Consider the following 253,736-nt stretch of genomic DNA (forward strand, 5'->3'; position numbering starts at 1 on the left):
TATTAGTTTAAATAGATAATATTAAGACCTCTAAATCTCCCAAACGTCAGTGAGTTGGCAAGATGCTGTTGAATAACTGTATTGTTTGTAGTTTAAACTCCATTCATATTCATCATTGAAATGGGTAGGCTATTATTCACTTCCATCATAATTCATCACTCATAGGAAGTAGTATTCAGGCTGTTACTGCTACTTTAGGCATACACGCTATGCAACTAAACATGGCATTGACCTGTTTTAAACAAGCATGTTCTAATCTAAAGCCTGAAATCTGAAATCCAAATAATATTGCTTTTTCGTTAATTTCATAAATAAATCACAATTCTGTCGCTCAGTAGCCAATTTCACCCTCGTAACCCAAAGTGATCCTACTGTATCAAACTAGGCTACCAACAATTTCGCGGTGATGTGAAACGGAAATGGTAACTTTACTCAACAGCTAAACCACGGCAAGTTCGAAAGGCATAAGGCAAAGATCGGAGTCCATCAGAAACATCCGACTATAAGTTACCTTTAACCAAGTTAAGCATACATTATTTGCCCTCTCCTCTGCCGCTAACGACCGCCTTCTTCTTTGCCATTGGACACCTCATGTTAGCAGAGGAGACAGATAAACTGAATGTATCGGAGTGGTTAACAATGCTGTCACCAGTCAGGAAGGCGTGACTGACCGTTGACTATCGGAGGCGATCGGATGGGCACAGGGAGGGACCGGGAGGGACCGAGACCGTCGGACGATCATCTGAAGGTGAAAGATCCTGCCTAGGGTCCCGCTGCCGCCTGATGTACCAGAGGCGAAAGTAGGCCAGTCACAAACCTGAAGAGGAAAAAGACACATGCGTTTGGTATTTCCTCCCTCTTTTATATCTTTACTTATTGTGGAGGGAAGACTGTGGGCTATATCATAATATAAAACGGTGACTGAGAACACGTATTTTATGTATTGCCAGTTATTTCATGTGTTAATTTGTAATAACATTTATAGTAATTGGGATTGAACTAAGTTTTTGCTGATTGTGGGAGTGAGTTAAGTCAGAAGGGAATTCCCTCTGTTATCACGGAAAAAAACGAGGAAGGCTGAAGGGAAAGATTAATAATGTAGGTTTATGTGTGGTCTAGAGTGGCTGGTCACTGTGTGAACAATGTTTCATCAATGTGTGCTACAGTGTAAATTCTTCAGTCATAGTAGTAGCCTTTTGTCAAATACTTGACAGGTTTGACAATGGAAATGGGTGTAGCAGAAATAATATCGACTACATTTAGTGTAAGCATGTCTGAACGTTAGTGTAAGCATGTCTGATTTGTTTGGATGACACATGCTATCTGATTATGAAAAACATTCTTTCACCATGCAGTTCAGGAAATGCAACTTTGATACCCGAATCATTTCTTTTGCTTTTATCTTACGATCAGAACAGGCAAGAGAGTCAGAGAAGAAAAAAGTTTTCACCCTAATGAAGGACGGTGTGATATGAATGAAAACAGCATTCCATTTCTAGTGTGGCTCTATGGGATTCAGCATATACATAAATCTTGAGGAGTGGCTGTTTTACCTGTTTCTCTCCCCTTCTTTCAGTGTTTACAGTAGAGAGAGACGGAATGTTTCAGACACAGTGCAGTAGAAGCTGTCAGCCAGGTCCATAGACATGCATTATCGTAAAATAATCTGCCAGGTTAACTGCAGATTTAAGGTTAACTAGCAGCCTACTGTTAATGGATCAGCCTGGGGGGACACTGCTGCGTCTGTCTGGTTTTGGTTTAAACTGGCCTCTAACTAGATATTTTTAACGGGTGTTTTCTGTTACTCTGGTTTATCCAGACTGACCTCCCCAGGCTCGTCCTGCGTTGGCAGGATTTTACCCAGGAACTGGGAGCAGCGGATAAGCCCTATGATTTATGAAGAGTTCCATCTCAGTTCAGCCTGGAGGGGAGTATGCTGTGGCATAGGTGATGGTCTGCAGGGCGTAGCTAATGCGGGGAAAGGTGGATATGCTACAAGGGGCCCTGGCGTGGCGGGGCCCATTGATTGTAATCACATCAATGTCATCTAAGTGAGGGGGCCCAGGCATATATCTTTTCAGGGGGCCCAGGATATATGGCGCTGGAAAGTCTAGTGACCTTAAACCTATTGCCAGAGGGGGGAGCTACAGGACACATATTCAATGAGGTACACTCGTTTTATTTTGTTATATTGATTTTCAACATATCAAAACCACTGACTACTGTCAGTAACTATTTTAACAAGACGTTGGCAACTGAAGAAAAAGGGAAGACGTGAAGGAAATTGTTTTTCAAAACAAATTTCCTCACCTCCTGTTTCACAACCCAGTTTCCAGAAATGTTGGGACGCTGTGTAAAAAGGAAATAAAAAAAGAATGCAAAGATGTGCAAATCATTTAGACTCTATATTCAATAGGAAATAGTACAAAGACATATCAAATGTTGAAACTGATTTTTTTATTATTGTTCCTTGAAAAATATATGTCCACTTTGAATTTGATGCCAGGAACATATTTCTAAAAAGCAGGGAGGACCAGAAAAGTTGTGTTATACAAAAAACCTGGTGGAATATCTCAAAACTAATTAAGGTAATTCGCAACAGGTCTGTAAAATCATTGGGTATAAAAAGAACATCCCAGAGAAGATGAGTCTTTCAGAAGTAAAGATGGGGAGGGGTTCACCACTCTGAAAGACTGTGCGGGCAAATAGTGCAACAATTAAGAATAATGTTTCTCAACATAAAATTGTACTCAGGCGGCACTACATTAAAAACAGACAACTTTTGTAGTGGAAATCACTGCAATGGGCTCAGGAACACTTTCAAAAAACGATTGTCTGTGAACACAGTGCGTCACTGCATCCACAAATGCAAGTTAAAACTCTACCATGCAAAGAAGAAACCAGATTTTTGGGAATCATGGATGCCGCATCCTCCAGGCTAAAAGGGAAAGGGACCATCTGGCTTGTTATCGGTGCACAGTTCAAAAGCCAGCATCCTTGATGGTATGGTGGGGCATTAGTGCACATGGCATGGGTGACTTGCACATTTGTGAAGGCACAATTAATGCTGAACAATATATGCAGGTTTTGGAGCAGCAATTGCTACCATCAGGGAAGGCCTTGCTTATTTCAGCAAGACAATGCCAAACCACAGCATGTCTCTGTAGTAAAAGAGTCCAGGTGCTAAACTAGCCTGCCTGCAGTCAAAACCTTTCACCCATTGTAAACATTTGGCACATTATGAAACTAAATATTAAACAAAGGAGACCCCGAACTGTTGAGTAGCTGAAATCCTATATCAAGCAAGAATGGGAAAACATTTCACTTTCAAAAATACAGCATTTGGTCTCCTCAGTTCCAAAACGCTTTCAAATTATTGTTAAAAGAACAGGTGATGCAACACAGTAATAAACATGCCCCTGTTCCGACATTTTAGAAATGTGGTGCTTTTTAGAAAAAAAAAAAATATCTGGTTCAACATTTGATGTGTTGTTTGTGTCCTATTTTCAATTAAATATAGGGATTAAATGATTTGCACATCATTGCAATCTGTTTCTACTTGCAATTTATGCAGCGTCCCAACTTGTTTTTTAACAGGATTGTAAAAAAGTGCACATGTAATTGAGGAGAGGGAGGAAGGAGAATACACATTTTTTTTTATTGTGGGAGCTCTGACCTCACCTCAGTGATGTTTTTCTAATTTGTGTAAAATCCTATCTACAATAGTCTCTGTATTGTGGAACATTGGGTCGTTTCGGTCATCCTTTCGTGTGTTCGCGTGCTAGACATGTTTTCCTTGAAGCGAAGTCTACTAACCGAAGTCTACGCCCTTGCATTAGTGATTTGTTAACTTTGATAGTGACGTGTTTCCTTCCTCTTGGTAAAACTTTTCCACATACATTGATCTTCATTGATTCAATGTAGAGGCTGTCCGGTTATGGAACGTCGTTTGGGTGTTTACGTTTTAAAATTACAACGTTATAAAAACCATTTGCGTCAAACAAAAGACAGATTATGAAGCTATCATGAAAACAATGACCAGAAACTACAGTCATTATTTATATAGACAAAATATAACGAACTAAACATGTTTGTAATGGATCAAGTGGATGTTTTAAAAAAGAAAAAACGCCACTTCAGATTCAAGTAGACCGGACGCAGCACCGAAGGAGGGAACGAGAACGTTCTTTCTCTGCTAAGAATACATTTGATTAGAGAATGCATAATGTACTAAAAGCTGAACTATGGCTATCAGCTGCGACAACAAAAACCAGCATGGACGTTTAACGCAGACAGATATTTTTGTATGAAATCGAAATGTCTTACTTTGCTTCACCAAAGCAAAGTTAGAATTTTTGTTGCTGATGGGTGACAATAAATGGTATACGTATTTGCTTATGGTGTGGGGGCAGATGTGTCATCTTGACGGCAGGATTTTTTATTTATTTGATCAGCGGAACAATTCTTTTTCTTAGAAGTGGGCTGTATGATATATAGAGGAAATGAATGCGCCTGTCCGTAAAAACACTCAATACTCAATCTTCCAGAATAACAATCAGGCTGTTTTATATAGCATGTATATCAAATACATACATTTTACCATAAGGTGTAAAAATCGGCAAATCAAATGTTAAGTGTGTAATTAGACTATATCTATCTTCTGACCGGAGATTTCTTTTTTACTATTATATTATGAATTTATTAGAGGGCTTATTTTGCTTCAGCAAATTACAATCTTAGACCATTACCTTTACTTAAAGGAGAGGTCATATTATAAATGGAATTCATGTTTTAGTTTTCTTTTAAAAGCCATAACAAACTTTATGTAACATAAGTATATTTAGACACTGCTAGCAAAAATGTAATACAATTTAAATGATGTGAGCATGTTTAATGGAAAATCTCCAAATCGCCTGAAATCTATTTGTTTTAGTCAGGGATGTAGATATGTTGCGGTGAGTGTCATGACAACCCAAAAGATTTTGTATGCTGACAGGTCAGTTTCACCTCCCTGGAAAAGAGTGAAAATCCCAGGATCCCTTAACCCTGATCCCCCTCAATATGCAATAAATACCTACACTCTTGGTTTTGGTGTTGCATAAAGGTGACTTGGCCACAAAGAAATAACAAGCCCCTATAGTTAGCAGAAGTATAGAATGGCTGTTTAAAGAAAACAGAACTGGGAATTACAGTTCCTCTTGGACTGCTTTTAGAGTGATGAACGTTTTAAAATCTAACTTATAAAAGTAAATCACTCATTCACTGAATATCTTTAATTGGTATTTTATTAACTAAGTTATCTGAAGTAATCATGTCTGACTCAAAGCACACCAGGCTTATGCACCCTGACCCTGACCTTCAGGGAGCCTGTTTTGCTTTTGAAATCTCACTGAGATATCATGTTATATCCTGGGTAGAACTGTTTGAACTGGAAGACCTCACAAAGTTAGCTTCAGCCAATGGCCAAACAGACAGAAAGAAAAAGAAAATAACTACACATATTTCTCACGGCCCCAGCCAAAATTAATTGCATTAAATGTCTTATAATAATTTTCTCTACAGCCCATTTTAAAATGTGTAAATTTTTTTGAAAACCTGCTTTAAAACTGCAACAAAAATTAACAGAGTTACAGTAGATTTCTCTCCAGCATCAAGGAGGCCACACTGTGTTCATAAGGTGTGTGGGGGTAGGGGCGATACATAAAGCCAATAGAGGTTGAATTAAACTGTAGGTTTTGGGGAAGGTTTATTTCTAATAGTGTTTCTCCCTTCTTTCAGTTGCCAGTGTCCTAAAGCAGTCCAGCAACAACAACTGTTCAACCATCCACCAGACCGTCATGGCAACTATCGACATGGACAGGATTGGGCGTCTGTTCATCAACCTCCAGCAGGTGAAGTCAGTTCCCCAGATGCTGACAGAGGCTGCCCCCTCCATGCCTGGAACACTAAGGGACACTGACGTCCCAGGGTTCTTCAGAGAGCTGCATATCCATGCCGGTTACCGACCTCTTCACCAGGGCTGGCGGTACCGTAGAATTATGCACAACCCATGATTCTCCTGCAACAAATCTAGTGTCATTTATCATAATATAGAGTTAAGCTAAAGTAACAGGGTCCTGTCTCCGTCAATACAGGTACTACTTCCTGTCGCTGTTCCAGCGTCACAACGAGACCATCAACGTGTGGTCCCACCTGCTGGGGTCTCTCCTGGTCCTGGTCAAGTTCCTCCAGCTGGCCGAGACGGTAGACTTTGTGCAAGACACCCACGCCTGGCCCCTCCTCATTCTCCTCCTGTCCTCCATGGTCTACACAGCCTGCAGCACCGTAGCACACCTTCTGGCCGCCAAGTCTGAGTTCCACCACTACTGCTTCTACTTCCTGGATTACATCGGCGTGGCCCAGTATCAGTACGGCAGTGCTGTGGCCCACTTCTACTACGCCGTGGAGCCGGACTACCACAGCTGGGTCTCCTCTGTCTTCATGCCCACCGCCACGCTTCTCTGTTGCCTGTCATGTCTGGGCTGCTGCTACGGGAAGTACTGGAACTACAGCCAGCGGGTCTGGGTCCGGAAGGTGGGTCAGGTAGTTCCCTCAGCTTTGGCCTATGCTTGGGACACCAGCCCGGTGTTCCACCGCCTCCTCCTCTGGTTCCTCTGGCCCACATTGCACAGCGAGGATGGTGACCCAGCTATATCCTTCCATGGGGGCCAAGTAGCCTTCTTCCTGTCAAGTGCGTTCTTCTTCACCATCCCGCTCCCAGAACGTCTGTTTCCAGGCCACTGTGACTTTCTGGGGCAGGGCCACCAGCTGTTCCATGTCTTGCTAGTGCTCTGTACCCTCTGTCAGATCCAGGCCTCTTACGTGGACTATCTTGGCCGACGGCCACTTTACACACAGCTACACGGAGAGGGAGGAGCAGCTGCCACAGTGTACCTGGTACAGTACGGGGCCACGGTGCTGACCTGTGTTTTCATAGCAGTCTTCATGGCGAAGAAGGTGAAGTGTTTGCTCGACTGCAGGGACAAGTGCAAATGAGCTGGGTAGAAGACTATGTTTTACAAACACTAAAGGTAAAATACAAGATGTTTAAATGTGACCTGTCCCCAAACACACAGCATTTTATATATAAACAAATAATATTGTATATCAGTCATAGTATTAGCCATTATTGACAGGGACCATAGACCAATTAGGGTGCCTTATTGAGTGCCTTGTTCAAGGGCAGATTGACAGATCACCAGTCAACCTTTTGTTTGTTGTCAACACCTCACTTCCTAGCGCACAAAACTGGTTTAAATGCATCAAGGTTTTTACCGACAAATCTTTACTCGGTTTAGCCCACTGGGTTGGTACCAAAGAGTGGCCTTGGTCAACTCAACACACACTGCCTTCCTTACCTGCTGAAGTTTATTTCTGACATGGCAATCTATTTTATAATTATCTTTCCCTACAGAACTGGTGCTATTGTCGATAAGGGAAAGTATTCCCGTAGAAGTGTAACGAACAATCTCATTGCTTCTGTTGCACTTTTAGATATTTCTATTTCCAAGAAACATTGTGATCTGAAAGTCCTTATCAGCACTTATTAAGTGAAGTTAATTGAGTCCTTCAGAGTTCATGATCTTAAATGAAAAGTTTACCAACAGTGTCCTTACTTTTAAAGTAATGTTGTGTTAAAAAGGGACGCTTGCTGTGTAGTGGGTGTGATTTTAAATGTATAACAATAATGTAAATTCTATTTTTAGAGGTTGAGCCTTCACATTTTAGCTGGTCAAGCTATCCATTTAGAAAATTGCCTTTTTCAACTATAACACAATATTAACTGCATATAATGTAGTTGCACTCGACCAGTTGTTGAGAAAGTATTAATGAATCTTTCATGTAAACAATGTCAGGTTAGACATGTACGTTGACAAATGGTATATGTTTTATAGTAAACACATTGTGGAAAGTCACCGTATTATGTCAACATGCTGGATTGTGCTTCTATTGTGCCTTTAGAGTGAGTTTTGTTTACCTTTTACCTAATGGGATATGAGGAAGCCTATTAATAGCCTGGTCCTAGATGTGTTTATGCTGTGAGCATATGAGTTGGCAAGACAGCACAAAATGATCTGTAAACAGGCCAGCCTATCACTGAATAAAGCCTCAAAGAGAATAGGAATGTTGATAACCAGTATAGTGTTTTCAGTATTTGTGATGGGAGGGGAACTGAAGCTAACACAATTCTTTCCATTGATGTATTTTTTTCCTTTGGCTGTACCAGTTGAGATTATTGTCTGGAATATATCTACTCATATTTGCGTTCAGGATAGCAAAGGTCCTAACCTTTAGCGTACCGAGTTTTGAAAGCAGCTACTGTTTCATACTGATAATTTTGAATGGACTTGGTCGTGTCAAATTATGTATGTGATGATCGTGATCATATGGTATGCATAGTTTATTGACTTAAGAGACAATGAGGTGAAATCAAGGTGAAGAAAACACCCTTTATACATTGCAGTACATACCAATCTCTATTGGCTCTCAGCCGCTGTAAACATTACGACAAGCAGTAACTCCAACAACAATATATTCCGTAAGAATCCCCCAAAATGCTTTGGGTTAAGAAATAGTGAAGAAATGGTAATTACACCGTTATGTTAAAGATGGGAGGCAGTCTTTCTGCCACCATGATGTATTCCCATCCATGCCTGACATCTGGGGGTCTTATCCTAAAAATGTAGAGCAAGATGGAATTGGGCCAAAATGTTATCTGCAATGAAACAACAGTTTTCTGTTGCAAAAAAAGTAGAATGCATTACAAACAGTGGAATACTTTTTTTTTTACCTTACCTTTTGCCAAAAAAATTTTAAATAGTGTTGTTTATAAGGAATGCATGGCAAATTGAGTAATTACACACACAAACACATATATTTCACCGAGTAGGCCTTTCCTTACAGAAACATTGATCCAATAGGATCTCACTAGCTTGTGCATTGCTCTGCCCGCCTCTTTCCCTGGTTCTGCCTACTCCTTGATTTATGCCTTACTAGCCTCCCTTTGGAAATAACAGCTTTGTTTATTTTTGTTTAGTTGAAATAGTTGATGTAATGGTGGCACTTCCACCACGTTACTTTCAAAGCTGGTCCCAGTCGCTGTTTGTTTGTATATTTCACACTGATTGAGGTACCGGGTACTTCCAAGTAATTCCTGTGCCAAGGCTGTATTGGCTTTTAGTAATTCATTTGGATCCCCATTTGTTTCTGACAAAGCATGTTATGTTATTGTTTTATTCATCATAACTGAGTATTATTATGACACATGTAACTTAACCCATTTTTAAATCTATCACATTTGTAAAACATCTGTCTTTCCTCCATCAATGAAAATGTAAGGAAGGTTGCTGTTATATTGCTACCACAGTACTGCTTAATTTGCATGTCTAACAAATTCAGCAGAGGGCAGAGCTGGTCAAATCAAAGCCCTTAGTTGAATTTGATTTGATTCTCAAACATGTGGATAGGTCGCATTGACATCTATACTCCATGTTCTAAGGCTAGTTGATGTTTTTCCTGTTTTATCACAACAATTAATAAAACATTTGAAGCTTCATTCTTTAGTAAATCTAGAATTTAATATGACTGATGTATCTGACACTTAACTGTCTACTGTTCTACAATGTATCAACAGCTTCCTTACCTACACTCCCCAAAACCTTTTTTTGCATTTTGTTACAATCTGGACTACAAATTGATTCAAATGGTTTTCATTCCTTTGATTAACACCACATGCACAACACTTTAAGCATGACAAATATTATTTTAATGTGGGAAAGTTAATCACATGTGGCTCCATTTGTTTTGTCATAACAAGTTTCCCATTCCTTGCAGAGTAAAAGCATCCCCATAACATGATGCTTCCCCCACTGTGCTTGACGGAGGGGATGATCTCATGGAGATGAGCTTAGTCAGCTTCGCACCACATAGTTTGTCTGTTAGCTCAGTATTGGGGGACAGCCTGACAGAATGTGATTGGATAATTCTGAACACAGCCACATCCCCAGTTATAAGAGGGTGTGCAGACTTATGCAACCAGGTTATTGTAAGGTTTTTATTTTTCATTTTTCCCCCTCAAAGATTTCAGTTTGTTTTTCAATTGAATTGTTCACATAATAGGTCACATTAAAAGGGGATACATTTCTGACATGATTTATCTTTGTCTCATACTTTTACATCACAAAAACATGGAATTTTAACAGGGGTGTGTAGACATTTTATATCCACTGTACTCCTATTGACTGATCTGGTGTACTCAATGTGTGGTTTGAGAAATGATGTCTTTTTAAAGCATTTCTAGCTTTTACTTTTGATGATTAAGTATATTTAATGCCAGATACTTTTATGTTTACTTAAATAGTATACTGGTTGAATGTAACTTTTGTCATTTTCCATTACAGTATTTTTATTTTCAATAAAGTATGACATTTGGGTACTCTTTCAACACTGCATTTGACCTTTTATTTTGTTCTTATAAAGACTGAAAGTTATCCACAGTGGGATATGCTGACAATCATCTCTGAACAAATTAGATTAAGTGAGCAAATAACACTATTGACACAATTGAAACAGGCATTTTAGGTTACGTATCTGTTCTGTCCACAATTAGATCTGTCTCCAAGCAGTTTCCCCTCTTTGGATTTTTTGACTTTGACATTGAGTTCACATATTTTCACTTAAAAGATCACAGGCATTTTCCTATTGTCCAACCCTGAAGCAACCTAAACTGATAAAAAATAGGGTCAAATTATGCTTACGGTCCAGGCTTGCCAGGACACAGTTGGGTCTAGTCTTGGCCCTCTTCCTGTTTAGTTTGTTGTATTTTGCCAGTACTATCAGCCAAGGCACCCAGCTCCTCTCTATCCTATGTAGGAAAAACCTGACTCAGCTGACAAAAGCTGGAACTAACCCTACTCTTGGACGCTGTCCACATTCCCCTTCTGCCTGGCACACAATAGAGAGGGACAGTCCCACTTCCCTCTGCTGCCTGGCAAATGATGAATGTCTACACCACCATGCCAAGTTAAAGTTTAATTAGCATGCTGTTCACAATTATTCCAGCTACACAGAGCGACTACAGAAGGTATGATTCAGATAACCAGACAAATGATTGCCCCCATTTCAGTCCCAATAGGGTTCGTGCATTTTCTATTATTGCGCCTGTGGTGCCTTGGAGACTGTTAATCAAAAGTTCATCACAACAACAAAAGTATTACTTAGTTTGGGTTTGTAACCTCTATAGTGTTCGAAGAATAACATAAGTGAATTTGGAGGATTAGGATTCGTAAATATACATTGGCTCAGATGAGCTGACTGTGGACCAACACAAGTGAAACCCATCGAATTAGAGAAACTAAAACTATGTGATTGATGTTTACAAATAGATCATAAAAAAGAAGGTGTGTTACCAGTCTGGAGAGTTAACCTTTAATGTTTATGTAATCCTAAGCAAAAAAAAAGGCAGACGTGTTAATTTTGTATTCTAGGCTGTTATTAGGCTCCACACCTGACAATATGCCAAATGGGCAAGCTAGTGTTATAGGCTAGACTACCATCATAAATAGCTTACTAGTAAATCAACTACATCTACAGGGTTGCACTGGCCCTTTAAACCAGGCAGCGAATAGCGGCTTTTCACTCGCGGGAGGGATAGGCGATTGTAGTAGACTACGGAAAAGATAGCTGTTTGCGGTGCAACTACACACAAAGGGATATCAAGAATCGTAACCATGGGCATCAAACTGTATTATACCACCGTTACTGCATCCAGAGAGGTGAGATCAAACGCAGATTAATTGTTAATTTATGTTCTTGCAGGTGCTTACATTTACAATATATACTTTTTGTGGAGCAGTCTCAAAAGACACACCCAACGCTCTGTCATCGACCCATCCCAAGATCTGATAAGCATACAATGCGATATTCTATGTTTCAGATCAAGATTTAAACGTTATACAATGACATTTTTAGCATTCAGTCCACTATGGTATTGCAAGAACTTTAAAGCATAAGGAGGTTTTTTTGTATATTAAGAAAACCATTCGGTGAACGCAAGCTTCCCTCGAAAATGGTAACGGAAGTCATATTGTAAGGTTTTTCTATTCTATTTATTTCCTGTTTCACTCTGTGTTGCGTGGTAGGCCCCATATCTAAGTAATCTAACGTACCTCTAGAATAATAATGCAAATAGCGTATTTTTGTATTGTTTACCTATAATGTAGATACCTGATATAATCGATGCTGGTCTAGACAAGTGCCTCCTACGATCGCAATGTATACCTGTCTGGTTGTCGTGAACTGTGTGTTCTTTGGGCGTTTTATAGCTAAGCAGAACTAAACAGCGGTTCACTTGCAAGTTACTTTAAAAAATGAATACCAATGTTGCAGCAAAGCATACTTTACAATAGATTTCATCCCCTCGCGCTTGAAACTGCCTGTATCAACGTAATCCAAATATCGCGGTGAAACATCTGGTGTCAATTACGAAAGCGTTTGTTTTTCGGTGAGCACATTGAACTGCATAATTAGAAATCCTATTGAATCCTCTGTGCTATCGCGGCGTATGATTATGGATATTTTTAAATCGAATACTTTTGGAAATGTATAGCCATATTATATGCTAGCCGTAACTCCTTTTCTAGAAAGCAGTGGGTTCCGTCACTTAGCCCTCTTGGACATTGGGCTTTCAGTACTGTATGTATGGCTGTGTGCCTTCCTGTTTGGCCTATTGAATGCCAGGCTGCAGTTGGTTTGTAACCTTAGGCGTGGTTACACATAAAATCCCCTCCCAACTTCCTCAACACTGCCTGTTAAAATAGCTGTACACAGTAAATCATCAACCACATGTCTGAACCTTATGTTTTTTTAAAGGGTATTGTACTACAAATAATGCTTGCATATTTTTCACATCGTTATATTAACTGAAACATAATCTCATTTCCTTCCACTTCTGCCCAAATTCACAGAACGGCTGTTGGAATACATCAAACTTGGCCATTATTAGACAATAAGAAGGTTGTGAGAGATTCATGCCGGGATGGGTTTGGGTTTAATCACTTGAAGTATACCAACCAGTCATCTCTCAGCACACTTTGCCTCACTTGTCTTGTGGAAGTAACTGGCTTGTTGCCCCTAGAGTCAGTATATGAGACAAGTGTTTTCATGATGAAAAGCAAGACCTACCGCTTTGGAACCGCACCTTGCAAATGTTATAATAATGTCAACCTAGAACGTATTGTCTTGATTTTATCTTGTTGTCCTTAACAGCACTATGCTGAATGCACAACCAGGCCGGTACAACACAACCGGGATCAGTTGAGCCCAGATAAATATCTGACCTTGACAGACCCTCCTCTTCCTCCAGGTGAAAGCTCAGCAGGCAGAGATGATGCGGGTCCTGGACAGTAAGAGCATCCAATATGAGTTAATTGACATCTCAGTGGGCGGGGAGGTCAGGGATGAGATGAGAAAAAAGGCAGGGAATCCCACAGCAGTTCCACCACAGATCTTCAACGAGGACCAGTACTGTGGGGTAAGGAAGGGAGAATAAGGACAACGTGAGGTCCGACAGTGCTGTTCGTTGTGTGTGTGTCTGACAGTGAGAATCGTGAGAGAATAGACAAGATGTGGGCAACACTTGGTGGTATAACCGTGCTATGAGCTCTTTATAATGCCTTCTACTCTGTGGTGTTTTCTTTCCAGAACTATGAGATGTTTTCCAATGCAGTGGAGGAGGACAAACTGGAACAGTTTCTGAAACTGGCGTGATGACTAATAGTCATGTGTCATCATCTCCTACCACACCCCCCAATGGGAGGCCCGTAGTCTACCCCTCTGCCCCGCTGGCGGTGCCCGCCTTCCTATGTCTCAATGCCATGATGAATGCCAAATACAACCAACCAACCAATTAAAAGACACACACACACACAGACACATCCCTTCCATTTCACTGGACTCTTACCTAACCACTGTTAATGTATGACGCTTTATATTCTCTCTTTCCCTCACCAATGTTCTCATTGTGGATCACCCTGGTTCGCGATGCTTGGGTTCAAAAGCTATTTAAAATGATTTCAAAGGGGCATGTGTTCTTAATTCATCTTTCCAGTTGCAAGTGAACCAATAGAAAAAAGGGCATAGCACTATTCTGAATAGTATTTGAATCCAGGCATCCTTGGTCCGTGTTCATGTCACTAATCAGTCTTAGTCTGGTCAGTAGGATCAATAAAGCTTCCTAATCTAGACGATGTAATTAGGTCAGGTAATCTGAGTTGTCACCACATGTGATCACTGCAGATTAAACTAATCCGGAGGCTAACACTTAACATGAATCTATCTATGTAATTGCTCTCAGACAAAGGAGAGAAATGGTGTGAAACAGCCCTTTTTCCCTATATTTGACAAAGCCCTTGTCAAAAGTGCTGGTTGATATGGGGAAAAGGGTGCCGTTTTGGACAGTCTCAGAAACAGACATAACAATGCTCGATTATCATCACTACAGTCTTAATCACTGTTATTTTTTTCCTTTTCCTGATCTTTTGACTCCCATGTTGTGGTTTACATCAAGAGACAAGTCTTTTTAAAATGTTCTTTGGCCCATTGTAGACTAACATGCATAGGATAATTTAGTATTGTTGGCTTCGATATTCACAGAAGGGAAACCATTGTGATTCGTGTATTTTGGTAGAGATAAGGTCATTGGATTCTACAGTCAAATGTAGTGATTTTGCAGGCAAATAGACCAAAAGGTCCATGCTTTAGAAGTCTGGTGTAGACTCTGACAGTGTAATATGATAAGAAGATACTTCATTCCATTGTGTTAAACTTTGTGCCAATGAATGTGTTTTACAGACGGATATAGTTACTTTTATTCTTTATAGTCTTAACTTTATTTTCTTAATTCATTCTGTTGTATTTTCTTAAAGACAACTTACATTTGCTTGGAATTACCCATTTGCAAGATGACGTCTATAAAACGTGCTGGTACTAAAGCAATAGCCCTGCATCCTTGCTGTAAGAGAGCTGTAGCTAAATCCCTTTCACTTTAAATGCCCAATGATTGTTTAGGACTAGCTTCATCTCTGTTCTATTTGTGATAAATGTCCATCTCAATCTACCTTGAAGATGCAGTATAGACAACTATGCACTGAAACTCTGCCTCATATTCCCACTATTGTAACGAATGCTTAGGGCCTGGGTGGTTAAATGAATTGTGTCATATTGATCAGACTCAATATCAGCCTTAGATACAGTAAATAACTCACCACAAGGGACGGTGGGCCTCACTTCGCTTTCTTTCAATTGGTTTCTCATCCATGGGATGTTTTGGAAAACGTATGTGCTGTTTCAAATACAGGGTGCTTATATTTGTCCTGTTCCACTTGTACACGTTTTTCATGTGTAGAGTATCTTTTCCCAGGGTGTCAACCAGGGAAAATATATTTAAAAAAAAAGATTGCTCCCTATGCTATATCTGTGCTTATAAAACGAATGGTTTGAATTCTGAATGCTGATTGGCTTCTAGTCATGTGTATGAGACCGTATACCAAAAGTATGACAAGACATCACTTTTTACTGCTCTAATTACATTGGTAGCTTGTTTATAAGCGCAGTAAGCCCCCTTGGGGGTTTGGGATATATTGCTAATATAACACAGCTACGCACTGTGTCCAGGCACTCTGCAATGCATCATGCTTTTAGCTGTGGTGTATTGGCCATATACCCCCTTGTGCCTTACTGCTTACATATGACCCCAAGTTATACATGTAAGATCCTTGATCTCTTAGATGAAGTCTGTCAGTACGATAATATATCTGGGTTTGTAGCTGTAGAACCTCTATATTTTGTAATGGCAGCCTTCACAGACAATGTTTGTGTACTCTTGTCATTTAATGGTGATGGATGTGTTCTTGGTTGGTTATTATTGGTGTAGCTATTCACTAATCAAAAATGTTTGACATTCCATGTTTCTCTCTTTGAGCTTCTGCTTTGCTTTTGGACCAACAACCCCTTTGGCCAAAATAAAGAAAAATTTAAAATCTAGGGAATAAGATGCTGTTGTCTTCCAAGAAGATTTTGCAAAAGTGATTTTTGGGTCAAATAAAATCAAATTATGTCTAATAGGACTATTGGTATTTTTACTCAGTTGCCAGTCTGATGTATCAAAATGCAGAAGTTAGCTAAACAGACACATACTGCTCTTTAGTGTTTATTCTGACATAAGCTTTTAACAACTGACTGTATTTATCTGTCTTCCTAAATGTCTGCATGCTATAGCTATCCACACATTTTTTATTAAAGGAATGGACAAAAAACAATTGCTGTTCAGACTTCACCAGCAAGCTTCCCTATTTGAAATGCGTGCCAGCAAATAACAACAACTTTGCTGTTAAATGTCCTTATAGGTGACGGTCTCCCTAACAGTTGTACCTTGTAATTAAACTTAGCCAGGTTTCCAATTCCACAGCAATTGTTCCTCCTCTGAAATTGAGTTGTTAGTGGGCAATGAGCTGGAAGAATATTTGGTCAATATGCCATATGTCACAAGTTTTGCATTAAAAGTATAAAGACAAGAACACAAAGATTTCTAGCCTAGCCACTGGATTCCAAACTTCATATAGGTTTTGCTCATTAACAAAAACATCTATAAATAAAATGATTTATGGCTAAGCAACAAAAAGACAAAACATATCTAAATTACCTGATATCAACCCAATAATATTTGATTTTACCTAAAGGTTATTTGGCCAAGAACATTTTTAAACAGAATAAGCTATCACATGGTTCTTATATTGTGAAATTCTTCTGTAATATTTCACACATTAATCTTTATCCAACTGATAGAACAGAGGGTAACCACTGAAGGTGCTCACATTAAAATTTTAAATATAATTGAAGAATGAGCCCAAGAAGAAGACTCTTCCGCTTTGTTCGGTGTTAACATTCCCCTATAGTAGTTTGATGAAGATGAACAAATGTTTTCATGTAAAATGGGAGGTTTACTTACAGAACTAAATCATGCCTGACAAAGCCCAATAATTATTCTTGCATATTGAAGTATTTAAATGCATACCTTTTAAATGCATACCTTTGTTTTTTGTTAACAATGTTATCACATGCTTTTAGTTTGTTTGAAATCTATTACATACCCATATCATAGTGTTAGGGATATCCAGTGTTTGTAAAAGTTCTCACATTTATGTGTAAGGTGTTAAGGCCTGACTACACTTTGGGGCATGAGAATACAAGCCGAGTCAAATAAGATTCAGATGTATTATGACCAGGTATTAATTATGGGAAAAAAATCTGTTTAGAAATAGTGTGATGGTGTTATTTCAAGCATATACAGCAAAATGGTTTCACTGTAGTGCTATTCTGTTTACATTTCCTGTTGGTATTTCCTCTGTTGGTTTAAGCTACATCGTATTTCCTTGTTATGCTGTTCAATGTTATCTGCAAATATGCAAAAGTTTCAGTGACCTTTAGTGCCAGATTTTCTTTTGAAAAAAAGGTCACTTCATAATGTTAAATCTTCCAAAATGGTGGTTGAAGAATAAAGTTACAAGTTATTTAAGTCCCTGAATTTGTATTTACTTTTCTTTCCCTGAAACTGTTGGGCCAGAGTATCTTCTTATTTGAATAAAATGTGTTTCAGCAAATGGCAGCAGCCAACCGATAACACATATAATGCCTCTTCTCACAATACAAATAATTATAATAAAATACCTTAATAAAATGATTGAGAAAGTAACGCTATTTATATCAACATTTAACTATAATTGTAACAAATAAATTACAACCACCACAATTAGATTTGATTCGTTAGCCAGTTAAAGCCAGCTAGAGTGCTCAGCTGAGGGGATTCTCCATATTACTTTGAGGACAGTGCTGAGGGTTGTTCGGAAAATGCATGTCACATGTAACATTGCATTGTTACTTTAAATAAAACTGCCTTGCAGTTAGCTGCATCCTTGCCAGACCAGAGTTAGCATCCTGCTTACGAATTAGCCTTTAGCTATTTGGATTTGTGGGGTTAGTATATGAATATGGTTTCCTTACTTCGTCACACAATAGCAAACTTTATAGTGCATTACTTTTGCAATGCCCTGCAAATATACTGTAGTGTATATAGGCTATATAATAGTAAAGGGAATCGTGAATATCGACATCACTGCAGTATATTTTTGGACCACAGGATCTTTATCTCCAGATAGACCAAGGTCTTCTATGAATCTATTAGAGTAGGACCAAAAATGTATCAAGGGCTTTGCATTAAGAGCAAATATGGAGAAAAATCAAAATACTTATTTTTTCTTAATGTTAGGATCCCATGTGAACATGCAATTGACCACATCCTGAGATTCTTGCTGGGCCATCCTCTGAGTCTTCAAGAACAGCTCCTACTCCTGGCCTCCCCCCACTCCCACACCTGGTTCTCCCACAGCCGCTCCTCAAAATGCTCCACATGCAGATGAGAGATAGCAATGAGCCACACCAGTGGGCATACCTCCATAACATAATCTAACAGTGGCCAACATTTGACCTAGGGGTCATTTGCATCTTTCAGAATGGAATTTAGATGGCCTTGGCCTACCCGTGGATTTCCTGCATCAGAGCCACCCTGAGGCCTTCCTCATCCTGAGGACCAAAGCAGTAAAAATCTAATAAATTATTAATTTAAAGCATTGTTAAAATACATTTCCAACTGTTATTCATGACAACATGTATTTCAAAATATCATTGCCTTTTTAATATTTTCCTGGCTATTTTCATTATAATATGGCCTTGTTATAATAACATGGCCATTTTTGTAATATCACTGCGTTTGAATAACTTTATGGCATTTTTCCTGATAACATGAGAACACATAAGATTGCACTAATCCTTCATGCCCCAAATCGTCTTTAAATGCCTGTGTACTAATACTGAAGAACGATCGATAAAATCACAACAAAACATTGCTTGAAACACACACTCTCTCACGTTGGTTTTACATTTAACATCAAGTGTTTCTGAAAAAAATAAATATTCGAAATGTTACAATGTCCACACAACACAAATGTAACAGCTTTGCAAATATAATTTTACCATTCAATGCAATACCGGGTAAAAATACATTTATTACGCTATTGCAGTTCAACCGTGAAAAACAGGTTGTGCAACTAAATATTTGGGTGATTGGAAGCCCAAACTACCAGTACTGGGCGTAGGAGGGCACTGATGCAAACACATTTCATAGTAGTTCTTTCATAGAAACTGATAGAGAAGAAGAGTTCATTCGAGGAAGCTGTGTAACGTCATTGTTGTCAGCGAGGAGAAGTGGACAGTCAGACGTTTCTGTCACAATATCTCACAAGGTAAATTCAATAATATGAGAATGCTTGGCACGGGTTGGTAAATAAATGCTGTTGTTTGTTTAGTTAACAAGCCGGGCGATTGTTGAACAACCGGGGTCAGTAAAGCTATGACTGTCAGTCACTCTAACGTTAGCTAGCAAGGCAGTCAGACATTCTGCAAACATTGATTTTGAACATTGAACATTGGGAACTGTAGAAGTTACAGTAATTGGAAATGTAACTATATTTATTGGAAATTTTTGAAATACAGTGTATTTTACACTAGGAATAGTGTTTTGTTGACATGTAAGCTAGCTAGCTGCTCTTGTTGTGAATGGATAACACGTCACACACACGCTGTTGTTGTACGATGTTGTCCCCAAAATTAAATCGGGTTTGGGGACTGTGGATTTGTCTCTGTCTGTACGTCACGCACTGTATCTTACACACCATCGCATCTGCATGATTTTGACAACGAAAATTCTGTGAATGATCAAACAGTGTCAGATGTCTAGCTATAGCTTTACGCAATGACGCTTCACAGTGTTTACGCCCCTTTAGAGAGTATTTGTGCAACATTTCTTTAAAAACGAACGCATTCAAATGGACAAATTGCCTTGTAAAATTATGTTCATTCTCTTGAATATCTTTCCTCTTTTCTCATTAACTGAGAATTGTTTGAAATGTCTGATACGACATGCTTTGGCGATATTGTTTTAAACCTACATCATACCACTTAATATACATATTTGAAAAACATATATTTGTGTGGATCATACTCTGACACTATAACAGCACCTATTTAAAGTCGAATGATCAGTTTCTCCCAGAGTGATGTAATTTGGCATGCATGCACAGAGATTTTGTCCAACCAGATAATATCTCAGATACAAGTGAAACGGTTTTCCCAGCTGCTTTCCATTGTTTATTTCGCAAAGCGCTGTGGCTATAAAAATAACGTCTCTTTGCAAGGCAATGATTGTCTGGACTTAAAGTAATGCCTGAATTGCTGAATTGGAGTTTGAAGTTTCACTATAAAATACTTTAGTGTCTCTACACCAACATGAGTAAGTTATACCATGACATGGAGCAATGGCCATTTAGTACGCATGTGAGAATTATTTGCATCAATACAAAAATATTAGTCATCCTAGCCTTTTCATTCTACATGAGCCATGAAACAGATATCTCAACAGGGCATTCCCCAGGCACATAGGCACTGATGGGCCACCTACTAGAGACAGGAACCATGAGCTTGTTTCCAACCATGAACTGCAGTTTTTAAATAATAAATGTGCCACTGTTGTCATATATTAGGGATAGTTTGCTGATCCTGTAGTGTGCCGTTTAGACCATAGACTGTATATATAATGGACGACGCCCTTTCGCTCTTTTCCATTGGTGAAAAATGAAGCCACCAGTGTCCTGATACGGCGCTGACATCTTGGACTTGCGTCTGCGCAGATAGCGATCTTGGGACCAGTTCTGCGCAGTAGTTATGCGCAGTAGCGAGAAGGAAGTAAAGCCGTAAAGCCGCGAAATCAACGGCCCCACCCCTGTGCCCCGCCCTCACTCTCCCTCGCAGAATGCGCATACCGTAATCAATCGCAAGTCCAAGTACAGTACAACCTTAGCTTGTTAAACCTAGACCATATGTTACATCATGTTTAACCTTAATTTAGAATAGGCCTAATACAAAAATAATTGGTAACTTCTAGCTAACGATCACCTGCTAGCTATTAACATGGCTATTAACGAGGCTTGTTGTCTTTTAGCTAACGTTAGCTAGCCCATTACATTTATTTACTAATTAAATAGCTTATAAATTTAACTTACCGAAAAAAATTCAAAGATCGATTGGAAATGCCAGATCGGTTAGCACAATGTACTGCAGAACAACCCATTATGTCCGTGTGAAATTATATCAATTATAGAAATTTAGAGATTAAATGTAAAGTTCCAATCTCCTCAGTCCTCCGAAGATTCAGTGGCTCCTCGGCTCAGATAGCTGTCAATCACAGCTGTGAATCACGACGTCACACCACCGTTTTTAGAGCATTAAATAACTAACTAAAAACAAACTTATTTTAAAAACAAACTCTTGAATTTACATTAGCGTGATACAAACTACAGTAAATGACAGAAACCAGCTTCGGAAAAAATATATTTGAAGGGTAATTTAATTGTTTAGTTGGTCTCGCGTCCCATTGAATAACATGGGGAGGGCGGGGTTTATGACCTATACTGGGACCACTCACCAGGGGGCGATTGAGACGTTTTGGCTTCACTTTTCAGGGCTTGTACAATCCCCACTGAATCTTTGCTGGTGCCACATTCAGTTGATTGGATATGGTTTTTTACAGTCTATGGTTTAGATAGGCACACACATGTCTACATGAAGTCTGCAACACAATACATATCAGACCAAAAACCAAGGAGCTCTCTGTAGACCTCCCAGATTCAATTGTGTCCATTGCATATATTTGGGGAAGGTTATAAAAACATTGTTTAAGCACTGAAAGTTCCCAAGTGCCCAATGGGCTTCATCATTTCTTTTGGGACCACCAAGACCATCCCTATAAAGCCTGCCATAGAGCCAAACTAAGTAACCGGACAAGAAGGGCCTTCAGGTCGATTGTTGCTTTTCATGTGCCTGGCAGGTTTCTATACAGTATATAAGGCTTTCAAAAATCCTCCCTTGTTGAATCTTTACTTGGAATTTAATAAGCCTACTTGATTTAGTTACAGAGGTTGCAGTGTGTATTGGTGAAGGGGTAGTCATTTACAAATGCATGTAAATCCCTATTCTTTCACACCATCAGTCCATGAAACCTCTTATTTTTTAAGCCACATTTGACAGAATTAGATAAGGCCTTAAAAGAGGATGGATACTTATGAGGGTGGATTAATCTAAGAAGTCCACCGGGTGAATACTTATTCAATCCACTTTACCGCTTTCCTTCATACTAGCCACTGATACTTAAAAATGGTATCCCGAAGTTTATTTGGCTCCAGGGAAGAAGATAAAGATCCTTACTGACAAAATCCTGAGGTATCCCTTTGAAATCACTCCAGTATGTTTCTCTCCCCCCCCCCCCCCCCCCTTGCAGAGCCCAAGGAAAGATGAGTGTTCCCGACTACATGCAGTGTGCTGAGGACCACCAGACGGTTTTGGTGGTGGTCCAGCCAGTGGGCATAGTCCCTGAGGACCAGTTCTTCAGGATATACAAACGCATCGCCTCCGTGGCCCAGGTGAGGACCCGTGATGTATGCTAGCTATTTGCTCATTTCAACACATCTGCACAGAAATGGTTGCAATTAAAGTTAATTTTCTGCACTTACACTTTCTGCTGTCATAAGCTATCTGGGGCCCCTGATATACAAATAATGGAGGTATGGGCCCCGGGGGACTGTGCCCTGCGTGCCTGTTGTTTCAAACATCCAAAATACCACAGCACTTGGAGCCGCATTTCAATGTTTTGATTAGCTATTACTATAAATGTATTTTGATAAAACCATCATAAAGAGAAACCGCAAGTGAATAATAATGAGTGAGTGTTTACAGAGGCTGCAAGAAAACATACAAACTTCTTACCATTAATGATAAAACAGGAGTTTAGCATCCATGATTTATTTTGCCTCTGTAACCTTCTCACGCAAATGTTCAGGATCTGTCCGGTATTTTCGATCATAATGGTATCATCCGCATCACATATTTACTAATCTAATGTTCAAGAGGAATTTGAAAAAGTAATTGTTCTTCACACTTTGACATATATAATCCCATTAAACATACACAATGAATACACTATACAAGGTTCATTTTGACTGTTTCCTAATTTCTTTTCAGCGCCCATCATTAGTGAGAAACCCTTCTATCACCCTCTTTAACATTGATATTACCTTTGAGTAATGGAGAGACCTGGGGATTCATATAATAGGGAATCATTCATACCCTTCAACTAACCCCAGACATTGTCTTATGCAATTCAAGATTTTGGGGACTGTGTTTTTGAGGGAGAGGGGGATATTTTTTTGGGGCCTTCTTAACTTATCTTTTCTGTTTTTGTTAGTTTTACCTTTAGTCATGTTTGTTCAATTTCACTTGTCAAAAGCGGCCATTTAATTTTTATTGTTAATTCAAAATATTGTATTGACAGAACTTTGTTAATAGGTGCCACATGAACGTTACAACCTGGATGCATTTAGAAATCTCTATTGATTTTGTAGTCCAGGACTAGGCGTAATGTGTGTCCAGAAAACTTTCCTTATGTGTCACGGAATGATAAAGGGAAAGCAAACCATTCAGTGATAACATTTGTCTTGGTAATAAACTACTTCACTTCACAAAAATGTACGTTTATGTGGACTGAGTAACTCTGGGCCAGCTTTGAGCAATAGGACACAGACTGCATCTAAGGAGACTCATGCCTTGTGTTGTCAATTGGTAGCGCTAATTTTGGATTCTAACTTCGAATTGTTTATTCGGCAATGTTCATTCGGTACTATTGGATGCTGATTGTGTGTTGTGTTGTCATTTCATAACAAAAGGTCTCAATCCGCGACTCCCAGCGGAACCTCTACATTCGTTACCGCCACCACTACCTCCCTGAGAACAACGACTGGGGAGACTTCCAGACACACCGCAAGGTTGGATTTGGTTTTACGCATTTGTTCCTTATCGTAATGTGACATTGGGTTTTAGAAAAAAAACATTAGTTTTCCTTTTGTCAAACCTCTTTTTCGGGACATCCTGCCATTTTATGTGTTCTACTTAGTTCAGTGCTGGCACACCTGATGATGAACGAATGAACAAACCCTAACTACTTGAATCAGATTGTGTACCATAATTCCTGTATATAACCCGCACCATGTATAAACCGCACCATCGATTTTATAGCTTTGTGTGTATACAAACCCCAGTATTCCCCGCACCTGTATATAAACCGCATTTCATTGGAGAATAGACCTTTCGCAAAACCCCTCCCCCAAAATGTCCCTTTCCAATCTTTCCTTAGCAGCTGGTCCCTGCTTGGAGAAGGTTCGTCAAGCTTTCGACGTTAAGGCTCAAAATGGTGAAACGGTGTGCCTTCGCTACGGCATGTGCTGCAAATCTTACAACCGGTACCTGAAAGGTTTAGACAGGGGAGTCATTTACAGTGACTTACATAATTATTCATTAGACAACAATATTATCTAACGATAGCTAGCTACCTCTAATATTATCTTTTTATGTCGGGTCACTCGTAGGCTTAACTTTAACAGGTGACTTTCTGCTGCAGTTGATAGGATAATGTTGACTGATAAGAGTTCAATAATAGCTATAGAAACATAACTTACCTGGCAGTTCAGGAGCGAGACTGGTCCACAAGGCTGTGCTGTTCGCATTTGAGTTAATCAGTTTCTTTGATTGAGATCTGTATGCCTGTTTCAGTTTTTGTGTCACCTTCCTTGTTTATCTGAATATTGTGAACATATCCTTCTTCAGCATATAGGAAACGCTTGATCGCACATTGCAATGCCTCGATCTGGAGGATGTCAAGGAGGTATTACTCCAAAAAGAATCACTTACACTAACCGATACTATGCTACTTTTCCCCTCCATGCTTGGCTGTTTACAGTAGTTGCTGCTTACAAAGAAGTGCAGCTTGACGAGTGTAGCAACAGTAAATGAGATAGGCGGGGCTTTTGCGAAAGGTCAATTATGACTCCTACGTACATTGTACATTAAAGTTAAACATCTATCATAGGGTGCTACCAAAATGAAGATGAAGAATGGTTTGAGTAGAACTGCTGTATAGGAAGGTTCTTTCAATCTGTTCCTGGATGGCAAAAATAGAGCGTTTATCATCCTCTTATTTTATTCTAATAGATTAATACCTGGGACATGCTCCCAGAAATGTCTCAGTTCTCCAGGACCAGAGGTGAAGAATCCTGCTGTATTTGTGTTTTCTGGTCTAGTGCATGACATTTCCCTTCTTGAATAATATCCATTTAGGTGGTGGGCCTCATCTGTGTGACAACCTGTGGTTCTGGAAAGGAGTGGCCCCAGACATCAGAACGTTTCCATGGCCAGAAGGAGGTGTTCGGAGCAACACTGTACGACTCCAGGCTCCTGGTGTTTGGGTTGCAGGGAGAGATTGCAGAGCAGCAACGGACGGATGTAGCGTTCTACCCGAGTTATGATGACTGCCCTGATGTGGAGAAGAAGGTGGAGGACTTTGTGGAGTCCATCTTCATCGTCCTGGAATCCAAAAGGCTGGATAGAGCCACGGACAAATCTGGCGATAAGATACCACTGCTCTGTGTTCCCTTTGAGAAGAAAGACTTTGTCGGGCTGGATACTGATAGCAGGTTGGTTTTTATTTTTTGCGTTCTGGCATCCACAGTTTACTGCTTACATAATATTTCAGATTTGCAACAAACTTTTGTTCGTTATTAAACACTTTCTATGAGCCTAAATTCTACTGCTGACTGTGGAAATGCCAACATGGTGGCATTTTGAAATCATCTCCAAAGACGGTTTTGTGCTGGCGTTTGAAAAGCAGAGTGCCCTAACATATATACAACTATGTCGTAACATATGTCTGAAAAGAGTATAAGTCTAACTTATTCATTTTACATGAGATAAAATGCCTGAATTGTATTTGACATCTGTAGCCTAATCAGAGGAGCATGTGTGTGCTTAATTTGAATTATATTGGGCGCACAAAGAATTGTAGGCATTTAATAAGTATTAATGCTATTAAAACTAGAATCCTTAATTTTTCCCATCATACTGATGCGTTTCATAAACTTTGCACAGAAAATGATATGGGTGCAAATGCATTTTAGATGGGTTGAGCCCTGTGGTTTTAACCTGGCTGTTTCATGGTTGTTACATGTTCATGTAAAGTCTGAACTCAGTGTTTCTCTGTAGTGTCCACTATCAGAATAACCTTCTTAGTACATTAATGTTGTTACAAGTAAAACCATGCCTGTTTATTTTCTTGTTCAAAAATCTTTTTTTTTGTTTGTTCTTTTTGGTTTATCTTGGTTACTTTATTTGTCTTTCTCCTTTTTTTTCCTTTCATACTGTCCTGTGAGTTTATTGTTGGGTGTGAAAAGGTGAGAGGCTGTAAGACACATCACTTTAGTTGAAGGGATAGGTGAAGATTTTTGTAATGAGGCCCTTTATCAACTTCCCCGCTAGATTCACTTGTGGATACCATTGCTATATCTTTGTCTGATATGAAGGAAGTTGGAGGCAGGTTTGCAAGAATAACTTGGCATAAAGTCTATGCTAGTGTGTGATATCTGTCCCTAATAACGTTCACTTGTTGCTCCCACAATAGCTAGCAGTTGTGCATATGCTGCATTATAACTTCAAATGGTATCCACACAATCTGCATTGAGAAGTAGATGTGGGCCTTATTGTTAAAATCACAAACTATCCTACTAACCCCATCCCAGTTCCATCAGCTTCAGCCCCGTTCCTTCATGAGACTCTGTCCTGGTCCTTCCCCTTACCTTAGTGCTCTAGTGCATGGGTTAAAACTTAGATCCAAACTCATTACTCCTCAACTTTGGATGAAATAAAATCATAGTAAATATGAAAGTAATGAAGGAGACGGTAGTTTGGACATGCTGAATATGTCCCACAATCTGTTACTTGGACTTGTGAAAGCTGGTTGACTTGAACATTGAAGCTGTTCTATCTATTTTGTTCCGTACTCATGAACGTTTGTCTTGCTAGTCTTTCAGGAACTTGATTGGGAATGGTTAAGTGTCACCTGACCCCAACTTGCCTACTCTTACTCTATTAAAGCATCACATATTCAATAACATAGATCTAATATCTTTTTATCTGTCTACAGATATTATTAATTGAGGCATGGTTCTTCTTTAGCTTACCTTACTATTGCTTTTTAATAACAAATTACTTTGAATATGCTGCTAAGCAGCCCGTAATACATAAAGCCGATTCTTTCATTTCACAAACTAGGCTAATAATTTCAGACATAAGCCCAAATCTTTATTCTAAAACGGAACAATTATATAATAAGAACCCCATTTAGTCTCGTCTATGTAACACAGTCAAAGGTGCTTTTGACACTTGACCTTCCAAGTATCTCTTGTTCCAGTAAAGAGTAATAGACACAGAGGTCTTGCACACGTCCCCTTTTCTTCGTCAGAACTATACACTGTGACTGTCTTCTTCAATCAATGTGTATTCTTTATGTGCAAGACTTCAGTCTCAGAGTCGTTGTGGTTCTTTTTTTACCCACCCCTCTTTCCTTTGCTTGTGCTGATCCACCTCACACACTGTAACTGATAAGGTTAATTCAATCACGTGTCATATCTGCTGGCGTCTGACCGGACCTTGGTAAGATAAGCCATTTTGGTCAAAGATATTTGTTTTGGAAACCATACGTTTGAAAGAGTTGGCGAGGCAGCGAAATATCATCTTTTTTCAAAAAGACACAACAAAAAAACTAATTGGATGAATGGGTACCTGCAGCACTGTTTGATGTTTTTCTCCCTCTTTCCGCACCTCCTTTAGGCACTATAAGAAGCGTTGCCAGGGCCGTATGAGGAAGCACGTGGGGGACCTGTGTTTGCAGGCGGGCATGTTACAGGATGCCCTCGTCCACTATCACATGGCTGTGGAGCTACTCCGCTCCGTCAACGACTTCCTGTGGCTTGGGGGTAAGACTGGGCTCCTCCTCTGCCTGCACGTCTCTCAAATCTCCCAAAGCAGGGCGTGGCAGAGTAGTCTAGTGGTCACGTGTGCTGGTAAACAGAAGGCTGCTTGTTCTCATCCACTGTCCCTAAATTGTTCCCAAGTTGTTGCTGCAAAAAATTGTTCCCAAGTTGTTTGGTAAAATAATCATTAAAAAGCAGGATTGCACTCAGATTCTTCTATTCAAGGTTTGCACCTCCTCACTTCATTGCTCCATGGTCACTAACGTTCTATTCATTAATTTCACGTCTTTGTGATCAGTGTTGCCAGATGGGTGGGTTTCCTGCACAGTTGTGCTATTTTTAATGACAGTTTGTGGTCACAAATTGGCTTGTGCAGGTTGATGTATGGATGGGGTTGTATAGAAAAAGTTGCGTAAGCGTGTTTTCTTTTTGTGCAGTTTGCCGGTGATTTTGCGGTTTACAGTCAATGAAATCTTGCAAACCTGTTCGTTTTTGGGCTTACAATGAACTGATAATTCTATTTAATGCTTCCTCAGTGGGAGCTGATGATGATTTGGTAGAACGTGGATTACTAAGGCTTGAAAACCTGATAGCATGTAATTTGTAGCTAAAGCTTTTATCACGATTTTGATGCAATCAGATTATTTTAGATGCTGTGTTAATAAGGTAGGAAATATTGAGATTTATATCTAACGTTAGCATCACTAGCTATTCTTGATGGAATTTGCTAGCTAAAGACAACATCTGTCATATAAGTTTATTTGAAATGATGATGATGATTGAAATGTTTTCGACTAAATATTAGCCTGATGATCATCAGTCCCAAAAGGAACATTGAAATCAATGTTGTGATGTAGCGTGCAGTCTATGAATAATAAAGCTGTTTCAAATAACCAGCTCCTCGCTACAACGTCCAAGGATATGATGCTACCACAAGGCAGCAGCGACCTCCTCCCAAGTCCAGTAGCTCTGCCAGAGGACGCTTGGCCACACTTGTCGTACGGAATGCACTTCAGTTGATGCCATTCTTAATGGCCTTCTTATTTACTGATATCCCTTGTGTCTTGGTTGTCCAGCTGCACTGGAGGGTTTGTGTTCGGCCTCTGTCATCTTCCACTACCCCGGGGGAACGGCGGGGAAGGCTGCCGGGCGTAATCCCAGCGCGGCCCAGGGCCAGGCAGCCGACGCAGGGAAGAGACACCGGCCAGGTAAGCAACACACCTCTCTCTCTCTCTATCCAAATCCCTGAATGGGACCCATATACTCAGGTTAGGAACCACCTGACCAGTAACCAAAAGCGTGCTAGGTTATATCCCTGAGCCTGCATGGTAAAAAATATATAGTTCTGTCCCTGATCAAGGTATTTAACTCCAATTGCGCCCTGGGTAGTTGCTGTTAATGAGAATGTGTTGTATGTCAATGTACCCGGTTAAACAAGGGTCAACTAAGAAGAAAAATATCTTCACAGGTTTGGACCATCATTTGGATTTGAACCAGTGCTGTAGCGTTTTTGTAATAAATATTAGCAATAATACATCTTCATGTACTTTCTGAAGGAGAAGATTTTATTACATAACATTTTGGAATATATTTTAGCCTATTCTGGGCTTTAAATGAACGGTTGTCAGCTTGTCCAGGATAATAATAAAAAGTGTCAGTGTCAGACAAATGTTTAGACTGGGCTTGTTGGAATTGTTAAGTGATATAAATCCCTATTTAGCACCAATTACAGAGATTGCTTTAGCTAAACAAATTCAGTTTCTAGCTCTGAGAGTAACATTTTTTGTGATTAGATCTGTGTTTGGTGTGTCTGTCTGGGATTTTACCAATTTGCATTCTTAAACATCAAATTCTGAGAGACTGACATGGTTAACGTAATCAGAACTGTAAAAAAACTGAAAAGGAACCAGGTAAGCCTAGTTCAACCAACCCGCAATTAAAAGTGATAAATGTTATTGCCCTCACTAGATTCAAACCCGGGTCTCCCATGTGAGTGGCAGTGTGTGTAACCACTACACCCCAGTGCTATATGTTTGCTGAGTTTTGGTTTAGGCTCTTAATATTAGATTATTTCTTCACGCATTAACATTATGCCAAGTTTGAATTTTTCGCTAGACACCATTAAGCATTGTGTTAAACTGACTAAAGATTCTTGTTAAGTTTAATTCCATCACAAATGGCATCTATGAAATGTATGGCTGTTGCCACTGGTTGTTTTAACAGCTTATTAGCCAGCATTCTACTTACTAGTATCTACTTACTACTTGGAATAATCATAAGTATTGAGCAGTTGCTAGCATGACTGAATATGAACTTTACCCTGCCAAAGCTATTTCATAGCACAAAAACCTTTTTCTTTCATTCATGAATGACATTGATGCAGTGACTATCAATATAGGTGATGATAACAGATTTTTTTGTGAAAAGACAAGAGAAGCATGGAAACCTTTGCTTTTTTACTGCCCAAGGGGTTTTGATCTAACCTTTATTAATCCCAGAAATAATGCACGGATACGTACTTCGAAAATCCACCAGAAATATTCTCAATATAAATTGTTTCATTTTTGGCTTTCTAGAACATAGCTACTGAAGGTTTTAGCCAGCTACGTTTTTGTCTGTCCTGACCCAAAAAGCATGCACGGGTGCGTACTTTAATAATGCACCAGAAATAGTCTCAATATAACCGTGAACAGTTTTATTTTAGGCTTACTATAACGCAGCTACCAACGATTGTAGCCAGCAAAGTTTTTATCTATCCGGAACAAATCCTACTGCATAATTTGCTTTGACTGTGACGAGATTCAAATGTGGGACCTATTGGTTGCATGTCCGCATTTGTAACCACTATGCTATTTAGCAAGAGTCAGTTGGTCGGGAAAGAGAAGTTAAATATATATATTAGCCCTACGCAGGAGAATCTTTCCTAAAGTTAGACTTAATCCTGTGTTTCTGACATTGTTTTGATTGTGAGCTTCATGGTATTTCAATCACAAAATGCCTAGTTATAAGGGAAAGATAGAATGTAATTTATTTCCAAAATGGTCAAAAGTGTTTACCTGGGTTCAATTTTATACAGATGGAGATATGTACTGCTCATTGTTGCAGACACTAAGTTGGTCAAAAATAGTTGAAAGAGTTTTGGACTCCTATTTTCTGCTATTGGAAAAATCTGAACCACTTGTCCCAAGTCCAAAGGACAAGTGACCAGAAAAGTTAATGTCAAACCCTGATGTGGTAGTAATGCAACCATAGGTTTGCTCAGCCTAGCTACTTCCATTGTTTTGTGCATTGGACAACTGTACCTGAGAAGGCCCTCATGACCTTACCTGTTGGTTTAGAAAAGTCATATCATTTCCCATCACCCGTATCTCTTGCCAACAATTTTAAGAAATATAACATTAACCCTGAAATAACCACGTTTTGCATGTACATACATATACTTACATTTGCGATTATGAAGTGACCTCAGTAACCAGTTATATTCGGATTGGAGTGTCACAAGGGACCGCCTGAAAAGAGGCTTGTTTGGGGACTAACATCGCTTTGAATAACTAACTGCATTCTGTGAACTGCATTCTTTCTTTCTTTCTGTTCGTCTGTCTGTCTCTCTCTCTCTTTCTCTGTGTGTGTGTCTGTCTGTCTGTGTGTGTCTGTCTGTCTGTGTCTGTCTGTCTGTGTGTGTGTGTCTGTCTGTCTGTGTGTGTGTGTCTGTCTGTCTGTGTGTGTCTGTCTCTGTCTGTCTGTTTCTGTATGTTTGTTTGTCTGTGTGTGTGTGTGTGTGTGTCTGTTTGTTACTGTAGGGGCACAGGAGGTACTCATAGATCCAGGTATGGTATTCCACTAATCGGCCGTCGCCTCATTGCTCTACTCATAGTGTTTGACTGATCTGGCTGTCTGTGTCGCTTAACATTTGTGGTTTGGTTTTATGCTTTTTCTAACTACTGTCACTAGCCTGGTGCCAGATCTATTAGTGCAATCAACTATGGCCAGACAACACATACAGATCTGTGACCAGGCTAACAACCTGTCGCATAATATATGATTCCCACATTTGATTGTTTTCACCACTTCTAAATCAAAACTGTTGTTTTTCCCACCTCTTCATGCAGATATTGTATTCCTTGCTATTCTTGTCTGCATTGGTTACTAGATGTGTTGGTTCAGTTGATTATGCTTGAATGCTAACCATTTATTTTTGTCTGTGAGTAGTTACCACTTAGAATCATAAGTGACATCTACTGTGTACATTATGTCCCACATAAAGGAAGAACCACAGAGAAATGACTGTCCCATCCAAATTACTCTGAGTAATTCAGACATCCACCAGAAGGTGGTAATGTTGTTAAGGAAATCACAGCACTCCATAAGCCTTATTTTATTCTCTAGGTGGAACTTCTAACTGTTCTGATATATATTTTGTTTCAGTTTGATATGTTGCAGAAATTAAAGCTTTTCTTTTTAGGTACTGGTGTGGTTTTTACTTAACCATTGAACCCAAGATGTGTGTCTGTGGTTCTGTTGAATATGTAACATGGTGTGCATTTTGTCTAACACTTCATCGTTAATAATAAATGTCTATAGCAATTAACAGACACTATGACATCGCTTAATCTTATATTTTTAAATAGATATGGGACGGTCCAAGGAGTCGAACCCAGTTTCCTAGAGCTGCAAACGATTAGATCTACCAACCATGCTAAGTAGGACTGTGTATCGGAGGATTTCATTCAAAGGAACTTACATTTTTAATATGTCAGTGTGATCCCGGAGTGTTCTTATGATTCCCATGTAATGCTGTGTCATTGCCACATCGCCACCATGCCGTTGCTACGGACCCAGCTAGCGCCGTTGCTAGGCGATGTGCTCTCACTACCACATTTTATATTCTAATCAGATGGCTCCATGAGATACTCCTCGCACACAATCGTTTTAGAAACATTTAAATTCAAACATTTCAAATTACCGAGCGTTGCATGATGAAAATCGCAGCTGCATCATATGATCCCCCCCCCCCATCAGATAACGGAATTTCTGTTCTGCGGGGAATTTCAGTGTACTGCTTGTGTTTGTTCATGCAAAGACAACAGTTACTAGACTGTTTATGCAACCGAATCGATGAACACTAACACCCATCCTTCCAAACACGTTTTTATGCTTTTTCTAAGTTAATTATATCTTAACATTGACCTTAAAATGAAGTTCACTAACGGATAGCTTGATGTGTGAAGTGTTTTGTGCATGTCAAAGTGTATGCCATGCATGTCGATTTTAAGCGCTGTCTTGATACAGTTTGGTAGTGCTTAAAATGCCTGTCAGCAATACAATTCCATGTGCATGCTCAGGTAGGCTATTCACACAGTTTGTCTGCTAGTCTTTCCATTGTCAATGTGGCCAAATGTAGGTCAAATTGTTTTTCTCTCTCTCCCTCCCCTATTTTTGTAAAAAAAAAAATCTCCCTTTCTATCCGCTCTTCATGTCCCCTCTTTTTCTCTTAGGTGCTCTAACAACCAATGGGATCAGTGCAGACACCAGCAGTGAGATTGGCCGGGCCAAGAACTGCCTGAGCCCTGAGGACATCATAGAGAAATACAAGGAGGCCATCTCTTACTATGGGAAGGTATGAGTGAATGGAGTAGTTCACAAATCTTTCAATCACTGACCTAATTTTTCCCTTGTAGTTTGTTGGAGGGGCTATGAACATTTTAATTGTTCTCCAATTTTCTCTATAATCAAACGAAACATAAAAACACTTTTATTGCCTACCAGCACATAAATACACAGACCACTAAAATAAGTCTGATTGTTCTCAGTGGTTCTCCCCCAAAAATACAGATTTTATGAGCACCAGATGAGTGCATTGAGAGAAAAATATAAAGACACTTTTATTAGGTCAATATGAAATCTAGTTTGTTTTCATGTACATGCTAGCCCCTTAAAACTAAAATAATTAAAATAATTTAATGAATAATTTAAATGAAAGAAAATACATTGTTCCTTCCAAACAAAATAAAAAATTCCTTGTACTAAAATAGTTCCTTGTATTAAAATTATATCCTAAGGGAAAACACCCTTGAAAAGGACTCACGTGAAACGTTTATGCTGACTTGAAATTAATTATAAACAAATCAAATGAATAAGCATGTAATCTTAATTTGATGTGCTTTTTGCTGGTATGTTTCCGACACCTAATAGTTATAAGAAATCAGGCTGTTATGGACACAAAGGGGAGTCTGACTCTGTAGAAACTACCTAAACAACTGTCTGCTGAGTGCGTCTAGCTTTATTTAGGTGCAAGGTTTCAAAGTAATAAAAAAGACAATAACAACCGCCTACAGACACTGCTGAGTAGGTATATATCATTTATGTGCAACCATTCTCCACTATCAAGTCTGTTGTTGTCACTATCCCCACCAAAGGACTGTGGTTGACTAGGTATCAGTGGGTGTCAGTTGTCCTATGGAGCAGACGGGCTTTATGTGATGCTAGCGCAGCTGATCACAGGCGAACGCATCTTCGAGTGCATTCAGAAGATCAAGCCCGCGTTGAGTCAGATTATCTATAACCCTGTCAATTGCAATTTAACACACAAAGTCAAAACATCGCTGCCATCAAGGCTATAGATAATGACACTGTTAATCAATCACTGATAACTATACCTAATGTATAATGCTGGTATACCTCAGTGTTGCTGAAAGAAGAGGCTAACATTTAATGTCTAGGGGTGTTACAGCTGGCCTCCTGAAGCTCTGTAGTGTTTTATCTTCTCTAGTGTAATTGGCTTCTTGCTCTGACCTCCCTTGGCCCTTTTACCTCTAACTGGTTCACTTGAAATTAAATTACATTGTAACACGACACGGCGGGCATTCCAATATTAATTGAATTTTAATAAGCAGACAATGGGGATGGATTGCTGTGTGCGTGTGTGCGCGTGTGTGCGTGCGAGATAGAGGGAAGCGTATGGATTTTGGGCAGCGCTATTTTACCTCAAGTATCAAGTGTCCATTTCCGTAGAACTACTCCTCTGGTAGAACTACTCCTCTGGTAGAACTACTCCTCTGGTAGAACTACTCCTCTGGTAGAACTACTCCTCTGGTAGAACTACCTCTCCGGTAGAACTGGGGCCTGTCATGGAAGGCCTATTTGGCACGACGTATCCATGATCGACCTCGCCACACAGACTTTAATCTGTAACCTCACGCTTCTGATGAAGGTGACCGTGGCTCAGGGAAAAAGAGATGGATGAAGGACTACATTAGTTCCAGTAATGACTGCGGCCGGGAGACGCCGGGCCTCGTTGGTTCCCCATTCTTCATTACACTGAACATTCATGGGCCTTGTCTGCCGTCCATTCACTCCCCCACCCCTCCGTCTTTCTCCCAGTATAAGAACGCAGGAGTGATAGAACTGGAGGCGTGTGTGAAGGCAGTCCGGGTTCTGGCCATTCAGAAGAGAGCCATGGAGGCCTCGGAGTTCCTCCAGAATGCTGTGTACATCAACCTGGGACAGGTAAGGACTCACCGACGTGTGAGAAAACAATGTTCTATTTGGAACCCGCAGGCATTCGCCTAGTCCAGTCCCATGCTTGGGAATCACTCCCTTTATTCTGTAAACAGAGCTTGGTCAGATCACGTCTTGGCCTCCCATGGAGAGCGATGTTGACCACCAGGTCTAATGGACGTTCTGGGGGTCCTGTACTTCAGCGCTGGTTAATGATGTGCTTCTGTGTCAGAGCAAGGCCTGTCTAGCCATGGTGCTGAGAGGCTTCTCTATTCAGGGCCACAGACTGTGCATGACTAGGGCCAGACCAGATGATTTGGTGGTCAGGCGAAATGCGCCCATCACAGAAGAGCCACTCTGGCCCCTAGTTATCGTCTAAAGATTAGATCCTAGGTAACTCCTGGGGCCTATTAACAGTGCATACATGTTTTTTTCAAAATTCAGCCGTTCAAGGAGATTATAGGATTTTAGGATTGCTTGCAACAAACCGTTAAAGCATTTTATTTATTTTTATTGATAAGTAATTTTTTTAATTGCCACCTTATTATGTGCTTGTGAACAGCAGCTACAACCCTGGTGGAAAATGCCTACGGGTCACGTTTAATAAAGCGCAATGTTAAACCATAGAGAGTGCTAAACACTGACAGGGCATTTTGCAACATTGATTGTCCTTATGAAGCATTTAAAAGTAAATGCTACTGCTTACGCTTCCATAGAGAAGACGTATTGTTGTTCCATATGTGTTTGTGTTCTTCCTGCCGGCTCTGATATTATAAAAGCTAGAATTTCACAGTTATATTGCACTGCAATGCTGCAGCCCTCCCATTCTACCTTATATCTTACATAGCTTACCAGTCTATTTACTTAGGAACATGCCTTTCTATCGACTGAGCGATTGATAACCGATAGCCTCATATTCATTTTTGCAGCAGGCATAAACCAGTCTTCTCAGTATGGGAGAGCAATTGGATGATTTAAGCTTATAGCATGGTAGAAAGCTTTCCAATACCCTCCCCCCTGTACTTGGAATTAGCACAAACATTTTTTTACAGTGGAATTGGAATTTGGGAACTGTCATCGTTTTAACCCTTTGTTTTCACCACAAATCCCAGAAGCGTACACCTGCTTTTTTGTACTCCTTTTACCTCCCTTTTCCTATTTATTCCCAATTTGGCCATATTTGGCCATTCCCAATTACTGACCTGTCTCATCTCGGCAACTACAATCTAATTAGAGTCAACACTCACGATGGCACATTCACTCACCTGACAACCTCACTTAGCATCGCAGGTGCCAGAGCTCTCGGAAGGGAGCTGCTAAAGCGCGGTGATCACAAAATCCATGCAGACCACGCCTCCCTGCTCTCAGCCGTGACCTGCCAGCACAGTTCACAGGTCACGGCTTCTCAACTTTAGTCCGTGGTGGTCAGCTTGGTGATGAGAGAGAGCCTCTTTGAGCCTATTTTGACTACAGAAATTGTGACAAAAAATATTGAAATAACATTTACATAATTTCCTACTTGTCAATTAAATCTCCTGTTGACTGCAAAGAGAAACACTTGCTTCGCCAGAGGTACACTATAAGGTGCAACACATGAGTGTACAGTGTTTTGGCCTGACCGCAGACTGGAAGGGGTATGAAATCACAGGCCATGTTGTTTGGTAACTAAAGTGGCAACAAGTCTCCTTCATGAAAATGAAAGTATTGTAGTGTAAAAATGCTCTTTGACTGCTTTACTACCTACTGTAGGAGGCCCAATTAATATATATATATATATACTTTTTTTTATTTTTTTAAACGGAAGTGCTTTTGTTTTATGTGGTTGTCTTAAATGTTTGGTCTGTTGCAATTTTTTTGGAAAGATTTGAAATTTCAATGTTACATATCTTTGAATAAAAGAAAAGATATTGTTAAAGTAAAATTGAGCTGGAAAGGTGGGAACTCTTTCTTTAAGCCGTACCCTTAACCCTAACTTCCCCTTTAATTTGCTCTGGATAAGAGCTTCTGCTAAATTACGAAAATGTCAAATGTAATCCCATTCGACAGGAACAATCCAGGTAGATCACTTTTGGAAAATCCTCCCCAGGGGATCTGCCTGCCAAAACACAGGAAAGCTCTACTGACATGTGCAAGGAGACTGCCAATGGAGTCCGCTGTGTTTAGGCAGACAGATAGTCAGACATTGTGCTCTGCTCTCTAGGAGTGTGTCTATCTGGAAGGGAAATCTCAATTGTGTCCCAGACCTTTGTGACACATTGTCACCTGTCCACCCCCTGAGCAGTGACAGTTCATTCTCATAACCTTTCCAAAGATTTGTTTTATACATCCAATATAACTTTACCAGAGATTTGTTTGAGGTGTGGGGATTTGACATTTTTTTTGGTCAAGGATTATTACTTGCATGCTGATCAGCTTTTTCAGTGGTCATGGTCATGATTTGAAACACGGTGTCTCTGTGTGATTTTAATTTTGATCAATCCGCTTAATGACCGACTGTTTGATCTCCCCTGTCCTCTGTTCCCTCAGCTGTCAGAGGAGGAGAAGATCCAGCGCTACAGCATCCTCTCTGAGCTCTACTACCTGATCGGTTTCCACCGCAAGTCGGCCTTCTTCAAGCGCGTGGCGGCCATGCAGTGTGTGGCCCCCACCATCCCAGAGCCCGGCTGGAGGGCCTGCTACAAGCTGCTGCTGGAGACCCTGCCCGGATACAGCCTCTCCTTGGACCCCAAAGACTTCAGCAAAGGTAGGAGACTCGTTAATTCGCCACGGCCGTGTGAATTCGCTAGTCGTTTGTTCTATTTATTGTTTAGTCTACCCTTTTGAATGAAACAGCGTTTTGTGTGTACTACTGCTAATCCCTTATGCCCATTTAAGGTATGGAAATCTTGATTTTCCACCCCTAACCGTGTGGATACATGCCCGCGCGCATGCTACCCTGTCTCAGTACAGAGAGAAAGAGGGACTGAACAGCCTTGCATTGGCCTGACCCGAGCGTTATTTCAAGGATCTTCAAGAGCGCTTCTCCAAGGTCATATGTATTCACAGCACAACTTTGCTCCAAGAGACACACACAATTGATGCGAGACCTGCCCTCACCCAGGCTTTTATAAACTGCCAGGCGACATACGCGCACTCAGGCTCTCTCAAGTTCCTCCGGATAAGCTGCTGTACAATGCATGGCACTCGACCCTCACCCCGCACAGCCCACTCCAGCGCCAAGGATCGGAGCGTAGAGTAAACTCTTTGATGACAGAGAAACTAAAGAGTGATCCTCCTTCAAAGGACTTACTTTAGAAGAGTTCTTTTTTTTATTTTTTGTCAAGGAGAGAGACGTTGTTGTTGACCTGACTTAACAAGGGGAATAGAGCATTCGACTGTGTAGTGAAATGATAGCTGGTGGAGCTGAGAAATGTGTTTGTTCCTCCGTACGTTCTTTTAGAATTCGGAAAAAGGCAGGGAGAAAACAATAGAATATAATGAAATGTCCTTGTAGATATTGTAAGGGTCTGGGCGACCTCTACTAAAGCCTGCACTGGCTCGATGTTCTCAGTCGCAAACAAGGCCAAAGGATGTTTTATAAAAAAAATTCACTGCCAGAACACTGTTCACTTTATTAGGAAGAAATTAGAGCGATAGAAAGAGTAAACCGAGCAAAGTTTTTCACACAGCAGGATATACAAGGCAATTAAGCCTAAACTAGCTGCCATTGGCAAACCTTTGCATGTGCATGGCTTCCAATGGAGGTTGCTAATTAGTTTAAAGAAGCTAACCTGGAATCGGAGATAGCATCAAAGACGCCTTCCAGGTGTCCAGTAGAAGGCTGGTTTTCATCATTTAGAAAATGCTATCTTATTAAAAAGGCTAGTTTTCGCTAACTGAAGTAGTCCAGCAATGTCCTGACTCTCGCTTCCCTTTGAAGCCATCTCTCATCGACTTAAACAGTTGAGTATATCTAGATGGCACACTTTTTTTTCTCTGGTCTAAATATATCAAATCCCAATGCCCCAGGGCTGTGAAGTTGACATTGCCATGTGTTGCGTGCCATTTTGGGACATGAAACGGCTCTCCTGACTTTCTGGGGTACATTTCCCATCTGGCCCTCACGTTGGTTGATGACCATGCCGTAGATGACCACGAAGCGACAAAGCAATTGGAGAACTTAAAGAAGAATTGGTTCGTTGGTATGTTTGTCGTGGTGGTTTATTTGTCCCTTTTATCAGTTCTCCATGCGGCATTAAGTTTCTGTTTTATGGGCTGGCATCTGAGAGCCCCGGCCAAGGGAGAGGTGTCAGGTGAGAGTTTATCCAACTGTAAGGAGGAGAGCTGGCCTTGGCCCCGGTGTAGGAGGCTAGTCAGAGAGGAGATCGGGCTCAATAGTGCTTTTCAAAAGGGCTTGTTGGCTGGCAGAGTGGTGGAGAAATGGAGGAGCAAATGGTTTTTTTAATTGGCTAGGGAACCCTTTCACTACTCTCCTCTATTACCAGGGTGAAAGTATTGTCTCTCTCTTTCTGTCACGCATTCCCACACACACACACACACACACACACACACACATTCTCACTTTCCTTCTCCCATGTGCTCTTTCAATCTCTTTTCTCTGTTGTCTCACTATGTTGGTCACTCTTTTTGTGAAGTATAATTCCCCTTTCTCTATTTGAAGGAAAAAGGGTTTCAGTGGGTACAAATGATCACAAAGGCCTTCAGCTGCAATGCTTCCAATGTCCGCTGCACCCTTCGTGTTTAAACGATGTTGGGAGGAGATAAAGGGTACGGTGCCTTTCGATGCTCGCAGTGTGTAACGGAGGTGTAAGTGCGGGTGCACCAAGAACCGTTGTCGTGGTGGTGTTAATTGGATTTCCAGACACCTTGAATAATGCTTCGGAAATACCACAGAAGAAGACATTGAGCTAGAGGGGGTTTTGCACACCTTTTAGCAATTAGGTATTGAATACAGAGATTGTGGGTAGCATGGCCTATTGATTCAGAAAGAGAGGGGGATGGTGAGAGCCATAGCGAAACAGAAAAAGAGAGAGATTGACAGCCAGAGTAAAAGCCTTTCCTCTCCAGATAAGCGGCGCAGCTTCATGTGATCACATGCAGACAGACAGGTGGATGTTGCTATATATAGACTGCTTAGTGGGCGTAGCGGCTTCATGTGATCACATGCAGACAGACAGGTGGATGTTGCTATATATAGACTGCTTAGTGGGCGTAGCGGCTTCATGTGATCACACGCAGACAGACAGGTGGATGTTGCTATATATAGACTGCTTAGTGGGCGTAGCGGCTTCATGTGATCACATGCAGACAGACAGGTGGATGTTGCTATATATAGACTGCTTAGTGGGCGTAGCGGCTTCACCGCATTGGCGGAGGTGGAAGAGGAGAAAATAGCGTAGCAAAGATTTGCATTATTAGTATTTTTTCAGATGACTGCGACAGGGTTATTTCTTTCTGAATAATAGGCCACAGAAGAGGTAACACTAATAATGGGCAAGCGTGTTGGTCTGGATGTCTGAGCTGCGCAGGCCCTGTGTGGTTTTAGGGAACAATACCTTTCTCTTCACCTCAGAGTGTTTTGGTTCTTGGCCTCCCTCCTTTCTCTCACACTCCTCTTCTGGACCGTGTCGGGTAACGCCGTGCCCCACTGGTGGCGCCCCCAGAGCATCACTGTCAACCTAGCAGACTATTAAGATGTCTTCTGGTGATGTGTCTTCCTACCTGCTGCAAACAAAGCGCAAATGATTTTGCCTGAGTTTCTGCCACAGTGCGTGGCTCCCTGTCTCACATGTTGTCCTGGGTGTGAGAATGCTCTGAGCATTGCTCCCTTTTTCTTGTCTTGTTGGTTGGAAATTCCAGATGCAATTTCTTGCTGTTGCGCCCCAAAGCACGGCATTTACCCCTCAAACCATCTCTATGGGTTTTTCCGGGCCAGTTAAATCAATGCAATTGCCTTCAAATGGGACACTAATAAATGGTTGCTGCTCTGTTCTCCCCTAGGTGCCCACCGCGGATGGGCGGCAGTGCAGATGCGTCTTCTCCATGAGCTGGTGTACGCGTCCCGACGTATGGGTAACCCCGGCCTGTCTGTACGACACCTCTCCTTCCTGCTCCAGACCATGCTGGACTTCCTCTCAGACCAAGGTCAGCCCACATAGGCAACAACACACACACCCACACACATACATACGTTAGCTCTCCAAAACGTTTGCTCAGAGAGCTACACAAACCCACCTTCTCCGGTTTCTTCTGGAGGGCTGTCTTTTCACAATATCAACTCGCGCATTTAGTCTCAATAGATTAGAGAAATACTGGATAGTAAGAAAGTGGAATAAAATTGCTACTTAAAATAAAGGCAAAAACAGGAAATGCCTGACTGGGATTAACTGATATAACCCTGTCAGTTTTGACAGTTGCTTTCATACTACTGATATTCTGAATTCATCCCTGAAGTCATCCCTGGCCACAGTCGTACATTCATCCCCTGGTTGAGCCTACATTGTGTCTCCAAGTGTAATGGTGTGTGAGGCTCAGCCAAGCCTGCCACCGCCATCGCCTGGTTCACACCGAGCTTTGACCTGAAATCCTCTGGACTCAGTAGATAGGTGTTCATCAGAGAGAGAGGGAGAGAGAGAGCGATGCCTCACTGACCTCACTATGGAGACCAGTATAATCCTCACCTAGAGAAGGGAAAGGAGGGAGCATGAAGTGTTCACCTTGGCCAGCAGTAACAGCAGCGGTGAAGGAGTGTCGACAGGCAGAGGGAGGGCACATTCCTGTTCACTAAGCATCCCCAGTTTGTAACCTTTCTGAAGTAACTGCCCACCGTGGGGGTGCTGTCTTTTTATTAAATGCAAGGCGAGATGTGACGACTGCTTTCCAGCCGTGATCCGCAACACCTCGACCTTGCACACGAATATTAGGATGTCAATACAGTGTGTGTTCTGCAGTCACTACCGAAGTCTGAAGTAACCACTACCGATAACAAAGGGTTCCTTCTTCCAACTCAATTTGCAGCAAGGCTGAGGCAATGCTTATAGGCACCCCACAGCAAATCACCAACTCTTACAGCATCTGCCCTTGATGGCCACATCATTCCACTCAGTCATCACCAATCTATGTATGTAAAATATTATTATTATTGTTATTTAAGGATACTACAGTAGCTGTAGTATAGAATTCTATAGAATACTACAGTTTCCAACAAAATGCTATAGAGTTCAATCGTTTTCTTTTACGCTGAAATCCTGTCAGCCAATTTTCATGTTAGTTTCCTAATGCCGCTCAATCAGAATGAGGCTCAGCGAAATTAATTACAAAAGTATATATTTTTTCTTCAAATAAACACACACAGTGATTTAGTTGACATAAAGTGATTAAAATAAATTGTAAAGACTGCATGGGGGCTTTAACAGCTTAAAACCTCCGGTTCTCACGGAGTTCCTGAATGGTTGATTTGGCTTTGATGCTCAGTGAAATTGTCCATGCACAAATCTCTCCTCTGAAATGTGGCTGCCCGCCCTCTCTCCTCACCCCGGCTCTCTCCTTCGCCTTTGCTCCCCCTTCTTCCTCTTTCTCACCCCCCCGCGAGTTTCCTCCTCTCCCTCTTTCTCCCACCACCTATTGCTGTCTGTCTGCAGTGTGGTGATGTCACCCACGGTGCAGGGCTATTCCAGGTCGTCTTCTCCCAGCATGCAGTTGTGGGGAGTGGCCCCTCGCTGGGTTTCTGGGGAAGTATTGTAGCACACAGTAGCACAGCTCATCATAGGGGAGCGGTGTGTGTCTCTCTCACCCCAGGATCAACAGCCTTTTCCTTTAAAGACAAATTCCTGACTGTGTTTCAGCCATGGAATGGATGGACGCCTGTTATTTGGCTGGGTCAAAAACTGACTGATGAGGATAGAAGAACATTCTATATTTAACCTATTATAAGTTTCATACGGCCAAACTACCACTGGTACAGGCTTTTCTTATGTATGTCACAATGCAGAGTGCTTGGAAACTGCTCTTTGCTCTAGTATAACAGCCTTACGCAATCAACCCTGTGGTGCCTTTTTGCCATTATAAACTGATTTCCAATGCGGAAAAAATAAAATAAAGGTACTTTATAGTCATACCTGTTGTGTACAGTCTCATACCCCTGAGCTATGGGCCAATCCACATTCAGTATTGGAATCACCTGGTTTACAATAATCAATACTGGCGCTGCCCCTGTGGTTTGGTGAAGATGGGGGCAGTTCTTAAATGTCCTCTGTAAGACCCGTGGTTCACAGCACAGTGTGTGAATGATGGTAAACACACAGTTCTAGTCCTAAAAGCCCCCCCCCCCCCCGCCCGATTTATCCTTTAATCACTGTGCTGTTGGTCATTAGTCCTCCTATTTAATGTCACAGAAGCAGCAGCTCCAGGGGAAAGGACATGCTGGGGCTTTGAATCCCCAGGCCGGGCCCATGAATCCCCAGGCCGAGCCCATTCAAAGGTCTGAGGTAGTAGTGCCTTTTCAAGTCCCCGTCGGTGACATTAAAAAACACAGCTCAAATGTTTTATTTAAGCTGGACTCTTTGTAGCTGCGGAGGGAGTGATGATAACTGCTTAATGTCTGGCTTAATGTCTCTGCCACTGCCTTGGGAGGGAGAGAGCAAGGGAGGAAGGGAGAGAAAAAGGGAGGCGGGTCAGAAGAAGGTGATCACACTAAGCTAATTAACGGTACCTCCATATTCCCCCGCCTTGCCGAGGGATGAGGTGGAGAGAGCAAGCGGCAGCCGCCCTCTTGCATCTTGTGACATCATGGGACTGCATGGGAGGGGGTGTCGGAGGGAAAGAGGGGTAGAATGGAAGGGAGTAATGGAGATTGAGTTAGTAGGAGAATGGTTTGATAAGGGTGTGGGGTTTGTTCAGACGTATTAGAGAAAGGAGTCTCTAATCAATATTTTACTAGTCGGCTGTGTTGTGGCTCGGAAACTAGGCTTCAGCCCAAAAGGTTGCAGGCTCTTATCTCTATTGAGTGGGAGAAGGGGTTGTAAAACCTTTCTTGCTTTTTATGAAATCTATTTTTAGCATGGTTTATAAAATGAGTATTATTGGCTGAAGCTTATTAGGGCAGAAATATCAAGTTGGAACTCTTTCTGGTTGACTGTTTATCCCTTCATGGCAGCAGAACTGGCCTAATAGCGCTTCATCCATTGGCTCTGTTCTGCTTGGTGACACATGAATCGTCATCCTATTTAATCGTATGAGGTGAACATTTTGTCAACGAATGTCTTCATATATTCCCAATATTCACACTAACAAGCCACAGTTTGGATATCTGTGAACATGATCTGGACAATAAGGTGTCCATATGTCCCAGAAACCTTAGAATCTCTCAGTATTCATTTGTACAAGTGTGTTTCTGCTCTTTCTTGCATAACCAGTGTAATTTGCACGTTCCTATCCCCCTGTGAAAGGGTGAGCGGTATGGCGCCTTAAACCCAGTCTGGTTTGGAGGCAATTTAATCTGCTTAAGAGTTTGAAATCTATCAGTAATACCTTTCCATTAAATGGTGTCACTGCAAAGTATTTTCAGTCAGTAATGTCTTAGAAATAACTTTTCTGGAATAGGTTTTGGCCCTAGGATCATTTTCTGTGATTAGTACTGTGAATCAAATTTGAAGACATTTATTTTTCTCTTCTCTTGTGGTATCAGCTGTTGTCACAACACTTATACAGATACCCAGCCTGGAAACACCAAAGAGCAAGCAAAGACAAGACATGATCCACAGTGGAAAGACTCCCTAGTCAGGTGGAAACCTAGGAAGAGACTTGGAGAGGGACGGATTCTGTGGGGTGGTCAGCCCTCTTCTTGCTGTGCTTGCTGAGATAAGAGTACATTCGCTTTTTGGACCAAATCAATATTTTTGCATGTTCAGACTACCTGTGGGTGAATAAATACAGGTAGGCCGAATCTATTGGCAAAACCCAGATCAGCTGCACAGCAAGGTGGGCAAAGCACATGGATGTCCAGGTGGGCTGTGACGGTGAGTTTGGACAGGGTTGGCTTGGAGTCGTCAGGCCAGGTACTCCTTACCGTGTGGCCCTAGGACTCAGGTCCTCCTAAAATACAACAGGATAATAGAGAATTTAGAGGGTTCATTCCTTAGATCAAAAAGAATGCTTCAGCATAGAATTCAGGCTGACCCTAGGAGAGGCTAGGACCTGGCGTAATAGCTAGGAGGCTTCACCACAGTAAATAACAGTGATTGACTTTACATGTGAGTTCCTGGGTGCTTTATTTTGAAGCAGAGCGCAACAATATACTGGGAACACTGTACATCTAATGGAGTGTCCCAGTCATTTTGACTCGCTACTGGTGTCTCTCCAGGACACCCCCCCCCCCCAAAGAAGGAAGCCACTCACTACATCTCAGACCACTGGAGACATGTTTCGCACATCTGTTTTCTAGCACAATTGTCTGCTTAACTGTGTAGAAGAATTGGATTTGTTTTGGTTTGTTTTGCTCATATACAGTAATGGCATTGCAGTAGATTTTTTGTTTTTGCTTGAAAACAACCCTGCACTGAAAATGAAAGAAATAGTAAATGTTAATGTTCAGAATTAATTTGAGCTTTCATTTTAGTTGGTGTTCTGTCAGCACTTTCCGTCACATCAACCACGGCAGGGCAATCCATCTTCAGTGACAGTTGGCTGAATCAGATGCTTTTTTATTGAGTTTTGCTATTGTCTGAAGGTATTTGAAGTCCAACTCTACTCTCCATATTTTCTCTTAGTCAGTTGAAAGTCCTCACAAAGGATGTTGAAACATTCACAAATCCCCAGGGGGCCTCTACAGTCCCACGCTGTAGGCTACAGATTTGTGCCCTGCAGGGAGATGAGAGTTTCTCTTCCAAATGAGCTGGGTCCCTGTGTATTGCGATATTGTGATGTCAGTGTCTTTTGGGATGTTTAAACTGTTGGGTTGGAAGTATGAAGGAGAAATGATGAGCCACCCTGGGATTGGTTTGAACTTTTTTCACTTGTTGATTCAATGTACTGTCAGCAAAACCTACATTTTAAGTGTTCCTAAAAAGATAAAAAACTTTGAGGTTTAATTAAAGTTCTGTGTTTTTGTGTGTGAAAAGACAAAAAGAAAACAATCTTTTATTGTTCCATCTCTGGAAAGTTGACTGATCTCTGTATTACTGAGCCCAGTAAATGCCAGGATGTATCGACTGTTCTCTCTACCTGGGCATTCATTACTCAGTTTGTCTAGTAAAGTGGAGGAGGCACCATTTAATTTATTTATAGGCCTGTCAGTTCTGCTTCTGGCCTCTGCCCAGTTTTGCGGTGATACTGTTAAGATGGAAAAATGTCTATTACACTGTAATTTGCATCTGTCTGACTGCATTAATGAATGTGTATTTTTTTGTGTGCGCTAAATAAAAGTCCAAAGTGTCCTATAACTTGTAGTTATTTATCTCATTCCCATACTGACCGACTAGTTGGTATGAAACATGTTTCATTTCTAGTTTTTGTGTAGTGACCTTCTGCTTTTGAAACTCTCAAAGTGGAAGTGAGTCAAGTACGTTTCCCACAGGAATTTAACTGGTTGAAAAGCAGCTGTATTTTGGGGTGTAAATGTTGTTGATAAAAAAAAATGTAGTTGAGGGAAAAGGCTGGAAAGGCCTGTGGTAGTCAAATAGAGCGGTTTTTTTTATTTTGTAGTCGGCTCTTCAGAGGTGGTGTTTACCTCACATCATCCCAAAATGAGAATCAATATGGTATTTCCCTTCAACTCTTCCTGTTTCTGTTGTGTGAGGACATTACTTGGGGTCCAGAAATTCAGTTGACAGATCACTATGCATATTTCGGAATTATTTTAAATTGTCCAAGGACAGAGAGGCTGGCCGAGAGAGAGAGAGTGACCGGTTGACTGACTGGCTGAGAGATGGATGGACAGGCTGGCTGACTGATGGACAGACAGGCTGGGAGGCTGATGGACGGACAGACAGACACTCTGACAGACGGTTAGGCAGACAGACAAACAGGCAGACAGGCTGGCAGAGAGACGGACAAACAGGCAGACATGCTGGCAGAGAGACGGACAAACAGAGAGACTGGCTGGCAGAGACAGACAAACAGGCCAATGGACAGGCTGGCAGAGAGACGGACAAACAGACAGACAGGCTGGCTCAGGTACACACATGAAAGGTAGTCTCCCAAGGCCGTAACTACAAATTGCCCCATGCTTCATATGAGGCCAGCAGGCAGGTAAACCGTGACCGCTGAGATGGAGATGCGCTGTCAGCAACAATCTTTAAAGCCATTCCTTTATACCCCCACCCTGTTTTATATGCTGCATGCACCATTTCATCTTTAGTTAAACCATTAGCACAAAGTCACTTCCAACCACTGCAAACACAACAGTAAATGTGACTCAGGTTCAAATGAACTGAGGACGTTGGTCGAGTTCCCCGGTCGGTTGCAGCGCTTCTGGATCGTTTCCTGTTAAAATTCCAGTGCACATCCCGATCTCTGAACGGATCACCTTTTACGCCCTGAAGAAGCTCCTCCTCCCTATTCAGCTGACTGGGACTAAGAAAACAAAAGCGGTATATTATATTTCATGATTAATAAGGGACCGTTGTACTATGAACTTAAGCTTGTGGCCTTAAAAATAAGCAGACCTTAGTGATTTGTTACTATTTTTACTATGACATTGAATACCATACCTTAATTGAAGAAAATGTATTTGACCTGCATTAAAACTTGATTTATGATATTTCACTCTATTTCCTACTCTCCATGGTTGAGGATGGCTGTTAGAGCCTATTGATCCTGGCATTGTTGTTGAAACAGACAGGCTGTTCTGATTTTCTGGCTGTGGCAAGCAGCTGTAGGAGAAATGGTTGTGATTTCCCGGGTGTTAAAACAATCACATTGAATGCTCAATTTGTGTTTATGTGAGAAAACATGCACCGAATAGTGTTACCATCTAAAGCTCAGAAATATTCCCAATGACTTAAAAATGAATAGAAAAATGTAGACTGTAGCTGGTGAATGAAAACAAGACGTCTCTAGTATGTTATCTAGGGGGAGATTGTTGTATTTCAATTTGTATATATTTTTCTTAGCATTTTTCTGAACTACTCGCACTTATGTCCAACACCAAACTCAGTAATTGTTGAAGCATTCATTCATGCAATTCACCAATATTCCACATGGGGGAGAACTTCCATGTGTAGCATTATTATGTAGTCAGCATTTCCATTTTTAACCCGTACTTTCTTAAGCTTTTAAAGCTATGGTAATATGCTTTGTAACAACAGGTTGATTGATACATTTTTATGCAAGGCAAAGCCATCTACATAAAGTAATAGCGCTTTAACTCTTGCTTTTCTCATGTTGATGTTCCGTTCCCTCACACTGGGGCTGTTCTTCGGCCGCTCTCCAATTTGTCAGATCAGATAAACTCCTCTCCAATCCCGTCCTCAGACTGCGCTGTCTGCCTGGGAAAATGTTTTGAGTCGGGGGTTTGTTCCTGCTTCAAAAAAACAATTCCTGGCCGAACACACTGGATGGCAGCGGCCTGTCACACCAACCCATGGTGCATGTTGCTTCGTGTCCGTGAGTGTCATGCCTGAGGTGAAACGGAGTAGTAGCTCCTCCCTAACCTACCCATCCACGAGTCCGACCGGAGTACTTACAAAGACGTGTTTGTACGCTGCTTGGCTGAGAGGGATGATGCGGCCCGACCGTAAACGTCTTTATTGATCCAGCTATAAAACTCGCACTGTTTTAACACCTGACGGGGTGGGGCGGGGGCATGAGGAGGAGGGGGGGGGGGCGGGCGGGGCGGGGCGGGTGGGGGCCATTACTTCTGTTATCATGTTCTGTTAAATTGGCAGGGTCATGCAATCTACCCCGGATCCCGAGTCTGAGCGTTAAACCTCTCCTTTGAGTGTTAGTTTATGAGGGTTCAGATTCAGTAAAGCCCTTCTCCTTGTAACTCCAAATGCTCAGTCCTGCTACACCTACATTGTGCTTTACATTTCTAACCTTGGTCTTTTGCCTCACCATCCACAGAGAAGAAGGAGGTCACCCAGAGTTTGGAGAACTACACATCTAAATGTCCGGGAGGAATGGAGGTCATCACCCTGCCCGATGGACTCAGACTGCATCCTGTTCCCTTCACCAAGCTGCCCATTGTCCGGTATGTACATGTCACTTTGTGTTTACAACAAATTAAACACATTGAAAACACAAATGAAACCAATTTTGTTGACTGTTGTGCTCTGATTGATCAATGAGCTAATCACATCAAACATCAAATTACTGCTACAGTTATGGGAGTTCTTTATGCAATAAGGCGAGGGGTTGTGGGAAAGTCATGGCTAAGGCCTGTTCTTAGGCACAATGCATTGCAGAGTGCCTGTATACTGCCTTTAGCTGTGGTGGGTTGGCGATATACAGCAACCCCCCAAGATCTATACTCAAACCGGATAGTTTGAATCTTGGAGGCTTATTGGCTGATAGGTAGAATTGGTTCATAAGTGCAATAAGGCATTTCAATGGCGTGACACATCTCTGTGATGCGTCATACCTAAGAATAGCTCTCAGCCGTGGTATATTGGCCATATTCCACGCCGCCCTCACGCCTTATTGCTTACATATACCACAACTTTCTGGCAATTCAGGATTCAACCCCCCATTTTTTCTATTATTTTTTGACTGAACATAAACTGAAGTCAAAATTCTGGAGATTTACCAAAATAAAATTGGTGGGAAGGGGGATAGGAACCTGCAGGAGTGATTCAGTGCCTTGATGTTGGTGTAGAAGCACAAGGTGTTGTCCAGAGTCACGCTGACAAGAGGAAACCATGGTGTTGTGAACTGCGGAATGCCCTGGAGGAAGATCAGCTCCATCATGTCAAGGTTGAGCTTTAGATGGTAGAGTCATGAAATCAGAATAAATTAGAGGTAGAAAAGAAGGTCATTTCGGTTACATTGGTATAGAATACATTTGCCATACTGTAGTGCGACCAAACCTAGCATGCCGTTATACCACTTATGAATACATCTTATTTAAGATGTATTTCAGTCATTGTAGAAAAAGAGGTTAAAGATTACATGGTCACTCAAAGCACTACTCCGAATGCAGCCAACTTCTCTTTCTATCGTGTGTGTGTGTGTGTGTGCGCGCGCTTGCGTGTTTATGTGCGAAACAGAAAGGTTGTTTCAGGTCACCATGGCTAAATCCATCTCACTCTCCCTCTCAGGACCTTTAATGGACAAAACTAACTGTTTTTCTTTCTATGGACCCGGAATGTAATTGAGCATCTGGTCAGCTATACATTACTTTAGTTTGGGGTTAAGTTGGAGCCAAAGCCTAGACCTGGGGAGCTTTTGTGCGTGCGTGTGTGCGTGCGTTTTAGGTCTAACTTTACTCATGAGGGCCGAACGTCCCCATGAGTATAGTAAAACCCAAAAAAAAGGGGTGTGTGTGTGTGTGTGTGTGAGGGAGGGAGGGAGATTGGCTTAGGTCACCATGGCTAAATCCATCGCAGTACCTTTAATGGATATGGCAGGTGAGATAAAACTAACTATATTTCTTTCTCTCTGCCCGTTCCATCGTACTCCCTCTCACCTTTTCTCTCCCTTTATCGCCCTTTCCCTCCATCCAATCCTCCCATCCAATCCTTCCCTCCCCCCACCCAATCCCTCCCTCCTCCCGTTTATCCTCCTGCAGATCAGTGAAGCTACTTGACCTGCCTGTCAGCCTGCGTCCCCACAAACAGAAAGGCCTTATGGAAAACAGCATGTCCACTAAGAGCCCCTTCATCTACTCTCCCATCATCATGCACAACAGAGGAGAGGAGCGCAACAAAAAGATAGGTGGGCAAAACACAAGTGCAAACACACACCTTCTGTTTATGTGGCGACTGAAACAATTTTTCCCCTTAAAACTACTATAACCAAAACCTAACTGCGACTCCAAAATCCTAACTTTAACCCTAAACCTGATAACTAACCCTTATCTCTAATCCTACTTCATTAACCCTAAACCTGATAACTAACCCTTATCTCTAATCCTACTTCATGAACCCTAAACCTGATAACTAACCCTTATCTCTAATCCTACTTCATTAACCCTAAACCTGATAACTAACCCTTATCTCTAATCCTACTTCATGAACCCTAAACCTGATAACTAACCCTTATCTCTAATCCTACTTCATTAACCCTAAACCTGTTAACTAATCCTTATCTCTAATCCTACTTCATTAACCCTAAACCTGTTAACTAATCCTTATCTCTAATCCTACTTCATTAACCCTAAACCTGTTAACTAATCATTTTCTCTAATCCTACTTCATTAACCCTAAACCTGATAACTAACCCTTATCTCTAATCCTACTTCATTAACCCTAAACCTGATAACTAACCCTTATCTCTAATCCTACTTCATTAACCCTAAACCTGATAACTAACCCTTATCTCTAATCCTACTTCATTAACCCTAAACCTGATAACTAACCCTTATCTCTAATCCTACTTCATTAACCCTAAACCTGATAACTAACCCTTATCTTATATCCTACTTCATGAACCCTAAACCTGATAACTAACCCTTATCTCTAATCCTACTTCATGAACCCTAAACCTGATAACTAACCCTTATCTCTAATCCTACTTCATTAACCCTAAACCTGATAACTAACCCTTATCTCTAATCCTACTTCATGAACCCTAAACCTGATAACTAACCCTTATCTCTAATCCTACTTCATGAACCCTAAACCTGATAACTAACCCTTATCTCTAATCCTACTTCATTAACCCTAAACCTGATAACTAACCCTTATCTCTAATCCTACTTCATTAACCCTAAACCTGATAACTAATCCTTTTCTCTAATCCTACTTCATTAACCCTAAACCTGTTAACTAATCCTTATCTCTAATCCTACTTCATTAACCCTAAACCTGTTAACTAATCCTTATCTCTAATCCTACTTCATTAACCCTAAACCTGTTAACTAATCCTTTTCTCTAATCCTACTTCTGTCCCTAATCCCAGTTGTACATTTAACGTGAATGCAACCCATTAATCTTATTTGAGTATGCTTGTGGACGCACACTATTTCTGCAGTTGCCTTGTCAAGTTAAACTGTTTTTAGGCCTAGTTTTCATTATAAATGACATCATTGAGATAAATAATCTTCCCTACATTCTTGACTAATTCCATAATTAAGCTAAGAACACCATGTACGACTCTCCTTGCCTTGCTTTCTCCATCTCTCCTGGTTTCTTTGTTCCTGAACATTCACTTGTTTCCAATTTTCTTAAATCTTAGAAAGTCCTCCAGGTCTGGCAGACATTTTCATGATTGTTTCAGATGGCTTTTCAGGATAAGTTCTGCTCTGGCTTCTCCTAGAATCCATGGAGTGTGAACTCCCTGCTACTGTGCCAAATCAGATCAGATGGACTAGACACAATGGCTGCTGTTAGTTTTATTAAATTTTTCAATATAACCGAAATCCATTCCTTCTTTCCCTTTGACCGCTTGTTCATCACGGTCTCCCTTTGAGTGTAGTGGTGTTCGGTCTGTTGTCATATGTGCCTTTGTCCGTCATTCTGAGGCCCCGTCTTTAGGCTCAATCACTTGCCAGTTCTTCCTTTTTCCATTCTGTACAACTTGCTCTTTTTTTTTGTGGTTATTTTGAACAGTCAGTCATTAGTGTCTGGGTTACAATGACACGACGCACAGGCTATGTGTATGTGAAACCTCTGAGACGGTGAGTTGTGGGGTAGCGCTGCCTCCGCCCACGCCTGATTTATCTGTGTAATATCTCTGCTTCCAGACTAACAAGATTGCCAGTCACGTCCTCACCAGAGAACAAACGAACAAACAAGTCAAGAGGGAGAATAACAACAAATTAATTTAAATATCTGTTTAATGGCTAAAGTGCTTTCAGTCTTATTCATAATTCATTGGTTTTATTTCATTCTGGCTTCCTGCCTACTTTTCTCCTGTCAGTCTGTCTTTCTGTCTATAACTCTGTGTGTGTGTGTGTTTTATTGTGCCCACTCACCTGTCAGACATCCCTTGTAAATGAGGAGTGTTATCTTAACCCCCTCCCCTCCCCCTTCTGATTTTGAATTAATATTCTTCTCTAAAACATTCCCAAACTGAAAGGGGAATTAGTCACTATGAATGAATGAATATTCTTCTCTAATAACATTCCCAACGTGAAAGGGGAATTAGTCACTATGAATGAATGAATATTCTTCTCTAATAACATTCCCAAAGTGAAAGGGGAATTAGTCACTATGAATGAATGAATATTCTTCTCTAATAACATTCCCAAACTGAAAGGGGAATTAGTCACTATGAATGAAGGAATATTCTTCTCTAAAACATTCCCAAACTGAAAGGGGAATTAGTCACTATGAATGAATGAATATACTTCTCTAATAACATTCCCAAAGTGAAAGGGGAATTAGTCACTATGAATGAATGAATATTCTTCTCTAATAACATTCCCAAAGTGAAAGGGGAATTAGTCACTATGAATTAATTAATATTCTTCTCTAATAACATTCCCAAAGTGAAAGGGGAATTAGTCACTATGAATTAATTAATATTCTTCTCTAATAACATTCCCAAACTGAAAGGGGAATTAGTCACTATGAATGAATGAATATTCTTCTCTAATAACATTCCCAACGTGAAAGGGGAATTAGTCACTATGAATGAATGAATATTCTTCTCTAATAACATTCCCAAAGTGAAAGGGGAATTAGTCACTATGAATGAATGAATATTCTTCTCTAATAACATTCCCAAAGTGAAAGGGGAATTAGTCACTATGAATTAATTAATATTCTTCTCTAATAACATTCCCAAAGTGAAAGGGGAATTAGTCACTATGAATTAATTAATATTCTTCTCTAATAACATTCCCAAAGTGAAAGGGGAATTAGTCACTATGAATGAATGAATATTCTTCTCTAATAACATTCCCAAACTGAAAGGGGAATTAGTCACTATGAATGAATGGATATTCTTCTCTAATAACATTCCCAAAGTGAAAGGGGAATTAGTCACTATGAATGAATGAATATTCTTCTCTAATAACATTCCCAAACTGAAAGGGGAATTAGTCACTATGAATGAATGAATATACTTCTCTAATAACATTCCCAAAGTGAAAGGGGAATTAGTCACTATGAATTAATTAATATTCTTCTCTAATAACATTCCCGAACTGAAAGGGGAATTAGTCACTATGAATGAATTAATATTCTTCTCTAATAACATCCCCGAACTGAAAGGGGAATTAGTCACTATGAGTCACTCCTCAAACCCTGAAGGGAGATCTGTGGGGGATGAGAAACCTCATCTTGGTTTCGTCCTGTCACTGGTACACCAGTTCCAGTGTTTTATGTGATATCAGACAGGTTACAATCAAATACGCTCAACTTTTGGCTGAATATTGGAGCAGCAATTTCATGAAAAGCCGTAGAAGTGTCGGTGCTGTGTTTTTTTTAAGAGTATTTGGTTGATTGGCTTCTGTAGGCGTTGCTTTAGGTTTAAGACAGGTTAGTCTGTAATCCTAAGGCTGTTGTCATACTTATAACATTCCCGAACTGTTCGGGAATGTTATACTTATTAAATGGAGACGGGTACGGGTAGCTCAACTACAGGTACAGTTGAGCTAGAAATTGAAGGATGGAGACTAAATATGATCCGTATTGCATTGTTGATACCTCTCTTTCTTACCTTGGAGCTACTAGCTGGCTCGGCTGATTGAGTTACCTGTGAACATTCCTCATGTGTGATCCTGGTTTTACTGTACATGTGGGGACCAGAATCCTCCACAAATGTAGGAAAACCTGCCAGTAAAGGCACAGCAAGGTGTCTTTCATGCACATTAAGGTTTCATTTCATGCTATTTCTGGTTTAGTTGTTAGGTTTAGGGTGACACTCACAAATGGGTTTAGTTTTAGGATTGGGTTTGGGTTTGGGTATTAGTGGTCAGGTTTAGCCATTAGTGGTTAGGATTAGGGCATGGGGCAAATAGGGAATCATTATTCTGGTCATTACAAGGATAGAATAATAAAGGGGTGTTTGGGTTGGGGGTTGGTCCTGGGCTTGGTAATCTCTCTTTCTATATATATATATATATATATATATATATATATATATATATATATATATATATATATATATATATATATATATATATATATTATAAGTATGTCACTACAACTTCTAATAAGGACACTGAACTGATCAATAACCAATCAATAAGTCCCTGCTCTCCTGCAGTTCCCTGCTATTTCTCCCCCTTATTGATAAAGTTTTGTTAGAATTAGTTGCTTTGTTGTTAAAAGATGCCAACGTTTGTTTTATGCTGTTAGATTTCCCACAGAATGTGTAATGCATTATAGCTTTCTACATTAGCAAAGATTGTAAGCTTCTTGTGCCTAAGCGGTTTCTTCAGCCTTGCTGTGATCATTCTCCCCGAACATAATGACGTTCTGCTATTAATCTCAAAGCCAGGAACCAAATCAGGTGGAGCCTGCAGACAGACATTAACATTTACGTTAAACAGTCTGTCAACAGAAACTGATCAGACTTGTTTCTGTCGCTACTGCCATATGCATGCAGCTTATGAGGGTACACCCCACCATTTTCAGAACCTTTCATCCAACATATTTGTACCTTTTTATTGATATGCAAAAGGGTAGGTTTGTGCCTAAATAGACAAACTTGAAATTGATACCCTTTTTATCATTTGATCACCAACAGTATCTAATTATGCTATAATTATAGAAGGGTCTGGTAATCATATTTCCGTTCATCTTTTTTATCCATTGCCAGTGTGTATACACTTTTGAGGACCCAGGTTCAATTACAAATAACATGAGAATATCACCTTAGTTTTCCTGTGTTTAACACACCTGTGGGATGAGGGATTTAAATTAATGTAATGATTTTTAAATAGTAACAAGCGGGCTGTTATGACCAAGATTTCACCTAATGTCTGTGAAAAACATTTGATCATATCTGTGCTCTTGTCCAAAGACTCCGCTGATAATTATTTGACATTGTGCCTATTTTTGTGTCATTTACTTTTATACTTAGCCTAAAACCTTCCAATTTCACCATACTGTGAATTATTTGGCAATTTTTTTCCTCACATTTCCCAGAAAGCCATTGCTTCAACAAAGCTGATGAATTTTGCTTAGTATGAAGGTTACATTAATGATGAAGCACTATATCCGCACACTACACTAATTCCTTGTGACTTTGAGGTCCTACTGCACAAAGCCCACTTCGATCACTAAGTTCCACAATGATAATGTTGTTAATTAATAATTCATTAATAAGCCAAAAGCTACGGCACCTATTAGCTAGCCAAAAGAAGTCGCCAGCAGCTGGCTAAAACTAATCTATACAATGACAAGGCTGTTAGATTAGACGTTAGTGGTTGGAGAGACGTACCCTGGAACAGGTCAGTTTAACTCTGGAATAGGTTATTAAGTATTGGAGAAAGTCATCACCAGCTAGCCAACTTATTTTTTCGTTCAACTAAGCCAACATTTCAGGGCTGTCACTATTCACTTATTTACTGATGCATTTCAATGTCATGACTGAAAGAAACACTAGTCTCAGGGAGCCATTTATTTTTTTCTTTTGGAAAATTCTGTAAATGTGAAAGTAGTAAAGTGTCTGCCAACTCATCTTAACTTTGGCTTTTATAGAAGTGATTATGTCCCTCTGTATCTAAGTGGTCTTGGTTCAATTCTCTAATTATATAGTATTTTTTCATGTTTAGCGCAGTCAATCCACCTAGGAACATCACATCGAGATGCAAGAGTGCATTCGCTATTTTCTTCCACATCATTTGATGAGCCCCCATTTCAAATTACATCACAGATTTCACACTTTATCATAACTCATGACAAAGTGTGATGAATGTGGTAACTTCGCTGCTTCCCTGAGCATGAAGGAATCGTTGTTGGGCCATTGAAAGCGATCCAGACCCGCTACATGGTCCCCTAACTTGGACACTATAAAAAAGCGTTAAAAAAACATGGACACAACTGACATCCAATTTGTATTTTTAATGCATCTTAGTTTAGTCTCTAAAACCAAGAATGCTATCAATGAAAGCTAGTGATGAAGATTATTTTGGAATGAGCTGCTTGGGGGCCTGGTGTCACCACCGGAATGCCCCGTTACCCTTGCCAACCGTACAGCAGGTCTTTAAAAGTTTACTGCTGCCACCTCCTCGCTTCTCCTTCTTTCTTGCTCTCCTTCATTTTGCTGATGGGAAATCAAAGTTATTAACGTGTGTTTGTGTGTGTGTGTGTTTGTGTGTGTGTGTTTGTGTCCTTTGTGCTGCAGAGGCCCATAGAATGTGTTTTCCGGCTATGCTATTCTTTTCATGCCATGTTCTATAAATCAGATTGATGCAGAGCTATAGAGCAGCGAATTTCTGTAACAGGGAGCATGTTTTGTAAATTATTGCTCTGCGACTGTTTTAGTCTGCCTGTAACTATTATGTTGATGCCTCTGAGATCTCATTCAGCACTACACACACAATAGATATGGGGGAAGATTTGGTTTGCACACACGCTGGCTTTGTATGCATATGAGAGCTTATGGAATGTTAGTAGGTAGATACAGTGAATATCAAAAGTCGGCATGTCCTTACTGAAAACTTTTCTTTATCAAATCAAACTTTATTTATATAGCGCATTCCTTAGAAAATGCATTTCAAGTTGCTTTACCAGGTAAAAGTCAGAATAAGAACGGTTAATAAATGCTTTGATAAAATATTTGAATTGCAGTAAAGATATAAATCAAATGAAATGAAAAAAATATGTAAGAGGTTAAAACAAAGGGGTTCACATAAAATGTATACTAAAACAAGTTGAAGAAAATCTTTTAGAAAGCCAGGCTAAAAAGGTATGTCTTTAGACCTTTTTTAAAAATGTCAATAGCATCTGCGTCCCTCAGATTATCAGGCAAGCTGTTCCAAAAACAGGTCCATAGTGGCTGAAAAAGGCTTCACCAGTAGTTTTGGTTCTGCCCCTTGGTACAACAAAAAGACCAGTACCAGATGATCTTAGGGACCAACCACACATGTCAGACAAATATTCAGGTACAAGGCCATGTAGTGCTTTAAAAACCTATTGGGCAATTTTGTCATCAATTAAAAAATTCACAGGCAGCGAATTTGGAGTCTTTAAGAAAGGTGTAATATATTATGTGTAGATTGAAATCAAGATGATTTAGCATTTTTTCATCTTTAATAATATGTTATAATATTGAAATTATTTAAGTGAAAATTAAGGGTTAAACATGTCAGACTCATCTCAGAAAAATTATAAATTGTAAGATGCCTTGGTTGCAAGTGTCCACATGTTTTATAATGGGGCTTGTAACTGTTCAGATTTAACCTATCACATTCCAATTAATTTACAAGGTGATTTGCTGTCATTCGAGATCAATTAAAATGATACTGATTCAAACACTTGGGTGTAAACAGGGAAGAGAACCTCCTTTCTAAACTGAGATCCTAGAAGTCATAGCCTACATGATGTACCAACTTAATAATTTTTTTTAACATTTAACACTTTTGATTTCGAGATGCATCCTTATCTAAAACCGTTTAGTTGTATTTACTTGATCAATGCAATAATGTTGGCTAAATTAGCACAGTTGCGAATTGTTATGCCAACTTTCTTAGCCTTTGAGGAATATTCTCTCCCATATCAAATATCTTTTCAGGCGCTGACTTTGAAGCTGAATCTCTTCATAACTGTGCTTTTGAGAATGTGGGACAATATCTCAGTGCTACTTGCTAACTAAAACAAACATCGAAAACCCATCAAGCTCTTCAACAATATGTAAATTGCCAAGAAACACAAATTGTCTCTTGCAGGGCTTCTTTCCAGAAGGCCTATATTGCGCATTCGGTGGCTGCCTATTGTTCACATCGATGCATTCAGTTAAGGGATTAGTCCAGGTATTGAATGTAGGCATTGTCCAACAATGACCTGGTGAAATAACTACTTGATGTTATTTGAAAGGTACACTGTAAAGGAGTTGCAGGCATGTCTGGTAGGGACTGGCCACCTGTGTATTATAACCATTGAGTATATTCTCCCCAAGTCTAAGCTGTGGAGTGCCGTTAGGGTGGCAAGACACCATTTCTCCCAAAATAACCCATCCAAGCTCATATTCATTTAGCATGACTACACATTCAACCTAGCAAAACCATGTGGGAGATGGGTCATGGTCTTATGAGACCCAAGTAGAACTTTTAGTTCTTTATTCTAGGAGATATGTTTGGCACAAAGCCAACCCTGCTCCTCTTCCTGTCAAGCATGGTGGCAGCAGCGTCATGCTTTAGTATACATGTTCTTCGGGTGCAGTAGGAAACCCGGGCTTTCACAACTTCAGACCTGTATGTTTTCTGGTTAGGTCTGAGTGATCTTTGCAGAGTTTTCAATATTAGTTTGAATTCAACTGGATTTTTGAGCAAAGCTCTCAGTTTAGTGGCAGAGAGACATTCTCCCACAGACAAGCAAAATAGGCTCCCTTATGTAACAGATTTTGGAGGACTGCCTAATAATAATTACAAATTCAGTAAAATAGTATTAATTTCATTCAAACATAAAGGCTAAAGGTGCTTCCCAAAGTAATAACTGTGGGTTGTGCACATTTATGGCAGACAGTTATTTTTAATTATCTGTTTGTTTTTCACTTCAATATTGTTGATTAAATAATCTTATTAAAGCTGAAGAAAGGTCTGACATTATTTCTCTATTTTCAACGAAGGTGTGTGGTGTTTTGATACCCACTGAAGATATTATTTAAATGTGTATTCTGATATTCACAAATCAGTGTGCTGTATGTATGCAGATGGGGGTGGTGGTGTTTTGAACCCATCAGAAGATATTATTTAATGATGTATTCTGATAGTCACAAATCAGTGTGGTATATGTATTCAGATGGGGGTGGTGGTGTTTTGAAACCTTCAGAAGATATTATTTAATGATTTATTCTGATAGTCCCAAATCAGTGTGGTATATGTATTCAGATGGGGGTGGTGGTGTTTTGAAACCTTCAGAAGATATTATTTAATGATTTATTCTGATAGTCCCAAATCAGTGTGGTATATGTATTCAGATGGGGGTGGTGGTGTTTTGAAACCTTCAGAAGATATTATTTAATGATGTATTCTGATAGTCCCAAATCAGTGTGGTGTATGTATGCAGATGAGGGTAGTTGTGCTAGTGATGTGGCTATTGGGTCTATCTGTGTTATCATGCTCGAAGATCAGGAACCCCCACGTTTGAGGTTTTCTCTACACGTCCGGCAGCCACAGTACTGTATGTTCTCCTTTATGTTGGATCCCAGATTGATTTGATTTATTTTCCTGTTTGTCCAACATGGTATGAAAGATCTTTGTAAAACAACCCCCAGTAATAGTATGGGATTTTTTTTAATTGTTCTGTAAATGTTATTGTTTGTACTCTTATTTTGAAGTATGTTCATTTTTTTTTTGTCAGTATTAGCCTAGCATTGCCAATTGGCCTGCTGTCTTGTTATTATTCATTTAGGAATTTTTGGTTAACAGAAGCCTTGGCAGAAAATACCAGATGTGGTTTGTGAAGAAATGGTTTTACTTCTGACGCCGTATCAAATGGCCCCTGGGCAGAGGGCCCAGAGGGATGAAGTGATACAGAGAAAGGACGAGATATCGAGAGAGACTGAGAAGGGAAGACAGAATTAAAAACAGAGTGAGTGTACCAACTGACTATTGGTACTTAGAACATTTAGGAAGCAGTTTGAAACTGTGTTCATTAGGTTGTGAGGTTATCTGAGGATGAGAGGATGTAAAGTCAAGGAGTAGCTGTGAGATGTGGGGAACTGAATGGGGTAATATACCATTCCTCCTGTCTCATTACATGTGCAATGAGCCTCACATATTATACGTTTCAACACTTTACTTTATGTTCATTCCTACTCTCCTTTTTTCTTCTTTAGGTGAACTCCCCTCAACCAGCTTTGCCAGAGCTTGTTCTTACAGAAGCATGCTAACTGATAATGTCTTGCAACAACTATTCCTCGTGAATGTAGTAGATGTGAATGTTCTCCGTGCGTAGTCCATGCGTAAGCACCCTTCAAAGAGTTTTTGAAAACCACAAATCTCTTCGATACGTAAAATATTTTCATCACTCATTTGATGAAAAAAGAAAATCCTACGTCACTACTTGAATCTGTTGCTGCATTCTGCTCTATTCATCTGCATTCTGCTCTATTCATCTACATTCTGCTCTATTCATCAAGCCCTATAAACCCCTGAAACAGATGGACCCTCTGGGGCCATGCCCCTCACATGAGGGCTGTGCGTTTGTCAAGGGGTGGCAGCCAAGCTGCGTTCAAGGCGAGCAGCTCAAATGCCCCATTTTGCTGCCCCGGGCTAGGTGGTTCTCCCTAGGAAGTTGGCCTGAATCTGATACTGGAGCGGGTGCGTTCAAATATGTCCGTGTCTTGAATTCTGGATGTGGTTTATTAAAGGACGTGTCATGTATGCACTTTACCTAACGTACGTTGGAAATAGCATTTTCAATAGCATGAAAGGAAAATAATTTCCTTTCATGCTAATTTTTTCTTGCCGTTCCTATTTACTAAATAGCCCTCAAGTTAAATTCTGAATTAAGCAGAAGCCTGGTGCAAAGTTGATATAATGAAACTTTTCATTATTTTAACCTGGGTAGGAAATATACTTTTTGGTTCACAAGCCACTGTGGCTGGTGGATGCCCATATTTTACCAGCCACTCATTATTTTACCAGACACATTTTGATCTCACAGCAAATGATAAATAAAAGAAAACAAACACATGCATGTGTTTCAAAATCTGAAGACATGTATTGAAAATCAAAGAACAAAAAACATTACAAACATTTTCTTTAAATACTATATACTCTGATCAAAACAATGAAGGGAACTCTTAAATCACACATATGGTCTCAATGAAGGAAATATATTAAATTGTGTAATTCGTTGAGAACAAAATGATGTAACAACAGTCAGTGGAAACCAAAATCACCAACTGATTGTGGGCTGGATTCAAACTCGAACCGAAAATCTAAGTAAACAGTTGAAAACACAGGCTGTTCCAACTCGCTTGAATTTCATCATGGCAACTTATAATGGGACACCATAGTGTGTATGGCCTCCATGTGCCTCCATAGTGTGTATGGCCTCCACAACGTCTCGACATGCTCCTGATCAGACGGTGGATGGTGTCCTGGGCGGATCTCCTCCCAGACCTGGATCAGGGCATAAGTGAGCTCCGGGACAGTCTGTGGCGCTACTTGGTGGCGTAGAATGCACTGATACATAGCGTCCCAGAGGTTCTCAATTGGATTCAGGTCTGGGGAACGTGAGGGCCAGTCAATGGCATCAATGCATTCGTCATCAAGGAACTGCCTACACACTCTGGCCACATGAGGCCAGGCATATTCTTGCACCAAGAGGAATTCAGGGCCCACTGCACCAGCGTAAGATCTGACGATGGGTCTGCTGTTTTTCCGATGAATGCTGACAGTGCGAACAGTACGTTTGCTCCTTTCATGCATTATACACTAGCCAATTTAGCACTTTTCCGGTGTTATCCTGTCGTTACTTTTGAGAAAATAAATGTTTCTTAATTTTTAATCGCAACAATATCGTAAAATCTCAACGTTATGCCGTTTATATTTGTGTTTCCCCCCCCCCCAAAAAATGTGGGTTGGATGTTTTTCCTATATCCCATTGCTGGGTAGTATTTTTGTTAATATGTGTTTTAGAATTTGAGCATCCAAGAAATGTTTGAGCAATTGGGTGTTGTGGGGTAAGACTTTTTGCCCAATGGGACTGACACAGTGAATCACAAAAATAATAGTGTAAATAATTCAAATGTTTTCTCTTTCTAGATACAATTTAATCAATCACCTTTTCACATTATAAACAATGTACTTCTCCTTCTCCCACAGGCTTTAAAGAAAATAATTGGCTAATATCGAGAACCCTTTCTGAAAAATGATTTGAGCCTGGTTAATCTTGTGGGCAGGACACTTCATAGTGTGTCTAGCATTTCTACAGAGCAGAACATCTCAGATCATCATATACAGGGCGATGAAACAAAACATGGATTTCATACATCAGAATCCTTCTCCAGGCATGCAGTTTTAATTTTTTTCCCCCCATTGCCCAGGCAAGCCAGATGCATTATTCAACACAGCATATTACTGAAGCTGATAGTCTTATGAGTCTGTGTGCATGCCCTGTGTTCAGTAGAGCCAGCTAAACATCTTCTATGCCTCCTGTGTTCTGTTCCATGGGCTCTATCTATCATGATTGACTTCAAAGCATATGGAAAAAAATTAACATCTCTTGTTATGGTACCAAAGACATAAAAAACAAAATTCTCCTCCAATACTACCCAAAACAGACCTTTTTTGTTTGTCCTGTCTTGGCCACAGTTGGTGAGACGGCACAAGCCGCGTTGTCAGCTGGCTACCGACACTCCCCCATGAACTGAATACTTACCGTCAGGTTGAGAAGTGTTAAAACTTCATGATATCTCTGTCTATAATAGGCAGCTGGTAGGTATGGAGAGAGGCCAGGGCGTGTCTCAGACAACACCCTATTCCCCTTCATCTGCACTGCATTTGGCATTCGGCTCAGATCAGGAGGAGGGCACTATGTGTGTCTTAGGAAAAGGATATCAGTTTGGATGCAGCCTAAGAGGCAAAGCCCAAATGAGATTGTTGCATCTCAGCTCTCCTCCTTCAGAAAAATCTTTCACATTTAATACGCTCTGTGAGGAGCGCACTTCAGAGACAGACCTGGGGTTCAGGGAGGCTCTTTTTGCATTTACATTATATAGATATCGGCTTCTTCGTTTGCTGGTTTGGACTGTAGTTTTAATTTCCCAAGGTGCATGGTAGGTTACTCTCCATAAATCCTCTCGATCCACCTGGTCATGCGTTCAGGGTTTGGCCTAAGAGAATTAAAATGTGATTTTGTGTGTGTGTGAGTGAGAAAGCAAGATATTGTGCACGCGCATGCTTGTCCCTGTGTGAACTGAGGTTCAGTCAGGGCCTCTGTTGAGATCATTTACTTTAGATTGGACAGTTGGACCCTGTTGAAGTGGTGATTGAGGAGCTATTTCCCACCTATTTCATTTTTGGTCTCCTTCCTAGAATCATTGTCGTATAATAGTCTCCTCCATGGCCAGATTACAATGTGGACCAAAGTTGGACCTCTGCGAACCCTGAAATGTTTTCTATTTCATTACATTTCCATGGTACCTTCTATCACAATGTACTGTCATAGTGTGCACCATAGGAGGTCATGATGATAACTGCTGAGAAAGTAAAAGGGTTCATAATGGATTTATTTTAATTAATTAAGGATTTGCATATCACATGCTTTTCTTAGTCATCAATCAGTGTTTACATAGTAAATGTAATCTGGTTGTGATCACAGTTCAACTGGTTGCCTCTTGTTCTGTCAACTGAACCCAGAAACCACCCGTTTACATCTTCCTCAGTCAGCGTGGCCTGGCAATACTTTACAGTAATTGGTTTTTAGTTGCCTCAAGTCACCTGTTATGCACAGGCTAATGGAGTATGTTCACAGAAAGGACATGTACATTTTGCAGAGAGCAAACAAATCTATATATAAAAAAAAAAAGAAAAAGAAACGTATGGCTTGTTTGATGTCCATTTTTGCTTGTTAAATGCTTTTCTGTCTGTGCTTACATTTATAGTGATATACATCCTGTTCAGACCTAATGCCGACATGAGGGTGTTCAGCGTGCTTTTTTTACCCATGGTGTTCACCTTATCAGACTGTTTGTGTTTTGTTTCCTTAGATTTTCAGTGGGTTCAGGGAGATGTGTGTGAGGTCCAGTTGATGGTCTATAACCCCATGCCCTTTGAACTGCGTGTGGAGAACATGGTAAGTAGATTGTGAACGTCCCTTCATCATTTGCACATTACAAGCCAAACCACTGTGATAATTACTAGTCATTACACTATGCATACTGAAACAATGTAGGAAGACCCAAACTGATGTGGGGCTATTACTTATGATGGTTTTCACCCAACATAGCCTGACAATGCCGGTGTACAGTCTAGAACTTCTCTATTAAGGTAACTGAGAGGAAAAACGAATTCTCTCCTCTCCATATTAGTCCACTCTTGAAAATCCCGTCACCGTCAGAAGCTGAGGCCAATTCAAGCGGCTGCTTAATTACCACCGCCATTTTAAGTTCTCACATTGCCACCGAGAAATCGTATTAAAACACCTTATTGGTGTTCCACCCTCACCCTCTATTGAAATCTTTCACTCTATTATTTTGTATTTTTCTCTCTTGGTTTCCTTCTCTGTCATGCACATACACCTAAGTCAGGAAATAATTGGACACTGACAAGTTTTGTTATTTTGTCTGTTTACCTAAATATATTCATGTTAAGTTACTTAATGAATGTGGGCATGAGGTGCAGTCTCTCAGCTTTAATTTAGGAAGTATTTAGGAAATACAGCTCTCTAGTATGTAGCCCCCTCTTTTTCAAGGGACCACAAGCAATGGGACATTTGACTCAAAAGCTCTTTCATGGACAGGTGTGGGCTATTCCTTCGTTATCTTTTTTCATCAATTAAGCAGGTTAAAGGTCTGGAGTTGATTCCAGGTGTGGCATTCACATTTGGAAGCTGTTGCTGTGAACCCACAACATATGGTCAAAGGAGCTCTCAATGCAAATGTAACAGGCCATCCTTATGCTGCAAAATAACAATCCTTCAGAGAGATAGCAGGAACATTTTGAGTTGCCAAATCAACAGTTTGGTGCAATCTGAGAAAAAGTATGCACTGGTGAGCTCTGCAACACAAAAAGGAAGACAACTGGTAAAGAAAAAAAAACTTCACAACATCCAGCCAAGTGAAGAACACTCTCCAGGAGGTAGGCATATCATTATCCAAGTCTACCATAAAGAGAAGACTTAATGAGAGCAAATACAGAGGGTTCACCACAAGGGGCAAACCATTCATAAGCCTCAAGAATAGAAAGGCTATATTAGACTATGCCAAAAAACATCTAAAAAAGCCAGCCCAATTTTGGAACGGAATTCTTTGGACAGATGAAACTAATATCAACCTGTACCAGAATGATGGGAAGAAAAAAGTATGGAGAAGGCTTGGAACAGCTCATAATCCGAAGCATACCACATCATCTGTAAAACACGGTGGAGGCAGTGTGATGGCATGGCCATGCATGGCTTCAAATGTAACTGGGTCACTAGTGTTTACTGATGATGGGACAGAAGACAGAAGCAGCTGGAGGAATTCTGAAGTGTATAAGGATATATTGTTTGCTCAGATTCAGCCAAATTCAGCGAAGGTGATTGGATGGTGCTTCACTTTACACATGACACAAAACATGCTGCAAAAGCAACCCTGGGTTTCTTTAATGTTAAGAAGTGGAATGTTCTGCAATGGCCAAGTCAATCACCTGATCTCAACCTGATCAAGCATGCATTTCACTTGCTGGAGACAAAACTTAAGGCAGAAAGATCCACGAACAAACAACTGAAGACAGTTGCAGTAAAGGCCTGTGAAAGCATCACAAAGAAGGAAACCCAGCATTTGGTGAGTTCCAGACTTCAAGCAGTCATTGCCTGCAAAGGATTCTCGACAAAGTATTAAAAATGTATGTTTTATGATTGTGTTAATTCGTCTAATTACTTTTGAGCCCGTGAAATAAGGGGACTGTGTATGAACATGGTTGCAATTCCTAAAAGTTTAATACTATATTTTTGTTCAACCCCTTCAATTAAAGCTGGAAGTCTGCACTTTAATTGCATCTCAGTTGTTTCATTTCAAATCCATTGTGGTTCCGTGTAGAGCCATGGTTATGAAAATTGTCAGCGTCCAAATATTTTCGGCCCTAACTCTAAGCTGTTCAGCGGAGGCCCATAAAAAGAGCTGTTACTTGAATGTGTATAGATCCATTGTAATGTATGCATAGAGTACCTTCAGAAAGTATTCACACCCCTTCAGTGGATAAGTGGCCCAGCCAAAGCCCTGACTTGAAACCCGTTAAACATCTGTGGGGAGACCTGCAGATCATAGTTCACTGACGGTCCCCATCCTGTCTGACAGAGCTTGGAAGAATGGGAGAAACCGCCCAAATCCAGGTGTGGGAAGCTAGTAGAGCCATACCCAAAAAGAGTCAATGCTGTGATTGTTGCCTAAAGCGCTTTTACAAAATACTGAATGAAGGGTCTGAATAAATCGTCTCAATAAAGGGTCTGAATAAAGAAATACTTGCAATTTTTTTTATATTTGAACAATCAACAATTTATAATTGTACATTTATAACACCACTAAATGTGGAGAAATTCAATGGGTCTGAATATTTTCCGAAGGCCCTGTAATTTCTATTTAGTTTTAGAATTTTTTGTGGCCTGTGGTGTTTTGTTTTAATACAGCATCTCTAGCGGGCCATATTCTGCCCACCCCTCATTTAGATGCAAAACAATAATTCGCTGAAACCCGTAATTGGACACTAGAGCTCAAATGGCCGTGGAAGGCTGTGGGTTTGCTGACTGTACACTGTAACAGAAAGGAGAAAACGGGTGGGTTTACTGTTCCAACAGCAACCACACGTGTTTTTGTTCATGCTTGTGTGTCTGTATTTTCTAAAATTAGATTTTTGACGTGACAGAATATTGCAAGGTCAAACTGATCATTAGCGATTCTCCCCTATGCTGTCAGGGGGGTGTCTGAAACGGTCACTTAGCCAGCGAAGAGACACACATCGTAAGCCACCTGAGGATGGAGAGATGAAATCACAGATGAGGACAAATTCCCCCTCCTGTTTTTTCCTTTCATGGCAGCTGGCAGCCTCAGGTGGCCTGTGCTGGAACATCTCAGATGGTGTCCAGGTCGACCCGGCGTAAATACACACTATGGTGTTGGTCACGGGCTGACCCTGAACACGGCTTACATACTACGTTTTCTGTTTAGCACCCAGGCTGCTCTTGTCTGTACAATCCTGGCACGGTAGAACCAATGCAGTTGTCCCGGAAGTGCAAACACCATCGTTCATGTGCCACGGTGGCAGGCTCAGACAAACTCTGTCTTTGAAAGAAATGCCAACGTTTCTGATAACTGAGGCGGGCAGGCTGCTGAATGCTGCTGACCCTGTGCAGGCACCAGGGAGAGATGGAGGAGGGTAGCTGGGATGTAGCCATCCACCGCATTAAAACTAACTTCTGCTTGTGTTGTGTACAACTACCCATTCTCCCTTTCTCTCTCTGTGACTTAGACACAAATGCGTCTCTCACACACACACACACACACACACACACACACACACACACACACACACACACACACACACACACACACACACAGCACTTTGCCTCCCAGTCCCCCCTGCCGTTTACCAAGGTGACCTGACCACACCAACAGACACACAAGCACTCTCTTTCTTTTGGCCTCTTTGTCTCTCTCTCAATCTCTTACACACACACACACAGAGAAAAAGAGGCAAACACACACCTACTATCAAGGTGACCTGGCTGCTGGGCAGCTCTATCCGTTCTTCTGAGTAACCACATGCCTCCTGCAGAAATGCCCAGCTCTGCTTTGTCCTGCATTGAATTTACCATTCAAACACTGCACTTACTGCCCCCCCGCTCATTGATACAGAGGCTGCCAGTGCCATGAGGTTTTTACCCCTCACCCGCCCACCCTGCCTAATAATGAAATGCGTCTCACCTTGTGGATATCCATGTGGGGGGGGTTATTTCCATGAGGGAGAAATTAAGTTGTTTATTAACAAAAACACATCTTGTTTTTGATCGAGTATTGCTTAAAGTTATCTCGATTGGTATGAAGGATACATTAATTTTTCAGACTTTTGAAGTGCTGCAGTGGGGAGAACAAGTATTTGATACACTGCCGATTTTGCAGGGTTTCCCACTTACAAAGCATGTAGAAGTCTGTAATTTGTATCATAGGTACTATTCAATTGTGAATGACGGAATCTAAAACAAAAATCCAGAAAATAACATTGTATGATTTTTAAGTAATTAATTAGCATTTTATTGCATGACATAAGTATTTGATACATCAGAAAAGCAGAACTTAATATTTGGTACAGAAACCTTTTTTTGCAATTACAGAGATCATACATTTCCTGTAGTCCTTGACCAGGTTTGCACACACTGCAGCAGGGATTTTGGCCCACTCCTCCATACAGACCTTCTCCAGATCCTTCAGGTTTCAGGGCTGTCGCTGGGCAATACAGACTTTCAGCTCCCTCCAAAGATTTTCCTATGGGTTCAGGCCTGGAGACTGGCTAGGCCACTCCAGGACCTTGAGATGCTCCTTAGTTGCCCCGGCTTTGTGTTTCGGGTCATTGTCATGCTGGATGACCCAGCCACGACCCATCTTCAATGCTCTTACTGAGGGAAGGAGGTTGTTGGCCGAGATCTCGCGATACATGGCCCCATCCATTTTCCCCTCAATACAGTGCAGTCGTCCTGTCCCCTTTGCAGAAAAGCATCCCCAAGAATGATGTTTCCACCTCCATGCTTCACGGTTGGGATGGTGTTCTTGGGGTTGTACTCATCCTTCTTCTTCCTCCAAACAGCGAGTGGAGTTGAGACAAAAATATAGCAGACCACATGACCTTCTCCCATTCCTCCTCTGAATCATCCAGATGGTCATTGGCAAACTTCAGACGGGCCTGGACATGCGCTGGCCTGAGCAGGGGGACCTTGCATGTGCTGCAGGATTTTAATCCATGACGGCGTAGTGTGTTTCTAATGGTTTTCTTTGAGACTGTGGTCCCAGCTCTCTTCAGGTCATTCACCAGGTCCTGCCGTGTAGTTCTGGGCTGATCCCTCACCTTCCTCATGATCATTAATGCCCCATGAGGTGAGATCTTGCATGCCCAGCCCGAGGGAGATTGACCGTCATCTTGAACTTCTTCCATTTTCTAATAATTGCGCCAACAGTTGTTGCTTTCTTACCAAGTTGCTTGCCTATTGTCCTGTATCCCATCCCAGCCTTGTGCAGGTCTACAATTTTATCCCTAATGTCCTTACTCAGCTCTCTGGTCTAGGCCATTGTGGAGAGGCTGGAGTCTGTTTGATTGTGTGGACAGGTGTCTTTTATACAGGTAACGAGTTCAAACAGGTGCAGTTAATACAGGTAATGAGTGGAGAACAGGAGGGCATCTTAAAGAAAAACTAACAGGTCTGTGAGAGCCGGAATTCTTACTGGTTGGTAGGTGGTCAAATACTTATGTCATGCAATAAAATGCAAATTAATTATTAAAAAATCATACAATGGGATTTTCTGAATTTTTGTTTTAGATTCCATCTCTCATAGGTGAAGTGTACCTATGATAAAAATTGACGACCTCTACAAGTTTTGTAAGTAGGAAAACATGCAAATTCAGCAGTGTATCAAATACTTGTTCTCCCCACTGTATAATAATTTTTAAAAGAAGTGTTCAAGGATGGAGTTAAGATGGATGTGTCGGTCATTTAGCATGCAAAATGTGAAACTGGAATTAATCGTCCATCCATTGCTCATCCTAGCTTATGTTAACTCTGTCTATATGTTCGCAACAGAGTTACCAGTCCTGAGCGTGGGAAGACTTTTGTTTTAAGGCACTGTAATAAACCATTCATATGGCATTCATAAAATGTGTTAACTTTTAATTGGTCGTTACTCACTCATTTCTAGAACGTCACTACCCTTTTGTAATGTCTTTGGCAGCCACTAACGTGAGTTCTATAAATACTGAAAAAAATTCAGGCTACAATATTACATCCATTAAATTGGCCGACATTTTACAGCTACCTGGTATGAAAATAAATGCACAAAACAGGATATTTCAGGAAATATGTAGGCATGTACATTTTTCAAATCATTGGCTTAATTACATTTTCAAATATGTGACGATTAATAACTGGTGAACGGCTGTTTATAAAAGCCTTAAATGGTTTATGGTTATCAGAAAGCTTCCTGCCAATTGCTGTGGAGAACTAACTATCAGTGCTCTCTTGAATATGTCTGCCTGTGAATTCTGCGTACACTATGGTTTTTCTCTCTGTAATTGATAAATCAGCATCTTGGTGAGGTCATCGCGTTCCAGTATTAATCACTGTATTGTAATGTGATTTTACCTAAATGAATACCATGATTCTGTGATAATGGCATAACGATCAGGTTTCTGAACCCTGCAGTCCTAACAATGCTCTCAGGCTGACTAACTACACACCCACACAAACATACACACTGCGTCAGCAATAGTAGGTCGGGCTAATTAACCTTTTCATGAATGTTTGCAAATGAGTTATTTCCAATAGGTTGACTTTAATATTTGTTATCCAGTAAAGGGATGCTATTTATATTCTCTTGATAGCAAGGAGCGAGAGGTATGGCTTTATAAATCATTTATCACACTGCCACAGTGGGTCTCTATGACTTTAGAGACACCCCCCCCGCCCCATTTCCAAGCACTCCAGTGAGGTAGCGTCTGCACTTTGATAGAAGGTACTGATGGTCTGGTCTGTGACGTCATCGGCAGTCTGGTGACCCGGGAGTTGATGTGAATGTGACCACCGTTTTTTTGTAAATATTTCCAACTGAGAAGCGGCCAAGGTGCTTGGTTTTTACATAGGACAGCATGTGCATTTCAAATGGCCTACGCTCGGTCACCCAGTTGTCTGCATCGACAACCTTGAAATAACATTACAGTAGATAGCATATTCCACTTCTAGATGTTTTTCCTTTCTTTGTGTTCTTGGTAGTATGCCAGCTTGTAAATAGCCTAAAAAAAAGAGGAGTACATTATAGCAGTTAGTGATTTTAAAGTATTCCTCTGACACTCCTAATCCAGGCTACAATAACAGATAATTTTTACTAGTATATGCCTTAGCTGAATTTATAAACGCTACTATAACAGATTAAGATGTTACACCAGCATATGCTCCTCTTAGATAATCGTGTTGACAACCCCACAACTTTCCAACTATCTTCTTCCTCCTCTTCCTCCTCCTCCTGGCATAGCTGTGACATTCCCGTGATACTGTCTCCTTTCTGTGTGTGTGTGTGTGTGTGTGTGTGTGTGTAGAGTATCCTCTTCTCTCTCAGTGGGAAGAAGTGCAATTGTCTCCTTGGGAGATGGCGGTGCCTGCTGGGGCTGATCTCATCTCAACAACATCAGAGCTAGATTAGGATGATGAATTACCGGGAGCCCTGGGAACTACTCCCACCCAACTTGCCTTCCTCCCTCCCACCATGGCACTGGGGCCCAGGGTTTTAAATACTTCCCAGTGGTTTCCACTCCGTTTCTTTACGACCAGATTACGGTGATGGATTACAGGGAAGGCAGGGAACTACCATGGCTCACCCAGGGCACTGTGGTGCGGGGTCAGGGTCTGCTGTGCGGCTAGGAACCTTGCAGGTGACAGTAGGGCACACGACCAGAGATTTGTGAAGGGTCTGAACTCATTTCCTCTTGTCCCCGTTGCCCGTCCTCTCCCCGCCCCCTCAAAACTTTGACAATTTGATGAGAAGGCCGTGTACCTTTAACTCTGCTTCTTCGCTTCCTTTTTGGCATTGTGGAGGTGAAGAGGTGAAGCCGGGAGTTGAGGAAAAATGAGTTTGATTCACCCGCTGTCAACTGTAGACCTCTCAAGTGGGAGAGATATGAGAAATGCATGGCTCATTATGTGACTTCAATCCCATTGTGTCACATTGGAACAGTGAAATTGGATTAATTAGATACACTTGATTTGGTTAAAATCAATGAAGTCACACTGTGTGACTTTGACAAGTGTCTGCTCTCTACAGTATTATAATTTCAGTTCTGTGTGAGTTGGATTTCCTGCTGTTCCCATTGAAGCTGCTGTTCAAAGTTTCGGTTTGTGTTTGCAATTATGTGGTCCACATTTGATTTTACACCCTTTGATAATGTTCCATCAAGTCATCTGAATGAAGCTCCAGTGATAACATTCATTTTAATGACCAGTTACAATGCATCTCATTTAGTTTCGTATCCCTAAATCTTTTGACATTCATGCCCTTTTTAAGTACAGGCTCTATTTTGTTACAGTACAATGTCATATGCCCAGACTCATCTGTTGGTCACAACAGGTGTTGACTAACAGTGAAAAGCCTTTTTAAATGGCCTTTTCCAATGTGTTGTCCCTTGCCCAACTCACCTGTTCAGGGTTTGCTGACATCAGGCGTGGAGTTTGAGTCCCTACCTGCCGCCCTGTCTCTCCCTGCGGAGTCGGGCCTGTACCCCGTCACCCTAGTGGGTGTGCCACGCACGGCAGGGAACATCACGGTCAACGGTGAGTCCAGCTCCATTTCATCCTTGCAATTTGTTGCACATTCCTTACACAAACTTTGACAGCTTCTCTGTAATACTTATTCATTTAATAGTTATTAGTCATTCATGTTAAAGTTATTTCTTCACTGACATTTAGAAACATTTTGATATGTGACAAACAAGGACATAGATGCCGGAGGGGATTTACCCCTCCAATATTAGTTGCAGGTCAGTTGGTCCTTTCCAATAATAAGATCACTTTGTGAAAATTATGAAATGTCCCCCTCGATATGAAACTGAGATCTACGCCCTTGTTGACAACAGACAGTGTAATAGATAATGAGATGACAAGAAAGATTTCTCACAAAATATCCCGAAACTCTCATGCAATATGTGAAAAAATACAGTAATTATTTTATATAACAAACTGTCATTTTCAGAATCATAATATCAAAAACAGAACGGGTGTTATTACAGCTTTTGCCACTGATATTTGTTTATTTTTTAATTTGGCCATGCATTTCACTGACTGTGTGTCTGGATTGGAATGATTTGGCATTTTTATTTGCTTTGTATTAATGCGTACTGGTTTAAAAAAATATCCATTTGCAGATCAAGATTATACAACCAATATTGCAACTTTTAGTACTGTTTTGTTTCATGTCATTTACAGGTATAACAAAGGCATAATGTACTTTTTGTGTTTATATTAATCCCATCAAAAATATACATTAGATTGCAGTGCAACAATAATACATTTCCTAAAATATGTTCTATACCCATTTGAAAAGAAACAAGATATTCATGTTTTTGATATTACACATTCTCTCAGGTGGCCCCATTTCTCAGGTGACCCCATAGCAGGGGACCTCACACTATACTGCTAAACTGTCTTTCAGCCTACCAAGCTGGTTGTGCTTGCATCCTTTTTCTTGTCTTCCATGCAGCCTGCCAGTTTTGTTGTTATGAGATTAAGAATATATTGTTATCTATCTTTTGTTCAGATTATAATGTATTGGGATATCCGTTGACATGTCCAGTAATGTAAATTGCTGCCGCATCTCTCTATCCCATTATGATTATCCTTTGTTTCTAAACTTGCTATTTGCAATATAATTTACTATGTTTTACTGCCATTACCTCTACAGTTCCATCATTTGATGCCATTACTGCTTTTGACTCTGATCATTTCTTAATTCTTCTTTTTTTTATTCTTCTTAACCGTCCATCTGGGTGGGTTTGTGTATTATAAACTGTCCTTTTTTGGTGTATCCCTGCTGGGTGTAGTTGCTGTTACTTGTTGTCAGTTGAGTCCTGGCAATGAGTAAATGCTCCACCAAGAACAAGATGACAAGGGCTTCTATTTCCATTCTGTTTTGTCATGATTCTTCCACAGTTGCTTCTGTCAGATTTGTCACGAGATTCACTTGGTGCGTTTCGGCTTGAATCATGCTATGCCTGCCCTTGTCCGTTTTGGTTAGCATATTTTCTATTCCCAGCTGTCCTCAGTTACACTCAAGAGACAGGTTTTGTTCTTGTGGAAGTTAAAAGCTGACATGAATTATTGTTTCCCTGTGTCTTTGTCTGAGTCAGTGCATTCATGCGTGGCATTAATGAAAGCAAAGAATCTCCAGTGTAGCCAGATGATTTTTGTTTGTTGGGTCATGCTGCAGATTGGTAGAGCATCTCCAGGTTGCACTACAATCTCCTAAGTAAGGAAGCCAGTTTCAGCAGGCTACTCAATGGTCCAATATTTATTGAGTTCATGGACATGCTGAGAGCTACGTATTACTCTCTTTAATTAATGGGATGCATGTTCCTTACATCTGGATGGTATGGAGGAGGTAAGACTAGTTCAAATGCCTCTTGCAGAATCCTTGCGTCAAGGGCAAACCAGAAGACCCTCTCTTTTTACCACACAGTGTTGATTCTCAGCCTCAAGAGGCTACAGGGAAGCTTTTTATCTATCAAAGCCCCTATCAGAAGTGGCCCTCTGCCTTCTTTGCCTCTCTTCACACATGCTCAAAGTGGTGGCACCACCAAGTAGCTTTGCCAAATAGATGTTGTTGTCCCCCCAAAACGAATGAACATTTTGAATGTATGTATTGACTTGTGACAAACAACTTGAAATGGAACATTGTTTCTTCAGGATGCAGGCTCTGCGACCAATGGAATAGTGATGGGTTTTCCCCCCTGTCCCCAAGGAGGGACCCTCAACCATTACAGAGTCGGATCGCGGACACTCATAACGACAGACTCTTATCTCAGGGGACTGGTAACTCTGTTGTGCCAGTGTTTACTGTTAATGACCAACAACAAGGGGCTTAAAATTTAGTTCAGGTTGTTCATGTGCTATGAGTGCAGTCCCCAAAATCTTTGATACCTTCCTTCAGGGAACCAAGGTTACAGACGTAATTTTAAGTTACATAACATACTATGGCATAAACGAATAAATGATATTATGATAATATATGTAATGCTATTTGTAGTAATTGGTTTTTGTATTCCAATGTTAAGACCTTCAAATCCACCAAATAATGAGTCTATTAATCTGATATAAAAGCCTGTTCATCGACAATTGAAACTGCTGAGCGTAGTTGATAATTACTCTGATAATTGCCTTGAAACTAAAAGTAAACTGTCCCGAAACTAATTTCACACATAATAAAAGATTAAATACATTTAATCTGTTAGTGGTTGTGGGGTGGGGGGGTTGTAAATTGAGTTGATGGGAAGCAAACGATAATTATGTAATCACTGATTGCAAATTAAGATTAAGACCTTCCATTCTATTGCGCGACATAAAGCACCTGCACTGCAGCTGTACTCCCTGACAGTCCTAAAGAATCGCAAGACAACACCCTTTACCAACTAATGGCAAATGAAAAATGTTGTGACATGAGCACGATGGACCTGAGTTTTGCCATCAGTGTTGACTCAAACCAGAACAACCGGAGGCAATTGCGCACTACAGCTGAGCAAACAAAATATCACATGATATATTGCCGTACTGTGTATAGATAATCATGCCATTCATGATGTTCTGTATTACGTGTTGGTTTTTAGCTGTACTCTGTGAAGTGAGGAACTCGATGGCTTGTCGCAGTGTTCTACAACATGCTTGTCTTGAGCTAATATCAATAAACATCTGTTCTTGAATGACTTCTTCATTAGTCTGGAATACTGGCTATGAAAGACACAAGGGCCAAGGCAGCGGCAGTGATTCCACCTGAGCTGGTACTGAAGCCAAAAGGTGCACCAGCTCCCTGCCATACATCTTCTTGGGAGGAAAAACCAGAAAGCAACCTGTTTGTGCAACATCATCAAGATCTGTGTTGACTGTTAGGACTGTTTTTGACGCTGATGCCATTAAGGGGACTCATTTTTGACTCATTAACTTAATCTGCTGACTGCTTTACTATCAACCCTTATTCTTTATAATGATATCATTGCTTTTGTTCAGATTTTTTTAAATGATCACCACACTTGGCACTTACACCACTAATAATTTATTTCGCCTGTCCACAATGTCAAAGTGGAAGACTTATTTATTTACAGTTCTGGGAAAAATGTATAGATCACAGCACCTTTTTCTTTCCTTTCCAAAAAAGTTGAAAAGGAACGTTTTGAGTGGGGGTGGGGGGGGGTGGGGGAGCGGGGGAGCTTCAGACAGCCAGGTGCTTCTGCTGTGATGGCACTCCCAGCCGAGTCTTTATAACGTGTACTGACTCACTGTTTGGATTTTAAAACATCATTAATTACTGTAATCTGCATTTAGTCATCATCGTACAGCACGGTAATTGCCCGTAATGTTGTTGCCATGGTTAACTGAAATGGCATGATTTTGCAATGGGGTTGAGTTTTGCATGTGTTTGCGTGTAGGAAATAGAGGAGGGTGGATGAGACCAGCTGTCTTGTAAACCTTCGTTATGCCACAGCGGGAGTCCAGCTCTGGACTAAACCAAACCAAGACATGCAGCTCTCCTTCCATTGTTTTCCCATTCCCATTCCACACACGTTTATATGCTACAATAAAATGCATCCATATTGTATAGATCCTTTTCCCATAACCCATAGTTTCCAAAGTCACCTTATGTAGATGGGGACAGTTATTTGACTGTCGGTTTTGGAGGGCACTGACTTCTCTACATCTCTTTGTCCCTCTACCCCCCCCATGTTCTCCCTCTACCCCCCATGTTCTCCCTCTGTCTCTATCCGTTCCTCTCTTTCTCCTGTGTTCTCTGTAGGCTACCACACGTCAGTGTTCGGTGTAACCAGTGACTGTCTCCTGGACAGTCTGACCAGTGTGAGGACTAGTGGTTGTTTGGTGGAGGTCATCCCATCACTGCCCCGTCTTCAGCTCAGCACCTCTCTACCACGGTGAGACTACCCCTGTTGTGAGCAAGAGACACACTGAATATCTAATTTGCCTTTTGTAGTCCAGCGCTAACCCACCTGTATCTACAGACCCAGTATGTTTGCATTTCTATTTAAGGCATGTAGCAGAGGTTCGTACCCCGAGCCACTTATAGTAGTGAGGACATGCATACGTGTTGATACTGTCCCCTCCTGGGAACGGAACCCACAAACCTAGGGTTGCTATCACAACTCTTTACCAGCTTAGCTACACTGGGACGTTAACCGTCGAGTCAAAGATAGCTGAGCAAGTATAACATGGAGCATAGTTTGCCCTGCGTCATTAAACTCAAATAAAACCACAAATTCCTATGTTCTTTGTTTAAAGCTGTGTCATTCACGAATGGCTATAGGTCTTCATTTTAATGTCTGGCCACACAATGTAGGGCAGATCGGAGGGGCTAAAAGCTATTACCACTTTTTTCTACTTTTCATGTTTGGGTCTTCTTATCAGTCATCAAACCAGTCACCCCTGATTGCTACTCGTTACCAATTGCTTTAAAAGTCCTCCGATTCCTTTGGTAAAAGCAAGTACCCCGAAATAACCTCCCAAAATAGCACTTTTCCTGTCTCTATAAAATCTTCCCCTTTAGTCAAACACTTGGAAGATTATAAAGAAGCTGCGGTGGGAAAGTTAAACTGACTAACGTTTCTTACTATGTTTATCTCCACCACAAACAGCGTCTATGTATGCTGTTTGCCACTTGCTGTTTTAACAGCGTATTAGCCAATAATAAGCTTTACTGGTATCTACTAACTTAATGGACTAGTCATAAGAATTGAGCAATTGCTAGAGAATCTGCCAAAGCTATTTCATTTCATGGCATAAGAACTTATTTCTTTATTTCATGGCAAAACAACATATTTTTTCTTTCATTTGTGAATGACATTTATACAATAACTATCAATCAATCAAATGTATTTATAAAGCCCTTTTTACAACAACAGTTGTCACAAAGTGCTTTACAGAGACACCCGACCTTAAACCCCAAGGAGCAAACAACAGTAGTGTTGGATTTCAGTGGCTAGGAAAAACTCCCTAAGAAGGTCGAATTTTAGGAAGAAACCTAGAGAGGACCCAGGCTCAGAGGGGTGACCAGTTCTCTTATGGCTAGAAAGTGCAGGGCCCAATAGGCAGGAAATCAATCCACCCACATTGCCAGGCATCAACCAAAGGTACACCCACCAACCGCAACCCCCCTGAATGAGGGCCGAGTATTGCCAGCAGCGTACAGCCCAATTGCACAAGCGCGCAACAGAGAGACAACAACAAGCCAGTGACTCTTCCCCCGAAATGCATTGGAGGGAGGGCATCCCAGTGGCGACGAGAGCCCACCTGGCAAGACCGCAAGGGTTGACAGTATCAAGCCTACTGGTCACCTTCACGCCCCCGGGCCAGGCTACACCTAATTATAAACCGTGCGGTAGAGATGAGTTTTTAGTAGACACTTGCACTGAGTTTGCATTTCTAACCTTAATTGGCAGATCATTCCACAGTAGTGGAGCTCTATGCGAAAAAGCCCTGCCGCCAGCTGTTTGTTTAGAAATTCTAGGTACAATTAAAAGGCCTGCATCTTCGATATAAGGTTACGTGTAGGTATGTATGGCTGGATCATTTCATCAAGGTAAGTAGGAGCAAGTCCATGTATTGATTTATAGGTTAACAGTAAAACCTTAAAATCAGCCCTAACCCTAACAGGCAGCCAGTGTAAGGATGCCAGGACAGGAGTAATGTGTTCAAATTGCTTTGTTCTAGTTAGGATTCTAGCAGCCGTGTGCAGCACTAATTGAAGTTTATTTATTAGTTTGTCTGGGTAACCAGAGAGAAAAGCATTGCAGTAATCTAGTCTAGAAGTAACGAAAGCATGGATATGTTTTTCTGCATCAGTTTTTGATAGAAAGTTTCTAATTTTTGCAATGTTTCGAAGATGAAAGGGTAACGCCTAGGTTTTTTACAGTTTTTTGGGATACGACCATGCAGCCGTCGAGGTTCACAGTGAGATCTGCTAACAACGCTATTTGTTTCTTGGGTCCTAAAACAAGCATTTCTGTTTTCCTTGAGTTTAAGAGCAAGAAATTATCTTCATCCACTTCCTAATATCTGAAACGCATGCTTCCAAAGTAGCTAATTTAGGGGCTTCTCCATGCTTCATTGAAATATATAACTGTGTGTCATCAGCGTAACAGTGAAAGTTTACATTGTGATTTCGGATTACATCGCCCAAAGGGAGCATATATAGTGAGAACAATAATGGGCCCTGAAACGACCCTTGAGGAACACCAAAGCATACCTTTGACTTGTCAGAGGATATGCCATCCACACTAACAAACTGATATCTTTCAGATAAATAAGATTTAAACCAGGCTAGAACATTTCCACGTAGCCCAATACGGGTTTCCAGTCTCTCTAAGAGAAGGGAGTGATCAATAGTGTCAAAAGCAGCACTAAGATCAAGAAGCAACAGGACGGATGCGGAACCTTTGTCTGAGGCCATTAGAAGGTCATTTGTTACCTTCACGAGTGCAATCTCAGTACTATGATGGGATCTGAAACCGGACTGGAGTATTTCATAAATGTTATTTGTCTTTAGGAAGGCATTCAGTTGTTGGGAAACACATTTTTCTAAGATTTTTGAGAGGAACGGGAGGTTCGATATTGGCCTATAATTGTTTAATACGTAGGGATCCAGATTATTTTTTTTTAGAAGAGGCTTATTTCCCGCAATTTTTGGTGAGTTTGGTACACATCCGGAGGAAAGGGAGCAATTTATTATGTTCAGCATTGGCTGACCTAGCACAGGAAATAGCTCCTTAAGTAATTTTGTTGGAATTGGGTCTAGCTGAGAGTTTGTGGGTTTAGAACTCATTACAAATTTAGTAAATGTGTCGACGATACGGAATCAAAAAATTAAAGTGTCCCCATTGACCTGGTCAGGGAGGTTCAGGATGTTTTTAGGACAACTGAGATTTTGAGGACCATAACTATTTAAGGAGGAGTCAGTTATTTGTTTTCTAATGGTGATGATCTTTTCATCAAAGTAGTTCATGTATTCATTACAAATAAAGTGAAGACCCACTTCGCTTGCTAAGCTTTGCTTTTTTTTTTACTTTGCAACTGTATCAAAGATACATTTTTGATTGTTTTTGTTCACCTCAATCAGGTTGGAGAAATAAGCTGATCGAGCAGACGTGAGGGATTTTCGGTATTGTAGTGTACTGTCTATCCAGGCTAGTCTAAATACTTCCAACTTGGTGTAGCGCCACTTTCGCTCCAATTTTCTGGAGGCTTGCTTAAGAGCTCTAGTATTGTCTGTGTACCAGGGAGCATGTTTCTTGTTGCATATTTCTTTAGTTTTTAGTGGTGCCACTGTGTCTAATGTATTTCGCAGTGTTGAGTTTAGATCCTCGATTTGATCGTTTACAGATTTATTTACTCTGTCGTTAATGAGCGAATGAGGAATTTATATGTAGTCCGAGAATTTATAGTACGGCTTTTGAAACTCATTGTTTGCGGAGCAAGTGGATTTCTATTTTTAACGGTAAATGTAATAAGACAGTGATCCAATAATCCAGGAATTTGGGGGAAAATTATTAGATCTACAATATCTATTTCTCGTGACAGGACTAAATCTAAGGTGTGATTGTGGCAATGTGTTGGACCTGAGACATGTTGGATAAAACCCATTGAGTCAATTATGGCTTCAAAGGCTTTTTGAAGAGGATCTTCATTGGAAGACCTTTCCATATGAATATTGAAATTGCCAAAAATGCCAATACTATCTGCCATGATGTAACGACTCGTCATGGTGTAGTGTTGGAGGGAACCAGGCGCAGGCAGATATCACGTTCGTTGGTTTTATTAAAACAACAAACAAACCAAACACGAACGGAAAACAATACTAATGACTGAATGAAATAAAAGTGCGCAACATGCGTCTTAACAATAAACATTCAAACAGTACATTAAACAACACTCACCGATTAACCTACAAACAGCACCAATGACAGCGACAGCAACAATGATCCACAATGTGGGGAGCAGAGGGGAAACATATATACACATACAAATGATACAAATTGGGACCTGGTGTGGAAGATTGGAAACATGTGACAGTCCGGGATGTGTTCGTGAGATATGGGAACTTGTGATAATATGGCACGGTGGCGCTGCTGCTCACCGCACCATGACAGTACCCCCCCCCAAAGGCCCGGCCACCGGACGGGCCAAGACGAACCCCAGCCCAAGGGAGGGGGGGCGGGGCAGCGCAGTACCCCCATCGGCACAAACCCGCCGAGGGGGCGGAACAGCTGCGACTAACCAGGGTGGCGGAGCCGTCGGGACAGGCCGGGGAGGCAGAACCGGCTGAAGATCAGGAGCCGGCAGTTGTCACAAAGTGCTTTACAGAGACACCCGACCTTAAACCCCAAGGAGCAAACAACAGTAGTGTTGGATTTCAGTGGCTAGGAAAAACTCCCTAAGAAGGTCGAATTTTAGGAAGAAACCTAGAGAGGACCCAGGCTCAGAGGGGTGACCAGTTCTCTTATGGCTAGAAAGTGCAGGGCCCAATAGGCAGGAAATCAATCCACCCACATTGCCAGGCATCAACCAAAGGTACACCCACCAACCGCAACCCCCCTGAATGAGGGCCGAGTATTGCCAGCAGCGTACAGCCCAATTGCACAAGCGCGCAACAGAGAGACAACAACAAGCCAGTGACTCTTCCCCCGAAATGCATTGGAGGGAGGGCATCCCAGTGGCGACGAGAGCCCACCTGGCAAGACCGCAAGGGTTGACAGTATCAAGCCTACTGGTCACCTTCACGCCCCCGGGCCAGGCTACACCTAATTATAAACCGTGCGGTAGAGATGAGTTTTTAGTAGACACTTGCACTGAGTTTGCATTTCTAACCTTAATTGGCAGATCATTCCACAGTAGTGGAGCTCTATGCGAAAAAGCCCTGCCGCCAGCTGTTTGTTTAGAAATTCTAGGTACAATTAAAAGGCCTGCATCTTCGATATAAGGTTACGTGTAGGTATGTATGGCTGGATCATTTCATCAAGGTAAGTAGGAGCAAGTCCATGTATTGATTTATAGGTTAACAGTAAAACCTTAAAATCAGCCCTAACCCTAACAGGCAGCCAGTGTAAGGATGCCAGGACAGGAGTAATGTGTTCAAATTGCTTTGTTCTAGTTAGGATTCTAGCAGCCGTGTGCAGCACTAATTGAAGTTTATTTATTAGTTTGTCTGGGTAACCAGAGAGAAAAGCATTGCAGTAATCTAGTCTAGAAGTAACGAAAGCATGGATATGTTTTTCTGCATCAGTTTTTGATAGAAAGTTTCTAATTTTTGCAATGTTTCGAAGATGAAAGGGTAACGCCTAGGTTTTTTACAGTTTTTTGGGATACGACCATGCAGCCGTCGAGGTTCACAGTGAGATCTGCTAACAACGCTATTTGTTTCTTGGGTCCTAAAACAAGCATTTCTGTTTTCCTTGAGTTTAAGAGCAAGAAATTATCTTCATCCACTTCCTAATATCTGAAACGCATGCTTCCAAAGTAGCTAATTTAGGGGCTTCTCCATGCTTCATTGAAATATATAACTGTGTGTCATCAGCGTAACAGTGAAAGTTTACATTGTGATTTCGGATTACATCGCCCAAAGGGAGCATATATAGTGAGAACAATAATGGGCCCTGAAACGACCCTTGAGGAACACCAAAGCATACCTTTGACTTGTCAGAGGATATGCCATCCACACTAACAAACTGATATCTTTCAGATAAATAAGATTTAAACCAGGCTAGAACATTTCCACGTAGCCCAATACGGGTTTCCAGTCTCTCTAAGAGAAGGGAGTGATCAATAGTGTCAAAAGCAGCACTAAGATCAAGAAGCAACAGGACGGATGCGGAACCTTTGTCTGAGGCCATTAGAAGGTCATTTGTTACCTTCACGAGTGCAATCTCAGTACTATGATGGGATCTGAAACCGGACTGGAGTATTTCATAAATGTTATTTGTCTTTAGGAAGGCATTCAGTTGTTGGGAAACACATTTTTCTAAGATTTTTGAGAGGAACGGGAGGTTCGATATTGGCCTATAATTGTTTAATACGTAGGGATCCAGATTATTTTTTTTTAGAAGAGGCTTATTTCCCGCAATTTTTGGTGAGTTTGGTACACATCCGGAGGAAAGGGAGCAATTTATTATGTTCAGCATTGGCTGACCTAGCACAGGAAATAGCTCCTTAAGTAATTTTGTTGGAATTGGGTCTAGCTGAGAGTTTGTGGGTTTAGAACTCATTACAAATTTAGTAAATGTGTCGACGATACGGAATCAAAAAATTAAAGTGTCCCCATTGACCTGGTCAGGGAGGTTCAGGATGTTTTTAGGACAACTGAGATTTTGAGGACCATAACTATTTAAGGAGGAGTCAGTTATTTGTTTTCTAATGGTGATGATCTTTTCATCAAAGTAGTTCATGTATTCATTACAAATAAAGTGAAGACCCACTTCGCTTGCTAAGCTTTGCTTTTTTTTTTACTTTGCAACTGTATCAAAGATACATTTTTGATTGTTTTTGTTCACCTCAATCAGGTTGGAGAAATAAGCTGATCGAGCAGACGTGAGGGATTTTCGGTATTGTAGTGTACTGTCTATCCAGGCTAGTCTAAATACTTCCAACTTGGTGTAGCGCCACTTTCGCTCCAATTTTCTGGAGGCTTGCTTAAGAGCTCTAGTATTGTCTGTGTACCAGGGAGCATGTTTCTTGTTGCATATTTCTTTAGTTTTTAGTGGTGCCACTGTGTCTAATGTATTTCGCAGTGTTGAGTTTAGATCCTCGATTTGATCGTTTACAGATTTATTTACTCTGTCGTTAATGAGCGAATGAGGAATTTATATGTAGTCCGAGAATTTATAGTACGGCTTTTGAAACTCATTGTTTGCGGAGCAAGTGGATTTCTATTTTTAACGGTAAATGTAATAAGACAGTGATCCAATAATCCAGGAATTTGGGGGAAAATTATTAGATCTACAATATCTATTTCTCGTGACAGGACTAAATCTAAGGTGTGATTGTGGCAATGTGTTGGACCTGAGACATGTTGGATAAAACCCATTGAGTCAATTATGGCTTCAAAGGCTTTTTGAAGAGGATCTTCATTGGAAGACCTTTCCATATGAATATTGAAATTGCCAAAAATGCCAATACTATCTGCCATGATGTAACGACTCGTCATGGTGTAGTGTTGGAGGGAACCAGGCGCAGGCAGATATCACGTTCGTTGGTTTTATTAAAACAACAAACAAACCAAACACGAACGGAAAACAATACTAATGACTGAATGAAATAAAAGTGCGCAACATGCGTCTTAACAATAAACATTCAAACAGTACATTAAACAACACTCACCGATTAACCTACAAACAGCACCAATGACAGCGACAGCAACAATGATCCACAATGTGGGGAGCAGAGGGGAAACATATATACACATACAAATGATACAAATTGGGACCTGGTGTGGAAGATTGGAAACATGTGACAGTCCGGGATGTGTTCGTGAGATATGGGAACTTGTGATAATATGGCACGGTGGCGCTGCTGCTCACCGCACCATGACAGTACCCCCCCCCAAAGGCCCGGCCACCGGACGGGCCAAGACGAACCCCAGCCCAAGGGAGGGGGGGCGGGGCAGCGCAGTACCCCCATCGGCACAAACCCGCCGAGGGGGCAGAACAGCTGCGACTAACCAGGGTGGCGGAGCCGTCGGGACAGGCCGGGGAGGCAGAACCGGCTGAAGATCAGGAGCCGGCGGAGGGTCAGAGGCCGGGAGAGCCGACGGAGGGTCGGTAGCCGGCGGAGGGTCAGAGGCCGGGAGAGCCGACGGAGGGTCAGTAGCCGGCGGAGGGTCAGAGGCCGGGAGAGCCGACGGAGGGTCGGTAGCCGGCGGAGGGTCAGAGGCCGGGAGAGCCGACGGAGGGTCGGTAGCCGGCGGAGGGTCAGAGGCCGGGAGAGCCGACGGAGGGTCGGTAGCCGGCGGAGGGTCAGAGGCCGGGAGAGCCGACGGAGGGTCGGTAGCCGGCGGAGGGTCAGAGGCCGGGAGAGCCGACGGAGGGTCGGTAGCCGGCGGAGGGTCGGTAGCCGGGAGAGCCGACGGAGGGTCGGTAGCCGGCGGAGGGTCAGAGGCCGGGAGAGCCGACGGAGGGTCGGTAGCCGGCGGAGGGTCAGAGGCCGGGAGAGCCGACGGAGGGTCGGTAGCCGGCGGAGGGTCAGAGGCCGGGAGAGCCGACGGAGGGTCGGTAGCCGGCGGAGGGTCAGAGGCCGGGAGAGCCGACGGAGGGTCGGTAGCCGGGAGAGCCGAAGGAGGGTCGGTAGCCGGAAGAGCCGAAGGAGGGTCGGTAGCCGGAAGAGCCGAAGGAGGGTCGGTAGCCGGAAGAGCCGAAGGAGGGTCGGTAGCCGGAAGAGCCGCCGGGGCGGCCGGGACAGGAAGGGGCGCCGGGGCGGCCGGGACAGGAAGGGGCGCCGGGGCGGCCGGGACAGGAAGGGGCGCCGGGGCGGCCGGGACAGGAAGGGGCGCCGGGGCGGCCGGGACAGGAAGGGGCGCCGGGGCGGCCGGGACAGGAGAGGGCGGTGGCAGCCAAACCCCGGCAAGCTCAGGCGGTGCAGGCCACTCCTCCTCGGCCTCAGGCGGTGCAGGCCACTCCTCCTCGGCCTCAGGCGGTGCAGGCCACTCCTCCTCGGCCTCAGGCGGTGCAGGCCACTCCTCCTCGGCCTCAGGCGGTGCAGGCCACTCCTCCTCGGCCTCAGGCGGTGCAGGCCACTCCTCCTCGGCCTCAGGCGGTGCAGGCCACTCCTCCTCGGCCTCAGGCGGTGCAGGCCACTCCTCCTCGGCCTCAGGCGGTGCAGGCCACTCCTCCTCGGCCTCAGGCGGTGCAGGCCACTCCTCCTCGGCCTCAGGAGGCGCTGGCTGCTGCCACTGGCAGGAAGGAGGCGCTGGCTGCTGCCACTGGCAGGAAGGAGGCGCTGGCTGCTGCTCCAATGCAACAGGGGGCAATCGGCGCCGTGGCGCAGGGACAGGGGCGGCGGAAGGCCGCGGAGCAGGAAGCGGTGTGCGCCTAATTGCCAGCCTACAGCCAGGCCAGCCTGCACGGGGTCGAGGAGGCACCGGACATAGAGGGGGCGCCGTCGGGACTTCCCTCGGGCACCCTCTCAGCCCCCCCCTAAAATTTTCCTGGGGGGACCTCGGACCGGGCGTTGGGCACCTTGCCCTCTTCTTCCTCCGGCCTCGCCTACGTCCTGTCCTACCTGCCTCCTGCATGTCCTGCAGGAGACCCTTCACCAGCTCCCCTTGTTCTTTGGTGAGGGGCTTGACCACTCCACACTGGTCCAAGCCCCACAGCGGCACCCCGAACCCATCTTGGGGCAACCCCCAGCACTGCTCCCCAAGGGGATCCTCCTCCACTCTCTCATAGACCGCTTCGTCGTCATCCGAGGAGAGGGAGTCAGACCCCCAATCGCCCCTCCAGGTATATACCCTCTCTGGAGGGACTGCCTGTTGGTTCCAGGTTTGGTGGATCATTCTGTAACGACTCGTCATGGTGTAGTGTTGGAGGGAACCAGGCGCAGGCAGATATCACGTTCGTTGGTTTTATTAAAACAACAAACAAACCAAACACGAACGGAAAACAATACTAATGACTGAATGAAATAAAAGTGCGCAACATGCGTCTTAACAATAAACATTCAAACAGTACATTAAACAACACTCACCGATTAACCTACAAACAGCACCAATGACAGCGACAGCAACAATGATCCACAATGTGGGGAGCAGAGGGGAAACATATATACACATACAAATGATACAAATTGGGACCTGGTGTGGAAGATTGGAAACATGTGACAGTCCGGGATGTGTTCGTGAGATATGGGAACTTGTGATAATATGGCACGGTGGCGCTGCTGCTCACCGCACCATGACACATGACTACAAGGTTAGACAATAATTCTGGAAACTCAGTGAGGAACATTGTGTATGGCGCCTATAAATAGTAGCTATGTAAAACGATTTATCGGCCTGGTTAACTTTCATTAGTAAAACTTCAAAAGAATGAAACTCAGTGATATGTTTGAGAGTAAATTTATATTCACGGTCATAAATATTAGCGACACCCTCTCCTTTTCGGGATGCACGAGGGATATGATCACTAGGATAACCAGGAGGAGAGGCCTCATTTAAGGCAGTGAATTCATTAGGCTTCAGCCACATTTCACATAAACCAATAACTCTACCTCCTGCGACGGGCAGAACTCCGTTTTAAGCCAGCGATTGAGTTGCGCAAGTCTGCTGTAGAGCTCGTTACCACCCCTAGCTGGGAGGGGGCCAGAGACAATTACTCGATGCCGACACATCTTTCTAGCTGATGCTATGTTCTGCTTCGTAACCTCTGACTGTTTCATCCTAACGTCGTTGGTGCCAACGTGAATAAGAATATCTCTGTACTCTCTATACTTGCCAGTTTTAGACTTCGCTAGCACCAACCCCAGATTTGCGGCTAGGTCGGTGGCTCTGCCCCCCGGTAAACAGTGTACGATCGCCGGCTGATTCTTTAGTCTAATACTGAGGGTAATGGAATCACCAGTGACTACAGTTTTCAGTTTTTCAAGGCCACCGGTAGAAAATGCCTGCCGATCATTCCCCAAAAAGAGTCCCGGTGTAGTAAAGTTGGGTAAGAGGTCAACAGATACAAATATTGCGTTGGTAAAACTCTTATAATATAATTTTGAACAATTAGTTTATATAGAGTAAATTAGAAAAAAGGTTTGGCAGGTAGCCAGGTAGGTAACAGCAGGCAGAGTACAGCACGTCAACAATCCACAATCTCAACAATCCCACAATGCAATCAATAAAGGCGTCAATAACTAACCTTTTCATCAAGTGAAAAGACGAGAGAATTGTGGAATCTACTAGAAATAAATAAATAATGTCGTTGCTCTCAGTAGATTTGAACTTGAGAGGCACTGTCTTTAACCACTACGTCACGGCATTACATGTTTCCGCAGTCACTAGACTCCATTGAGGATTGTGTTAAACTGACTAAAGTTTCTTATTAAGTTTACCTCAACCACAAATAGCATCTATGAACTGTATTGCTTTTGCCACTGGCCGTTTTAACTGATTATTAGCCAGTAATAGGCTTACTAGAATCTACTAACTTCTAGGAATAATCATAAGAACTGAGCAATTGCTAGCGAGACTAAAGATGAACTATTCCATGCCAGACGCAGTCGCAGTATAACCGTATACAGTTTCATGTTTCGGTTTTAGCCAGTGCTGAATTCGTTAATACGGAATAATTCACAGTGTGTACTTCGCTTCGCCTGCGAGGAGATACAAACTCGGGACCTTATACGTCTGCTTCTCTAACCACTCCACTAAGCGGAACTGGCTAAGTGCGAATGCAGACACAGGATTGTAGCCTAGCATGAACAATCTCAAGGCTCCAAGTCCATCTTCAGAGTCCTTTATGTTCCTTTTTTTCTCTGTACTTCATGTTATCAAGAAGTTTAAAAGGGCCACATGTTTGCTGTACTCCTAGGATAAACTTGCATGTCTTATGTTTCACAGAGAATGTTTTAGGCTAAGGTTTCAAGTATTTTTTCTGCATAACAGCACTCTCTCTATGAGTTAGCATTGACTTGAATTCTCCTCACCCTTGATTTAGACACACACAGTACTACCTCCCCTCATCTTCAACCTGCCCATTTTCAGTGTGGACTAGAAGAAACTATTTGATAAGGGAAGGGGAGGGGAGGAGGGGACAAGTTGTGTCATTGTTTATAATTCAGTCTTGAATACAGGATTGTGCACCTTGCCATTTTCAGGCCCATGCCACAGGAGCCAATGTCTGTGGATGTGACTCTAGAAAAAATCACAACGGTCGATTTCAGCCAAGAAATAAATGAAAGGGGGTTGTATGGTAGGAGACTCAGGAGGACCCCACTGCTGAGAGAGACATAAAATGCCTAACTGCAATTTGCCAAAACACCAGAACATGCCACCATTCTTCTGAGACCATCCCCTGTGTATAACCAGTTGTGCAGACCAAGTCATTTGGTCAATATCAACTTATTCTTTTAGAGACAGTCAGAGTGCCAATACTTTAGTCCACATCTGGCCTAGGTAGTCAATATGCTTAATTGGGTGACTTTAAAAGGAAGCTATGGAAGCTGCTGAGAAAGCTGTAATCAATGAGAAGTTAAGTAATTGTCTATATACCGTGATGTTGACAGCATCTATGAGTTATTAGGGAGATGGATAATTTGATAGATAGTTAGATCCAGGAGGGGCTTTCTCTTCTGAGAAGTCTTTAAGTCATCGTTGCTGGCTGATAACAATACACTAGAGTCTGAGTCTGACTGTTTTATTGATTCCAGTTCCCAACAGGATCAGATGGCCAGTCGCTTCAGTAATAGCAGATGCACCAAGTTGACAATTGAAATCCAATGCTTTAGATTTAGTTGTTATTCAATTTGCAGTATGGACAAATGTATCTCCTTCATTGAGGAACAAGGCCAGCCGTCTTGCTCCTCTATGATTTAGCCTCTTAACCCAGACTTGGCTCTGCTTGTACTGTAACAATCAAAGTACTTTACTGTCATTTAGTCTCCTTTAACCTCCTTTACGTTTGGGCTTATTTTTCCATAACCTCTAGTTATCCTTACCAATAGCTAGGGCTCTCAGTATGTCTTTATTTCTATGTGTGTGTCTGTGTGTTAGCACTACTGCCCAAGTTTGTGTCTCTCTTGATTAAGTGTCAGATGGTGGATTTTTACATCGAAAGTCCTTTTCCACACATCTACAAGAGTGTAACCTACAGATGTGTGTAGATGTGAAATGATAATGTGTTAATTACACATCCCAACTCCACTGGAAACACTCTTAGTAGAGTGTGGTCACTGCCAAGGACCGGTCATAAGTAGTGCGGGATTATCAACATGTAATCCACAGGCCAACATTATTTCGTGAGTGTTTATATTTTGGCCCCTTAATTTCTTTTGTAAAAATGAAATACCTACAGTATGTTCTTAATGAATTATTTTTTTTAAACCAAACGCAGAAGAACTTGGACAGACTAAGGAATTGTCGTCATCAATGCTTATCAATTATTACCTGATTAAATTAACTGAATTAATTGACTTTCTCAATTCCTTCCTGATGTATTTCAAGTCACATTGCTTTAGATTGAGGTCGTAATACAAGTCTGTTTTTGATTGACCATTTAAAACAAGTTTTCTTCTTCACTTACACTCCTGTGTGTCTTTAGGTCAGCCCACCCCCTCCAGCCCTCTAAAGAGGAGTTGTCCAGTAGTGTGTCTGTCCAGCTGTTTAATGGCGAGACTCAGCAGCTGACCATCACACTGGAGAACATCGGCTCTGAGGACCTGGAGACATTGGAGATCACCTCCAAGATCAGCAATACTAAAGGTCAGTGGTTAGACAGAATGAAAACACATTGATCTGGCATAAGCATGTTTACTTATCTATCAATCTAGATTGATCTTAACAATTCCTACTTTTACTAATCCTAGCCCTTAAAATGACCTTAACTTCAACCTAACCCAATCCTTAACCTCAGTAGCCTAAGATTTATTTCTAAATATATTCTAGCCCTAATGCCTCAACCTAGCCCCCATGCTAACTGGTAATGCATAAACCTAATACAAATTCTAAACCTAGTGCCCTAAACCTAACATTTAAGGCAAACGAGAAAACCCTTTTAAAGATGAGGACAGGAACAATGTCCCCATTCATGTACCTTTTGTGATTCAACTACAGTTTGGGAAAAATTCTGTCCCTGTTATATAGTTAAAACGCACACCTTCCCCTGGTGGCTCCTATCCTGTCTGCAGCCATAGAGGTCACTGGTCATTGACTTTTGGTTCCTCAACTTTCATGCTGTCTTGCCCGATCGCTTTGTGTTACATCACTTTGTTCAACAACTGCTGAGATCCCCTGAGCTCTGCATTTTGGCTCTCTTTCCGTCTCCCTTCGTCTCGATCCCCTCCACCTGTCTCACTCACTTGCTCCGTCTTTTGCTCCGTCTGTTGCTCCGTCTGTTGCTCCGTCTGTTGCTCTCCCTGTCTCTCTATCTCCCTCTCTCTCCCCCCCTAGAATTAAACTTTTATTAAAATAACCCACCTTGTCAGAGCTGTGGTTTACCATTGGCGCTGTTGAGGGCTACACGCGCGCACACACACACCCCATTCCTTTTGAAGTTGCCAAGGAAACTGATGTGATGAGCAGAATGGCTGCAGTAGAAGTGGGAATGTGGAGTGGCACGTCTGTACAGTGCTGCATGCTGCAGTGGAGTCCACCAGGCTGCACACGTACACATGCACACGTACACATGCACACGTACACATGCACACGCACACATGCACATGTACACGCACACATGCATGCACACATTCACGCGCACACACACACGCACGTACATGCAGACGCACACACATGTACACACACGTATACAAACATGTACGTACATACACACACACACACACACGTACACACACTCGTACACACACGTACACACGTACACACATGCGTGCACATACACACACACACACGCACGTACATGCAGACGCACGCGTACACACAAGCGTACACACAAGCGTACACACACGCGTACACACACGCTCCTGTCCTTGTTTCAACTGCCTCTCACTGACTGCCTGATTGTACAAAAACCAGTGTTTTTTTTTATTCTTCCATGAAGACACTATTTCAGACAGAGCCATGCGAGCACAACACTCCCAAACAGATCCCATAAAAACCGAATGTGGAAAAACAAATATTGCAAACACTCGCCATAAACGGGGCTGCAGTCTTCCAACATGACTTGATGTACGGGTTTCAAAGAGTTCCCAACGGATATCTGTCCGCACGAGAACAGCTTCTTAAAATTCAATTTGGTAAAAGACAAGATTTCGCCAAGTTCTGCAGTGTCATCAAGCCCTTGCTTGAGGAGGCTAAAAGGATTAAACGTTTTCACAAACTTGGTTACAGTAGTCCACAACCACTAGCTGCACATCTACGTTACCAGCGATGTTTTGATAGCTTTAATGAAAAGCCTTTTCAGGATGCTACAGTGATGATTGATTGTGTTTACTCCGCTTGCTCTCTGCTTGCAGGAACATATCCTCGTACAACTATCCTGAAATCTTTAAAGTTTACATTCTGATTTGCTTCATGGATTCCATTTGGCTTTGATTGGAAAATGTGAGCTTGGTGCCCTCACCGTTACTTGGGACCACTTATCGTCTGGTCCGTTGAATTATGGGCATGATTCAGTTCATGAGAAAGGTGAAGCGCAGTTATTGATAGAATTGTAAGGCTAGGGCATGTATTTGCTTGAGACAACATGTCGCATCCACCTTTCTCCGGAAACACAAGTGCTTGTTTAGCTTCTGCAATATGCGTCACTGTGTGACGCCTGTTTTCTGATTGGTTAACAGGGATTAAATCGCTTTCAAATTTGTGCACTGCCCCTAGGGCTAAAATAATTTTGGTGCAGCATTAACCAGTTTGATAATTACAAGGCTAGAAACTCTCTGTAGGTAATTACATTGGGAAATGTAAGGTTGATAAGGCTTCCAAATGGCAACCTAGTCCCTTTATAGTTCCCTCCCTGTGGCAGTAAACTGCATGAATAATATGGTGCCACTTCAGATGCAGACAGTTTATTGGAATACTGTAAGTGGAGGAAAGGATCTCATTTTGCTTTATATTACTTATAGTCATTAAGATACTCTGGGGTTTATTTCCCTGGAGGGATTCGCTTCTTACAGATCCCAGTACAGATTTCCTTTGACAGTTGACCGTACTGTAAAGCAGCGAGAAATCTAATGTGTTTAAGTGGAGATTCCATAACTTAAGTTGGTGTGGGTTGGATGGTCATCCACATGTCTTGAGGATTTTGGAAGGAGAAGGTGCTCTTGACATGACACTCATATAGAGTTTGTTGTCTATAAATAGCACTTATAAAGGGATGTTCCTATTCCTGTAAGTCCTCTGAAATGTCTTAGATCTTATTATGATTTTGTTAGTTTAGTGCTATACTGATAATCTTTCTGTCACGTTTTAATGATGTGGTGGACCGGTGAACATGCTTGGGGCTAAACCCCCCAAATGAATTGATTGAGACAGAAGCAGTAGGCTATTGCTCTCCTTCCACCCATAAATGAATATATGCCTGTCACCTCTTTATTTCTGCATAGTGGTCTCCGAAAGGCTGGTTCTGGTAGGACTGGTGGTCCTGGGTAGCTGGTTCTGATAGGGCTGGTGATACTATTGATATGAATACACCCCCCCCCCCCGCCACACACACACACACCCCAAAACCAATTAAGTACCAAAACCAATTAAGCTGAGGTACAGTACATATAGAAGACCTTTGGTAGGTGCTTAATGACATACCAGGCTGGTTGAGAAAGCAGAGTAGTAACCTTTATCTTCCTAATTTGTGTTTGCTCTGTTTATTGAAGCTGGTTGGCTGGAGGAGATCATTGCCCTTTCTGCTAGGTTTTTCACCTGTTCCTATAGTGTTATTTTGAGGAAACAGTAATCATCCCCTCTTTAAGTCATTAGCCCATTCAACATTTGATCATTATGGCTCTGCGACCATGGGATAGCAGTGCAATCCATGAATTGGAGATGAGTTTTGTCAAACTTCGCTGTGTAGCCTTTATTGATGTTATTGCATAAAAAATGTCTTCTTAAATGTCCATGTTTTTGCTTAGTAAATCCAATTAACGGCAGACCACAACACTGGGGGACGGGGTAGTGTTCTTCAATTTGCTGATTGAGTCAATGGCTATCAAGACATTGTTTTTAAAATATATTTTTAAATATCAAACAGAACAATTGTATGTAACATTTGTTTTGCTCTAATGTGAAAATTGATCAGGGGTTTCAATACTTTTGCAATCTGAAAAAGTAAATTTGCCCACTGAATGTTCTTTTTTATTAATGTGTTAGGACATGTACCATATGTGATCCTCACTTCATCCAATTTAAGAAATAACATTGATACTTCACAATCAATTTATAAATAATACAATTTAAAAAGTAAGTACTCCCCTAGCTTCAATAACTGGTGTGGCCACCATTTGGCTGAAAAATATTAATCTACCCATTGCTTGTAACAGTTTATCAGTCTCTTATATCAACTGGGAGGATTTTTTGTGCACTTTTATTCACATTATAGCTTCAGCTGTGTAATGGTTGATGGTTTTCTTGCATGCGTGGCCCAATTATAGTCCCCACAGTGGTCAACATGCCCCTGTCCCAACTTTTTTCAAACTCCATATGTATTTTTACAAAATACTATTACATTTCTCAGTTTCAACATTTGATATGTTGTCTTTGTACTATTTTCAATAAAATAAAGAGAGAAACAATTTGCACCTGATTGCATTCTGTTTATATTTGCATTTTTCTGGAGACGGTTCCCAACATGTCCCCTTCTGTTATTTGTTAGTGATATCTCTTTAAATGCTTTTGAAATGCTGATAGCCTCACATAGAAACACAAAAATGTATTTCACTTCAGAATCCTAACCCTTAAAAATCCTATTTACCCTAACATTAACCCCCAAATCATATTCCCAAATCAAAACTTCCTAAACCAAACCCAAATTCTTATCCTAAACATCAGTTTAACCCAAGCACCAACCCCAAACCTAAAATAACTGTTTTATTAGCCAGATGTCCTAACTGTGCCTAATTTGGTGGTTTTAACTATTGAACTTCTGCTTCTCAGAAGTATAGTAATACATGTACATATGTGTACATGCAAACCCACACACACAGGCTGGCCGTGGTAGCTTAGCCAAAACCCCACGCTGTAGCCTAAGAGGGGGAACACAGCATGGAGTTCTACATTATGTAATCATGCCTGTTAATTGCACAGCAGTGCCATGGATCAAACTATACAAGCCTTTTAGTGAGAGCCCGCTTCCCAGTTCTCTCTTGTTGGCAACCTGTATGTCTAGAAAACTTTATTAGGGACAACTGTATGGTATTATTTCGTCAGAGTGGTTCAGACAGGAAAATAAATAAAAGATTCTAAGCACAGTGTACATTTTATGCAAACCATTGGCTCTTCATTTTTCTTTTTATAGCCAGTATCAGTTTATTGTTTTCCTTATATGATGAATCACTTGTTGAAATATTGTGCCTGATGGGGTTTAAATGATACACATCTCACCAGCTCGGCCTTACAGCGATAATGGACCTTATTTCATTTAGATTAAGCATTCTTCCCCGGTGAAGAAGTGAATATGAAGTAGGTGATAGTGGCTCCGGTATCCTCATGATTCCCATCTCTGTTCTGAAGCCCTGAACACAGCCTGCATTGTTTTCTGGAGGATTTCCTGTCTTTCATTCTCCCCCACATCTTCTCAGACTTTCCCCATCATGGTTTATAAAATATAAAAGACAATTCAATAAAGTGTCCTCTCAAGGTGTGTGTGCGTGTGTGCGTGCATGCATGCATGCTTGTGTGCGTGCATGCGTGTCTCGGTCTCGATGTCAGGGTCGTTGTTGTGGCTTGCGTGTGTGGCCAGCCGTACAGTACATTGTGTGCAGAGCTAGCTGTCCGTGTTAGGGCCGCTTCCCCTGGCAGAACCTTTTTGTCTACAGGTTGATCAAGCATGCTGTGCTGAAGTGGTGTTTTTTTTCCCAAAAGACAGATGACACTCCAGCATAAGCAGATGGTCTCTCTCTGTGCGTGCGCGCGCTTGCGCGTGCTCCCGTCATTACTTTCCGAGGCAGGTCACAGGGTTCCTGTGTAAAAAGTGGTCACCGCAGCAGACCGACCGAGACTGACGGCGTTGTCCTCTTTAGTGGACCTACCTCACGTACTGCTGGTTGTCCTGGCAACTCTGCCCTGTGTTTTTCCTAGCGCCCAGTGCCCCTCCCTCCCTCTCTCAGAAATGAGTGAGTAAAGGATGGCGTGTGTCAGGGAAGAGGCATCTGTGGAAAAGCAAATAGCATTAATGCCGGAGGGCGTGCGGATGGCCAGCGGCCAACTGCCGTGGTAGAGGAAAGTGGTTCAGGTATCATGGAGGAGTTGCAGTTCCACGTTCCGTCCACAGAGGGCAGTAGAGACAGCCGGAACAAGGTTGGAGATGGTCTCTGTCTGGTTGGATTATACTGATTTGAGTGGTATTGGTTGGCTATATATAGACTAATGGCATTAATTATAAGTGAATGTCACCAGACTCAGTTTCTCTCTGCCTCCTCTCCTGGCAATCTGTTACAGACTGACAGTATGGAACGTGTATCAGCTTGTGTGAGCGACAGTGTGTTTGACCTGTGGCAGCTCGTAGTTTGGGCCATTGGAAAGGCAGGTCGGTGATCGATGTTTTTTGGGTTGAAAACGATGCCGTTTCCTGTTCACCAATGCCAGTTTGATGCCAGCTGCTGCTTGTGCGCAGGCAGCCGCCATGTTTGTGGTGCTCTACAACTGGGCATTGTTTCACTCGCATCCCCCTGCTACATCACAGATGTCCAGTTATTGCCATCAGCCAGCCCATCGCCTGTAGATGCAGAGTTTTAAAACTGGTTCTTGACTCCAGTCCCGACTTTCATGACTTGGGACTCGACAGGGACGTCAGCCAAATGTGATTCAGACCTGGACTTGTATTAGATATGTCATTTTGATTAGACTATTTTTTGTTTGACAACACTAGTTGCTCTGAGCAGTTTTTTCACATAATCAGCAAGTTGCTTTACAGTTATATATGCCTATGTCATATTCCTCACCCCTGGCATGTCCCCAACTTTATCTCATTGTCAGGTTGTGGCATGTCTCTTTTCCTTTGTGTAACATTTTAGATTCTTAATAAACACTGTGAAGACAGTATTGCAAATACTAATCTACCTAAGCCTATTGCAGACGTTACAGCCTACCATTTGTTTTGGCTCCATTTTGTTCATGACATTTTCCTTGGAAAATGTAATACATTGGTGCAAAAAAGTAATTAGTCAGCCACCAATTGTGCAAGTTCTCCCACTTAAAAAGATGAGAGAGGCCTATAATTTTCATAATAGGTACACTTCAACTATGAGAGACAAAATTAGAAACAATTATCCATAAAATCACATTGTAGGATTTGTAATGAATTTATTGGTAAATTCCTCGGTGAAATAAGTATTTGGTCACCTACAAACAAGACTGAATCTGCAATAGGTAAGCAGCTTGGTGTGAAGGAATCAACTGTGGGAGCAATTATAAGAAAATGGAAGACATAAAAGACCACTGATAATCTCCCTCGATCCGGGGCTCCACGCAAGATCTCACCTCATGGGGTCAAAATTATCACAAGAACAAAAATCCCAGAACCATACGGGGGGACCTAGGGAATGACCTGCAGAGAGCTGGGACCAAAGTAACAAAGGCTGCCATCAGTAACACACTACGCCGCCAGTGACACAAATCCTGCAGTGCCAGACGTGTCCCCCTGCTTGAGCCAGTACATGTCCATGCCCGTCTGAGGTTTGCAAGAGAGCATTTGGATGGTCCAGAAGAGGATTGGGAGAATGTCATATGGTCAGATGAAACCAAAATATAACTTTTTGGGAAAAACTCAACTTGTCGTGTTTGGAGGAGAAAGAATGTTGCATCCAAAGAACCCCATACCTACTGTGAAGCATGGGGGTGGAAACATCATGCTTTGGGGCTGTTTTTCTGCAAAGGGACCAGGACGACTAATCCGTGTAAAGGAAAGAATGAATGGGGCCATGTATCGGGAGATTTTGAGTGAAAACCTCCTTCCATCAGCAAGGGCATTGACGATGAAACGTGGTTGGGTCTTTCAGCATGACAATGATCCCAAACACACCGCCCGGGCAACGAAGGAGTGGCTTCGTAAGAAGAAGTTTTGAAGGTCCTGGAGTGGCCTAGCCAGTGACCGGACCTCAACCCCATAGAAAATCTTTGGAGGGAGTTGAAAGTCTGTGTTGCCCAGCGACAGCCCCAAAACATCACTGCTCTAGAGGAGATCTGCATGGAGGAATGGGCCAAAATACCAGCAACAGTGTGTGAAAACCTTGTGAAGAATTACAGAAAACGTTTGACCTCTGACATTGCCAACAACGGGTATATAAAGTATTGAGAGGAACTTTTGTTATTGATCAAATACTTATTTTCAATTTACCAATAAATCCTACAATGTGATTTTCTGGTTTCTTTTTCCTAATTTTGTCTCTCGTAATTGAAGTGTACCTATGATGAAAATTACAGGCCTCTCTCATCTTTTAAAGTGGGAGAACTTGCACAATTGGTGGCTGACTAAATACTTTTTTGCCCCACTGTATGTCAGAAGCGGAGTGACATTGTTTGTAAGGGATATCATAATTAAATGTATGTTTTGATTGTATGGGGCTTAAGTTGACATGTAACATCCATTTTTGAACAGAGACTTAAACCACTAGTGTGTCTTGCTATTCCACCTTGCTGTGGAATGATAACGACTGAACTGATTTACGTCCGGCGCAACTGAACGAGGTGTTTAAATGTGATGTGAATGGGACTTTAGAAGCGCTCATTCTTTCAAGTCGATGTTAGGCTGAACTCTTAACGCTCCCCTCTCTGTGTTAACATAGATCCGTTATTATGTCTGCTTCTCAGATGTCTCGGATAGCCATAGAAAACGGAGGGGAAGGGAGAGAAAGAGATGGAGCGTGAGTCAATATGAAACACTAAAGTGTTTGGGAGGCTAGCTATTGAAATGGAGGTCGTTTTATGTCTGTTCTGAAGAGGCTCTGCCGTGGTCTACGGTCTACATGAATTCATTCATTCTGGGGTAGAAACGGCTCAGTTTAGTACTTGAAACAGAAAGATCTCTCGGTCCTGGCTGGGAATGAATAGAGTCATTGTCTGTCATTACTTTGAGTCATGCTGTTTTTGTAGTGATGATAATGCCATTACCAGGCCTATCATGGCCAGTTCCAGCGCCCACTGACTAGGCTACCTGTAGAAGTTGGCATTGTGGTGTCAACATGGCAAAATGAATAGCTTTGTTATGTTGCTCCCCCTTTCCCCCCCTCCCTCCGTCGTTCCCCTTCTCTCCATTCATCTCCTCTTCTCCTTCTCTCTATCCATCTCTGCTGCTAAGTCGCTGCCGCTGGCTTTCCCCTCTCTGCCTCCATTAATTCTCCCGGTGGAGTCTCTTGTATACATATTTCAGGCTCTGTGTCATTAACACCATCTATTTTTCACGGCCCTACCTTGTCACCTTTTTGGCGATCAGAATGGGTCTACCAGCGAGGCTTTGAGGTGCGTTCTGTTTTAATGAGATGCGTTGGGCTGGATTGGTCCAGGTCAGGGCTCTTCCCTTTGTCACCCATGACCCTACAGAGTAGCTTTGGTCACTGCCCAGACATGGATGTTTGGTTACAACCCATCGTCTGATTGTTGTGTGCGAGGATTCTACACAAACTCTGTATTTTAGTATGACACCCAAGCATCCCATGTCTGAGCTGAGCTCAGTGATATTGTCCACTATTCATATTTGATTTTACCTACATGCCCAGTTGCGTAAGTACATACATTTTGAGTTATTATTGACCTGTCATTCATTGATTTTGTCAGTCAGAGAGGTTCACATGAATGTTTGCACCTCTTAACCAATTGAAGTTTGTGACTGGTTGTGGACTGTATGGGTCCTGGCCCAAATTAGTGAGCTATATAGATACTAGGGTGTTATTTGGGATGCAAACACTTATTTGGGATGCAAACACTGAGTCTTTGAGTGGAAAATGGAAGTCCAGAGTCACCTGCTGCTGAATGCATCACATTGAATGAGAAAGAAACACTTGGGATACGTTTCAAATACTGTTGGGATTTGATTCATGCCAAGTAATAATCACCTTTTACAGACCAAGTTAACAATGGAATACTCTGCATTGATAGCTGTGGAGGCTGGCTTGTGCGACCAGCATTACAAGCACTGCATACTGAACTTAATGGAAAATAATGGAATTTCCGTGAAGACTGGCTTGGCGTGCAGTATGTGAATGCATTGCACACAGAACTTTGAATTGCAGAATTGTTGTGGAGAGATTGGCTTTGTGCATAATATTGCATGTTTTGCATTAAACCTTTATAGCTGCCCTGTAGAGTGACGTCATTGCCCAGTAATTTAATGCATCTCATATTGGAACTGATGAATATCCGGGATTGCAATCATTTTAATATTAGAACTTGGAGATGATTGTGGAGTTGTGAATTGTAAATGTAATTGCTGTGGAGTTGTGGATTCATGGCAGAACATGTAAATGGGATTATTGGCAAACCTTTTTTTTTTTTTTGAGAGCAGTCCGGTGAACGGCGTTGTGCTTTCGCTGTGGAACTTGGATCCGTGCTGATTGTTGCCGACATTTTGAAAAACCACATGTTGAGGTTTTTGGTGTGCACGCGTGTTGCTTCTGTTCCCTTTCTCCTATCTGCTTTCAATCTCCCGCTCTAATGTACCATTACACTTCAGTTATAATGAATTAAACATAGCATTGGAAGTTCCCTGCAGCTAACAAATCTTCCCAGCGACCTTTCGCACTCTTGATACGGTTGACTGGTGCGTCATTACTCCTCTTCTAGCCGTTTAATTTCAACGTGGATTTCTTGTATTGTTTTTATAACCGTTTAGAGGCGAGACATTGTTTTTGCACCTTACATAACATTTCAACTATTTTCTATTTGCATTGCACGTGTGGCTTTAACAAAACTATTTGCTTGTGGGAAAATAAAACTTGAAAAAAATGGTGAACTTTCCCTTTTAAGTTTACATTCTATAAACCAGTTGATGTTTGTATTAAGATGTACGGTAACGGTTTGTTTAGATAAAATTCCCCTTTAATTGATATGGTGACAGTGGTTTATAGAATGTAAACTTAAAAGGGAAAGGTCACCCATTTTTTTTCAAGTTTTATTTTCCCGCATCTACTTTGAACTGGCTCCTGCTTTGTCCAGGCAGCTGTATAGTTGACCCCCGTCTTGACCCGGCTCTAAAAAGGCTGCATGGTATTCAGACTTGGCCCTCTTCTTGCAAAATCTAGCTTTCTGGCTTAGTAGTTAACCTGATCTTTCTCTCTTTTGCTGTCTCTCTCCTCATTTTGCTCTGTGTTTTCTCTGTCTGCTCCCTTCTCTCTCTCATTGCTTTCTATCTCGCCTGGCTATGCTTGTTTCAGTATACATAGGCCAAGCTTCTATATATGCAGGTTATGCAGCAAATACCAACAACACTGCTGGCCCTGTCATCCCTCAACAATTCCTTGGAAATGTGCTGATTTCAGCTGTGGTTTGGAAGTGCACTGCTATTTACATTACTCTGAAAACAGGAAATACGTGATGCATGTTGATGTCCACAAGCAGTACCACTAAGAATAATCTTGGCAATCTATCAACGTATTTTACAACACTCCTTCAATTAGGGATTTTTCCTTTCAGTGGACCAGGTAGAATAGCTAGCATACAAAAAATCGGTGGTGGCGGTAAAGCTGTTTTGGGCTGTAATACAGTTGATTGGCGATGATGAGAGTTTTTGGGGCTAACATCCATCAAAGCGTCGTACTCCTAATTTAGCTCAACATATTTGCGATACACTTTAAAACATGAGTATAAATGTAGGCACATTTCAGTAAGGACCAATAAGGACATTCTGGGTCTTTCCCCGATGGCATCTCCCCCCCACGCATTTCCATGTTATTTCCGTTGTTTTGGCTGAGTTCCATTGACCTCTTAACCGCATCTTTGTATGGAGGCCTCTGTGGAATGAAGATCGGAGGCCTGGATGAAAAACCTAAGGCCAAACCTGGATGTAATAATGATGATATGTTTAGACAGGGTCAGGGAGCAGAGATACCTAGAGTCCATTCATCTTTTATTCTCAGCTAAGAGCCATAATGGTCTCCTGATGGGTTTTTGACTTCACACCCAGAGAACATACACTCACCTAAAGGATTATTAGGAACACCTGTTCAATTTCTCATTAATGCAATTATCTAATCAACCAATCACATGGCAGTTGCTTCAATGCATTTAGGGGTGTGGTCCTGGTCAAGACAATCTCCTGAACTCCAAACTGAATGTCAGACTGGGAAAGAAAGGTGATTTAAGCAATTTTGAGCGTGGCATGGTTGTTGGTGCCAGACGGGCCGGTCTGAGTATTTCACAATCTGCTCAGATTTTCACGCACAACCATTTCTAGGGTTTACAAAGAATGGTGTGAAAAGGGAAAAACATCCAGTATGCGGCAGTCCTGTGGGCGAAAATGCCTTGTTGATGCTAGAGGTCAGAGGAGAATGGGCCGACTGATTCAAGCTGATAGAAGAGCAACTTTGACTGAAATAACCACTCGTTACAACCGAGGTATGCAGCAAAGCATCTGTGAAGCCACAACACGCACAACCTTGAGGCGGATGGGCTACAACAGCAGAAGACCCCACTGGGTACCACTCATCTCCACTACAAATAGGAAAAAGAGGCTACAATTTGCACGAGCTCACCAAAATTGGACAGTTGAAGACTGGAAGAATGTTTCCTGGTCTGATGAGTCTCGATTTCTGTTGAGACATTCAGATGGTAGAGTCAGAATTTGGTGTAAACAAAATGTGAACATGGATCCATCATGCTTTGTTACCACTGTGCAGGCTGGTGGTGGTGGTGTAATGGTGAGGGGTATGTTTTCTTGGCACACTTTAGGCCCCTTAGTGCCAATTGGGCATTGTTTAAATGCCACGGCCTACCTGAGCATTGTTTCTGACAATGTCCATCCCTTTATGACCACCATGTACCCATCCTCTGATGGCTACTTCCAGCAGGATAATGCACCATGTCACAAAGCTCGAATCATTTCAAATTGGTTTCTTGAACATGACAATGAGTTCACTGTACTGAAATGGCCCCCACAGTCACCAGATCTCAACCCAATAGAGCATCTTTTGTGGTGGATGTGGTGGAAAGGGAGCTTCGTGCCCTGGATGTGCATCCCACAAATCTCCCATCAACTGCAAGATGCTATCCTATCAATATGGGCCAACATTTCTAAAGAATGCTTTCAGCACCTTGTTGAATCAATGCCACGTAGAATTTAGGCAGTTCTGAAGGCGAAAGGGGGTCAAACACAGTATCAGTATGGTGTTCCTAATAATCCTTTAGGTGAGTGTGTGTGTATATGTGTATATATATATATATATATATATATATATATATATATAATAGAGAGTTTCATTTTTGTTTATTTTGCAAAAGATGAAACACTAAGCCAGGTATGATATGAGCTTTACAATGGCTGATTAGAGCACAATCAAGAATACCAAAACTATTTCCTTAAACAGGAAAAAAGATATGCATTTGGGTTTACGTTAGTACCTTGAAGAGGCCCCGTATAAAATCTATAATTTTTAGTGACAGGAAGCACCTCTCCTGGGGACACTCAGTCATTCCATGTAGTTGATGCATTAAAAATCTAGTAGAATTGACTTGATACTTAAACAAATTATCCTGTCATTTATTACCTGATTTAGTTGAGTTAGTTCCAGGCTGCAGCAAAATGGTGAGATGGCTAAGGATCCCCACTGAGAGGGAGAAGCATAGAGATACAGCAAGAGAAATGAAGAGGGAGAGTTTATGAAGAGGGAGATTAGTATCCTGTTCATTTAAACCCAGCCAGAGCTGCAATGCATTGTAGAAGGTTGCCTGTTTCAGACAAAGAGTGTGTTACCCTGCTTCGAAGAGTCTTTGCGTAGTTGCCCTGTCCTTGCATGGCTTCCTCATCTGGGACAGCTTTTAAATAACTCGGTTTTTGCAGTAGAGCGGATGTCTCTTACTGTGTGACTGACTACCCCTTGTCAAATAGCGTAGTGGTTAGAGAAGTGGCCCTGCGAACTATAGGTCCTGAGTTCGTATCTCCTCGCAGGCGAAGCGAAGTACAAATTATTCCGCATTCACGAAAACTTTGCTGGCTAAAACCGAAACTTGAAATTGCATATGGTTATATTGCGACTGTTTCTGGCATGGAATAGTTCATCTTTGGTCTCGCTAGAAATTTCTCTTTTTTTATGATTATTCCTAAGAAGTTAGTAGATACCAGTAAGCCTATTACTGGCTAATAAGCTGTTAAAACGGCCAGTGGCAAAAGCTTACAGATCATAGACGCTATTTCTGGTGGAGGTAAACTTAATAAGAAACATTAGTCAGTTTAACACAATGCTCAATAGTGTTTAGCAACTGGTGAAATGCGTAATGCCCTGGCGTTATGATTAAAGACAATGCCTCTCACGTGGAAGGCCTCTCACAATTCTCTCTTTGTTTCACTTGATGAAAAAGTTATATATCGTCACCTTTTTTGATACTTATTGTAGCAATGTCATTCACGAATGAAAGAAAAAAATATGTTCTTATGCCGTGAAAATAAATAGCTTTGGCAGACTCGCTAGCTATTGCTCAGTTCCTATGACTATTCCAGTAAGTTTGTAGATACTGGTAAAGCCTATTACTGGCTAATGAGTTGTTAAAACAGCCAGAAACGAATGAGGATATGTTCAGGATCGAGGCAATACTGACACGCATTGAAGGGAGAGCTCTGTGGTGTAGTGGTTAGCAACGCAGCCTTTCACGTGGGCAACCCAGGTTTGAAGCTCTCTATTGCGGTCCCGGCCGAACTAGGCTTGCCTGGTTTCTTGTTCTATAAAAAAGAAAACGCAAAAGCCACAATAGCTAGCCAAGATGGTTGACAACCAAAAGAACCATAACTGCCAATGTAGTTTTTCCTGTACTAAAGTACTTAAAATGCATCACTCTATTAATGGCAACTAGACAAATGACTTCTACCTGAGCACATAGCCTGCAAGTCTTTCCTTGTGTGTAGGTGGTGATAATTGGCCGAACCTTTAAGTGCCTGGCCCCTCTTTTTCATCTGGCTTTCATTTGTTCACTGACTAGCGTTGGTGTGTCTGCAAAGCAACAGAGAACAACCAATGAAATTCACTGTGCGTTCCCGACGCAGGCGTTGACTCACATCCGTCGCCAGTGTGTTGGTTTTTTTTGTTGCTGTTTTGACACTTTTCTCTCCCATGTACCCAGCGTGAATCAGCAGGATTTTGCCCATTGGTTGTTCTGCCTGAGCTGGGGAACAGCACTAACCTGCGTGGCTTATTCACTTGATGTATTGTTCCTTTGCGGTTCTGTCCTTCCAGCCGGCCAGCTTGTTTCAGTGGCGGCAGCTGAGTCACCTGTCAATCTCAGGTGGCTGCAGGCTTTACCATAAATCAGCCTGTTTAGTCTTCCACATGCAAGCACACCTGAATGCTAACACACGGCATGCTGTATACATACAGCTGGTGGCTGACCTGCCAGCCGCCAGAAATTCACCTCACATCTACGTAGCCAAGTCAAACTCAGCCTCCTAAATATCATATGAACAGGTTTACACTGGCTATGTAGCAACACATGGACATAAAGACATACATTAAATGAATATTATGCTGACAATCATGCAGGTTGCAATTATTACCACCCCTAAATATCAAAGGACTTTAAATCCAAATCTGACAGATCTGATGATCTTACAATTTTTATACAGTACAGTACCAGTCAAAGGTTTGGACATACCGACTAGTTTCTGGAGTTTGCAAAACGCCACTGGAGCTTTGATTCGAAATGTGTTTAATCATCTGCTGACACAAAATTATCACGCAGATAATAATTTGTTGCCCACTGTGAAGTGAGGTGGTGGATTTGGGATGTTATGAGGCTATTGTCCTTACAGAGGCCCTGGGAACCTGGCTAGGATACATGGCATCATGGTCTATGTCAAGTGGTAAGAGATTTTGAGGTTGCATTTTTTGATTCACCTAAATGAAATGTTGGACAATTTTTTTTTGTGTAATCACATTGGTAATTACTTTTTTTCATAGCATTTTTCCTCACCTCTACCAAGGTGCCAGTAATTATGGAGGGCACTGTATAGTTCACTTAGTAGGAATAAGCAATGGGAGGCACTTTATATCAGGTAGTAGGTATATGCAATTTTTTCCTATGTTACCAATATGTAACTTAATGTTATAGCGGCTGGGATCTGGGATGTCTAAGTGCTGCAGGGAGTCAGGTCAGAAACATATTTGTATATTTCTGGTTCTTGTCATTAGCCTTTAGTTCTATAATTTTTTTCCTTATTCTTTAATCCAACAGTGCCTTAAAGTATCAATCTTGGTTTTATTCATAGGAAATAACTGCAAATATCCCAGATTTATGAGTTCATAAATTTCCTGAAGTAACTGTTGGTCTGTCTCTCTATGCACCCAACTCACTCAGGGAGAACATGGTCAAGGTTCAATTGCTGTCCCCCCATCTGGTTAAATTGCTCTCCCCCCATCTGGTTCAGTTGCTCTCCCCCCATCTGGTTAAATTGCTCTCCCCCATCTGGTTCAGTTGCTCTCCCCCCATCTGGTTAAATTGCTCTCCCCCCATCTGGTTCAGTTGCTCTCCCCCCATCTGGTTAAATTGCTCTCCCCCCCATCTGGTTCAGTTGCTCTCCCCCCATCTGGTTCAATTGCTCTCCCCCCATCTGGTTCAGTTGCTCTCCCCCCATCTGGTTCAGTTGCTCTCCCCCCATCTGGTTCAATTGCTCTCCCCCCATCTGGTTCAGTTGCTCTCCCCCCATCTGGTTCAATTGCTCTCCCCCCATCAGGTTCAATTGCTCTCCCCCCATCTGGTTCAATTGCTCTCCCCCATCTGGTTAAATTGCTCTCCCCCCATCTGGTTCAGTTGCTCTCCCCCCATCTGGTTCAGTTGCTCTCCCCCCATCTGGTTCAGTTGCTCTCCCCCCATCTGGTTCAGTTGCTCTCCCCCATCTGGTTCAATTGCTCTCCCCCCATCTGGTTTCAGTTGCTCTCCCCCCATCTGGTTCAATTGCTCTCCCCCCATCTGGTTCAATTGCTCTCCCCCCCATCTGGTTCAGTTGCTCTCCCTTACTAATGCGATTTGAGAGAACTTTGTGAGAAAATGAATGTTCTGTCACAATGAAAACGCATTATTGGGAAACCGCAGTCGATTGTTGTACATACCACATAGGTTTTATGTGGTAAATAGGATGTGTATGTAAAAATGTATACGGTCGGCCATAGACGGCACATGGCCTTAGGAAAAAATAAGGTTTCAATTTCGATTAGTCAAAGAGATCAGTCAAACCTAAAAAATCTTGGCTGGGGCCAGCCTTTCTATGAACGCCTTTGAGAGCCTTTCCTTGACAGTTAGTGTGTAGGTTTTAGAGAGGAATTCTTCATTACGTCTATGCCTTTCTCCTTTCCTTTCCATCCTCTTCCACAATCAGCCTGTCTATATGTGAAGGGTTTCACTTTTTGCTTACAGTAGTCCCTCTCTGCCGTCGTTGTTTATAGAGAGGCTGTTTGGAGAGTTCCTGAGCTGGAGACCTGGAGGAGGCTGTCTCACACCTGCCTCTGAAGCCCGGCCAGTCTGGTCACCCTCACTGTCAACATCAAGTCAGACTGGACTTCTCTGGAGGAGAGAACCTGCTCCAGGACCTGATGACGGTGAGTGCTTTTATTTTCATGTGGGGCGCAAGGTTGCATTATTGAAGTACCAATTAAACCAATATAACCCAAACTAGGCAAGACACAACAGACAAGAAATAGATGAAATCTCCCTTTGTCCTGTTTGAGTTCATTAGTTCTGGAAAGCGTTTGGTTCTAAGCTTTATAACCCCATAGAACAGGGTAAAGCAAGCAAGCAAGTTTATTTATATAGCACAGTTCATACATAGAAGCAATTCAATGTGCTTTACAGTGGGAAAATAAAAATAGAAAATGCAATAGAATTAAAACAGTCAGATTGTTACAATTCTCTAGCTCAGCGGTCTCAAGGGGTACTGCATGAACTTCAACACCCCGGTATCTCAATCGCCTGATACACAGAAACTGCCCTGCGGTGAAGCTGGTGTTTCTAAAATGTTGTGTTGAGACTGCCTTATTGTCTCATCTAACAGAATTTAACAAAGGCAACCAGGCAAACCTCCGATTAACGTTATCTACAGGTCATTCTGAACAATGAAATGATTGTGACATGGCACACGCGATGTGCTGTAAGCATAAAATACAACATATACATAACAATGGTGACTAGAAGCAATTCCAAATAATGTAGAAATGGGTATATGGTGAGTATGAATAGAAATCTTAAATATTATAAATATAAGTGTAGTTCCTGAAAATGTATCCATTAAAATGTGCTAATGTACATACAAAGTGACCAGAGCATATGAAGTGTTAATGTGATCCATAGACCCACTGATTTCCAGGTATCTCCCCTTTACGTTTCTCCATTAGCATCTGCCTTCCTGTAACATTGTCTCTCTCTGTGCCCCTGCATACTGAGCTGAATCTCTTGCTCACTGTCTTTTACTCCATGCCCAAGTACACTTTCCTTCTTATTAATATATTTATCAGATACTGTTTTATGTTTTAATTAGTGTGTCAGCAATCATGGTACCTGAATGAAGGAGATAAGCCCGGACAGGACTTCCTTAAACCACAGTTCCTTGAAGACCCGTGTCTATTTTTGTTGCTGATGACATTCTGGACTGACGCTGTGCTCTGCTCTTACTGGCTGGATCTTATCTTTTACTCCTGAGTCCTGATACGTAATTATTTCCCAATAAGGCATTAATACGGTTACCACTGAGGCTTATTAGCGTGATAATTGTTTCGTTAATTTTAGTGGCAACGGTCCTCGGAGCAATAAGTATTGCACCTTTGCTAATTAAAGTTGGAAATGTTGATGCTTTCACAAACCGGGTGTTGCATGCTAATATGCCTGATGTTTGGAATGTGAATTCACTGAAGGTTTTTGAAAGAGAAACCACAGCATGTCCAATGTGGCTTAAAATGACTTAAAGGCAAAAAAAAAGGATTTCCCTCATGATGTTTGAACACTGTGAGGTCTTAATCTGGCCTATTGCAAAGGGTGACTAAGGGCTTTATGAGTATGAGCTGTTTGCGGAATTTTTGCCTTTTTAGGTGGCAGGGAACATTTGGCCCGATGTCACAAATTGATCTAAATGTAAAAAAAAAACAATGTTTGATAATCTGGCTAAGCTGCTGGGTTCATCCTGATCAGCCAATATCTTCAGCCTCCCACAGGATCAGACTGAGCGTTTCACAATGACATCGGGGCGTCTCGGGACGTATCTGATATAATTGGATGGTTTCCCTGTCAGTCTTCAGTGATAACACCTCAGAAATGGTTTTGAGCCATTTCCACTCAGTGACTCTAGCCGGGCCTGAGTTAGGCCATTGGTCCTGGGTGGGAACTGAATTAATGTTTCACCTCAGAGCTGTACATTTGGCTCAGCGATAAGCATCAAAACCCAGTGGCTCTCTATCTCTATCTCCATTGCTCTCTCTCTCTCTCGCTTTCTGGCATTCTGTCCCTCCATCTTCTTCCTGGAGGATAATTGGCAGATTGCAGCAGTGCGTCAGAAGCGTTGAGATCTGTATGCTACTCCGCTCCACTACTGGAGATTAAACAGAGAGATATCAAATGAAAAGATGATGAACCACAGATGAGCCAGGTTCCTGTCCCCTCTCTGTATTCATCCTTCTCTCCCTCTCTGACTGCATTTATATCATATCAGCTATGTGTCTTGCCATCATGTGAGTGACTCTTTCATCTGATTGCCATACTATGAAAAGCGCTTGAAATAATTCCTTGAAGTGTGAGGGGTTGGAGAACGGTACTTGGAAATGATTGTGCAGATAAACACATAAAAAACGGGCGATTATTTGGATGATTGACAGCGTGGAGTGATTTATCTCCCTTCACCTTACATAGCTCCAAACCGTGACTAAAATATACCGTCAAATAAGTCCTGGTCACATTGATTGCCTGCAATCTACGGCTGGCAAACCTATTAACCACACCAAAACCTATGTTACTCATACATACTGCCCAATTATTCCAAAGCAAAGAGCAAAGAGAAAAACTCAGTTTTCTTTTACTTAGTATTAAAAGTATTCAATTAAATGTAATTTATAAGCAAACATTATATATACCATATATATATATATATAAATATCTTCACCATTACCAATGTTTTTCTGCAGCTTCTAAATTGACTGACAGAAAATAGTGGCCCTTGGACATCTATAACTTATTAATGGCAATTCTGAATGGCTTAAAATAAAAAAGTAATTATAGCGGTACAGACATCAAATATCTCAAAAACATTTTCCCTCTTTTTGATTTGAATCCAATGACAGAAGTGGACTTAAAGGTTATGTGGGCTTAATAGCTATGCTTACTCTATTTGTCAATATGACCTTGCAAATCATCCCTTAATTTGTGATCTTCAGTCAGTTTTGCTGTACGGCACAAAATGTCCTTCCCTAGTTTTTTTGGTTTGAATGAGAGGAAAGGTTGATGACACAGATGGCCATAGATAACAGAGATTTTAAGAGGAGCCCAGAGGTTTATTAATTGATTTATCCATACGTCAGTTTATCCCTTTCCTTGAGTCCGGCTCCAGACCACACCACATGTGCGCTCACATACACACATTGATGTACTAACCAGGCCGGGTCGAAGACAGAACCTAATTCACTCCCATAGAGTGACATCACTCTATGTCAGTGATGTCATCACACACAGAATAATAGGTTGTGACTTACTAGAGACGTGATTGGTTTAAATGGTGGTGAGGATCATGCGAAATGACAGTATGTCTGGGCCTGGCATGCATGGAATACTATTGGCCTTTCTGTTTGTCTGTCTGCTTGTTTGTCCGTCTGTGTTCCTATGTGCCTTCTAAGAATGTGCTAGTTAAGTTCCCAAAGGGATCACGTAGACCTTTTAAAAATGCATTTAATATATATGCAATCCTTCTGTTGTAATTGGCTTTGGATGAAAGTGTATGCTAAGTAGCATATTTAGTCTACAGTACTGTGGCGTGTTCTGACGTCTTTAGCCAGTCCTCTGGTCGTCCTCCCCATGTCAGTAAATGCCAGTGACTAGTGTTTGTTTGTCCTAGCGGGGTGAACAGCAGGGAAGAGCACAGCAGACACCGTAAACCCATTAGCCTGTGGATGCTAAAATGTCAGCGTACAACAACGTCATTAAATGGAATTAATACAGCCAGTGTGATGCATTTGGAAAAGTATTACGCAGGGACAGTGTGGCAGACATGGTGCTGTCAGATTTGTAACCTTCGCTAACAGGTTAGCCTATAGTATGTGACCCTAATGGCTATAACTCATACAATTACTAACTAACACAGTAGTAATTGTAAGAACATAGTCATTGCATAGGTATTACTATGTAATTAAATAAGCCATTTCATTTTATTCTATATAAGCTTTGAGCCGAGGAATAACAAAAAAGGCACTTTTTGTAAAATTAGTCAGTTAAATCATTAGATCAAAATTATTTTAAAACAGGTATTGTCTGTTTAGTCGATTGTATGTAGTTGCATTATCAAGGTCACCTTTGGACCTTGGCATTATCAAGGTTATTAACAGGTAAACTATTTCTAAAGAGTTGAATAATATTTGCTTAGTTTAACAATAGAATTTGTAATAAGATCACTGGTTAGACATGTGCAATAACATTAATCAATATCCTTCTGAGGTAATGTGGGGATGCCTTTCCATCAAATACTTCCCATGACTATTGGTCTAAAGACAATGTCTCAATATGTGTTAGAGTAAACTGAGCAGTGACTTAGCAAGTTTGGTTCTGTAAGTACTTCCTGCTCCATGAACTGAAACAGATAAGCAAGTGTCATTTCTACAACAGATGTTGTAGTCAAAATAAGCTCTGTGTTAGGCCATGTTGAAACTTCCTGTATTTGATTATCAGTCTTTAGTATTAATTTGGAATAATATTCTCCCACTTTTCCACGCAGAACCGATATAACTCAGCAACATTTGTGGGCATTTGAGCTTAACCTGCTTGTTTCAGGTCTTAAACAAGCTGACCAACTTCACTTGATGCCCCAAGCAAAAGCTATGTTGTTATTGCAGCTTATTTGCCTTTTATACTTGTGCGTTGCTTGAACAGACTGGGTCCAACAACAACCATCAACGGATACCTTATGATTGAGCAACTTTGAGATGATGACGTGACACCTTGCTAGTGATCAAACTGAAAAAGATTAGGTAATTTTTACCTTTTTTGGAGGGAGAACATTGGTTGCTTTCATCAGCTATACATTTTTTTGGCCCAGCTAGCTTGAGGGAGTAACGGGGAGTTGAATCCTGAAGAATAGGGCTGCCTTTCATACTGCAGTACCACCATCATGCTTAACCTTTGATATTAGGTGCTTTTCAGTGTTTTGTTTTTTTTGTCAGTCATTTTGGGACCCATATTGTTCAACCAATAAAGGTCGCTGAGTTTAAGCAGTTAGACCTGGAGGAGTTGGCCAGAATTCTTCAACTGAGTTTTCGGGGTCTGATCAGGACCTACTGGAAAGTATCCTGGCAGTAATTTCAGTGAATGGTAGCTCAGACAGTTATTGAGTGTTATTTACACTGCAGCATTGGGTGTCACATGACTTAGTTATTTAAATATGTGAAGTATACACATCTTACAGTATCTGTTCACTCACGTTCTGTATAAACTGATAAAATCCAAAAGGGGACAGATAACTTTCTGTTAATGTTTTAGCTATGTGATGTGACATACCTTTTTGTTTGGTTACTGTGGATCAATGTCTCTGGTTTTCTCCGAACAATGTCATCCTTCCCTCTGTAATTTCTGGCTTGCGATATGGAGGGGGCGCCGGCATCTGTTCCATGTGCCTCAGTCAGTTTTTTACGCTTAGGCCTGGGATGTGTGGGTGCAGGCAGAGGCTCAGAATCAGCAGAATAATCGTTGGAAATGTCACCATCCATTTTTTTCCTGTAGTGTGAGTAGTTTTAGTTCAGATCTTGTGGTAATACTAACACTGTTTTCATTCGTCTTGGTTCTGGCAATTGTGAATTGCGCAGGCGCTCACTTCATACTCAAGCTGTAGCTGGCTGATAAGACTGCCTGGATTCATATTGGTGACAAACTGTTTTGTGATTATAATTACATAGATAAATACAATAAAATGGCACGCCCTACTCTTCATTTGCATTCAGTGATTACATAATTACGCATTGTTTGCTTCACCTTGCCAATCCACTCCTCCTCCCCCTTCTCCCCTGTTCTCCCACATTATGGACTATTACAAACAGTGTATTCAGTTTGGTGTTTAATGTTATATTTGATTCTGTACACTTTAAGTTCAGTTTCTGGGCAGTTATGAGCTGTATATTTGCCACATATCCGGTCTTGGTTTTCAGAAGTGCAGCCCTAATTGCTTATGTGTCTTAGGGAATGTTAGGTAACTTGAAGGTATCATGTATCATAATATAATTTTTATTCCATTACTATATGCCTTCATTTAATCAGTATTAGACATCATTCCAACTTAGCCTGGCCACCCATATTTAGATTTCTGCTTCCCTGACTTCTTGTTGTTCTGTGCTTTGCCCAAAAAACACAGTTAGAACATCTGTCAGGCAATGGAATAACTCCCATTTCATTTTGGAGTAGATTGGTTTGTTGTTTGTCCTTAGTATAGGCACACTAAGACTTTTCTGCTTCTGGCAAAGCATTTGTGTTACTTTGCAGTTTTCGGCTTCTTTCACTGTGCCTTTATATTATTTAGTGTTATTTAGCCATTGCCCATGGGGTCCACTGGAAAAGTGAATCGCTTGAGAAAGTACATAATGTGGAACTTTTCATAAAAATTCCTGTAATATACTGACGTGCCACCATCATGAAGCTTGCATACTTCGTTTTAATGCCATCGTGATCACGTATCAGTTTTCTTTTCGGTTCCAGAGGATGAGGTCAGAGAGGCAACAGCTCAGTGAGTCTCTTTTATTCAGCCCAGTGTTTTTCACTTTCTGTATTAGCTAAGTCAGTAGAGTGCAGACACCTTTTAAAGTGCTTTTGAAATCAGAACGGTATTTTGGTCAGTCGAATGAACCCAATTATGGGCTAATTATGAATTATTATGACCAATTCTTTAGTGAAACTGTAATAAACCTCTTGTAATTTTGGGACACTGAAATGTTTGAGACCATTATCTAAAAAAATTGTGAAAGAAAAACAGAACGCAATGATTGCACATAATCTGAACCCTTTATTCAAAAGACAATAGTACAATGACAACATATCAAATATTGAAACTGACAAATGTTATCGTTTCTGGAAAAATGTATGTCTACTTTGATTTTGATGGCAGCAACACATGTCAAAAATGCTGGGATAGAGGCAACATGAGACTGGAAAAGTTGTGTAATCCTGAAGAAAAAATCATGGTGGAACATCTCATAACTAGTGTAATGCTGAAGAAAAAATCATGGTGGAACATCTCATAACTAATTAGGTTAATTGGCAACAGGTCAGTAACTTGATTGGGTATAAACAGAGCTTTCCAGAGAAGAAAGGGGGAGGAGGAGGGGAGGAGTTCACTACTCTGTGAAAGATTGCACAGGCAATTAGTGCAACAATTTAAGAACAATATTTCTCAATGTAAAATTGCCAAAAGTTTGGGGATCTCATCCCATATGGTACATAATATAATTAAAAGATTCAGAGAATCCAGCGAATTCTCTGTATGCTGAGTGAGTTGCACATCTGTGAAGGCACCATTAATGCTGAAAAATATATACAGGTTTTGATACAACACATACAGTACAGGCCAAAAGTTTGGACACACCTTCTCATTCAATGCATTTTCTTCATTTTCATGACTATTTACATTGTAGATTCTCACTGAAGGCATCAAAACTATGAATGAACACATATGGAATTATGTACTTAACAAAAAAGTGTGAAATAACTGAAAACGTCTTATATTTTAGATTCCTCAAAGTAGCCACCCTTTGCGTTTTTGACAGCGCTGCCAACCCTTGGTGTTCTCTCAATGAGCTTCATGAGGTAGTCAACTGAAATGGTTTTCACTTCACAGGTGTGCCTTGTCAGGGAATTATTTCCCTTATTAATTGGGTTGGGACCATCAGTTGTGTTGTGCAGAAGTCAGGTTGAAACACAGCCGACAGCCCTATTGGACAACTGTTAGAATTCATATTATGGCAAGAACCAATCAGCTAAGTTAACAGAAACGAGTGGCCATCATTACTTTAACAAATGAAGGTCAGTCAGTCCGGAAAATTGCGAGAACTTTGAATGTGTCCCCAAGTGCTGTCGCAAAAACCATCAAGCGCTACAACGAAACTGGCTCACATGAGGACCGCCCCAGGAAAGGAAGACCAAGAGTCACCTCTGCTGCTGAGGATATGTTAATCTGAGTCACCAGCCTCAGAAATCGCAGGTTAACAGCAGCTCAGATTAGAGACCAGCTGAATGCCACACAGAGTTCTAGCAGCAGACACGTCTCTAGAACAACTGTTAAGAGGAGACGATTCAGGCCTTCATGGTCAAGTAGCTGCTAGGAAACCACTGCTAAGGAGAGGCAACAAGCAGAAGAGATTTGTTTGGGCCAAGAAACACAAGGAATGGACATTAGACCAGTGGAAATCTGTGCTTTGGTCTGATGAGTCCAAATTTGAGATCTTTGGTTCCAACCGCCATGTCTTTATGCGACGCAGAAAAGGTAAACGGATGGATTCTACATGCCTGGTTCTCACCGTGAACACACGTGATGGTGTGGGGGTGCTTTGCAGGTGACACTGTTGGGGATTTATTCAAAATTGAAGGCATACTGAACCAGCATGGCTACCACAGCATCCTGCAGCGACATGCCATCCCATCCGGTTTGCGTTTAGTTGGACCATCATTTATTTTTCAACAGTGACCACAATGACCCCAAACACACCTCCAGGCTGTGTAAGGACTATTTGACCAAGTAGGAGAGTGATGGAGTGCTGCGCCAGATGACCTGGCCTCCACAGTCACCGGACCTGAACCCAATCGAGATGGTTTGGAGTGAGCTGGACCGCAGAGTGAAGGCAAAAAGGCCAACAAGTGCTAAGCATCTCTGGGAACTCCTTCAAGACTGTTGGAAAACCATTTCAGGTGACTACCTCTTGAAGCTCATCAAGAGAATGCCAAGAGTGTGCAAAGCAGTAATCAGAGCAAAGGGTGGCTATTTTTAAGAAACTAGAATTTTCAGTTATTTCACACTTTTTTGTTAAGTACATAATTCCACATGTGTTCATTCATAGTTTTGATGCCTTCAGTGAGAATCTACAATGTAAATAATCATGAAAATAAAGGAAACGCATTGAATGAGAAGGTGTGTCCAGACAAGACAATACCAAACCCCATTCTTGTATTACAACATCATAGCTCAATATTAAAATAGTCTGGGTGCTAAACTGGCCTGCCTGCAGTCCAGACGTGACACTCATTGAAAACATTTGGTGCATTATCAAATGACAAATACAACAAAGGAGACCCCGAATTGTTGAGCAGCTGAAATCCTATATCAAGCAAGAATGGAAAAACATTTAACTTTCAGAACTACAGCAATTGGTCTCCTCAGTTCCCAAACGCTTACAGAGTTGTTAAAAGAAGGTGAGGCAACAGTGATAAACATTCCCCTGTCCCAACATTTTTGAAAAGTGTTGCTGGCATAGAATTCTAACTGGGCCAAATGGGCATTTATTTCTCAGTTTCAACTTGTGTTATTTTGTCTTTGTACTATTTTCAATTAAATATCGGGATGAGGGATTTGCACATCATTGCATTCTGTATTTATTTGCATTTTACATATGTCCAAAGTGAATATCTTTGGGAATGCTGTCTGTCAAAAAGATTCCCAAATGAAGTGTTCGTAAGTAGTGCTCAAAAGACATACATAGCACATTCTTAATAGCTTTCATAGATGTAGAATAACAATACAATGGAGGACAGAAGACTTATTTCCAGATGCATTGTTCACTTTGTCAATTCACAATATAAATGGTAATAGCAATTTGAGCAGTTGTGGGTAAGGGACTGAGGGGGATTGAGAGTAAAACAATGAGTGTATTTGCTCTATTTGTGCGTGTGGATCATCTGGTTCTATCTTTAATGCTTTAAATCCATCCTGCCTCACACATTACCTCACCCCTCCCATTTCTCTCTCTGTTTCCACTGCTCTCTCTCTCCATCTGAAAGAACCTCTCTTATAATTTGGATGTTTGATGTTGTAATAATGACAGCCAAAAGTGTAGGATTTCAAGAGACATTTCTTTGTTTTTTTCCTCTCATTGTCTGATGATCTGTCAGGGTCTCACCTGGGATCCATTTGACTGATATAGTTAATATCAACAGATTCATTTATTTTCTCTCTTTCCCTTCTTCTTTCTCCTGGAGCTGTCTTATGAATACTGTCCCTCTTTCCCCTTGCATACTGAGGGAATTGTTTTGTCTATCTATTTGAAGCTTTTAATAAACAAATGTTGAATGTGGTCGAAGGTCATATGCTAACTGCTCCCATAGTACCTGACTGCCCATCAGGTGTTGTGCCTCTCCACAGAACAGGGCTTTTGTTGTTTGTGTCTTCCAGCCTTATGTTCCTTTCCCCCCAGCAGGATATTGGAAGAAGCTCTTCAGTTTACAATGCAATCAGTCATACAGTCACGGACCCCCTTTAACTAAGAATAGCCTTGAATTACCTCACCGTCCAGGAAAAGCAGGGGCACAACTTTGTGTGGAGCTAAGAGGTGACATTGCAGAAATGCACATTACCTCATCTCTCGTGGAAGATGATTTTGTTGATGGTCATTCTGTATTAAATCAATTCACTGTCACTAGTATAATCTGTAGTGATTTATATTTAGTGTCACAGACTCCCACGAGGCAGATGGGGGTAGAGATGGATGGAGAGAGAGAGATGGAAAGATTATAGAGAGAGTCAGATGCAGGGAGAGACAGATAGTGATGGCAAGGAAGGAGGGAGGATGTTGAGCGATGCCGTCGTCAATCTCTACGTCACCCTACTGTGCTGTCCCGCTTTTTCTCCCTGCCTCCCCTTTGTGGCGCTTTTTCTCTCCCCCTCTCTTTTCCCTCTCTTTCTTCCTCTCCTTCTCCCTGTTTCCGTTTCACAAGTGTGTGTCTGGAAACGGGCTGAAACAAGTCTGAGTCCTGAATGGAGGCTGTGGTCAATAAAGATGCTGTTTATTGAAGTCTTGTGGTCCCTGCTTATCCAGCTCACCTCCCTCAGTCTACATGCACATCTAATCCGTTCTTGTGAGGTGGACTCAGGGGAAAAGGACACGGCGATGCTCACTGGCTCCGTTCGAATTCACAAAGTAAATCACAAGAGTAGGAGTGGTGATCTCGGATCAGGTCCCTGTTCCATGAAATCATATTCTTTATAATCTAAAATGCAAACCTGATCTGAGATCAGCAGCACTGCTCTAAGACGCGTTTACAGCCGTTTGCAGACTGCTAATCACAAATGGCAGCTGTGTCTGTAAGAAGTGTTCGAAGGGTTTTCTATCAAATAGGAACAGAGAGCCAAAACGAGCTGGCTTTTTCTTTTTGAACGTGTAATTCTGTCATTTTCTTTTCTCTCCGTCTCTCTCTCTCTCTCTCTCTCTCTCTCTGTATGTGGGTAAGCTCGAGGTGAATGTGTGTGTGTGTGTGAGAGCGCGCACAACTGTGTGCGTGTGTGTTGTGGCCTAGATTTTTGCAATAGCTAAGCCAGCGATTCCCTTGGGAGACAGAGATGTGTTCCCACTAACGTCAGAGAGACTGGGTGTTCAGTGCCTACGTCACACATTGGGATAGCCTGGCAGTCTGGAGAGTAGCTAGCTCAAAGTAGTAAACACTTTGGTAGCCATTACCGCAGCATACCGATATGGCTGTCCGATGCTCCTCTGATTCAAGGTGGTTGATTGGGTGGTTCCTGGCCAGCAACTGCATAAAGAATAAATGGGCTGGTCAGCAGGAGTGATGGGGATGAACCGTGATTCTGTCCTCGAAATAAATGTACATATCAATGTCCTCATGCATGAAGAAGACAGGTGTTGTCCCCGACTCGACCGAGAAATCCTTTGGGATCAGGGAGATTGAGCCTTCTGTGTTTTGATGCGCTAACACATCAGGCTGGGGGAGTATGAAGGGCAGCTCTAGAAGTAGTGCTAAATCCGTGTGGGCCGACTGTGGTTGTGGTGTTTTTATTTTTTTTCTGACCGGCCATTCCTTCTCCTGTTCCAGATGGGATTAGCGTGACAGGCCTTCCCATCTCCAGCCCCCTGAGACAGGTCCTCAAACCCCGGGCCGAGACCAGGCCCCCCGGCAGCGAGTCAAGCAAGACGGACTACAACCACGTCAAGGTAGGACCTACGGCCGGCTCTCTGCCGACATTCCTCCACCTTTCCCCCGTTTGTTTTCTTTTGCTGTTTTCTCATCTCGATTAGGTCGCTTGCTTCCCTGGTTGACTTGCTGCTTGGCAGCCTGATGCTGTCTGATGCTTCAGGTTGATATTAGCCTGGGAGGAGGGAAATGGTGGTGGTCATGTTAGTTTTACAAGGCAGTGGGGGGGAGCTCAGGTTTGCGCGTATGCACGTTCACGTTAAGTTCAGCCGAGTGTCTCTCTGAAACACATTGTCTCCGGGGTAAAGAGAGCAGAGGGACTTCGGGCGAAAGATGTGTTTGTTTGTGTAGGGCTTTTGTGTCGAGGAGTTCATTGAGTTCTGTCTGCGGGGAGGAACCCCTCCCCATAGTGACTCACCTCAGTCTGCTCTGGATTGATGTAACACACACAAACACACACACACACTTCCATTCCCTCTCCTAATCAACATATCGCCTCGCCCCTGGCCATTTCATACAACCCATTCTACTTAGACAACCTTTACCAGAGGATGACTTTCATTAGTCACTCTCTAACGTGGCCCACCAACTCTCCAGTGTGATCCTCAAGCTGTACATCAGCCGTGCTTGTTAACACCAGAGAAGTGATAGGCAGATGGCTCGGTCTCTGCATATTAAGTTGTGTTGAAAGTTTAACTGCCTTCTGCAGGTAATCCAGAACCAGACCATTACACATAGCCAATCTGCTGATGTATGTGCGTGCGTGCATGTGCGTGCGCGCGTGTCCATAGGCTCGTGTTCACTTGTGTATTGCGGGAAAATAGCTTTTCTAATCGCCACTCTGACATTTTTGACATTCTGGTTAAACTGACATAAAATATTGATCGCAAATTGATGTGATTTCTCGTGTTGGTTAGACTGGACCTAGAGTCGATTCCTTCCTTGTGTGTCAGTTTCGTAGGTTTACTACTATACAAAATGGGTTTCATATTTCCACAGGCGTGTGACTCATTGTTTTGCTGAACCATTGTTTTTAGTTTGACTTACTACATTTCTACTTTGCTGGCCTAGCCTTTTTAGTGCGGGCCGTGCAGAACATTACTCATCCTGGTGTCTGCCCACTATTCTTTACAGAAAACCACAACTGAAACCTACGGGGACTTGTAGTAAATGTACTTTCTGTTGTACTTTCAGCTGCATTCATGCTGTATGCAGTTGAAATACCTTGCTGGATAATTGGGTCAACAATGGTTTTCCATACCATATTTCCACTTCATGTGCTATATTTTCTCCTTGCCTTCTCTGTGCTGTTCAATATGCCATTGCCATATGCCATTGCCAAAGTCAGTCTGTCTCTCTGTGTGTGAGCGTGAGTGTGTGTGTTTGTGTTAATCCGTCTTAGTTTCCGAACCTCTGTGTGGATCTGCCTGAGAGCGTGTTCAGTATGAAGCGTTGATATTTCTCATGAAGGGGCCATGTGGAACATTCCTGCCCTGTGTCGTTATGGTATTTCTACTCTCTTCTGTACATCTGCATATGTCACCCTGGTTAGTGAACACACACCAGGTCTGCCTGGAAGTGCCACAGGGATATGTGGATTCTGGTGTGTCTGTGAAACACTACATTTTGTGTGTGTGTAACAACAGTTATTGGTGTCCCTACATGCTCATCAAATGACTCTTTGCTCACCTTTCCTGTCCATTATGATTTCCTCGCTACATTAGATGTGTGGATGTGTTGACTGTCAGTGGAAAACACCGTCTCTCGGGTTGAAGGAAGTCTCACACACTCTATTCTGTTCCCAGAGGATTCACACTTTCATGTGGGATCAATGAACTGTGCTGTGGTCCTGATGGTCTTTGAGATGTATTCTCTATGAGGGCAGGCCGGGGCTACTAGTGGTTGGGATGTATTCTCTATGAGGGCAGGCCGGGGCTACTAGTGGTTGGGATGTATTCTCTATGAGGGCAGGCCGGGGCTACTAGTGGTTGGGATGTCTTCTCTCTGAGGGCAGGCGGGGGCTACTAGTGGTTGGGATGTCTTCTCTCTGAGGGCAGGCGGGGGCTACTAGTGGTTGGGATGTCTTCTCTATGAGGGCAGGCCGGGGCTACTAGTGGTTGGGATGTATTCTCTATGAAGGCAGGCCGGGGCTACTAGTGGTTGGGATGTCTTCTCTCTGAGGGCAGACCGGGGCTACTAGCGGATGCGAGGTGTGTGATGCAGGTTGGTGTTGTGGTGGGAGACATAGCCTGTTGTGTACCGTCTTGCCATTTCAGTGTGACACACAGGAGTGCCGGTACAGAAGAATGGAGAACAGTGTGAATTGGACACTGCTCAATCTATGGGGATATCTGCGAGAGAGAGAATTGCCTGACATGTCTGGAGGGGACAGGAGAGGAGAAATGAATAATCCCACTGGTCTTTATGATTGGCTCTCTATATGGCTGAGGTGTGCGTATGTGTTTGCGCCTGTGTGCACCCAGAAAAGACATACTCATTTAAACCCTACTACTGAATCTAGCTCCTGCTACTTGGCAGGCAGATGGCACAAAGGCCTTTTTGAGACAGTTCTGTGTGTGTGTGTGTTGGTTGGTTGTTTGCTTTCCTATGTGCAAGCTGCTAGGTTATTAAATGAGAGCCCCGGCTAGCTGAAGCCCACAGACACTCAGCTCTCCTCTGAGCCTATGCCACCCTATCTTCAAAACCAGGAATGTCTTGATTTGTATAGCTGAACGCTCAGTCTGTCTTCACCTGTTCTTTTTCCAAGGCTAGTCCAACTGTAATAAGGAGGCTGAGAGGATACGGGTTGGATATAAAAATGAAATGAAACCCTGGTAGACCAGTCATGGCAGAATAAACAATCTGAAATACAATGAAAAACCAGAGGGTGGAGAGAGAAGGAGCGAGGGGGCACCCTTTAATTCATACTCGTACTTTATACTCAATTTCAGGGTTTTCCAACAGGTCGATTGGAGCTACTGGTATTACTGTACGAGTTACTAGTAGCTTGCAGCCCATTTCCAAGCAGGTTGTAAAACAATTCTGAACACGAATGTAGTTTTAATGCGTTAACCGCAAGCTGTCATGAACAAAGCTCCCAGGTATCAGACACTGCGTGCTCCCAGCTACTATCTAATCGACAAAACATTGACAGATCCAACCATGTTTAGGCGTTATTGGCTTAAAAAGCCCAACCTAACAAAATGTCTGGCAATGTGTGTTCAGCATGTTACCCCTGAACTCACTTAGTTAGTGGACACAATCTTTCCCCAAAACCCTATCAAAACAACAGCAGGCTAACCTGGCAGCACTATATTATAATTATATTTTTGTAATTATTGGTTATTATAGCAGCAGTGGTAAACTGAAGAGTCATCGCAGACCAGGTGCACTGTTGAATGGCCAGATGCACTATAGTAGGGAATTACATTCAAGAACAGGTACTTGTCCAGACCTACAAGACTCAGACCATCCAATTGATTTGTTTGTTATGAATATTAAAAAATGTTGTTCTCCTAAGAATAATCTCAGGACAAAATTTGAAAGATACTTAACAGAATCTGGGAACAAATCTAAAAGATTTTAATGCTCCCCTTACAGTTTATTATTGTATATCAACCCTTATTCTAGTGGGTGTATTGACAGAATGTAGAGCAGGACTTTGTCTGTACACTAAGGGAAAGTTTGGTGATGAGGAGAATGTGCTTGATTGGAAAGCTTTTTGGTGTTATCTTTGTCCGTGTTCTGGTCTTCCCAGCTGCCTCAGGGTTCTGAAGGACAGAGACCACGGTTGACTTGCAATTTCCCAGTCTTTATTTCTACTGAATTATTTCCCCTTTTTGTGTTCTTGCGCCAGTTGGGTTTAAAGCACCACCTGACACTCACAGCTTGCAAAATCTATCCTTAGCATCAGAGGTTTTACTGCCTGATGTAATGTGCCTTGTTTTCCAGCCAACTGTTCCCTAAGTTAGATGTCACTGAATTTGAGGAAGAAGAAATCTATTGTATAAAGATACACATTTAGGAAGAATAAACTTGAAGGAAATAGTGGCACTATAACCCCATAAAGTCAACTGTTATAGTTAAAGTTTAGATATTGAAAACCACAGACTCGCTGCAAACAAACAGAGCATACAAGGGCTAGCAAAGTATAGCCATAATGATTAAGATATTCAATCAAAATATAACCTGGCATTCTGTCCCCGACCGCTCCATTCCTACTGTCTTGGCCGAATCGTTGCCTTTCCATGAACTGATAAATCCATTCCCCCTCCTTTCTCTTTCAAAGTTCGATGTAAGCATTTTCTTAATGAAAGAGAGTGGCCTTTTTTTGGCCTGAGCTGAGAGAGAGAAAGAGAGAGAGCTCCAAGTTTAGGGGGGAGAGAGAGTTTGTCCCAAAAGAGGGCTGAGTAAAGAGAACCATGCTCGGCATTCTCAGACATGGCTTTAGGCCAGCTGGTGTAGTTCATGTTCTCAGTGCAATAAACCTCTTCATTTTCCCATTTCTCTCACCCTGTTTCCACACTTAGGGTGAACAACACCCCTGCTTAATAATGATGACCATGATGCCTTTTTTTGTTTACCAGCTCTTGGGCCTTTTAGGTCGGAATAATACTTGAAATTGACCTAATGACGCCCACAAAATCAGACTGGGCATTTCAAAGGCCAAGGAAGCACCGGGAAAACATCATATTAGCAAGATAATGTTTGTTATTTTCAACCACTAAAAACACAGAGGGATTTATAAGATACATATTGATTCTTTAATGAACAACAGAGGGGTGCTGGGCAGGGGACAGAGGACAGGGGCTCTGTGGGTCTGTTTTACAGCGCGGCTGGTTGCTATTTTTAGCCCTCTACACTCTTCTTCTACCAACCCTCCTGGTGCTAATATGAGACCGGCTCTGCTCACACAATCCCAGCCTACTGAAGTAGATATTTATAACGGCTGCCTGTCTGCCTGCCAGCCCGACTGTGACAGTCTCCAGCATGCATTTTTCTCTCAGGGTGGGAGGCGTGTTGTTTGTTATTAGGACCAGCTATAGTAGCTCATGTGTTTGAGATGCAGAAGCCTGGTCTGTCTTTGACAGTGTGCTGCGGCCTCCCTGGCAAAAAAAAGAAAATATAGCACCAAAACGCTAACAAACAAACAGGAAACTGATTGGTTCATTAAATCGTTGCTGTTTTGCCATCACGGTTTAGGCTGAGAAGACATTCTCCTCCCTCTTGACCACTGTTGTCTGTATTAAGAAAATAAGTAGCTAATTCTCTCCAGAGGTGTAGAGTTGCGTTCAGATGAAATGGCATAGTGGTACTATTTTTCAGTATATTCTGTGCTTGGCAGTGGGAGTCAGGAGATATTTTAGTTTCATGTTTAATTTAGAATAACCCATTTGCACTGAACTAAACACCGGAATAATGTGAACTACAGAGACGGTAAATGGAAATCAAAGTTTTCTGGAATAAATGACATGGTCTTCATTTCCGCATGGTGTTTGAATGAGTAGCGTTAGCTCCACACACTCACCCAGGGCATTGGTACTGTAGCATGCTTAGTCATCTGTGAAGTGTGGTCTCAATGACAGTGTGACAGCTTGTCCCACCTGCCCATGTCTTCCCACTGTCTACAGTCTCCTTAGTCAGAGCCGGATTAACGAATCATAGGCCTTGGGGATTATATATACTTTGAAACCTAGTTGTTGGAATCCTGAATGGCGATTGGCTGATTGCCGTGGTATATGAGACGTATACCACGGGTATGCATCACATCGCTTTTTCCTGCTGTAATTGCTGTGGCAAATGGTTTCGGAAGAGCAATAAGTTGTCTTTGGGGTTTGTGATATATGGCCAATATACCACGGCTAAGCCGTGTGTCCACGATGCGTCGTCCCTTTCGGTGTGTATGGGCAAAATAAACAGTGTCCCATACAGGTTCACCATTTCTCCAATCAATTTAAACTTATTAATGCTCTAATAGTGGATATTTGTAATTTCAGGTGTGTAGCTATTTTATTGTTATACAGCCATTTTCTGAAGGTGAACATCCTTTTATCTCCATTCTTTTGTGCATGTTTCTGACCTTTACATTCTGATGGGAGTTCTAAATAATTCATATGAAAGTGAAATAAAATGGGAATAATTAGAAGAGACGTCTATTAGATTTGGTTTACATGTGTTAGAGAATTGTTTTACAATTACTGGCTAAGAATCCTCTCCTATCATACGTGTAAAATCAAACAATGTGTAATGATGGACAATGACAACAATGACCTTTTTCCATATTACTGTATTTTTTGGTCATCTTTACTCAGGGGTCCAGGGTCCATCTTTACTCAGGGGTCCAGGGTCCATCTTTACTCAGGGGTCCAGGGTCCATCTTTACTCAGGGGTCCAGGGTCCATCTTTACTCAGGGGTCCAGGGTCCATCTTTACTCAGGGGTCCAGGGTCCATCTTTACTCAGGGGTCCAGGGTCCATCTTTACTCAGGGGTGAAAGGCACTGTATGCCACATTTAGACATTGTTATTTAACTGTAAACGTTCATATTTATATACAATATATCTCAAATAAAAAAGGATACAGCACATTCTCCTCTTTCTATGCCTTAAGGACCCCCTACAGTCTTAAGCCACGGGGCTTCAGCCCTTCGAAACCACAGAATTAATCAGGCCCTGTGTCTAGCACATCAAAAAGGGTTTCAGCAAAGTGGTCGCCGACCTCCTGCTGTTTAATCTTGCTACCGGAAATATCCAGGCCTTTAGAAACAACCCATAGCAACACATCCACGTCGTGATTTCAACATATCCACGTCGTGATTTCAACACATCCACGTCGTGATTTCAACACATCCACGTCGTGATTTCAACACATCCACGTCGTGATTTCAACACATCCACCTTGTCATTTCAACACATCCACCTCGTCATTTCAACACATCCACCTCGTCATTTCAACACATCCACCTCGTCATTTCATTGCTGCTTGCTAAGTTGTTTTCCATAAAGTCCCCATGCAGTTTTTGTCTGTGTTCTGGGAGGGGCCAGGGATCTGAGGCCCCATCCAGTGCACCTGTGCCCCTGCAGTGGGTACGAGTCCAGCCCGCTGCTATTTTACTAGGAAACTCTCCTCTTGTCAGTGGCAATATTTAAGTGATAGGCTGTCTACCACAGACTGTTTGACTCTGTGATGTAAAAGAATGAGACATAGATAAATCCTGTCAGAACTTTTTCCACTTATAATGTGACCTATAACTTGAACAATTCAATTGAAAAACAAACTGAAATCTTTGAGGGGGAAAAAGAAAAAATGTAAGACAATAACCTGGTTGCATAAGTGTGCAGACCCTTAAACTTTGTTGAAGCACCTTTTGATTTTATTACAGCACTCAGTCTTTTTGGGTAGGAGTCTATCAGCATGGCACATCTTGACGTAGCAATATTTGCCCACTCTTCTTTGCAAAAGCGCTCCAAATCTGTCAGATTGCGAGGACATCTCCTGTGCACAGCCCTCTTCAGATAACCCCACAGATGTTCAATTGGATTCAGGTCTGGGCTCTGGCTGGGCGATTCTAAAATGTTAATCTTCTTCTGGTGAAGCCATGCTTTTGTGGATTTGGATGTGTGCTTTGGGTCGTTGTCGTGCTGAAAGGTGAACTTCAGCTTTCTAACAGACACCTGAAAGATTTGTGCCAAAATTGCCTGGTATTTGGAACTTTTCATAATTCCCTCCACCCTGAGTGGCCCCGGTTCCAGCTGAAGAAAAACATAGTGCTGCCACCACCATGCTTCACTGTGGATATGGTGTTCTTTGGGGTGATGTGGAGTGTTATTTTTGTGCCAAATATACCTATTGGAATCATGGCCAAAAAGTTCAACCTTGGTTTCATCAGGCCATAACACATTTTCCCAAGTGCTTTTGGGGGACTTGATGTTTGTTTTGCAAACTTCAACAGGGCTTGGATGTTTTTCTTTATCAGAGAAATATTCCATCTTGCCACCCTACCCCATGGCCCACTCATTTGAAGAATACGGACGATTGTCACATGTAGCACACAGTCAGTACTTGCCAGAAATTCTTGCAGTTCCTTTAATGTTGCTGTAGGCCTCTTGGAAGCCTCCCTGACCAGTTTCATTCTCATCTTTTCATCAATTTTGGAGGGACGTCCAGTACTTGGTAATGTCTCTGTTGTGCCGTATTTTCTCCACTTGATGATTACTGTCTTCACTCTGTTCCATGGTATATCTAATGCATGCTTTGGAAGCTCACTACGGACCATGGCTTTTGCTCTGTGATGCAACTAAGAAAATGTCAGGAAAATCCTACAAGAACAGCTGAACTTTATTTGTGATTAATCAGTCAATTTAAATGATGGCAGGTGTGTAATGACTTCTATTTAGCATGAGTTTGAATGTGATTGGTTAATTCAGAACACAGCCACATCCCCAGTTATAAGAGGGTGTGCACACATATGCAGCCAGGTTATTGTAAGGTTTATATTTTTCATTTTTCCCCCTCGAAGATTTCAGTTTGTTTATCAATTGAATTGTTCACATTATAGGTCATATTAAATGTGGGAAGAGTTCTGACATGATTTATCCTTTTCATTCTTTTACATCGCAAGAACCTAGCATTTTTGGCAGGGGTGTGTAGACTTTTTATATACATACACACACACACACACACATTTTCTATAATGTATTTTGTTTTTATACTGGAAATCCAAGTCATTTCTCATTCTACAATTTTCATCTGCTCCGTCTGGAGGCTTCATCTAAAATTCCAACTGTAAACATGTTGATTAGGATGTTTGTGTTTATCTATCTCGAACATCCCGAGAGAAATGGATGAGATACTCATAAGATAGAAATGTGCCATGTCTGTGGTCTTTTGAGTGGATATAATATACAGTGTCCTGTAAGCTTGTCTGAGGATATGCATGCAAACACACACACACACACACACACACACACACACACACACTCTGACACTTTGACTGGGGGGTTGAATGGGGAAGTGCAACCTTTCATGGCGAATAAAGCATTGGTTTTAATGAGCGTGTACAGTAGAGACCAGACTTCACACAATGTTGTAAATGTTCCTCATACGGGTTTTCAACAACCACAGATGTTATTTCCAATGGTCCAATTATTTATCTCTCTCCTTTCCCATCACTATTCATGTGACAGCCTTGATAACCTTTGTGAGCAGTCTGAGGCTATGCAGAACTTAATGATTGCATTGTTCCTCCTGAAAGGCCATTTCTCATAATGAAGGTGCTTTCATAGCTGACTAGCAGAAATAGACAAGTCCTTTGCTCTTTTTACTGTGGCAAAGATAATGTGAAATGGACCCGGGGTCAGGTGAGTCCAGATCAGTGGAATTAAGTGCACTTGTCATGGTTGCTGTTGGTCTTGTACCCACTCCACTCCCGCCCTCCTACTCTTGTAGATGGTCTGATTTCGATGGCTTCCTCCACTTGGCGGCGTTCTGCACCGGTTAACCTGTTGTACGTTCCCAAGCTGTGCATTTATGAGCCGGTTGTTGAGAGCCATGAAGAGATGAAGGTAGGGAGACAGAGCGTGGCAGTGTCCCAACAATAATACCCCCCCCCCCCCCGCTGTAATCTGTCCACCTTAACATTGGCTTTGACATTCCTCTGACTGCTGCCAGCTGTACGCCACGCCTCCTAGTGGGATAGACGCCTCAGAAGATGGAACAGGAGTCTGTGTTATAATTTAAAATAAAAGCTTTATATACATTTTTTTCTGTACAGTGAGGTGAGAACAAAGAAATGAATGAAAGAGGGAGAAGGAAAAAAAAAACATCCAGCGAAAGAGAGAGGGAATAGGGGGATGTGGTGATGGTATGTTGTCCTACAGGGCTCACTATGATTAGGAAGGCCCTCTGGTCTAAGACTGAGGGGGTCTGTGTCTGTGTGTGTCTGTGTGTGTTTGGTGTGTGTGTGTGTGTGGGTGTGTGTGTGTGTGTGGGTGTTAGGTGTGTGGGTGTGGGAGTGGGTGGGAGAATGAGTCTCCCAGACTAGAAAGAGCCCGGCTTGTTCCCTCCCAGGTACACAGCTTGTTATACCTGTCTCCCTGGGTCCAGAGAACACTGCATCATCTCTTCTGGTTCGGGTTTTTTCCACTCAAACTCCTTGCAGACAGAGGAGAAGAATATGATGTTCTCATCTTCTCTCTCTTTATTTCCTCTCGGTTTATTCCTCCCCCTCTTTTCCCCTCTGCCTCTCTCTTTCTGGTGAGTAATACCAGGCCCATCCATAATGGACTCCACAGTATACAGTAGATAAGCCACACTACTTTTTTTCTTTTCTTTTTTTACTGATGTGCTTGTTGCTGGGGGGGTGTGTGTGCATTGCACCAAACAAACATACTCTGTATTGAATCTAAGGTGTTGGATCGGGTTGCCGACAAAATGCTCAGGTATTTCACCAAATGTGAATCTAGTTCGAACTCCATAACTGCGGTGCCGTCCATAACTGCGGTGCCATCCATAACTGCAGTGCCATCCATAACTGCGGTGCCATCCATAACTGCGGTGCCGTCCATAACTGCGGTGCCGTCCATAACTGCGGTGCCGTCCATAACTGCGGTGCCGTCCATAACTGCGGTGCCGTCCATAACTAAGGTGCCGTCCATAACTAAGGTGCCGTCCATAACTAAGGTGCCGTCCATAACTAAGGTGCCGTCCATAACTGCGGTGCCGTCCATAACTAAGGTGCCCTCTGAAGGATCTGGAGAGCTTCTCTATGGAGGAATGGTCTTGAAACCCTTCCTATGTGTTCTCCCATGTCATCAAACACTATAGGAGACGACTTAGACCTGTTATCTTGGCAAAGGGAGGATGTGCTAAATACTAAATAGAGGGCTACCAATGATTGTGGCAATTATTGAATGAAATCATTATTTCTTGAGGACTTTTCCTTTGAATCATTTTCTGTTAAAGGTTTGATTCATGATTTTTTGAGTGGAAGATGAAGCTCATAAACAAGTATGACTTTTCTTCCACTACTCCTTTTTTTGAATAGGTTGCCAATAATCCTGGAGGGCACGGTATACTGTCTGTGTACACTTCTCTGTGCCAACAGGCCAGGTAGGAAGGCACATTAAGGGATAGAGAGATAGAATTAAAAGTGACAGTTAATGGGAAGACTCTCGCTGACTCAGGTAACAGGTTGAGGACTGTCCAAGCTGAGGTGCCTCTTTTGTAGCTCTGCAGCCACGTTTATCTTCATCACCCCACTAGATACTGCTGATGGAGCCACTTGCAAGCAGCTCTTTCCGAAAAAAAGAAAATTATATTCTTCATGATTTTCCTTTTTTTGTTGAGAATAGTGCAAAATGTGCAGGAGCGGGGACTAAGCGGAGAGATTGTGAGTTTACCCTGTATTTCTATGGATCACAGTTCATTGAACCTTGGGGTCACTAGCCTCTAAAACCTCAAATAAATAAGAAAGAAATCCTCTACTCTCAAAAAAAATGTCATTGGAACTTGGAATTGGAATTAGTTCCTATGTTCTGATGCTTTTTGGCCAGAGCTGAGCTGCACATATTTTACACCAGAGCTGCTAAATATGTGATGTTAAACTGCTTTTTTGCTTCCAAAGATACTGGGAACCTGTTTAGGATGAATGGCATCCTGGAAATTGTCAAGTACCAGGACATATTACAGCGAAATGTATCGCCAGGAGGCTAAACCTGGGTCATCAATGATCCAAGCTATTTCTCAAGATCCACACAAAATTGTCTCACTTACTGGAGAATTAAGCTTTTCTCTCCCTGACCAAAATGACATTGATTACCTGTGGCATGTGCTCGAGAAAACAGTCCACAAGTGAGGATCAAGAACTGCATTGTTTGAGCCACTGCGCCGTTACCTGAGAAGTGGCTGGTCAGAAGCAGGATCACCTGTACTCGCTAAGTACATCTGAACATAACCATAATGTTACTTGGTTTAGTGGTGCAGCTAATGGTAGACAGCTATATAGGGACAAACCACGCCTGATTTTCTCTAAATGGACCTTCTATATACAATGGGATACAAATTGCGAGATTTCCTGATGTACAGTATAAGCAACTCTAGTCATTCCCACAGAATGATTGGACACCTGCAAAGCTAACTCAGGTCCCATGTGACTTTCTAGATTCAACAGCAGTATGTCAAAAAGGATTACTTTGATGTGGAGCCCACTCAGAAAGTCTTCAAGTCTCCTGAATCCATTTGAGAGTTGATGCAGTGTTAAAAATATACTGAATGTTAATAATAGAAATATGTGGGATAACCCCTTTAATTTCCGATACTTTCATTCATTATACGTGCTTAATGAATGTGCGAGTACAATGACTAATGCCTTTTAAAATGGTTTAAATGTTTCTGCATTATTCCCACAGCCATGTATAGGTATTTGGTTCTATTGCATGATCTCAATCAGACTGTGATGTTCCCTCTTGTGGAACGTGTATTTTGATTCCCTGTGTTCTCCCACTTGTGCAGTGGTCCCCTCCCTAGCAACGGTGAGCCCCTTCTCTCTTTCTCCATCAAGATCCCTTTCCCATGTCTCACTGTCACTGCAGCAGCTCTTGGAGTTTTGCTACAGGAGCCTTATATTGTGTGGAAATTACAATAGAATAACGAGAAAGTAAGGAGAAAATCGAGCCCTCTTGGGATTCCGACTTTTCTGGGCTCTGCTCATGCATTCTGAATGATAAGTACATTGCCTGTTGCCGCATTTTTGAACTCACCCGTGCACAGCCTGCATGGGTAGGCCCTGTGTGTGAGCTACCTAAGAAATGAGTTAGAGGAAAAGCTATGGTCAAGGTGTGATGCAGCCAGGTAACAAAACTGTTCTATAGCCAGGTAACAAAACTGTACTGTATCTTTGTCAAGGAGTCTCAGTTTGGCAACGACAATCTCTTCCTTTTCAAATGTTTTCCCTATTCAACATTCCAGTTCTTATGTGCCAGCATTGTTTTATTTGGGCAGTGAACTCCATCCTTTTTATTCAGACCAGATACATTCCAAATTACCTTTTATTCAGACCAGATAAATTATTCAGAATTTACCTGATTTAACATCTGATGTGCATGTAGCCCTACCTCAGCTTCCTCATTTGGCATGCCTTAGGACTCACTGCTTATTTTGGTTCTTAAGCTTACTTTTACATAGAGCTTGGAGTTCCTGTACAATTATAGAGATCCACAAGGAATCATTAAACACCATATTTCTTTAAGCAAATTAGCCATATCAGCTACGTATGATATATAAAAAAAAATCAGTGAGGCTGAATTAAGTGTTTTGCTGCCAGACTAGTCTCCTCTGCTAGCCAGGTGTTGTGGTGGTAACATACTTCAGCGCTGGGCCAGAATTATTTCAGGACTATTTCACACTGTTGTTTTTCATGGAATGTATTTGTGTAGTCTAGTTGTCTTGCTGGCATTCATTTAAAATGTGTTACTATGCCCAAACAAGATGTGTATGTGTCTGTAAATATGCCATCTGTTTGCAGGGTAGATGATGGTATAATTCTGCCAGGGTCTGTCAATATGAAAACACAGGTTTAGGTTCAGAACTTTTATAATATGGGCATTAGTCCCCTGATGGCTTATGGTGTTTTGGGGACCTAAAAACAAAAGAATCTGCGCAAACCAACTCCCACCTCAGATGAGATTAATGTAGTTACGCCATAATGGGAACATACCACATATGTAGAAACTCTGTAAAAGTTTTCGAGATCTCAGTCTGTAGTTATTTTATCTTAGTTTTGGCACACTGTTCAGGGTTTTGTGAGCAGACGAGAGAATAATTTATAACATAAAATCTGAATAAAAGGGCGATTGAGCTGACAATGTTGTTTTCACATTATTTTCAATTTGATTGGAATGCTGTTCAATATTGTGTGGATTTTCTCCTCCATTCCGGACACATTGTCAAATTGTGTTATTTGTGAACAGCCCTTTGCGTACTCCGTTCGTAGGTGGCTTGTTCAGGATTTCATTAACAGCCCCTTGAGCACTCTCAACTGAGTGTTGCGGGCCGTGAGGTGCTTCATTGACACTGGTGGGGGGCACAGGGCGCTGAGCTCGCTCTGTCAACGTACCGTGCCAATTTTATCAACGCCGTTACAGCTGTGTGATTGACCGAGGGCAGATGTGTTCTGCCTCCAACTGTGCGCCCTGCGAAAGCTGAGTGTTGTGATTGGAGCAATCTGTTTATGGAACAATGCTCTAAGTCCATAATCCCAAGGACCGCTCAGACGAAACAAGGAACTGCCGGGTGACTGTATATTCCAATTTGAAATGTATGTACCTCTGTACTCGTATCAGTGTTCTGTATTATGTCATGTTTTACATAACAGGATGATAAGCTGCTGGTTTTCCCGTGGTTAATGGGAATGCTAATAAAATCCTAAATCCTCATAGTGATCTTGCTCTCTTCGTTCCTCCCTCCTCTTCTCCGTCCTTACAGACTCTACGACCCCAGTGTCCTCTCTCTCCCTCTTCTTCCCCCTTCTCTCTCCGACCTCTCCCTGCTCTTTTCTCGCCTCCTCCCTCCTCTCTCTCCCACCCGTCTCTCCATCCTCTCTGCCTTCTCTGGATCGTTCTCTTGTTCTCTGTTCAGTCTTCTCTGCCCCTAGGCTCCCTAAGGATACTATTTCAATCACATTGGGCTAAAAATAGATCCCGTCTGTAATGAGGCGTTCGTGAGAGGAATGGAAGGGGACAAAGAAAACACTGAGGCTCTGGGACCTCTGGCACATCTGAACTGACTGGATGGTTTCAGACCAAAACACAATGCATTCTTCCAGTCACTGCCTGAGTCAGTCTGAGTAGCTAGAATTCTGATTCTCTGTAAAGCTATGACATATGTTCCTATATACCAAAGACTACTCCTATCGGTTACAGGGAGTTTTTGAGAAGAAAGGCATTTTGTTTAATAATGAATTGCTGAATGAACCTGTGTTTAATGGATTTAAAAAGATTTAAAGGATGACATGATACATGCCTAACATGCAGACTAGACTGGCTGCGCGTGGGCCTCTACTTGTGCATTCATGCACAAATTAATGGGACATGCAGGCCAGATAGATAAATCAGATGTTAATCAACTATATGAATGTAGGGACCGGTTGAAACATGTATTTGACAGACATTGAGATGACTTGCGGTTTCTAGCACATTAGGCTTTGCTGCGTTTTGTTTTACCTGAAATGCATATTTAATTTTTTGCACAAGATTTGTAAAATTTTGATTCTGAATCATACAAACTCATGGGTTTCTCTACTCCAACGATTAATCCACAGATAAAAGGGGAAAACAATGACTGTGTAGGCTGTGTGTAATCATGAACAATTCTCTAGAAATTCCAGTCTAATCCAACTAGCTATCTGAATGCCAATGAATGTAGCACATAGCCTACATATGATGAAGTACAAAGCTTTCAAAGTGTTACTTAATTTGCTCTCTAATATTCCCTCAGGAGATAGCGGGCTGCCAAAGTCATGCGTTCATATGCTACAATCAGCATTATAAAGGTGCCTGTATGCCGAACAGTTAACTGATCGATCCACCAATCACAGTCGGGGGAGGAAGGTCTCAGATCGACAAGACATCCTCCTCCAGTGTGGCTCCAGTTCCTGTCTGTCAGCAAGATCCTGTTCGTTACAGAGACAGGGAGAATGCTTACTTACTGATCCTCTTCCAAATGTGTTAGGCTACTTACTGGATGGGGAATCTGCGGAGAGAGTATGTTAATATGCTGCATTACACAACCGGAGGCGTCCTTGTTAAGGCCAGAGTCATCGCACCTCTGATGCAGTGATGTGTTGTCGCAATACTTGTCAGTTTCCCCTCCAGATGTCGGACTCTCGTCTCCATGTTGTTCTAAGTAATCACACAGGTGTCCTGGACATGACTGTATTCCTTTGTATGCATATTCCAGGTTATGTGTTGTACCATGACCTGTTCCACCGCCCCGGCTGCCAGCCGCTGTTGTTTGGACTGGTCAGAGTCATTCACCTTTGACTGAAATATATTATGGTGCTGTTATTGGGTTTGTGGCCCTTTTTCTCACTTTACCCGTCTCTCTTCCTCGCTACAATACCTCTTCCTGTTCTCGTTCTTCTACTCATGTCTGTCTCTGTTTGTCTGTTTGGCTCTCTGACCTCTTCCCCTGTTGTCTTTGGGGATAGACGGGGTCGTCAAAAAATTAAAAAGGTTTAGGACATGCCAGCAGAAAGCAGGAGGTCTTTGAAATATAGACAGCCTAAGTGGAGCTGAACATTTGTCGTTGTAGTCTTTGCTGTGTCCCTATGAAAAATTCAGCATCTCAAGAAGACAAATAGAATTTCACCGTGTGATTTCCACTCTCATCAGAGGGACTTGGTAAAAGTGTGCAATGCCATTATATCTGTTCAGAACAGTGGCCAATTTGAAATGAGTAAATCTCAAAGAAGGCTGCTCCTGCTCTAACAGGCAGTATTTCGTATCCCTTTCCCATAGCTCCTCATCATTTAATGTCTTCATGCCCTTGAAAGAAGAACAAAGAAAACCCTCTACTCCCTGCACACTTTTTACACACGGCCTTTTTCTTTCCCCCAATCTCCTTTCCAATCTGTCTCTCTGCTTTTGTATTTATTCATGAAATGCAACCTTTTTCAAACATTCCAGACAATGTTTAATCAGCGGTGCAGGTGGTTGGACACGAGCAGGGCTCACGGAAACAGGGCCGCAGCACGACCGTACTAGCGCAACCAGGCGCACCGATCCAACCCGCCCGCCTCTTTGTCCGTAATAAGAGTTCTGACCCAGGCCAGGAGCCGTGCTGTGTCATCTGCCTAATACCAGAGTGAACTGCTGGCCAGGGTATTACCACCCTAACAGCCTCATTGGCTGAGAAGAGTTGAGTCAAGGGAACATGATGATGCAGCGCTCATTGTCTTAATTATTAAATGAGAATCCCTCTCACGCCTGTCCGTCAGCCAGCCTGGCAGCCAATCAATGGGCTGCCCGGGGAAAGTTCCTTCCCACACCTGTGTCTTCGCGGAGTACGGATCAGGGGTTTGGATTTGACTCATCTCTCATGGTATAATGCGAAGTGGATCTTGCTAGGCCAGTTTATATGTTGAGGCAGAGTAGTGCTGCTTGCAAATGATTTTTTATTCTGTTTATTTCTGTCCATTTTTGTGGAGCTGGTCTTTTCTTCATTTCTTCATCTGGTGCTCTCCAAATGGCTTTGTAATTAAACCAAGTTTTGTGTAAACCTGGGAATTTTGGGAACATTACTGTATTTTGCAACCCTAAGTAAAGCAGATAAGATGTGTCATGGATTTAGTTCTGTATTCAGCAGTCGCTGTGGCTCTCTGGTTGTGTGTTCATCTACAGTACATGCTGTACACGCTATTTGTGGCCCTTTGACTGCTTAACTTTCTCTCACCTGTTGGACTCAAGACCAGCATCAGATGATTCACAGTCAGAACATCTGACAAGAAGAAAGTTTTCTACCACGACATTGAGGAGTAGTAACTTTGCCATTGTCTAGGAAGCATTAGCAATCCTCGGACAGCCTCTGTATGGTATGTGCCATTGGTAGGATACAAGTATCTCAAACTGCTCAGCAACAGCCCTGCTGTAAGGGGACCAAAAATAGCTCCAAAACAGTGACAGCGTGTAGGCGAGGATTCTGTTGAGGAGAAACACTGGCAAATAGACGCCATGCATAGCGCAGCAACTTAACCTGAACTGAACTGTCCTCCACCCTCTCCGTCCCCTACCAACCAGAAGAGTTATCTAGACCATGGACACACTGCACTGTTCCAAGATCGTCCTGACACTTCTGCCCCAAAGATGGTGCTGACGCTTCTGCCCCTAAGTGTCTTATTGTTGTCAGTCTGCATGAAGCCATTCACTGGTTGGGTCAGTTAGGGTCTGAGTCTGGCCATTTGTAAGGCCAGGCGGACTTGTAAGGGGTGACTGAGAGGACTATTAGTGTGGAGATTACCAAAGGGGTTAAAATACTAGAGCCCTCAAACTCAACTCCTGACCTCAAAGCCAGTTCCACTTAGTTTTTTCATTACAACCCTCCAAACAGGGACTTAGTTTGAGTATTTTAGAGTAGTATTTAGGGTACAATTGATGATGAGGGTTTACTACTATACAGGCGGTTTAACTACTTTACAAGATGGTTTACTACTTTACATTAGGCTTTGCTAATTTACAGGTGGGTTTACTACCTTTTAGGAGGCTTTACTGCATTACTCAGGGGTTTACAATTATCAAGGAGGGTTTACTACTGTGTTCTGTGTTCTTTAGAGGTGCGTTTGTTACCCTAGAGCAGTGTTTGCTGCTGTAGTGGACAGTTTACTACTGTACAGGAGGGTTTACTACTGTATAGGAGGGTTTACTACTGTAGAAGAGGGTTTGGTACTGTAGAGGATGGTTAACTTTTTACTTCTTTACAGGGCAGTTTACTACTTTACAGGAGGGTTTACTACTTTACAGGAGGGTATAATACTGCACAGGAGGGCTTGGCATGGCTCCATGTATCCAAGCTGGATAAAGAAATACCTAGTATATACTGGTTTTCTTTCATCTAATTAAACTCATATCTTCTAGTTGGCAGCAGTAAAAATACAATACTCATTCACAAGTGAAACTAGTGTTCAACTAATGACACAAGCCAATTTAAAATTTTACAAAGTGCTTAGACATGCCCTGAGTTTGGTTTAAAGCTACCTAGCCGTGCTAAACAAACAAATTCCAGGCACTAACAATGATTAAGTCAGGGCACTTTTACTGCTTCCAATACAGGCCATCCTATAGGACGATCTGCTCCATAAAGAAAAGTGGCATTTTCAATTATGGAAAGACAGAAGGCATTATGGCATGAAGAACGTAAGTGCCCTCCCTGTTCAGCCTGGCCATTACAGCTTAGTGCTGTGCTGGTTTAGGGAGAGAACCCAGGGAGAATGAGAGAACCCAGGGAGAATGAGAGAACCCAGGGAGAATGAGAGAACCCAGGGAGAATGAGAGAACCCAGGGAGAATGAGAGAACGCAGGGAAAATCTGAGAACGGGAGAGGCATACGGATAAATGAGAGAACACTGAGAACAAGGGAACACAGAGAGAACACAGAATGAACACAGAGAGAACGGCGAGAGAATGGAAGATTGAGCGAGAGAAATGGAGGGAGGGAAGCAGGGCTAGAAGGAGAGGAAAGTGTGTCTGGGTCCGTTTTGATCTTTTAAAATCTGTGTCTGGAAGGACCACCAACCCCACCGTGCCTCCTCGCCTGCCTGCCCTGCCTCTGTTCCCTCCCACCACCCCCTTCTCTGTCTGACCCTTCATGTCTCCCCTCCTTCTGTCTCCTCTGAAGTGCTGCCCGCTTCCTTGGCCACTACATGGTTACAAATCAGACCATCTGTTCCCCTGGCCACTCGGCCCCATGGCATTGGACCTGCTCCCGCAAACAGGTCGTTTTACATTCACGCCTCCCCTTCTCTGTTGGGGTCATTCTAACGTCGCTGCTGTCTGCCGTGGCTATGGTCCGCCCGGGTGGTGCCGGTGCTGAGCCGTGTCAACGTCTCTGCGCTGTGGGTCGTTGGCCTCGACTCCTGACCGGGCCCTCCTGCACCCTTCCTGCTGTGGTACAACTCATTTACCCAGCGACACGCCAAACCCCCCCGGTTCCCAGCGGACCCCGGGCACGCTGAACAGCTGACGGGAGGAAGGGGCCGTGCGTTTTAAAGTGTGCGTTTCCTAATGTTTCCTAACGTTTTCTCAACGTAGAGCTTCATTTGACGAGCGATCCATTCCCTTCGTTGAGGAGGAAGTAGGACAAGGAGTGAGTGAAAACTGGAGGAGGGGGAGAAGGGCATGTGTGGGCTGTTCAATACGGCATGGTGGTGTTGGGATGTCCGGCCTCAGTACGGTCAGCCATGGGACGTGGAGCTGAAGGCCACCGTTAGCCTGCTCTGCTCCACCGCCGGCTGTGCTGTTTGGTTCAGGTCTTACATTTAGCAGCACACTGACCCTCCATGCAGCTAGCTCGCAGGATTACACACACACACACACAGACACGCACACGATTTGTCTAGCTCACTGGATTACACACACACAGACACACAGACACACGCACGATTTGTCTAGCATGCTGGATTACACACACACAGACACACACACACACACGGTTTGTCTAGCTCGCTGGATTACACACACTCAGAAACACACACACACACGATTTGTCTAGCACGCTGGATTACACACATGAGTTGAGGGCCAGTCAGCGTAATGAAATGCTCAATTCTCTTCCAATTTTGCCCACCATGAGCTCACACACACACGCACACGCACACACACGCGCGCCACCGTCTACACCTCGTCTAACAGGCATATGCACACACCCAAACACGTGCGCACCAGTTCTTACACACATAAACACACAGCCACGCCCACACCAGTTCAGGCACACAGACAGAGGTGCACACAACAGTTCACATTGACACACACGCTATGAAATGCACCCACACACACACACACACACACAGACATGAGATACACCAGCATGCACATTCAAGCACAATGAAACCACCCTGAGATCAGGTTATTGGGTGCTTTTAATGAAAACAGACCGGGGCCATCCAAATGAAAAATTTATCAACATATGACTCTGTTGATTTGGATAAAAGCCTTGACCAACCGGCATAACTATATTAATATTACACACGCACGACTCCGCACATTTTAAAACGTTATCACTCACCCTGTTACTGCGCCACCCACATACAGTATATGATAACGTAGGGAAGCTCCATAACACCCTCCTCATCCTCCTCTTCACTCCGCTCTGTTTTGATTCAACATCACTGAAAATGTTCCTGTGGGTTCATTAGTTAAACACCGGTCACGGTTCAGTCACCGCTCTCAAAATGACTCTCTTTGTTCTGATGCTGGGGAAGAGACAAGAGTCAGTGGTTGGCTGGTGCTCACCTTTAACCCCAATCCCCCAGGTTCACTCGTCCATGCACGAAGTGCTGGACCACTTGGACTGGTGAAATTTGTCCCAAGCTTTTTGTGAACTGCCTTCGACTTGAATCACTGAGTTACGGTTTAACGCGCTGTGGTCCACCTCAGGTTAACCTTGTGTAACTGGAGATGTCTCTCTCTCTTTAGATGTTGGAAGCTGTGATGACCTTTAAGTACTCGGGGGGAGCCGGCAAGGTGGAGGGCTACTATCGGGACCTAACCCTGGGCCTGCACGTGGACGTGGAGCCCTCAGTGTTCTTCACCCGAGTCAGCACCCTGCCTGCCACCAGGTATGCACTCATTCCTGTCACTGAAACAGTAGGAAATGTCCCTTCTGGGTAATGGCAGAACAGCGGGGACGACACGTGGGCTACTGTCTTCCTCTGGGTAAATAGAGCATAGAGACGCGGTCTCGATGTGCATTTTCAGAATGCAGAACTATTTCACCAGAGTTTTATCCATTTCAAATATATTAAGAAACAATCAGATCTATCATATGCTTCACTCCAGAGCGCTGCACCTCTTTCTTCCTAGGTTCCCACAATTCAACAACTTATAGCCCAATTTTCAGGGTTTTTTGCTGCATGTATGTATATGGCACTTGTGACAAAAGCATCATGAATTATGATTGATTGTTTAGAGAACCATATTATGAGATTGTTTTTGTTTTAAGTATTCATTTTTAGATTTCTGCCTAAATAAAAATATCCCAAAGTACAACACCGTTTTCAAAAATGTTAGGATGCTCTGTGAAAATGCAAATAAAAACAGAATGCAATTATGTGCAAATCATTTATCCCTATATTTAGTTGAAAGTAGTACAAAGACATGTCAGATGTTGAAACTGAGAAATGTTATTGTTTTTGGAAAAATAACTGCCCATTTTCTATTTGATGCCAACAACACGTTTCAAAAAAGTTAGGACAGGGGCATGCCACTGTTTTGCATCACCTCTTCTTTTAGCAATACTCCGTAAGCTTTTGGGATCTGAAGAGACAAATTGCTGTAGTTGTGAAAGTGAAATGTATTCCCATTCTTGCTAGAGGGATTGGGGAATGCAAATATTTTCTTTAATGCATAAAATAAATGAATGCCAAATATTTCGCAGAAAATAGCTTTGTTTTCATCAGTGTTTCTACCTGTGATATGGTTCTATACCCTCCACACTCCCGTGACTGTCCTCGTACCATTTGTCCTCGTTCTGTGTGTTACTAGTGAGACCATTGTGTTTTTGTGTTCCACTTTAACTGGGATGACGCATCGTGTTTGTAGTGTTTTTCCATCTTGACTGGGTTAACACATGGAGCCAAATCACCCCAGTCCCTGACCCCTGCTCTTTCTCAGTGACATCATTGGCATGTTCCACTGACAGGCCTGGGCAGAAACAAATTCTCTTCTCTCTCAATCCCTCTAGCTCTTTGTCTCTCCCTTTTTCTCTCTATCCCTTTTCTTTCGCTCTCCTTTTTTTCATCTCTCCAACTTTGTGGCAAAAGACAGATCAAGGGAGAGAGAGCGACATATCGTACCCCAGTAATCACCACTTGCAGTGAATCATTAGCTGTAATAATATCTGCAGTTGAACCTATCCATCTTTCTCTCCATCGTTTGGTTCTCTGATGATACATCTGCCGCTCTTCTCATCCTCACTACCACCCTGTCACCGCCCTCATTCCCTCCTTCCTCCTTTCCCTCAGTAAGTGTCACCCCCCCCACCCCCCCACCCCCCACACACATCAGACACAGTGGATTTGTGGTTTTTGCTCCTTCAATCCTGACACGTCTCTGTGTTTTTCTGTGTTGCTTTTGCAGTGCTGGGTCTCAGAAAGGGCATGTAGAGACATCTCCATAGTGATGCTCTCCCATTAACTATCTATGTACAGTGTCCCAGCAGGAGAGTTAAGTGTGATTGGGGTTAAAGGTGAACCTGTTGGTGAAACCCTTTTGAGTAAATGTTTCATGTTTTGGTTAGGGGGCTTTTCAGTTCGAGGTAGGGATGTGCATTGGACATGATATGTTACTAGAATAGTCACATTTATTGCCATAATAATATTTGGTTATTCGAAATAGATGTTTTTAAAAACGTTACCGGTATTTTTTTGACTTCAGCACAATAAGGTGTTAATAGAAGGTAGTGTGGTGGTCATAAAAGGTGGACTCAGTGGCTGCTTGTGAGAGAAAACCAAGCACGCTGATGGGGGTGAGGGAAAAAGAGAAACACCATGCCAAACCCGGCCAAAGTACTAGAACTAAACTTCATTATTTATTAACTCATAACAGAGCCTTTCTTGGATGGAGAAGTCTACCGAAGCTAGCTACCTATATCCTAACTGCTTGACTATTTTCTGCACTTCCCAACCACCTTCCAATTCAGCAGCCTAAGAAGCGGACTAGACCCATGGCTAAGTAAAGTTAAACCTGCATGTTCTTCAATTATTTTATCTAAACCTGCTCGCGTGCGTCATAGCGCGTCTGGGTTGCCAGGCACTCAAATAGAAGTGACTGTCTATGAGCTGCAAGTTCCACTCTCACTGGTGACACAAATATTCAGTCCCACGTGGGTGAAATGAGCCGGCTCTTTCAGGTGAACGGAGCTAAAAAAGACTTTGCTAGCTAACGGTAGCCTGCACATTGACTGGGCCACAGCACTAGTGCCTCTTTGGTTGAGGTCGTATTAGAAAACTAACTTAATTTTGAGTATTCAATCTCTGGCCACAAATGGATCGTTGTAGATAGACCACCCCGTGTAAAAATATAACATCTCTCTTTGAGTTTCTATGACAGGAAAATGACCATTAATTGAGAGGTGATTCTCGGAGCAGATATGTAATTTAGAATGAGAGGTGAGAGAGAAGAGAGTTCAGAGGGAAATCACATTTATTTTATAATGCCCAGTTGTCACAGTGTAAGAGGAGAGCGTGGAGCGACTACTACGGCTGCCAGAGGAGTCAGGGGGGTTTCTTTCTCTCTGACCCCAATTGACATGTTGAGAAGGGATGGGAATTTACAGACGTTATCTTGAGTCCTTACTGTCAGTCCTCTGGGGCTTGAATATGGACTAAGAGACCATATAATGAAACCCTTATTTCCATCTTCATAGTGCTACTTTAACATTGCCAAATAATTATCAAATGAAAATTTATATCAGAATTTCTTTTATTTTTATGGAACCTTTTGGTATTGACTGCATGCACTAACACTAGACCAGAGGTTGGAACTACATTCTGCTGAGTCTAATTGAGGATGGAGCGGGATATTGAAGGGGCTCAAACATAATTATAATAATTGCAAATTAACCACAATTAGGCCATCAACAGAAATGGTATTTCACAATAACAAATGTAAACCTTAATAATGATTTAATACAGAAATAACACACACACGATTTGATTTTAAATACTTCAAAACAGATTCTGAAAATATATCTAATTGCTGAAGAAATTGTTGGTGATTGTACTGTCACGTAATCAACTAACCGTGTTTACCTTTGTTATCTGGGTGATGGCGGTTTATCAACAGTATGTACAGGCTAACAGTATATATATCAGATAACAGTATATAAATCTTAAGGAAGTAGTGGTTGAAACACACAAACAATGTATAGGTTAAGCTTTAGGAAGAAGCGCTTTTGGCAATAAGAGAAGCCCTAACAAAGATTTGTACCTCGCAAGCTTTACAATGAAAGAACTTCCACATCCCTCTAACCAAATACTGACACAGCTTTTGAGACAGCCAGCCTACAGCAGTGGGTACAGTAACAACATACTCTCACCCTCAAGTCCAGTTAAGCAGTCCTTGAAGTTCATAGGACTTGGTCTTTACCACCCCATCCCCATATCATTTTCATTTTAGATTACTTCATTACATATTTGTTTTGATGTAATCACATTGATTTACTATATTATTTAATAATGTATCTGTTTCACATTACATTTTCTAAACCACCTATTTTAGTGAGCATTACATCACCAGTATTATAGTCAGCTTTGAAGTATTTTTTTTATGTTGCTGGCCCTTAACACCTTTTCATGTGCCAAAATTTGGTAATTACCAATAATTCAAAGAGTGGCATATAACTCTATAGACTGATACCCCAGCAATTAGTTGTCATTATCTTCAAATGTTATATGTACGTACACTGCTCTTTTATAGTTGATGTAAACATAGGCAAAGACATTTCATTATTAATATAAATAGAGAACGTGACTTGAGCATACACCATAAGAATTAATTTATTATATATAGGCAAATATAGGGAAGAGCTCAATTTTAAACAGCCAAAGTGGACCAAGAAGACAGTCACTACCAAGGGGACTAGGTGGAGTGGAAACCCCATTCACAATACCTCAAATGAGGTAATCAATTAAGCATTTAACAAATGTCAAGGGAAATTCAAGGGAATTAAATGTTGAGGAAAAATACTTGGTTGTGTTATGAAATTTAGAACTGATGTATTCTTGGTCCTATACATGTATGAATGAGTTACTAGTTAAAGATGCCGAGAGGGGTCTGGTGTTTGAGTAGGAGACAGCCTTAACCGGCACAGGTGGATTAGAGGGGTACTCGTAAATCTGTATAACCCTTTAGTATCTCTGTTGATTAACCAGACATTGTGTCTCCTCAGGAGTTGAGAAGGATGAGGTGGGGGGACAGCCCGCCCTTTGGGTCAATGTTACACAAGACAGATGGGCAACAACTTAACACACCCCTTCTAACATTTGAAATAAATACGGATGGTTCATGTATGGAGTTAGAGACTCCTCAGACGATTATGTGTGTAAGCGGTTGGCGCGTCTCTCTTATTTGCAAATAATAATAAAACTGTTAAATTGTGCCAAGAGAATTTCGTCTTTGTACTTCCTTATAAATGAGTTCGATGAAATTACCATCACAATTTGGGGGCTCGTCCTCGGTTACTGATCCTGGGGTCTTGTCCTTGAATCATAGCGGGTTATCCGTGCACGGCCCATTTCGTCTCTGTACTTCCTTATTAATGAGTTAGATGAAATTACCATCACAGTTGACAGCTATCGGAAGAACAATTGAAAGACACCCTTTGTGGTCCTGCCTCTCTGTGCTCCAACTAACAAGGGTTTGTTTCCCATGTAGAGTGAAAAAGTGATCTAGCAGCAAGCAAAATAAAGTACATGTTTAAAAGAGAATAGAATCCTGGTGTGGATTTAGTGTTTGTATAAAAGTAGAACTTTTAAACATGTTTGCCATGAAACTTTGGACACAATGCGAGAATATTTGATGATGACTTTGCAAGATGCGGAGCCAGCACTTCACTGCACAGCACTTCGACGAAGTGACCTTAATGTACTGTCCATAAGCTCTCCACATCACTTTTTTAATCAATGTTTATTTGTGTTTATTTGGTTATATTTCTTTTTTTTACTGAAAAAGAAATACTTACTGGACAAGTGAATGGATGTACACTACAGCATATACGTGTGAGACATGTAGGGTGTCACGTATTTGAGAAGGAGTCTTGTATACATGTCTGATGGAAACCGTTTGGAACTCAGTTGGTTGTCTAGCTTTACACTGCTAATTGCTTCAGTAATGGTTGACTTCTTCAGAAAAAGACACAGTGTGAAGTATCCATGTCGCTTCTGCTGTTAGTGGTGGTGTCTGACATGATATTTCACATCACACGCACACAGATTTTACTTGCTTTCAGGAAATAATCTGGTCTTCAGTCTCAACCTGTTGTTTTTAGCCCTGTCTCATATCTGCTCTACTGACACAAAGGCAGTGTTTACTGTTCCCCACAGGCTCACGCACACATCATCTAGTCTAAAAATAGCAACACATTGGCAGCACTCTAAATCAAAGCAGCCCCAACCTAATTAAGCATATTTCATTTTGCGTGGGAGTGAGTAGGAGGGCTGACATATTGTCACATATTGTGCCAGAGCAGTGGAATCAGCACATATTGATCGGTGTGCCTGAGGATTGACCAACAGTCCGTGTTTCATTGATCCGGGTCTTGTCTTTCTTGCTGCCTTCCTCTTCTGCCTGGTAGACTACCATTTTGACCTCCACCACCCACCTCACTTTGGACAGCAACCCCTACTGTGCTAGCCTATCCACTTGTTACTGCTGTTTCGGGTTTATGGTTTTGAATGTTAATAATCTACATTACAGAGGGATGATAGCGGAAGTGGTCTTATCCATTGAGCCTCTGTGCAGCTACTTTTTGGCTGTTCGATATGCGTATGTTTGGGCAGTCAACGACATCGCCAGTCAGATGATTTGCATTTCCGTCTGTTAAAAAACACATTTGGCCATCAGTGGTTAATCTAAACAGTGAATTTGCAATACCACTGGCTACCAGATTCGAAATGTAAGATTTGATGCTATGACAGAATCGGGGGTCTCCACCAATCAATAACGGGCGAACGGCTAATCTCATGGCTCATTCGTCAGCGTGGCATAGTGGTGGCCAGAAATAGGAGACATCCATTATCTGGTGATGTCTGTGGGGACGTTGGGAGTGGTGTTTGTGTGTGAACAGTGGAGACGCGCGCGCACACACCCTACATTGAAAAAACAGACATTAAGCAGCACACGTCGATTTCTGTCCTAGCATCAACACATCAAAGGTGTTAGTCCTTTCATCAGGGCCAATGTCCTAGCTGCTGGAAAAAGCCATTTCTCCTTTCCCCACTGGCCTGGCTGTCTTTCACACGCATGCTGTCTTTATTTTGCCACACTTTACCACACAGAGCAGATGAAAGGCAACTCTCCTCCGAAAGAGGGACAGATTTGAGAGCTGGGGGAGTAATGATATGCTTGTAGTTACTTTCTGAGAATAATGTTCAGTCTTCAGGACAACAACATCATGTATCACCTCCACCATCCATGTCATCTGTGGTGAAATGACACCATTTGCTTGTCTATTTCCAATCCACTAACTTCTCCAAAAGGCTGCTTTCCCCTCAGCTGTCCCATCTAACTGCCTTCCTCCTCTTATACAGTGGGGAGAACAAGTATTTGATACATTGCCGATTTTGCAGGTTTTCCCAATTACAAAGCATGTAGAGGTCTGTCATTTTTACCATAAGTACACTTCATCTGTGAGAGACGGAATCTAAAACAAAAAATCAGAAAATCCCATTGTATGATTTTTAAATAATTAATTTGCATTTTATTGCATGACATAAGTATTTGATCACCTTCCAAACAGTAAGAATTCCGGCTCTCACAGACCTGTTAGTTTTTCTTTAAGAAGCCCTCCTGTTCTCCACTCATTACCTGTATTAACTGCACCTGTTTGAACTCGTTACCTGTATAACAGACACCTGTCCACACAATCAAACAGTCTCCAACCTCTCCACAATGGCCAAGACCAGAGAGCTGTGTAAGGACATCAGGGATAAAATTGTAGACCTGCACAAGGCTGGGATGGGCTACAGGACAATAGGCAAGCAGCTTGGTGAGAAGGCAACAACTGTTGGCGCAATTATTAGAAAATTGAAGTAGTTCAAGATGACGGTCAATCTCCTTCGGTCTGGGGCTCCATGTAAGATCTCATCTCGTGGGGCATCAATGATAATGAGGAAGGTGAGGGATCAGCCCAGAACTGCACGGCAGGACAATGACTTGAAGAGAACTGGGACCACAGTCTAAAAGAAAACCATTAGTAACACACTACGCCGTCATGGATTAAAATCCTGCAGCGCACACAAGGTCCCCCTGCTCAAGCCAGCGCATGTCCAGGCCCGTCTGAAGTTTGCCAATGATCATCTGGATGATCCAGAGGAGGAATGGGAGAAGGTCATGTGGTCTGATGAGACAAAAATAGAGCTTTCTGGTCTAAACTCCACTCGTCCTGTTTGGAGGAAGAAGAAGGATGAGTACAACCCCAAGAACACCATCCCAACCGTGAAATATGGCGGTGGAAACATCATTCTTTGGGTATGCTTTTCTGCAAAGGGGACAGGACGACAGCACCGTATTGAGGGGAGGATGGATGGGGCCATGTATCGCGAGATCTTGGCCAACAACATCCTTCCCTCAGTAAGAGCACTGAAGATGGGTCGTGGCTGGGTTTTCCAGCATGACAACGACCCGAAACACACAGCCAGGGCAACTAAGGAGCATTTCAAGGGGCCTAGTTAGTCTCCAGAGCTAAACCCAATAGAAAATCTTTGGAGGGATCAAAAAGTCTGTATTGCCCAGCAACAGCCCCGAAACCTGAAGGATCTGGAGAAGGTCTGTATGGAGGAGTGGGCCATAATCCCTGCTGCAGTGTGTGCAAACTTGGTCAAGAACTACAGGAAACATGATCTCTGTAGTTGCAAACAAAGGATTTTGTACCAAATATTAAGTTCTGCTTTTCTGATGTATCAAATACTTATGTCATGCAATAAAATGCAAATGAATTACTTAAAAATCATACAATGTGATTTTCTGGATTTTTGTTTTAGATTCCGTCACTCGCAGTTGAAGAGTACCTATGATAAAAATTACAGACTTCTACATGCTTTGTAAGTGGGAAAACCTGCAAAATCGGCAGTGTATCAAATACTTGTTCAAATACCGTATGTCCTCAACCATTCTACCCTGGTTTCTTCCTCGCTTCCCCTAATTCCAGTGTTAATGGAGACGTAATCAGAGGCTGTCCCCCTCCATTAAAAAGTGTCAGAGTAATTAGGAGAAAATGTTTTAACGGTTGCATCCATGTTTCTGCACTGTCTCTTTGTCTATGCTGGAGGGTATGATTAACACAGCGGGGGGAGACAACTGATTTATTCTCCTCACCGTTTAGCTGGACCATTAATCAGGGAGCATAGAGCAGCTCAGCCAATCAGGAGACATTGCCATATTATAGAACAGGGGTGTGAAAGCACAGCCACCATTACAGGGGTTTATCAAGAAAAACGATCTGGGAAGTCATCTGGGCAGTCTGACCAACTGGGCTTCTATAGATCTAAATGTAAAGAAGGTGAGAGTAAATGTGTCTTGCCGCAGAAATGATGCCACACCAGGCCAGTCAGTGTGCTTTTGTAAATGCTGGATCTCTTTGACAAGAGGCATCATTCCCCCAAATTAAGTGAATATATTGCCAGTGGTGTCTGAGAAGACTTTCTCAACAGGACTTTCTGAGCACAGGTGCCAAATTGCATCAATCTGTGTTAAGCAAATCATCAGATACCAACATGGGCTTATTAATGCGTCCCCTTGTGGTTAATATGAGTGTTCTTGCATGTGGTGTCTTAACAGTGTTTTAAAAATGTGTACCAACTTTCTTGCATTACAAATGTCCTTGAGTGATTCATTTGCATTAATATGCAATACCATTAACATGTGAATGGTTATTGGTCAATAGTGGCCAAGTTTCAAGTATCAAGTTTCACGCACAGTTTGTACCAAGGGAATGCTCTTGGGCCCTGGGTGTTGAATGGTGTATTTTTTTGTTCTAGCACTACAGTATTAAAAAGCAATAAAGAAAACAAGTTTGACTCAAACATATCATTATTTTAAGATTATAACACAAATAATCATTAATATCATTAACCTTTTTTTCACAGAATGTAAGACTTTAATAAAATCAAGGATGCTGTGCTTGTGCAATGTTAATTTTGAACTCACACAAACATGGTTTACCGTATGCTCCATTTCCCCCACATTTGTGTGGATGCTGGGGTTTACTAGTCCATTATTCATGGCTAGATTTTATTTTATGCGGGCATAGCAAATATAGGAGAAAACTGCTCCAATCCTGTCAGCTTAAGTAAGTGTTTTTCTCAAAATACTAAATTGCAGACCTTGTGGGTTCTTTAGGCAAATTTGGTATTTTTGAGGACAGGGACCTTCAGTGCCCTCCATAAGTATTTGGGACAGTAATGTCAAAATTGCTAATTTTGCTGCATGCTTAAGGCATACAATTTTTTATTCAAACATAAATATGAGGCAAAATTACATAATTTCATTTGTCTTTTTCAAAATATCTTTTATCAACTAAGAATAATAGCACTGTCAGAGTTATGTTCACCCATTTTCTGAGAGCATAAAAATTGGGACATTTGGCTTACAGGTGTTTCTAATTGATCTGGTGTTTCCTGTTGCATTGATTGTTCCCACATGAAAGAACTGTGAATGTGTAGTTTTGGAGTCTTGTTTTTGGTGTCAGTGGGCATAACCTAACATCAAGAAAATGGAGTTGAAATTAAAGTAAAAATGTAACATTGAGTGGAGCAGGTGTTATGGCATGGGCATGCATGGCTGCCTATTGAACCGGCTCACTCATCTTTATTGATGATGTAACAAATGAGGGCAGCAGGAGAATCGATTCAGACATGTAAGAAACTGCCACCAGATAAATTGGGCAGCGCTTCACAAACCAACAAGACAATGACACAAAACACTTAAAATGCAACCAAGTTGTTCATCTGGGGCAAAAGTGGAAGATTTTAGACTGGCCAAGTCTATCTCCTAATTTAAATCCAATTGAACACACATTTCACTTGCTGAAGTGGATTCTGAAATCAGAAACTCCCCAAAAGCAAAAGCTCCTATTGTCTGCAGTTAAAGCTTGGCTTTAAGGATGATGCCAAGAGTTTAGTGATGTCAATGAGTTTCAGACTAACTGATGTTATTGAAAGGGATTTGGAGTTAAATGCTTGCTTTTACACTTTTAACATTTGCTTTAAGTTGAATTGTCCCAATACTTACACTTGTGAAATGGGAAGATAGAACTCTGGAAGTGCTGTTATTCTTAGTTTGCAAAGTACCAAAGTACAGCACCTTACAAATGTGAGGACACCCCTCCCATTTTTGTAAATATTTGAGTATATCTTTTCATGTGACAACACTGAAGAAATTACTCTTTGCTACAATGTAAAGTAGTGAGTGTACAGCTTGGGATGTACTCACTTTTGTTGCCAGCGGTTTAGACATTTATGGCTGTGTGTTGTGTTATTTTGAGGTGACAGCAAATTTACTCTGTTATACAAGCTGTGCACTCAATACTTTACATTGTAGCGAAGTGTCATTTTTTCAGTGTTGTCACATGAACAGATATAATAAAATATTTTCAAAAATGTGAGGGGTGTACTCACTTTTGTGACATACTGTATGTGTTAAACCAGCCAGAAACAAAAGGTGACAGTCTGTACTTTTGCGTCATATTAATCTTTTATTCGTATTTTCTTATGCTTTCAGTGTACAGTAGAAATAGCAATTGTTACTTAATTCTCCCAATACTCAACCTACAATGGGGTGAGGATTGTGACCCTGAAAGAGTTAGCATCTTCTAGAGCTTGTTATAGCATCAACATCTGGTTGATCAATTGGATTTAGAGAATGTTGGATCTTTTACAGGTTTACCGGTAACATATGATCTAAGTCTTGTCAAAATCTGTCCAGAGGGGTCTGACATGGCGCATGATGTCAGAATGTATGCATCAACATGATCCATCGTCTCCTCCCTGATTCTAATTATCTGTGACATTAAATTATTCAATGCAGCCAACAGAGTTTGGAACAGTTTGTCTCTGTTTTCATCTCCTCAAAGGGAACATTTGCCCGTCGGCTGATGGCTGTAAATCATTAATCGACATAACATATATTTTTCCATATTGTCTAGGTCAGCAAACTGTGTAATGTGGTGCATTGCTGCGTGTCTATGCATGGTAGCTGCTTACGAAAAAAACGGACAGCTTTATGTTTTAGTACTTCAGTATAGAAATAGTTGTTCTCTGTCACCATGTGTGCTTATGAATTTGCGTGCCTGTTGTTCTAACCCAGTTCTCTCTCCCTGTCAGTACCCGTCAGTGCCACCTGCTGCTGGACGTGTTCAACTCAACCGAACATGAGCTGACGGTCAGCGCCCAGAACAACCAGGACCTGGTGCTGCATGCCTCAGAGTGTCAGAGGTATGTGACTTTAAGCTGCAAATTTAGGGACTCAGTGGTTTCCCTTTGCATTTCATTCCACACTCCTTCATTCCACTGTCTGTGACTTCATGTAATGTTACCAAAATTCCAATAACTGGCTATTCCCATCCGGACGTTTGCCACATAGGATATTTTTGAGATCGGACATTCTTAAATGATCTATTAGTTGACTACTCCTGACATACACCCTATGTGTCGTCTGAAATGTCTACCTTCAGGTTAGTGGGTCAGAGTTAAGTGGAGCCTGGGGTTGGCCTATGGATTAGTCCCAAGATGTCACCTCAGTCTTGTCCTTCTCACCATGACAGTTTTATGGCAGTTCATTGGCCAGTGTCTCCTTTACATTAACTTTTGACCTCCCTCTCATCCCACTCTGTATTACTGGTGTCAATAATCTTAGCCTCTGTGTTCCTCCACTTGTCAATAGACTACTTAATGGGTAAGGAAAGCAATTTATAATTTACTATTTTGCCAGTGAACTACCCCTTACACCGTAATTTACCACAGCGGCTTTAATTTCACTGGATTTGTTTTCTACACTAAAGGGAAAGCTCCATCAGCAGCTGGCTGCATGGCTAAATGCACATTCAATGCATTTTGTGCATTAAGACATGTTGGAGGTTTGTTCATAGTTAGCCACTGCACATCTCTCTCCCGTTCCGCTTACTCCTTCTCATCGCTCCACCCACCGTCTCTGAACCTAGCCTTTCTCACTGCCTTCATTCCTCCACTGTCTTCATCATACCGACGATATTCTGAAATGTATTGAGTTATGATTCCTGTCACAGCATTCTCTGAGGAGCTTCCACCTCCTATGACTAGTGGTGCGTGTGTATGTGTGTGTGTGTATATGTATGTTTGTGTGTGTGTGTGTGTGTGTGACTTCAAAGCCCTCCTATACAGAGGAGTACTCTGATTCTCTCTGTACTTATGGGAAAACGACGTGAAGTGAGGCGTTGTTCGGTTCAGCCCCAGTCAAATTGTGTACTATTTATGTAATATTTCCATGAAATATAATTGTGTGTTATGAATATTTGGAAATGGAACTAAGAGAGCTCTTCAAATGACAACTATTCCTGGTCCTCTTAGCATTGTATACGCTTTTTTCACTTCAGGTTAATGTTTACCTTGCTTATTCTGTACGGCTGGCTCAAAATATGTCCATTATGCTGTTCAAAAGACGGAGGGAGGTTGGCTAACTTTTTCCGGAAAGTGTCAGTAAAACTTTCTCCCCTTGTTTAGGTGCCTGTAATAACACGTTAGGAATGTCCCCTTGTATACGTCCTTGTGATAACACGTTAGGAATGTCCCCTTGTATAAGTCCCTGTAATAACACGTTAGGAATGTCCCCTTGTATACGTCCCTGTAATAATGCGTTAGGAATGTCCCCTTGTATACGTCCCTGTAATAACGCGTTAGAAATGTCCCCTTGTATACGTCCCTGTAATAACGCGTTAGGAATGTCCCTTTGTATACGTCCCTGTAATAACACGTTAGGAATGTCCCCTTGTATAAGTCCCTGTAATAACACGTTAGGAATGTCCCCTTGTATACGTCCTTGTGATAACACGTTAGGAATGTCCCCTTGTATAAGTCCCTGTAATAACACGTTAGGAATGTCCCCTTGTATACGTCCCTTTAATAACACGTTAGGAATGTCCCCTTGTATAAGTCCCTGTAATAACACGTTAGGAATGTCCCCTTGTATAAGTCCCTGTAATAACACGTTAGGAATGTCCCCTTGTATAAGTCCCTGTAATAACACGTTAGGAATGTCCCCTTGTATACGTCCCTGTAATAACATGTTAGGAATGTCCCCTTGTATACGTCCCTGTAATAACACGTTAGGAATGTCCCCTTGTATACGTCCCTGTAATAACACGTTAGGAATGTCCCCTTGTATACGTCCTTGTGATAACATGTTAGGAATGTCCCCTTGTATACGTCCTTGTGATAACACGTTAGGAATGTCCCCTTGTATAAGTCCCTGTAATAACACGTTAGGAATGTCCCCTTGTATACGTCCTTGTGATAACACGTTAGGAATGTCCCCTTGTATAAGTCCCTGTAATAACACGTTAGGAATGTCCCCTTGTATAAGTCCCTGTAATAACACGTTAGGAATGTCCCCTTGTATAAGTCCCTGTAATAACACGTTAGGAATGTCCCCTTGTATAAGTCCCTGTAATAACACGTTAGGAATGTCCCCTTGTATACGTCCCTGTAATAACATGTTAGGAATGTCCCCTTGTATACGTCCCTGTAATAACACGTTAGGAATGTCCCCTTGTATACGTCCCTGTAATAACACGTTAGGAATGTCCCCTTGTATACGTCCTTGTGATAACACGTTAGGAATGTCCCCTTGTATACGTCCTTGTGATAACACGTTAGGAATGTCCCCTTGTATAAGTCCCTGTAATAACACGTTAGGAATGTCCCCTTGTATACGTCCCTGTAATAACGCGTTAGGAATGTCCCCTTGTATAAGTCCCTGTAATAACACGTTAGGAATGAGGCCCCGTTGCATTCGGATATGTCTTTTAAAAATGTTGCGCTGCCTCCTGGAAGTTTCTGGGTGTTAAAGAGTTTAATTAAAAATGTGCACACGATCCAGTGCACAAGCAGGTCAGCAACTCGTTTTTAATCGCCGGCATTACAGCTGCAGTGCAAACAAAGCTCTCTGAATCCCACCCAAGCCTCTTTACATTAGAACAGGTAAACACTCTCAGACAACTGAAGCCCTGGTTTCTGTAAGATATAAGGTTCTTTCTATAAATAAAGGGGCGCTCTCTGTGGCTTGAAGCCTGAGGGTTTCAACTAGATCCTGTCCCCCCGATGTGCTTTGATAGGAAGGTGAGGAGTAAAGGGAACAGGTCGAGAATGTCACTTCTGAGATTGGTCGAGGGTTTGTATCCTGACCGAGGTAAGACACCCAGGGGTCATAGGGCCATGCAAACTGGCACAGGTTTAAGTTCACTTTTGCGATCTCCAAAAAGAAAAAACGTGTCTAGGAATTATATAGGATTAAGTTAAATGTGTAATGTAAAAAATCGTTCTGTTAATTTAGTGCTTTTCATTGTTCAGTATTTATTCATGCTGGTTCGGCTGCATCATTTCCACCGTACTCCATAAGTTCCATCGATAAAGTATATTTGGTCATTTTCATTTGTATAGGCATCTACAACATTATTGAACACCAGCCATCATCACCCAATGTTAAAATGACCCGGCCTTCCTGGGGACCAGAGTAAAGCTATGCAAACCAGCGTAGTGTTTAAAGATGACATCCTATTCAATAAACATAAAGCTAAATATTTCCGTCAGACAACATGACAGCTTATAAACAAACAGCTATGAGGTGCATGTCTGCCCTAGGCCTGCGGAAGCTGAAATGCAAATGAACTTGGAGAGGAGAAGCCAACAGCCATTCTCCCGCATTTAGCAGTGGTTCTCTACATTGACTTCCTGATTGCCTGAAGTACTAGCTTGATCTGAGTGTGTGTGTTCGTGCCATGTGTGTGTGTTCGTGCCGTGTGTGTGTTTTCGTGCCGTGTGTGTGTGTTCGTGCCGTGTGTGTGTGTTCGTGCCGTGTGTGTGTGTTCGTGCCGCGTGTGTGTGTTCGTGCCGCGTGTGTGTGTTCGTGCCGCGTGTGTGTGTTCGTGCCGCGTGTGTGTGTTCGTGCCGCGTGTGTGTGTTCGTGCCGCGTGTGTGTGTTCGTGCTGCCCTGTGTGTGTTCGTGCTGCCCTGTGTGTGTATGTGTGTGTTCGCCCTGTGTGTGTATGTGTGTGTTCGCCCTGTGTGTGTATGTGTGTGTTCGCCCTGTGTGTGTATGTGTGTGTTCGCCCTGTGTGTGTATGTGTGTGTTCGCCCTGTGTGTGTATGTGTGTTCGCCCTGTGTGTGTATGTGTGTGTTTGCGCTGTGTGTATGTGTGTGTTTGCGCTGTGTGTATGTGTGTGTTCGCGCTGTGTGTGTTCGCGCCGTGTGTGTGTTCGCGCCGTGTGTGTGTGTGTTCACACCGTGTGTGTGCGCCATGTGTGTATGTTTGTGCCGTGTGTGTGTGAGTGCCTGAAGTGTCAGTATAAGCTGTAACTAGTTAGCAGACAGAGATTCCCCCGGGTCACTTCTTTTTATATATCTGTCTGTCTGTCATGTAAATAAAAGCTCAGTGTGAACGTCCTTGACCAAAGCATCATTCTCTCTGGTGAAGCAGCCCTCCTTTTCAAGCAACACTTAACATCAGTCTCCACACTCCCTGATCTCCTACAAGGCCCCTTCAAGTCTGCTGCCTTCATCCTGTACTTGCTGGTATTTCCTCTACATCCTCATCGCCTCTGTCTGGATCACAGTCTTCCTGAGGTGGTGTTCAGTTCTGTGGCGGGGACGGTGGTGGCCCGTGGAACTTGCCTGTGCAGACATGAATGGTGGATGACTTTAAAACACGACTGAACTGGTTCGCTGTGTTTACCGGCAATGGCAGCAAAGCAATCAGAAATGAATCCAAGCCCAACCACTGCCTGGGCAATTTTGAAAATGTTGTATTTTTACAACGCTTGGCCTTTTTTCAATACAAACATGTCAAGTATAAAGCTAAAATGTAAGCTACATTAGAGTCAGCACACATTTGTATTTTCAGCAACGACATTGAGGACATTTTTATTAATTGTCTGTGTTAGGGACAGAACGACAGATGGGTCACCTTGCCAGTTGGGGAATTCAAACCAGCAACCTCTAATTGACCACGTACTGTGACCCTGTCTATTTCAGGAAGGAATAATAAGCTGGATATTTTTGTTATCGATTCTTCTGCATTACACACCCTTTCCCCTCTGAGTATTGGGTGGGGCAGCCTGCATGTTTGATGGGGGAGGTTGTCCTTATTTACACACAGTCAGATACATGCCTATTGGTTAGTTTGTGTGTGTGAGTGTGTCAAGAATGGTTTCCATGGTGATTACCTTTCCATCATCGTGAGCTCCTTTTCAAGAAGGCAGAGAATATTTTTCAGCCCTCACCTTAGCCATATAAACCGTGTTTCCCGGGCTCAATCTGCTGAGCAGACGGCTGGCTTGTGTGAATGTTAGCGAGTGTTCATGCCTGTGTCTAGGCCTCTGGCACTTCCTCTGTGACAGCCGAGACCTGACCGCTCTCCGACCGCTCACCGAGGTTCATCTACTGCTGAAGGTTCCCTTCATAGCCGAGACCTGACCACTCTCCGACCGCTCACAGAGGTTCATCTTCTGCGGAAGGTTCCCTTCACAGCCAAGACCTGACCGCTCTCCGACCACTCACCGAGGTTCATCTACTGCGGAAGGTTCCCTTCACAGCCGAGACCTGACCGCTCTCCGACCGCTCACCGAGGTTCATCTACTGCGGAAGGTTCCCTTCACAGTCGAGACCTGACCGCTCTCCGACCGCTCACCGAGGTTCATCTACTGCGGAAGGTTCCCTTCACAGCCGAGACCTGACCGCTCTCCGACCGCTCACCGAGGTTCATCTACTGCGGAAGGTTCCCTTCACAGTCGAGACCTGACCGCTCTCCGACCGCTCACCGAGGTTCATCTACTGCGGAAGGTTCCCTTCACAGTTGAGACCTGACCGCTCTCCGACCGCTCACCGAGGTTCATCTACTGCGGAAGGTTCCCTTCACAGTCGAGACCTGACCGCTCTCCGACCGCTCACCGAGGTTCATCTACTGCGGAAGGTTCCCTTCACAGCCGAGACCTGGCCGCTCTCTGACTGTTCCACCAGGTTCACCTCCAACTGCCGAAGGTTCCATTCACAGCCGAGTGACCAGAAGCATCTGAAATGCTGGGTGAGATGGACCCCTGTTTTTGTTGCCCGGGGTCCATCTGGGGACAAATGTGTAATGGATATGTCAGTACCTTTTAATAAACCCTCACTAATATGCCCCCCCCCCCCCGGGATGAGGAATGTAGGCGTGGAAACCGCCCACGTTTAGATGCTCGTGCGTGCGCTTGCGTGTGCTTGTGCATGTGACTCACGCCTTTGCAGACGCTTTTCAGTCACACCTTGTATTTATAGAAGCGTTGGGAGGTCTTCAGAGTGGAATGAGACGGATGGATGACTTCACTATTATTTATTATATATGTAAAATAGGTATATTCACGTACCCAGTGTCTGTACCGAAGCAGCAGATAAACTACTACAGAGCATTCGTCTGCTGTTGTGGGAGGAGCAGTAGAAAGATAGCTTTTTTTAAACCATCAAAACATCTTATAGAAATAGGTCCCCGAAAGCAAATCAGGCATTTCAAATCAGAAGTGGAATATTTTCATAACTCAAGCTATGTGGTATTTATAGGGTGCAACTCTACCATTGGGTTGCACAGTTTCTACTGTAACATTAACATTTTACGGATGATGCAATCATGTTTTGAATGAGGGCTAAATACAGTTGCCGAAATTGTTCTATACAAGGACATTGCTAAATTATGCAGATATTTACTTACCTAGCTGGCTAGCTATTGTTCTTCTTTTGAAATCAATCTGGCAACATCATAATGATGACAAAGGTTTTTAGCTGCTACAGTATTTAGGTGCCTCATTTACAGGTGGCATAATGTTTTTAAGCCTAAATAACTTGCTTTAGGGCAAATTCTAATCAGTGCCCATTCAAGATGCATTAAATAGATTCTCATTTTGATTCAGCCCTGAAACGATGGCTCTGAATTATGTAGTGATGAAATGTGCAACCTGTGAATAGCATAAATAAGTTGATACATTTTCATGTAAAGTGTGACTGCAACCTGCCTAATAGTTAGAGCGTTGAGTGAGTACCCGAAAAGACCGCGGGTTCTAATCCCCTGGCTGTGAAGTTGATAAATATGTAGTATTTCCTCTGAGCATGACACTTAAACCGAATTGCTTCTGTAAGTCAATCTGGATAAGAACGTCTTTTTGAATTACAAAAGTGTGAGACATATTATGAGTATGTAGCAGAACTCAAGACTAATCATATTTGGTCATTTTCTGAACGTATTGAAAATTAAGTTAGTTACTCAGGTCAGGCAACATACTGCCTCTTGTTTCCTCTTGATCTAACTTTAGCCTCATGTTTCCTTTTGATCGAACTCCAGTTTCTTGTTTTCTTTTGATTTAACTCGAGCCTCTTGTTTCCTGTTGATCTAACTCGAGCCTCTTGTTTCCTGTTGATCTAACTCGAGCCTCTTGTTTCCTGTTGATCTAACTCGAGCCTCTTGTTTCCTGTTGATCTAACTCGAGCCTCTTGTTTCCTGTTGATCTAATTCTAGCCTCTTGTTTCTTGTTGATCTAATTTTAGCCTCGTTTTCTGTTGCTCTAACTCTAGCCTCGTTTTGGCACTTGACTTAACTCTAGCCTCATGTATCCTCTTGATCCAACTCTAATCCCGTTGATTTACAGCCATAATCTAGTTGAAACCCAAACAGATGCTGTATCATTAGATCCTTCAACCCGCTAGATAATTCACTAATGAAGCTTATAATTCAGCAGATTTACAGTACAATTTGTCTCAGAGCCCTGCGTTTTCCAGTCCCTCCCTGCAAAATCAGCATCAGCTACAATGCAAAAGTATTATGATCAGTCTATGAGTAGATTCTTGCCTATGCGTTAATAAGTAGTCACACTGTAATAGTGTGTATAAGTGTTCAAACCGCAGCCCAGATAGGTGTGTGTGTGTGTGTGTGTGTACGTGTGTGCGTGCTTGCGGATGGATGGATGGAGCTGATGCTGGGGTTGCTGTTGGTGACGGGGGTTACTGAGAGTCAGCCCATGCAGTCTATAAATAGCATGTTGCTCTCGCTCGCCTCCGCTCCGCCTGCCTCTACTCTCAGCGCATGAGCTCAGGCACGTGATCTAAAAATAGAAGGCTGTGCTTACACGGCAGCAACACACAAAATATGTGTCTGTATTTTGTCTTTCCCTCCGAGCGCCTCCCCAGCGAAATAACATCATAACTGCCTGTCAGAACAGCAGCACAACAGATACAAGAACACTTATATTCTCACTGATTCTCTCCCTTTTTCTTCTCTCTCTCTCTCTCTCTCTCTCTCTCTCTCTCTCTCTCTCTCTGTCTCTTTCTCTCTCACACTCACACACACACACACACTCCTCTCCCTTAATGGATTCCTACCCAGACTCAGATTAAATAAAAAATTCCACATTGCCTGTGGAATAATCAAAAGACCAGATAGACTAGTGGTGTGTTTGTGTGTAATTCTAATTTGCAACACAGCAGACATAATTGCATGAATAGATTATGATGAACATTTGGGAAAGGGGCATTATTGTAGTCAGGATTTCTTTTTTCTTACTCAATGTTGTACAGTTTTCCCTTTGTGTGTGCGCGTGTGCAAGTGTGCGGGTATGTATGTGTGCGTGCAAGTGTGGTTCCTGCTGGCTTTTCGGTGTGTGTGTATGTGTGTGTATCTGTCTGTCTTTCTGTGTGTGTCTGTGTCTGTGTCTTTCTGTGTGTGTGTGTCTGTGTCTTTCTGTGTGTGTGTGTGTGTGTCTGTGTCTTTCTGTGTGTGTGTGTGTGTGTGTGTGTGTGTCTGTGTCTTTCTGTGTGTGTGTGTCTGTGTCTTTCTGTGTGTGTGTGTGTGTCTGTCTTTCTGTGTGTGTGTGTGTGTGTCTGTGTCTTTCTGTGTGTGTGTGTATCTGTCTGTGGGTGGGTGTATCTGTCTGTGGGTGGGTGTGTGTGTCTCTGTGTGTCTATTTGTGATTATGTATATCTCTGTGTGTGTGTGTGTGTGTGTGTGTGTGTGTGTATCTGTCTGTGTGTGTGTGTGTCTGTGTTTCTTTGTCTGTGTTTCTCTGTCTGTGTGTCTGTGTCTGTTTTCTCTTGCCAGGTGTGATGTCTAGGCTGTGGTGGCTGGGTAAACTGACGAGGTAGTCAGATGACTCATAGGTTTTCAGGACAGGACTCCCAATCCCATGTAGTAATCTTGTTCTGCTGGCCCCGCACCATTTCATCACATCCATATCATTCCACGGAGACCATATTATTACACCCATAAAGTAGGCCAGGCTGTTGGAGAGAGCCATAGGCGACACGTCTGCCTGTGTGTTTGTGTGTGTTACATAAGGCTGGCTAAAGAACATCAGATACTGTCAAGATCAACATTCTTTCCTCTCTCTTCCAACAGCCAGCCATGCTATGTTATTGCTAGATCTAGCTTTGTGCTTGTGTTTTTCCTGTTCTACGCATGCAAATGTATTTTAACCTGCCTTTGTGAATGTATTATTCTATGCTTTTTGTATATATTTACTTCCCTGAGACATCCTTGAAGCAGTTAGGGTTAAGGGTCTTGATCGTTCGCTGAGTTGGCAGTTTGCTGCCTCTGGGATTGGAACTTGTATTTGTAGTATATAAGTATACTGTGTATTTGTGTAAATGTTTGCACACAAACTGCCTACCTGTGTAAAAGCCTATTCCCTTGGGCATCCTTCCCAAGTGCAGTCACAGCATAAACACTGCTCACATTTCCCTACTCCATACATGCAGTGTGTGTTGCAGGTGCTGTTCTCCATGAATGGAGGCAGCAAGAGGCTTAAAACCCTTTCAAATGTTAATTCCCTTCCTTGCATGAATAAAATATACATGGATTCATGTGGTCTCTCTCCCAGGTGACATGCATGTCTTGCACTGAACTGTTTCTCCTGTCCTCATCCTCTCCTCCCCGCCTCCTCTTTCTCATGTCCTCCCAGCTCCTCTCCTCCTGTCCTCTCTGCTTCTCTCTTCTGTCTGTCAGAGAGCCAAGCGGGCAGCCAGGCTGTTATCTGGAGTGAGAGCAGGGAGGTAATATGGTCTGAAGGTGGGAAGGAGGAATGGGATTATACCTGGAGACCCACTACAGCAGACCCTGGTCCTCACCTTCCCCCCTGGACCGCCAACAGAGCCAGTTTTTAAAAGCCTAATGGACTAGATCCACTCCTGATAGGGCTTAAGTCTTGCAAAGGCACCACAATCAATTCAGAAGACAAGAGGAGCAGATAGGAGAGGAGAATAGACAGGAGAAGAGATGTGTAAAAGGAAAGAGTTGATGGGCTTTACCATTCCATCCATTGGCTTCCTCCTGCTGTTGCATGGCATCAGTCCTTGACTTGGAATAAAATAAGGGCAGGAACTGACAAATGGCACATTAGTCTACGTTCATCAAAATGTATGTTAATAAGGCTTATTGCATTAAAGTAGCCTATCCCAGACATCCCAGACGGCTCTTTTGCCTAAAAAAGGATCCGTAACGCTGTTTTCCAAAAAGTACCACCGTTCCAAAAAGTACCACTGTTCCAGCCCAAGCCGTATGTAGCCTACGGGTGTCCCAACAGTTTAGCGAAACGTCTCACAGATCAGAAGTACTAACTTCAGTTAGTCACGTGCAATATCATAGACACCATTATCCCGATTTTGATAAAAAGGCAAATGAATCATTTCGCATTATTGCCACTTTCTAAATGACCCTGACTGGCCCAAGGCGGGAGCTATAGTAATAAACTGGCATTGGTTGGTCGCATGCAATATCTCCATATGCCCCCAGTCAGAGTTCTGACACTGCATCATTCATGGGGGATACATTTGTCTGCAGTCCGTTTGTTTTACATATTCTATACACAAAGAAATACTCCTGCATCTATTAAAACCACAGGATTTCTCTCAGCTGTTGATGTACCTTTTGTTGAAAAGAAACGGTTGGCTTCATTGTCTGTTTGACGATGACTAGAACAGGAAAGGTACGCTGGTTTGAAAATGGGACATAAACCAGATGCTGTTAATCTTCAAACGCCTGTTGTGGGTGCCTGCGTGTGTTTGCGTGCCTGCGTGCGTGCGTGCGTGCGTGCGCGGGTGCAAGTGTCCGTGTATTTGGGTGTGCAGTTGAAGCAGAATCTTCTTGTTTGTCTTTGTTCTGCTCTTAATTGTGGTTTAATTTGTGCTGTCCTTTGTAGTGGAGGCCTGTGAAACCGTAATTGCGTTGCTCTTCATCCATCCTTCCTGCACCTCTGATGTGGGTATGTGGCGCGCATCACACACTCAGTTAAACCCAACAGTACAAAGAGATGGGGCCGAAATCCGTCTCCGTCCTTAGGTAGGCTTTTAATTCCATTCATTCATTAAGAAATGATGTTAGGTAATTCAGACCGTGGGTACATGAACGGACAATAGAAGGCAATACTGTAAATCAAAGCTGCAACCTTGATTCTTCTACTGCAGTAGGTCCCTCTTTCCCCTGTACGCTGAATGCTTACCGTGCAACACACTGCATATCATTTCTGTGTCTGAGTGTGTGCGTGCGTGTGTGTGTGTGTGTGTGTGTGTGAGAGTGTGAGTGTGATAATTCATCATTTGGAGGGTGGTGTGTCACTGCAGGACTGTTTGTGTGCACTCTGACTACACACACACACACACCATTCTCCAATCACATGCTCACACAGATACAGCTTTGGTGGTAGCAGTAAAATGAGCAGAGAACCCAGGATGAACCTAAACTTCACTGTGGGAACCCAGTGGTACCAGGTGATGAACCCAGCGTGGTGGTACCAGGGGATGAACCCAGCGTGGTGGTACCAGGGGATGAACCCAGCGTGGTGGTACCAGGTGATGAACCCAGCGTGGTGGTACCAGGGGATGAACCCAGCGTGGTGGTACCAGTGGATGAACCCAGCGTGGTGGTACCAGGGGATGAACCCAGCGTGGTGGTACCAGGGGATGAACCCAGCGTGGTGGTACCAGGGGATGAACCCAGCGTGGTGGTACCAGGGGATGAACCCAGCGTGGTGGTACCAGGGGATGAACCCAGCGTGGTGGAACCAGGGGATGAACCCAGCGTGGTGGAACCAGGGGATGAACCCAGTGTGGTGGTACCAGGGGACGACTTTCATGCTTGGAATTGTGTTATAATAGTGATTTCAAATGAACTGAGGTATGATAGTGATTCTACTATATTATGCACATTTAAACATCATTTTACACATCCATCCCAAAATGAGTGGTTTAAAAAAATCCCAGGTCGGCTTTTTAAGTGTCTCACACAAAAGCACCAAACGCAGTTAAAGACTGGATTGCTCACCTGTTGCTTGAAAGGTTGGAAAGTATGCCTGTTCTTGAGAGGAACTGTTACTCAGTGCACCATTGCTAGTATCAAATGGGCCTTTTCTTCTGTCCTGGAATTGTGTGTGTGTGTGTGTGTGTGTGTGCATGTATGAGAGAGAGAATTCTTATGGTTGAGTACAATCTAATAGAGAGGCAGAGAGATACGGTAGCTAGTTAGAAATTGTCATCAAGATTTAGGTTTTGATAAAACCCTGGGCCCCAAGGCTGTTTCTCTGGTAGTGTCTGTGATTTGACTGTTCACCCCATGACATGATCATCACTCTCACTTTGCTGGGGAGAATCTATTCCTCTACCAACACTGTTCATACCGATGCATTTATCACTATTAACTACAGACAGGCTGGAAATAACATTCAGCTTTTATGTTGCTTTAAAATATAGGATGCTGTAATAAAGTTTAAGAGACAGAGTTAAGTGAATAAAATGAACCCCAAAAAATTAAGCAAATCAGATGTCTCATTCTGCAATCAACTTTAGCTGGTAGCGTATAATACCTTATATCAACAGTTACTACACATCGTTGTTGGAAGGCAGACAAGAGGATTTGACTTCCCTACCACAGCAGTGTGACTGTTCTGTTTGACTGGATCACAGAAAGCCCGTTCTCCTCACCTCTGCAGTGCCGCAGGCCCAGACCCCACACCTCCTACAGAGTTTCATGCATAAATGATTATCCTTGCGTGGCTAGTTTGGGTTAGCTTGCTCCCAGATCTGTCTGTCTGGTCAGGCTAACAACTCAAAGCATGCCATACAGTGTAAAGATAAAAGCAGGCAGTAGGCTTGGCAATATACCCTCTACCGCATTGACCATATACTGGAGGTTTTGAAGTACAGGGAGTATGATGCTAAATCTTTTCCTTTTATTTCTATTTTTTTTTTTTTTTACAAATATTGAAATATTTCCACAAAGAAAAACAGATGACCGTCAACTGTTGCACTTTGAATTCACTGCTAATGTTGGCCTGCTGCATATCTTCATTGTATTGTGTCTTAAATGTGTTAAGATGTGCCATAAACGTTCATACTAGCTTCAGCTTTCAGCAATAATAGCGCTAGGTTGCTAGCTAGCAAGATGAAGTTTACATCAGAGACTGTCTATACCATCCTGGATCATTTGTGAGATGTCCCTTGATGTTAAAATTAAAATGTATGAGTTGTGTGTACTTGCATTTAAAAACTTGGGCTTTTCAACATTTAGCTAGCATCCACTACAGCACATTACTTTCAATTTTGTTAGCATTTGTTAGCATTATAGTTGCAAATACATAGTTCCCTTTGGGGCCGCTTCTAATAATAATAATGTATGTCTCGACATTGTACAGGAACCGTGTGATATATTGATAACACCCAAATCTAGAAGCAATATAGCAGACCCACACACACACACACACACACATCAAGCCTGAAGTAATTTTTCTGTGATGTCCACAGGTGACAAACCCATTGCGTGGTTGAGTGTGTTGTCTCATTTGGTAGGGAGCTGATTGGCTGTGGCAGGCCAGCAATGGACTATGTTAGTGGAGACAGAGTGTGAATCTGATGCCATCTCGTCGTTTTACACCATGCAGGCCTTAGGAGCAGAGAGTTATACCTCTCCTTCTGTCTCGCCATTTCTTCACACCGAGCCCTGGGAGCAGACAGTTTCACCTCTCCTTCCTCTCTCTTTGTCCTCTGGTAGTCTTCATCCTCTCCCTTTGTTCTCGGCCCACATGCTGCCCTGTCAGTTTACTCCGGAGTCTGGCTTCATTGATACTTTGAACTCTTTCTTTCTTAGATGTATCTAGCCCCGGGTCATTAGTTAGAAGTTGGTTTGATTTTGATTAGCAGGCATCTATCCACAGACCGCAGGACTGGGAATACCGGATGTGTCTCTGTTCATATAACCTCAGGCTATCCATTCTCTCCCTCCCCCCTCTCTGTGTCTCTGTCTCTTGTTAGCAAATGAAGCTGAACACACACGCTAACCAAGCTGGTGGCAAGCTGGTAGCCTCACTGTGTTTGTTCTCATCAGGACAGGAGAGCTGTCAACGTGTAGTCTTGATTTTTGGATTTTGAATTTGGAGTTTATTGCGATGTCTTACAACATAAAGAGCAAGGAAGTGTCAATGCATGTCAAGCTGGCCATCATGAGGCATGATCAAAGACTAAGCCAAAACATGTGTTCCAAAATCAACTGTTTGGTATAATAAAAAGATGAAAGGAAGCACTGATGACCTCGGTAATGGTAGATGTTACATCAATGAAGCCTAAGGAAGTTTCTAGCACAGGCCAATATAGGCAAAGATAATGACACTTTAGTAGTACCAAGTGCTACATGTTCTAGTTTCAGTAGGTTATTACCATTTCAAACGTCCATGAGGTCGTGTCTTTTGAAGGCCTAACCTGTACTCTCCTCAGCTCAGTCGCATTCAAGTCTCAATCCCTTGTGTGTCTGACCGTGGCTCTCCTCATCCTTCACTTCCAGGATGGCCATCCAGGTGGATAAATTTGACTTTGACACCTTGCCCCAGCCCGACCAGGAGACCGTGCGCTACACCAGCCTCAAACTCCTGGAGGAGGAGCGTCTTCACGCCCAGGCCTCCATGATCAACAGCACCCTGGGCATCACCTGGGACATTATATCCTTTGTTGTCGTCTGTGGCTGTACACAGGTCCCCGTTAGGCATCTGCATGCTGCGTCTGGATATCCTCTGGCTCGCTGCGGCCCTGTTCTCCTCTGCTGACAAATGGGAGAACATAATGGTGAAGTCTTGCCTGGGCTCTCATCAAAGGTAGGGGACCTGTTGGGAACATGGTGCCATTTCAAAGGCAGCTCTTATCAATATGCAGGCACGGCTCTCCAGCCAAACGTCTTTAATAATGAGGGGCTAAATTAGCTACCAGTACACTCTGTGTTGCTTAGAAAGGCCTGTCAAGATGGTGCAGGAGGGGGTACAGTTGATAATTTTTAGTCCCGGAGCTGCTGAACATATTTTCTGTTTTAGTAATGCATAAGCACTCCTGTGACAGTGTGCTTTTGTTTCCTACGCGCTATTTGGCAGCAGAATGTATGTGTATGTGCGGAGTGCGTGGACAGACATGTAGGTAGTAGTTGATGTTACTAATGTAGTATTTTTCTGAGTGGGTAAGTGACTGTGCTTAGCTCTGAACCGGGCTGTGCAAATGTTATTGAAGCTCCATAATAATAGTAGGTAGACTGAAACCTTCCCCCGGACAGGATAATAAAGGTCTAATTGGTGGACAGTTCAGACTGTAGGCTGATGACTGGACACTATCTCACACCAAACACTTGTTGAACGAATGTCTTTACGTTATTAGAAACATTGCCAATAGCACCAAACTCGTCTTTTGAGTACAGAAAACTAGGATCATGACGAGGGGTTTTTGGGTCAGCCTTTGCTCGGCTCATTCACCGTATCATGCATTGTTAATATCCCACTTCTGAATTAGGAGAACTGTGAAGACCTTATCTTGCTCCTTTCCAGACCGTGCAACTTGCCTTAGCGTTATTAGAGTGTCTCCTATTCATAATTGAAGTGTAATGTTTCTGTTCTGCTGGTGAGTCTGGCTGGAGATAAATGCAGCACAGTGCAGGGAGGAGGCAGAAGAAGAGGCCTGTTACAGTCATTACATCCCCTCAGGAAAGAGAATCTCCCAAGCTACGTCCAAGGGTACAGCCTAGCTCCTTCTCATACACCTCCTATCCAACCCACACACACACACACACTTACCTAAGCCATGTAACAACGCCACCACCTAACCTTTTCTGTCCCTAGCCATGGTCCCTGTACCCATCCGCACAGCAAGGACACAGGCACGTCACATGACGCCAAGCCTGGAGACACTTTGCTGGCTGGGTGGGTGGATGGATGGATGGATGTCAGAATGGAGTTGTACTTTCCTCCAGCCTGGTTCAATGTCACAATGTGCATCACATCTGCTGCTTTCATCACCATGCCCTGTAGGAACTTGTGTGACAGGCAGCTACAGATCACCTCTCCTCACTCCAGATTTGAAGTCCCCCCCCATACTCAGTAGTAATACGGCAACGTTTCGTTTCCTGTCTAATGACAGTTTGTCAGTTCTAGTCCTTCCAACTCGGTGGTGGTACTTTGTTCATTCCAGTCGTTCTTCCTCTGTTGTGTTACTGTACTTTGTCCTTTTGAGTCGTTTCATCTCTGTGGTTTTACCTGGTTCATTCTAGGAATTCTTACTTTGTTGGGTTACAGTACTTTGTCCCTTTGAATCCTTTCAACTCTGTGGTTTTACGTTGTCCATTCTAGTTTGGATTTGAGTCATTCCAACTTTGTGTTTTCACTTTGTTCATTATTGTAATTTGACTATGTTGTGTTAATTTGTTCATTCATGTCATTACGACTCTATGGTGTTATTTTATCTATTCATTCAATCTATGGTAGTTTTACAGTCGTTTTTCTGACCTTATTTAAGCTGTCAACTGTTTGGTGGACCAGAGAAGCAGGTCATCTTTATCCTAGCATTTTACCCGGCTAATGTTGTTGACAGCCCTGTTTATCTGAGTGCTCAGCATCAGCTGTGTTAGCTCCCTAGCCAGCGCTACGACAGACTGCCTTAATGGTGTCACCAAGGGAAGGTTAAACAGTTACAACCTCTGTGTACTCTTTTGTTCTCTCAATCTCGTCTCATAAGTGAGTGTTACTGCGTGTTGAGGGACAGAAGGAGTCGACGGGCAGAGCTTAATGTGGATCCTAAGCCAAACACTACAGGAGGTCAGCTCACGCTCAGCACAGTCAAATCTGCGCTCCCTCCTGGCGCCCCAATGCTAAATCATCAGAACTCATGTTACTGTCACTTGTCTTTTGTTGGTAACACTGATTTTGCCGACAACAAATGTAATTACTACAATTGGGATGTTTGTCTCAACCAGCTATGCTGAATGCACTAATTGTATGTTTCTCTGGATTACAGCACCTAAATCAACTGATTAGATCAGTCGAAGGTTGCGTTGTAGTTCTGCTCCCAATGTCGCTTTGATCTGAGTTGTGAGAAGAAGTTATCAGTTTTATCACATTTGTTTTATGAGACGTATTGCACAGTGAGGATGGTTATTAGTGGCTTGTTAAGCCAGTTTCACTTTTCATTGTTGTTCATTGCATCACCCTGAACAAATTGATGTTACACTTCTTATATGTTCAAATATCTTCTATGAAACATTTAATTTTTAAACAGATACACGTTTCAACAAAATGTACACAGACTCCTCACATTTCCAGAACACAAAGGAAAATGGACAAAGTATCATATGGGGAAAGAAATTACAAACGCAATGAATTCAGTGACTTTTGAACTAAAGCCTGTTAGAGACCCACTTCCTGTTTTCCACTTGTTTCGTAGACTGCACTGGTGCAGTGGCTTCACCAGGCCTAGGGCCAGTCCGCTGATAGAGTTTCTGCATATAAAACAGAAGGTGCACTTTACATGGTTACACTGTCATTACGTGAATAATCGTCAGCCAGCCAACCAACCAACCAGGGGTCTCTGTCCACTTGGAGCCCTCCCCTTTCCTAACAGTCACTAGGCAACCAGAGAGCCACAGGCTATCTATCTACCACTGGGCTGCAGCCAAGTCATAGCTATACTGGAGAATCGTACTTCATAAACCCCCCCACCCCTGTCTGTCTCTCTCTTTCTTGGGCCCTTTTTTTCCATGTATTTCTAAGGTCTATCTTTGCCACTTTGTTAGTTTGTTTTGTTTTCTTGCCCTTTTCTCATATCCTTTTGATGGGAGTGGAAATGTCACTGTGTTGTGTACCTTAGTTTGAACATTATTACTTGTGAATCCTCTCTCTTTATTAATTGCAAATGTCAGAATGACTGCGGCTCTGGCCGTGTCAGGTCCTGTTTGTGGTCCTTAACTCGAACCCACCCGTCTGTGCGACGCAAGGGAGAGGCCAGTGTGGAAGGAGTCCTCAACCAGTTGGTCCTTGATCACCTGCAGCTGGCACCTCTACAGTGGGGTGAGTACAGGCGTTGGGAATGGCCGGGGACCTCAAGATGTGCCTGTACATGCATGCACCACATACACACTTGTTTTTACTGTACATGCATACAGTACCAGTCCAAAGTCGGGATAATTACATACGCTTATATTCCAAAGTATACAGCTGTGGAAACAATTAAGAGACCACTGCACCTTTTTCTTTCCTTTCAGAAAAACGTCGAAATGGAAGGTTTCGAGTGAGGAACAGAAGGGTTCAAATTTAGAGGCCACTGCAAATTGAACTCTTCTGTTCCTCACTCACTTTTTTGGAAAGGAAAGAAAAAGGTGCAGTGGTCTCTTAATTTTTTCCAGAGCTGTATTGCCCAGTCCTGAGCTAACTGACCAGTAATGCTGTAAATCCCTGAATCAATTATTTCCTTCTGTTAACGGTTCAATGCATAAGACGTAAATGAGTAGATCCGAGGTGTTTTAATGAAGAATGAGGACTGCTTAATAGCACAGTGAATTTGCAAGGTTTCTTAAATGTTTTTCTCATGTCTGATCCCTTTCTGCGCTGACTCTGTTTCGGTCGTCATGTTTTTGCGTCTCTTTTGGGCTCACCTAACTCTCTCTTGGAAAACTGCACTCTGGTCAGCTGGTCCGTTTTTTGCTGAGTCCACCAGTGATTCAGCAACACCTTTGAAGACGTTTTCCTGCAGTTGTAGCTGCATTAATAGTTCGATTTAGGTTGGTTTAAAGTACATGCACATGCAAGACTCTGCAATCTTTTTTTTAGCAAGGATAGTGTTACTCAGTTCCAGTTTGGTCCGTTTGCACTTAATGCATCTTGGTTTTTTCTAATGTACGCATTGCCATTGGGTGATTTGATGTTCCAAACATATTGCTCACTATGTCCGCTTCAGAATAACTGCAGGGGGCCATGAGAGAAAATATAAATTTTCACTGAAGTGTATATCCTACCAGGCTGTATTAACCCTTGCTCCCGGCCCCACAAATCCCCAGTAAATACGGCCGCCCGCATACACGCACCCACACACACAATCAATAAATAAATAGCTGATTGTTTGGGAGGCTGATCACAGATGGTGAGACCTAGAAATGGAAAGTGGAAAGCTCCTCAGATCTCTCCCTGCTGTCCCAGGGTGCATCACTCATCCCCCAGCCTTCCGGGTCTGCCTTCTAATGGCTCCCTAAAATAGCCCCAGTGCCTATTATACATGCAAATAGAAAACATGACTGGAGACCGATGTGGTGGGTTTGTGTGGGCTGGTGTGTTAATTACCAGGTGTAGTGGTTTGGTTGGTTTGGTTTTGGCACTGTTTTTGAAGTTGCATGGGGGGGTGTGTGTGTGTGTGTGTGTGTGTGTGTTATTATGAAACACTGCTGCCTTTTCTTGGTGGTCATTGAGTGTTTTTTTATGCATTGATTATTGTGTATATTTTATATTTCTAATGGTTATATTATCACACACAGTTTTTTAGAACTTCCTGAGAGAGTTAAGGACGTGGATTTTGTGGCCTTTTTTTTGTATTTCTATGGTTTACCTCGAAAGGAAGTTTGATTCAGTCCTTTTGTCGAGCACATCCAGATATCACAGCGTGTGTGTGTCTGTGTCTGTGTTTGTGTGTGTGTGTTTAGATGCATTCTTCATCTATGACGACCATGCAGTTCATTTCTCCCAACCTGTTAGGATGTTGTTATCACTGTAGTCAGCTATCATAGGCTCCATTATGGGCTTCTAAAGTTTTCTTCCTCCAGATCAATAATCATTACGTAGAGTTAGAGGAAGTGTTTAATACACCTGCAGGCTGCAGTACACTTAGCTTTTTACAGTAGACTCAGGCTTGGCTTACCATTAGTCTACTGTTATTTTACTGCAATGTATTTAAAATCATATTGTAAAAAATTGCTTTGTACTTATTTTGATTAGAAAGAACAGTCTAGCGATTGCTGAAACGTGTAATGCCGTGTCGTAGTGGTTAAAGACAGTGCCTCTCATGTGGAAGACCTAAGTTTGAATCTATTGAGAGCAACGACATTTATTTATTTTTTCTGGCAGATTCCACGATTCTCTCGTCTTTTCACTTGATGAAAAAGTTAGTTATCGTTGCCTTTATTGGTAGTTATTGTATAAATGTAATTCACAAATGAGAGAAAAATGTATGTTGTTTTGCCATGAAAGAAAAAAAAAAATCTTATTCCATGAAATGAAATAGCTTTGGCAGACTCTGTAGCAATTGCTTAATTCTTAAGACTATTCCAGTAAGTTAGTAGATACCGATAAAGCTTATTACTTGCTAATACGCTGTTAAAACGGCAAGTGGGGAAACAGCATACATAGCCACTATTTGTGGTGGAGGTAAATTTAGTAAGGAAGTTAGTCAGTTTAACTTTATCAAATTAATTCACGAACGGCCAATTAACTAATAAAACGGCCAGTGGCACAAGAGGATTTTTTAACGACACAGCCTTTCACATGGGTGACTCCGGGTTTGAATCTTGAAATGGCAACACTTTCTATTGCGGGCCGGCTGAACTTGGCTTGCCTGGTTTCTTGTTTGTTTAAACAAGTGCTTTTGGCACTTGTCATAATCGGGGGGAAAAGATATTTTTTGATGCTGTTTTGTGAGCTGAACTCAAGGAGGATCAGTTAGTTCCACAATGGCAAGTGGTGGTATACATAATCCAACATTGAAACAAGAGAGGAACAATAAAGTAAATCTTCTGTTTGTGAAGAAATATAAATAAAATGTCCCAGTGAAGCAGCTGGTTTGGAGGGAGAACATCAGGTCCCACGAGGACACCCAGAAAACACTAATGCAGATACTTGTTTCCTCAGTAATCCCTAAGGTTGTTTGTGTATCAACTTACTGAAGTAGAGAAGAGCTGCTGATTATGTGAAGAATCATGGGTAATGGTAAGATACCCTCTGGTTTTATCATGAATGTTGTTATTTTTGTTGCTGTTCTCTCCCCTCACTGTTTGAGCAATTTCAAACTTTTTCATAATACCATAGAATGCCATGCATCTTTAATGGCTCAGTTTTGCAATAAAGGAACACTAGAATGTAGTAGGAACTGAAAGGCTTTTTATGTGATCCTGTTTGTTTAAGTCATTTTTATTATTGAATAGGGAGTGAGGGAGTCGGCCAGACGGCAAGAGACCATTCGGATTCCCTCATTTGGGCAGTTGTGAAGCAGGAGGATCACAGCCACTGGCACACATGCAGTAGCAGCAGCAGGACATAGTAGTCAAACTATAATACTATATAGAGTGGCCGCTGACCATGCATTTGGGGGACTGTAGCGTTTTTTCTCAAATAAAAGTATAGATTTATATAATATAAATATATATATAATACACATCAATACTATATATATATATAAATATATATATATATATATATATATATATATATATATTTATATATATGTATATTTATTTATATATATATATATATATATATATATATATATATATATATATATACACTCACCTAAAGGATTATTAGGAACACCATACTAATACTGTGTTTGACCCCCTTTCGCCTTCAGAACTGCCTTAATTCTACATGGCATTGATTCAACAAGGTGCTGAAAGCATTCTTTAGAAATGTTGGCCCATATTGATAGGATAGCATCTTGCAGTTGATGGAGATTTGTGGGATGCACATGGTCAGAAACAATGCTCAGGTAGGCCGTGGCATTTAAACAATGCCCAATTGGCACTAAGGGACCTAAAGTGTGCCAAGAAAACATCCCCCACACCATTACACCACCAGCCTGCACAGTGGTAACAAGGCATGATGGATCCATGTTCTCATTCTGTTTACGCCAAATTCTGACTCTACCATCTAAATGTCTCAACAGAAATCGAGACTCATCAGACCAGGCAACATTCTTCCAGTCTTCAACTGTCCAATTTTGGTGAGCTTGTGCAAATTGTAGTCTCTTTTTCCTATTTGAGATGAGTGGTACCCGGTGGGGTCTTCTGCTGTTGTAGCCCATCCGCCTCAAGGTTGTGCGTGTTGTGGCTTCACAAATGCTTTGCTGCATACCTCGGTTGTAACGAGCGGTTATTTCAGTCAAAGTTGCTCTTCTATCAGCTTGAATCAGTCGGCCCATTCTCCTCTGACCTCTAGCATCAACAAGGCATTTTTGCCCACAGGACTGCCGCATACTGGATGTTTTTCCCTTTTCACACCATTCTTTGTAAACCCTAGAAATGTTTGTGGATGAAAATCCCAGTAACTGAGCAGATTGTGAAATACTCAGACCGGCCCGTCTGGCACCAACAACCATGCCACGCTCAAAATTGGTTAAATCACCTTTCTTTCCCATTCTGACATTCAGTTTGGAGTTCAGGAGATTGTCTTGACCAGGACCACACCCCTAAATGCATTGAAACAACTGCCATGTGATTGGTTGATTAGATAATTGCATTAATGAGAAATTGAGCAGGTGTTCCTAATAATCCTTTAGGTGAGTGTGTATATATATATATATATATATATATATATATATTGTTTTTATCATTTTTAAATGAGAACCCATTTTACACGTTATCCCACTGTCATACGACACCAAAAGTACAGATAAATTGGGACAGATTAATATATGTCCAAATTAGGCCGTTCCGTTTATTATTTTTCTTGAATTTCCTTAGCATACATTAACCCCTTAATGTTTACGTACTATTGACTCCACCGGACGCTGGGTATGTTCTCTGGTGATGGTCTGTTAGGCATGTTGTGCAGCCATTTTGTGTGTGGAATCTCATCTTCAGCAAATTAAATGTTCAATTGGATTTAAATCTGGAGATTGACTTGGCATGCCAAGACCTGGCCCTGAAACCCATTCCCCCAGTTGCTATGGCAGTATGTTTGGGTGCAATGTCTTACCGTATAATAAATCACTGTCTAATGAATATGGAAGCATTTGTTTGTACTTCAGCAGACAAACGTTTTGGCTCAAGGGCCACATCGGCATTTTGATATTCAAAGGAGGGCACCTTGCTTGTTTTGTAATGTATGATTTGTTGGTCAAAATCAATTGTGGGCCAGGAAAGGGCATGTATTAAAACATTTATACATCCATATTGATTTCAACATACTGTATTTTTTTTATGTAACTTTAAATGTAGATATTATTTTCTATTGCATATGCAAAGTGTAGAATGAAGACAGCTCTCTCATGACTAACCAGAAACGCTTGTCCAGTCAAGTGCCCTAATACCTTAGGTGCTCTGATGTATAAAGATTTTTGGCATTTTTAAATAATAAAACAAATGCATGCACAAATACCCTCAAATCATAGTATTTATATTTTAATCTCATCTTGTTTTTTTTATTAAAAATCAAAGATAAAATGGCTTACTGTCATAAATATTACAGAATGCACTTAATTAGTTTAACACCTCTTTATCTCATGTCATTGCAGAGAATATGTATGTTTTTTCTGCAACCCATAAGAGGTTTATTTAAAGGGTGGACGGTCAAGTGGTCATCCGTCTGAAACCTCCTTCGGTCTGGATCCTCTTTCCATCTGAAACCTCCTTCGGTCTGGATACTTTTTCCGTCTGAAACATACTTCTGTCTGGAAAGTCCCACCTTTGCAAACAAGTCATTGGCTTAGAAGACAGTGGCTGAGTGGTCATTTCTAGCTTACTGAAACAGACAGAGCAGTTCATCCCCCTCCTCTGAATACCTGCTGCACACCCAAAACAGATTCTGATTGGTGTTAATACCGTATGTCTGAGACAGTGTGAGATCGCATTCGGACTAAGTGAGGTCACACTTTAGACAGTGTGAGATCACAGTATTTTGAGCTGCTTGAGAATTGGAATGGGAATGATTCCCTTTAAATGAATGGTACGTTCCTGAGTGCTGTGTTTAAATGTTAAATGGATACTGCGACCTAGTCAAGGTTGAGTTACTTACGGTATATGTTAGGACATTAATCTTGATTCCTTCTGCTTTAGCCAGCCACAACAAACAGTCATCTGGTAAATTCCATTTGTGCCTCTTCTTTATATAATGTCTTTATATTTGGAAAGCATTCGTCTTTCTTTATTTTTTTGGGCTGTTTATAATCATTGCTGCTTCAACAGAGTCTCTACAGGCCAATTACTAGTTTAGTTTGTGTGCTGTGTACTACACAGAATATATTATGTGTCATACAGCCCGCCCCCCACCACCCTGCTCTCTTCAACCTGCTACTCGGCCTCCTCATGTGCAGAAAGCAACATCAATACTATTGGCTGGTTAAGCGGGTGTAATGGCTGAATCCTCTCAAAGTGATTTGTTGATTAGAGACCATTTTTAAACTATAATCGTGTGGAAGAGTCTATTTCTGTTTGTTTGGTAGCTGGTAGCTCGGGATATGAAGGAAAGAAAAGCTTGGCCGATGGCCAATATTGGACACACCTGTTTGCAGCAGCAAAACTGCTATTAGTACCCTATAACATAATGTTACACAGACACACACACACACACTCTTTCCTGGGTAAATGTCATCCAAGGCACCTTGTTATGCTTGGTGTTCCTTCTCTATTGTTTTTTCAGAAGGTTACTGGCTGGTCGTCCTGATTATCTGTGACAAACGATCCTGACGCTCCAGAAAACCTGGAGGGGTCTTCTCCTCCTCCCAAAACACATGAATCATAGAATGAGGGATGGAAATGGAGGGATAGAAAGAGAGGGATGGACACCATTAAATGAAAGCAATAGAACATCCTGGGGAATTGAACTAGTGAGAATGGACAGGGCTGTATTAGCTGGATTTAACCATGAACAATGGTTGTCATGGGTCACAAGTCCAGGCATACTGTACCACTGTATACACACCCATCAGCCAACCATAATATTATGGTGAAGTGAATAACACTGATAATCTCGTCATCATGGCACCTGTCAGTGGGTGGGGTATATTAGGCAGCAAGTGAACATTCTGTCCTCAAAGTTGATGTGTTAGAAGCAGGAAAAATGGACAAGCGTAAGGATCTGAGCGACTTTGACAAGGACCAAATTGTGACGGGTAGACGACTAGGGCAGAGCATCTCCAAAACTGCAGTCCTTGTGGGGTGTCCCCGGTCTGCAGTGGACAGTACCTATCAAAAGTGGTCAAAGGAAGGAAAAGGTCATGGGCAGCCAAGGCTCACTGATGCACATATCATTGATGCATGTATATATTTTACACACACACACACGCACAGTATATATGTATGTAGCTTATATGTTCAGCATGTTTGTAGTCAAGAGTTTTAGCCCTTGTATCTGCCCCCTTTAAGCCCTACAGTTTCCCTCCATACATTTCCACCCATCCTGTTTGGTTGTATCCCTACTGAACAGGGTTCATGCTATAACAGCCTATCATAAGGCTTTGTTCATAATGTTTCTATCTTACTGAACAGGGTTCATGCTGTTTCAGCCTATCATAAGGCTTTGTTCATAACATTTCTATCTTACTGAACAGGGCCGGGCCAGGTGGCAGACAGCAGTAGCATGGTTTATGTATTCTGCAGACTGCCTGGTGTAGTAGCGTTATGTAAATAGCCTCATTGATTGCTGCTTCTCGGCTGACAATTTAATTAAAGTCAAATTGGCACACCTCATGTTGAGACTATCCACGTGACGTCATCTTAATAGACTGGATCTAACTGGGCAGACATCAGCTTGGCAACTGACTGAGGCATCTCCTCACATGGCTCCCAGTTCTCTACTTAGTGAGGTACCTTAAATCACAGCCACAAACTGTGCAATTCACATGGACTAAGACATGGCTCAGCTGTTGCTAACCGGCAAGAGAGACAGTAACGGAGAGGTCTTTGCCCCCAATACCCACCACCCCACCCCCCAACCCCCGCGCACCGCTCTGTAACAATCTGCCACCGGGAACCTGTCTCAACGGGAATACAAAATCATCCATGAATGGGTAGACAAATGTTTTGGTTGGGTGAGAGATGAAGAGGGTGGAGAGAGAGAGTGGGGAATATAAAGGGAGAGAGCACAGTAGGGGCAGGAGATAATTTAATAAGACTGCTCTTTTGAACCGGCTCTGCGTGTCTGTGAGCATGCCTCCTCGGACAGATGGCCTTTCAGAGTGACCACAGGCTAGCTGCTCAGTGCGCGCCTGGCTCGGGTTTATGGGCGTAATGTGCCTTTAAGGCTGCGCTCTGGGAACTCTGTCACGGCGGGGGGGAGTGGCAACATGGGCTGTTGGATGGAACTTGTGCAGGATATACACCCTCTCTAACCATGAGGTTGGGCAGTCTTCCGAAAGGGATGGATGAAGAGACGGGGTGGGGTGGGGGGGTCTCTCTCTCCCTCCAGCTGGGGAGCTGAGGTTTGGCATGTATGTAGCGTTGGTTGGGTGGTGGGTCCCCTGGGAGGATCACGGTAACTGAGTGGCCTGACATTCTGATCCAGGCTTTCACACGGCTTCCAGTTTCCTCCAGCCCGGCTCCCACTGGCCCAGCTATCTAGTCTCGCTGACAACCCAGGAGAGAGGGACTGATGTAAGTACCGCCGGGCCTGATGGTCCTCTGCAGGTAGGGACGGGCTGATTGATGGGCTAAGTTAGGGGGCTAATGAACAGTTTCCTCACACTAAACACGGCCTTAAGACCTATATGGAAGCTGACCCCCTCCCTATGTTCTCAATCCTGGCTCTTATTATGGCAGGGGCCTACCGTGTGCCTACATGCACAACCCATTTTCCGGAATCCACCCCCAGCTGATTTATTGCGGCGTTGACTCGGTTTGGCAGCGCTGCAAGTAGGAGGGTTGTAGGGGGTGCTGGGAAGTGTGATAAGCGCATGGGGGAGACATAGAGCATTATGTCTCAGATATCACTCTCTGTGTGTGAATTAAGTCAGGTGGGAACGGAGAGCCTTCTTCTTGGTGAACACATCAACCAGAGATCCGCCAGAGATTTGAAAGGCGGATAAACCGTGAATAAACCAGAATGAAGACTCCATGCCCGTCACGTTCCCTGGATATCTTTACCACAGTAGCTCCACTGTAACTTTGCTGCATCACCCTCCTTGCTTATTCTTTCCTCTGAGGAACATGAATATAAACCTGGCATCTGCCCCATTGTAACAGTAGATACTCGCTCTGCTGTCATTTACGTGAATCATCCTATTTGGGATAATCCCAGCATATGCACCACTATTTAATATTTATCAGAGGGTTTTCTGTTCCGAATCTGGCTTGTTTTTTGTTTGAACGCAAACATTATTGGATCCACACAAACACAGAGTGGTTGCTTTGTTTGTCTCTGGGCCGAAGGGAATAATACCGTGATCCTATCGCATGGCTGGGCTAACGTTGTGACCAGAGACCAGAGAGCCGTGTCCGTCCAGCCCCTGAGCCTCGCGGGGATAGCGTCGTCCGGTGGCTAGGATTTTAGCGCATTAGGAGCTGTCCTCTGTGACGACGGGATGTATGGGTGTAGTGTTAGCACACTGAAGAGCCTGAGAGAGCGCCTGTTTATAGGACATTTATCATGGCCGGACAACAATCCAGACTGTCAGCATGTCACTTTGGATGAGAAATGGGTCCAAATAATGTCCTCCTCCTCTCACTGCCCCGGCCAAGTCGGCAGAGATAGCCAGCACACAAAACAACACTGAGTATGCAGATGCATGTAGAATATCTACTGCGTAGCACTGTTTAATGGTCTATACTTTTAATCTTTTTTTTTTTTTTTAAACCTAAATATCTCTTTATTTTCTGTGTTCTTCAGCTTAGCCGCATTGGATGGTTTTACTTGCCTTATTGTTAAGTCATTTCCCAGTCATGTTCCCCACTACACCACTTTCCATCATATAAACCCCTCCTTTCATTGATTTCTGTAAAGGAAAGAAGAGTTTCCCCAAAGGCAGCGTTTTCATCCCTGAAAGACAAATAACCTGACATTTCTAAACGAAACAGCGCTGTGTTTTTGTGGGTGCGTACGTGCGTGCGCGTGTGTGTTTGTTTTTTTTCATGGCTCCAGCCTTCACAGGTGATTTCTGGTTTGTTTATACCGTTCTCCTCTTGCCTGCACCATCCATCACATACCCTGGTTAAACCAGATTGAACCTTGCACTCAACGCAGCATTCAGTCTGGTTTAACCAGACTATCAATCAGACATTTTTACTGGAATATGTGGGGAAATAGGAACAGATGGCTGTCTTATGAACTGTTGAAGAACCTTCATGCTGAAGACCAGGGTTCTTCCACTCTGGTTGTGAAGGGACAGATCACTTCTGGTTTTTGTTTCTATAGTCTTGTGGGTTTGCACACCTGGTGTCCCTGGTCTCAATTAGCCCATGACGAAAGGAGAAGATGAAAATCAGAAGGTTTTTGGTGCTCCTGGACTCAATTCAGTTCTGTTTAAACTTCTCATGGCCATTGTCAGCTAGCTAGCATGGGTATGTCAGCTTACTATACTACTGTTAGTGTGGTATTATGATCTAGCTATACTACTTTTAGTGTGGTATTATGAGCTAGCTATACTACTTTTGGTGTGGTATCGTCAGCTAGCTATACTACTGTTGGTGTGGGTATGTCAGCTAGTTATACTACTTTTAGTGTGGTATCGTCAGCTAGCTATACTACTGTTGGTGTGGGTATGTCAGCTAGTTATACTACTTTTGGTGTGGTATTGTCAGCTAGTTATACTACTGTTAGTGTGGGTTTGTCAGCTAGCTATTCTACTGTTGGTATTGTATTGTCAGCTAGCTATACTACTGTTTGTGTGGTATTGTCAGCTAGCTATACTACTGTTGGTGTGGGTATGTCAGCTAGCTATACTGCCATTGGCGTGGTATTGTCAGCTAGCTATATCCTACTGTTGGTGGGGTATTATAGGTTGGCTCTACTACAATTGGTGTCAGATAGCTAAACTAACCTGCTGCTGGAGAGATATATTATCAGCTAGAAATATTACTGTATATGTGCTGCTTGTACAGCTATTGTACATTATTTACTTAACCTTGTTGTGGTAAAACCATGTTTTGTTATTTTGAGGATGACAACATTGTATTTTGTCTTTGTGTTGCTGTATAATCCTTTTTTTGTTGCTTTCTCCTTTTACAATCAACCAGTCATGAACATGGACATGTAGCCTTTATTAATAATCCTTCTCCAGAAAACCAGGCTGTAACAGTATTCAAATCAGCATGCCTTATACTTTATAAAGGCCTGTGAAATATTATATACTTCATTTATATTTTCTTTGTCTTAAATAATAGTGGGTCCCGCGCTATCATCTGAACATTACGTGTCCTTGACATTTTTTTTCTCCCAGAGCTGGCTGTGTAGGTGATCATGTCTGTAGCGCCATTATAAAAATATAAGGCAAGTTGAGGAATGAAATGCAACTGTACCACTTCCTCATTTGAATATATATAGCCTCTTTGAATCTACGTCCATGCAAAGACTTTCGGTCTGAAAGCTTATTTTCAACCTGCCGGTATGTCATGATTAGGTATTCAGATAGACAGTAGGAGAAAACTCTATTAGGCTTCACAATAAAACACTACACAGTAAGGCGCAAGAGACCCTTTCAGACATGGCATTATCTCCTCTCTTTTTTCCTTTACTTGTTCTCTTCTTTCCTTTACCTATTCTCTTCTCTCTATATTTTTCCCTCTGTCTCACTTTCAGACCTTTTGAAATCTCATTCTTTTAACACAGTCATGTTGTGTCCTCGTCGTCTGTGTTTTTCCCACTCAAGTCATTACTGTCATTTTGCTAAGTGGATGCACTTTTTCATTTTTTCTGTGTGTTGATTTGTATTAGATGCATATTTTGAAATTGTTCTGAAGAGGATTTTGGTCACATTGTAGTTGCTAATTTTGTGTGCTGTCAAAGATATGTGAGACAGAGGTGAAGACTGTCTCATGTAATATTGTAATTGTGTAACAACTTTGATGAAACAACCCAAGAAAATTGTCCACTTTCTACAGGTGTAAAATGTGTCCTATTTCCAAAAACAGAAGCTACGGTGTAAGCAGATTATCACCTACCTTTGTCTGACCTAGGAGTTACAGCATCAGCCATATGATCAAACTTCACTTTGAACTTTTCAGCCCACACCCTTTAATGGACATCAGACACATTACAACAGCTGCCCAGACCCCTCTGCCTACCTGCCTGTTCAGTTCAGTAATTGGTAATAATTTTGCTCCACATTATCAGTCATCCTCAGGATGTCCAGGACACTAAAGACTGCTGTGCGCTGTCTGACCATCCGGGGATGTGACACAACTTCTTAGAGGAATAGGAAACGACCAAACGCTATCTACTCAACTACACTACCGTGACCACTTGATCCACTCACTAAGTGGACGGGAAGCTCTGCTGCCACAGCCGAATGACTAGCAAATGCCATCTCAATCTCACAATAAGCATGGAGCAATACTTCTCGGTCATCCGGCCAGGGCCAGCAGCCTATCAGGGCCAGGGCATGCAGCCCATCAGGGCCAGGGCCAGCAGCCTATCAGGGCTAGCCCAGGGCCAATTGCCTATCAAGACCACCCAATGGCCAGCAGCCTCTCACGGCCAATGGCCTATCAAGACGGCCCAATGGCCAGCAGCCTATCAGGGCCACCCCAGGGCCAGCATCATGTCTGTCTGTCTGTCTGTCTGTCAGTGGTGGGCCTATCAGCATGGTGTGGTGTGTGTGTGGAACACTAGGAGCTGTCCCTTTACCAGCAGGACTCTGCCGATGAATGGTCGCCCGCTGGCCACAGTCAAATGACTCCATTGCTCCAGATGTCTGAGCAAAGATGCAGAGCTTTTTCCGTGCGACTTGGTTGGTCCCGTGGGATTTCTCATTCCTCCATTCATTGTGTATAAAACCTGGGGTGTTGACCGAAGGTTGGAAGTGGGCCGCAGACACAACATGCCCTTACACTGAACACACGATAGCAGTATCTGGCCAGGACAGGTCGTGGCAAACCTGTTGGTAGTTTTCAAGTATCGAAAGGGCCCTGTGTTGGCCTTTAAACACTTCAACGTCAACCAGTACCATGGGCCTTTGGCCGTAGCCGTAGTTATTCTGCTTAGGTCAGTGACTGTTAAATGGCTAGTCTTTCGGATCCAGGATTTCGTCTGGTCCCAGTGTGTCCTAGGTTGAAAAATGATATTTTCTGTGGTGTGTATTGACTCCTACACCAGGTCTCTGAAGACTGTACTGTAGAGTGTATTAAGTCCTGCAGTAGATGAGTTCACTGTACTGTGGAGCGTGTTGAGTCCTATATTAGACCAGGACACTAAAGTCCAAGACACCAGTGTGTGTGTGGCTCCGTTTGAACATGTGTCTTGGTGACAGTCTCCAAGAGGGAAATGCCCTGACCGAGGAAAAGAGCAACGATCAGGGTTTTCTCCCACCAAGGGTTGACCGGCTGTCACACATCCCAGTGTATTGAGATGAGGGGCGAATGGAGCAATTTCATGCCTCATTTTCAGTAATGTATGCTGGTGCACGGCGACGGCCTCACATGCACCGCTGGGCGAGTCACGGAGGGGATCCAATGCCTGCTGGTCTGACCAGGCCGGACCCACAAGACGCCAATCGATAGCTCTCCATGGGCTGAGATGTGTCCCTGAATATGACACTAATTGATTGGTAGGGGATAATTAAAACAACCTGTCTCTCGGGTGCAAGGCAACCGTTACCCCCCCCAGCCCTGGACCCCCCCCTCGCCCCGGCAGAATCATCCGTCAGATGGCTGGAGTAATTGGTTTGCGGGGCCCCGGCCCGGATCAATGGCGGAGGCCTCGTCTGCCTCTGGCCGCAGCCTCAGCCGCACGGGAAAGAAGTGCTCATTCCCCGTCCTCCCCATTATGGAGTCGGAGCCGTATGAGCGGCGCTGCCTATCAACGGACCAGTGACCGGACAGTCCGACATCCTCAGCACCATTGGTTACACGTTGGGCTGTGGAGAGATGAAACGGAGATGGGAAGAGAGTCATGGGAGGGGAGGGTGGATGGAGAGGTCGAGGAGCGTACACTGCTATCCTACATATTCATTTGGACAGTATAGCTTGCCCTTTTCGCTGGCACTATGTAGCTCTTTACTATAGCACGTTGAATGTGAGATCAAATGTTTAATGAAGTACCGGACCTCACCTTTTGTTTAACTTGTTTTATACCTGTTTATTTCCCCTTCATAAATAATTAGGTGGTGTCAGTCTTCGTAGCCCATGTATATCCATGTATATCTCTATCCAGAGTAACTCGCCACTTTCTGGAAGGAGCATAGCAGACATAGTAACCTACATTTTTAAATGTACTGTATGCATTATGCAATGTCTTTTCCTGCAGGGGTTCACAGTGGGCCTAGAAGGAACATTAAAGACCAGGGCGTAAGCTGAACATTTTTCAATCCCCGGTTACACAATGGTGATTACCCCAGTCTCTGTTACAAGGCCTTCTTTGCCCTCTCTTTAGCCAGTCCTTACATGGCTGTCATCTCCAGCTGGGCTGAATGCATGCACGCGCAGTCACACACACACAAAACACCAAATGGAGCATTGCCCTTGTCTGTAATTAACAGCAATTCCACAGCAGATGCCACCTCCTCTCTCTCACACACTTTCTCTCTACCTCCCCTTTTCTTTCTCTCCCCCTTTCAATTTTTTCTCTCTTTTTCTATGTTTACTTCTCCCTTTATTTATCTCTTTCTTTCTCAGTCTACCTCTCACTTTATTTTTACCTCTCTGTTTTTTGCTCCCTCTCTGTACCTCTTTCTCGCCTGCTTTCTCAGGACCACTCTCCCTGTACTCCTCTCTCTGGACACAGCATGGGGAGATCAGAAGAGGCTGTAGACACTAAGGGGTACTGCTGCTTTAATATTATGCAGATTAGACAGGGAGACGGGGAGAAAGAAGAGAGCGGTTTGTTCTAATGAGTCTCGTACCGTCACCTCTGTGGTTTAGCGCGGACAGAGGAGACCGTGGCGGCTTCCATCCGGAAACCTGGCCAAGGTTTTCTGGAGTTCTCCGGGGTCTGCTCACCAACTTGGTAACACACTCAGTCAGGCGGAAGGTACTGTGTTCATTGGGCAGACTGTAGACATGTCCTCATACACACCATAGCTGAAACCCTGTCTTCTGTATACTTTTGACCGGGGCTGTAATCAACAGTAGTGAACTGTAAAGGTTTGTTGGGTGTCATTTGAGGGGCGTCGCGTGACTAAATGCCCCGGCAGACCAGGAGCAGCAGCAGGAGGAGGAGGGAGTGCGTTGAGAAAGTGATCCCCTGCCAACAGCAGCTATCTTAAAAAACGAATGTGCTGCCGTAGCGGTCCTCCTGCAATGTTTTGTCAGCTCCACTTATTAATCCCTAAATGTACTTCCTCACTCCTAGCGGCCTCTGTTCCCAGGGACCTGTGGACTGATAGCACACTGTGACAAGGTCCTCTGCCACCAGAATGTAACTGCTACTTCACTAGATTATAGTGTACAGTTCACACGATACACGTCTATTGCTGTCATTGCGGCAGCTGACTAATTGGTTGTGTTGGGCCCTTGTACAATGTCATTACCTCACCGGCCTGAAGGACGCGTCTAGAGGACAACAACCGAGCAACATTCGACTCACATCCTGCGAAACATGACATACATTACCTCGCTTGCACCTATTCGTTCCTGTACATTACCAGGAGCGCCGGCTTCTGTTCCCTTGTCCTGGGGCGGTGCAGCCAGATTATAGAGTCCTTTGAATTCTTCTGTGTTGCTCAGTCTTTCTCATCGCGGCGTCTCGCCCACACGCTCGCGCACACACACACACACACACACACACACACACACACACACACACACTCATACCCTTGTTGTTGTGATGTTAGTACTAATGCATTGCTGGGTAATGGCAGCTACTACATGGCTGACGCAGAGATTGTCACACACAGAGTACAGTGAATCTTTTGAGTAATCATCCCCTTGGATTTTGGTCCAAAGCTTCATAAACCTGGATTGTGCAATATTTGCCCAACATTCTCCAAGCTCTGTCAAGGCGTTTGGGATCATGGCTTGACAGTGGTTTTCAAGTCTTGCCTTAGATTTCTAAGCAGATTGAAGTCAATCTGTAACTTGGCCCCTGAGGAACATTCCCTGTACTCTTGACGAGCCACTCCAGTGAAGATTCCCTCCGTGTCTGGTGTAATGCATACTGAAGAACGTTTTCCTCTAGGATTTGGCCCTGTGCTGAGCTTTATCCTGGTTCATTTTCTTTTGCATTTGCTGTGATTTTAATATTACTTCAGTTCCCTGTGTTGAGGATGTATGTTTTGGAATATTTGTAAAATGTCTACTTGTAGACTGTTCTTTTCACACTGTCATGTCATCTATGCCTCATTTTCACTGGTGCCAAACCCCAGACTTTAGGACTTAGGGTGGAGTTTATGGGGTGACGCGTTACATGCTGTGAAAACGCTGAATGTTGTCCTTTTCGAATAGCTATGTGTATTATTTGCTTTAAGCTTCTTGTAATGGGTTTGATTTGATTTAACAAACAGATCCCTGATAAAATAAAGAAAATCAAGCAACAGTACAGGGAAACAAAGACTCACAATGGAGAGAGTTGAAACGACCAAAGGTGGTACGATGCCATTGACTCAATAGAAAGTGGTACGATGGCATTGACTCAATAGAAAGTGGTACGATGCCATTGACTCAGTAGAAGGTGGTACGATGCCATTGACTCAATAGAAGGTGGTTCGATGCCATTGACTCAATAGAAGGTGGTTCGATGCCATTGACTCAATAGAAGGTGGTACGATGCCATTGACTCAGTAGAAGGTGGTACGATGCCATTGACTCAGTAGAAGGTGGTTCGATGCCATTGACTCAATAGAAGGGGGTTCGATGCCATTGACTCAATAGAAGGTGGTTCGATGCCATTGACTCAATAGAAGGTGGTTCGATGCCATTGACTCGACAGAAGTGAGGAGCAGTGAGACTCCGTATTATAAGCTGACCATGGCGTCATTGTTATTTTTATTTTAGGACCAGAACAATGTGTACTATAATTTTTCATAACCAGACAGCCAAATTGCATTGGTAGTTTACTCTTCCCTCCACATCTGAGCCCCTCCTTAAGTGCTTGGTACCAAACGTATAGTTGAAACAGGAAAGTCTTGAGCCAACATTTGCATAAATCACTGGTGTAGCCCTGGTACTGGGGTAAAGCACCAGTTAAAATGCGGCATTAAGTTTTAATTATGTACGATTTTGTGTCGATCAATTCTTATACAGTAGTATAAGAATTTACACACATTTTTCAGTACTGGATGAGTAGAGTTTTAACCACATGCTGCATGTTACCACGGTGAAGATGCCGCCAGTACCAGCACCTTCTCTCACTCTGCATGAGCAGAGAAAACACGCCAGTGACTTTTGGAGGGAAAGTCAGTGGCTTAATCCTGACTGTAAGGAATGCGTGGCTTAGGTACCTAAGATCCTGTTTTAATTTATTTGCCATGGGGTATTTGGGATTATTTAATGTGAATACTCTAGCCAAATATCCTCTTTTTAATCACATTTATCTCAAAGTACCATATATTTTGTGTGGTTTGCCTTGTGCATCTAATTCTCTCTCTCCTTCTCCATCGCTCTCTCACTCCCAAAGCTATCTTTCCATCTTCCTCTCCCTCCATGCCTTTCTCCCCCCATCTATCGCCATCTCTGTCATCTCTCTCTTTTTCTCTCTTCGTCCTGGGAGAGACAGCTGGTAACCTCTGGTCTTGTTTAAGTTACAGAACTATTCAGAGATTTTTTGGCCTTTAGTTTTTTTTCTATACATTATGAATCACACATTGGTTTCATACATCCTGTTTTGAATGTAAACTTGCTCTCACTACCCACATTCAAATTATGTCCCAATTAACTTTCACCCTCCACCAGTTGACATAGTTTATCCAGGTGTTTCTGTCAGACAGGCAGCTAAGATGATCCAGAGACTCTGTGGCTCTCTGAAGTGCTTTCTGTCTTCACAGGCCTGGCCTCAGCACTGCTTTCTCTCCCCCAGCCTTTCTCCATCAATTGAGTTTCCCAACCCCCCCAGGGGCCAGTGCCAAACTAAATAAGGCTGTTCACACTCTCAAAGGTTAACTGGTGAGTCAGACACACTGATGACAGCCTGACCAATGAGCTGCAGCCGGCCATTTACACGGCCCGCAGCGAAGCAGTCCGCTTTGTACACACAAACACGCACACACACACACACACACTGTGACTGGACACACTGAGGTCTCTATGCGCACACACACACACACACGCTGACATTCTCACGGCGCACTGCAAGATATTGGATTTGGGACTTGTGTATAAACTGTAATCTCTTCAAAGAGGACGAGCATTGATCTCGGACATGATTAATGATGGATTCACTCTGTGGGTAATCATACCGACTCTAGTTACTGTTTCCACTCACTCCAATCAGGAGGTTGTCTTGTAAATGGACGGGGACATTGTACAGTTCTATCGATAGGGCTGGCAGGCCCCAGCATGTGCTCCCCAGGCCCCGGCTTGTGCTCCCCAGGCCCCTGCTTGTGCTCCTCAGGCCGCTTTGCTGGTGTGTAGAGACCGGAGGCTGGTCACTTGTGAGCAAGCCCACTTAGTCAGCTCGTCTTCACATGGCCGAAAACTCACTCACGCACACAGCACGCTGGCATTTTAAAGGCCAATGATCGACACCACAGGCCCCCATGGGAACACTTTGCCCGCTTGACGACAAATATAACATAAAACTATCCAACGGTAATGTAAATAGGAGGTCCTGCTGTCGTTTCAGCTGGGCCGCATGTGTGTGAGTATACGGTCTAATCAGGACCTCTACAGGTATGGAACTAGTATGTGCCAGATAACTTTTGAAATAAAATTATCTTTGCTGACGGCACTAATAAAACACTGTGGCCTTGGTTTTCCTGCTGCCTTTGATGTGAGCAGCAGCAGACTAATATGTGAGTCATGAGGTAGCCAGCAATAGAAATATCATTTGATAGTTAATTCAATTTGACTACCAGAGGAGCCCCATGTGGGGGTGGGGGGGGGGGGGGGGATTCACAGCTGTTCCTGCTCACTGATCAAATTGGTCAGATATGTTTCCACCTAAATATAATGTGCCAGTTAAAACCCAGCTGATACATTACATTGGAGTGTAATACAATCAAAGCCCTGCCGAATCAGTTCTGACGAATTTGAATCATCAGAACTGGGAGTCTGATGGCTGGAGCAGTGGAAGAGTTAACAGAGGAAGACGTTTGAGCAGTGTGATGTGGGCTCTTATCAGTTATCACCTACGGACGGATATGCCAGTAATGTATTCGCAACTGCTCAATTTCATTGACCATACCAATTCTGCTGCTACTTCTCTGTATGACACAGGCAAACATCCACAGAACACAAACTCCCAGCAAGACCATATTGGCCAAGGCCTACAAAGAATTGACCTCTTTAACCTTGATTGACAGATGATGTTGATGACATTAGATTACAGTCTGTTATCAGACTGTAGCGTGTTGTAATCCACAGCCATACCAACCACTCTGAAGCCCCAACTCCGCCACCTGGTCTAAGTGGAAGCACATGGCAGGAATTGGCCTCTGAGATTCGTCAGTGGGTTGACTCACATGGCGGAGCCCGCTCCCAAATGGCGTTTGGCTTGTTGGTTCAGTATTGCCGTGTTGGTGCTGTGTTGGTGGACCCAGTTGGCTGAGTTTGTAAGACACCCAGCCTTCTGCCACTGCACGTTTTCTGTGACTGCTGCCGAGTAGCCGACAGCATGGAGAGCCTGTTCCACACACACACATACACACTTCACATTTTACTATCTGTGTGAGGACCCCGAAACGTATTCCTATTCATAATCACTTATTCCTGTTCATAACGTAACCCTAAAATGCATCCTAATTCTAGCAGTTAAAACCTGTCCCTAACCATAAGTCTTTAAACTACTTACCAAAATATAGCCAAATGTCTATGCATGGTAGAAACAAAACAAAATTAGTCATTAAAACCAGACACATACTGTACATGTACACAAAGTCCACACATCAGAACATTCATTTCACTGACGGCAGATGAGCTATGCTCACTGTGACATATATATGGGTGAAGACTGCCGTCGGGGTGGATTTGCTAGTGTCAATGTCAACTAGAGGTCAGCTTATCATTGTGACCTAGAGGCCACAACATGCTGGTATCATTCTCACCTAGAGGCCACAACATGCTAGTATAATTGTGACCTAGAGGCCACAACATGCTAGTATCATTGTCAGCTAGAGGCCACAACATGCTGGTATCATTGTCAGAAATAGGCCACAACATGCTGGTATCATTCTCACCTAGAGGCCACAATATGCTAGTATCATTGTCAGCTAGAGGCCACAAAATGCTGGTATCATTGTCAGCTAGAGGCCACAACATGCTGGTATCATTGTCAGCTAGAGCCACAACATGCTAGTAGCATTGTCAACTAGAGGTCACAACATGCTGGTATAATTGTCAACTAGAGGTCGCAACATGCTGGTATCATCGTAAGCTAGAGCCACAACATGCTGGTATCATTGTCACCTAGAGGCCACAACATGCTAGTATCATTGTCAACTAGAGGCCACAACATGCTGGTATCATTGTCAACTAGAGGCCGCAATATGCTGGTATCATCATCAGCTAGAGCCACAACATGCTGGTATCATTGTCACCTAGAGGCCCCAACATGTTACTATCATTGTCAGCTAGAGGCCCCAACATGCTGGTATCATTGTCAGCTAGAGCCACAACATGCTGGTATCATTGTCAGCTAGAGCCACAACATGCTGGTATCATTGTCAGCTAGAGCCACAACATGCTGGTATCATTGTCAGCTAGAGCCACAACATCCTGGTATCATTGTCACCTAGAGGCCACAACATGCTGGTATCATTGTCACCTAGAGGCCACAACATGTTGGTATCATTGTCAGGCCACAACATGCTGTTATTATAGTTATATAGTGACCATTTTCAGGATGGCTCTCCTGAGACGCAGCACCACTCAAAACTGTTTAGCCACAGGCCAGGTCTCTAAGGATTCCGGATTCACTCTGTGTGTGTGTTTGTTTCTGTTTGTCTGTTTGCACTTGAGTTTGTGTTGTGTTTGATGCCTCACGCTTCATTGATGAGGCAGAACTAAGGGCCTTCTGCTTTCATCTTTTATTCAGAGGAGCTCGATGCCATGTGTCTACGACACAATCCCAATCAGAGATCTCTGCTGGTTCTGAACAGTCCTTCATGAAAACGGGAGGGATATTCACACGTGTGTGTGTGTGTGCGGTTGCGGGTGCGGGTGTTCCCAGCTCCATTGAGATTTGCTCTTATTTAGGGATGAATGTTTAAAGACGCCTAACAGGCCTTTATGCAATATGATAAACACTGTTTTAACATGGGAAACCCAAACATTGTTAAATGACTAGCGATGACGCTGAAGGAGCAGATGTGTTGATTGTGGTACGGGTGGTTACCTGTGGTTGTACGGACGGGGAATTGTAAAGCTCTTCTTATAGGGCCTAATGGCTCCTCTGCCTGTCGACAACAGTTCCATACGGCACACACACAATGCCTACACAAACTCCATGTCCCTCATTGGCATGCTGTGTATGGCCAGCTCTAGTGAGTGGACATTAAGGCATTGATGAGAACACAGCCAGTACGATGAGGATTAGTGATTAGCATACTAACTGTATGCTAATAAAATGCTAATGTTCTCTCACTAATGAGACCCTCTGATAATGAGCACCTCTGAAATCTGCTGGTTTTAAATCCTCAAACTAGAGTATGTTCATCCAGGTGCTCCCATTATGGTGAAATGCTTCTATTTTATTAAAGAAAAACATGTTTTAAAGGTGCTTTCTGAGGCATTTTAAGTTTTATTGCCAGAGACTGGGGAAATATTGAGAAGATACATTTTTGCTAAAGGAGCAGTGGGCTGGATTTGAATCCGGGCTGTAGTAGTACATTTGCACCAGAGGCAGTGGATTAGACATCAGGACCACCCTATGCCATGTGAAAACCTACACATTTCAAAACATTGTTCAGGATGGATGGACACCTTTGGGATTTGGTGGATTAGAATCAGCATGTGCATTAGTTATCAGATTTTTCTGTTTTTACAGTTCTTCCTGGCAGTAGGAGTTTTAGGTTTGAGTTGAATAGGCAATATAGCAAAATTAATAGGAAATATATTCATTCACAAGTTGGAAATAATGATTTTTAATTAAAATAATAATTGAGTCCTTTTCTTTCGTCAATTAATTCTCCATTTGCGGCAATTACAGCCTTGCAGACCTTTGGGATTCTAGTTTTCAATTTATTGAGGTAATCTGAAGAGATTTCAACCCATGCTTCCTGAAGCATCTCCCACAATTTGGATTGGCTAGATGGGCACGTACCATACGGTCAAGCTGCTCCCACTATAGCTCAATCGGGTTGAGATCCCATGTCTATGCTGACCACACCATTATAGACAGAATACCAGAATGCTTCTTTCCTATGTAGTTCTTGCATAGTTCAGGGTTGTACTTTGGGTCATTGTCCTGTTGTAGGAGGAAACTGGCTTCAATCAAGTGCCATCCACAGAGTATGGCATGGCATTGCAAAATAGATTAATTCCTGCTTCAAGATACCTTTTACCTTGTACAAATCTCCCACTTCACCACCGCCAAAGCACTCCCAGAATCACATTGCCTCCACCATGCTTGACGGATGGCGTCAAGCACTCCTCCAGCATCTTTTCATTTGGTCTGAATCTCACAAATTTTCTTTGTGATCCGAACACCTCAAATGTATATTAGTCTGTCAATAACACTTTTTTTCCAACCTTCCTTTGTCCAGTATGTGTTCTTTTGCCCCGCCTTTTATTAGCCAGTCTGGGATATGGCTCTGTCATTGCAACTCTGCCTAGAAGACCAGCATCCCGGAATCACCTCTTTACTGTTGGTGTTGGGACTGGTGTTTTGTGGGTACTCAGTTGAACTTGACACTAATGTCTGTGTCCTCTTGCTCAGTTCTGTACTGGGGCCTCCCACTCCTCTTTCTATTCTGGTTAGAGACAGTTTATGCTGTTCTGTGAAGAGAGTAGTACTCAGCATTGTACAAGATCTTCAGTTTCTTGGCAATTTCTTACATAGAGTAGCCTTCATTTCACAGAACAAGAATAGACTAACAAGTTTTAGAAGAAGGTTCTTTGTTTCTGGCAGGTTGAGCCTGTAATCAAACCCACAATTGCTGATGCTCCAGATACTTAACTAGTCTACAGAAGGACTGTTTTATTGCTTCTTTAATCAGCACAACAGTTTCCAGCTTTGCTAACATCATTTCAAAGTTTTTTTTTAATGATCAATTAGCTTATTAATATTGTAAACAGAGGATTAGCAAACACAATGTGCCGTTGGAACACAGGAGTGATGGTTGCTGATAACGGGCCCCTGTACGTATAGATATTCCATAAGAAATCAGCCCTTTCCAGCTACAATCATTAACAATGTCTACACTGTATTTCTGATCAATTTGATGTTATTTCAATGGACAAAACAATTATTTTCTTTCAAAAACAAGGACCTTTCTAAGAGACCCCAAACTTTTTTATGGAAATGTACGCATAGCTGACATTTGACAATCACGCATAATAGCCTGGGGGAAAGCCACAAGAATACTTAACATTGTTGAACCCCCCAGTTGGAGTTAGTCTGGGAGGGCCTGCTGTTAGATGTTTGTCTTCAGGCACTGTGAGTGAGTGAGTGGGGAGTGAGTGAGTGAGTGGGGATAATTGATTCTGTAGGGAGGGATTGAGAAAAGGGATGAGAGAGAATGCTACCCGACAGCAAAAGGCCTACCGGACTAAAACTACTGTACATTTCTGTAACCGGGAGAGACTAAGGAAACAGACCCTTGATAAGGGCTTAGGGCCCTGGAGGGCGTTTTATTAACACAAACAGAAGCGGGAGATGAGGGGAAAATTTAAACCAAATGACAAAACAGCTTTTATGGGGAGGTGGTGTCGTCTCTGACATGGCCTCCCGGTGGCGGTTTGGGGGGAACAGGTGCTGACAGCCTCTCCACCCTTCCTCTCCATGGTATCTTCCTCCTCCTGTGGGTCCCGCGTCGCTGGGGCCAAATTACATCCTTTTCTGTAGCCTCGTTTTTCATTTTGGCCTCGACCCTGAGTTGCTCCTTGGGAGGCCTTGAATTCCTTCCCTGATGAGGTCCTGATAGAAGGCAGCTGTGCGGGTGCATGGCTGGCCCTGCTGGCTGCCCCCGGAAGATTCCGGATGTTGCCAGCTTTCTTTTGGGCTGTTGGTGCGAAGCTGATGTAGCAGGTGGGGGTGGGGGTGTGTTCGCACAATATTTCCTACAGAGCCCTTTCTAATCTCAGGACTACCAGACTAGAGACTCATTTCATCTCAAACCCACAGAGGCTTAGAATTGTCAGCTGAATGTAGCTACCCCCATTTCACACTCTGCCTCTACAGCCTCCTCTCCATCTGTCCTGACTCTGTGACTCCCTGCGGATTGAGGGGAGTGACCAGATGCAGTCTATCTTGTGCTCTGCTGGAAACCTCATCAGTTCCTGCTGTTGGACCCCTCAATACCCTGGGGCCATCTCAGAGGATAAAGAGAGGAGTTCCTTTAGCAGTCCCATCACCCCCTTCTGTCCTATCTCCCCTCCATTTCCCCCCTCCATCCTGTCTCCCTCCCAGCCCTCCCATCCTGTTGTATCTCCCTCCCCACCCCCCTCTATCCTGTCTCCCACCCCCCTCTATCCTGTCTCCCGCCCCCCTCTATCCTGTCTCCCTCCCAGCCCCCCTCAATCCTGACTCCCCCTCCTTCTATCCTGACTCTCCCCGGCTCTATCCTGCCCCCCCCTCTATCCTATCCCCCCCCAGCCCCCCTCTATCCCATCTCCCTCCCCGCCCCCCTCTATCCCATCTCCCTCCCAGCCACCCTCAATCCCATCTCCCTCCCCGCCCCCTCTATCCCATCTCCCTCCCCGCCCCCTCTATCCCATCACCCTCCCCGCCCCCTCTATCCCATCACCCTCCCCTCCCCCCTCTATCCCATGTCCCTCCCCGCGCCCCTCTATCCCATCTCCCTCCCCGCCCCCCTCTATCCCATCTCCCTCCCCGCCCCCCTCTATCCCATCTCCCTCCCCGCCCCCCTCTATCCCATCTCCCTCCCAGCCCCCCTCTATCCCATCTCCCTCCCCGCTCCCCTCTATCCCATCTCCCTCCCCTCCCCCCTCTATCCCATCTCCCTCCCAGCCACCCTCTATCCCATCTCCCTCCCCGCCCCCTCTATCCCATCTCCCTCCCCGCCCCCTCTATCCCATCTCCCTCCCCTCCCCCCTCTATCCCATCTCCCTCCCCGCGCCCCTCTATCCCATCTCCCTCCCCGCCCCCCTCTATCCCATCTCCCTCCCCGCCCCCCTCTATCCCATCTCCCTCCCCGCCCCCCTCTATCCCATCTCCCTCCCCGCCCCCCTCTATCCCATCTCCCTCCCAGCCCCCCTCTATCCCATCTCCCTCCCAGCCCCCCTCTATCCCATCTCCCTCCCCGCCCCCCTCTATCCCCTCCCCGCCCCCTCTATCCTGTCTCTTTAGAGCTACGGTCTAGAGCGGCATTGGGTGTTATTAGTCCGATCCCGGGGAGTTTGCCAACTGTCTCCCTGCCTCACATGAGGAGAGGAACAAAATCTCCAAGCTCTGAGCTCAGAATGACGTGTTGCGCTACCAGGGGCCTCACCAGCCATCTGTGAACTCATGGTACTTAGGTATCTCCTAATTAAGCAATAAGACATGAGGTTTGTGGGAATGGCCAATACATTACAACTAAGGTCTGATCTTGGCCACGACAAATGGCAGAGTGCCTGTGTACTGCCATCAACAGTGCTATACTCGCCATGTACTACAAAACCATACCTGATTGCTACTATGAACTGGTTACTAGCTCAGCCAGAAAAGTCAGGTAATACCTGTGGGGTGACGGGGCTTTCAGCTCGTCACAGAATGACCCTGTCCATCCAGTACTGCAGGTCACGGGTGATAATAGCTAATGATAGCCTAACATGTTGTTGAGTGGGTTTACCAGCACGCTGGGGTACAGCGGGGCTCTTCATGGGGCAACCAGGTCAGTGAGTGACACACCAGACGCCTATCATGGTGACACATGCGGGGTGCCATTACGTTGTCATCATTACATCTAATAGGACTTTGAGATGGAGCCAATTACTGCCCTGTGGTTCTCCGAGGCCACGATCCAGGTGTGGCGACTGAATTAAGGAAGGTTTACGTTATCGTACGGTCTTGCTTTGGTTCTGTTTCCTGGGAATCCCACGTGGGTGATGACTGTGTCTGTATCTGGGCTGGATTGAGAGGCGCAAGATGCCCACTTTTTCCTGACTGGTTCGGTCTGCAAGATCCTGCTACTTGATTTACCATCTACTGTCTTAACACTGGTCTGTATTACGACACTGCTAATAGTTCTATCAGTTTGTCCATCAACCTTTTTCATCTTGGTTTTTATGACACTACTGCCTTGGGGAGACTAACGGAGGATTGCTATAAATATCGTGCACGCGTGTGAGTGTTTGTGAGCGCACGTGCACGCATGTGTGTGCCTGACTCTCTGCCTGCCTGCGGTTGTATTATTAGAGAACAAGCCCAGTTATTCTGTGTGACAGTCGTTGACCACCAGTGCACTGAGAAGGTCCATGGTCCTTTGGTGAGAGAGGGGGAGTAGGGGGAGTTTCAGGGTGGGAGTAGGGGTACTATCAGGGTGGGAGCATGGGGAGTAGGGGGACATTCAGGGAGGGAGGATGGGGAGTAGGGGTACTTTCAGGGTGGGAGGATGGGGAGTAGGGGTACTTTCAGGGTGGGAGGATGGGGAGTAGGGGTACTATCAGGGTGGGAGGATGGGGAGTAGGGGTACTTTCAGGGTGGGAGGATGGGGAGTAGGGGTACTTTCAGGGTGGGAGGATGGGGAGTAGGGGTACTTTCAGGCAGGGAGGATGGGGAGTAAAGGCTAAGGGATTGTAGGGAAAGGTAAGACCTGGAGGAGTACACACCACTACGCTCTCTCAAACACACACATTCACACCTTTACACTCTCTGTCCCTCTCTCTCTCCCTCTCTCACACACTCAATTCAATACACACACACACCTCAACACTCTCTTTCTCACACAAACACATCCACACACTCTCTTTCTCTCTCTCTCTCTCTCTCAGTCTAACACCAACACACACACAAATACTCACACACAGACACACACACACACACACACCTCAACACTCTCTTTCTCACACAAACACATCCACACACTCTCTTTCTCTCTCTCACTCTCATACCAACACACACACAAATACTCACACACAGACACACACACCTCTACACTCTCGCTCACACAACAGGTGCACACACACACATTCTCTTACACACACACACACACACACATACCTCAACACTCTTCCTCTCTCACACACTCAATTCTATACACACACACACCTCAACACTCTCTTTCTCACACAAACACATCCACACACTCTCTTTCTCTTTCTCACTCTCATACCAACACACACACAAATACTCACACACAGACACACACACACACACACACACACACCTCTACACTCTCGCTCACACAACAGGTGCACACACACACATTCTCTTACACACACACATACCTCAACACTCTCTTTCTCACACACATGCACACACTTGTTTTAATTGTTTTTGAGAACTTTTGATTTGAGAACAGAAACATACATTACATGTACATTAAACATTATATCCTTTCTAATCCCTAAACTTAACCAGTAAAATCCCATTCTAACCATCACCATAACCCTAAGCCTATACCAGCTGGTTATGTAAATAACATCGAGAGACAGATGTCCTCATCTGGATCTAACAAGTATAGTAGTACATGCACTCCTCTGGATTCCTTCACACACATACACACATACACACACACACACACACACACACACACACACCTCTACACTCTTACACAAACACATACCTCTAAACTGTCTTACACACACCCCTCTACACACTCTCTCACTCTGACACAACTTCACTCTATATCTCTCTTACACACACACACACACACACACACACACACCCTTACACACACACACTTGCAGTCCAACATCCTCAGTCAGTACCATGCATTATTGAAAGCTTTGCGGGGTGAATAGATGGACATTCTGGGATGACTGCTGACGTGGTTCTGCTAGTGGCTGACACACAGTTTGGCTGGCAGCTACCCCACCGTCCTCCTTCCATGAAGGTTGACAAACGGAGAGACATGCGTATGGCTGATATGACCTGACACCCTGCCAACTAGCAGCTTTGCCTGTAGTACTGTATCTTCTCTGACTGCTATATATATAACATAGAGGACCGAATGAGCTCTAGGAAGGACAATGGCCCCAAGGAGGTGACACCAGATATTGTAGTGTTATGACGTATCTGTAATAACTGTGCGCAGATATTCCTTTTCCCTGTGTATACTGGGGGACATGGGAGGTTTTTCTCAAGCTTATCTGTGGCATTTTCTGAGGCTTCATCCCGACACAAGTTTATAAAAGTTTGTCATTAGAACCTTTTTGCCTAGGTTGAACCAGTCTAAATCGTCTGTTCTATACGAACTGCTGAGGTGGGTTTGAGGCCAGCCTACTGGTGTACTGCTCCCCAAAAACCCTTTCCTCAGCCTTTTACCACTTTCTTGTCATATAAATGTCTGTACATGTTCTAAATCTAGCCTTAAAATGATCATTTTTCCAAAACAACATAGATGAGTGATCAATAATTTGTAATTTTATCATATGAATATTGTGTATAATATATGTAGCATTGATTTAGTCTATATGCTATTTTATGTTGACTTTATTTGTCATTTCAGGTTTCATATGAATTTCTTTCCTTGCTTTTCCAAGAAAGCAAAGCATCTGGAAACTTTGTAGTCCAATTATTTGTAAAGTTGTCTGTTTTCAGAGAGACAGACGAACACATGAATTCAATCTTCAGCTGAGATCTTTATATAAAGCTAAGGCAGGGAAGTGCCTAATAACATATGAGGGGGTTTTCAGGTGCAACTGGAGCTGCTAAGATGGTTCTAATGATGACCTTACCCTTTTGTTCGCCTGTATAACTGCTGTTGAACAGAGTAGTGGTAGCGTCATGTTAATAATAATCATCTCTGATTGATTAGAAAGTAGGGATGGAGTTGGAGGCAGAGGAAGAGATACTGAGTCTGAACTGGTGATTGTGAACTTATGTTGTCATAGTCGGCAGTGCCCTAATTCTAGGCTTAACAGGGTGGCAGACTGTGGGGGAAGTAAACTAACCATGCCCACAATGGTTAAACAAGGACAGAAGGGGAAAATGACACAGAAAAGGGAATTTCTTTGGTAAAAATAAATGGTTTGTGACGTTACTGCCGTCATTTCGATATGGAAACGTAGCTATCGCACTGTTGTTCAAGTCGATGTGTTTTTGTAATGTTTTCTGTGGAAATTCTAAGTAGGTCTTGTGCATATTTGTATTTTCTTTGTTTTGCGAATCATCTGGGTGTCAGTTTCATTCTGTACCATGAATTCCTCCCTGTGATTCAGAGCCCCTCAAAATATCTCTTGAGTATTTTACAGCTTCATGTAGTGCTAGAACCGAAGTTTAGATCTATAGATGGAACATCCCCTAATGATAGTCACTTCACAGCTTAGTAGAATGTGCCCATGGGGAGAATAGAACATCTCCATGAAATGTTAGCAAACCAACATGGATGAAATGAGCACCACGCACAGTCAAATCATCACATCACAACATTCTGGAATTTTAAAGGCATTTTAAAGGTGAGAATGAGGACAATGCTCTGGAGAACAGGCACTATATCAGACACACAGACACATTAGAATTGATATTTTTAGCAGCAAATTGATTTATTTACAGGAAGCAAAATGAACATTCATGTTATTTATTTTTTCTTCATTAATCTCCTTCATTCAGCTGGCCACTTGTCTAATCTCAACCCTCTATCTCGCTCATTCATCACTACAGCTCAGCACCTCTCGTTCTCGCACTCTGTCTCTGATTCTCTCTCTGTCTCTCACCTTTTCTATCTCTCCCTCTCTTCCTGAGCCTTCTCTCATTCACATGCCAGGACTGAGCCTATATGCAGTCTTAGAGATCAGACACTAATGATGTTAGGAAAGGAGTCCTTGATTTGTCTTCCAGATTAGTTTGCCTTCCTGGTTGCGTTGTCTGCCTGGTTGCATGGTCTGACTGGTTAGTCAAGTAGTTGTATTACTTTTATCCTGTTTATCTCCTCAATTTTCTGATACTCAATTCCTGATTAAGGTCTTGCTTCCTTGCAGCAACTCCCAGCGGACTCAGGGCAGTTGATATTGAGATATGTGTTTTCCCAAAAACACATCTGTCACTGTTCTGGGTGTTAACATGGTGTTCGCTAAACTACCAGAATCCTTATGCGCTGGATGTAATGCACTCTAGCCTTCTACATGATATGAGCTCACAGGCACCCATGCCACTCAATAAAATTGCTAGATTGCAAGTGGACAAGGCTGCCATATCCGATTTCTACACCACCTATCCTGGCCCACTGCACTGCCCTCCACTGGGTTTCTCATTTGCCATCCGTCCTCCCACTTTTTATACCTTCTGTCAAATCCACTGCTTTATATGAAGGCGGTAACATGTAGCTCTATCAATAACCAAGTCCTAATGGCTCTTTATCCGTTGATGGCCAAAGTAACTCATTTATTGTCCGGTTTCTCGAATCTCCTCCAAAATGACAGTAAGATTAGATCTTCTCTGACTTATTGATTTGGGACAACCCTGCGTTTCCAAAACTCCCATTTTGAGGTTCTTCTGTTTCATTGGAGTTACAGTAAGCTGCATGTCATACAATTTTCACTTACCATGAGAAATATGAAGTCAAATCACTTCTGCTGAGCTGTGTCTTTGGTTCTTTGCCCTGCGGTTCGTCCAAAATGGCAACCTCTATCCTGCAGATTGTCCTACCTTTGAGCAGGACCCACAGCGCTCAGGTCAGAAGTAGCGCACTATGAAGGCCGTAGAGGGGCCATTTGCAAGGCAGTCCTAGAATAAAGGCGGTGGCATATTTTGTTCCTATTGATTCTGGCAGACTTACACACTTCGCTGTGCTGACGAAGGCCCTGGCTGCATAATATTGCCTTTGTTCCTAAACTATATTTGAATTGACTGAAACAAATTGAATCGTATACCATGAAATGTGATGTGGCTGCCTGGTTGGTAAAGGCTCAACAATACAACGAAACGACTCATGGGGAAATTAAGTGGTGTTGTTTGTTTTGGTGGACATGGTGGGCGTCTTAGCAGTCCCTTCACTCCCTTTTGTCCTGTCTCTCTTCCATCTCCCCCGCCACCCTGTTTCCCTCTCAGCCCCCTTCTATCCTGTCTCCCTCCCAGCCCCCTTGTATCACCAGACACGCAGACAGACATCTGACTTTCCATGCTTTATAGGAGGAGTATTCTTGTCTTACCCTACAAGGTCTGGGGTTCTGAAAGTTTTCTGTTCTTCCAGATAATGAATTGTCAACAGCTAGTGACTCAGTCCCTAGCGTGGTGTAATAAAAAAGCATTGGAACTGGCATCCAGGTGTCGATTTGAAATAGAGGCCTTTATGTACAGAGATTGTGGCTTATCTGAAAGCCATTTTTCCATGGACGTTATTCTTGCTCTTTGTTGTTTATGAATATTATAATTATACAACATGCATTACACAAGATAACTCATTCCACTTGACTTAGTCCAAAATATTGCTCATTAACGGACAGCAGTTAATTGTTAACATAGTACATAGGGAAAGTTTCCATGAGTTGACCTGGCCTGTTTGTCGGACGCTTTTAACATAATGGGGTTCACTCTCTGTCAGATAGAGGAGTGTTCCCCTCCCCCCGTGTCGGCCTTTCTGGCGTCTCTCTGTCGTGGCGGCGTGCGTTGTCGCCTGCCCTGCCCAGCGCGCTGCTATGTCCCTGGCCCGCTGTCAGAGAGAGTTATGTTCTCCCACTAGGAAGACCTGAACCTCCGTCTCTGTCTAGCGTAGCGTGGCAACATGCCTTGGTGTCGATGGCTGGCCCTGGCCGGCTGTGTGGACCGGCGGTGTGGAGGGAGGAGGTGGTGACCGTGTGGGGTTTAATGCATGCTTCCACGCCGACCTCCTCTCAGATGGATGTGAAGAGGCCAGACGAGGCGGAGCCGGAACATGTGATGGGCAGGGCGATGAGGCGGGACAGTAGCAAGGGCCAGATAAGAGGCCAGGTGACCGCCAACGAGCGAGAGGGCTTGCGCTCCTGTGGGCCGAAGCTCCGGGCCAACGGTTGTCACGCGGGGGGGGGGGGAAAGACGCGACGGAAGGACTTGCCGTCACTAGACGACGTGACCAGAGATGGATGGAGCGAAGCTATCATTCACGTCGTTATCCGAGGTGTCACTCATCCTCTTCTACCTTCTTTTCCTCCTCTCCTTTCCCTGTCTCTCTTCCATTCCCTCTCAGTTTTGCATTAACCCGCAGCACCCTACCAAGCTGAGGGCTTTGAAACAGTGTTTGGTGCCAGACAGAGCTTGTGGTAGGCTGGTGTCATGACTGGACCCGGACGTGGCTGAAGGCCTTGGCAGTGTAATGATCAGAGTCTTTTAGTCTAATGGAGCGGCATTAAACAGAGCTTCTCTCCTCTCTGAATTGTGATTGATCAGACCCGGCTGGCCCTCCCTGTCCTCCTCCTCCTCCTCCAGGATACTCTGTTTATCTCACTCTTATACACTCCTACACACACACACACACACTCACACACACAGACACTTGGCTGGGTCATCAAACATCCCTCCCACAGACCGAGTCACAGCAGCTCTAATTGGTAGTGGGATCCATAAAGCTGTGTCATTTCCTCTTCGGGCTTCTAGTTCCTGCCGGTGTGGGCTTTGATAACCACACCTGGCACCGGCCCAGACCAAGGACCTCCAGCCCTTACAGTGGAGGGAGCAGGATGTCGGACCCCTTTCCCATGCCACTCTTTTTACCTATGTAGTGCATTATTTTTGACCAAGACGTATTTCAAACGGGGTGTACTTTTGGGCGGATGGTTTGTCGGAGCTGGTGGGTGCTTCCTATACAAGAAATGGACACCAGGCACAGAAACATCATCTGCTTTTTGTTATTGTCTCGGCTCTTGACAAAACCAACATCGCTGAACAAGTGCATTCCCCTCTAATGAGAGTCGAGGAAGGGGAGGGATGGAGCGTGGTGAGGAAGACTGGGGGGGGGGGGGGTGGGGGGGGGGGTTCCAGGCAGAGCTGCCAATAGCGATCCATCCCATGGCCAATCACCAGCGGAGCCCTTTATCCGGCAGGGCTAGCAGACTGACAGACGGCCAATAGGTGGATGAGGTGACGCCAAGCCACATGACACCGCGGGCAGGTTCCACCGTTGGTGTTCAGACCTTCCCCACCACCACCAGTTACACCTGTCACGGTTTGTTTTTGTTTACCTCGGAGAGGACCCGGTAGTGTGCGCCTCGGGGCGTGTGAGGTTGAGTGCTGGCGAAGTTACTATGTTGCGCTGTGCTTGGTCTGCTCCTCTGAACATCAGTTGTTATATTGGATGGAAAGGAATGGACACGCAGAGACAGACGTGCTCACACACGCAGGGAGAGCGAGAGAGAGACACACACACACAAAAACAGCGTCAGGCACTCACACACAGACCAGCCTCTGTCTGAACCACCTAACCAGTCCTCCTAAAAGCTTCCTGTAATACCTCACATTGAGGTTTATGTCTACTGAGCAGAGCAGAACAGTGCCGCGTATATATAGCTCACCGTGCTGTTTTAACTTTGTGCACTCATCTCGTCTGCTGTTTTTAGAAAGTTGAGTGCTATTTTAGGACTTGCCGCTCAAGTATTAAACCTGAATAATTAATGGAGGGAGCGAGGGATGGGTGAAGAAGGAAAATGAGGTGAGGAAAAATAAAAGTGGTCTTTCTGTGCACCCCTTAGTTTCCTGATGTTGATGACAGAAGCCATCTTATAGGCCCATTTTCTTACGGTGTTCACCAGAAGGTGCTGATTCTGCAGATACCAGATTACAATTGGACCTGGCAAAATGTTAGGGGGCTGAATGGGGGGTTGGGGATGGGTGTTTCAATCTCTGTGCTACGCCTTTCCCAAACCTTAACCCTTAATGGGAAATGTTCTTCAAATTGAACACAGATTCTCTGAACACAGATTAATCTGGAGAAGTGGATAAAGGGCATCATTGCCAAAATACTGAACTATCCCTTTAACCCTCCACTTGAACTTAAAGATGCAATCTGGGACTTTTGGTAATAACAAATCTTTTAAACCTCCCTTTTTGGGCTGGATGTGTAATATCTTGTTTATATGTGCATAATCTGTTAGTCATCACAATCATACCTCAGTTAGTCATGAAATTCTGAAGAAGGAATGCAAGTTATGACATGGCGCTGATATTGGCACATAAATGACATAAAGAATTATCAGGGACCTGTTTTGGCTCGTAAAAAAATCACGGAATACATCTTTAAAATGAACTCTAACCTTTAACCCATCCTTAACCACTGTGGCCCTCTAGACCGGACCAGTGTGGCGGGGAGTAGCCCCACCCACCTCGCCAAGCCCAGCCCCCCGCGCCACTAAAGAGACATCTCTAGATCACAAAAGTCGGAGCCGATAGCCCTAACATAAGGCAATACAGAACCTGACAGATAGAAGTCAGTGACTTAACCCTCTCATGTCAAGTGTGGCGTTAAAAGCTGAGTGTAGGCCGCAAACATCTTCCCCTCAACATGTGGCACCCCCTCAGGGATGGCAGCGAAGAGCGTGATTAAGCCAGTGACTCAGCCCCAGTAATAGGGTCAGTGTCAGAGTGTCCCAGTGGGGAGGAGGGAGCCTGCCAGGCAGAGACGGCAGGGGGGGGGGGGGGTCTGTCAATCCAGAGTCCGCTTTTCCACTGCACACCTCTGAACCAGACCACATTTAGTCACAGGGCCAACTGAAGAGATGGGGTTGAGTCTGTGGTGTCCCTCACACGGACGCTATTCCATAACAGTGTGAAGGGGAAACACTCAATTTACCAATTTTTGGACCGATTGGGACGCTTCTGTTGTACATACAGGTATGTACGACAGGACCAATTCATACGTGTGTGTGAGCAAGGCTATGTTATGCTTTGCAGTTTCACAGTAAACCCTTGAGGTCTGCCTTAACGCGAAGCAAGTTTGATTGAATGTTTTGGTTCCAGACCAGATTGCACAGCACCCTCTGTTTCACTCTCGCTGTCTCTCTCTCGCTTTCTCACTCTGAAAGTATTTTTGCCTACCAGCGTTCTGTCATCCCGGCTTCACACATTTCACATTGGTGTTTGTGCCGGCAAGCAAGATTAGTATTTGATATTTTGTCAGTTGCAGTTTTTAGCCTAATCATCATGAACAATGCTGAGCAGCTATTTAAATAGATCACCAGGTCGATCAATTCCTCCAAAGGTCATCTCTGCTTGAGTATGTACTTCATTCCGCCTGGTTGAAGTGTATTGTAGGACTGATGTACTGAATACTAGGGACATACAAGGCATGTGCCCAAATGACACCCGGTTCCCTAAATTATGGCCAATTCAGACAAGGGCATCCTAGATATCGTACACTTTATGCACACTATACCAGGGTCAAAAACACATCCCAGAGGGGTTAAATTTGGCCTGCTGATGTTGTGGGTTAAACATTTATCTTTATACGCTTAAATATGTTTAATTGAAGAAATGTGTTCCCTAGTATTACAACATACAATTAGACATTCTTTGAACATATCTCAATGTAATCAGGGAACAAAATTATTGTTCTCTTTTCGAGCTCACTTGTAATTTTTCAATGTACAAACAATAGAAAGAAATAGGTTCCCCGCCACCCCTGCCCCCCCCCCTCCCCCATCCAATCAGCTATCATATTGAATTGTGTTTCTGAAGTGATGTGTTGTTAACATCAGATACAGAGCCAGAGGGTACTCCCGGCATCATGGAATGGCATAACCTGATGTTGCACCAGTTCCATGCATCACTCCATGTTATTACACCAGCCCATTTAAGTTGACCACATCCACGCTCACATCAGATGGCTGGAGCTTGTACGGTATGTAGTGGGATGTTCTAATGTTGGTCCAGTGACATGCGTTATGTTCTATGCCCGTTGGGATGGTGCTACTCTGTCGCCACCACAGCATGTTTTTGGGTTACATTTTCATTGCCATATTTCTAATAAATGAACAAATTATTGGGGTTTTTGGCCTGAAATACAGTTTAGATGATGAAGCCACTCTGTATTTCAAGAGACCTTGGATGTGTCCCGAATGACCGCCGATCTGTTATGGGCCCTGGTCAAAAGTATGCTAAAGTGCGCTATATTGAAAAAGGCTGCTGTTTAGAACACAGAGCGCGTGGTGATTAGTCCTCTGATGTTCATCTCCTTATGCTATCTTGAGTGAATAGTCTTACCTAATCAAAGCAGACATGGCCATCTTAATAGACATTTGACTATTCATGAGTCTGTCTAGCATTCTGTGATCAGTGGATCAGAGTGGAAGGAGGAGGCCCTTAATGTTCTCATGTAACTCGCTTTATCATAGCTAATTAAGGTCAATGAGTGCATGTGTATGTGCGTGTGCCTCACAACATCTCCAAGGATAATACACTTTTTTTTTGGACAATTGAGTTGTTTTAAATTAGGCTTTAGTTATTCAGTTCAGACAGATATTGACCTTGTCTCATTTTCATCAGCATCAGAAAGGGGTTTATTTTGGGGGCAGATGGAAAGACTGACAGACATACCTCACTACATTTAAGAATTTAAAACACAGTAATGTATTTAACATTTGTGGATGACCCAAAAAGCCCAGCACACCTCAGGCCACAGAATCCTCACTCTCTTGATGTTTCCATATTGTGGCCGGGTCTCATTGATCAAGCTGCAGCCAGTTCTGAGATGCATCTTGTAAACGCAGACATGAGCCAGCCTACAATAGCTAGCCAAACCAGATAAATCAACCTGCCATGACCAGTCCTGCAACACTGTGGGAGAAAACAACCATGTATCCAGTCAACAACTCAAAGACTTGTCCATAACAAAAGCTGCTGAATTACTGTAGTGAAGTGTGAGTGAAATGACATAGATGCAGAGAGTAAACAGCATTGTGGGTGAATACCCATTTCAGCTATGCGCATTGAACTATGATTCACAACTTTTCCACTTTTTTGCTCTTGGGGGTACCAACCTGTAACAGTGTGAAGGGAACCTGTGCAGCTGCGTAGATGAGAAGGAAGCCTCGCTCAACATTCACCTCATGCCAGAGTAATGTAATGTTGCTGACCCTCGCTTTAAATACACGTCATAAAACACTTAAAATCTTCAATTATTTACAAAATGTACAACAACTTTCTGTTTAGGCTGCCTTCCAACAGCAGTGCTGTAACCACTTAATTATTGTTGGGGTTTTTCTGACTGTTTTGAATCAGTCAATGACCTCCCTTTTCTGTCTAAGAAAGAAAACTTGTTTTTTGAGCTTTAGGAACTCATGGTATCTCGTTTCTACTAACGCTAAATGGGTAATTTGCTGCTTTTATATTGCCTTGTGTTTGCTAAAAGCGTGTTGCTTTGGTACGGTGTATGGATACGTAGGGGACTTGCATTGTATTTATTTAGCTTTCATGATAATGTAAGTCAGTTTTTGCAAATGATGCAGGTTCCTACTGTACCAGTCAAAAACTTTTCACTTGTACTGTATTTCTAACATACATTTAATCCATTATGGCCATATTGGGTTGAGTTATCTCTGTAGCTGAACAAAGTATAAAATGACAGCATGTTTTCCCTTACATTGGAAAACTGAGACACCTAAAGCTTTTTTATTCATTTCACTATTGCTAATATTTTACAGAACATCAAACATCTCATAACATAACAGAACAATGTTTTGACTACATCCACTGTAGCTCTCAACCTTGTCTTGTTATTTTTGTCTTGTTAGGATTTTCTTGTTTCAACTTCATCTAGCGCAGGATTGTTGTGTTCAATTAGAGATCAGTATTTCTGAAAACAGCTCATCGTGGATTAACATTAGTTGAACACGTCTTTCGTTCTCTGTAACAAGACCTTGGTCAGGTGGGTCGAGATAATGACGTCCTTCAGAGTATCAGAGCTGAAGATAGAGGAGCATGTCAGAGGCTAATTGGAAACAGTTGATTGGACCTGAAAGGTTTATGAAGGTACACTGATTGGACAAGCTGCAGGGTTGGTGACATGGAGAAGAAAAAAAGCAACTCTAAAATAGAATAACCCAGTAATTTGGAGATGCATTCTAAAGTGGTATGCAAGGATGGGACAGCAGACCGTTCCTAGAAAAAGAAGAAAAAAAGAGAGAGAATGGGGGGAGAACAATAAAGGGGGAGACAGACAGACCCTCATTCTCCAGGCTGGTTGATTGATGGCAAAGAGTTAGAAAGACGTTCTGTAGAGGTCACCGTGATTTAATTAAGAGGCCAGGAACTCAGACTTCTTAGCTTTATTTAGCCTGACCTTCACTGAGCTGTTTTAAACGTTTCTCATGATTTCTCTGTGTTGTTTCTACCTGGATAAATTAATGATGCATAACTCAAAGCAAAGCACTAACCCTGTGTTAAGTCTGCTATGTTGGAGGTTTCAGCCAGTAGCAAAAACAACAATGATGATGATAACCACCATCTTTGCAGTTATCATTGCTGGAAACTCATAATCAGCATGATTGAATTATTGTGAATGGGAGATCTGAGTGTGAGTTGCCTTGATCTTACCTTTAGGATCTAGATCACATAATATCCTTCTGTCTATCCATTTCAGAATGCATTCATTTCTGAGAAGGGCTGTAATTAAAGCAATATTTAAAAAATATACATATTACGGCAATTATTGCTAATTAGCATTTAAGTCGCAAGAATCAGAATAAACAAATTCAGGTCTAAGGGGTTGAGAGAAAGGCACGGACACACAATCAGATGCAGGCTGTCATGAATTATAAAGGCTTTGGCTGTAGATACGTGTGTTGAAAGTAGTTGGCCAGGAGTGCCCCGATGGTCTGATGTTTCCGTAGGATCTCCGTGGTATGCAATCATGCATACTTTTTGGAGTATTATATACCACAACCATTTGTAACATGCAAGAGAAGGGGTTTGTAATGATTCTTCTGTCTTTTCACTTAACAGAATTCTCCACTGTCGTCACCTACTGATAGCTATTGCATCAACATAATTCATGTATGAAAGAAAAACTAATGTTGTTGTGCCATGAAATGTAGCACACTAGTTAGGTTATCATTATTTGCTATTTTAGGTGCATTCATACCGGTACTGATTTTAATGGTATCAAGCTATCTGTAGCAAGCTACCTTCGCTCAAACAAGGTTAGGTTTTGCAGTGCAAAGTTCAGCTTTCTGTCACGCTAACACACATTCAGTTATGCCCATTCCATGGTAGTAACGTAGTAGTACTACTGGCTTTTGAGCTATTCAAGCGGCCAGTGGCAAAAGCCATTAATGAATGCTGTTTGTAGTGGAAGTCAACCTGTTTGAAGTGCAACAAAGTGGTATCATTTCAAGATGCAATTTTATGATTGGGAGTTATGTCACAATGCTAGCATACTGGCTTACTGTATCCTTAACAATACATACTTTTAATAAATAGTAGAAATATGCTAATTGCGATGCAGCCTTAGTCATCCATCAACATGGGAAAAGAAAGAACACAGATAATATGAAGTTAAAGGTTGTTGACCTTCACAGATCAGCCATTGGTTATGAAAAGATACGCCTGAAAATTCCCAAGAAACTGGAGCGGTGATGAACCTGCCTGGAAGAGGACTGTGTATTTTGCACAGTGAGAATGACGGTTCACTTTGAAAAAAATCTCCAAGGATCACAGTTGGAGAATTTCAGACGGTTGTTAAATCTTGGGGTCTCCAAGATTACAGTTAGATGCCATCTCCATGCCAAGACATTATTTGGGTTACCAGCAAAAAGCCTCTGCTGTCACCGAACCACAATTGTAAGCACATGGAGTTTGCTGAATGGCATTGGAACTTTGATTGGAACCTGGTTCTATGGTCTGATTAAACTGGAATTAAGTTTTTTGCCAAAAAAACAACAGAGAGGGTTTGGTGTAAAAACAGTCATGGTCAATCAGAAAATAACTGAATACCCACTTTGAAGAAGGTAGATCTGTGATGTTGTGTTCCTATTGTACTTCCAAAGGCCCTGGCAACCTGTTAGGTTACATGGAAACATGGACAACATCCATAGCCAAAACCTGTCTGCCTCAGCCAGGAGGCTAAAACTGGGTCATCGTTGAATTTTCCAGCAGGAGAACAATCAAAATTTCCACACAAAAATTGTTCACTGACTAATGGCTATCATAGTCCCCTGACTTAAATCCTATTGAAAACCTGTGGGGTGAGCTGAAGAGTCCTCAAGCAAGGACCAAGGAATCTGAAGGATCTGTCGAGTTTCTGTATGGTCTCTAATCCCTTCCTATGTGTTCTCCCACCTCATCAGACATTGTTGGAAACAACACAGAGCAATTATCCTGGCAAAGGGAGGATATACGCAAGTACTAAATACAGGAGTGGCAATAATTGTGGCCATCATATATTTGAGTAAAATTCTTTTTATAACAGACTGCAAACGTCTGGAGACTGAAGAGACAAGTTGCTCAAGTTTGCTCAACTGTCTTAGGTCTTCTTTGTCGCACCTTCCTCTTTATGATGCGCCAAATGTTTTCTATGGGTGAAAGATCTGGACTGCAGGCTGGCCATTTCAGTACCCGGATCCTTCTTCTATGCAGCCATGACATTGTAATTGATGCAGTATGTGGTCTGGCATTGTCATGGTGGAAAATGCAAGGTTTTCCCTGAAAGAGACAACGTCTGGATGGGAGCATATGTTGTTCTAGAACTTGGATATAACTGTCAGCATTGATGGTGCCTTTCCAGATGTGTAGGCTGCCCATGCCACACGCACTCATGCAACCCCATACCATCAGAGATGCAGGCTTCTGGACTGAGGACTGATAACAACTTGGGTTGTCCTTGTCCTCTTTAGTCCGGATGACATGGCGTCCCAGTTTTACAAAATTAACTTCAAATTGTGATTCATCTGACCACAGAACACTTTTCCACTTTGCCACAGTCCATTTTAAATGATCCTTGGCCCAGAGAAAACGCCTTCGCTTCTGGATCCTGTTTAGATACGGCTTCTTTTCTGACCTATAGAGTTGTAGCGGGCAACGGCGAATGGCATGGTGGATTGTGTTCACCGACAATGTTTTCTGGAAGTAATCCTGAGCCCATGTTGTGATTTCCATTACAGTATCATTCCTGTATGTGATACAGTGCCGTCTGAGGGCCCGAAGATCACAGGCATCCAGTATGGTTTTGACCCTTACGCACAGCGATTGTTCCAGATTCTCTGAATCTTTGGATGATATTATGCACTGTAGATGATGATAACTTCAAACTCTTTGCAATTTTTCTCTGAGAAACTCCTTTCTGATATTGCTCCACTGTTTTTCACCGCAGCATTGGGGGAATTGGCGATCCTCTGCACATCTTGACTTCTGAGAGACACTGCCACTCTGAGAGGCTCTTTTTATACTCAATCATGTTGCCAATTGACATAATAAGTTGCAAATTGGTCCTCCAGCTGTTCCTTATCTGTACATTTAACTTTTCCGGCCTCTTATTGCTACTTGTCCCAACTTTTTTGGAATGTGTAGCTCTCATGAAATCCAAAATGAGCCAATAGTTGGCATGACATTACAAAATGTCTCACTTTCAACATTCGATATGTTATCTATATTATATTGTGAATTAAATATAAGTTTATGAGATTTGTAAATTATTCCATTCCTTTTTTACTCACAATTTGTACAGTGTCCCAACTTTTTTGGAATCTGGTTTGTAGAAATGTTGTTGGAGGGACATTAGGCATGCTTCCCTGGTCTATATATCCATCCTCCATGCCCCAGGGCAGTGTAGGAGACATTGCCTTGCATAGGGTGCCATGGCCAGATGGGACATTAAACGCGTGGCCTGATTCTGTGTGGTCACTAAAGAACCCAAGCACGTATGTATCTGAGTACTGGTGTAAACCCTTGTGTCCTGGTAACATTTCCAATCTGGCGTTCATTCCAACATGGATTCCCATCCCCCAGGTTCCAATTTTCCAATTAGCTCATTCATTGCTGTCCTTCACCTGCTAACTATTTCTCATGTCGTTGGTGTAAATAAGGTTCTCTGTTAACTTGCCTTGGAAAAAAAAACAATAAGTAAAAATAAAATTGAACACTGAATTAATTTTCAAGCAGATGCTGTTAACTAACTGATGGTGTTAGTGTATCAGTGTATTTTGCCCAGTGGCTCATGTCCTTGAATGTATTCCAAACATGCCGTGAAGCATTGGGAAGCCTCTGGACATAGAATGATCCTTTGGGAAGCCTTTCAGAAAAGTATCATCCACAGCCACTCCAAATTATAAATGGTTACTTTCTAATCCAAACAGTGCATGTGTTGTCCAGCCTGATCACTCACACTTTCCTTAAATCACAAAAATGTGAGTTGGGAGAAAGTGGAACATCTTGTCTGTATTATCTGAGGGAAAAAATTTAGCAGTGTTTTAAGGAGAAGAGTTCATACACTTGGCTTTACATCACATTATATAGTGTAGGCCTATACAGTGGATATAAAAAGTCTACATACCCCTGGTAAAATGCAAGGTTTTTGTGATGTAAAAGAATGAGACAAAGATGAATCATGTCAGGACTTTTTCCACTTTCAATGGGACCTATAATGTGAACAATTCAACTGAAAAACTAACTGAAATCTTTGGGAAGGAAAATTATAAAATAAAAACCTTACAATAACCTGGTTTCATATGTGTGCACACCCTCTTATAACTGGGGATGTGGCTGTGTTCAGAATTAACCAATCAAATTCAAACTCCTGTTAAATAGAAGTCATTACACACCTGCCATCATTTAAAGTGACTCTGATTAATCACAAATAAAGTTCAGCTGTTCGAGTAGGATTTTCCTGACATTTTCTTAGCTGCATCTCAGAGCAAAAGCCATGGTCCACAGAGAGCTTCCAAAGCATCAGAGGGATCTCATTGTTGAAAGAAATCAGTCAGGAGAAAGATACAAAATAATTTCCAAAGTATTAGATATACCATGGAACACAGTGAAAACATCATCAAGTGGAGAAAATATGACACAACAGAGACAAGAAGAAAACTGTTCAGGGAGGCTTCCAAGAGGCCTACAGCAACATTAAAGGAACTGCAGGAATTTCTGGCAAGTACTGGCTGTGTGCTACATGTGACAACAAACTCCCGTATTCTTCATATGAATGGGCTATGGGGTAAGGTGGCAAGAGGGAAGTATTTTCTTACAAAGAAAAACATCCAACCATGGATGAAACAAAAACAAACATCATGTCTCCCAAAAGCACATAGGAAAATTTATTATGGTCTGATGAAACCAAGGTTGAACTTTTTGGCCATAATTCCAAAAGGTATGTTTGGCTCAAAAACAACACTGCACATCACCCAAAGAACACCATACCCACAGTGAAGTATGGTGGTGGCAGCTTCATGCTTTGGGGCTGTTTTTCTTCAGCTTGAACCAAGGCCTTAGTCAGGGAATTATGAACAGTTCTAAATACCAGGCAATTTTGGCACAAAGATGAAGATGAAGTTCACCTTTCAGCACGATAACGACCCAAAGTACACATCCAAGTCCACAAAAGCATTGCTTCACCAGAAGAAGATTAACGTTTTGGAAGAGCCCAGATCTGAATCCAATTGAACATTTGTGGGCTGTGCACAGGAGATGTCCTCGCAATCTGTCAGATTTGGAGCGCTTTTCCAAAGAAGAGTGGGCAAATATTGCCACGTCAAGATGTGCCATGCTAATAGACTCCTAACCAAAAAGTGCTGTAATAAAATCTAAAGGTGTTTCAACAAAGTATTAGTTGAAGGGTGTGCACACCTATGCAACCAGGTTAGTGTGATTTTTTTTTTTTTATATTTTTCTTCTCAAAGATTTCAGTTTGTTTTTCCAATTGAATTGTTCACGTTTTAGGTCACGTGATTTATCCTTGTCTCATTCTTTTACATCACAAGAACCTGGCATTTTAACAGGCGTGTGTAGACTTTTTATATCCACTTTATGTCCCCTGAATACCCCTTATTACAACATATAGTGTAGGCCAGGGGTGGGCATTATCTTTCACTGGGGGGCCACACTGAAAATGTCAGAGAGCATCGTGGGCCAGATTACTTTTTTTACCAACATGCCTAAAAAACACTCAACATGGCTGACTCTGTTGCTTGGCTAACTTGCATATTATGTTTTTGCATATTTATTTCCCATGCAACACCGTTTTCATAATTTAACTAAATTTACTTTAACAATGTTTTTAAAAATTATTTTCTGTTAACAACTGTTATTATGGCAGGCAGAGACCTAAAAAATCCCCTTTTAGGGTTATTACTCAACAGAAATGTTGCAACACGTATTTGCCTTAAAACTTAACTTTCAACTCAACAGAGTAAGCTACATTACATAAGGTATGGTGTATAACAGTTATATAGGTATAATAGTTATTAGGGCAGACATATGTCTATGAAATCACTTCTGAAGATTTTTACTCTAAGCAAATGTTGGTATAACTGCCGTCATCTAACTTCATACAGTATATTTGTTGTACTACGTGCATTTAAGGACAGCGATTCCAGCAGCCCAGACCCAAGAAATCAACTTTTAGGGCTACTCACTCAATATGAACAGGAGAGCCTTGTATGGGCGTTGACAAGTGAGGTGAAGTCAGGAGTCATTTCTGTTGAAGCAGTGTGTGGTTCTGTTGAAGCAGTGTGCAGTTCTGTTGAAGCAGTGTGCGGTTCTGTTGAAGCAATGTGCTGTTCTGTTGAAGCAGTGTGCGGTAATGCTGTAAGATGTTCATCAGTGAGGCTGCATCGGCGCTTGGACTTGATTTGTAGCATCGGGTGACAGTTTTTGTATTTCGCTGCATGCTTGCTCTGGAAGTGCCTCTGCAAATTGTACTCTTTAAAAACTGTGATGTTACCTTAACATATTAAGCAAGTTGCTTTACCTGCGACATCTGCAAATAAATATTTTCCTGTCAGTAGTTTTTTAAATACCCTGCTTTCGTTATCAACTTTTCTTATTCTCATTTCCAGAGATCGCTAGCCATCAATTGCGTATAGTACGTACAAATGATAACTTTCACGCGTGGATTGTGGTGCTGGTCCCTACGTGTCATAGCAACGCAAATACCTTGTTTCAACTTAAAGGTATTTTAAACAGACAGTATGATACTGCTGTACTTATTACTGGGAGTGCCACAGGACTTTTAATTTGAAAATAAATAAATATGCAACAGTAAATAAACTAACGTAATCTGCGGACCACGTCAGGTATTTTTTATTATTTTAAAAGTTTTGGATGTATCGCAGGCCGGAAAGAATGACTCAACGGGCCGGATCAGGGGGCCTTATCTTGTCCAGGTCTGATATAGGCCTATATATCCCCTGAATACCCCTTATTACAACATGTAGTGTAGGCCTATATATCCCCTGAATACCCCTTATTATAACATGTAGAGTAGGCCTAAATGTCCCCTGAATAACCCTTATTACAACATGTAGTGTAGGCCTATATATCCCCTGAATACCCCTTATTACAACATATAGTGTAGGCCTATATATCCCCTGAATACCCCTTATTACAACATGTAGTGTAGGCCTATATATCCCCTGAAAACACCCTTATTACAACATATAGTGTAGGCCTATATATCCCCTGAATACCCCTTATTACAACAGATAGTGTAGGCGTATATATCCCCTGACTACCCCTGATTACATCATATAATGTAGGCGTATATATCCCCTGAATATCCTTTATTACAACATATAGTGTAGGCCTATATATCCCCTGAATACCCCTTATTACAGCATATAGTGTAGGCCTATATATCCCCTGAATACCCTTTATTACATCATATAGTGTAGGCGTATATATCCCCTGAATACCCTTTATTACAACATATAGTGTAGGCCTATATATCCCCTGAATACCCCTTATTACAGCATATAGTGTAGGCCTATATATCCCCTGAATACCCCTTATTACAACATATAGTGTAGGCCTATATATCCCCTGAATACCCCTTATTACAACATATAGTGTAGGCCTATATATCCCCTGAATACCCCTTATTACATCATATAGTGTAGGCGTATATATCCCCTGAATACCCTTTATTACAACATATAGTGTAGGCCTATATATCCCCTGAATACCCCTTATTACAGCATATAGTGTAGGCCTATATATCCCCTGAATACCCCTTATTACAACATATAGTGTAGGCCTATATATCCCCTGACTTCCCCTGATTACATCATATAGTGTAGGCCTATATATCCCCTGAATACCCCTTATAACAACATATAGTGTAGGCCTATATATCCCCTGAATACCCCTTATTACAACATATAGTGTAGGGCTATATATCCCCTGAATACCCCTTATTACAACATATAGTGTAGGCCTATATATCCCCTGAATACCTCTTATTATATCATATGGTCTAGGCCTGTATATTCCCTGAATACCCCTTATTACAACAAATAGTGTAGGCCTTTATATTCCCTGAATCCCCCTTAATACAGCATATAGTGTAAGCTTATACAGCGCTGGAAAATAAGAGACCACTGCACCTTTTTCTTTCCTTTCCGAAAAAGTTTCCAGGAAGGTTTTGAGTGAGGAACAGAAGGGTTAAAATTAAGAGACCACTGCAAATGAAACGCTTCTGTTCCACGCTCAAAACCTTCCTTTTAAATTTTTTTGGAAAGGAAAGAAAAGGTGCAGTGTTCTCTTAATTTTTTCCGGAGCTGTATATCCCCTGAATACGCCTTATTGTGACATGTATCTCCCCTAGATACCCATATCACAGCATAGATAGCCCAAAGCTTCCTCTATAGTAAAATAGTTGTTTTCTTTGCCACACATCAACATTTAAATTTCAGTCTTTAATTTCTTACTGTAATTAATAACTCTAATGCCATACACAGTTGTAGAGGAAGTTGTATAACTTGGATAGGGTAACATTGTTGTATCCTCATAGAACCCTGACAATGTTGGAGGGTATGGATGTTACAAAAGGTATGCTGTTAGAAATATGTGCCATGCTACAAATTTGCCCCCAGTGTATGTGCCACAGTAGGCTAGATCATGGATTCAGTGTCGATGTAAACCACATAATTGTTAGAGGAAACCATCATTTGGAAGAGATGCTATATCTCAGCTAATGAATAACGAACAAAAGGAAACACCAGCGTGTAAGTGTAAACCAACTCACACCACAAGTATGCCGGATTTCCATGAGCAAAGATTAGGGATCAAAGATTAGCATGTGGAGGACCGTCACGTTCTCCGAACCAAATGATGAAGGATTAGTTCAAATGAAGCAGACTTCCTGCATCATTTCGATATTGTTCCTATTCAGAAAGTTGGACCACGAACAGAAAACAACAATCTGCAAATGATGTAGGCAGACAATTGTGGTGAAACAAGCCACCTCTTTTTTCAACTCAAAACATAGTTGAGCTTTTCGTTTATATACAAAATACTAAATAAAAGGCAGTATAGAAACCCAATAGTTAACTCCTAGAAATAAGTAATTATAATTCTAGAGTCTTGCACTCCTTAATGTTTTATAATTAAAGGAACAAATTAATCGTAATATATATCATTACCGTTGAAAATGTAAATGCCTTACCTGACATCTCATTATGGTTTGTCTTTCAATGATTCCCTTCCACAACCAGAGTCCAGCTTCATTCAAGTGGTGAACCTGCTCTTTAATGAGAAACGCTGTTTGCTCTCACTAATTGGAACTTAAAGGCTGCCAACAGAAGGTATTGATCACACACCTTTGACTCTCCAGTGGATTTAACTGAACTGCTGAAAGAAGACTAGGGATGACAGCTAACTGCAATTCCATGAATTTCTAAGAGAGAAAGCCATATAGTACATACACTCAAAGATATTTTGTGGGAAGTGACAGTTTGGGTGATAACACTGTTAATGACAGTGATAGTTAATGGAGGATTCCTGGATGATGGATGATGAACACCTTTACTAGAACGCCTGTTGCCTGTTTTAGGAATGCTTCCGGATCTTCGAAAAAGTAAAATCTGCAGCCTCATCTGTTAAACAGTAGATTTCTTTGAATCCTCAGAACATACTGTTACACCTGTACACATCACCAGTGGAACAAGCCAGCATGCTAGCCCCTGTAGACGCTAATCAAAATATAGCCGTTACCGCGGCAAATCAAGACTGACCTAGTTATTGCCTGTTTGTTTCTCCTTAAGACATTCTCTGACAGACTGGCTATGTGAGGCTGCAGCATCACTAGGAGCCCTCAGTGTGGGATGGTTAAGACAGGGGTCCCCATTTCCCTGCACAGCTCGGCAGGCATCCTCCAATGGCTGCAGGCCACGTCATCAACTGTTTCATCTACTGACAGATTGCTACAACATAGTTAAACCTATCCAGGCTTTATAAGATCTGCCCAGGCGTCGACTGCGTCTGGGAAGAGGAACGTGTCCAAAGACGACTGATCCGCCCGCAGCGAGGCACAGATCCAGACAGGAGGGCGGGTGGGCAGATAGAACATCCCTTTGCGAAGACTGCTCACCAGGATGCTGGTCATGTCATGATGTTGACATGACCAGATGTTGAGTTCTTGGCTGTTGAAACCCATTGTCGATGGTGTCTCCTTTGATCATGTGCCTTAGTCAAATGATGCTGTCTGGACTAGCACTGGACTAGGACTTCCACTCCTTGTCTCTGGCTGTTCTAGTCTGTTGACTTGTCTGTCTGCGTCTATGCAAAAGAGGTTCCTTTTTCCTGCAGACTAATAAATCCAATCGGAGTGCAGGCCTCATTGAACAAATGGCTAAAGCTAAATGAGGATATCATAGGGAGCTAAAGCTATAGTTGATATGCCTTTAGCTGTGTTAATATCAGAGGTAAGATTGTTTTATTTGCATAATTGGGGGGGGAATAAATTAAGGGAGGAGTAACGTGTGTCTGTGTGTGTGTGTGTGTGTGTGTGTGTCTCAGTTTTATACCAGCAGCCCATGTTCCTCAATGATCCATAGAAAGGGGAGCCCCCCTGTGAGGCTGCTTCTGTACTGACCACTTGAAACAATCAATGATGTTTTGTTTTCCACCCTGATCCTCTCCTCATCCTACTCATCAAACAAACACCTCCATTCTCGTAATCCTCCGCCTCTCCTTATGGGGATGAGTGACACACGCAGGCGTGTGTATGGGGTGCTTCTGTGTGTCTGTTATAATATGGCTAGGAGGCATTCTTCACTGCGCTCGGTCAGTGGCAGGTCTGTGTACTTCTCCGTTGGCGACAGCAGGCCGTTGTCCACGCCACTGTTTAGTTTTCCAGTCTTCCAGGGGTGATGTCATTCTGTAGGAAAAACAGGTGGAGGTGGATCCGATTACAACACAATACAGCTCCACTTCAATTACCTAATATACCTGTGTTGTAACTTGGCAAATATTTGATATTGATAGAAGATTCAGGCTTTATATATGTTCTACTGTCAGGTGCCCTGAAATATAATGCATAATTCACATACACTGAATGAAAACAATAGTCTCTGTGCTCTGTTGAATGCCTTGAAGCGGTGCTGTTGTCATTACTGTTATGTTTGGTCTTTAATGATGTCTGCTAGTTCTTCCAATGTACTATTCCCATTACTAGTACTCATAACACACAACGTGATGTGTATTGGTGCTGTACAGTTACTAAGATAAAGCATGGGAAGTTATTTTGTTTTTACTTGACTCTTTTCCACGGCACTGTAGATGCCCAGAGTCAGATGAACCCATTGATACTATTTTGATGGCTCCACTTGCGGTTTGGAGATAATTGAAGCCAGCAGATTCTTCGCAGTTGCTGGAAGTGTTCAGTACATTAGCCAGCTTCTCTGAAATCAGGGAACTATACATTTCTACTACCCTGAAGCTAGCTGGTTATAGTCTGTAGTTTATTATATTATCATATTTCAATTTGGGATGAGCAGGTCCAGTCCTCAGGGGCCTAATTGGTGTCCCAGCATACACACCTGCCTTGAATAATCAACTTAACATGATCTATATGTTTCTGATACTTATAAGCAACCTCTAGCTGGGGAACTTAATGATTCGAAGGTCTAAGGCAGAGGCCAGTCTGCCCCCCCCCCCCCCCGTTTACCACAAAGAGGTGAGTAAAGGTCCTCTGACAGGGAGCCTGTGTAGAATATTCTGGAACCAAAGTATGGCCTGAGTATTGATCCTTGAATGAACCTCAAGCCTCGGATTTTGCGTTACAGTCGATGCTAGACTTGCAATTCAGTCTGGACATATCCCTCAAGAGACTGGAGACTCAAGTCAAGGATTCATTGCTAGAGTTGGGCAGACCCAAGGACAGTTAAAAAATATATTAAACAAAGAAATGCACTTCAAAATAGGGGCGGGAAGTGCTTGGGACCTCCTGATCCGATATTATCCCAAAACAGTAATATTTAGATCTGTTATGTAATCATGAATGATTATGCTGTGTAATGCTTTATAAAGGTATGTTTAGTAATACGTAACGTAGTATATTAATGTTCAGCTTACCAAACATTGTGACCTGAGTCTAAGCCAAAATATCACAGATCAGACATTTTCAGCTGGCCTTAAAAGGAGGTTCCTGTAAGGACGGAGAGAACAGCAATGGTGTCTGTGGTAGAATGTCTGCCACTGCCACTCAATATACTTTAGTAATTTGACAAATATTAAAAAGCACCAAGCATGTGAAAAACTAAGTGCCAGAGCTGTGCATGGTTGACATCAGCATACACTCATACTTGAGAGTATTTTTTTATATTGCAACCCTTTGTGAGTAAAACACTTGTATGGAGCCCTGTGTGACCAGCTGGCGTGACTGGAAGATCAACATTCTACCCGCCCATATCAAAATGTACCTGCATATGGCAGATAGAGGGGGTTTATTGCAGGCACTGTTAATAAAATAAGTATTATTGAGTGTATAAGTACAATGTCATTGGGGGAAGATGTTTTGCTGTATCAAAGAAAATGTCCCTAGCCCTACTGCAGAACCAACCCGGCATCCTTGATGCAGGCCTTTTTTTGCCCACAAACAAGGGGGGAAGCTTGTTGTTGGTCAGTGCTTATCGAATAGTATCCATTCGTTTGGAAATAGCTGACTAGGCCTATCGGATGTTGGAGTGGGCACAGATCTCAATAGTCTAGTAAAGCAAAACGACGGCTTACCTTGAGTTGTTCTAGAAGGCCCATGAAGTCATTTTTCAGAACAAGCCATTATTCAACTGGGTCCCAGCCTGGAATTAGCATTATTAGCATTGCCCAGATTCATGAATTTAAACTGTGCCTCCCGAGCCACAAAAGCTGCATTGCAAGCGGATAAAAGCACAAGAAACGTCAAGCTGAACACAGCACCATCTAACTGAGGCTTATAATACGAAGCAGGATTTGGGAATAGCAAGCTAACTTCAGGTTAAACCCTGGGTTATCAGTGTCACGACGGTGGTTCACTTGTTACTGGGTTACATCGCCATGGTAACTTGTGCTGCACACCTAACCTGCTCCGGAGCAGGTTATATTAGAGATAACAGATTAACACGTATAAAAGCACCCCCTACAGACCAATCAATTCTCGATTGAAAAGGGTGTCACAATTCTTAGAAGATCCGGTGGAGCTCAGTGCGCGGATAGTGAGAGGGTCTCTTAGAAAAGCAAGAATATTTTGAGACCGAAAAAACCCGTTGGCTTTCTCTGATGAGTATCTTCATGAAAGATATAGATTCTCAGTGGAGGGAATTGCGTATCTTTGTCAGCTTCTTGAGCCGTATGTTGCCAGTGCAACCCATTGAAGTTGTACGCTTACAGTTCCACAGACTGTATGCATAGCATTGCGTTTTCTTTTGCTACAGGTAGTTTTATGTGTGATGTGGAGAACATAAGCAAAAACACGGTCTGCCGCGCAATTCACTAGGTGGTTCTTGCTCTAACAGAGCTACTTGATAAATGTGTTGTGTTCCCAGGCCACTTGCCCACGCAGTCTATTGAAGAGGGCTTTTATGTAAATAGAAGGTAGACAATAACTTACGTTGACTACTTCATTTATAAATAATGTAGACCCTATGACGTGTACTGTTGTATATTAAAAGCAGCATAGTCCTTTCATAGGTTTTCCCAGAGTGATCGGTGCCATAGATTGCACCCATCCAATAACAGCATCCCTGGATGAGAGTGAAGGTGATTTTGGTAATTGCAAGTCATTCCACAGCCCCGACGTTCAAATAAAGGAGAAATAAGCAGTCATTGTTCGTTCCTTCTGGTACATTGTCTACATGGACACCAAGGGTTTTCAGAAAAGAGCAGTAGGTTGGACAATTAATGTTAATTCCGTTTTAGCACATACAGTGGGTATAAAAAGTCTACACACCCCTGCTAAAATGCCAGGTGTTTGTGATGTAAAAGACTGAGACAAAGATAAGTCATGTCAGAACTTTTTCCACCTTTAATGTGACGTATAACATGAACAATTCAATTGAAAAACAAACAGAAATATTTAAAGGGTGACATTTTTTTTAAATAAAAACCTTACAATAACCTGGTTGCATAAGTGTGCACACCCCCTTATAACTGGGGATGTGAATTAACCAATCACATCCAAACTCATTTTAAATAGAAGTCATTACACACCTGCCATCATTTGTGTGTGACTCTGATAAATCTCCTGAAATGTTCTTAGTTGCATCTCAGAGCAAAAGCCCTGGTCCATGGATAGCTTCCAAAGCATCAGAGGGATCTCATTGTTGAAATATATCTGTCAGGAGAAGAGTACAAAATAATTTCCAAAGCATTAGATATACCATGGAACACAGTGAAGACAGTCATCATCAAGTGGAGAAAATATGGCCAACAGAGACATTACCAAGAACTGGACATCCCTCCAAAAATTATGAAAAGACAGGAAGAAAACTGTTCAGGGAGGCTTCCAAGAGGCCTACAGCAACATTAAAGGAACTGCAGGAATTTTTGGCAAGTACTGGCTGTGTGTTACATGTGACAACAATCTCCCGTATTCTTCATATGAATGGGCTATGGGGTAGGGTGGCAAGAGGGAAGTATTTTCTTACAAAGAAAAACATCCAACCATGGATGAAACAAAAACAAACATCAAGTCTCCCAAAAAGCACATGGGAAAATGTATTATGGTCTGATGAAACCAAGGTTGAACTTTTTGGCCATAATTCCAAAAGTTATGTTTGGCTCAAAAACAACACTGTACATCACCCAAAGAACACCATAACCACAGTGAAGTATGGTGGTGGCAGCTTCATGCTTTGGGGCTGTTTTTCTTCAGCTGGAACCGAGGCCTTAGTCAGGGTGGAGGGAATTATGAACAGTTCCAAATACCAGGCACAAAACCTTCAGGCGTCTGTTAGAAAGCTGAAGATGAAGTTCACCTTCCATCACGACGATGTGCCATTCTAATAGACTCCTACCCAAAAAGACTGAGTGCTGTAATAAAATCAAAAGGTGCTTCAACAAAGTATTAGTTTTTATCTTTGTCTAATTCTTTTACATTACAAGAACCTGGAATTTTAACAGGGGTGTGTAGACTTTTTATATCCACTGTATAAAAATATTCACAGAGCACAGAAAAAGTTGCAGTGGTCTCTTTTTTTTTTGCGGAGCTGTACATATATATCAATTTGTTGTGTGTGTATATATATATATATATATATATAGTGGGGAGAACAAGAACTGTATATATACACACGGCTCCGGTAAAAAATGAAGAGACCACTGCAAATTAAGAGATCCCCTCTCAATCTGATTGAGAGTGGATCAAATACTTATTTCACTCATTAAAATGCAAATTAATTTATAAAATTTTTGACATTTCCTGGATTTTTTTGTTGTTATTCTGTCTCTCACTGTTTAAATAAACCTAACACTAAAATTATAGACTGATAATTTGTTTTTCAGTGGACAAACGTACAAAATCAGCAGGGGATCAAATACGTTTTTCCCTCACTGTATATATATGTATAAATATACACACACATACACACATACACGTGACACCACTTATGCGGGACTGCGCTTGCTAGGCGTAGTCAAGCCGGCTAACATACATAAATCCTGGTCATGTTGAACTTGCTTCCTAGTATGGGCCTCTGGTGGTACCACCAACAATATCTGTTTTTCAAACAGTTCTCTTTCCTCTGGTCAGAGTATCCAATTGTTAGTGATTTCCTTTGAGACCAGTCTGGTTCTGGTTACAGCGGTCGTTGACTGGATAACTGCTGGACTGATACAAGGGCGATGAGGACACTCGCCCAATCGTTCATTCATTCTCACGTTTGAGTGTTGAGCAAAAAAGCTGTCTTTGTTTGAATCTGTAAAGCTGTCCATCCAGAGCATTCAATAGTCAAATCAATATTGATTATTGCGCCAGTCGATCGATTATCAGTTTTAAATAATGTATTTTGTTTATGCTGCCTGCAATGTTATTTAATTTTGTTTGTGCACGTAATAGACAGTTGCTGGTTAATCCTGCTGCAAAATTAATTGTGTCAAGCAGGTTCGGCAGCAAATGAACGACTGCGATAAATGAGTCAGAAAATAAATGTCATCAAGTTCTGTGTTCTGCGCTGGAGCTACAGAGAACTAGAGCAATAAGCTGAACACACCACAGTGTTTCGTTCGACAGGTCGTTCAGTTCATCTGGGATTTTGAACAATTTCATTCTTTCTAATTGTTATTAATTATGTTTTTGTTTTGTTAGTATTATTTTTCATTATGCTCAGATAACGAGGCACAAGACGAAGTGAGGCCTGAGGCAATTGCTTTTCCGCCTTACAGTAAGTCTGCCACAACACGCTAACAACCAAGCTTTTGGTGTATCTAGAAGGTCTGTTTCCATGCTTTTGAGAGGTGCTGTCCACTGTACCTAGAGACGTCCAGCACGTGCTAAGATAATGATATTCATTCTTCAATTAGTGTGCATTACCTAGATTATCTTGCATTGGCCTTTTAATGTAATCTTTCCAAAGTAACCCAGAAGCAAGATGCGCGCAGACACTACACACACACCATGTTCACCGTCAATATGCTGTCAGGCTATGAATAATATTTGAGACTAAATTAAGTGTAATGAGTTCTCTTGTGTAGGGCATGTTGTAGCATTCTAATACTCTACCACAATAATGAGTGGTACTGTATCCTTAAGAAAAGGAATAACCATCAAAACCTCCATGGAAGAAGTAGGCTTCCATTAATGCTAATGATATTACCTCTTCCCCATTCAGACGGACAACCGAGGAGGGGAAAAAATATCCCGATTTTAATCAGATGTGATCTGTGCAAGGTTGTAATTAGTGAAAACGACCAGAATCGCAATGCTCTTTTAAAGAGCTTTATGTTAAGCAAGGATGGAGAATCACATGATTTGGTCTTCTATGTACTCAGTGGTTTTCAATGTGGAATACAGGTTGATGTTACATAGACCATGTGGAACCATGAGGTATGTTGGACCATTTTAGGTGATGTTAGACCATTTTAGTTCATGCTAGACCATTTTAGTCTAAGCTATTCAGTTTTTCCGTAGAGACAAGTCCCACGTGCGTGGTTGATGTGCCCCGCCTCATGGTCTCCCAGGTTGTCCCTTTACAGCAGGGCTATTCAAATCCGGTTCTTTAGGGATGAAACACTTCTGGTTTTTGGCTCTACCTGCTGGTTGATTGCCTTCATCTGGCATCTTGATAACCTTCACCTGGTGCGCATCGTAGGCTTGTCCAAGACAAAGTTGAGTTATGATTAACTTATCCTCAGAGCAAGACCCTCTAGTAAACTAGTTAGTTGTTAGCCTAGTTTATTTTGGATAAAACAATTATACTAATTATTGAATTAGCCACATTCAAATGGGATGATGTGGAAGATTTAACCAAACAAAAGAGCTTCATGTTGTACAAGTCAAAGAGGCAGACAAGCAGGGTCTTTAGACAAACCTCCCAATGAAACCCAATGCTAAATGGGTAGCATGGGGTGATTTTGCATGCACATTCGATCCCAGGGTAGAAGAAAAAATTGTGTACTGGGCAGTGGGATAATAGATGCAAATGAATAAACCAAATGAAACTTAACAGATAGTACCTGGGGGATGTCAGTGGTGAATAGCTCCCTGCTATTAATCAGCCTTCAACCAGGATCCAAACAAGTCCTTATATCATTTGTTTGGGTTATACAATTGGCTAGTGATGACATGATCATGTAGAGAGGTCCACTCATGTGTGTGCAAAGGAAGAGAAAGACAGTTGTAATATAATGAGTGCATGGACAAGAGAGGAAAGTGACCTAGGCTAGAAGAAGGAAAACTGTGGCTTGGGTATATACAGTATAGGAGGTTACAGAGCTATGACAATATGCACTGCTCAAAATAATTAAGGGAACACTTGGGTCTCGATGATATATATTAATGTACAAAATCTTTACTGTACATTGTGTAATTCATTGAGAACTAAATGACATAAATCGCCAACCAATTGAGGGCTGGATTCAAACTCACACCAAAAATCTAAGTAAACAATTTAAATCACAAACTTGCGTCAGATGCACTGATGCATAATGTCCCAGAGGTTCTCAATTGGATTCAGGTATGGGGAACATGAGGGCCAGTCAATGGCATCAATGCCTTCATCATCCAGGAACTGCCTACACACTCTGGCCACATGAGGCTGGGCATTGTCCTGCACCAGGAGGAACCCAGGGCCCACTGCACCAGCGCAAGGTCTGATGGTGGGTCTGAGGATGTCATCCCGGTACCTAACAGCAGTCAGGGTACCATTGGCTAGCACATGGAGGTCTGTGTGACCCTCTAAGGATATGCCTTCGCAGACCATCACTGACCCACTGCCAAACCGGTCATGCTGGATGATGTTGCAGGTAGCATTAAGTTCACCGCGAACCTGCAAATTCTAATGCCAATTGAGCTGCAGGGTGCAGGGCTGTGAGCACAGGCTCCACTTGAGGATGTTGGGCCCTTATGCCACCCTTATAGAGTTTGTTTCTGACCGTCTGGTCAGAAACATGCACACCAATAGCCTGCTGGAGGTTATTTTGTAGGGCTCTGGCAGAGCTCCTCCTGTTCCTCCTTGCACAAAGGAGCAGATACCGGTCCTGCTGCTGGGTTGATGCCCTTCTAAGGCCCATCGTGTTACGGCCCATCTCCTGGTATCCCCTCCATGCTCTTGAGACTGTACTGGGAGACACCGGAAACCTTCTTGCGACGGCACATATGGATGTGCCATCCTGGAGGAGCTGGACGACCTGTGCAACCTGAATGGGCTGCAGGTACCGCCTCATGCTGCCAGTAGTGACAAGGACACTAGCAAAATGTAAAACTAGAGAAGAATCAGTCAGTAAGGGTAAGGAGAGTGCAATTGTCTGAGGCCGCCACCTGCAAAACCATTCCCTTTTTCGGGGTTGTCTTGCTGTTGCCCCTTCAATACACCTGTTGTCACTTTCATTTGCACCAAAACAGGTGATATTGATTCACAATCGCTTAACTGGACAGATTGATATACCTGAAGTTTAATTGACTTGGTGTTATACTGTGATGACTTCGTGTTCCCTTTATGTTTTTGAGTAGTGTATTAAGAATCACACTGGTTTGGCCATAATGGTACTAGGAGTGGATGACCAATACTTTGTCAGTACCCCTGAGATAGTGTACAGTTATTTGAATTAACTTTGTCTCAGTGTTTGCTGATAGAGTATGGTCTATATTGATTCCAGGAGGAAAACGTTTTGTTTTTCCAGGTCAGTGTGCATACACGATAAAGGCAAATGAAAATGTGTATGCCTACAATTTCTAGGATATGGCTACTTTGTATAATCCGTTCTTTTTCACTTAAGTGGTCGCTGCTTTTTCTGATCGGTGAAAGTGGTAGGTTAAAATATTCAGTGGATGTTAAAGACAACTGGATTATCAGATTAATGTTAATCAAGCAGCCGTTTTTATTGCTTTAGTATTCCTCCCAACAGCTCGGCCGTTGAACTATGTTGTTATTTCTTTATTTCCCACAGCACTATGGCTGTTGTAGTCTGCAAGGGAAACACAATGGAGAATTCTAATTATTTTCTATCTATATGTGATTAACAGGGCTTTGCAGTGGCTCATTGCACTGTGCTGAAGAGGATCCTCAGAGCCTGGCTCTCCAGCTCTGCTTTGCTAAGCTCTGACATGAATCACTGGCTTCATCCTAGCACCGCCCAAATACCTGGTCCCCAATTGGACTGTTGGCTCCGGTGTCTCTAACAGGCCTGAGGTGCATCCATGTTAATGCCAATCAGTGAAAATTTGCAAAAGGCTGACGTGAGTTGGTTGGTTAGCAAAAAGAAGTGTCCGCTGGTCTTCCAACACTGATTCTGACTGCAGCCTAATGGCTGGATCCCTGCAGGGTCTGGGTTATTGTGCATGAATGGACTGCTATGAACACCGGGGGTAGTTCAGCTAGAGGATAATGTCATGTCTTGGGTCTATCACACAGTAATGTTAATGAATGTTCTGAATGTAAACATCCCAGTATTAGCCCTGAAGCCTCATGTGGGGACTCGTCCCAGCTATACAAGCATAGCTCGGAAATTGAATTGTGCTCCGGTGAAAAGACGGAGTCTAACTGGAACTGATTTGACCTGGTCCTAGCAACACTTGGTGTTTTCCCTAATAAAATACAATCAGGTTCTTCCTTTTCCCTACCTGCCCAATAGACAATCAGCTATCCAATGTCATTTCTAACTTAGCTGTGCCTGATAAAATGTGGTTTGGTTGTTAGCTAATAGCCTTTCAGTCATGAGAATGAGCATGGTTTTGTTCTACATGGGCATGGCCTTAGATACCAGTGAATTCCTTTTTGAGTGGTGTACTCCTCAAACAAAACAACCTAGCATTCACCATCCATAAACTTATTCCCCATTAATAGTTTTTCTATTTAATTACCCCATTAATTCTGACACTATTGCTGTAGCAATTGGACCTTGACAACCCCAATTTAAGAGCTCTGTATAACCTCTCTGAATGCTACGGATCTCTCTGATGGACTAAAACCCTACGCTCATTGGCTGAAACTCTCCAGGAGGCCACATACTGTATTAAAATAAAAGTGTCCATTTCACCTACTGTAAGATGTCATCACCACCAATCTGACTTGCATCATAAACATACTATTTGATCCTAAATAAAAACTAATATTTCCTCTGTATTGGATAGTAATTGTGGGAGGCTTGAAGGGGCTTTCCATGGTGTTGCTCTTAGGCTGTTTTGCCTTTCCCACATGGCAACCTTAACCGTTAGAGGTGAAAACACAACTGACCTAGCGATCAGTTAGAGGATATGGCTTTGATGTGATGCCTTGGTAAAACCCCTAGGAAGTCTTGCCTGACAGTATAGGCATTTTATTGAATTTCTTTATTCCATCTAGCCATTTTCCTATGGCCATATGCTCTGATATGCTATAACACACATTCCCTTTGGGGCTGTCATGGCCAATCTGGACTCAGTAACAACTTAACAGACCCTGCCTATCAATTTCCAGCATCCCCATATGAAATAGCTAATTATACATGAAAATCAGATTAATTGGTTCTGACTAAAGTTGCAAAAGGTGAGTCAAAGAGAGGGCTAACAATTTAGATGCAAGCAGCTAAGACATTTTTCTTTAGGAGTCAAGGGGTTCCCAATAGCTTATCTGTCTCTCTCTCTCAACTTCCTTCTTCTCAACAGTATTATGGGCTTTTGGTGCTATGGCTAACACAGAGATAGCCTAGAGAGAGAGTCTACAGGAGAAGACCAAGAGCAACTTCTCTGAAGGACTGTCGTTTTAAGAGATATCTAAGTTATTAACAACAGTCCCTAAATACAGTATATGTATTTATTCATCATATGCCTTTATTCTCCTATATTCAATTACACATATAGGAAGCGGACATCTGTGTGTGTCCTTGTTCTATTCAAATTATTTCTAATGAGTGGTTTCTTTCAGTGGTATTTTACAGAGAGTTCACACTGACCTGACCCATGATAGGCCTTGAAATGTGCCTGGATAGATGGTGAAATGCTTGGATACATGGTGAAATGCCAGGATAGATGATTGTGATATGCCAGGCATTTTATTGCAGTATTGAGACATGTGGTATGATCTTATGTGTGGTGATGTCATATCTTATTATATAGAGATGAGTGAATAACAACAGTCAGAATGATTCCCTCTGTAATGTTAAAGGGGAATAACCACAAATATCTAATACAGTGTGCTCTGTTCATACAGTGGATATTTAATGTGAACTGTAACATTAACAATTCAATTGAAAAACAAACTGAAATCTTTGGGGGTAAAAATAAAAAACACACAATAACCTGGTGTGCACACCCTTAAACTAATACATTGTTGAAGCACCTTTTGATTTTGTTACAGCACTCAGTCTTTTTGGGTAGGAGTCTATTAGCACGGCACATCTTGAAGTGGCAATATTTGCCCACTCTTCTTTGCAAAAGCGCTCCAAATATGTCAGATTGCGAGGACATCTTCTGTGCATAGCCCTCTTCAGATCACCCCACATATGTTCAATTGGATTCAGGTCTGGGCTCTGGTTGGGCCATTCCAAAATGTTAATCTTCTTCTGGTGAAGCCATGCTTTTGTGGATTTGGATGTGTGCTTTGGGTCGATGTCATGCTGAAAGGTGAACTTCAGCTTTCTATTGAACGCCTTAAGGTTTTGTGCAAAAATTGCCTGGTATTTGGAACTGTTCATAATTCCCTCCACCCTGACTAAGGCCCCGGTTCCAGCTGAAGAAAAACAGCCCGAAAGCATGATGCTGCCACCACCATGTTTCACTGTGGGTATGGTGTTCTTTGGGTGATGTACAGTGTTGTTTTTGTGCCAAACATACCTTTTGGAATGATGGGCAAAAAGTTCAACCTTGGTTTCATCAGACCATAACACATTTTCCCATGTGCTATTGGGGGACTTGATGTTTGTTTTTGCAAACTTCAGCTGGGCTTGGATGTTTTTCTTTGTAAGAAAAGGCTTCCGTCTTGCCATCCTGCCCCATAGACCATTCATATATAGCACACAGCCAGTACTTACCAGAAATTCCTGCAGTTCCTTTAATGTTGCTGTAGGCCTCTTGGAAGCCTCCCTGACCAGTTTTCTTCTCATGTTTTCATCAATTTTGAAGGGACATCCAGTTCTTGGTAATGTCTCTGTTGTGCCATATTTTCTCCACTTGATGATGACAGTCTTCACTGTGTTCCATGGTATATCTAATGCTTTGGAAATTATTTTGTACGGTTCTGCTGGCTGATATCTTTCAAAAACGAGATCCCTCTGATGCTTTGGATGATCTCTGCGGACCCTGGCTTTTGCTCTGAGATGCAACTAAGAAAATGTCAGGAAACTCCAGTTGAACTTTATTTGTGATTAATCAGAGTCACTTTAAATGATAGCAGGTGTGTAATGACTTCTATTTAACAGGAGTTTAATATGATAAAGGATGTGCACACTTATGCAACCAGGTTGTTGTAAGGTTTTTATTTTCCATTTTTCCCCCTTTAAAGATTTCTGTTTGTTTTTCAACTGAATTGTTCACATTATAGGTTACATTTAAAGTGGAAAAGGTTTGACATGATTTATCTTTGTCTCATTCTTTTATATCACAGGGGGTGTGTAGACTTTTTATATCCACTGTAAATCACTTCAAGTAACGGTTGGACTGTCTCTCTATGCACACAACTCGCTCAGGGAGAGCGGGATCAAGCTACCGTGAGTACAGCATCAGAGGGTTATCTTTATTCATCTTTCAGTACAGATTTTATGAAACCAATAGGTTTGTCAAACAAGGCACTCAACTGTGCTTGCCAGCTTTATATTTTCTATTTGGTTTGAGTTCTCATGAATTCAGCGTCTGAACTGTTTTTCAGGCATAATGATAATAGCTTGTAAAGCCCCCATAACTTCTGGTAAGAGGGGGTTATTTCCCCCTCTAAACCAATGCCTGCTGACATCTCGGTTGTCTGTCTTACTGTCTACTGTATATTGTTTATCTCCCCTCTGGCTTAAGCCAAATAAAACTAGACAATGAAAGACAATGAGTATTTCCCATTTCCACTCGTTATCTAACCACCTTGCATCTTAAAAAGACTTATTCATTCCAGTGTAAGACAACTGGTGTTGGCCAAGAGGAGTCGGGAGGGTGTTTTAAGTTCCATGATGTCATACCACAACCTTTTCAGAGCACATACCACACCCAATGCTACACATCCAGCACAATCAGGCTGCACATCCAGCAAAGTAAGGCTACACATCCAGCACAGTAAGGCTACACATCCAGCACAGTAAGGCTACACATCCAGCACAGTAAGGCTACACATCCAGCACAGTCACAACCATCCATCAATAACCTACAGAAGTCACTGTTGCACTCAAGGATATGTGAAATGGGACATATTTTGTTCCAAAGTTCAAGCTTCCTCGTACTTCAGCTGGAAAACCTAAAAAAAAAAAATCCAGAAGTGCTGTGTTCTTTTTTACGTGGTTGCGTCATATTACTTGAACAATCCTTGGAATTTATATTTTATTTTAGTGGTATAGCTGTTCCCCTGATCTAGAGCGTCTTACAGGTGGTGCATGTATCTGAGAAGTTTTCCTTTAGCATGCTCCAGAATATATGCTTACTACATGCACCAAGCATGCTGAGAAACTATCGATTTACGATGTCCACACCAATGTTGCCATATAGGTGATTCAGAAGAACTCTATCATCCTCTTTCTCCCTCTCTCCATCTTCCTCTCTCCCTTCATTCCATCTTTCCCTCTCCTTCCCTCCCTCTTTGCCCTGCACTAGCTGGTGCCAAGCCTGGTTGCTGTGGTGACGCCGCAGCACAGCGCTTTGCCTCCGCACTAGAATGTGGCCCAATAGAATGTGGCCACAACACACACACCATACATACTCTACACACACACACCATGCATACACTACACACACACACACACACACCATACATACTCTACACACACACACCATGCATACACTACACACACACACACACACACCATGCATACACTACACACACACACACACACACCATACATACTCTACACACACCATGCATACACTACACACACACACACACACACACACACCATACATACTCTACACACACACACCATGCATACACTACACACACACACACACACACACACACACCATACATACTCTACACACACACACCATGCATACACTACACACACACACACACACACACCATACATACTCTACACACACACACCATGCATACTCTACACACACACACCATGCTTACACTACACACACACACACACACACACACACACACACCATACATACTCTACACACACACACACACACACACACACACCATACATACACTACACACACACACCATACATACACTACACACACACACACCATACATACACCATACATACTCTACACACACACACACACACCATACATACTTTACACACACACACACACACACCATACATACACTACACACACACACACACACACACACCATACATACTATAAGCACACACACACCATACATACTATAAACACACACACACTATACATACTCTACACACACACACACATCATACATACTCTACACACATCATACATACTCTACACACACCATACATACTCTACACACACCATACATACTCTACACACACACACACCATACATACTCTACACACACACACACACCATACATACTCTACACACACACACCCACACCATACATACTCCACAAACACACCCCATACACAACCACCTACACACCACACACAACCACTACGAGCACCTGAGGCCACAGCAAAATTGGGTAAAATTATGTAATCTGCTATCCTATCAGGCACATCATATCACTGTCGACACATTTGTTGTAAAATCTACAGAGCACATTTTGTGAATGCTACAGACCACCTATGAAAAGTACAGACCACATGTTGCTACTACAGTGGGAACAGCTACTGAAGCTTTAGTAGCGGTTTACTGAATCGCAGTGATCTCCCTTCTCCTTCCACACATCCCTGTTCTCCCACTAACCAGGGTGCTGGCATTTGCTTTTCTGTCTGCCTTTTGGGGTTTTATTAGTACCATTCCTCTATCAGACCCCTCCAACACACTCCCTATCTTTCTGTTGCTCTGCTCTTCATCATGTTTTGCTTACCTTCCCCTCTTCTTTCTTGTAATACACCATTCTTAATATAAAGGGAGGCGTTTATTCTCCAGCGGGTCATGAAACAGGGTGTTTAATACATCCTATAATTCTGCCTCACGCCCTCCTTTCAGCACCTAGGATGTTGGGCTGGGTTACGGTGGGTTCGCTCAAGCCTGAATTAAATCACACACCTGTTGAACTTTCTGGCATGGTTGAAATCAGTGGTGCCAGGGTAGAGTCTCAGCGACATGCACATTAAACACACACACACACACACACACTATACAGTGTATCCTATTAAGAAGCAACAATTTGTTTTGGTTCTTGTGCTTCCTGTCGGAGGAAGCTGCAACAAGACGTAGTGGGCCTGGTGAAATCAACCAGTCAGACGCCTGGAGTTTCTTCGCCGTGTTTATTGGTTAGGTGGAACACCAATCACTAGCCATTATTTATTTAGAGGCCATGGTGTGCTTATCTGTTCATCATGGCTATGGAGTGGGATATCAGAGGAACTAACGCTTAGCAAACCCATCAGTGCCCGGCCGTCGTTGGCTTTCTAGATTCTGAGGATGCTGTCTCAGTGTGTCAAAAATATGTAGCACCTAGAGTGAAATGTGTTTGTGGAAGCTCTTACATTCCATCCATTTCTCATGGTGCTTTATGGTGAGGGCACTTTGGATGGAGATCTGGCATGTTAACGTTAGCCATTAGTGTGATCTGTGTTATTTGCATCTTTTTTTTTCATGGTACTTCTTCAGTGCAGATGGCTCCTCTGTGACCCCATGTTCCCTCACTACTCTGAGTAAAGCTACTATATTATCATAATGATACACAGACGTTCTGTCAACTACCGACGAGAGGAACCAGCAGGATAGTGTGTGCAACTCTTCAGTAGCTTAGCTCATCTCACACTTGTGTTCCTCTTTTGTTCGTGCGTTAATGCGCTGGAATTCATCATCGCTGTTTAGAACCAATGTACCTATAATTTGCACATCTCCTAGCAACAAGCTTTTGAACAAGTGAATCTAACTGGGAAGGTGTGACATTAGATCAGGTTGAATGACCTATGAATACCGTCTACTGTATAGAGCAGGTGGAATGCTACGTTCCACAGGTCTCTGCAAGCTAACGTAAGAGTGACTATTCAGAATAGATTCACATTGAGGTTTAACGTTAGCGCACAACCTAATCACCTGGCTTTTAAAAGAAAAAGTTAAGACAATAACCGGGTCCACATTTTCCAGATTAAGTTAGAAGCTTTTTGGATAACGTCTTCTGGAATATAAATTTTCTGGAATATACAGTTACTAGCGGGAGTGAATCCTTATTTAAGAACGCTGTGCTCCTGACGAGTAATGGGCGACCGTGACATCACACCGCTGTCCTGATCACACCGGTACGTTCATCTCTCAGCGCGGTCCCTCTCCCGTTCACTATCAACCATGTTGGAAGACAACCTTTTCAGTCGGACATAAATCAGTCTCCTTTAGAAAACCAGTCTGTGTTCATCCAGTGGGTTGATTAGTTGTTTGTCCTACTGAGCGAAGAGACCGCGTGGCAGCCCCACAGCGCAGCTGAAGTTGACCGTGTCGCTCCAGGTTCAAACATGTAGCTGTACTGTAAAAGAGGATAGCCTAATGTCACCCCACTAGATTGGCAGATTCCCTGGGGTTGGACAGATGCCCACCCTGGCTCTTGTTTCACTGGGGTTGGGGAGGGCTCTTCTCTCTGTGTGCACCGCTCCCTCCAGGTTTCAGGCTCTCTGTCTACAGCATGTCTGCCTGGGAGGCCCGGCCCGTTACCACACACACGGTCTGATTCCTCACGCAACCCAACCCGAGACCCGTGCTTATGACCGCCACTGCTCACCGCAGCCTCCGGGCCAGGGGCTACATTTCTTTCTCCCTCCACCTTTTCTCGTCCCTCCCAGGGAACACTGGGTACTCTGTAGAGCTCATTCTGAAAGCATGTGGTTTCCAGTCCACCTGAACCAAGCACCACCATCTCTACAAACTCACCATTTCAATTCGGAGGCGATCCGGAGAGAGAGAACTTGGTGGAGAGTAGAAGCAGACAGAGGGGAAATAGAGGAGTGCCGTTCTGTCTGTGGACACGTTGGGGGAGTGGGGGGGCGGTGTTCCAACCGTCTCATTTGTCCCTTCTTGACAGAAATTGTCCATGCGTGAGATTGATAGGATGCCGTGTGAATTCATTTAATCCCCTCAGCTCCTTCACCCTACCTTAATGTCAATAAGAAGGTATTTTAGTGTATTGATCCCTCAACAGAAAGAATGTGCTACAAGACTGCAGGTCTGCTCATGTGAGGGCTGCGTGTACCGTGTCTTTAGGAATGCAAATGAACTGCTAATGAAATGGAAACAACAGTGCTTACGCATGGGTAATTCTGAGATGTGAGCGCAACGTTGTAGGGAGACAGAGAGAGACATGCTTGTGATTGGTGAAAAAAAGACATCCAATATGTGAATAGTGAAATGGCTCCGTGACATCGTTATTATTATTATTTTTTTTAAAGGTCCACTGCTCTATAAGGAGGCTCCATGATTAAGTTGCCCTTCTGTGCTTCAGTTTACAAATGCATTCCTTTTTATGTAATGGACGTTTTCAAGTTTCAGGCCTCCTTTGGCTTTTATATTCAGCGGTGTGGGTTTTCCGGCTTATTGACAACCATGTGTTCAATACAGTGATAAATAATAAGTCAATCCAAAAATCTAATCAACCATTGATATTTCAGAGGCACAAGTCATTCATTTGAAGCAGGCTGCTGCACACAGCAATCTATGCTCCTTAGGCAGTCATCAATAGCCCCTAACCTACGGTCAACCCTCTCCCCCTCATTGCCCTCTGTCTCCTCCTACACTAGACGTGATGGTGAACGGGAAACCATGCGACTGTGACATCATCGCCGACTGTAAGGTGGGCGACGCCGTGCCGTTGGAGGTGAAGCTGACCAATCGTAGTAAGAACACGGTCGGACCGTTCGCCTTGACAGTGGTTCCGTTCCAGGACTACCAGAACGGAGTCCAGAACTACGACCTGCAGGACGCCGTCACCTTCATAGGATCCAACACATTCTACATTGACACGGTGTGTGCACGCGTCAGGGGAACCGCCGTCCGTAAGCCCTTCATAAACCCTGTAAATAATCAGTGTCTCGTTCCCCCCCCCCCCCCCCCCCCCCCCCCCCATCCCCACCTAGGTGAACCCTTCAGAGGAGTCCTTGTGTCTGGGGGCCCTCCTGTTCCTCTACTCCGGAGACTTCTACCTCAACATTAAGTTCCAGGACGACAGTGTGGGAAAGGAGCCGGGTGCTGGCCAGGGCAAGGAGCTGCCCCTGTCCTGGTTCGGCCTGCCCAGCATACACATCAGAGCCCAGGAGGCGCCCATGGAGGCTGGGGCATAGAGTCTGGCACTCTGGAAGGAAAAATCTAAAGTAGATTTGTTCGCTCTCTTCCATCCACTCCATTGTACTCCTTCAGAAAACAAGGAAGGGAGGGGACGACAGCATTCTCATTCGTCTCTGACATTTGGGGGGGGGGGGGGGTGACTCATTAGACTATACCTGAGCCCAGGTCACTCCGTCACCAGGGGATACAACAGTGGAAAATGTAGGACACACTAGGTACAGTATCACATCATCAGTCATCAATGTATCAGTCGGTTGGAGGGATTCCTGATTTTCTCTCAACATGGTACAATCCTGAAGCCCTGCAAATTGCAAATGTGATTCGTTCTTGGCTGTTATCATGAGTCCAACTATTTCCTCACAACAGTGTGTCTGAGCAGCTCAGAAGAGATACTCTCATGTAAACACAGTTATCGAGCGTCATCTCCTGGGTATTGGATTATACTTGTCTGTATAGAAATGAGACAATATATTCTGACAAGCACTTTGTATTACGCCACCACCTGAATCCACAACCAGCTCTGTTGATTTGTGGTTTCTGCAATTAGCCCTTTTTTCTGTCTCTTTATCTCTCTCTCTGACCACACACATTGATTTTTACAACTGAGTTTGTATATTTGGGCCTGTATCTCTGGGTGTTGATATAAAATATCCTACAATACATGTAAATAATAAATGTTGATTTGAGCCAACTTCAAAAAGAACATGGTGTTTATTTAATATATAGTGACAGAGATACTGTGGCTGCATCTCAGTTAGCATACTTTTACTATATACTGAAAGTATGTACTGCCACAGTGATGATAAAGTATGTACTGTTAAGGAAGTAGTAAGCCAGTATGCCAGTACTGGGATGCCTTGTCATAAAATTGCATCTTGCAGTTATACCACTGTGTCACACATTATAATCCTGTCAAATGTGAATATTTACCTAGACAATATGAAGCATTGTGCTAAACTGACTAACCTTTTTTAAATGTATTTTTGACAGCATCCATGTATGTCATCCACTACAAACAGCATCTATGTATGCATCTTGACACTAGCTGCTTGAGTAGCTCACACTCCAGTAGTACTTATATCTTCTAATCTTGGAATAGTCATAAGAAATAATAACCCATGCTCGTGAGACTGAAGACAACCTTCACATTACCAAAGCTACTGTAACCTTGCTTGAGCGAAGGTAGCTGGCTACTGCTAGCTCGATACCGTTGACATTCACACCTAATGGCTAATAACGTTAACCTAGGTAGCGTGCTGCATTTCATGGCACAACACGTTTGTTTTCTCTCATACGTGTATGACATTTACATGTATGGCAATTACAAAGTAGCTGACGGTAACTGAGTTTTTATCGTCATGGAAAAACACTGGAGAATGGTTGCCAACCCCTCCTCTTCCACTGCACTAGGGATTATGGTCTGTATTAGCTCAAAAAGCATTTGTCATGCTCTTTTCAGCTCACTATGTTTTGGGACCTAGTATTCTTAATCTGAAAGAACAATATTATATGGGTAGTATGTGAATTGAGATGGGGCCTGTTTCTCAGGATTCTTGCCTGCGATTGTATACTCATCCTCATTGATTTCTATATTGGTTCCACAGTAAAACCATTTTAATGGTGCACTCCGGTCTCCTGATCACCTCATCAAAATTACAGAGCGCCTTGAAGTGACCTCACCTTGTTTCAGACATATATCACCACCAGTTCTAGTATCACCACCTGTTTCAGCAGGACAGAATTCCTTTTTTTTTCAGGTGGCTGATCATGCAACCGGGTGGTTCTTTATTTTGAAAAACCTGATAGAGTGGAATCCATACCTCCTCCTTATTTACAGAATAATCACCCATCCACGTGATCTCCAAAAAGGTGTATCAGCCAAGACCTTGAATCGATTTGTCCAAATTCTATTTTAGGCCTGGATTCAAACTGAAAGGGGTTTATAGGCATTGCAGATTTTAAGCCAATTTCCAATTCAGGCATTCAACCAGAAATAGTGAGCCAGTGAGAACAACAAAATCCACAAGGCGGACACATTAAGCAGACCCCGCCCAGATCAAAAAGTGATGTGTCTCTAGGTGTCACCTTTCTCTCCCCTCTCTGGTGCCGAGGCTGTTCAGGACAAGGCAACAACCACTAAACCCACAACAAAGGAACAGGATAACCCATTCATGGCTTCTAGTATTTCTCAATGAGGACATGGGAAAGCCAGGCTAAGTAAACTATGCTCTTTGGACTCTCCAGACCGTCTCCCACTGGTTATTTTTTTGAGCCAGGCTCTTCTGACCGTCTGTCTGCGTGGCACATTGGCTGTAGGTTTGTAAATCTAGCTGATAGAAATGGATACATCCTCCATTAAGTTGTGCTGTAGCCCATCCCCTCCGTACACACACAGGCCCTGTCGGAAGCCCATAAATATGCAACAGGCCAACATTTCCACTGGTGAATGAAGGACAGAGAATAAAGTGCAAGTGCCCGTATATGTAATTATAGATCAAACATGTTACCAAGTAAGTCCTTTGCCAAACCAAATAAACTGGTAGCCTTGGGCAGAGCTACCTTCTGGCTCCCTAAGTGAAAAGCCATTTGCCATGTTTGAGAAGAAACCATGGTGTATTCTGGGTATATTCTGACTGATAAAGAAATGTAATTAGTTAATTAGTTTTGATGCAAGGCAAAATCGTGAAGGTAGAAAAGTCAGTTGGCTTTCACTTGAAAGCCCGGCAAGCACCCTACATTCAGGCAGGTGAAGCATCGGAACGTTTCTCGCAGGGCAGAATGGATCGCTATAGGAAACCCAGCAGGGGTGGGAAAAGGACTGCCTCTTTGCACGCGCACGCAAAACACACAGACAAACACGGTTTACTAGGAACAGTCCAGAGCTTTTATCTCTCAATGCATTAATGATGTTCCCGACAACCAGGGGCCAGAGCAGAAGTCTTGTCTACAGCAGTTCGCTAATGTGTGCCTGTGTAACTGTACCATTGTGCCTTAACACCAATGAGACGAGAGCGCGGAAACACAACAACTGGAGATAGGCCCAGCTAATGCTTTTCAACTCGCCATTTAAAATGCAACAATGCAGACACCAGATAATAGGGTGATTAATTCCCTAAGATAACGTTCAGAGAGCGAGGACCATTTTAAAATAGACTTCTGTTGTAAAAAGGGGATGGGGGGGCATTATGACGTGGAAGCTTCCACCGCAGGCCTGGAAGAACAATGTGACACCTAACAACTCGCCATCGGAGGGAAAGCATGTGTTGGCTTTAGCTAGTCTCAGCGCCGATCTCCTTCTCTGAGCCTACTGCCTAATTGCAGCAACACGAGAGAGATTGGTTCCCCCGATTTATTCATTTAATCGTTGATTTAATTCATTTACTTGATCGTTAAGAGTAGAAGCTTGCTCCGGGGCAGAGGCAGCAGTAGATACATGTGTAAAGATCAAAACACAGAGAGACCTGGAGGTGTATTTGTTCAGGTTCAGTGAAACTCGCCATAGCAACATTTACGCCAAGTCTCTATTTGCAATATTAATCCTGCGCCCACACACTAGAATTATGAAGCAGGGAAAGCATACCTGTGAGGGACATTGGTTTGATAGTATGTTTTTACGCAGTAACAAATACCAGTGAATTGGCCGTTTCAGAAAGAGCTAGTGCATGAACTCTGCAATGTTAGTTTGATTGACTGGAGCCCCAGGGTTGTCTCTGGCTGTGTACCGGTGATTCTGAGGGCTGGGACAGGCTTTGTCTGACAGGCCTACAGCTGTGGGCATTTGGGTCGGGGAACAGGACCCTATGAAACCAAACAAACAGGAGATCAGGGGAGGAGATCGGGATGTGGGGAGATAATGGACTGGCGAGGCTGAAGAGGTCAGATAACAGTGTGGCAGGGGCGGGAGGGATCCTACCAACCTATGTCTGTTATAGTGCTGCTCGGTCATGGACGTTTCCCTGCAACAAGCCTCCTTTTCAAAAAGAGCTGCTCCTTATCAGTGAATGAAGGGCAAACCTGCCGAGAGGTACTACGACAATGGCAGTACACAATCAGCTGACCTGACACTGCCAATGGAACCGTTAAGCACCAACACAAGTGAATGTGATGTCAAAAACAAGGTTAACGTAAACTGTTCTACCTTCTCTTGGATGTATTATATAGCCTACTTTAAGCTATTTATTCAAACAGGTATTAAGGAACACTTGCATTCTATTATTACTCTTATTTGCGCAGTATAAGATGTGCAATAATAAATGCAAGCGTTTTATTTTGGGGGGAATTACTGGGTCCATGTTGTACTTGCGTATGGATAAACAAGTATGTTTCTCCAGTTAGAAACCGAGTGGAGTATCTTAAAAAGATTTCAATGTAAATGTGTAGAAATGAATTGCATAACTTCACCGCTCTGGCTTAATAGGACAATTGAGATTAAACATGAATTCAATATTGAAAGCATCGCTATTGAATATGACAGTAACAGCTTAGTTTCCTTCAAAATATTAACCACATAAAATGTATGCACACAATACTAAGTCACTTTGGAAAATAGTTTATACTAATATCATTCCTCAAGGTAAAACAATGCTTCTCTATGCAAATGTGAGATTTTGTCAATCTTGTGCATATTTTTAGTTTAGGTTTATTGTGTATACAGTGGGTTTATAAGATCTGGACAGCACTGATAAAGATGAACAGCAATGACTAGTGAAAAAGACCTCGTAAGAAAAAGCTGAAGTTTTTTGTCAGAAACCTCAGCGAATTGGGCCTACCAGTTTGCGCAGCGGTTCAAGGTGCTCATACAGCACTAAGCTGACCACCGCAGTCTTGCCTTGACTGTCATTAGCGTACTGGTGGTTAGGAAGCACAATGGCAATGCAAACTAGATGCAGCAATTTTTGATTCCCGGTGAGCAGGAATCTGATCGGCACGCCGCTTGCCAGGTCAGCGGGTCCTCACACGTGTTGATTCCTATGTGAGTTATTTCCATTTCACGGAAAACAGTGGAACATTTCTGTAAAGAATGCATAGAATAATTATCGTAAACAATTATTATAATATGAGCATTACCAGAATGTTATTTGTTACCTATGAGCATTCTGGTAATGCTCATCTTATAATAATTGTTTACGATCATTATTCCATGGATGTTTATGGGATGGCTCCAGGCAAAACGCAACAGTTTCTCTAAAATAAGACATCATGACGTCACGATTTTCTTCCTTTTACCAGTATATCATTTTTGAACCTGGTTAAGTGTAGTGTGTGCATATGTTCAGCACTGGAGGGACAGTGCGACATTTGAAAGACATTTGATAACCACTGACATTTAATCATCTTTTATTTGGCAGCCTTGTTTAACAAGTCTTATGGTTTGTGGGTAGAAGCTGTGCAGGGTTCTGATGGTTAAAGACTTTAGGCACTGGTATCACATGCCATGTGGTAGTTATAGAGAGCTGTCTATAACTTTGGTGGCTGGGGTCATTAACTATTTTAAGGCCTTCCTCTGACACACCTGGTGTTTCAGATCTTGGACGACAGGGAGCTTGGCCCCAGTGATGAACTTGGACGTTCTCACCGCCCTCTAAAGCGACTTGTCATATCGAGCAGTAATGCAGCCTGTCAGGATGGTCTCAATGGTGCAGCTGTACAACCTTTTGAGGACCTGAGAGTCCACGCCAACTCCTTTCAGCCTCAGTAAGGGGGAAGAGGTGTGATTAGGGCAGTACAAGAACTGGAGTGGGTCCAGGGTGTCAGTGATGACAGTTCTGATGTGTGCCATGATCAGAATTTCAAAGCATGTCATGGCTACAGATGTATAACTAGATGATTCAGTTTTAATTAAAAAAAAAATATATATATATATATTACCCCCTTAAAATATGACTAATATGGACAAGGTTAAATCCTTTTGTTTCTTGCAGAATAAATATTAAATGCACCCCATAGAAGCAATGAGAAAACAGCTCGGACATGATTGCAAAATCATTAAATGACTTTATTACATTAACCTTCATTCATTTAGCAGACACTCTTATCTACAGATGTACAGCTGTAGCCATTTAGCAGACACTCTTGACTAGAGCAACTCACAGGAGTAAGTTTATAGCACAACTTCAGATTTTTAACCTTGTCTTAAGACCAAAGCTGAGCACACAACAGTTCAGTTGATACAACCGAATCCAAAGATTAGGCTACATTGGTGCTATGTGCAGTTTGCATTTACTGTACATTTAACTCCATTTTGTTTAGTATATGTTTACTAGAACACATAAGCTTACTCTTTTTTCCCATCACTTCTGTTTAGCAGACAATACCAATGAATAATGTATAGACAACTGGCAGATGTTTCTCTTTACTATTATTCTGATTACTGGAGGTACAGGTACTGTAGCTGCCAAACAGGTGGCAATGACAAGGAAAGATGAGGTAGAATCAAATTAGAATGAGAATCAGGAAAAAGAAAACAACAAATATATATAATAACAACTAGCCAAGCCTAGTTCAGCTAAGAAGTTGTGCACACAAGTCAAAGTCTCTAACCACTGTGCTCATGAACAATGAATAGTTATTTACTTATTAAAGGACTCTTTATTCAACTACATAACCTGCGGATCCAGCATTGTCTGTCTGGAACAATCTATATTGGAACGTGAATCTACAGTCAGGGCAGACTGGAACGTTTATCTAACTCAATTCATTGCTAGAGTGAATGGGAGATCCTAAGATAGCGTGAAACAATGATGTCGCCATGTTAGGTATATCAATTGAAATAATATCTCAAAACGATTGTATTTGCAATCTGTATTAGTTCTGGCTTAGTTTACTGCTATAAGTGGTTTCAGACATCAAAAGGTGGATGGGCGGCTCGTTCATTTTCAATGGAGCATTGGTGTGAGTGGAATTCTACCTAGGCGGAGATGTCAGCAGTGCCTGTGAAATAGAAACATTTTCTGGAGGAGAAACATGGTGGAGGAGCTAATCCCTGTTAGCTAGCTTTGGTCAGTGGGGGACAACATAGACAATGCTTTCAACATGGCCAGTGTACAAATTTAGAAGAAAACGCAAACGGGAGGAGAGTGGTCAACAAATAGGTACTAAAGCCCTTTATTAAACCTTACTTTACACATGCAAACGCCAGACAAGGTGGTGACCAATGGTGCTGTGGTACAACCTGCTGGATGTTGCCCCCCTCTACACTACTTTTATGGTAGAGAACCCAAACTTCATGGGTGGTGTGAACAGCTGTTCTTCAAGGAGCTGGTTCAAAGAGCTTGTGATTGTACACATGCAGAGACGAATGGAAGGCTTTTGCAACCTACTACAGGTCATCAGCGAGGCACTGGGAAGAGGTTGGGTGATAAAAGACAGCCGAACCACCATAACTCAGAGCAACCAGGGCCAAAGGTTCTGCCCAGGCTCAAAGGACGAGAATGTTCGCTGCTGGTGTTCTCAGTGCAACACATTGGTCTGCAAAGAGCAGTTACACGCTTCTGGTTTGCATTACACACACACACACACACACACTATTTATTCTTTCAGAATATCACAATGTTTAAGGTGGCTTTATTTTGTAATTCACACTCAAAGGTTGAATATGAAACTTTGACTGTAAGACTAATTGTAAGAAAAATCTGCTAATATTTTATGTAATTATTAGTTTTCAGAATCTCATCATTGAAATGCATATTAAAAACAGTTGAAAAGTGCTAAAATTCAAACTGTAAAATATTTATTGAAATGTCCAAATCACCACTTGAAAATTATTATCTTCCCCAAAATAGAACATATTTTAGACCCATATAAATAAAAAAAAACTGTACATTATGGGGTCGTATTGACCCGTCATACAGTATGCATTCTGGGAGTGTAATGTTTACTATGCATCCTAGGGTTAAAGGCCTGTAAACAGGCATCTGTGTTGAATGTCCTGTCTAAATTGTCAATCCCACTACATCTTGTTAGGAATCATTGATGGAAAGCAATAATTCCAACCTTGTTTCTTATTTACCAGAAAATGTAAGTCAGAAATGAGATGGATGTTTTGTTAAATCTTATGAAATGCTAACCCTGAGATGAAACAAACATTCTCAGCAGGACAGTTGAATATTTTAGTGCTGAAAACCCAGATGAATGACTGTACAAGAGGTTAGTTTTCCCTGACTGGTTCAAGCTCCATCCTGATTCCAATTTGCTAAAGTTTGAATATTGCTATACGTCAATATATTTAAAACAAATGTATTGAATATTTTTTTACAAACACAATAGCTCTATGTTGCCATTTGAGTTGTGTGAAGTTGTTATACTGTTAATGAAACGCTTCCCAGCTGTAACAGCAGTCAAAGATGCTCCCACAAGAGTGTGAAGACATGCAATCAATACTAACTCATTTTGTTCCACAGGACATTTTTAGAAACATTTCTATACTTCATTCACTTTGAGAAGGATAGATCTGTGGGATCCCCTTTTACATTTCTTTCTATAGCAGGAAGACATGAAGACTAGCAAGTGTTAATGTGGATATCGTCCTCTAAAGAGGTTTGCGGGTGACTGTGGAACTCCAGCCCTGCTATTATATTGGCTGGGAACGGCATCACCCATGTATGCTCTGTCCATGTGTCTGGGTGCCCACTGCAGCCACCGATAAGCTCCAAACACGTCTACTGTATTTCTCTGCTTCGGCAGAACAGGATCATCCTTTTTATTCTACACCCTGTGTTGTTCTGTGCTGTTATCAATAACTACCATTTACTGAACAAAACAAGCCTATCTCCCCCCATTTCAAATCTGCACAGTGGAAAATGACTTTAGGAAGGTGATTCTTAGTCTAGACTGTAATGCCTTGGGTCTGAACTTTCTTAGTTGATTAGCTAGCCATTTCCTTTGACATTAGCCATATCCGCTCTAACAGCGGTCGGGGAGCTGGGCCCACAGAGCAGGTACAGGACTGACAGTGCAGTGCTCAGAAACAACAAAGCGGACAGATACTGAAAAGCCAGGCTCAGAGAAGCATTTACACCATCAAAACCTATCAGCAGGACATTACCGCCAGAATATTTTGACATTTCAAGCAAAGCGGCATCATATTACATGTTTCAATGACTTTCTATTTTTCTCCACCTGAGGAGAATCAGTTGAGAATGCTGACTGAAAATACATTGCATCGTAAAGAATTCCAAAAAAGATAATAGGATAGGAGCTGATCTCCTCAGTCGGATAGATGTGGGCCCTGTCAAGGCAGACACTGAAAAAGGAGAGACGGGCCTTATTGAGCAAGGACGACCGCTGCCATCTTTTGCAGCTAAAAACAGACAGCACATTAAGTGTGAAATTAAGAAAAATACAGAAGCTTCTAGAAACTTTCAGAAGTCTTGGAAGCTAGTCCATATTTTAGATTCATGCCCAGTACAATGATTAAAGAAAAGGTGTCATTCAAATATATGTTGCGCAAATCCTCTTCTACCAATCGTAAACATAGAAATCAGAACTGTAAGTGATATTTTTCTCCCTTTTAAAAGAGATGTGTTCCTGCTTGGCTGCATGCAGTTTGTAGCATATCTAAGGCTCAGGGCAACATGCTTTATGCAGATGACGTCAAAGAAGCTACAAATCTCTTCCCTTTTTGCCGTTTCTCCACTGAGAAGTAAAGTCACGTCTGTTCATTTCATTTATGACGTGTGTCGTGTCCCTGACTGAACGAAGCTGGCTGGAAATGGACTCAGCTAATGAAACTGTCCATGCCATGGGAATATTGTGCATCTCCTACAAAGAAATGCTCAACGGCATAGTTGGGAGGTAGGTGTAGATGCATCTGAAGATCTGATAGAGGCGTGTTAGCTTCCCTAGGTACTGCCAAAAACTAACAGTCTTCTGGTGTCAAAAACCCTGGGGAGAAGGTTACCTCACTGACAAAGGACAACATATTTTTGACCAATTTTGTATCTGTACAAATACTGAACTTTGAAAAAAAAAGAAAAGCCAGTTGTCTCAAGAGAAAACCCCTAGACACCCCAAGAGTACCCCATAAACACCTTTAGAAGAAACATGTACCCTTCCAGACACCCATTCATTAGTATAATGATTATCATCCTGTGGTGACTCTGATTGGAGCTAGGGTCCTTTCGTGGAGTCTGGACTGATAACAGCAGCCACTCCGAAAGTTAATCCGCCATATCAATCAGTACCAGAATGGGATGCCTACTGAGAAAACAATTGGTTCACCGCTACAACACAGGAACTGGGCAGAGAAAGACAGAGATGGAGGGAGATAGGGGCAAGGAGACAAAGAGAAACCTGGGGTGTTTAATGTCTACCTAGTATTGTTTATTTCACTTTTGTAAGTTATTATTTTATTTTCCTGATCTTCCACTTGCTTTCGCAATGTAAACCAATGTTTCCCATGGCAATAAAGACCCTTTAAATTGAATTGAGAGCAAAGGGACGGGGGGGGGGAGCTGAAGAGTCACTGCACCAATCTACAGTGTAGCACACACCTGAGCAGCTGTGTGCTAGACCCAACTGACAAAGGGGACAAATGGAACCAACAAAAAAAACAATAGCGAAAGAGAGACATTATTCTGTACATAATATTGCTCTCCTTCTGTGTGTCATCCATCACTGCGGAAACACATTGACACGTTTCCCTGGGAGATCCTAGATCAGTGAAAACATCAGCAGCAACAAAACAACAAGATAAGAATATAATTATCCATACGGTGTATTATTCCATGCATACTACACTGTGCAGTAATCTGGAAGGCTATTTTTGTCAATCTAAACAAATACTAAAAAATACTGTGAATTGTGGATAAGTTTCTCTAGCTCTAAGAAACCATGTTCTGATAGGCAACTGGTAAAAAGAAGTGCAACATTGGGGACTACTCAGCCATTTGGAAGCCTTCCCTTAAAGTCTAAATTCTGTATTCTGTGGGTTAATCTTCCTCATCTAACGATCTACTTTATCATCACCATGGAGAGAACTGTCGGCACCTTGTGCCAGTTTTTTTTTTTTTTTTCCGACTTTATTTCGAACTCTTCTCCAGGAATATGTACAGCCCTGTCGGTGGGGGGGGGGGGGGGGGGGGGTCAGAGACTGAGCAGTATAGACAGGATGGAGCCGTGTACGGAGGTTATGGAGATATCGCACAGAACCATCCACAGAGTGTTGATTGAAGGAGGTGTTCAGAGTCCTAATGGTTGCAGTTATGCACAGCTTCAAGCAAGATTTATGTACTTTGTTCCATTCCAGTGGATATGCCCCATGACCACCATCACGGTCTCTCTTAGGATTAACTCAGAAGAGCAAGAGAGAGGGAGAGAGATATCATGTTTGCTTTGATCTGTAAAGTATTATTAAGTTTAGGACTGATAGTTGCTCTACCCATAAGTAACTTTGAACAAAAAGCACTCTGGGCTAAATCCATTGTAAGGGTTACAAGATTGAAGGGATTCACTAATTGTTTTCATGTTTTCAAGTTAATATTAAATTAGGGTAAAAGTGGGTGGTTAATGAAGCACCTAATAGGCGTAGGGTTCTTGTTGAGGCTAAGGTCTGAATCATGGTTAAACCAGTATGTGGACATGAAGTTAGGATGAGGTTTGAGGCTAGGGCTAAGCTGAGTTTTTGGATAGACAGTTGTGCTTAAAAACTTCCAACAGGAAACATTCTGGGTTATTCCACTGTAAAGGACACTTAAACTCGGAAGGTCTCATTGATCGTTTTCCTGCCAGTACATCTCAGAGGATGGTGAAAATGGGTAGTTATTGAAGCACATGATAATCCCATTATAGACCAGGGGTCAGCCAGTCAGTCACCATGCTTCTGAGGGAAACCATACAGTATAGTCCTGCAGGATTATTTTGCTCAAGTCATACTCGAACACTAAACTCTTCTACCCAGCTCTTAGGACCTTGATGGCTGGGTTTGCTGCGACCAGTGTAAATTCTAATCATAACATCGGAAGTGGCTTCCCCCGACCTATCATTTAAGGCCAATTATTCTTTATGATTGGCTGGTGTCACCAGCCCCTGATATGTAGCAATATCAAACACCAGCACACTGTTTCACTCCAGGAGTAGGGTTGGACTTTTGGCATAGACTAACAGACGACATGGTTTCCGATTCGCATGGTTAGGATTTGCTAATGTGGGCCTTCCTTAGGGCCACATTAATCAGCCCAATTGACACAGACTAATGGCTCAAATGGTTTAAAGATAAAATGGGGGAATTAGGGTGAGGAGGAGGGCCTGGGGGTTATGGCATTGTACCTGTAGAGGAGGAAGTGAAAAGCAGACAAGTCCAACTGACAGTTAAGCCTATTCAAGTATGCTATGGTGAAGTTCAAGGGGATTTTAAGTTTAAACTTCCCCCAAGAGGGACCACACATCTAAATTATAGAGTCAGAGTAGAAAGGATTGGCACGGCATGCCCTTGATTACAGTGAGCGGGCTGGAGGTGCGCTGTGGTCTGTCCTCCATACAAATGAAACTGACATCATAGAATATAGCAGTTTCGATTACAGTCAAAAATATTGACCCTGAGAAAACCTGTCACCCCAGTGTAAATCCTCCAATAGCAAATAATTCATTTCAATAAACTTTCTACAGACTGCAAATCCAATAATGGTTTTGTCATAAACTGAATGTACTGTTTAGATAGAGGGGATAGGTTGATAAGCTTATCTAAGGCAGATCCATTCAGAATTAAATTCAGAAGTAATTGAAGCCGCGGATGCAGAATATTTCAATATGGCTTCAGTGCTTGAATTGTTCCGATAACTCATAACGAATGGGTAGAAAGAGAGGAATTGACCAGAATACTGTTTTCCTCCAGTTTTGCAATGAACGGATTATACTGCATCACGGTGCTCTTCCTGGTATGCACTGAATGCATGTGAGGACAAACTGTTAACTAGCAGCATAGACAGCGGTGACACTACAACCGGTGCTCTCCAGCCAGTGCGCTGCATAATGCATGCGAGGCCGCACTGTGAAGCAGTACCTTGGACAGCAGCGATACAACCACTACCCGCACACAACGATTTAGCAACTTCATTGGTTCACGGATAGCAGAGCAATCGTATGTGATGCTATTGAAGAAAAAGGAGGGGTAAGGTTGACAAGGCTGAGGTGGGTAGGTTGTGTGTGTGTGTGTGTTGGGGGGGGGGGGGGGGGGGGGGGGCATGTTCAACAAATGGGTTTTCCTAAAATAGGACGGATACATGAAAAGCCAGGTGGCGATAAGTCTATCTCTTGAACGAACGAGCCTGCCACTTCTCACATGAGATAACTTTGGCGCAAAAAGAATACACACACATACACACACACACATCATCCGGTGCTTGTTAAGACAGTGTTGGGTGTCATAATCAAAGTTTCTCACTCTCTTTTTTTTTTTCTCAGCCTCTGAAATAGCGTAATTTTTTTGCCTCCAGTAACTTCTACTAAACGAGTAAAAACAGAACAGTTTTCTAATTCAACTCCGGTTGATTGGAAGCCTGCGCAGAAATCAGCTCCAGGCCACTTGGAAGCGCGCAGCTTAGCCGTAGTCGCGCGCCTAACGAGAGACGTGCACTCCGATCATAAATGAGTCTACAATTTTATCGTGTGTCGGATAGGCTACCGGTATTTCGGGTTTGCCTTTTGGTTGCTAGAGTACACATGACAATGTACTTTTTGTCCTGAGGCAGAACGCCTGGCACTATTCAAAGGTACATTTCAAATGGAATCTGTTGTATATTATGATTTATTTGATGACGGGGTGTTTCTATCAGTCACCGTTTTCGGATAGTTTTTTAATCTTGAACATAAAACATGCCAATATATTGGGAAATTAATCGTTGAATAATAGCGCAATGTACACGAATTACGCTGTACACGGTGTTAGATCTCTATTGGATTTAATTTGTAATCAATTCTTGGGTTCAGAGCCCCAC

The 253,736-nt window shown here is 42.6% G+C and overlaps 3 protein-coding genes across 5 annotated transcripts; all 3 read left to right on the top strand.

The window, feature by feature from the left end:
- The first annotated feature begins 515 nt into the window (after positions 1-515).
- On the top strand, positions 516-9,595 carry paqr7a (progestin and adipoQ receptor family member VII, a). 3 transcript variants are annotated; one of them, XM_010873596.4, is made up of 4 exons: positions 516-845; positions 1,820-1,947; positions 5,779-6,025; positions 6,135-9,595. In XM_010873596.4, the coding sequence occupies exons 2-4, from the start codon at positions 1,890-1,892 to the stop codon at positions 7,033-7,035; spliced, it is 1,206 nt and encodes a 401-aa protein (XP_010871898.1). In that variant the 5' UTR covers positions 516-845; positions 1,820-1,889; the 3' UTR covers positions 7,036-9,595. The 3 variants fall into 3 exon arrangements, with proteins under 3 accessions (XP_010871898.1, XP_010871899.1, XP_019906072.1); XM_010873597.4 differs by lacking the exon at positions 1,820-1,947 and having other exon boundaries at positions 520-845; XM_020050513.2 differs by lacking the exons at positions 516-845; positions 1,820-1,947 and adding an exon at positions 1,954-2,167.
- A 2,043-nt stretch (positions 9,596-11,638) lies between these two features.
- Positions 11,639-16,163, top strand: sh3bgrl3 (SH3 domain binding glutamate-rich protein like 3). The gene is made up of 3 exons (XM_010873594.4): positions 11,639-11,813; positions 13,403-13,570; positions 13,741-16,163. Exons 1-3 carry the CDS (start codon positions 11,769-11,771, stop codon positions 13,804-13,806), a joined length of 279 nt encoding a protein of 92 aa, XP_010871896.1. The 5' UTR covers positions 11,639-11,768; the 3' UTR covers positions 13,807-16,163.
- A 3,125-nt stretch (positions 16,164-19,288) lies between these two features.
- trappc9 (trafficking protein particle complex 9) lies at positions 19,289-240,496 on the top strand. Its single transcript, XM_034294766.1, is given in 26 exon segments — positions 19,289-19,394; positions 22,484-22,625; positions 23,925-24,023; positions 25,372-25,727; positions 27,916-28,061; positions 29,135-29,266; positions 33,554-33,675; positions 35,439-35,564; positions 38,082-38,298; positions 41,556-41,699; positions 49,617-49,743; positions 51,280-51,425; positions 65,487-65,572; positions 73,873-73,999; positions 78,225-78,357; positions 91,726-91,886; positions 108,863-108,894; positions 108,896-109,015; position 109,198; positions 120,681-120,799; positions 141,961-142,103; positions 153,585-153,695; positions 168,290-168,443; positions 171,731-171,821; positions 239,262-239,485; positions 239,598-240,496. Coding segments are annotated over 25 exon segments (3,450 nt in total). The 5' UTR covers positions 19,289-19,394; positions 22,484-22,496; the 3' UTR covers positions 239,802-240,496.
- The last annotated feature ends 13,240 nt before the right edge of the window (positions 240,497-253,736 follow it).

The sequence above is a fragment of the Esox lucius genome, chromosome 10 (assembly GCF_011004845.1).
Source record: "Esox lucius isolate fEsoLuc1 chromosome 10, fEsoLuc1.pri, whole genome shotgun sequence".
Classification (NCBI taxonomy): domain Eukaryota; kingdom Metazoa; phylum Chordata; class Actinopteri; order Esociformes; family Esocidae; genus Esox; species Esox lucius.

Excerpts from the sequence above, each read along its gene's own strand:
- sh3bgrl3 (XM_010873594.4), top strand. The coding sequence starts at position 11,769 with ATGGGCATCAAACTGTATTATACCACCGTTACTGCATCCAGAGAG. Across the intron at positions 11,814-13,402 it reads CCGTTACTGCATCCAGAGAG|GTGAAAGCTCAGCAGGCAGA; the intron begins GTGAGATCAAAC and ends CTCTTCCTCCAG. Across the intron at positions 13,571-13,740 it reads ACGAGGACCAGTACTGTGGG|AACTATGAGATGTTTTCCAA; the intron begins GTAAGGAAGGGA and ends TTTTCTTTCCAG.
- paqr7a (XM_010873596.4), top strand. The coding sequence starts at position 1,890 with ATGATTTATGAAGAGTTCCATCTCAGTTCAGCCTGGAGGGGAGTATGC. Across the intron at positions 1,948-5,778 it reads GGGAGTATGCTGTGGCATAG|TTGCCAGTGTCCTAAAGCAG; the intron begins GTGATGGTCTGC and ends CCCTTCTTTCAG. Across the intron at positions 6,026-6,134 it reads CCTCTTCACCAGGGCTGGCG|GTACTACTTCCTGTCGCTGT; the intron begins GTACCGTAGAAT and ends CCGTCAATACAG.